General features: G+C 47.1%; 6 protein-coding genes and 2 pseudogenes across 10 annotated transcripts; 5 read left to right on the plus strand and 3 right to left on the minus strand.

The window, feature by feature from the left end:
- Positions 1 to 5702: 5702 nt before the first annotated feature.
- DPP8 (dipeptidyl peptidase 8) lies at positions 5703 to 73443 on the plus strand. Its single transcript, XM_081094300.1, has 21 exons — positions 5703 to 5778; positions 7412 to 7547; positions 10273 to 10542; positions 14338 to 14450; positions 22827 to 23000; positions 23780 to 23948; positions 28810 to 28920; positions 31403 to 31531; positions 32803 to 32864; positions 43150 to 43250; positions 43853 to 44030; positions 45157 to 45316; positions 48782 to 48861; positions 51106 to 51258; positions 51535 to 51670; positions 53120 to 53265; positions 62555 to 62701; positions 63895 to 64047; positions 65849 to 65991; positions 67004 to 67115; positions 71424 to 73443. The coding sequence occupies exons 2-21, from the start codon at positions 7511 to 7513 to the stop codon at positions 71544 to 71546; spliced, it is 2697 nt and encodes an 898-aa protein (XP_080950426.1). The 5' UTR covers positions 5703 to 5778; positions 7412 to 7510; the 3' UTR covers positions 71547 to 73443.
- Positions 38903 to 40609, plus strand: LOC308527275 (peptidyl-prolyl cis-trans isomerase D-like; annotated as a pseudogene). Its single transcript has 2 exons — positions 38903 to 39355; positions 40215 to 40609. The product of its transcript is annotated as a peptidyl-prolyl cis-trans isomerase D-like (transcript).
- An 18066-nt stretch (positions 73444 to 91509) lies between the features above and the next one.
- IGDCC4 (immunoglobulin superfamily DCC subclass member 4) lies at positions 91510 to 131605 on the plus strand (the record flags this gene model as incomplete). The annotated part of the gene is made up of 20 exons (XM_081094311.1): positions 91510 to 91576; positions 101320 to 101670; positions 102541 to 102682; positions 109813 to 109949; positions 111245 to 111385; positions 115440 to 115595; positions 116333 to 116746; positions 117230 to 117394; positions 117918 to 118055; positions 119554 to 119727; positions 120706 to 120942; positions 121083 to 121184; positions 122045 to 122228; positions 122912 to 123039; positions 125072 to 125320; positions 125487 to 125624; positions 126562 to 126667; positions 127157 to 127385; positions 128086 to 128247; positions 128777 to 131605. 20 exons carry the CDS (start codon positions 91510 to 91512, stop codon positions 129176 to 129178), a joined length of 3822 nt encoding a protein of 1273 aa, XP_080950437.1. The 3' UTR covers positions 129179 to 131605.
- A 3485-nt stretch (positions 131606 to 135090) lies between these two features.
- Positions 135091 to 177531, plus strand: IGDCC3 (immunoglobulin superfamily DCC subclass member 3; the record flags this gene model as incomplete). The annotated part of the gene is made up of 14 exons (XM_081088635.1): positions 135091 to 135196; positions 137693 to 137998; positions 169475 to 169619; positions 169955 to 170085; positions 170519 to 170656; positions 172249 to 172407; positions 173510 to 173675; positions 173933 to 174180; positions 174381 to 174545; positions 175057 to 175248; positions 175405 to 175509; positions 175991 to 176129; positions 176298 to 176529; positions 176763 to 177531. 14 exons carry the CDS (start codon positions 135091 to 135093, stop codon positions 176982 to 176984), a joined length of 2454 nt encoding a protein of 817 aa, XP_080944761.1. The 3' UTR covers positions 176985 to 177531.
- Positions 177532 to 186502: 8971 nt separating this feature from the next.
- Positions 186503 to 186999, minus strand: LOC308516129 (small ubiquitin-related modifier 2-like; the record flags this gene model as incomplete). The annotated part of the gene is made up of 2 exons (XM_081086928.1): positions 186503 to 186792; positions 186849 to 186999. 2 exons carry the CDS (start codon positions 186997 to 186999, stop codon positions 186557 to 186559), a joined length of 387 nt encoding a protein of 128 aa, XP_080943054.1. The 3' UTR covers positions 186503 to 186556.
- A 24092-nt stretch (positions 187000 to 211091) lies between these two features.
- Positions 211092 to 211644, minus strand: LOC308525364 (large ribosomal subunit protein eL20-like; the record flags this gene model as incomplete). Its single annotated transcript, XM_081100201.1, has 1 exon — positions 211092 to 211644. The coding sequence occupies one exon, from the start codon at positions 211642 to 211644 to the stop codon at positions 211117 to 211119; it is 528 nt and encodes a 175-aa protein (XP_080956327.1). The 3' UTR covers positions 211092 to 211116.
- Positions 211645 to 227685: 16041 nt separating this feature from the next.
- Positions 227686 to 229435, minus strand: LOC308527034 (G-patch domain and KOW motifs-containing protein-like; annotated as a pseudogene). Its single transcript has 2 exons — positions 228678 to 229435; positions 227686 to 228379 (listed from the first exon to the last, which is right to left on the minus strand). The product of its transcript is annotated as a G-patch domain and KOW motifs-containing protein-like (transcript).
- Positions 229436 to 234007: 4572 nt separating this feature from the next.
- PARP16 (poly(ADP-ribose) polymerase family member 16) lies at positions 234008 to 264007 on the plus strand. Of its 3 annotated transcripts, none has more exons than XM_081102010.1 (7): positions 234008 to 234052; positions 234627 to 234820; positions 250120 to 250257; positions 254589 to 254795; positions 258725 to 258896; positions 260543 to 260684; positions 262749 to 264007. In XM_081102010.1, the coding sequence occupies exons 2-7, from the start codon at positions 234647 to 234649 to the stop codon at positions 262885 to 262887; spliced, it is 972 nt and encodes a 323-aa protein (XP_080958136.1). In that variant the 5' UTR covers positions 234008 to 234052; positions 234627 to 234646; the 3' UTR covers positions 262888 to 264007. The 3 variants fall into 3 exon arrangements, with proteins under 3 accessions (XP_080958136.1, XP_080958137.1, XP_080958138.1); XM_081102011.1 differs by having other exon boundaries at positions 262752 to 264007; XM_081102012.1 differs by lacking the exon at positions 254589 to 254795 and having other exon boundaries at positions 262752 to 264007.
- The last annotated feature ends 22390 nt before the right edge of the window (positions 264008 to 286397 follow it).

The raw sequence follows: 286397 nt of genomic DNA on the forward strand, positions 1-286397 counted from the left end.
GAGAGAGAAACATCAGTGTGAGAGAGACACATCGATTGGTTGCCTCCCACACCTAGGTGCCTGCCCTTGACCGGAATCCAACCCAAGACCCCTTCAGGCCACCCGGTTGACATTCTAATCACTAATCAAAACCAGCTAGGGCTACAAAGTGTTTTTGATCAATTTACACTCCCACAAGCAATGTTTAAAAGTCTCATTTGCTCTATAGCCTTGGTATTTTCATTCTTTTTTAATTTTAGCCATTCTTGTGGATGTGTTATTTTAAAAAAAATGAAAGAATTTTAATCCAGCACTCTGAATCTTACACTTATCAACTGACCTCTATCCAAGGTGAAAACTGTTAAGCAAGGAAATTGAATCTTGACATTTTGCTCAGACGGTCCATAAGAAAGGTCCATTGGAAAAGGTCCTGTCTGGCCTGGTTCAGCCACCACTAACCTGCTGGATGACTTCTCCAGGCCTGAGTTTCCACAGCTATCAAATGAGAGTTATATTCAGTCCCCTTCAATGTTCTTACCTGCTGTTTCTGAATTTTTCTGTGAAGAGGCCAACTATTGTAGACCATTCTCTCCAGTGGAAATGCAATCAGAAAAAAGAAAAATTGAAAAGGGAAAAAGTAGCATCCAGATAAACTATAAAGTTAAAAAATAACAGAGGGGGTAAAAAAGCAGAACCAAGAGGAGCTGCCCACCTGAAGTAGGTAGGGTTTCATGAAAATACTAGTCAAATGAAAATGCAAATCAAGCACTATCTTTGTGTCTTATCTTATAGTCCTACCTGGTGTCCTGCCTTCCCAGCCCCTTTTGGCAGCCTGCCATTTCCTGACTACAATGCTTATGATCTGTTTCCTCAAATTATAAATCTCCCGAGAGCAAGATTCCCTGCTTTTGGTATCCTGTAGCATCTAGCACAATATGTTTCATAAAATAGATGCTTAAAATATATTTATCAATGATAATGCCTAGTGTTAAAAAAAAAAAAAGTTTAGTGGAATTGGCACTCATGCTGAATGTAGGTAAGGGCAAAATGAATTTGTGGAATCGTTTTGGAAAGCAATTTTGCAATACATAGCAAGAAAAATGGAGATGTTTATGCTGATTGGCTTAGTACCTTCACTTTTGGGGTTTTATTCTAAGAAAATAATTTCCAGGAAGATGTATATATGAAGATATTCATGGTGTTATATGGTGAAACAATGGAAATTACATGAGAATGACCAATTGAATTATAGTATAATTCTCAGTGGAAAAACTATATAGCTATGCAACATGGTGAATTAGAAACTAGCAATATTAAAAATGTTTACAATAAAAATATTTTAATTCTGATTACAACTTGTATTTTTGTTTTCCTCATTTATAACCTTTGATCCTTCCCAATTTAGGGAGCTAGCATGGGGCAACCATGGTCCCCTAGGAGTTGTAACGATAGGACCAGAGAACAGAGAACCAAATTTGTCTCTTTTAAGCCCAGCGGCACATGCAAGATAGAAAATATCTGGAATAACATATTGACTAAATAAAAGTTTTCCAAGTAGAGGAGAGGAGGGAGGGGAAAGTCAAAAGGGAAGTAAGGAAGTACCCTTAAGAAGGAACCTGAGTCTTGCCCTCACCTTCCCTTAAGGCAGTGGTTCTCAACCTTCCTAATGCCGAGACCCTTTAATACAGTTCCTCATGTTGTGGTGACCCCCAACCATAAAATTATTTTCGTTGCTACTTCATAACTGTCATTTTGCTGCTGTTATGAATCGTAATGTAAATATCTGATATGCAGGATGTATTGTCATTGTTATAAATTGAACATAATTAAAGCATAGTGATTAATCACAAAAACAATATGTAATTACATATGTGTTTTCCGATGGTCTTAGGCGACCCCTGTGAAAGGGTCGTTCGACCCCCAAAGGGGTAGTGACCCACAGGTTGAGAACCGCTGCCTTAAAGGCTTCTCCAAAGCAGAAGGGATAGTAGATCCCCACACTCAAGGCAAATTTAGGGATCTAGGGAAAGAAAAGACCAATGCTGATGCCCGAGCATTGGTGCAAGGTGCTAGAGAAGCAGTGCCTAAGGTAACAGCAGTGAGTGGAGGTGGAGGCTAAGAGCTGGCAAGAGAGGGCCTGAGGCTTCCTGGGTGTGGGTGCAGGTTCAGGAGAGCATCTGAGGAGGGCTAGCAGTTGAGACAAAAAGGAGCAGAGCGTGTGGACTGACAACTGGAAACTGACGGGTAACCGATATTTAATTGGGTGCATGATGGGGGGAAAGGCCACACGTGAGGATTAGCTGGCATATTCATTTTCTTTTTTTTTAAATATATTTTATTGGTTTTTTACAGAGAGGAAGGGAGAGAGATAGAGAGTCAGAAACATCAATGAGAGAGAAACATCGATCAGCTGCCTCCTGCACATCCCCCACCGGGGATGTGCCCGCAACCCAGGTACATGCCCTTGACCGGAATCGAACCTGGGACCTTTCAGTCCGCAGGCTGACACTCTATCCACTGAGCCAAACCAGTTTCGGCTGGCATATTCATTTTCTAGGGCTTCCATAACAAAGTAAAACGAGGTAGCTTAAATGATAGAATTTATTCTCTCACAGTACTAGAGGGTACAAGTCCAAAGTCAAGGTGTCGGCAGGGCCCTCCTCTGAAGGCCCTAAGGACGAATCCTCCCTGCCTCGTCCTCGTTTCTGGTGGCTGCTGTCAGTCCTTGGTATCCTTTGACTTGTACCAGCATCATTCCAATCTCTGCCTCTGCTGTCACATGGCCTTCTCTGTGAGTGTGTGTGTCCTAGGTCTTCACATGGCCTTCTTAAAAGAGCACCACTCAGTGGATTTGGGGCCCACTGTAATCTAATATGATCTCATCTTACAAAGACCCTGTTTCCAAATAGGTTCTCATTAAAGGTTCTGGGAGGATATGAATTTTGGGAGGACACTCTTCAAACCACTACAGCAGGGATAAAGGATATCTTAGCAGATCCTGGTATAGACCAGCGTCTAGTCATCTTCCCTTCCACCAGGAAAGATCCTGGGGCTGCCTAGAATTATACATTAAAAAAAAAATTTTTTTTTATTGATTTCAGAGAGGGAGAGACAGAAACATCAACGGTGAGAGAGAATTATTGATTGACTGCCTTGTGCACACCCCCAAATGGGGATTGAGCCTGCAACCCGGGCATGTGCCCAGACTGGACTCTAACCGTGACCTCCTGCTTCATAGGTCAAAGCTCAACCATTGAGCCATGCCGGTCGGGCAAGATTATACTTTTTGCTATTAGATGAAATGGGTTTATCAATTCAGGTTGGGTTGAAATGATAGAAAAACTAAGGGTATGAAATGTATGTGCACATCTGTATGTGACTTAAAAATGTTGCTCCTGCAACATGTCCCTCTGGAAGCCAGGGTTCCCAGCATTTTCTCTTCCTTTAACCTGGGTCATGCTCTAAATCCAGGAAGATATTAGTATGTGTTGCTGTTGGATTGAGGTCCTCATAAGCCTCCCATCCTCTCCTTACTGGAAAGATCACAAGACATTCTGCTAAGACTCAGATATGCTTCAGTTCAAGCCTTTGCCTGTAATGCCTAAATGGATACATTCAAGGTTGCCAGGGGGCATGTTGGAGATGCTCCCCTTCAGCTTTCTCAGCGTTTGAGGCCTTTTAAGCCTGCCATAAAGAAAGATACTAAGACTGAAAACCACGAAATCTGAATTCAAATTTAGTTTAATCCCAAATTAGCCATGTGACTTAAGCAAGTCCTTTACCTCCTCAGGGCTTTTTTTTTTTTTAAATCCATAAAATTATATATTTTTTGTTTGTTTTTCAGGATGTCTTTTTCCTCTTATTAGAATGTAAATTGCACAAAGACAGGGGTTTTGCCTACTTTTGTCACTATTGTAGTCCCAGTGCCTGTAACACTGGCAGGCACATATCAGGGATTCTATAAACACTTGTTGGATGAAGGAAATGAAGTGTAGGATATTTCATTGTATTTTGTTAGTATGTGTATGTGCATTCAAAGCCTTAAAATCAACTTTTGGATCATGTGCAGAAAATTCATAGAGGAGTTCCAATGAAAATGTCTGTACCTTTCTTTTAGGGGAGCTCAACTTAAAAAAAAGCTGAGGGAAGCCTATTTAACCTCAGAGTGAATAATTACATATGGAGGAGTGGAAATACACCCACATGGATCTTTTATTAGTGCCATTATAATAAACTAGAGGCCCAGTGCACGGATTCATGCACTGGTGGTGTCCCTCAGCCTGGCCTGCAGGGATCATGCTGAAACTGACTTTTCAACATCCCCCGAGGAGTCCCGGATTGCGAGAGGGTGCAGGCCAGGCCGAGGGACCCCACTGGTGCATGATGAGGTTGGGACAAGGGGAGAGCTCCAGGTCATGTCCAAGGGGAGAGCTCCAGGTCATGTCCGGCCCAGACCCCAGCAGCAAGCTAACCTACTGGTCAAAGCATCTGCTCCCTGGTGGTGGTGGTGGTGGTGGGGGCAGACGAATGGTCAGACACTTAGCACATTAGGCTTTTATTATATAGGATTCTAGTGACACACACTTCTGACACATGGTTCCTTGTAATAACAGAAATAGCAGAGGCCCAGCTTTCCCACAGTTTTGTTCTAAGACTTAGTCATCTGCCAGGCTCCCTTTTTCTCTTTCTATCAGCCAATGAATGATAAGGACTAGGAAAGAAACTGTGGAAAGAAACCTGCCTCTGGTTCTGATTATAGCAAGTGTCACTCACTTCTCTGCCCTGGGCCCCAGTTTCTCCAAATTTATGTGTTAATGTGACACACATGGTTTTCCTTAATTGCAACTAAGTGACATGTTGTTATATCTCTTTTACAGATTAAGAAATCGGTGTGGATCCACCACGCACAGAAAGGGTCCCAGGGGATTCCCGGGCAGGGCATGTACCTAGATTTCAAATTCCAGCCCTGGCCCTGGCCCTAGCCGGGGTGCGTGTGGGAGGCAACCAATTGAGGTCTCTCTCTCACATATATGTTTCTCTCTCTCCTCCCTCTCATTCTCTCTAAACATCAATGGAAAAAAATATCCTCAGGTGAGGATTAACCAAATCAATCAATCATGGCTCAGAAATTGCGAGATCTGCCCAAGACCACTAATTAGTAGTAGAACCAAGCTTTCTGACTCCAAGTTCAAGTTTCTTTCCACCGTAACAATGAGACACTTAAGGATCCCTGAAGCCCTGGTCCTTTCCTTTCTACCTAATCTCCACGAAGGGGCTGGGGTCTTTGCCTAGCTTGCTCCTTACTGTAATCTCAGCACCTACAACTCGGCCTGCTCTGGGCCATTTGAATGAAAAACTGGAGGAGTAGAGGTGCGCCGCTGTTCGTCCTTTGGTCCTTTGACTTCCTGCAAATCGCTCCCTGCAAATCTCTCGTGGGTTCCTAGATGTCACCTCTGTCCCCCACCGCACCTGTCTCCCTCCCAAGCCCGGTTCGCTCCTCCCGCCACGAGATGGCACTGTGACAAAGAACTCCACCCAGCAGGGAGCGGCGCCCTTCTCCGCCCCGCGCCGCCTCCGCTAGTCGCGGGGCGGGGCCAAGGAACCGGAAGTTCCGGAGCCGCGGGAGCCCCCGGAGTGGTCCCCCGCCGCCTCTAAGTGCCGCCTTCCGCCTGGGCTACCGCCGGCGCCGCCGCCGAGGGAGCTGCCGCAGCCGGGTCGAGGACGGGGCGGCGCGGCATGAAGCGGCGCAGGCCCGCACCCTGACGCGCGTCGGGACGGTCCGGGCGGGGCCGGGGGAAGGTGCAGTATCCGCCCCTCCTTCCTCTGCGCCTGCCAGGCCTGGGCCGCAGCCCACCCGGGCCTCGGCCTCACGGAGCCGCCCGCGCGCCCCCGGTCAGCCCGCCCCGCGGTGCACCGACGCCCGGCCTGCGCGGGCCGGCCTGCGGGGCCCCAGTTGCCGGAAGAGGAAGCGGAGTCTCTGAAATTCCGTCCACTAACGTCCACTGGGCCCCCTGAGCTGGGTGCTGGCCTCCGCACGTCCACGTCCGTTATCTTCCTGAGCCTCGCCGGGTGGGGAGCGGGCATGGCCCCGGCTTACGGACGGCGACACGGAAGCCCAGAGGGGCGCAGGGTTTTGCCCAAAGCCCGACTGGGCAGGTCGCATGTGGACCGAGATTTTTCTGGTTTCCCAGCTCGTGTTCTTTTCTCTCTACTGCCTCCCTCGAGGTCGATTTCCCTCCCTTCCCTGCTCACTAGCACCTCTCATTCTGCTTCACCCACCCGGGGCAGGATAAATACTTCCCTTTTTAAAATTTCCCTGATCACACATTTTTCTCCTAAGACTTGGCCTCTCCCTAGCCCCCCTTCTCGGCATTCCTCATTCATAGGTTTCAAAATCTGGGTCCACCCTCCGATGATGAACCTCTCAACTAGCGGTGGACCCTGAAGAGTGAGAGCTGGGTTGGTTCAGTGAGGCTTGGGGTGTGTAAGCGGGCGATGATCGGGCCCTTGGATTAAAAATTGAGATGGTGTTTCAGTGGGTCCAGATTCAAGAGTCCTGTCGGAAGCTATTCTCTAATCCAACATGCTCTTCCCTGCGGGGCTTGTAGTGCACCGGGAAGGTGTCTTGACACCTTCCTGCATGGTTGCCGTGCTGTCATGCCTTCACCGTTTTCCCTCCATTTGCCATTGAGCTTTTCTCATTACCTCTCTCTCCAGAATTAAAACTGATAAAATAACAGGTGTAACCAACCACAGATCCTCCTTTATTTTTCTTTTACTAAGCTATTTCAACAACCTGAATGCTTCCTTTTCCAGAAAGGTTACCTAATTTAGTTATTTTAAGAGTGTACATGGGGAAAAAGAAAGCATCAGTGGAATGCACTTAAAATGGGTAGTACTTTCTTTATCTTGTAAAAATCTTAAGTTACTAAATGCAAGTTAGTTCCCTTCCCACAAAAATGGCCTATTATGTCATTTTTGGTTATTTTACTGAGTCTGTCCTGTCTCCAACCAGCTCAGTATGTATTATGTAAAATAATACTAGTGTATTATGTAAAACAGGAACAGAAAAATAGAAATTAACTTAGTTAATCATCTGTCGTTTTTGAGGATTTGCAAGTAGTCAATGAGTAACCTCATATCTGTATGCCTTTTATATTTTTTGAAGCTTTTCCATAACTTTTAGTGTATGTCTCGGTGTCAGGATTTATACTATTGTTAGGATATTCTTTTGAGTACACTTCTGAAATAATTTTAATCTAAAATATAGATACAAAATAATTCAGTTAAATTATATTTTAACCAAAAAGAAAATTTCTGTATCAGTTTTAAGTACTATATGAGACTTTTAACATTTAATCTTTTTGCTCACATGATTCATATTGGTAATGATTAGCAGCCTTATATCTTATTTCATTATCTTGGTGAATAGGATTGGATGTGAGAAAAGGCAAAACTCCTGTGAGAAGAGAGCAGAATGAGCAGCGGGATCTATGCTTGAAGTTGAGTCACTTGGAAAAGATCTCTTTGAATGTGGAAGAGGTCTGAGCAGATGAAAATACAATCGGGTAAGCACCAGGGAAGGGCCTTAAATGAGAAGGTAGGTGGGGGTAGTGAAATATATGCACTGTGCTGAGAATGTATGCTGATCCTGTTTTCTAATTTTTGAAATTAGAAAACTCAGATCATATATTTCGAGAATGTATCTATATGTGTAGGTGTTATGAAAATCTGGAAATTAAATCACTAAGTTACACATTTGTGTAAAGTACTGAAATTATATATCAGGTCCTAGAAAATGCAGGATACCCATTTATCACAAACATGGAGCAGTATTGTCATTTGAACTGTAAAATTTGTGTGTAGAAAGATAGAGAAATAGTCCAGGGATCTTACAATTAAGGAATACTAATAATTTTGCTTAAGTACAAGCTAATGCAACTTTTATATAGGAGAAATGTCAATCAAATTAATGATAACTCAACGAGCTGGGCAGTAAGACTTCAAAGGTCTGTCTGCTTAGCTCCTTATTCTATTCCCTAGCCCAGTTCTTGGAGATGAAGTTCCAAATTTAACACAAGGGGAATTAAGAAAAATGAGCCCCATTTGTGTAGCTGCTTCTTTCGCTGCATTAAAAAAAAGCTCGATCCATTGACATAGTTGTTAGAAAGTAGGCCTACACTAGCTTTTAGGCAGATAAACAACCACCTTTGTCAAGTACTGCCATTTAATATCAGCTGCTGGATACCAGTTGAGCTAAATGACTTTTTCTCTGCTGAGCTATTTGGATGTTAATCATTGGTGGTAAATGCCCAGTTGTAATAATATTACAAGTTGTATACTGATACAAAGTTGCATTAATGTTACATGTTTTATACCTGATATAATTTTCAAATGGCTTTTCTGGCCATTTTTGCTACTATTAAATTGAAAATGGTAGTACAACTCACTGTAGCATGAAAGGAAGATACAATATCCTGGCCACACAGTTTAGTTTATTTTGCATGTCATACTGCATGCCTGATGGGCTAATTCACAACCCATCCCTGCTAATTACTTCTTCTATGTAGTTAGCTCCTGTTACCCTGTGAAATTGAGCTTTAAAAAAAGCATATTAAATATACACCATGTATTGATTGTTGTTCATTTGCTTACATAAAATACAATGTGAAATTGCTTACATAAATGCAGTCTCCCAAGTCCACAAGTTTTTGACATTTAATAGTTCAAAAAGAACTGGTTGCCACAGAATTTCTGTTTATTTTGCTTCTTTTTAGTAATGTCATGAATAATACATATCAGAATATCACACAATGGCTTATAATAACACTGCTTGTTATTTTTCTTTGATACTTAGCTCCTGTTACATTTTAATATTGAAATAGATAAAGCAAAAATACATCATCTTCTGGATTTATATCATGAAAAGAAACATCATTAATAGATGAAATATTAACACTGGAGGTTGAACTGGTAAATTGGGCTCAGACTTTTATTAAAATATTGGTAACAAACATCAGTTGCTTTCTTTAAATAAAATTTTCTTTTAAATATATTTTTATTGATTTCAGAGAGGAAGATAGGGAGAGATAGAAACATCAATGATAAGAGAGAATTTCTGATCAGCTGCCTCCTGCACATCCCCTACTGGGAGTCGAGCCTGCAACCCAGGCATGTGCCCTTACTGGGACTCGAACCCTGATCTCCTGGTTCATAGGTTGATGCTCACCCAGTGAGCCACACTGGTCAGGACATCAATTGCTTTCTGTATCAATTATTTCAACTATTAAAGCCACTTGAAGTAGTAACTTTTTTCCCCTCTTATTTAATCAGGAGAGTAAAACTTGTATGATCTGTAATAATAGGCACATAGATTCCTTATAGTATAAAGCAGTGATGGCGAAACTATGACACGCATGCCAGAGGTGACACGCGAACTCACTTTTTTGGTTGATTTTTCTTTGTTAAATGGCATTTAAATATATAAAATAAATATCAAAAATATAAATCTTTGTTTTACTATGGTTGCAAAGATCAAAAAATTTCTATATGTGTCACGGCACCAGAGTTAAGTTAGGGTTTTTCAAAATGCTGTCACGCTGAGCTCAAAAGGTTCGCCGTCACTGGTATAAAGTAACCACAGTAATCATAAGTTAGTGATGTCTAGGCAAGAGCAGAAGACAAAGAAAAACATACCAGCCAGTTAAGCCTTTTGTTGCTTAAAGTTTCAGTTAAAAGGAAACAGTATTTATATTATCTTGGGTAAGTGCCCTCAGAAGATTATTAAAAGTACATTGTTTGGACAGTTTTATCCTGTTCTAATTGGTCATGATTATTTCTGTTAGCTGAAGAAGTCCACATTTATTAAATGTGTCACTTTTTAAAATACAGAAGCACTTAACTCCCTTGGCACATTCAGCTTCACTGTTGACATCTCTTGGATGGAGCATAACAGCCAGCTGGCATATGGCCTGTTTCCTTCCAGTGTGGGAAAGAAAAAAGGAATTTTGGCAAGAGATACCTAAGGAGAGCCTTTTATAAAGGTTCCCAAAGGGATTTAGAGTCACTGTGAAATAGACATGACCTCAATTTTTTTTTAAATCTTATTTTTAAACTGAACACAGAGAAGGGGAGCTTTTCTTACTAGGTTTCATTGCAACTGTGCTGTAAAGCATTTTTTTTCTTGCATTTGGGGGGGGGGGTGCAGGGTGCAGGGTCCCTATCAAACTGTCATTCTGATTAATATAAGAGAAGGTAGGCCTGAGAACAACTTCATGTGCTTTGTTTTTCTAGGAAAATGCAACATGGCAGCAGCAATGGAAACAGAACAGTTGGGTGTTGAGATCTTTGAAACTGCAGAGTGTGAGGAGAATATTGAATCAGGGGATCAGCCTAAATTGGAGCCGTTTTATGTGGAGCGGTATTCCTGGAGTCAGCTTAAAAAGCTGCTTGCTGATACCAGAAAATATCATGGCTACATGATGGCTAAGGCACCACATGATTTTATGTTTGTAAAGAGGAGTGATCCAGATGGGCCTCATTCAGACAGGATCTATTACCTTGGTGAGTATGAAGTCAGTTTCTGAGAGGAAATGCTTTCTTAACTCAAACTTAGAGGCTAGAATATATATATAGATGCAATTGGTAAATAAATAAATGCATCAGTGATGGTTCCATTTAAGGGTGGGGTGGGGGTGGGGTGGGGGGAGCTTCTTTGGCTCTAGCGGGTTTGGCTCAGTGGTTGAATGTTGGCCCACAGAGTGAAGGGTCCCAGGTTGGATTCAAGTCAAGGGCACATACCTTGGTTCAGGTTTGATTCCTAGCCCCAGTGGGGCACGTGCAGGAGGCAACCAATCGATATCTCTCTCTCACATTGATGTTTCTCCTCCTCCCTTCCACTCTCTAAAAATCAGTGGAAAACATATCCTTGCTTGAGGATTAACAACAACAAAAAGCTTCTTTGAAGTCTTGGTTTGGCCCATTAACTTTATTTTACCTTCAGGTGACAAATCATGATTGATCATGATCTTATTTTCAAAGTCAAAGTTAAAGATGCCAGAAATTAATTCTTTCTAAAGCTAGATCAAAATGCCTTCCTTTAGTAATGGTCAGATTAGGAATACAAACAATAAAACCATTCGTTTGTTCCCATTCTCAGTAGCTGCTGCTATTATTTTTTTTTTTTTTTAAACCAAGGCTGGGTTTGGTCTCTTCCTATTCACTCCAGATTTGTTTGTCTAAATTAAGTATATTATACCACTGATTAATTTACTACTTATTAAATATGGATTTATTTATTGTTTAAGCATGTGTACATATGTGCTCTTTTTTATTTTAAATATATTGATTTTTTACAGAGAGGAGGGGAGAGGGATAGAGAGTTAGAAACATTGATGAGAGAGAAACATCGATCAGCTGCCTCTTGCATGCCCCCTACTGGGGATGTGCCCGCAACCAAGGCACATGCCCCTGACCGGAATCGAACCTGGGACCCTTGAGTCCGCAGGCTGATGCTCTATCCACTGAGCCAAACCGGTTAGGGCCATATGTGCTCTTTTAAAAAATCTTTAAATCTTTATTGTTGAAAGTATTACATATGTCCCCTTTTTACCCCCATTGATCCCTTCTAGCCCACCTCCCCGCCCCAGGCCTTCTTCACCCTATTGTCTGTGTCCATGGGTTATGCATATATATCAATAATAATAAAAGCGTAATATGCTAATTAGACCAGACATCCTTTTAGATGACCTTCCAGATGAAGCTGGGGCTGTGAGGGCCTGGGGCTGTGAGGGCCGAGACAGCTACTGGGGTGGGTGGGGGCTGGGGCAGAAGCAGCTGCTGAGGCGGTGGGGGCGCAAGCCCCTTGCACGAATTTCGTGCATCGGGCCTCTAGTACACACACACACACACACACACACACACACACACACAAGTTTTTTGGTTGATCACTTCCCATCCACCCACCCTCCCTTGCCTTCCTTCTGAGGTTCTGCAGTCTGTTCTATGATTCTATATCTCTAGATCTATTTTGTTCATCAGTTTATTTTGTTCATTAGACTTTCCTCCCCATTTGTGTGTGTGTGTGTGTGTGTTTGTATTTTGTTGTTGTTAATCCTCATCTGAGGATATTTTGTATTGATTTTAGAGAGAGAGAAAAAGGAAGGAGTGAGGAGGAGAGAGAGTGATAGAGACATCGATGTGAGAGAGACACATTAATTGGTTGCCTTCCGTACACACCCTGACTGGGCTGGGGATGGAATCTGCAAACCAGGTACATATCCTTGACAGGGAATCAAACCAAAGACCCTTCGGTCTATGTGCTGTTGCTCTAACCACCTAGCTACTTTGGCCTGTGTGTGTGTGTGTGTGTGTGTGTGTGTGTATTTTAAGAGATATTTTCTGCAAGAGTCTATATCGATAATTATAGATTCATTCTTTATTTCTTTAACAATTCCAGAGTTTCATTTTATAGGATGTTCCAAAAATTTTTTTCTAAATAAAAATCCATTGTTTAAAAATGTTTAATATACTTCAAACACCAATTACTACCAGTGTGTCATCAGGAAAGAAACACCGGGGAAAGCTCATTTTGTGCTTACACAGAACTGGTATATGTGTACATAGAATGCCTTGGAAATGTAAAAAATAAATTTCAATTACAGTTGCCATTCAATATATTAGTTTCAGGTGTTACAGCATAGCGGTCAGACATTTACATAACTTACGCAGTGATTCCCCCACACAAGTTCAGGCTCCCCGGGCACCATGCTTTGAAGATTTGTGCTGGTCATGGATGAAGCCGAGGAGAACAGTTTCCAGAGGGACAGCTGAAACGATGATGGGGAATGGCCCTCATTTGAGGATAGCTGAGAGCCAGTTTTTTCATATTTGAGGGCTGAAGGCTCTTGGAAGGAGAGGGCGTAAGAGGAAATGATCACGTTTAGTGAAATTATGAATGGTGTGGATAGGTGACTGCAGTCTTAAGAATTCTGTAACAGTAACTCGAATATACAAAATAGATTTAAGATAAAGGTAAGTGCTGAAGTAAATGTCAGCTAACATTTAACTTTCTACTCCAAAAGACAACACAAACGAAGAAAGGTTTAGGAAAATAAGGGATAAAGGATGATGTGGCTATTTCAGGGCTCATCTCCAACCTTTGCGAGGGCTGGTGCGGAAGTTACCGTGGCCGTCCACAGGCTATCTTCGCTGCCATTATCAGAAACACTAGGCTGAGACTCTGTTCCACTCAAGAGCAAGTTTCTTGTTCTAACTATGAGATTTATTTTCAACTTCCTTCACTCCTACCGTTTTTGCAAATGATACCTTACTAATACCTTTTAGGGTAGAAGGGCTTTGTTTTTCTTTGAGTTTTCTTTGGTTCACTTCCTCAAAACAAAAGTGTATTTCCATTCTCTTTTGTGTGTAGCTCATTCTATACTACTGTGGTCTTTCCATTCAGTTATTGCATGATTTCCCAGAATAGGTGTGGCTTCTACTTAATATAGACCTCTTTCCTTTACCTTTACCCAATAAAGGAAAAAGAGATTTTTAGCAAATCAGATAGCAGATTCTGTGTTGTTTTTTTGTGTTGTTTTAATATAAGTATATTTTCATTGAAACTTATTAGTGATTACAGTTATAGAACATTTATAATGAAGAAAAACCAGAATTCAGTTAGACCTATATATATTTCTAAATAAGCACTTTAGTGGTTCAGAAAAATAAGACATTTTAGTAATCTGAAGTTGTCACAAAGCACGCTCATTTGGAATCTCATGAGTCTGTTGCCAACTTGTAAGAGGCTAACAATTAAAAAAACCCCAACAACCTGCCTGGTCATTGCAGTTCAGTGGTTGAGTGTCCTCAATCCATGAACCAGGAAGTGTCCTGGTCAGGGCACGCGCCTTGGCTGCTGGGCTTGATTCCCAGTAGGGAGCATGCAGGAGGCTGCCGATCAGTGAGTCTCTCTCATCATTGATGTTTCTATCTCTCCCTCTTCCTTCCACTCTTTGAAATCAATTAAAAAACACACACACACTAAAAAAAAACCTAAAAATGAAACAAAAACTAAAAATGACACTTGTCCATGTATCATCTTACACTTTTGTTTGTTTTGAGAGAGAATAAGATCTGATATCAGAATGAAACTTGAGAATTTTTCTGTGAAGCCCAAGTTTTATTGAAACGAATTTCCATGGCATATGGAATATGTATCTCCTACTTGTTAACATTTATTATAGATTGCACAGAGTATAAAAATTTGCAGATATAGAAGGCATTATGTACTTATTACTGTGATTGCAGGTGATGGCTATTTTTAAAAGTGATTTTTAAAAAGATTGTTTTCTCTTATAGCTATGTCTGGTGAGAACAGAGAAAATACACTGTTTTATTCTGAAGTTCCCAAAAACATCAACAAAGCTGCAATCTTAATGCTGTCTTGGAAGCCTCTTTTGGATCTTTTTCAGGTAGGATTAGACATTGTTATTCCTGTGATTGGGAGTATGTTGTCAGCATTTATTTAGAGACAGAAATTCAGTTGGGGTTTTGTATTTGAAGCAGATGTGAATCAAGATCATACTTTGATTACGTGAATCTTTTCCAATTTATTGAGTCTTATTTTATGGCCCAGAATATGGTTCATCCTGGTAAATGTTCTGTGTTTACTTGAAAAGAATGTGTTCTGCTATTGTTGGGTCTATAAATGATTATTAGATCAAATTGGTTTATTGTATTGTTTAAGTCTTCTATTTTCTTACTGATTTTTTATTCTATCAATTATTGAAAGAGGGTGTAGAAATCTCCAACCGTAATTGTAGATTTGACGTTTTCTCCTTGTAGTTCTGTTTGTTTTTGCTTTATTTTTTTGAAGCTATGTTATTAGGTACATCAGTGGCTAGGATTGTTATGTCCTGATAAATCGACTGCTTTATTGTTATGGAATGACTTTCTTTGTTTCTAGCAATAATCTTTACCATGAAATTTCCTTTAATACAGCCACTCCAGCTTTCCTTTGATTAATGTTAGCATGGAATATGCTTTTCCATTCTTTTCCTTTTTTAACTGGCTTTATTGAGATATAATTCACATACCATCCAATTCACTCAAAGTATACAGTTCAGTAGTTTTTAGTGTACTCACAGAGTTGTGCAACTATCACCAAAATCTAAATTTAGAACTTTTTGTCACACCCAAAAGATTTTGTGTAGATTTGTTGTCAATTCCCTTTGTTATATACCTAGGAGTTAAATTGCTGGGTCGTGTGGTAACTCTGTATTTAAAATTTTAAGGAGCTACTAAATTGCTTTCAATAGCAGCTACACCATTTTACATTCCCACCAGTCATATATGAAGGTTCTAATTTCCTACATTCTCACCGATCCTTGTTATTCATCATTTTTACTATAGCCATCCTAGAAGGTGTGAAGTCTATCTCGTTGTTTGCTTTGCCTTTTTCTAATGACCAGTGATGTTGGGCATTTTTTCATGTGTTTATTGGCTATTTGTATATTTTCTTTGAGGAAATGTCTGTGTAAGTCCTTTGCCCATTTTTAATTGGGTCTTTTTAATGTTGAATTGTAAGAGTTTTTTTTCTTTATTCTGGATACTAGACCCTTACCAGATGTGATTTGCAAATATTTTCTCCCATTCTGTGAGTTTTCTTTTTACTTTTGTCTTTAATTGTAGTAATTATGAGTATAAAATCAGCTACAATTACCTTTGGCAAGTGTTTAGTACTATAATCGTTAATTTAGATCTATACATTTAAATATAGTTACTTTGAACTCTCTTTTATGGAGGATAAAACATTTTTAGACTTCCCCTTTATTGAAGGAAGAGGTAAACTGGAGTCCATAGTCCATCTGTTACCAGTGTGTCAGTAGCCAAGACTTTCTTTGGTCAGGGACCTCAAAGGGTGTACCTTTCTCCGTATGTTAGAAGACATACATAGACAGATTATGGATGATGTTGGTCAAGGTCCAGACAACAGGAATATTGAAGAAGAGGATGCTGAGTAGACCCACATACAGCAGTCCTACCAACATGATGTAGGCCAGCCAGATGCCTTGGTTATTCATCACTCGAAGGCTGGGGTTTACTTAGATGTATGCCACCCCCATATTCATCCTCCCAGCTTCAGAAGCCCAGCAGAATTTTACATTTTTATGAAATTCAGTCAGTTGTGGTTTTTTTTTTCTGTGATTGCTTGTGCTTTTGGTGTCATATATAAAAAACTGTTGCTTAATCCAAGGTTATACAGATTTTCATCTGTGTAAATGATGAAACATGAGTTTTATAGTTTTAGCTCTTACATTTTGGTCTTGGATCCATTTTGAGTTAATTTTTGTATATGGTGTGAGATAGGGGTTCAAATTTATTTGTTTAATACCATTTGTTGAAAAGTTATTTTCCCCCATGGAATAGACTTAGCACTCTTGTTGAAAGTCAGTTGACCATAAATGTCTGGGTATATTTCTGGACTCTCAATTCCATTCCAGTGACCTATATGCGAGTATCATGCTGTCTTCATTAATGTAGCTTTGTACTAACTTTTGAAATTGGAAAGTGTGACTAGGGTACATCTTAATTCTTCCTTAAACACTAGGTAGGATTAATCAGTAAAGCCATCTAGTCCTGGATTTTTCTTTGTGGGAAGTTTGTTTTTTTATTATTAACTCAGTATCTGTATTCATTATGTCTATTCAGATTTTCTATTTCTTGAATCAGTTTTGGTGCTTTGTTTCTAGGAATTTAACCATTTTATCTACATTATCTAATTTGTTGGCATACAACTGTTTATACTATTTACTTAAAATCCTTTTTATCCATATCAGATTGTTAATAACGATCTGCTTTCATTCTTGACTTTAGTAAATTGAGCCTTGTCTCTTTTTATTTTTTTGATCATTCTAGTAAATTTGTCAAACTTGTTGATCTTTTCAAAGAACCAACTTTTGGTTTTGTTGAGCTTTATTGTTTTTCTGTTTTCCATTTTGTTTTATTTCAAATCTAATTTATATTATTTCCTTATTTCTCCTTGCTTTGGATTTAGTTTGCTTTGCTTTTTTTATAGTCTTAGGTGGAAAGTTGGCTTATTAATTTGAGCTCTCTCTCTCTCTCTCTTTTTTTTTTTAATAATTCTTTATTGTTGAAAGTATTACATATGTCCCCTTTTTTCTCCCGAGATATCTTTTCTAATGTAGGTATTTATAGTTATAAATTTCCTCTGGAACTGCTTTTGCTGCATCACTTAAATTTTGTGTTTTTTTTGTTTTTAAATTTGGGTATATTGTATTTTCTTTTGTCTCAAAGTATTTTCTGATTTCCTTTGTGGTTTTTTTTTCTTTGACTCATTAGCTTCTTACTTCTTGTGCCAACATCTGTAAAACTATCAAGGCAGTTGAAGTGTACGGCTTACCTCATTTGTTTCCCATTTCTCAGGAGTCACTGTCCTTTGTTGTCTGATGTCCAGTGTTATTTCATATATTTTGTTCATTTTCTCAGTTGTTTCAGAAACAGGGAGAATATGTCTGGTCCATCTTGGGTAGAAGTGGAAAGTTTGTTTCATTTTAACATTTAAATCTCTAACCCATTTGGAATATGTGAAAAGTAGATCCAGTATTATCTTTCTTTTTAAAACTATATTGTTATTGATTTTAGAGAGAAAGGGAGAGGGAAGAGAGATAGAAACATCGATGAGAGAGGATCATTGATTGGCTGCCTCCTGCATGCCCTTTACTGGGGATCGAGCCCACAACCCAGGCATGTTCCCTTGATGGGAATCGAACCTGGGACCCTTCAATCCGCAGGCTGACGCTCTTATCCACTAAGTCAAACCAGCTAGGGCCCAGTGTTTATCTTTTTGTATATGATTATGCAGTAATTCCAACTGATTGAACACATTTCGTACCGCTAAGGAGGTTTCTTGTGTTTTGCACGCCATCTGTTAAGGACCGCTCACGAGTGTTCTCGTTTTTCACGCCCATGGAAAAAGGAGCGAATCTAGATACTTATGTAAATTTTGTTTGGTCCCTCTTTATAGAGGAAAATGTTTTACGCAGTACCATACGTTAAAAAAGTACTAGGAACTTTAATTGTTTAATTGTTTTTGTAAATAAAAATGTTATAATTATTGAAAAACAACACCTAAAGTGCATTATGATGATTTAAATAACGTGCAGTTGGCCCAAAAACGTGCGGTCCCTGGCGTATGTCTTAGAGATTTCTATGCGGTACGCAATGTGTTAAAATATCAGTTGTCTGTTTTGGATTTTTTTGTTCTCTAACATTGTTCATTCTGTTTATTCATGTTTTAATTTTTAATATCTGGTTAAGGCTAACCTTTTTTTCTCAATCTTTTTCAGCGTTCTTTTTATCATCTTGCTTGTTATTCTTTCAAATAACAAATTTTATAATCACAAAGTTATAAATACAGTTCTCTTGTGAAAGTTAATTTCTTAGCTCTGAAATTTCTTATGTTCTGATTACTAAGCATTAAGACATATTAAGCAGAGATCAAGTCTGGTGGCATTCAAGGAGAATAAGAGGGGAGAAATTAAAATATATAGTCAGAATTGCTCTTGGCTTTTATTTTATGGAAAGTCTTCAGAAATATTCAAAACAAAAGATCAGAATCAATAAAACTATGTTCATAGAATTTGTGAGTTTTTTTCTATTGAAGCCTAACACACACATACAAATGTATACAAATATAATTAAACATTAATAAAAAAGCAATACGATACAATGAATAAAATAACAAACTATCTGAGTTTTTACCAGGATTCCAAGGTTGTCTTTTTTTCAACCTCACCTAACATTATTTTGGGTTTGCAAGTACGTATCTGTACTTGCCATTTTTGAAAACAATGTTTACTTTCAGTGTGCTGGCTTAATTTTGGAGTGGTACATGCCTGCAACTTGTCTAGTTTTCTTTTGGTGTTGTTGTTAATCCTCATGGGATATATTTAGAGAGAATTAAAGGGAGGGAGGGAGGATTAGAAGGAGAGAGACAGAGAGAGAGATAGATACATTGATTGGTTGCCTCCTACCTGCACCCTGACCAGGGCCAGGGATCAAACCTGCAATCCAGGTATGTGCCCTGGAATTGAACCTGCAAGCCCTCAGTGCAGGGGCTGACTCTCTAACACTTAGACACATGGGCAAGGGCTAGACCTCTTTTTAAAGTATTATTCCTTGAGTAGAGGCCCAGTGCACGAATTCATGCACGGGTGGGGTCCAGCCAGCCCGCCCCTATGGGGGCTGATGGCGGGGGGAGAGGCTGCGGGTGGTTGGCCAACTGGCCCCATCCCTGATTGGGGTGGGGGGGGCGATCAGGGGCAGGGCTGTTGGCGGGGCCGGCCAGGAGGATGGGCCATGGGTGGTTGGCTGGCCAGCCCTGCCACTGATTGGGGTGGGGGTGGAGGTAGGGCAATTTGGGGCGGGGCTGGCCTGGGGGAGGGCCTGTGGAAGATTGAGGGGGTCCGATCGGGACCCAGATCAGGCTGGTTGGCTGCTGCAGTGCACGTTACAGCGACCGGTTCCACCATTCCAGTCGATGGGCTTTTATATTTATAGATACATATATAGATAGCAGAAACCATGTCTGTTTTCTTTTATCAAACTCAAAGTGTGAAGAGCTCTTAGTGAGTGAGCAAGTGTATGAGATGCAATTTTTTTTTTTAATATACTTTATTGATTTTTTACAGAGAGGAAGGGAGAAGGATAGAGTGTTAGAAACATCGATGAGAGAGAAACATTGATTAGCTGCTTTCTGCACACTCCCTACTGGGGATGTGCCTGCAACCAAGGTACCTGACCTTGACCGGAATTGAACCCGGGACCCTTCAGTCTGCAGGCAGATGCTCTATCCACTGAACCAAACCGGTCAGGGCGAGATGCAATTTTTTGAAGTTAGCACTTACTAGATTTGTTTTCCTTATATTTCTTTTTGTATTTTATATGTGTGTCAAATGATATTTCTAGCTTGGGAAAACTCTCATCATCATCAGTCATTAATTACAAATATTCTTTTGAAAGATTTTAACAGATACTATAGTTAGGAAAACAAAATGACAGATTCTGCTCTCAAGTTTTTTATGCTTTTTAAAACTTATTTCTACTCAGAAATACTGAAAAAAGTGAAAAACCAAACCATAGCCAAATGAGTAAAAGAGACAGTAACTCTTACATAAATTTCAAAGACGAGATCACCACTATACACTGTAATGCATCAGGAAGCTTTCCTGGCCAAGGTTGAATTAGAGCCAAGGTTTTGGGGTATCGTTAAAACTTGGGTGGGTAGAAAGAAAAATACCCTTTCAAGGGGGGGAAATGGCAGGGACAAAGGCCAGGAAGCAAAACATCACATGTTAGGTTTTACATCAGTGATGTGACTAACCTGACCTAGGGGCTTATTAGAGGACTAGAGGCTCGGTGCATGAAATTCGTGCACTTGGGGGGTGGGGTAGTCCCTCAGCCCAGCCTGCACCCTCTCTCAGTCTGGGAGCCTTGGGGGGTTTCTGACTGACAGTTCCCCTGCGGGGAGCAGGCCTAAGCTGTCAATTGGACATCCTTAGCACTGCCGCAGGCTCCCGCTACCACCGCTGCACTTGCCAGCTGTGAACCCAGCTCAGGGCTTCTGGCTGAGCGGCACTCCCCCTGTGGGAGCGCACTGACCACCAGGGGACAGCTGAGCGTCTGCCCCCTGGTGGTTAGTGCATGTCATAGTGACCGGTCGTTCTGCCCTTTGGTCTATTTGCAATTAGCCTTTTATTATATAGGACTAGAGGCCCGGTGCACAAAAATTTGTGCACTCGGGGGGGTGGAGAGGTGGGGGGGGTCCCTCAGCCCGGCCTGTGCCCTCTCGCAGTCTGGGACCCCTCGGGAGATAATGACCTGCTGGCTTAGGCCTGCTCCCGGGTGGCAAAGGGCAGGCCCAGTCCCTAGGTGCAGCCCCTGGTTGGGCTCAGAGCAGGGCCGATTGGGGAGTTGGGGCGCCGCACCCTGACATGCACAGAGCAGGGTGGATCGGGAGGTTGTGATGCCACCCTCAGTCACGCTCAGGGTAGGGCCGATTGGGGGGTTGGGGCATTGCCCCCTGTCACACTCAAGGAAGGGTCGATGGGGAGGTTGCGGCGCCACCCCCTGTCACGCACAGAGCAGGGCCGATCAGGGGATTGGGGCGCCGTCCCTGTCACACTCAGAGCAGGGCGGATCAGGGGGTTGGGTCGCCGCCCTCTATCACCCACAGAGCAGGGCCGATCAGGGGGTTGGGGCGCCGCCACTCTCATACTCAGGGCAGGGCCGATGAGGAGGTTATGGCTCTACCCCGTCACACACAGAGCAGGGCCCGTGGCAGGGGGTTGGGGTGCCGCACCCTGTCACACACAGAGCCGCAGGGCGATCAGGGGGTTGGGGAGCTCCCCCCTATCAGGCACAAAGCAGGGCTGATCAGGGGGTTGGGGCGCCTTCCCCTGTCACGAACAGAGCAGGGTGGATAGGGAAGTTGTGGCCCCGCCCCCTGTCACACACAGAGCCGCAGGGCGATCAGGGGGTTTGGGCACTGCCCCCTGTCACACTGATCCCGGTGCCAGGAGGCCTTGGGGCTCCGCTGATCCCGGTGCTGGGAGGCATATTACCCTTTTACTATATAGGATAGAGGCCTGGTGCATGGGTGGGGGCCGGCTGGTTTTCCCTGAAGGGTGTCCTGGATCAGGGTGGGGGTCCCCACTGGGGTGCCTGGCCAGCCTGGGTGAGGGGATGATGGCTGTTTGCAGCTGGTCACACACCCTTCAGGGTGGGGGTCCCCACTGGGGTGCCTGGCCAGCCTGGGTGAGGGGCTGAGGGCTGTTTTCAGGCTGGCGGGTGACTGAAGCTCCCAACTGCTCCTTTTTTTCTTTTATTCTGGGCCAGCTTTAGCTCTAGCTCCAGCTCTGAGGCCTCTGCTGCTGAAAGCAGGTATCTGGTTTGTTTGTGTTCTATAATCGAAACACTGTATCAACTCCAGCTCTGAGATCCCGGCTTGCTTAAAGCAGGTTTCTGGGGTTTTGTTTAGCTTCCATATTTGTAACAATTTGTTTCAAACTGCAAGCTCAGAGGCCGGCAAGGCAGGCGGGGAACGTTGGAGTCCTCCGTCACTGAAGCAAGCAAGCCTCATGTTAGTTTCAAGCTGCCTGGCTGCCGACTGCCATCTTAGCTGGCAGTTAATTTGCATATTTCCCTGATTAGCCAATGGGAAGAGTAGCAGATGTATGGCTAATTACCATGTTTCTCTTTTATTAGATAGGATAGGATTATTAGTAGTTGTTGTGGAAAGGTACTAATGACAGCTGATATTGAGAACTTATTCTGGGCCAGTCATTGTGCTAAACACTTTACATAATTTTATTTCAGTTAATTTTCACAAAGCGTAAGTAGATGATTTATTATTTTGAAAGTGAGGAAAATTACTTTTTGAAGAAATTAAGCTGCTTGCTCAAAGTCAGGCTTCTAATGAGGGTCAAAGCCTAGATTCAAACCATTTGACTTCAAAGTCTGTGCTCTTAACTGCATGTAAAATCACCAAGTTACATTTCGGTGATGTAGAAGATCTTGAATGCCAAGCCAAAGTGATGAGATGTAACTCTCATTCTTTAACATATATAACAATCATCTAAAGACCTTTTACCAAGAAATCTTTCAGCAGACTTCCTCAAATTACTCTGCTTAAAGTTGCTGCCAAATTTTGGGGTCACTCAAAATGTAGACTCAGTAATATTGGAGATGCTAGAATTTCAGTTCTAAAAGCAAAAAGCAAGCTTTCAGAAAACTGAATAGGTGATTTCTCTTTTCTTTTGCATTAGGCAACACTGGACTATGGAATGTATTCTCGAGAAGAAGAACTGTTAAGAGAAAGAAAACGCATTGGAACAGTTGGAATTGCTTCTTATGATTATCACCAAGGAAGTGGAACATTTCTCTTTCAAGCTGGTAGTGGAATATATCACGTAAAAGATGGAGGGCCACAAGGATTTACTGTAAGTTGCTGTTGCTACTTATTAAATGTGTTTTGGGGTCCTAAGAGTTATTTGCACCCAAATCAGAAAGGTAATTAAACCAAAATATTCTGTTTACCCATTAACTAAAAAATTTAGTGGTAAAGAAAACAAACGAGTATTAATTTTTAATTTTAGGAGTTAATAATTTTTCTAGTGACATTAATATAAATTTTTAAAATGCTAAAACCACTTGCTATATTATTAGGAGGATATAGTAAAGGACATCAGTGCCCACTTTCTGAGTAAGTGCTGAGGAGTGGGGTTGGGAGGATAATGTTATCACAAAGCAATCTATTTTGGTTCCCTTATAAGCTTAATTCATCTTAATAAATGGTTTTAAATGTTTGGTTTTATTCCATGCAATTTTTTATGTGCTAGTAGAGCTGTTCTTTTGATAGAATTGTGATGATTCTGGCTTTCATTACATTTTTCGATGAGCAAATTATATTATTAAAGTTAATTTGAAATGTTTAATAAGTAAAAAATACGTTATTTATAAATAATAACTATCCTATTAAACAGATTTGGATAATAAAATTTATGAAGTTCCTATTACCCTTGGATTTCTAATTCATAGTTTTTAAAAAAATGAGTCCTTCCTAATAAGTTAAGGCGTATGAAATATATTTTTCTGGGGAGCAATTGTCTTAGTTGACATTTTACTTGGAATTATTGTTCATTTTATAGGAAGGGTGCTGGCAAACAAGTATGTATGTATCAACCTGACACTTTCCTTAAAATGTTGTTTACTTTTCTAGCAACAACCCTTACGGCCCAATTTAGTGGAGACTAGTTGTCCCAACATTAGGATGGATCCAAAATTATGCCCAGCTGATCCAGACTGGATTGCATTTATACATAGCAATGATATTTGGATATCCAACATTGTAACCAGAGAAGAAAGGAGGCTAACCTATGTGCACAATGGTAATGATAGTTCTTCAAATCCACTTTTCTGAAAAGCTTTTTAAAATGTAATTTGCTTTTGTTTTGAAAATGAAGTAAATTAGGTGATCTTTGTATTTTAAATTCAAATCTTTAAAATTTAAAAAGAAAAACATGCAGAGGATAAGTGGTATGTATCACCTGTTTAATGCTGCCTTGTTTTGTGTGTCTGTGTGTGCTTTATGTTTTTATTGATTTCAGAGAGGAAGGGAAAAGGAGAGAGAGAGATAGAAACATCAATGATGAGAGAGAATCACTGATCGTCTGCCTCCTACAGCCCCCTACTGGGGAACCCGCAACCCAGGCATGTGCCCTAACTGGGACTCGAACTGTCACCTCCTGGTTCATGGGTCGTCACACAACTGCTGAACCACATAGCCTCGGCTATGCTGCCTTGTGTTTTAATGTTCATTTCCAGACAGCACAACAGTAGCACCCTTGATGTGATTGTTCTTTTAGCCAAATGAGACTGCGAGAATTCCCCAGACTGTTCTTCTTAAAATAAAATTTTAATTCAAAAATTAATCCTGTCTTTGGGAAACAAACAGGAAAAATTAATACTGTAAGAACTATCTGAATGTTTGTCTCCCCTTTTTGGAGTCTACTTAGTTATTTTGTCATAATAGGAAAAACAGAACTTTGTGTACCTGTGTGTTTGTGGAGATACTTAATTTTTATTGAAGTAACTATAATAATAGTATGCAGTACTCAAAGTACAGAAAAGATGTGGATGTTTTCCTCTAAAGCTTTCATACAAATGAAAGATGGGAAATACTGTATTGCTTTTTCTTTGAACTTGTGAAACAGCTTAAGAATAAACTTCATAATGAAGAATGGTCACTTTGAAAATTCATTAGTCCAACTTTTTCTTAATCTAATGTTCACAAAGTTGATTTATTAGGCATATTCCTTAATAAGTTATTTTAGAATATAGTAGTGTATTGACAGCAAACATTTTTTCTTCATTAGGATAATCAATATTATAGAAGAAGCCTTTTCCTGAACAATTTACATTGATAGAAAGACCACTGAATTAGGAGTCAAATCTGTTCTATTAGTCAATCAACAAAGATACATTAAGTTCTTGTGTACCAGACAATGTGGCAGGAACTAATGTTCTATAATTGTACAGTATAGTAGCCAGTACACTTCAAGTGAAGGGACTGTGTGAGAAAGGTCTTGATGCAGAAGGTACTGTGGTATGTGCAAGGAGTTAGAAGCAGTTATGATCCTAAAGCAAGGGGTGTGAGTGGGGATAGATAAAACTGGCAGATAAGAAAAGCCAGGCCCTAGCTCAGTGATGGCGAACCTTTTGAGCTCAGCGTGTCAGCATTTTGAAAAACCCTAACTTAACTCTGGTGCCGTGTCACATATAGAAATTTTTTGATATTTGCAACCATAGTAAAGCAAAGACTTATATTTTTGATATTTTTTTTATATATTTAAATGCCATTTAACAAAGAAAAATCAACCAAAAAAATGAGTTCGCGTGTCAGAGCCATCACTGCCCTAGCTGGTTTGGCTCAATGGATGGAGCATCGGCCTTCAGACTGAAGAGTGGGTTCGATTCCGGCCAAGGGCACAAGCCTGGGTTGCGGGCTCGATCCCCAGTAGGGGGGCGTGCAGGAGGCAGCCAGTTAATGATTCTTTCTCATCATTGATGTTTCTATCTCTCCCTTCCTCTCTAAAATCAATAAAATATACTTAAAAAAAAAAAAAAGCCACGACAAGGGTAGACTGTATGTCATATAAATGAACATGGTCTTTATTATGATGTGGCAGTCCATTGAAAAGTTCTAGCAATTGAGTGGTATGGTCAGAATTATATTGTAGGTAAATTGTTTCAGGTACTTTTGGAAGTTATATTTGAGAAGCACAAGACTAGAGACAGGGATACCAAAGCTTGACTGTTGCAATTATTCAGGTTTTATGGCCTAAACGTGGAGCACAGGATAGAGAAAAGAGTGTGGAATAGGGAAACTTTTAAGTAAAAAGTACATTTTTTTGGTGTTTAATGGGTCTCCATTTGTAATCATGGAATCAGAACAGCTACCAATGGCAGTTGAAAGGTTAGGTTAGTAATTAGTGTATCTAGGTTGGAAAGCCTGGCAATTATTTTATGCTTCAATAAACTGAGCACTCATTATGTACTAGTTATTGTATTCCCTCTCCCTCCCCCTCCCCCTTCCAGCTTAATACTGATATAAATAAGCTTAACAACCTCAGAAGGACTGTGCAAGTCAATGAGTTGCTTATGGATCCTCATCTGAAAACTATTCCAAGTCTAAGAACCTTCCCCACAGGGAGGTTTTCTAATGATTCTTAGAGTCTTGGTAGGCATCTGAACTGATCCTTGCACTTTGTGATTCTTTTCATTGGCAACCTTTGGTCAAGTCAGCACACACGTTCTCCAAATATTTTGTGTTGTGGCTGGTTAGAGTAATTTTAATTTGGTGGATTGCCACCTCTGGTTCCATGGGTGCATTTCTTGTATCTTTAATAGCCATGGCTGTGGGTCTGCTTCCTGACCCACTTGTTCCTCTGCAAGAGCGAACAACAGTGAATCAGAACCAGGAGTGGGTGAAACAGAAATCTGCTGCAGCTGCGACCATATCTTCCTCAAAGAGCTACAAAGATTCTTATACAAAAATGATCATAGTGCTTCTGACCATTGTGGCTCAGTGGTAGAGTGTGGACCTATGAACCAGGAGGTCATAGTTTGATTTCTGGTTGGGACAGTCAAGGCACTTGCCCAGGTTGTAGACTCAGTCCCCAGTAGGGCGTGTATAGAAGACAGTCAATCAATGATTCTCTCTCATCATTGATGTTTCTATCTCTTGATCTTCCTCTCTGGAATCAATTTTTAAAAATATTAAAAAGAAAAAAAGAATGGTCACAGCATCTTTCTTCATAATACTCAAAAATTGGAAGCAGCCCAGATGTCCATTAAGAGATAAATGTATAAAAGAACTGTGGTATACAATGGAATATTATTCAGCAATAAACAGGAAGGAATTATCGATACATTGATACAACGTAATGTTGATGCAACAACATTGATGAATTTCAAAAACAGACAGACACAAATAGGTACTATATGATTTATTTTTAAATACTAGAGGCCCAGTGCACAAAAATTGTGCACTTGGAGAGGCGATCCCTCAGCCTGGCCTGTGCCCTCTCGCAGTCTGGGAGCCCTTGGGGGATGTCTGACTGATGGCTTAGGGAGCGGGCCTAAGCTGGCAGTAGGACATCCTTAATGCTGCTGTGGAGGCGGGAGAGGCTCCCACCACTGCCATTGTGCTCGCCAGCCGTGAGCCCGGCTTCTGACTGAGTGACGCTCCCCCTGTGGGAGCGCACTGACCACCAGGGGGCAGCTCCTATGTTGAGCATCTGCCCCCTGGTGGTCAGTGCACGTCATAGTGACTGGTCGTTCTGCCTTTCGGTCAATTTTCATATAAGCCTTTTATTATTTAGGGTAAATTAGTTTTATTTTTTCCATCACCATTTACCCCTTCTGTGCCCTCTTCCATCTCCACCCATTCCCTTTAACCCCTGCCATCACCACACTGTTGTCCATGTCTATGAGTTCTTTTTTTCGTAAATCCCCCACCTCTACTCCCCTGTATGATTTCATTAATATGGTATTCTAGAATATGCAGAACTAACCTATGATGATAGAAATCAGATCAACAGTTCCTTCTGGGCAGGAATGGACATTGACTGGGAAGGGGCATGAGAAAACATTCTGGAGTATTGGAAGTATTCTGTGTCTTGATAGGATGTCGTTATACAAGTGTATGCATTTTTCAAAAGCAAAAGGTACACTTAAGGTTTTATAAATTATAAAGCATTTTTTTAAAAGCTTGTCCATAGTCTCACTATATGGAGAAAACCACATTTTGGTTTACATCCCAATACATTTTTAAAAAATATATTTTTATTCATTTCAGAGAGGAAGGGAGAGGGAGCGAGAGATAGAAACATCAATGATAAGAGAGAATCATCGAGTGGCTGCCACCTGAAGACCCCACACTGGGGACTGAGCCCACAACCCAGGCATGTGCCTTGAGTAGGAATTGAACCATGACCTCCTGGTTCATAGGTTGATGCTCAACCACTGAGCCACGCCAGCCCGGCCCAATACCTTTTTACATATATGTTTAACATTTTGATAAATGGAATCACAGTATACATGCTATTCAGTAATATGCTTTTTTTAAATTCAAGGGTATTGTAAGCATTTCCCCATGTCATGAAATCTTACATAATTAAGGCTTTGTGTTTTGATCATTTTTGTTTTTAAAGCACAAGTTCCTTTCTAACTATTTACAGGAAACTTTAAGTGTAAAATAGATAAAAGCTGAGCTGCTCTGGTTGAAGAGCAGCGAGGGAAGGGAGGGGGAATCATGAATTACCTGATCTGTAAGACCCATTCTCGGTCTAAAAATATACTTCTCTGTATAGGAGAGTTACAAGTTAACATGATCTTTTGTAGTGTTCTTTTTTCCCATGATTTTAGCTAAATTGGAAAATAACGTTTATGGAGCACAAATTATGGTCTAGGCTTTGTTCTAAGTGCTTTATGTGAATTAATTCATTTGATCTTCATAACAACCTTAAAAGGTAGATTCTTATTTCTGACAAATGGAATACTTCAGTGGAATGAGATTGGGTGATTTGCCCAAGGTCAGACAGTAAATGATTTGAATTCAGTCTCTTTGGCTCCAGAGTTCACCTCTATACTACTGCTGCCTTTCAAAAGAAACTGAATCATTCTGCTTTATACCCATGAAAACGTAGAGAATTTCCTGTGATAATTTTGCCTTTTATGTTTGTCTAGAGCTAGCCAACATGGAAGAGGATCCCAGATCAGCTGGAGTTGCTACCTTTGTTCTTCAAGAAGAATTTGATAGATATTCTGGCTATTGGTGGTGTCCAGAAGCTGAAACAAGTAAGGGGGTTCAAAATAATATAGGTCAATTAAAGTATTATGAAGTTCAACTACCAATTAAGTGTACAGATTCTAAATCTTGATTAGTAGATTCTGAAGTGATGAAGATTGGATTCTACTAGTGTTTGTTTGTTTGTTTATTATTCTTTTTTTTAAAAAATATATTTTATTGATTTTTTACAGAGAGGAAGGGAGAGGGATAGAGAGTTAGAAACATCAATGAGAGAGTAACATCGATTCAGCTGCCTCCTGCACACTCCCCACTGGGGATGTGCCGCAACCCAGGTACATGCCCTTGACCGGAATCGAACCTGGGACCCTTCAGTCCACAGGCTGCACTCTATCCACTGAGCCAAACCGGTTAGGGCTGTTTATTATTCTTAAATATGGTTTAATACTCTTCTCCATTTCTGTACATCACAATACCAAGATTTTGCCGTTTAGGATCTCTCTATAGAGATTATAGAGAATGCAAAGGCTACAGTGTTTACCCCCTCATATTGATGTGTTTGTATGTTCAGTGTAATACACATCAATATATGATGCAATATACACTGAGTGGCCAGATTATTATGACCACCTGACGTTTGTAGACAAATTAGCTATAATTTTGCACTGAAGTTGCTAGAGGGCCAGACCATTATAAATAGGGAAGCAGGTTGTTTACCATGACAGAAGTGATTTTTTTCTGAAGATATGGGTAAACAACGCGATTTAACAGCCTTTGAATGTGGGATATACAAAACACACACACACTGTGTGTGTGGCCAGATTATTATGACCACCTGACGTTTGTAGGCAAATTAGCCGTACACTGCATTGTATGATATATGGAAGCCAAGGCCTGTTCGAACACCTTTGCTGTCTGCAGTTACCAACATAAAAGTCTCCACAGGAACACAAGGATTGGACAGTCGAGCATTGGAAAAAAGTCATGTGGTCCGATGAATCACGTTTCCAGTTGCATCATGCAGATGGCAAAGTGAGAATTTGGCGGAAACAGCATGAAAGCATGCACCCCACATGCATGAGCAGAACCCTTCAAGCTGGTGGGGGCAGTGTTATGGTTTGGGGCATGTTTTCCTGGCATGATTTGGGCCCTTTAATTCGTGTGGAACAACATCTGAATAGCACTACATACCTAAGTATCATGGCTGATCAAGTTCATCCTATCATGTTGATGGCGTATCCCAATAGCGATGGCTTCTTCCAACAAGACAATGCGTCATGCCACAGTGCTTGTATTGTGCAGGAGTGGTTTCAAGAACATGAGGGAGACCTTACCTTGCTTAGGTGGCCCCCACAATCACAAGATCGCAATCCAATTGAGCATTTGTGTGACGAAGTTAAAAGAGCCATCAGGCAGCTGGTTCCACAACCATCAAATCTCACAGAACTTGACAGTGCTATTCATCAGGCATGGTGTCAGATTCCTTGCATCACCTTTCAACATCTTGTGTCAATGCCGAGAAGAATAGCTGCATATTGAAGGCAAAAGGTGTCCCAATGAAGTACTGACGGGGTGGTCATAATAATCTGGCCACTCAGTGTATAGGCTATATTCCACCATAATGAATTCTAATAAAAAACAATTATATTGTGGTTCATTGGTTTAGGTCATTCAATTCCCCTTGCCAGTTTTTCATCTAGGAGCTGGTCTTGGTATTGATTAGAGAATCTGTGAGAACAGACACCCCAATTAGTGTATTAATGGGTCAGACAAAAGGGCACAAATTTCTCTTTTTTTCTTAGTGAATTTACAACTTTTTTACTGCCTGAGAAACAGCTTTCTAAAGCAGTGACTGACCCTGACCCAGTGAGAAGGTTGCTTTTACATTCTGACCTAATACATTGTACAATGTTCTGTGGGTATAAGATTAGAAAATAAATTTCATGAAGCAGTATTTAAGTGTAACATGCTCATGTATATTATTTTTGTTGTATTTGTAAAATGCTGGTTATGAGCCATTAAGAGATTTCATGACTCACTAATGGGTTATGGCTAGCATCTGAACACTTCTCTAAGGGATCATGAAAAAAACTTATTTTTAAGCCATGTCTTAGATTTTTACATTTTAAGATGTAAAATGTTTTGCTATAATTCTATGTTAGAGCAAGATTTTGACATGAATTAGGGAAACCATTAAAAACAATGGGCTCTATTTAAATAGCATTTGTTTCATTATAGGAAGTATTACAATTGTAATTATATATAATTCATTTTTCAATAAGGAATGCATGTTAATAATTATCTTCAGTTTTTGCCCTCCAAAAGGAGTTAATGATTGTTAACCAGTAAAAATGGCTTAGTAGTAACTCACCTTGCTACTGCAAAAGATGGGTGATATTTTCATACACAATAAGTAGTATATTTTATATAAAAATTATTTTTCACTTGGAAAATATAATACTAGAGGGAATAGTAAGTTATGATTATTTTCTGGAATAATTCTAAATTTTCAATATTTAAATTCCTTTTAAGCTCCCAGTGGCAGCAAAATTCTTAGAATTTTGTATGAAGAAAATGATGAATCTGAGGTGGAGATTATTCATGTTACATCCCCTATGTTGGAAACAAGAAGGGCAGATTCATTTCGTTATCCTAAAACAGGTACTATATTCCTTTGACATTTATATTTACTCATTTCTACATTCCAAACAAAAATCTGCAATCATCCAAAGTTATGGTCAACATTGGTTATTTTACAGCCTTAGTAAGGATCGGTGGTTAAGTGTCACTGAAGTAGATTTTTAAATTACAGGATGATCCATTTTAATTATTTTCCAAGGTGGAGAAGGGCACAAAACTGGTTATTTCAAGGAATGAATAAAAAGATGTCTTTGTTAGAAAATAAAGATTTTCAAGGGGTTAAGTTCTTAATAAATTTGTAATTTTTCCCCATTTTGCTGATTACAGCATTTCAAAATGATACAAAATTTCCCTTTATTTCATACTAATTTGATATTTTTCAGCCTCTTTTTTATTTTTTATTTATTTACTTATTTTATTATTACCTAAATTGATTTTAGAGACAGAAGAAGGGAGAGAGGGAGAGAGAAACATTGATTTGTTGTTCCACTTATTTATGCATTCATTGGTTGATTCTTGTATATGCCCTGACTGGGGATCGAACCCCCAACCTTGTTTTATCAGGACAACACTCTAACGAACTGAGCTACCAGACCAGGCAGTTTCTTTCTTTCTTTCTTTCTTTCTTTCTTTCTTTCTTTCTTTCTTTCTTTCTTTCTTTCTTTCTCTCTTTCTCTCTTTCTCTCTTTCTCTCTTTCTCTCTCTCTCTCTCTCCCCCCTCTCTTTCTTTCTTTCTTTCTTTCTTTCTTTCTTTCTTTCTTTCTTTCTTTCTTTCTTTCTTTCTTTCTTCCTTTCTTTCCTTTCTTTCTTTCCTTTCTTTCTTTCCTTTCTTTCCTTCCTTTCTTTCTTTCTTTCTTTCTTTCTTTCTTTCTTTCTTTCTTTCTTTCTTTCTTTCTTCTCTTTCTTTCTTTCTTTTCTTTTCTTTTCTTTTTCTCTTTCTTTCCTCACCCAAGGATATTTTTCCATTGCTTTTTAGAGAGAGTGGAAGGGAGGAGAAGAGACAGAGAGAGAAACATCAGTGTGAGAGACACATCAATTGGCTGCCTCCCGCACTCACCTGGAGTTGAACCCACTGAGTCAAACCAGCTAGGGCAGGCAGGTTCTTTTTTTTTTTTTTTTTTTTAATACCCTTATTCAAAGCTATGAGTTTGCAATGGAGTTCTCAGATTCTTATCCAGTAAAGCTGTAACTCTGTAATATTCTGACTTAACTAAAGGGTAAAGAGGATTAAGCTGGCAAAATTTCAATAATTTTGGATATACATAACTATTCATTTATGTCTTTTTCTAAAGGCACAGCAAATCCAAAAGTCACTTTTAAGATGTCAGAAATAATGATTGATACTGAAGGAAGGGTGAGTATAAAATGTTGAGTTGATTTTTTGTGTCATTTGACGAGTAGTCTAGAAGAGATCTTAGGAACACTTCTTTATTTGGGGGGCTTGTTGAACTTGCAGAGACATCTGTGGATCATGATTTCAAGTTGACCTTATTTTCTACTTTGAAAACTTTCTGAAAGTTCCCAAAATAGGAATGTGGGGATGTGCACAACCTCTCCGTTCCAATAATTTATTCTCTTTGTCTTTGTTAATTCTCTACCAGTGATTCTCAACCTTCCTAGGGCCGCGACCCTTTAATACAGTTCCTCATGTTGTGGTGACCCCCAACCATAAAATTATTTTCATTGCTACTTCATAACTGTAATTTTGCTACTGTTATGAATCATAATATAATGTAAATATCTGATATGCAGGATGTATTTTCATTGTTCGCAACCCACAGGTTGAGAACCACTGCCTAGATCAATATTTAAATACTGGTTATTGACTAGTGAATTACCTTTTGTGTTGGATATATGTTTATGGTATATTAAATATCGCACATTTCTCTTGTAGTGCTGCTTTTCATTTGGATAGTCAAATACTTAAAAGCTGAATGCACCCAAGATTAATTATAGACTTAATTAAGATTTACTAAAACAGCTTTATTGAGATCTGATTCACATACGATACAGTTTACTCATTTAAAGTTTATAATGGCTTTTAGTATATTCAAAGAGTTGTGCAACCATCACCACAGTCAGTTTAGAACATTTTCATCATCCCAAAAAAAGAAATGCCACATCCCTTAATCGTCACCCCCAACCTGCCCATGTTTCCCAGCTCTGGGCAACCACCAATTTACTTTCTGTCTATAGATTTGCCAATTCTGGACATTTCTTATAAATGGAATTACATGATAGCTAGTCTGGTTTATTTTACTTAGAATCATGTTTTGAAACTCCATCCAACTTGTATCATATATCAGCACTTTATTACTTTTTATCACCTAATACTCCATTCTATGGATATAGTACATTTTATGTATCTACTCATCAATTTGGACATTTGGGTTGTTTCCACCTTTTGGCTATTATGAATAATGCTATCATGAATGTGTGTGTATAAATTTTTATGTGGGCATACGATTTTATTTTTCTTGGTTAGATATGTTGGGTCATAGGATAACTCTATGTTTAACCTTTTGAGGAACTACCAAATTGTTTTCCAATGTGGCTGCACTATGTAACAGCAGTGTATAATTTTTCCAAGTTCTCCATATCCTCTCCAGAACTTGTTGCTATTCATCTTATTTATTATAGCCATCCTAGTGGGTTTGAAATTGTATCTCATTGTGGGTTTTTTTGTTTTGTTTTTATATTTAAATTTTTATTTTTTTAGAGAGAGAGAGGAAGGGAAAGGGGGAGAGGGATAGAACATTGATGTGAAAGAGAAACATTGATTGGCTGCCTCCTACATGCCCTCCTGCCCTCCCCACCAGGGATTGAGCACTCAACCGGGTCAAGTGTCCTGACCAGGAATCTGACCAGTGACCTTTTGCTGCATAGTATCCGAATATATATATATGTATTTTAATATATATATACTAGAGGCCTGGTGCACAAAAATTTGTGCACTCGGGGGGGTCCCTCAGCCAGCCTATGCCCTCTTGCAGTCTGGGACCCTTGGAGGATGTCCACCTGCTGGCTTAGGCCTGCTCCCTGGGGGGATCGGGCCCAAGTTGGCAGTCAGACATCCCTCTGGCAGCCCGGCAGCCCTTGGGGGATGTCCACTTGCCAGCGGGGAACAGACCTAAGCTGCAGTCGGACATATTTAGCGCTGCTGAGGAGGCGGGAGAGGCTCCCACCACCACTACTGTACTGGCAGCCGTCAGCCTGGCTTGTGGCTGAACAGAGCTCCCCCTATGGGAGCGCACTGACCACCAGGGGGCAGCTCCTGCATTGAGCGTCTGCCCCCTGGTGGTCAGTGTGTGTCATAGTGACCAGTCATTCCCAGTTTTTCTGCTGTTAGGGTCAGTTTGCATTATTCCCTTTTATTATATAGGATAGAGGCCTGGTGCATGGGTGGGGGCCAGCTGGTTTCCCCTGAAGGGTGTCCCGGATCAGGATGGGGGTCCCGCTGGGGTGCCTGGCCAGCCTGGGTGAGGAGCTGATGGCTGTTTTCAGGTTGTCCACACCCCCTTTAGGGTGGGGGATCCACTGTGGTGCCTGGCCAGTCTGGGTGAGGGGCTGAGGGCCGTTTTCAGGCTGGCCAAGCCCCCCCCCCACCCCCACCCCCGGTGACAGAAGCTCCCAGCCTCTCCTTTTTTTCTTTTTTATTCTGGGATTTATTTACCTTCTATAATTGAAACTTTGTAGCCTTGAGAGGAGCTCAGAGGCAGCCAGGGCTGGTGGGAGGGAAGCTTGGCTTCCTCCATCATTGGGGCAACCAAGCCTCCTGCTTGCTCCAGCTCCGTGGCTGCCGGCCGCCATCTTGGTTGGGTTAATTTGCATATAGTCGCTCTGATTGGCTGGTGGGTGTGGCTTAAGGCATAGCAAAGGTACGGTCAGTTTGCATGTTTGTCTTTTATTAGTGTAGATACTAGAGGCCCAGTGTACGAATTCTTGCACCAGTGGGGTTCCTCGGCCTGGCCTGTGGGATCGGGCTGAAACTGGCTTTCCAACATCCCCTGAAGGGTCCTGGATTGCAAGAGTGTGCAGGCCAGGCCGAGGGACCCCACCGGTGCATGATCAGGGCCGGGGAGGGACGTGGGAGGGATCCAGGGCATGTCCGGCCCATCTCGCGCAGTCCCAATTGACTGGACCCCAGCAGCAAGCTAACCTACCAGTCGGAGCATCTGCCCCCCGGTGGTTGGTGCACATCATAGCGACCGGTCGACTGCCTGCCCCCTGGTGGTCAGTGCACATCATAGCGAGAGTTGAGTGGCCTTAGCATATCATTAGCATATTACACTTTGATTGGTTGAATGGACAACTGAGCACTTATCATATTAGGCTTTTATTATATAGGACATTTATATCAGCTGCCTCCTGCACACCCCACACTAGGGATCAAGCCTGCAACCCGGGATATGCCCTGACTCAGAATCAAACTGCAACCTCCTGGTTCATAGGTCAATGCTCAATCACTGAGCCACGCCAGCTGGGCTCATTATTGTTTTGATTTACATTTTCCTCATGACTAATGATATTGTGCATCTTTTTATCTGCTTATTAGCCATTAGTATATCTTCTTTAGAGAACTGTCTATTCAGATTCTTTGCCCATTTCAAAAACATTTTTTAATTGCATGGGCTAGACTTTTAAAGGAGAAAGTTTGCTTAGGACTATTTCACTAATATATCATAAAAGTAATATTTTAGGCTGAAATATAGGGAACAAGTATTGGGCTTCAGCTTCCAAAAACATCTGCAAGTTAAAATGTCACACCCATCACCCAGACTAAGCCTTCCAACACCAGTAACCCCCAAGTTTTCTTTGATGTGGACATACGAGGCAAGTTAGTTGGTCGAGTTGTCTTAGAATTGTTTGTAGATATTGTACCCAAAACTGCAGAAAATTGTCATGGCATTGTATACAGAAAAAAAAAGCACTGGACCCACGGTAGGGAACCTCTCCATTTCAAAGGATGCCCATTCTGTCAAATTATTAATAAATTTATGATTCAGGGTAGAGATTTCTAAAATCAGAATGGGACAGGTGGAGAAAGTATTTATGGTGAAAAGTTTGATGATGAAAATTTTTATTTTTTTTATTCAATCTTTATTGTTCAGATTATTACAGTAGTTCCTCTCCCCCCCCCCCCCCCATAGCTCTCCTCCACCCGGTTCCCACCCCACCCTCTGCCCTTACCCCTCCCACTGTCCTCATCCATAGATGTACGATTTTTGTCCAGTCTCTTCCTGCATCCCCACACCCCTTTCCCCCCATGAATTGTCAGTCTATTCCCTTTCCATACCACTGGTTCTATTATATTCACCAGTTTACTCTGTTCATCAGATTTTTTATTCACTTGATTTTTAGATTCACTTGTTGATAGATATGTATTTGCTGTTCATAATTTTTATCTTTACCTTTTTCTTCTTCCTCTTCTTAAAGAATACCTTTCAGCATTTCATATAATACTGGTTTGGTGCTGATGAACTCTTTTAGCTTTTTCTTACCTGTGAAGCTCTTTATCTGACCTTCAATTCTGAATGATAGCTTTGCTGGATAAAATAATCTTGGTTGTAGGTTTTTGCTATTCATCACTTTGAATATTTCTTGCCACTCCCTTCTGGCCTGCATAGTTTCTGTTGAGAAATCAGCTGACAGTCATATGGGTACTCCCTTGTAGGTAACTGACTGTTTTTCTCTTGCTGCTTTTAAGATTCTCTCTTTGTCTTTTGCCCTTGGCATTTTAATTATGATGTGTCTTGGTGTGGTCCTCTTTTGATTCCTTTTGTTTGGGGTTCTCTGTGCATCCTGGAGTTGTAAGTCTATTTCTTTCACCAGGTAGGGTAAGTTTTCTGTCATTATTTCTTCAAATAGGTTTTCAATATCTTGCTCTCTTTCTTCTTCTGGCACCCCTATAATTCGGATGTTGGTACGCTTGAAGTTGTCCCAGAGGCTCCTTACACTATCTTCATATTTTTGGATTATTTTTTCTTTTTGCTTTTCTGGTTGGGTATTTTTTACTTCTTCATATTTCAAATCTTTGATTTGATTCTTGGGATCCTCTTGTCTGCTGTTGGATCTCTGTATATTATTCTTTATTTCAGTCAGTGTATGCTTAATTTCTAGTTGGTCTTTTTTCATATCCTCCAGGGTCTCACTAAATTTATCAGCGGTTTCTAGAAAATTCTTGAAAAACCTTAAAAGTGTGGTTTTGAACTCTATATCCAGTAGTTTGCTTTCCTCCATTTCTGTCATTTGTGACCTGTTTCTTTGTCTCCACATTTTTTATGCTTCCCTGTGTTGGTAGAGTGGCTTTGTGTGCTAGGTGTCCTATAGGGCCCAGTGGCTCAGCCTCCCCAATTACCTGAGGTGGACACTCTTGGTGTACCCCTTTGTGGGCTTTGTGCACAGTCTTGTTGTAGTTAAGCTTTGATTGATGTAGGTATCTCTGGGAGGAATTGACCTCCAGGCCAATTGGCAGTGAGAATCAGCTGTGTCTGCAGTGGGAGAACTTTTGTGCTGAAGACACCCTTCTGGGGCAAGCTTGCTTCACTGGGGCTTTGGTGCTCACTGAGTCTGCCCTCTGAGTGTGTCCCTTATGGATCTGAGGAGTTGTAATCTGGATGGTCCCACTCTGACCACTGGGTACACTGGCTCTTGGATCTAAAGAGGTGCTAATTTAGCCTCTGGCTGAGGCTACCCAGCAGGAGCTAGGAAGAGATCTGCAGATTCCCCTTCCTTGTTTGGGGTTTGGAGGTGCCCAAATGAGGCCCAGCTGTGAAGCAATGCAAGCTGCTGTGGGGCCTTGGGCCTTTTCTTGGATGTTCTGGGTCTTTTTGGCCCAGCTGCAGTTTGTTAGGTAATTTTCATATTGCAAAGGGCCAGGGCATTCATATGCAAAAGCCTCTGCCGCAGCTTGGATGGGGCAGGGTCTCAGGGAATCAACAGGGCGGAGCAAACAGCTATGGCTGATCCTCAGCCCTGCCCTAAGAGGCCCCGCGTCTCAGTGTCCCGGTAATCGCTGCAAGCACCTCTGAGAGGAAGCTGCCCTTGAGTTATGAGTTCTGCCCGCTTCCAGACAGTCCAGTTTTACCTCATATGAGTCTGGGTCCCCAGAGACTTCCCAGAAGTGGAGTTCAGAGCAGTCGGGGGTTTGTGACTCCCTCCCGATTCAAAAAGACAGTTGTGTCCTCCCTTGCCAGCCCTTGCCGCGTGTGCCTCCGTACCTTTGCACTTTTCTTCTGCACCTCCTCTGAGTCTTAGTGTGCTTTTCTCTTTCCTTCTAGTTATAGAATTTCCACTCAGCCAGCCTTCCTGTGGTTCTGGATGATGTCCATTTTGTCTTTTAGTTGTATTTTTGAAGTTGTTGTGGGAGGCAGCAATTTCCAGTGTTTACCTATGCCGCCATCTTGGTTTCTCCGAAATTTTTATTATAAGCACAACCATGAGGGTTTATTGAGCATGGCAAATGCAGGCTGCAATACAAATGGTTCTCAGTTCTTTATCACAACAGTTCCAACTCCTCATTTGGATGGGAAACATGGTATTTGGCCAAGTAATTAAAGGAACGGGTGTGGCAAGAATTCTTGAAAATGTAGAAGTGAAAGGTGATAAACCTGCCAATTTGTATGCGACTGCAGAATGCAGAGAATTGAAGGCAGGGGGTGATTGGGAAATATGCTCAAAAGATGGTTCTGGTGGCAGTCATCCAGATTTCCTCAAGAATGTAGATATAGATTTAAAAGACATAGATAAAATATTATTAATAACAGAAGACTTAAAATATTGGAAATACTTTTTTTTTTCTTCAAATCCCAGAACTGGGAAATGGCCATTAAAAAATATACAAAGGTGTTAAGATGCCGGGAGCCAGTCCATCCTTGCTGTTTCAAAGGACCTGGCTTATATGGCATACTGTTCTTAAAATGTTTGCTAACCTTCTTGGCACTGTGTGTTTTAACCAAGGTCTCCTCTCTGAGAAAGGTTGTTTCCCCCGGTAGGGATTTTCCCCTGAAGTTAGGGAGGGAATAAAACCCCTCAACTAAGTGCCAGGCGGGTAATTAATCACTTTGACTACGAACAATCATGCTTAAGCTACATAATCTTTACTACCTGGAATGGAGATAAGAAACGCCCTAACCTTTGTAATAGAGATTGATAGGATTGAATCAACTGGTATAAATACAGATGTAACAAGACAGCAAGAGACAGAACTTAGAAGACAGAACCTACACAGAACCTAGACACAGAACCTACACAGAACCTAGACACAGAAGAACTTCGCTGGAGAGAACATGGCAAAAGATCCTGGACAGAAACTGGAGACAGAACCTAGAGACAGAACCTAGCGAGAGAACCTGGCTGAAGAACCTAGAGACAGAACCTGGCTACAGAACCTGGATAGAACATGGCAAGAGAACCTGACTAGCACCTGGCTACAGAACTTGGCTGGAGAACCTAGACAGAACCTGGCGACCGAACCTGGCTGGAGAACCTAGCAAGAGAACATGGACACAGAACCTGGCTGGAGATCCTAAGCAGAACCTCTCTGGAGATCCAGACCAGAACTTGGGTGGAGATCCTGGCTAGAGAACCTGGCTAGAGAACGTGGCTATGATGATCACCTGAATGCTGCCTCCGTGTCATTCCTTCTTCACTGACTCTGTCCACACCTTGGGGAACCCCTGGACCTGCTGGGGTTGGACCCCAGCATTAAGATATGTGGAAGGTTCAAAGACTATTACTGAGAAAGCAGGTAGATCGAGGCAGCAACCTGTAGCTTTAAGCTGCATGATGAATATTGGTGCTTGTAAACTGAAGATGTCAAATTGGCATGGAACAATGGACAGTTGTTTGGAGGTTCTTGAAATAGAACCATCAAATACCAAAGCACAGTACCATGGAGCTTAAGGATGGCAAGGATTGAGAGAATAGGACCAAGCATTGGCTGATCTTAAGAAACCTTAGGAGATAGCAGCCAAAGATAAAGCTATCCAGGCAGAATTGCTGAAAATCAAACAAAAGATAAAGGCACAGAAAAATAAAGAGAGGGAAGCATATGTAAAAGCATTTACCTTGCCGAAACCGGTTTGGCTCAGTGGATAGAGTGTTGGCCTGCGGACTGAAAGGTCCCAGGTTCGATTCCGGTGAAGGGCATGTACCTTGGTTGCGGACACATCCCCAGTAGGGAGTGTGCAGGAGGCAGCTGGTCGATGTTTCTCTCTCATTGATGTTTCTAACTCTCTATCTCTCTCCTTTCCTCTCTGTAAAAACTCAATAAAATATATTTTTAAAAAAAAAAGCATTTACCTAATAAGGAGTTTAGTTATGCTTAAATATTACACGTTGATGTATAAAGGCAAAAGGAAAATTTAAGGGATCTTTTTCTATTATATATGATCTCTAATGTGTTTCCTTTGATATTTCAGTTCCCCATTGTTTATAGTTTAGGAATACTGATATCAGTTCACTCTTAATAAAAGTGTTACAAAGTAAAAAGTAATCTACACTAATAAAAGAGAAAAATGGTAATTGGCGTACGGCGATACCTTTTTCTTTGGCTAATCAGGGCTATATGCAAATTCACTGCCAACTAAGATTGGCAGTTAACTGCCAACAAGATGGCGGCTAATTTGCATATGTAGGCACAATGCAGGGAGGCGAAAGGGAAAGCAGGAAGAAGCCCCCTGCCACTGACAGTGATCTGAAACCCAGGGGGGAGCTAAGAGCTGCCCCCCAGCCATGATCGGAGAATCAGGCGCCTTTGCCGCCCTGGCCAGTGATAGCAGGAAGTAGGGGTGGAGCCAGCGATGGGAGCTGGGCACGGTCGAAGCTGGCAGTCCCAGGAGCTAGGGGTCCCTTGCCTGGCAAAAAGCGAAGCCCACAATCGCGGCGCCCCCCGCTGCCACTGCAGGTCCCCGCTGCCTGGGCCGGACACCTAGGCCAGAGGCGTTAGGCCTGGGCAGGGGCGGAGCCTGCAACCGCGGGGAGCTGGGGGTCCCCTGCCCAGGCCTGACACCTCTGCCGGAGGCCTCAGGCCTGGTCAAGGGGCCGATCCGGTGATTGGTGATCGGAGGGTGATGAGGGTCAACTCCTCTGGCCGAGGCATCAGGCCTGGGTGGGGGACGGAGCCGGGGATTGGGGAGATATGATGGTCCACGTGCCCAGGCCTGAAGCCTGGGTCAGAGGCGTCAGGCTTGGGCGGGGGGTAGAGCATGCGATCAGAGGGAGATGGGGGTCCCCTGCCCAGGCATGATTCCTGGGCCAGAGGCCTCAGACCTGGGCGGGGGCCAGAGCCAGTGATCGGGGGAGATGGGGGTCCCCTGTCCAAGCCTGACACCTCTGGCGGAGGCGTCAGGCCTGGGCAAGGGGCCGATCAGGCGATTGGAGGGTGATGGGGGTCAACGCCTGAGGGCTCCCAGTATGTGAGAGGGGGCAGGCTGGGCTGAGGGACACTCCCCACACACACACACACACCCAGTGCACGAATTTTGTGCACTGGGCCCCTAGTCCTATATAATAAAAGGGTAATATGCAGATTGACCTAATGGTGGAACGATCAGTCGCTATGACACGCACTGACCACCAGGGGGCAAACACTCCACGCAGGAGCTGCCCCCTGGTGGTCTGTGCACTCCCACAGGGGGAGCATCGCTCAGCCACAAGTCAGGCTCACGGGTGGTGAGTGCTGCAGCGGTGGTGGAAGCCTCTCCTGCCTCCACTGCAGGCGGGCAGTAAGGAGCGAGTGGTCCTGGACTGCAAGAGGGATTGGGTCTAAACCGGCAGGCGGACATCTCCCAAGGGGTCCCAGACTGCAAGAGGGCACAGGCCATGCTGAAGGACTCCCCCCCCCCCCCCCCCCGCCCCTGGGCCTCTAGTAAGAAATAAAATCTCGTGCACTGGGCCTCTAGTAAGAAATAAAAATAAAATATAGGGAACTAGGAACTATTATTTTTTTCATAGGTACTAGAGTCTAAAGTTATTAAAACTTTTTAACCAGTTATTATAAAGGGTTCTGTTAGTATAAACTCATGGGGAAAGACTTTTAATTTTTTTTTAATTTTATTTTTCAATTACAATTTACATTCAATATTATTTTGTATTAGTTTCAGGTGTATGCCTGTGGTTAGGTAGTCATATATTTTACAAAGTAGTTCCTCCAAAATTTCAGGTACCCATCTGGCACTCCACATAGTTACTACAATATTACTGACTATATTTCCTAAGTTGTACTTTACATCTCTGTGACTACTTTGTGACTATCTACTAGGGATTGAGCCCGCAACCCAGGCATGTGCTCCATCCTGGTTCATAGATCGAAGCTCAACTACTGAGCCACGCCAGCCGGGCCAGTTTATACTTCTTAACTCCTTCACCATTTTCACCCAGTCCCCCAACTTCCCCCATCCCTTCTGGCAACCATTATAGACTGTGCTAATTCTGTGGTTAGACATTTTTTAGGCATAAAGAGCAAAGAGCATCAGCAGAGGTAACCCACAATTGCTTGTTTTGCTATATCCTGTGTGCCTTTTTAAATGCCTAGCTCTGAAAAAGTATCATGCTACTAAAGATAATGATGTAAATAGACTAGTAAGCTAATTATCTAAGTCTTTTTATAACTAGATTCCCTTTTTCCTTTTTAATAGATTATAGATGTCATAGATAAGGAACTAATTCAGCCTTTTGAGATTCTGTTTGAAGGAGTTGAATACATTGCCAGAGCTGGATGGACTCCAGAAGGAAAATAGTACGTATGTTAAGTTTTCACTTCTTTGCAAATAATTGAGGATCCAGAACTTCAGAAATGTCTATGCTATTATGTTTGCCTTTCAGTTGGAGCTGTAGTCATATGTAAATTTGCAGTGTTATTTATACACAAAGATTTTTTTTTACCTAAGTGGACTTTGGGATTTATAATCCTATAAGCATAGTTGCATAGCATTTTAATTGTCTCTTACTTAGCCAGTCGTAGTTTCAGTTATTTGTGATTAAAATAGTATGACTTTAAGGCTCGCAAGTAAGTGCATATTTTTTTATTGTATAATTCAAATAAGTATCTGTTGAGCCTTATGTGAAGATGATTACATGTGGATCTGTCTAATGCAGACAGCGGGAGTATTATGAGGCTGGCGTTTGTTGACACTAGAGAGAGAAAACAGTTTCAAAGCCCATCTGTGATTTTGGAAATTTAATTAGTCATTTGTAAGGGATAATTTAACATATACTAAAGTAATTTCTTCATTATGATTACAGAAATAACGGTTGGGTGCTAGGGGAGAGAATAGGAGAATATTCATTTTCTGAGAACTTGCTTTATTTTTGGTGCTTTTCTCTTATTTGTTTAAATAGTGCTTGGTCCATCCTGCTAGATCGCTCCCAGACTCGCCTACAGATAGTATTGATCTCACCTGAATTATTTATCCCAGTTGAAGATGATGCCATGGAAAGACAGAGACTCATTGAGTCAGTGCCTGATTCTGTGACACCACTGATTATCTATGAAGAAACAACAGACATCTGGATAAATGTATGTCTGCTCTCCTGTGCTTGGTTAGATATTTTCTCAGAATGCTAAAGCAAATGAAATTTTATAGCAGACTATCAAGATGAATTTTTTTTTTGAAGTCTTTCATTTTTTTTATTTTTTTTAACATATTTCATTGATTTTTTACAGAGAGGAAGGGAGAGAGAGAGAGAGAGAGAGAGAGAGAGAGAGAGAGTTAGAAACGTCAATGAGAGAGAAACATCAATCAGCCGCCTCCTGCACATCTCCCACTGGGGATGTGCCCGCAACCCAGGTACATGCCCTTGACCGGAATCGAACCCGGGACCCTCCAGTCCGCAAGCCGACGCTCTATCCACTGAGCCAAACCGGTCTTGGCTATCAGATGAATTTTTAAGTTCACAGTAACCACGAATATTATTTACTTAGTTTTAACATTTCAGAGTGGAGTGATGGTTCTAGAATAATGAAATGGTTGTAGATAGAAAATAGATGCCATTGAAATGACATCTTCTTGGCTTCAGGTTTACCCTTGTTCCTAGACACAGATATTGAAAGCACAGCCTCATCAGTGCCTCCGAGAGGACCATAAGAGTTCTGTGTAGAAAAGACTTTCTCTTTTTGTTGGCAAATTATACCAGAATATACCAATTTGGGTTGAATTGTGCATTTTCCAATTTAGTGGGGAAAACTTAAGGTACAAAATAAAGCCAGCTCATTCTCTTGCTGAATATAAACTTTATAAGATTCACCTAAAACAAACATCTGTTTTCCCTTCAACTGTTGGAATATTTTCCTATGAAAAAAATGTTAAAAAATTTTTCCTCATAATTTCTGTAATAAGATTTATATTCTTAAATAAGCCTCATGCTATGTTTCAAGGATTACAGAAATGGTGGGTAAGTAAAAGCTTTTGGCATTTTTTTCTCCATTTGGAAACATTTATTTCTCAATGCATGAAGTCTTTGACTTAAATAAGATAAATCTGAAATGCCTAGGCAAAATCGTAATTGTAAATATACCATAGCCCCTAGCACCATCAGTTACTTATACTTCAGAATATGCTTATCAAGTCTTTCTCTAGCTTAATTTAATTGTTTACATAGTATTTCATTAATCTGTATATTAAATTAAGCTATTCATTTTACAGATCCATGACATCTTTCATGTTTTTCCCCAAAGTCATGAAGATGAAATTGAATTTATTTTTGCCTCTGAATGCAAAACAGGTTTTCGTCATTTATATAAAATTACATCCATTTTAAAGGAGAGCAAATATAAACGATCCAGTGGTGGGCTACCTGCCCCAAGTAAGAAATCCTTTTTTACTTAAAAAAGAAAAAATGTTGGGGGCAGAAGGTGGGAGGGGCAGGGGTAATGTATTGTCTCTTTTATATACTTTATAAGCATCAATACTGCCTCATTAAACTCAATGCACATACTAAAATACAAATATGTGTATGTATAACAGCGTAAGACAAAGATGTTTTGCTTTGTTTTTATGAGTATGTTTATTTTATTTTTGTTGTTGTGAATCCTCACCTGAGGATATTTTTTCCATTGCTTTTCAGAGAGAGTGGAAGAGAGGGAGCAAGGGAGGAGGAGAAAGAAAGAGAAACATCGATGTGAGAGAGACACATGGACTGGTTGCCTCCTGCATGCTGAGTGTAGGGGGGAGGGGGAGCAAACCCACAATCCAAGTATATGCCCTTGACCGGGAATTGAACTGAAGACCTTTCATCATGCAGTCCAAATCTAACCATTGAGCAACATCTTCCAGGGCTAGTATGTTTATTTTAATGCTTGCAAACCCTAATTGAAAATTACATTCCAAGAGAGTTGAGTTGGCATCAGCCATCTTGCCTGTGCCTCATAGGACAAAGTTCTTGATAGAGATTTCTTAAACTATTGATAATGAATGATCTCTGGGTGGTGGGATTACTTATTTTTACTTTCTGCTTTTGCCTTAACTGTAATTTTTAATTGGCTTAAACTGAGCCCATGTCATTTTTAGATTTAAAAAACTATTTTTAAATGTAATATATAGTTATTAGATATTTTTACTAGATTTTTTAATGTCACCATCTACACTGAAGTTTATTTATAATCATAGCTCTTCAGATGGATTTAATTATGTTGGTCCAAAGTGAAATTAAGTATTGTCAGCTGAAGTTGGGTTGCTTCCTCTTTTTGGCTATTGTGAATAATACTGCTATGAACATGGGTGTACAAATGTCTGTTTGAGACCCTGCTTTCAATTCTTTTGGGTATGTACCCAGAAGTGTAATTGCTAGATGTTATGGTAATTCTATTTAAAATTTATTGAGGAACCATCTTACTCTTCGTTTTCTATTCCTATTAGCAGTACACAGTGTTCCAGTTTCTCCCCATCCTTCCAATACTTGATTATTTTCTGGGGTTTTTGGTGACTTTTTTTTTTAATAATAGTTATCCTAGTGGGTGTGAATGGTATGTCTTTATGATATATATATATATATATATATGTATATATATATATATATGATATATGATATATATTTATCATATATCATATATATATTTTTTAAATATATTTTATTGATTTTTTTTACATAGAGGAAGGGAGAGGGATAGAGAGTTAGAAACATCGATCAGCTACCTCCTGCACACTCCCTACCGGGGTTGTGCCCGCAACCAAGGTACATGCTCTTGACCAGAGTCAAACCTGGGACCCTTGAGTCCGCAGGCTGACGCTCTATCCACTGAGCCAAACCGGTTAGGGCGGTTTTGATTTATATTTCCCTAATGACTAGTGACATTATGCATCTTTTTATGTGCTTATTGGCCATTGAATATCTTCTTTGGAGAAGTGTCTGTTCGAATCCTTTGCAGAGTTTTTAATTGGGTTGCTTGGGTTTTTTTTTTTGTGTGTGTGTGTGTGTTTTAACATGGCCTTTTAAATATTCTTATTTGGGAAACAGCTACATCTTAGGACTAGCAAAGTAAATACTACATATGATTCTATTCCTTTCCTTAGCCTAATTTAAAAAAAAAAAAAAAATAGACAAGCCGAGGCCGGTTTGGCTCAGTGGATAGAGCGTCGGCCTGCGGACTGAAGGGTCCCGGGTTCGATTCCGGTCAGGGGCATGTGCCTGTGTTGCGGGCATATCTCCAGTGGGAGATGTGCAGGAGGCAGCTGATCGATGTTTCTCTCTCATCGATGTTTCTGACTCTCTATCTCTCTCCCTTCCTCTCTGTAAAAAATCAATAAAATATATTTAAAAAAAAATAGACAGGATCTTATATATTTAAGACAGAGTTTCTTCCCTGAGACCCTTAGTTTAATGTGGCCCTTAGTGTGAAATTGTGCTACCAATTCCTTTATTGTTGAGAAATTAAGTCACTTATGGAATTCCAGAAAATTTAGTGATAAAGACAGGTCAGAGAGCTGTGAATAGTAGTTAATTAAGTAAAATACTTTGGGTTCAATAATATGAAAATGATAACTTAAAAAGAAGAACTGTTGCTCTGGCCGGTGAGGTCAGTGGTTAGAGTGTCAGCCTGCACACCCAAATGTCTCAGGTTTTATTCCTGGTCAAGGGCACATACTTGGGTTGCAGGTTTGATTCCCTGGGAGGCAACCAATCAATGTGTCTCTCATATCAACATTTCTCTCTCTCTCTTTCTCCCCTTCCCCCATTCCATCCCTTTCACTCCTTCTAAAAATCAATGGGAAAAAATAAAAGAAGAGCTGTTACCTCAGTTAATACTCATCTCAGAACACCAAGCTCCTGTTCCCTCTCCGTGTCTATTTCTGGGTTTCTCAATTTGTCTACCTCATCTTTCCCTTTTCCTCCTTTTTTTCCTTAGTCGTTCTTGTTCCAAATCTTCTTCCTTTTCCATGATGTCCACTTTATTTTCCTCCTTTCTTTTTTCTTCCTTAAGTGGTTATAATGTGAAACAATTAGTACTTGTTATATATTTGTTAAATGTTTATTTTCTGGCCATCAAATTTAAAGTACTAGGTTGAATTTTTATATCTAAGAAAAAGAAAATAAGTCAAAAATTTTTTAACTTGAGTGGAATTAGCTAAGAGCCTGTACTATCTTATTATTTTATGTCCTCAGCTGTCACTTCCATAGCCATAGTTAGCAGCAGCTAGGCAAAGAGAAATCGTTTCCATTTTTCAATCTCCTTAAACCACCGGGAGAGCCTTATCTGCCAAGACAAAATCTCATAAAGACAAATGGGGCATGTTGGCATTTAATATGGTAATACCTGATATATTTTTAGCAAGTGAAGAACAATTATATTAAAATTTTCCTCCTTAAGTAGTTTATTGCATTTCTAGAAGAAATGCCTTGTTGACCCAATTAGACTTCATTTGTCTAACCAAAGGTCTGTGAATGCAGGTGCTTTTGAGTTCTTTTCTGGCTTTGCCATGAAAATCAATTTTGCTTTTTCACTTTATTTGCATGGATCATTCCATCATTATTCCAGAGTATTATGAAGATGTATAACTTGAATTTTTTAAACGGTTGACCTTTTCTTTTTAGGGTGAACTTCACCTAACATTAAATTAACCATTTTTAAATGAACATTGGCATTTAGTATATTCACAGTGTTGTGCAACCACCACCTCTAACTAGTTCTAAAACATTTTCATTATCCCAGACATAACTTGACATTTTAAATATACTTTTTTGGAAAAAAGAGTTTAGAATACTATTCTTTATTGTTTCATTTGCTTATATAGTCTGGTATAAAGTGCTGACTTATAACTATATTATCTTTAGGTGATTTCAAGTGTCCTGTCAAAGAAGAAATAGCAATTACCAGTGGTGAATGGGAAGTTCTTGGCCGGCATGGATCTAATGTATGTCCTTTTATTCTGCTGATATGTTTGGTCCACATCTGCTATGTGTATGTAGTGCAACTTCATATGACCCCAATGTTTTGAGTCTTAATTTAAATTATAAATCTCACCCATTTTATAGCCCTGGTATTAGATGTGTACTGGTTATTACAGGTCACCATTTTCAAATATTGTGTTGCTACTTAATAAGGGAAGGGCTAATCCATGCTTCTCAAACTTAGCAAAAATTGTAAATTAAACTACAGTTTGAAAATTACTTTAAAGGTCTTACAAACTACTCATGTCATTTCTATATTAGAAGTTACATTTACTGCTTCTGAGGTAGTGATTCTCTTTCATTCATCTGTTTATCTTATTTCACAAATTTAAAATTTCATCCACCATCTGCAATGAGTGATAGAAATTTATACAGAGAGTAGATTGATAGGGAAAAGGAGGGAAATTCACCCTCTGTTTCACTCTCAGCATGTAGCTTTCTGTGGTTATTGAGTGAATTCTAATTTTTCTTTTGACTTTCATAGTACCTTATGTTGGTTTCAACTTTCAGTTAAGTGGTCAGTTTTATGAAGTCTCTTAAGAACTCCATCCTGCCGAAACCAGTTTGGCTCAGTGGCTAGAGCGTCCGCCTGTGGACTGGGGGGGTCCCAGGTTTGATTCCGGTCAAGGGCGTGTACCTGGGTTGCGGGCACATCCCCAGTGGGAGATGTGCAGGAGGCGGCTGATCGATGTTTCTCTCTCGTCGATGTTTCTAGCTTTCTGTCTCCCTTCCTCTCTGTGAAAAAAATCAATAAAATATATTAAAAAAAAAAAAAAAGAACTCCATCCTTTATATGTGTGATACATACAGTGAAATTGATGTATACTACCAGGATTTAGTGAAGGCCTATTTTTTCCTCAAATTGATTTGGAGATTTATTGAAGGATTGTGTATACTAGCTACTAGAGAAGTCACTCATAGTCCCCGGGTGATTGAGAAAGAATGAGGATCCAGGTCCCAGGCTTGTTTTTGTTGGTAAAAATTGTATAATATTATAGGCAACCTTCAAAGTCTAATTATCACTGAGTTTCACATGGTCTTCTGGTTATATATTCAAATAAAAATTTTTTCTGTTTAGGGACTTTGGATGTTGTCAACTGAGAAAAAAATCTTATTGTGGAATTCTAAGTTTTTATAATAAAAAATTATACTAATGTAAACTTTTTTGAGTTCTGAATGAAGACTTAAGAGATCTTTTCCATACTTATTTATAAACTATACCAATATTGAAACTGTGGTTGAGTTTAATTATTCCCCAACCCAATAAATGAAACACTTTTGCAGATTTGTACAGAAGACCAAAAGTACTATCTAAGATAATACTGCAGTAACTGAGAAATATATAGGATGCCGAAATTAGACTGTGTTAAGTGTGCATGAATGGTTGGCCTAAGGTGCAATATAGCTATTATTTTTCCTATAGATGGTCGTCATTTTAACAGAATAATTCTTGTATTTTAAGAAAAGCATACATTCTGACCATATAGGAAACTACCAATAGTGTGCAACTCTGGTGTCCTTTTTTCTTCTGGACAGGATCTGTTCTTAGCTATAAGTCATAAACAAACCCGACAGGAACACTTGTGGAAATTTTTTTAAAAAGAGGCACAAGTCAAAGGATGATTCACATGATTCTGAATAAAACTGGGGGTTGTTGCCGAAACCGGTTTGGCTCAGTGGATGGAGCATCAGCCTGTGGACTGAAGGGTCCCAGGTTCGATTCCGGTCAAGGGCATGTACCTGGGTTGTGGGCATATCCCCAGTGGGAGATGTGCAGAAGGCAGCTGATCGATGTTTCTCTCTCATCAATGTTTCTAACTCTCTGTCTCTCTCCCTTCCTCTCTGTAAAAAATCAATAAAATACATTTAAAAAAAAACACACAAAAAAGCCAAACCGGTTTGGCTCAGTGGATAGAGCATCGGCCTGCGGACTGAAAGGTTCCAGGTTCGATTCCGGTCAAGGGCATGTACCTTGGTTGCGGGCACATCCCCAGTAGGAGGTGTGCGGGAGGCAGCTGGTCGATGTTTCTCTCTCATTGATGTTTCTAACTCTCTATCCCTCTCCCTTCCTCTCTGTAAAAAATCAATAAAATATATTTTAAAAAAAAACACACAAAGAAACAAACAAACTGGGGATTGTTGGTTGAATTACTGACCTTGCCAAGGTCATGCCAGCTCTGATTTTTATGTTGTTGTTATTTTGACAGATCCAGGTTGATGAAGTCAGAAAGCTGGTATATTTTGAAGGCACCAAAGATTCTCCTTTAGAACATCACCTGTACGTGGTCAGTTATGTAAATCCTGGAGAAGTGACAAGGCTGACCGACCGTGGCTATTCCCACTCTTGCTGCATCAGCCGGGTATGAAGTTCCTGTTTGAAAAGGGTTTCCTGTCATAGAAAAAAACCTCTATTCTTATGTTACTCCATTTGAGTAATGTGGAAATCGGTCAAATTGGCTTGCAGAAGTCTGATTCTCGGGAAAAACTTTGAAAAGTTTAACATTAACTTCAGCATTGTGTATGTACATAAATGCTCAGACTCTTATACTCCTCCTGTGGCATCAGAGCAGATATAGTAGCAGATAACATTTGTTACTGTTCCCTGGGGGAAAAATAACTGTTTCTTCTTTCTCTAGCATTGTGACTTCTTTATAAGTAAGTACAGTAACCAGAAGAATCCACACTCTGTGTCCCTTTACAAGCTGTCAAGTCCTGAAGATGACTCAACTTGTAAAACAAAGGAATTTTGGGCCACCATTTTGGATTCAGCAGGTACTCATTCCCCTGAACCTGATCTTAAGTAGGATTAGCACATTAATTATTATAGGCAACCTTATTATAGGCTCTAAAACCTGTGTGATATGTCCACATTCCCATCTCTCACTACACCTGTTTCCGAGCTGCTGGCTTTCTGATTGATCCCACCCCTCCTATTCTGACAACTACCAAGTAATGTGGGCTACCTCCCACTCGAGGCAGGAGCAGGTCTGGAAGGCCTTTCTTTAAAAAAATATATATTTTTATTGATTTCAGAGAGGAAGGGAGAGAGAGAGAAACATCAATGATGAGAGAGAATCATTGATCGGCTGCCTCCTGCACACCCCCCACTGGGGATCGAGCCCGCGACCCAACGTGTCCTTGACCAGAATCGAACCTGGGACCCTTCAGTCCACAGGCCCGACGCTCTATCCACTGAGCCAAACCAGCTAGAGCTGGAAGGCCTTTTTGAAAATAGGATTAAAGTAGTCAGCATATCAGCCAAGAAACCATTTGTTTACACATTTGGATGATTTTCCAGATAAACAAATGAGCTTGAAGATAATGGTACCCTGAACTAGTAATACTCTTTGAGCAGTGAAGCTATAGCTTTAGGGAATAACCAGCTAATAACTTTCTTAAACTTTTAAAGCACTTGGAATGGCCATAAAAGAACTCCTGTTCTCTATGGAAGTGAAGAGCATGGTTAATTATCTATTTTTAAAATGTTTGATTTCTTAAACAAAAAATGTACTAATTTTATCTTTTAATCCAGTTAAGTATTTTCATGCATTAATATTTGCTAAGGGATTAAGAATTAGTATAAAATCACAGTATGTAGGTATGTTCTAATGTGCACAATAGAATTTTTAATATAGTGATGATGATGCTTAAACTGTAACATCATCCAGTACACACACAGACTTAGGATAGGTCTGTAAACCAAAGGCTGATCATGACTTTTTTCTGGCTTCTGGTTAGGCTTATTCTCTAATTATCAGAAACAGATGTTTATTGAGCACTTGCCTTGAGCAAATTAAAATGACTAGGTTAAATTTGTGCTTTCAGTTTCTAATCAGATATATGTATTAAACATCAATAAGTTACACCGAACTGAGCACAAAGTATTTGTATAGTTCTGCACAATAATCCTATGTTCCAAGGATTATTCAGAATATGGTATGTTTATTTCTGAAATAGAAAGTTTGATATGTTCATTAGGTTTTCTTTTGTAAAGATAATTTTTTGCTTATCATCTGGAATGGGGATGGTCAGTTATTTGTGTGTGAGTGTGGGTTGTTGTTTTTTTTTTAATTTACTTATTTATTTATTTATTTTTATCTTTTTTTTTTTTGCTTATTTATTTATTTATTTTTGAGTGTGGGTTTATTTTTAACTTGCTATCATATTGTAGAGCTCCTATAACAACTTTTCTTACAGACTCGGTATGTTATTTCCTTGCAGGTCCTCTTCCTGACTATACCCCTCCGGAAATTTTCTCTTTTGAAAGTACTACTGGATTTACATTGTATGGAATGCTTTACAAACCTCATGATTTACAACCTGGAAAGAAATACCCCACTGTGCTGTTCATATATGGTGGTCCTCAGGTGAGTATATTTTATTACATATGTATAATCATTAAGTGTGTTTTACATACAAACATGATTCACATTTGTATTATAGCTATCTACACATAAATCATGAAAATGTTCAATTAGACTTCTGTTAAGAACTTGAAAGCAAATCTTTATAAACTTAAAAAAAAAGCTTAATACAAAGAAGCTCAAGAGAGAAATTACAGGACATTCTAAGAAGCTTTATATGTTTTGTTATATTATTTTGATGTTAAGGCTAAGTTTTTCCTTTCCAGTGAAGAAATGATATGTGAAAAACACAGTATAAAAACTCTCTGGTTATCTAGAGTTTAAGACTAACAGATAACCTCATATTAGTGTTTAAGTTTTAAAAGTCAGTTATTTAAGTTAAGATTTGAGCATTGTTGAGCCTCTGCTATTATTGACTCTGGCTTATGTTTTAATTATCCAGTTTAGGAGTTTAGGAAGCTGGCTAATTTGTAAATCAGTGTCAATTTCTTAATTTACAGTAAGAACTGTAACTGTTGTGGGGAATGAAATACTCATTTCAGTAGGAAAATATGTTGTTTTCTATCTAAAGAAATTTTGGGGAGAAATGCAAATAATTAAACTTCTTGGTAAATAAAAAGAGTTTTAACAGTTATTTTTAGAAAGCCATGGTAACATGATGAATTTCCACTCTTCATTCTAAGCTGTATCTCTTAAGCAACTAGAATACTTTTACTAGCTAGTTAAGGCAACTGCTGTACTACTATTCATCATTGTAAAAAGTTTAACCTTGATTTTCCTTTCTCTATATTAAATATTAGCATGCGAGTATTAAGTACATTCCATTGTCTATCAGAGTAAAGTATTTCGGGTCAGTGAATTGGTTAATTGGTAATTTTTTAAAATGTTTATTCTTGATTATATATCTTACATTGAGCCATTGAGGAAATTAGAATATAATTACACTGTTTTGTACTCAGTAAATATCCTTTACAATTATGCCGAGTTATTTAGTATCTGAAACTATATCTAGATTTCAACTCATCCAAAAAATAAAAGTAAAATAACTACATAAACCATAAACTCTCAGCAATGATCTCTATAAAGTTAAATCACTTTGCCATCGTTAAGTGTGTTTTACAAACAAACATGATTCACATTTGTATTATAATGATCTACACATAAATCATGAGAATGTTAAATTAGACTTCTGTTAAAAACTTGAAGTCAAATCTTTTTTTTTTTTTTTAAATATATTTTATTGATTCTTTACAGAGAGGAAGGGAGAGAGATAGAGAGTTAGAAACATCGATGAGAGAGAAACATCGATCAGCCGCCTCCCGCACATCTCCCACTGGGGATGTGCCCGCAACCCAGGTACATGCCCCTGACCGGAATCGAACCTGGGACCTTTCAGTCCGCAGACCGACGCTCTATCCACTCAGCCAAACCGGTTTCGGCAAGTCAAATCTTTACAAACTTTTTTTTAAGGCTTAATACAAAGAAACTCAAAAGAAATTACAGGACACTCAGAAGCTTTATATTTTGTTATATTATTTTGTTATTAAGGCTAAGTTTTTCCTTCCCAATGAAGAAATGATACATGAACTATGTGAAAAACACAGTATAAAAACTATCTGGTTATCTAGATTTTAAGACTAACAGATACCTCATATTAGTAAAGTTTTAAAAGTCTAAGCCAAATGAAAAGACACTCAATATCACTAGTCATTAGGGAAGTGCAAATCAAAACCACAGTGAGACACCACATCATACCCATTAAGAGAGCTGTGGTCCATTCACTATGGCAGTTCTTTAAAAAGTTAAACAGAATTACAGTCTGATGGACAATCCCATTTCTGGTGTATATGCAAGGCAGATATGTGAACAGACACTTGCACTCCAATGTCCATTGCAGTGTTACTCATAGTAGCGAAAAGGTAGAAGCAACCCCCAGTATCTATTGACAGATGAATGGGTAAACATAATGTGGTACATGATGGAATATTATATAGCCTTAAAAATATAGAACATGGATGAACCTTGAGGACATTGTGCTAACTGAAATAAGCCAGACACAAAAGGACAAATATTGTATTACTAGGGGCCCGGTGCACGAAATTCGTGCACTGGGTGTGGGCGGGGGGGGGGGGGGGAGTCTCCCTCAGCCCAGCCTGCCCCCTCTCACATACTGGGAGCCCTCAGGCGTTGACCCCCATCACCCTCCAATCGCCTGATCGGCCCCTTGCCCAGGCCTGACGCCTCCGCCAGAGGTGTCAGGCTTGGACAGGGGACCTCCATCTCCCCCCGATCACTGGCTCTGGCCCCCGCCCAGGCCTGAGGCCTCTGGCCCAGGAATCATGCCTGGGCAGGGGACCCCCATCTCCCTCTGATCGCTTGCTCCACCCCCCGCCCAAGCCTGACGCCTCTGACCCAGGCTTCAGGCCTGGGCACGTGGACCATCATATCCCCCCAATCCCCGGCTCCGCCCCCCACCCAGACCTGATGCCTCGGCCAGAGGAGTTGACCCTCATCACCCTCCGATCACCAATCACCGGATTGGCACCTTGACCAGGCCTGAGGCCTCCGGCAGAGGTGTCAGGCCTGGGCAGGGGACCCCCAGCTCCCCGCGGTTGCAGGCTCCGCCCCTGCCCAGGCCTAACGCCTCTGGCCTAGGCGTCCGGCCCGGGCAGCGGGGACCTGCAGTGGCAGCGGGGGGGCGCCGCGATTGTGGGCTTCGCTTTTTGCCAGGCAAGGGACCCCTAGCTCCTGGGACTGCCAGCTTCGACCGTGCCCAGCTCCCATCGCTGGCTCCACCCCTACTTCCTGCTATCACTGGCCAGGGCGGCAAAGGCGCCTGATTCTCCGATCATGGCTGGGGGGCAGCTCTTAGCTCCCCCCTGGGTTTCAGATCACTGTCAGTGGCAGGGGGCTTCTTCCTGCTTTCCCTTTCGCCTCCCTGCATTGTGCCTACATATGCAAATTAGCCGCCATCTTGTTGGCAGTTAACTGCCAATCTTAGTTGGCAGTTAACTGCCAATCTTAGTTGGCAGTGAATTTGCATATAGCCCTGATTAGCCAATGAAAAAGGTATCGCCGTACGCCAATTACCATTTTTCTCTTTTATTAGTGTAGATTCTACTTGTATGAGGCACCTAAATAAGCAAATTCATAGAAACAAATTAGAAGTTGTCAGGGATTGAGGGAGAAATAGGAAGTTCTATTTAATAGGTATGGAGGGAGTTTCTGGTTGGGATGATAAAAAAGTTGTGGAAATGGATAGTGGTAATGGTTGCACAACCGTGTGAATGTACTTAATGCCACCGAACTGTACACTTAAAATGGCTGAAATGATCATTTTTTTAAAATATATTTTTATTGATTTCAGAGAGGAAGGGAGAGGGAGGGAGAAATATCAGTGATGAGAGAGAATCATTGATTGGCTGCCTCCTGCATGTTCCCTATTGGGTATTGAGCCTGCAACCTGGGCATGTGCCCTTGACCAGAATTGAACCCGGGACCCTTCAGTCCGCGGGCCAACACTCTATCCACTGGGCCAAACTGGCTAGGACTGAAATAATAAATTTTATGTTATGTATATTTTACATAATAAAAAAAATCTTAGTGTAATTTAAAAAATTGTTTGGAATACTTTATGAACACAACTGGAGTCTTTGGGGTTTTCTATGTACAGTATCATGTCATGACAGTTTTACTTCTTCTTTTCTAATTTGGATGCCTTTTATTTCTTCTTGTCTGATCGCTATGGCTAGCACTTCCAGTACTATGTTGAACAGGAGTGGTGAAAGTGATCATCCCTGTCTTGTTCCTGTTCTTAGGGGAAATGGCTTTAGTTTTTGCCCATTGAATATGATGTTGGCTATAGGTTTGTCATATATGGCCTTTATCATGTTGAGATATACTTCCTCTGTTCCCACTTTGCTGAGGTTTTTATCAAAAAGGGGTGTTGAGTTTTGTTGAATGCTTTTTCTGCATCTATTGATATGATCATGTGATTTTTGTCTTTCAATTTGTTTATGTGATGTATCACATTTATTGATTTGCGAATATTGTACAAGCCTTGCATCTCTGGAATAAATCCCACTTGATCATGCATGGTACATGATCTTTTTAATATATTCCTGGATGCAATTTTGCTAATATTTTGTTGAGGATTTTAGCATCTATGTTCAGGGATATTGGCCTGTAATTCTCTTCCTTTGTAATGTCTTTATCTGGTTTTGGAATTAATTACTGCCTCTATTTCATCAGTTGTTATTGGACTATTCAGGTTTTTTGATTCTTCCTGATTTAGTTTTGGGAGGTTGTATTTTTCTAAGAATTTGTCTATTTCATCCACGTTGTCCAGTTTGTTGTTCATAGTATTTTCTGTGGTGTCAGTGGTTACTTCTCTACTTTCATTTCTGATTTTATTTATTCGAGTCCTCTCTCTTTGTTTCTTGATGAGTCTGGCTAATGGTTTATCAATTTTGTTTAGCCTTTCAAAGAACCAGCTCTTGGTTTCATTGATTTTTTGTATTGTTTTTTTAGACTCTATGTTATTTATTTCTGCTCTAATCTTTATTATTTCATTTCTTCTACTTACTGTAGGCTTTTCTTGTTTTTCTCTTTCTAGTTCTTTAAATTGTAGGGTTACATAGTTTATTGGTGATTTTTTTGTTTTTTGAGATTGCCTGTAGTGTGCTATGAACTTCCCTCTCAGGACTGCTTTTGCTATGTCCCAGAGATTTTGGGTTGTTGTGTGTTCATTTTCATTTGTTTCCAGGAAGTTTTTTTTATTTCTTTCTTGATCTCATTGGTAACCCAATCTTTGTTTAATAACATGCTATTTAGCCTCCATGTGTTTGAATGTTTTGGGGCGTTTTTACGTAGTTGATTTCTAATTTCATTCCACTGTAATCTCAGATGATGCTTGATATGATTTCAATCTTCTTGAACTTGTAGAGACTTGTTTTGTGTCCTAACATGTCGTCTATCTTTGTGAATGATCCATGTGCACTTGAGAAGAATGTATATTCTGCTACGTTGGGGTGAAATGTTCTATAACTGTCAATTAAATCCATCTGATCCAGTGTGTCTTTTAGAATCTCTGTTTCCTTGTTAAGTTTTTGTCTGGAAGATCTATCCAGTGAAGTCAGAGGAGTGTTAAAGTCCCTACTATGACTGTATTGTTGTTGATCTCTCCGTTAAAGTCCTCTAGAAGTTTTTTTATATATGTAGGTGCTCCTATATTAGGTGCATATATGTTTGTTGGATTGATCCCTTTAGTATTATGTAATGACCTTTGTTGTCTCTTGTAATAGCCTTTATTTTAAAGTCTATTTTGTCGGATATGAGCATTGCTACTCCAGCTTTTCTTCTTTTCTATTTGCGTGGAAAATGTTTTTCCATCCCTTCACTCTCATCCTGTGTGTCTTTTGTTTTGAGGTGGGTCTCTTGTAGACAGCATATACTGGTAGTTGGATCATGTTTTTGTATCCATTCAGCTACCCTACGCCTTTTGATTGGAGCATTTAATCCATTTACATTTAGGGTTATTACTGATAGGTACTTACTTATTGCCATTTTAACACATTAAGCGCCCAGCCTGTTTTGTCTTCCAGACAGAAAGTATAGTGTCACTCACCGGTGACTGGGCGCTTAACGTGTTAATTCTATATGGCTAGGTTTCTCTCTCTGTTTCTTCTTCTCATTACAGCAATCCCTTTAGCATTACTTGTAATGCTGGCTTGGTGGTGATATACTCCTTTAGCCTTTTTTTGTCTTGGAAGCTCTTTATTTGACGGTCTTATTTTGAATGATAGCCTTGCTGGATATAGTAATCTTGGTCTCAGATCCTTGCTTTCCATCACTTTGAGTACTTCATGCCATTCCCTTCTGGCCTTTGGAGTTTCTGATGAGAAATCAGGTGTCAGCCTTATGGGAACTCCTTTGTAGGTGACAGTTTTCTTTTCTCTTGCTGCCTTTAAGATTCTCTCTTTGTCTTTAATTTTTGGCATTTTAATTATGTGTCTGGGCATGGGCCTGTTCGGGTTCTTCTTGTTTGGGGTTCTCTGTGCCTCCTGCACTTGTGTGACTTTTCCCTTTACCAGGTTAGGGAAGTTTTCTGCCATTATTTCTTTAAACACCTTCTTTATGCCTTTCTCCCTTTTTGCCTCTTTTGGCATACCTGCTATCCTAATATTGTTATGTTTCACATTGTCCCACAGCTCCCTTAAGCTGTCCTCCTGTTTTTTAATTGTTTTTTCTTTTTAGTTTTCTGATTGAGTGATATTTTCAACTCTGTCTTCTAATTCATTGATTTGATCCTCGGCTTCCCCTAATCTGCTGTGTATTCCTTCTAATGTGTTCTTTTTTTTTTTTAATATATTTTATTGATTTTTTACAGAGAGGAAGTGAGAGGGATAGAGAGCTAGAAACATCGATGAGAGAGAAACATCGACCAGCCGCCTCCTGCATATCTCCTACTGGGGATGTGCCCGCAACCCAGGCACATGCCCTTGACCGGAATCGAACCTGGGACCCTTCAGTCCGCAGGCCGACGCTCTATCCACTGAGACAAACCGGTTTCGGCCTAATGTGTTCTTTATTTGTGTTCTGTCATTCTTTATCTCAGACTGTTCTTTTTTCATAGTTACTATATCTTTCTTCATGCTGTTGAGCATTTTTACCATCACTATTCTGAACTCTGATCCAGATAAATTTTTTTATCTCTGCTTTATTTATCTCTTCTTCTGGAGAATTCTCTAGTTCTTTCATTTGGGGGTTGTTTCTTTGTCTCTTCATTTTGGCTTTCCATTTGGGTTTGTGACTATGTATTAGGTAGATCTTCTACACCTCTCTATGAACTCAACTGTACTTTCTTGCACTTATAGAAACAATTCCTTTCTCAAAGTGTTCCTTAGAAACATTCAAATTTGGTGAGGCCATAGGAGAAGCTGACATTCAGTTTGCAGGGAGATTTCCCTAGGAGACTTTCCATGGTAGAATGCCTCTGGCACTTCAACCCACAGGGAAATCAATTCATCCTCTTGCTGGATGACTCCATTTGCGTTTATTATGAAAAGGCTCCTTTCTAATGGCACATTATAGCCTTGTGAAACTTGATTAAATCATGTCAGTGGCCCATGTTTGTTTTTGGTGTGTAGTCAGGTCAGAGTGTCACAATTCAAGGCCTGGCCAGCGTGGCTCAGTGTTTGAGCGTCAACCTATGAACCAGGAGGTCACGGTTTGATCTAGACAGTGAGGATATCGCAGTGCACAACTCAGACTAATGATCCACCCTTATAAAGCTTAATGAGGAAAATAACAAGTAGACACAAAATACATATTACTTCATAAATGGAAGGCTATGAATAATTGTTCGGAAAGAGGATGGCAAAATCACTAAAATGGAAGTTCCAATAGGAAGGTAAGGAAAAGTCTCTACAGAGGATGAGAAAGAATGAGCCACATTAAAGATCTAAGGGAAGAGCATTTCAGAAAGAGGGAACAGTAAATGTCAAGTTCAAGGTCCTGTGGTTATAATCATAGTTGATAATAAGGTTAGAGTACAGTGCATAGGGAAAGAAATGGTATGAGATGAGAGGTCAGAGAAATTGCCAAAGGTCAGACAATGTAGAGTCTCAAAGGCAATGGTAAGGAGTTTACCATTGGAGGGCGCTAAGCTACAAAATAGTAGCTGATTTACATTTTTAAAACATTGCTCTGCTACCTTATGAACAGACTATTGGAGGACAAGAATAATAGAAACAGGAAGACCAGTTTGACAGTTGTTACAGTGGTACTGATGTCCAAATGTTCAAAACGAGAAGATTTTCTACACCTCCCACCCCAGTCGAACCCAATAAATGCTCGGTAGCTATTTATTGAGGGAAGGTAGTGTTGATTCTTATTTTAATTGATTTTTTAGAAAGAGACTAACATCAGTTTGTTGTTCCACTTTTTTATGCATTCATTGGTTGATTCTTTTAGATGCTCTGACCAGGAATCAAACCTGCAAGCTTGGCATATGGGGACAACACTCAAACCAGTTGAGCTATCTAGCCAGGGCCAATGTTGATTCTTGTTTAACTCCTGACTGACTTGGCTTTCCCATTGGTATCAGCCAGAGAAAACTTCTTTCTCATTTGCCAGGACTTTTTTGTTGTTGTTTAATATCTATCTAGTGTCCGCCAAACCTTGACCTTCTGTAATTTTCTTCCCACTAATTAAAGTCCTCTTTTCACTAGATAGTTTATTCCTGGTGAAACACAAAGCTACATTTAATTTCCCAGTCATTTTTATGTATAGTTTTTGGGCAATAAAGGTATTTAAGAATTATTCTGCCTTTTGCACTGATTTTTGTAATAGGGAAAAAGTACCTAGACTAATCACAGTATTTTATTAAAATATTAAGTTTTCCTACTACTGGTCAAAGATAATCCCAGAAGAGATAGGTAGGGAAGAAAAATGATCTATTTATCCTCGTCTCTACCATTTGACATAGTTCTTCAGGGTAGAAGTAATCATTTTAGTAACTTTGTCTATGGGGTAGGTTAAATCTCTTGTCTTATATGTAATTAATATCTAGGTTATAGTTTTAAAATCATTTAGTTGCTGAGTAATTGCCCTGAATTAAGTGTGAAGTTAAGAAAGAAAAGAAGTACCCTCCTACCTAAAACCATGTCAGTGTTTCCTTGTCTTTGGATACGTAAGATTTGGAGGCAGAGAAATGTGGACTTGGAGAAATCTGAGGCCAGCTTGCTCCCTGCAGGCTCACGATCAACCATCCCACATAGAAGAAAAAGAACAGAAAGAAGAGCCTGACTGGCGTGGCTCAGTGGCTGATCATAGACCCACGAACCAGTTCAATTCCAGGTCAAAACACAAACCCAGTGTGTGGGCTTGGTCCCCAGTGTGGTGCGTGTAAGAGGCAGCCGATCAATGATTCCTTCTCATCATTGATGTTTCTCTCTCTCTCTTCTTTTCCCTTCCTCTCTGAAATCAATAAAAATACATTAAAAAAGGAAAAAGAAGCAACATAAACATGACAAGATTTAAGTTAATTTAAAAATAAGTGGAGGGGGGGAAAGAGTTGTAATCAGTGGGCATTAAGTCTCAGTTAAGCCAGATGAATAAGTTCTAGAGATCTTCTGTACAACATTGTCCTATAATTAATGATACTATATTATTTTAAAGGCAAAATAATGTTATAAATTTAAGCTTTCTACTTTTCAAAGTGTCCTGCTTCTATTATGCTTTTGTATGCTACCATATAATAAATTTCACTGAAGTTGTATTTCTTCCTCAGGTGCAGTTGGTGAATAATCGGTTTAAAGGAGTCAAGTATTTCCGTTTGAATACTCTAGCCTCCCTGGGTTATGTGGTTGTAGTGATAGACAACAGAGGATCCTGTCATCGAGGGCTTAAATTTGAAGGCGCCTTTAAATATAAAATGGTGTGTGAACATACAAACATTTTTCTTTCAAAGACACATTTTCTGGTGCATTGTTTGGTGTGAAATCCCAGAGAGAGAGAGTCGGGGGAAGGGGCTGTGAGTGAATGAGAGAGTGTGTGTGTTAGAGTTTGGGGATGGGAGGGAAGATGCATCTTGATATTCACTAGGCTAGCTCGTATCCACTTGTATATAATTTTGGGGAGCTGAGATAGAACCACCTTTACATAGAAATAGCCTCTCTTCCTTTTTTGTATATCCAGCTTAGCCAGAAGGCAGCAACATTTAGCTTTCAGCATCCTGTACACTATTGAGAGGAATAATTGAGATTTGTTCTGTCCTCTGTGAAGAGAGAAACCAACTGGTTAGTGCCTTCCTTGTGACAAGCCTCTTTCTCTCTACAGGAAGCTTTAAATGCTACCTTTTAGAGATGCCCCATGTCCTTTCTGCTGCTTTGGGAAATGATGAGAATCCGATGTTCCTTTTGCACAGTAAGGCAATTACTGTGTTTGCCAGTGTATTGGACATGCTGAGTAAGACATGGGGATTTTCTCCCACAGCCAGTTCTTTGACCTTATGTTGTATTCTCATGTAAGTTTTTTGTTTTTATTTTTGTTTTTTGCTCAGTGAAGTGAGATTGTGTGCACTGGCAGGCCTAGTAATACAGACAGGGTGGAGGTGGTAGGAATTAAGACTTCATAGGACTTTAAAGAAATGGTATGTTCAGTTCTTAGAGATATACTACGGGGAAACAGGAGGATAAGGCCTCAAGAGTGATTCCTTCGACTCTACTGCATTACATTTTAAAAAGGAGAAGTGAAATTAGTCAACCACTTAAGGGGGCTAATTTTTTGCCTTTAGGTATGGGAAGGCTTGTTACAAGGAAGATGCTAACTCTTAGCAGACAACAGAACAAATGGAACAAGTGGGAAATACCCATATGGTAAGGGACAGTTTGGGTTGCAGTAGGAAAGAAATTTATGACTAAGGGATAACTAAACTCTAGGGCAGACTAGCAACAGAAGCTATAGGCTCCTATCTCTAAATACAGTTTTTAAAAAAGTTTTTTGGGCAGTGAGTTCTAATCTAAAAAAAACGACAGGTATTTTTAATAACTTTTTTTTTTAGCTTCAGAAGCACTCTTATAATGAGACTTTTATTCATTAATCAGTGAAATGTTCTCTCTTTTTTGACAGGGACAAATAGAAATTGATGACCAGGTAGAAGGACTCCAATATCTAGCTTCTCGATATGATTTCATTGATTTAGATCGTGTGGGCATCCATGGCTGGTCCTATGGAGGATACCTCTCCCTGATGGCATTAATCCAGAGATCAGATATCTTCAGGGTATGTGACTTCCTAATGCACTTTTGGTAATAAGGATAGAATTTTCGGTAAATTGAGGATATAAGAAAATGATGATTTTTCTGAAGTTTTACAAAGTTGGCATTATTATGAATGTTAGGATTTCTGTGGGGTTTTTTTGTTTGTTTGTTTTGCTTGTTAATCCTCATCTAAGGATTTTTATTTTCCCCCTGTTGATTTCTGGAGAGAGAAAAAAAACATGGACATGAGAGAGACACATTGATTGGTTGCCTCCCCCACATGCTGCTACTGGGGCTAAGGAACCTGCAACCGAGGTATTCGTGAACTTGACCAGACATTGAACCCTCGACTCTTTAGTTCTCAGGCAATGCTGTAACCACTGAGAAAACTGGCCAGAGTGGTTTTTGTGTCTTAATAGCAATGTGAGATAATAGAAATATCTGTCAACTTGTGTATCCATATGAGCTGTATATTTACATGTTGGCTATTTTTTTAAAAACCACTTGTCGGCCTAGTTGGTTGGCTCAGTGGATAGAGCGTGGGCCTGTGGACTGAAGGGTCAATTCTGGTCAAGGGCACATGTCTGGGTTGCGCACTCAATCCCCAGTGTGGGGCGTGTAGGAGGCAGCTGATCGATGATTCCCATCATTGATGTTTCTATCTCCCTCTCCCTTCCCCTCTGAAATCAATAACAATATATTTTAAGAAAATAGATGCTAACAGTGGTTAAGGGAGTGGGAATTATGAGTAGTGGGGTTTTTTATATAGGGTAGGGCAAAAGTAAGTTTACAGTTGTTCATATGAAAAATAAAACAATCATTAATAAATAATAATATAAGAATAAACTGTTTTATGTATTCATAACTATAAACCTACTTTTGCTCCACCCTTTATTTCAATAACATCATTTTATTTTATAGTGAGAAATAATTTTTACTTTTAAGAATAAATATGGCCCTGGCTGGTGTTGCTAAATGATTAGAACATAAGCCCACTCATGGAAGGGTCACAGGTTTGATTCCCAGTCAAGGGCACATGCCTGGGTTGCAGGTTCGATCCCTGGCCCCAGTTAGGGCTCATGCTGTAGGCAACCAATGTTTCTTTCTCTCTCTCCTCCTCCCCTCCCTTCCGCTCTTCTACTCTGTCTAAAAAAGTCAATGAAAAAAAATATCCTCAGATGAGGATTAACAAAAAGATTTTTTTTTAAATGATAAGGTTTTATTTTGTTTTAATGTATATTCAGTTAATCTTTATTTATAATAACCACAAGGTGAACTCTGAAAACTATCGTAATTTCTCCAGGTTTATAGCTGTCAAGAATATAATTATAATATTTAAATATAAAAGTGCGTGTGGGAACCTTAAAATGAGGTAACTATCTAATGCTTAAATATATTTCATTTATTACTTTAAATTCTGTACTGCCAACAGAAGCTTAAAAAAAAAAAAAAGATTGTTTTTTCTATATAAAACTGACACTTCTAGCACATTTTTCTCCAGTGGCAGGAATGAGTTTATACTGAGGCATTCATATGTTCTAGTTCAGTATACCCTTTTAACAAACATGCTTATATTTCAACTAGCCCATATTAAGGGTTTGGTATACAGCATGCCTATGGAACAAAACGTTAACTGACTCACAAAGTATCAAGTTCTTGACCTTGGCACTCCACTTTGGTTTTTTGAGTGTCCTAAGACCATGTAGCTCCAGTAGTGGAGCTAAAGCCTAATGATATTATTAGCCTATTAACTTGCAGTTAAAACCTCTTTGCTAGCCATTCTTTTCTGGACCACACTTGACTATCACTATTGTCGTATGCAGGTTGCTATTGCTGGAGCCCCAGTCACTCTGTGGATCTTCTATGATACAGGCTACACAGAACGTTACATGGGTCACCCTGACCAGAATGAACAGGGCTATTACTTAGGATCTGTGGCCATGCAAGCAGAAAAGTTCCCCTCTGAGTAAGTTTAAGCTTTTAAATTAAGATGATAAATTTAAAATTTTATTTAATAGTAATGAAAACTACAGATACTGTAACCATGACCAATATTTTATAGAATACTAATATGGCATGGGTGATTCTCAAAGCTGAATTATAGGCCATTTCCTATCATTTGTGTGTGGGTTTTTTTTTTTACAAGTTATATTTGAAACAATTTGCTTGTGCTATAAAATAAGTTTAAGTGCACTACTATTTAAGGTGGAAAAAATTTTTATTTCTGTGTTATTTTACAAATAATGTTTATGATTTTTCATTTTCTGGGGACATGCCATTATTATTGACTAGAGGCCTGGTGCACGAATTTGTGCAGCAATGGGTCCCTTGGTCTGGCCTGTGGGATCGGGCCGAAACCGGCTCTCCAACATCCCCCAAGGGGTCCCAGATTGCAAGAGGGCACAGGCCAGGCCAAGGGACCCCACCGGTGCATGATCAGGGCCGGGGAGGGATGCGGAAGGTTGGCCAGCCGGGGAGGGACTGCAGGAGGGTTCCAGGGTGTGTCCTGCCCTTCTCGCTCAGTCCTGATGGGCCAGACCCCAGCAGCAAGCTTACCTACCAGTCAGAGCGTCTGCCCCCTGGTGGTCAGTGCACATCATAGTGACTGGTTGACCGATCGACTCTGCCCCCTGATGGTCAGTGCATGTCATAGCGAGCAGTTGAGCGGCCTTAGCATATTATGCTTTGATTGGTTGAATGGATGACCGGACACTTAGCATATTACATATTAGGCTTTTATTATATAGGATGTGTGCTAATATCTTAATAGCAAATTGTACAATGTTCTTTTTATTTTTTAAATCTTTCATACACGTAGCATCTGGTTAGTATTTTACAAATATATTAATATTAAAAATGTTGAGTCCTTGTTCTACAGTATAAGGAGGTTAGCATAGGTAATTGTGATTAGTTTAAGGAGTTAAGTGGTTTTCTCAAACTCTATTTTGCCTAATCCTCTGATGTTTCCATTTCTCCAGACCAAATCGTTTACTGCTCTTACATGGATTCTTGGATGAGAATGTCCATTTTGCACACACCAGTATATTATTGAGTTTTTTAGTGAGGGCTGGAAAACCATATGATTTACAGGTGAGTTTTTCTACATTTTTAAAATAAATAGTGATTAGTGTTTGATTACTTCAAAATACAATAAATTATGAAGCAAGGCCTAATTTCCAGCTGTGACCATTCTTTGTTTAAGAGAACTAAAGTAATAGGCCTAGTTAATAGTACCCCTAGTTGGATAAAAATTAAGATTCTGTTAAAGTCAGGCTGAAGACTGGCCTATTGGATTCCATGATGTGTGTATCTGTATCTGCTTTCAGTTTGTAATCATGGGAAAGATGGCAGGAGTCGATTTCTGTCCTCCTTTGATTTTCTTCTTCCCCTTGGAAGGGTGAGGAAATGTTACTTAATTACATTGTTGTGCAAAGGAGTTTTAGGACCTGATTGCATGGTCTTTTTATATATATGTTTTTTTATTGATTTCAAAAAGGAAGGGAGAGGGAGAGAGAGATAGAAACATCAGTGATGAGAGAGAATCATCAATTGGCTGCCTCCTGCACACCCCCTACTGAGGATCAAGCCCACAATCCAGACATGTGCCCTTGACCGGAATCGAACCCAGGACACTTCAGTCTGCAGGCCAGTGCTCTGTCCATTGAGCCAAACCAGCTAGGGCTACATGGTCTTTAATTTAATTTTATATTGATATTAGAGTAGAAACCAGAAAGTTACTACATACCTTCATTGCTCCATTACTCAAATAAAAAGGTTTTAAGAAAAACTCCTCCTCCTTTCTATTTCTTACGCAGATTATATGCTCATAAGAAATGAAAAATATTACTTTTTCCTTATTTGTTTCAGTAGGTAAACTATGAGGTAGAGCAGCAACTATCAATCATTTTGGTCCCCTTTACATATCAGCTTTTGTTTATGTGGTTTATGTCTATCAGTATTTCTTGTATAAGATATTAATACTATTAAAAATATTAGGCCTTGGCTGGTGTGGCTCAGTTGGTTAGAGCATCATCCTGTGCACCAAAAGGTTGCTGATTAAATTCCTGGTCAGAGCACATACCCAGGATGTGGGTTTGATTCCCAGTTGGGGTGCGTACAGGAAGCTATCCATCAGATGTATCTCCCTCACATCGATGTTTCTTTCTTTCTGTCTCTCTCTCTCTCTCTCTCTCTCTCTCTCTCTCTCTCTCTCTCCCCCTCCCTCCCTCTCCCCCTTCCCTCCCTCTCTTTACCCCCCTTCCTCTCTCTCTCTAAAATCAACTTTTAAAAATTGTTTTAATTTAAAATATTTATTTAAAGTTATTACATGTTAACGAAAATTACATTTTTATAGGAGAGGGGAGATAATGTCTGGCTTAATAAGGAAGACACCTGGATTTTTATAGCTACTTCCAGTGCAGTCTGTTGTGAAATGTTTTGGCTAAAGTATGTGAAGAAAATTCAGCCTTACAGAATATATATTTAAGAAATGGGAGGTTTAGAGTTTTCAGATAATTGTGGTTATTCTTCTTTGGTACCACAAAACTGGACAAATGATAGTTTCTTAACAGTGGAATCTGAGCCATATCTATAAACTTTTCATACTCTGTTACATTATCATCTGTTGGATCTTGTACTTCAAATGGATCTTTTACCGTGCATTGGTCATCTGGAAAATTCTGGTTCACTGTGTATTGCCAATCTTCTGAATGTTGACTCATTTAATTATATAGTATTTTAAAACTCACATGAAAATTCCACTGATCTCATCAGAAAAGTCTCTTAAGTGCATATTGGGAAGCTCATGAACTAGTAGTGGTAGATGTAAGTTTTCCAAAATTTTAATTTTCTCAACAAAATTTATCATTGGCGCCTGGCCTTTGTAGCTGAAGGTGGTTGAGTGTCATCCCATGGACTCAACCCATCACACTCTGTGGCCGAGCAGTTGAGAGTCAAACTATGAACCAGGAGGTCATGGTTCGATTCCCAGTCAGGGCACATGCCTGGGTTTTGTGTTCGATCTTCAGGGGGGGCGAGGGGCAGGCGTGCAGGAGGCAACTGATCGGTGTGTTTCTCTATCAGTATTTCTATTTCTTTCCCTTCCTGTCTCTGAAATCAGTAAAAATATTAAAAAGAAAAAAAGGCAAAAAAGGGATATGTACAACACCAACAACAAATTTATCATCAGCAACAAACACTGTCAGTGTTATCCTTGAAGTGACCAAGATCACTTCATTCATTTTTGAGAAAATGTTTGCCAGATACCCAAATCTGAATCATCATAATTGTCAGCCATTCTTTCATGTTAAAAAGTGGCAGTTAGGCCCTGGCCGGTTTGGCTCAGTGGATAGAGCGTTGGCTTGCGGACTCAAGGGTCCCAGGTTAGATTCCGGTCAAGGGCATGTGCCTTGGTTGCGGGCACATACCCAGTGGGGAGTGTGCAGGAGGCAGCTGATCGATGTTTCTCTCTCATCGATGTTTCTAACTCTCTATTCCTCTCTCTTCCTCTCTGTAAAAAAAATCAATAAAATGTATTTAAAAAAAAAAGTGGCAGTTAGAAAGTGGCAGTTCAGCTCGCAACTCAGTTGCACACATTGATTGTTTTTCTTGAGACATCTGATAGAAGTAATTTATGCGTTCTTTCCATTTCATCACACAGAATATTAAAAAGAAATCTACTCAAGGGTTGCAATTTAAGAAAATTTATTTCTAATTTTTTTGAGACTTAAGTAAAATTGGCATTTTTCCTTTTTTTTGGCATTTTTCCTTTTTACTGCAATTATGTGGTGGTGAAAAATACTATGACTTCTAATACAATTTAATGTCATTGCCTTGATTAATACTAAGGCACCAGCACTATTAACCATTGCTTTTGCATTACCAAAACAAATGGCAACCCAGGAAATAAAGGCAAATAATACTTCAGTATTATTCTGAAAGTAGTTTGTGTGTCTCTTGAAAGAGTGTTTGAGGATCTAAGAAGTCTGCAGACCACACTTGAAGAAGCATTGGTCTTACATAAATCCTGTAAGCTTAGTGGTATATAGGGAATTATAAAAAGAAGAGAGGGTCTTACATTTAAGTCTTTAATCCATTTTAAGTTTATTCTTATATATGCTGTAAGAAGGTGGTGTCATTTGTTTGTTTATTTATTGCATGTATCTGTCCAATTTCCCCAACACCATTTATTGTATAGACTGTCTTTACCCCACTTATGGGTATACTAGAGGCCCAATGCATGAAATTCGTGTGGGGCGGGGGACGGGGGGAACCTCTTGTTTTTAGTTTAGAAACCTCTTGCAATCCGGGACCCCTCGGGGGATGTCCGACTGCCTGTTCATTGGGCCTAAACTGGCAGTCAGACATCCCTCTCACAATCCGGCACTGCCTGATTGGCCCTAACCACTCTGCCTGCCTGCCTGATTGGCCCTAACCACTCTGCCTGCCTGCCTGATCGCCCCTAACCACTCTGCCTGCCTGCCTGATTGCCCCTAACCCCTCTGCCTGCCTGTCTGATCTCCCCTGACCGCCTCTGCCTCAGCCCCCACCGTGGTGGCTTCATCCGGAAGGACGACTGGAATGACGTCTGGAAGGTTGTTCGGCTGTCCAGTCTAATTAGCATATTATGCTTTTATTATTATAGATATTTGAAGAAACCCAAAACACTAACTCAAAAGAATATATGCACCCCTATGTTCATTGCAGTGTTATTTACAATAGCCAAGCTATGAAAGCAACCTAAGTGCTCATCAATAGACAAGTGGATAAAAAAGCTGTGGTACATATATACAATGGAATATTACTTGGCCATGAAAAAGAATGAAATCTTAACCATTTGCAACAGCGTGGATGGATCTAGAGGGTATTATGCTAAGTGAAATAAGTCAGACATATAAAGACAAAATACCAAATGATTTCCACTTATATGTGGACTCTAAAGAGCAAAATAAAATAGAAGCACACTCATAGCTACAGAGATCAGACTGATGGTTGCCAGAGGGGAGGTTGGGTTGGGTGGCTGGGTGAAAAAGGTGATGGGATTGAGAAGTAAAAATTGGCAGTCACAAAATAGTCATGGGGATATAAAGTACAGCATGGGGAAATATAATCAATAACATTGCAGTAACTATGTAACATGCCAGGTGGGTTCTTGAAATATTGGGGTTGTAAAGTATATGATCATCTAACCACTGTGCTGTTCATCTAAAACGAATTTAAAATAACACTGAATGTAAACTGCAATTGAAAAATTAATTTAAAAAGAGGAGAGGGGCCTCTAGATAGGATGTATGTGTGTAATATCTTGGAGAGGGTATGCTTTATATTATTAATCCTGTTGAAATCTTTGGAAGGAGATGTATTATTAAGTTCTTATTTTTTGCTTTTGTTGTTGTTAAGATCTATCCTCAGGAGAGACACAGCATAAGAGTTCCTGAATCTGGAGAACATTATGAACTGCATCTTTTGCACTACCTTCAAGAAAACCTTGGATCACGTATTGCTGCTCTGAAAGTGATATAATTTTGACCTGTGTAGAACTCTGGTATACACTGGCTATTTAACCAAATGCGGGGGTTTAATCAACAGAAAGTATAGAATTGATCATCACATTTTGATACCTGCCACATAACATTTACTTCTGAAAGTATATTTGGTGCCATGCAGGCATCTACAGTTCATGGATAGTAATCTGACACTTTTAACCATACACACAGAAAATTGAATGACACGTATTTCTAAGGGACCCAGCAATACCTTGAGAATTACTGAAAGAAATAAGACATTAGCACTATGTATCCATATTACCTTTTTTTTTTTTTTTTTCACTTTTAATAGCATTATAAACCTCATGGACTTAATTAGTGTATTTTTACAGTATACTTCTGAGTTTGTAAAATATGATGATATTAGTGATTGGTTGGTTCAATTCCAGAATCTCTGACTAGTTACAGATTTGATAGCACTTAAATGTAATTGAATAGCTTAAGCTTCATCACTTGGGGTGTATCCAGCATGTTATGAACTAATCACTATTAAATCTATGACTTAACCAGTCATTAATGATTTTTCAAGGAAAACTTAGTGGCCTCCTAAAGACACATTTTGTTTCATTCATGCTCTGACCGGTTTTTAGCCCATTTTAACTGTACCTAGTATAAATAGTTCTCTTTGATGAAATGGCAGAGTGAGTTTTTCCTTTTCCTATATGTAGCATGTATTTAATTAGTCTTATAATATTGATAATTATAGGCAAAAAATTTTTAATCAAATGATTAGAGCTTAAATATTTACTGGCAATTTATTTTCCTTTAGGAAAAGGAAAAAGTACACATTCACTTGTATTCAGAAAATGTAGTGGTGCCAGTTTCCATTGGGTATTTCCTTATTAAAATGTTCCAGGGTTTTAGAGAGAAGGAAAGGAACTTCAGGAGGGTGGGAGAGACTAGAGTGTGGAGAATGACAGGGAAAGGAGAAGGCGAGGAGGGTCTGCTCAAGGACTAAGAAGTATAATTTGACCAACAGTCCTCATGAAAAAGTCTGGAAAGTAAAATTTAAACTCCTAGAATGTTAAGGAAACCAGAATTTAAAAATTACTCTCTTTTTATATTTATAGACTATAATGTTATTCAGGAGAGGAAAAGTTCCTTAAGAGTTACTTTTATAATTCTGATTTTTTGTTATTTTCTTTTAGTTTAGAAACCTTACAAATTTAAACCATCTTGATCCTCTTTTAATTATTTGAGCATAATTTAGATATTGTGAGCTTAAAATAAAGAGGTTTCCAGAACAACCTCTTTACTATAAACTGATCCCCAACAAGCCATGTCTCTTTTTCAGTGTTCAAAGCCTAGAGCAGTTTCTTGAATGGCCATGGCATTTCCTGGGTTAGCTGGGCTGTCACAGAGCTCGCAGGCTTTCAGGTGCTGATTGGGATCTGTCCCCTAGAGTCTTGGGGTGCAGATGGGTTACATTGGAGCCAGTAATGGAGAAGGCACCCGAGTTTGACCCCGTTTATCACAGACCTCAGTGTTTGGAAAGTTGCTACAAGTATTTTGAAACAACGCTCTAAGGAAATTGGTGTGGTTTTTTTTCCACTTTCTCTCTCACCACTACACAGAGGAGATTTCTCCCATAGAGAGCACAGCCTCCATTAGTAAGAATGGTGACTGTGCATCAGAGGTGGGCTTGATCAGTGAGGGCCAGGTGGGAAGTGAGGGAGTTCAGAAGGCAGGTGACCTGTTGGTTCTGTCCACGGGAAGGGGAAGGTTTTGCTGTTTGTGTATTTATACTGTATAATAGGTGCCACAATTTCCCCTTTTGTCTGTATATGTATTGACTTTCTTGTTTATGATATTTTCCCATGCGAAGATTTGTTTATATTTTTTCAATGTTAAATTAAATTGATTTGGGTAACTTCCCCAAGAAAGTATTTTCCCACAAGACTTAAGTATATATCTGATGGTTGAAAGTGGTTTTGTTTGTGAACTAGTTGTCATCTAAGGATCTATCCTTATATAAATGTAGAAATGGTATGGACAGTGGCTTTTAGAACCTATCCATTTGAAGCCTCTGACCTATGAAGACTGTTTTTTCAAAATAGCATCTCTTATTTTACCAAAACAAACCTTTAAAAACCGCATGCACTCTTGAATTCACAGGTTTTCCTTTTGCATCTTGCCTTCTCTTTTCCTTCTATCACAAGAAATGCTTCTGTTATAATTCCCAGTCACTTAAATGCCAATCTCCTTCTATAGAGGGAAAATACCTGACTGAAGTCACTTGCAGAAAGAGAGCTTGACTAAATTTGTTTTAAACTGATGTGAAAAACATCATAGTCAATTCAAGCAATCAGTAGAAATATAACTAAAACTATTGGTCCCCTATTCAGAGGTAACAACTTAAAAGGCAGGAGTATATAAAAGTAACAGCAGTTTTGATGAGATCCAAAACGCACTAGGTTAAACATCAGATGGGGTTTTTGTAGGCTTGATAAAGGGGTGCACTTGATTAACCATTGACAGGTATAGTTGCCTATGCATTGTTAAGCTAGTGGGTCTCAAAATCTAAAATTAATCTGGGACACTTAACTAAAAGAAATGGACGCTTGAACCCTACTCTTAGAGATTTGGACTTGGTTTATTTGGGCGGAGACCAGGTATCTATATTTCTAAGGAGCTTTCCTAGTGGTTCTAGAGCAAGCCATTGGTGGGCTGCTTTAAGAAACTGTTCTGTAGATAAGGGAGTTGGATTAAGAAAATAATGGTTAATTTTTACACTGGACTGATTTACAAGAACCTAAAATAATAGTCAAAACAGCTGCTCACCTGTGCTAACTATCGGCCCCTTCTCTCTAAAAGAAGCAGAAGGTATCATCAACTGTATCCCCTCTGTCTGGAGAGTCCTTTTGGAATGAAGGTTTTCCCTCTGCTGTTCCTGGCTCGTTTCCAAAGCCTCATACAAGAGGATGAAGTCACGGTGCATGCGTTACTTTTTAAAAGAATGAGATATAGATAATGATGCTTACTTTTTTTACTACTTGTTTTATTCCTCATGGAAGGTGTAGCCTACCTCTCTAACATCTTTCTCTCTTTGGTCGAATGATTCCTATAAGATCTCTTCTTATTATAGAATCATACATTTTCAAGCTATTACATCTTTGATATAATCTAATATTCTTTGTTAGAGGAGAAACCGACATATATAAAGAGAAGAATATATACCCATGGCCAGTTAGTGCTCAGTTGGTACTAGACTCCATCCAGATGTCCTGACTCATGGTAGTTAAATATGTAGAAAAGGCAAATTTTTAAAGAAGTATTTATTAATATATTCCTATGAAACATTTTAAAGATAACATAAAATGGTTAATTTTTCCATTCTAAAGTAAATGCTAAGCATGCTTATTAATGAAGCTGTACTTCTCATTAGTATATGACATTCTGAAGTTAATTAAAATTGCTATACTAAATGTGTCTTCCTTGGTGTAGTGGGGGGATTTGGGGATTGGGATATAGAGTGCTTGCTTAAGCCTAGGAGCCCAACTTAGAGCTATTTGAAGTAAGAGACATGGCCCTATGTACACTAAGATGTGTGAGTGTCCATTCCTGGCAGACATAAAGGAATAAGGAAACTTAACTTCCACTTTCCAACCCTCCCGGCCTCACTGATCATCCTGCAGCCTAAAATACGGAGACATGTCAGTGCAAGGTGCTGGCTCCTGCTTACTTGTCAAGAGCCAGCTCTAGGTAATTTTTTCAGAAGTCCCTTACAGACAGAGAAAAAGTAGTGTTCATGTGTTTGTTTTTAAATAACCCAAATGCAAATTTTGTTTGTATTCAGCACAATTGGAGGTCAGGTCTTTAATTTTAGAACATAAAGTGCCTGCTGTTTTAAGCATTGACTTGTACAAAAAGAATTGCATGTCTCACACCAGTAAGTTTATGGGTTTTCTCATTTTCAGCTACATAGCTTTTAATCATGTAAAGCAAAACATTAGTTTTGTCGCATTTTATTACAGGTTCGTTGTTGCAATAAAGATGCTGCTAAAATTAATTGATGTAAACGTTCCTTTTTCCCCTGTTCCCCATTTGTACAATGTTGCCTTGATTAGTGACAACTATGGAGTGATGAATACACATGAACAAGATCATGTGCTTACAGTGGAGAAGGGAGACTGTTGGTGATTACATGGAGCTTCTAATCCTATAAACACAAACCAAAGGGAGGTGTGCAGAGATTGCTTTGTACCTGCAAGTAGTTCCCAGCACCAGCAGTTAGTACTGCCTGGGGAGGTGGAGCTTGGAGCCAGTGATTGGCATATCCTCCCAGAGCAGCTAGCTGTGAGTTTCTTGGAAATGCCACTCAGGATTGATAGTGGTTTCTGCACATTCCCCGGGAAATTTTAAGGGAGTTCAGTGTAATGCTTTTTTCATATTTTTCTTTGACAACTCTCTGGTCTTTTGAAGCTGTACTAGAGAAAGGGTGGGAGGAAATAAGCAGATAAACTCCTCTAAAATTAGTACGCTTTGGCTTGTCTGATAATCTTTCCAGAACAGACCCTATAACCCTCTGAAGTGTGCAAAATATTGCATGAATGAATGGAGGTATGTTCTCAGAAGAAGGGCTTTGACTTTATCAGATTCACAAAAGGATATTGTACTAAAAGAACCACTGCTATATTATATATTTGAATCTTACTTAAATAATTTGTAGACTAAAATTATTAGGAATAAAGATGACCTTGAAACAGTAATACTATAGAGCAATGCTTCCTTTTCTAACCTTTTTACCTTATGACAAAAAAAAAAAGATTTATATGACACTCTGTGATTAATTAAGATGCACTGGATTAGCCTGTTGAGACTGCTTGCAGCCAGAAGTGACCAGCCAGGCCCACCCAAGCTCTAAAGAGTAACCAGAATCCATTTATGGCATTCTGAGAAACTTAAAGACTATCTTGGGCCCCACCGGTGTGGCCCAGTCATTGAGCATCAACCCAGGAACCAAGAAGTAGCTGGTTCAATTCCCAATCAGGGCATAGGTCCAGGGTGCAAGCTCAAGCCCTAGTTGGGGGTGGGGGCATGCGGGAAGCAGCTGATGGATGATGGTGTTCCTCTCTCATGTTTCTTCCTATCACTTTCCCTTCCTCTCTCTAAAAGTCAATAAAAACATTTTTTAAAAAAATGATTAACTTTAAAAAAATTTAAGACCACTTTGGTCTCTTAATTTAGCCTGGATTTAATGCTAATCAAAAATCAGCTTTCAACCTAGCTATGCATTCTGCAAAGACTGTTCTGAGGTGCGGGCTCTAGGGCTCCAGTGCTCCAGTCAGAGCAGAGCAAGCGCCCTGGCCTTGAAGCCCTTGGACTTCCTGTTGGCCTAACCTCACCCACTCAGTGCAAGACACAATGTTTGATCCCGTAGTAGTTATTAGGTGAGCAGAGTTGAAACAGCTACTGTATGAGACGCATAACCATAGCTTTATTTTGGGCTTTGAGTGTTTGGGGAATCACCAGGATTTAAATGTTCATCAGCCTGGTTCTGTCCACACATCTGGTACCTGGCCCTGCCACCCTGGAAGAAGTTGAGCTCCCATTGAAAGGGATGGGAAGGGATTCCGCTTTGACACAGGCAATGAGATTGTTAAGTTTGCTATGAGCTTCTGACGGAAAGATGCTCTCTAAGTTGGCTTCCAGACTTGAGTTGTTGAAATAGAAGTTTGGGAAAAAATTAGCGAGGATATTTGTCCTTAACCAGTTCCAGGAATTTCCCCACCTCTTTCCACCTTCACTGGAAGAGCACCCTATGGAAGTGACATAACATTCTACTCACCGGTGACACTTCTTTATAGGAAGGTCCTCTGGCCACGTGGTTTCTGGGAATCACACTGCCCTTCTATAAAATGAACTCTGCATGTTGGCTAGGTTGCTGGCCATGTACATGGTCATAGTTGCCCGCTAAGCGTGCATGTGAATGCTACTGCCTCTTTCAGTCGTGTATTTAATCAAGTGTTGCCACACCAGTTAATTGCTTTGCATTGTCTCCACCGCCCAGCCATTCCTCTTGCTCCTGCCTCAGTCTAGGACTGCGTGTTGTGCTGACTGCAGCAGCTCTTTCACCAGCCTGAGTTGGAGATGAAGATTAAGAATTCCACAGATGAATACCTGTTTTAATGAGAAATAACTTGGTTTTAAACATGAAAATAAAAGAATTCCAAGTGACTAATCATCCGAGAGATGCAAATCAAAACAACAATGAGGTGCCATCTCACATCTGTCAAATGGCTATCATCAACAAATCGACAAATGACAAGTCTTGGAGAGGATGTGGAGAAAAAGGAACCCTTGTGCACTACTGGTGGGAACGGTGCAGCCACTGTGGGAAACAGTATGGAGTTTTCCTCAAAAAATTAAAAAATAGAACTTCCATTTGACCCAGTAAGCCCACTTCTAGGAATATATCCCAAGAAATCAGAAACACCAATCAGAAAGGACATGTGTACCCCTATGTTCATAGCAGCACAATTTACCAAAGCTAAGATTTGGAAACAGCCTAAGTGCCCATCAGCAGATGAGTGGATTAAGAAACGGTGGTACATCTATGCAATGGAATACTACGCTGCTGTAAAAAAGAAAGAACTCTTACCATTTGCAACAGCATGGATGGACCTGGAAAGCATGCTAAGTGAAATAAGCAGTCGGAGAAAGAAATACCACATGATCTCACTCATTTGTGGAATATAATGAACAACATAAACTGATGAACAGCCGAAACCGGTTTGGCTCAGTGGCTAGAGCGTCGGCCTGCGGACTGAAAGGTCCCAGGTTCGATTCTGGTCAAGGGCATGTACCTGGGTTGTGGGCACATCCCCAGTAGGAGATGTGCAGGAGGCAGCTGATTGATGTTTCTCTCTCATCGATGTTTCTAACTATCTCCCTTCCTCTCTGTAAAAACTCAATAAAATATATATTAAAAAAAACAAACCACAAAAAACTGATGAACAAAAACAGACAGAGAAGCATCGAACAGACCGTCAATCTTCAGAGGGAAGGCAGGGGAGGGGGTAAGAGATCAACCAAAGGACTTGTGTGCATGCATATAAGCATAACCAATGTACACAGACACTAGGAGGGTGAGGGCATGTGCTGGGGGGTGGGGGTGGCCGGGGAGAGGTCAATGCGGGAAAAAGACAAATGGAATACTATATGTAATACTTCAAACAATAGATTAAAAAATAAAAATATTGAAAAAATTCCAAGTGACTTCAAAGAAGCAGTTCTCAACTTTTCACTCAGCAAATATTTAGTAACAACCATGTGTCAGGCCTGTGTTAGGCTATGAGAAAACAAAGATGAAGAGGACCCAGCCCTTGTTCTCTGGACCAACTTCTCCTCCTACCTCACTAGCAGGTCACAGCCAGTTAAAGGCATGATAAATTCTCTTTGCTGCTCCAGTCCCTAAGTTGTGCCTGACATTCAAGGCCCTGTGTCACCTGACTCAACTCCCTCTTCCCCCACCCCACTCCCACCCCCCTATCTTCACTCACCTACAAGCATCCTAGGGTTTCCTCTTCCCATTAGTAGAACACATACTTCGAATTAGACCCAGGTTCCATTGGCATCCTATGGAGCTTGTATGGGAATCTCCTCTCCTGGGATGGGCAGCATGGCAAATGGTACCAGCATTGGCTTTGGAGCCTGGCTTCAACCCTTGCCTCTGATTCTTGTTAGCTTTATGGGCTTAGACATATTTACATAACATTCTGACCCTCAGTTTCCTTGGGTGTGAAATAGGAATAATAACAGAACTCTCCCTAACGGTTTGTCGTGAGGATTAAGTTCATTTACTATACAACGCCTGTGGTGCCTGGCATGCCATAAAAGTACTCAGTAAACGTATCTCAGGGTTAGCACTTCATTTTATAACATACTGTTTGCCCCTGGTTTTGCTTCTGCGGTTAGATTACAGACTCTGAGAGTAGGCATTATATTACACTTGGTTAATTCTCTACATTATACCTACTACAGAGGTAGATATGTAGGAATCACTTGCTAATGCTTGAATACCAAAAAATCTTGACCTCCCTCAGTTAGGGTTGTCTGATTGATAGATTATAGGTTCCTAAGCGCCATCTACCAATTGATTTGTGAGACTGCAAAAGAAACCAAATTCCCCTAATTTAAGCTTTTAGGACCCCTTCTTTGAACTGTCATTGGAATTTTTTTCTTTGAAGCTTTAGGTCTGGAGGAATGGTGCTTCTCAGCCCTCGTTGCTATCATAGTTGCCAGGGGAGCTTTTAAAAATGTTGACGTCTGAGTTGCTCCTGGGATCAATTAATCAACTAGGGGAAGGAGGCGGGGTGGGGTGGGGGTGAGGGGAGGGGGCAAGTAGGTCTGCCATCTTTTAATTTTTTTTTTATTAGCTCCCTAGGTGATCCTAATGTGCAACTAGAGTAGAGAGCCAGAGCAGATTCTTAGAAATCGTCTCATCTGCTGCTTTACAGATGAGAAGCTGAGGCCCATGGCTGGGAAGTGATTAGAGTCCCAGCCGTGGGCAAACTACGGCCCGCGGGCCGGCCGGATTCGGCCCATTTGAAATGAATAAAACTAAAAAAAAAAAAAAAAAAGACCGTACCCTTTTATGTAATGATGTTTACTTTGAATTTATATTAGTTCACACAAACACTCCATCCATGCTTTTGTTCTGGCCCTCCGGTCCAGTTTAAGAACCCATTGTGGCCCTCGAGTCAAAAAGTTTGCCCACCCCTGGATTAGACCATAGCCATCCCAGCTGTTTAACGGGAGTTCATGCGCCCTAGCCAGTTTGGCTCAGTGGATAGAGCATCAGCCTGCGGATCAAGGGGTCCCCGGGTTCGATTACAGTCAAGGACATGTACCTTGGTTGTAGGCTCCTCCCCGACCTAGGCCCTGGTCAGGGCTTCTGCAGGAGGCAACCCATCTATATGTTTCTCTCACATGGATGTTTCTCTCTGTTTTTCCCTCTCTTTGCCAATCTCCTTAAAAATCAATGGAAAAATATCCTCAGGTGAGGATTAACAACAAAATAAATGAAATAATCCTGTATAATAAAAGCCTAATATGCTAAGTGTCCAACTGTTTGTTTGACCATTCGACCAGTTGCTATGACACCCACTGACCACCAGGGGGCAGACGCTATAACCTGTAGGTTAGCTTTCTGCTGGGGTTCAGCCAATCAGGCCTGGGCAAGATGGGCAGGACATGCCCTGGAGCCCTCCCACGGTCCCTCCCTGGCTGGCCAACCTCTCTCGGTCCCTCCCCGCCCTCTAAAATATTTCTTCTAATTAATTTCCTTTCTATGTGCACGAATCCATGCACCAGGCCTCTAGTAATAAATAAAGAGAGTCAGTGCTTGAGCCCAGGTCTGCTAGCTCCGTTTTTACCTCCCAGAGCAAGGTTCTCCTAAAGCAGAGCTGGGCAGAGGAATTTGCCAAAGTGAGGGAGCCATGGCTGCTGCCAGGAAACCACAGGGATCTAGGCCCTTCAGCTTTTGCTTCACCCAGAGCAGCTCAGCTTTTTACTTCTGAATGACTGGGACACATGTTCTGCAGCTTCAAAGAAGAGGTGACCCCTCAAAAACACAATGACCCTTTCCATCAGATGGGGACACTGAGGCCCAGAGAAGACTGCAAAGCCACACAACTGTTGAGTGGCAGAGCTGGTACCAAAAGTCAGGCTAATAAACTCGCTGAGGTACAGGTGGGTGAAATGACTTCCCCAAAGGCACAAAACTAGTTGGGAGCTGAACAGACACACTTGGATGCAGTCTCTAGGACACATACTAAATTTCCTAAAATCTAAGATGTTACTGTTTGCAAGAACCTGATATATAAAAATGAGAATAAGAATGTATCTTAGAATCCAGGAAATATGGTATTTGTCTGAATCTGAGTTCCTTCAGGGACTGAGCTCATGCTGAGAAAGCATGTACTGGGTGGGTCTTGGATAGGATTCTCCCTGAACTTGCCCAGAGAAAGAAGGGGGAGCCTGGGAAAGACTAGAGAATTTGGAATCTGATAGACAGGTTCGAGTCCAGCAGTTGTGATCTTGAGCAAGCCCTTCTCTTCTCTACCCTTGGACTCTAAAGTGGCATTCTAATACCCCTTCAGAGTTGCTGTGAGGCCAAAGTGCCAAGCACAGGCCTAGCAGGGGATGGGGACTTGGAAGTGACTTATGAAGTTCAAGTTGGCACTCCTGTTGTTGCTCTGACCTTACCTCCTCTAAGAGTATAACATTGCCAGTGGGAGCAGTCTGCGCTCCAGGACTGAGCTGCCAGGCCCAAGCCCTGGGGAGAAGATAGATGCTGGGTGGGAAGAGGAACATGACTCAGCCCCGGAGATCTTGGGAGAACAGCAGGTTCTGGGACATGAGCAAGAAGGGTGGGTACAGAAGCCTCCCTCCCATGGGGGTAGTTGGACTCTGCCTTGGCCTCAAATACTTCCCAAGGGCTGATCTTCCAGAATTGCACATGATTAGGATGAATGTGTCAATAACTGTAAGGCCCTGGTTAGGGATAGCATGTTTACCTTTGAGCAGGTGATTCATTTCCCTCTGAATACCAACCTCTAACATTTGAATGACAAGTGTCCCACCACCTAAAGAATATTTCCTTACGACAGCATCATGTTCAATTTGATCTTCACAATAAGCTAGGAGACATCAGTTAGATGGCATTATTATTTCTCCTGTGTCTCCCATCCCAGAAAGAAATTAGAGCTCAGAGAGGTCACAGTGCAGAAGCGGAATGCTAATCCTGGCTTCACTCATCCATTAGCAAGCAACATGAATTGAGCAGCTGCCATGGGCTTGGCTTGTGCTGAGGAATCCAGGGATCTGAGGATGCTCAGAGGAGTCAGGCATGTTCTCTACTATCAAAGGATTCTCAGAAGTGGAGATGGAAACAAGAGGGCTGGTGCAAAGAGAGATGTGTTGACTGCTGTGTGAGCCCCCAGGAGGCAGAGCTGGACAGCAGTTAGGAAGGAGTGTGGGCTTTGACCCAGAGAGCCTGCCATACTGTCTTCCCCTGAACCACTTCCTACTGTATGACCTTGGGCAAGTTATTTAACCTCTCTGTGCTTCAGCTTTCTCTTCTGTAACCTAGAGCTAATGATGTGAGCTTTGATATGAGAAAATGCTTGCAAAGCTCCTAGGATCTGGCACACAATACTCAGCAAACATGAGCTATTATTTTCTCTGGGCAGTGAAAAGAGGATGGTCGGGAAAGGCTGCACAAAGGAGGTGGCATTTGAATTAGGTGTTAAGGAGTGAGGAAGTCATTCCAAGCAAAGGGAATTCTGTTGTTGTTGATTTGAGAGAGAGAGCGAAAGAGAAACATCAATTTGTTGTTCTACCTACTTATGTATTCATTGATTGATTCTTGTATGTACCCTGTCTGGGAATTGAACCCGCCATCTTGATGTTTTGGGACGATGCTGTAACCAACTGAGCTATATGGCCAGGGATATATATCTATATATATCTATATATATCTATATATATCTATATATCTATATATCTATATATCTATATCTATATCTATATCTATATCTATATCTATATATTTTTTTAAGAGAAAGAGATAGAAACATTGAGGAAAGAGAAACATCAACATTGATCGGCTACCTCCTGCATGCCCCCTACTGAGGATTGAGTCTATAACCTGGGCATGTGCCCTGACTGGGAATTGAACCGGTGACCTCCTGGTGCATGGTCCTACACTTAACTTCCAAGCCACACCCACCGGGCAAAGGGAATTTTCACACACAGACATGAAGGAATAAAGGGGAAGAATGGCTCTAACCGGTTTGGCTCAGTGGATAGAGCGTCGGCCTGTGGATTGAAGGGTCCCAGGTTCGATTCCGGTCAAGGGCATCTACTTTGGCTGTGGGCACATCCCCAGTAGGGGGTGTGCAGGAGGCAGCTGATCGATGTTTCTATCTCTCTATTCCTCTCCCTTCCTCTCTGTAAAAAATCAATAAAATATATTGTGTTTAAAGTGGGGGGAGAATGGCACACTAGGAGGCAGGAGGGGAGAATGCTGGGGATGGAGTGTGAAGGGCCTTGGATAATGGGAGCCATGAGTCATGCATCTGCCCTGGGCTGTTCTTGCTTCACCTCAATGGCTTAGTTTGCCTGAGGCACCAGCGGGGAGAGTGGGCCATGGAATAGACATACTTTGATGGGGAAACTGAGGAGGAAGAAAGGTGTTGGGTAGGACAGACTCTGACCTCCAGCAGGAGAGGGTGCAGCTTCCAGAGGGGTGGACAGTATAACCTGCATCACTTACCTTTCAGTTCTGCTGAAGGTGCTGGGCCCATCCTGGTCAGTGTGTCCAGCTGTAGGCGGAGCATCAGAGACCTCGGGAGGAAACAGATGACACAGCCCACTGTGCTGATGCAGGTTCAGGAGCCCTCACAAATGGGGACCAGAAAGGAGCCATCTGAATCCCCAGCGTGCTGGAGGCTAGCCTGGAGCAGAGGTGGGTTTTGAGGAGCCGTGGTTCCAGGCAGGAGTTAGCTGTTGGGAGCAGCAAGGCGGTGATGGGAATGGGCACATGGAACAGTGTCTGCCTGGAGGGGATGGTTCAGGGCCAGAAGGCATCTGTGTGAACAATACAGAGACCTGCATCACTTTTTTAAAATTTAGTTTTAATTTGTCATGGCTACAGGCTTGACTCCATAGCTTAAGGAGTCAAGTTCTAAAACAAATCTTCAAATAAAATGTTTGTAATGTTATCCTGTGATTTTTTCCCCAGTTTTTATGCATTATCTAGAGGCACCCTGCTATGAAAGATTCAAATTTGGCTGTTTTTCCTCCAATTTTCACCAAACATATACACATCCCATCTCCCTCATTTTTTCAATATAGTTTTATTGTAATTTCACTTAGACCATATTCAGTGTTTACATCACTATGACCATGTCAACGTATTCAGAGATGAGTCATGTAACAAACTGAATCATTTTTATTCATGCAGAACTTTCTGTTTTACCTAGTTAATAATTATCTTTTTCCCAGTTTATGTATTTGTTACTAATTCAATCCCAAACTTTTCAACCTTTCCATTGCTTTTTTTCCCGTTTTAATTGCTACTATTTCCAATGTTTTTCTGCAATATATTTTCATTGCCAATATATAACATTTCAGATATTTAGTGCGTGAGGTTGGTTTTGATTGGGTAGTCTGAGAGCATAGCCACCATTTATAGTTGTTGATTCTTTAGGGAAATGTGTTTTGCTTTCCAGGCAATTGATTTTTAAGTGTACTGCAGGCATGACCACCTGTTTGATGCCCTCAAGGAGTTTCCAGTGTGATCTGAGACACAAGACGGACATAAATTACGTAAATGAAGAAATTGCTGTATGAGGCAGAAACAATCCAGTGCCTTTGAGTGGTACAGACAGATGGGTGAGGACTGGTGATCACCTTGAAGGAGCTGGGATTTGATTTTTAAGGGATTATATGTATTCTTTTTATTGTGGTAAAATATGCATAACATAAATTTATCATTCTAGCCATTTTACGTGTATAGCTCAGTAGCACTAAGTCCACTCACACTATTGTGCAACCATCACCTCTATTTCCAGAACTTTTTCATCTTCCCAAACTGAAGATCGTAATTTCTTTTCTCTCAGTTACATTTACTGTTTCTGATGACAAAAATAGTATGTGTTCACTGTAGATAATTTGGAAAAAAAAACATAGAAAAGCACAAAAAAGAAAATAAAAGTATTCCATAATTCCACAAATTGTTTAGCAATTTGATAATAAGACATGGGTGGAAAGGCATCCCAGGGTGAGAGGAGACCCATCCCACTGGCCCAGAGGGTTTGAGCAGAGGTACAGTGTGAGCGATGGTTTTGAATATGAAGGGTGACAATATTATAAACAAATCTATTTTTTGTATTTTCCTTAAAGGAGAATGAGTAGGGGAGGCGGCAAGTGGTTCTGATAGTGAACCCAGTCCAGTAAAAATTCCAGCAGCTGTTGTGGGTTCTAGTACAAACCACCCCAAATGCGGTGGTGGAAAACAACAATCCCCATTTTTATTATTACTGTCTCACACAGTGCGGGGGGTTAACGGGGCTCAGGGCCTCCTTTGTGGTCACAGTCAGACAGTGGCCAGACTGGACTTCGGGAAGGCGGCACCTCCCAGTGGAACAGCCTCTCTACCTCCATGCCATCTCCTCACATGGTCTCCTCGGAGAAAGCCAGGTGGGAGCTGTGTCTTCTTCATGACAAACCTAAGAATCCACACAGTATCACCTTCACCACATTCTATCCTTTAGAAATGAGTCACAAGGGCCCAGCCTATGTCCAAAGGGAGGGAAAGTAGAGTCTATTTCAGTGGTTCTCAACCTTCGTAATGCCACGACCCTTTAATACAGGACCTCATGTTGTGGTGACCCCCAGTGTTCAATTTGTAACAATTTCAATGTTACAAATTGAACATAATTAAAGCATAGTGATTAATCACAAAAACAATATATAATTATATATGTGTTTTCCAGGGTCGCGACCCACAGGTTGAGAACCGCTGGTCTATTTGTTGGAGGGAGACGTGTCTAAGAACTTGTACACATAATTTTTTTTAATATTTTTTTTATTGATTTTTTACAGAGAGGAAGGGAGAGGGATAGAGAGTTAGAAACATCGATGGGAGAGAAACATCGATCAGCTGCCTCCTGCACATCTCCTACTGGGGATGTGTCCGCAACCAAGGTACATGCCCTTGACTGGAATCGAACCTGGGACCCTTCAGTCCGCAGGCCGACACTCTATCCACTGAGCCAAATTGGTTTCGGCTGTACACATAATTTTTAAACCACCACTGTGATGGAGTCTGTTACCTATTCTAGAATGATATGGGTGCCACAGACCCTAAATCTGCTGGCCCTGCAGAGCAAGTGGTCCACACATTCTTGATGTCGAGTCACAGAGCCTACCGAGGTCTTAGAGGTCTCAGGCCAGTGCTTTCCAACATTTTTTGTTGCCAAACCTTTCACAGTAACATGCTCTCCTGAGAATGCCCTTAGTGATTTAAAACTTTCATCATTTTCGCATGGCATATGATAAAGGAGCAACATTTTAAAAAGCATTCATCATGAGCAGGATCCACTAGCAGTAGAGCCAGACAGTTCAGTAAAGAATATGACAGTAAAGTGCACTCGGTGTTTGATAGGAGAAGCACCAGCTCACAAAATAATTTATCTGGTTCTGACCTCTCTGCTCAGATCAAAACGACATTCCCGTTCCTTTTAACATTTTCACTCGGATGTCACAAAGGCACCTCAGAGACAGCATGTTGAACAAGCAAATTATCTTCCCTCTCCTCTGTCTCACTCTCCCCATGTTCTCTTTGTTCAATAACATCCCATCCACCTGGCCAAACCAATGAAAACTGTAATCCTCTTGCCTTTCCCAGTCTCCCAACCCCTACATGGAGCTATCCCCGAGATGTTACTTCTGTCTTAGAATTGTCTCAAAGAAAATGATAATGTATAACAGTATATAGTTAGTTGAAGGACATTTAAATATATTTAATTAAATTGATGAGTTAGAAAACCCTCTTCCCCATTTAAGAAAGGATGCATGTTGATTTTAAATTAATTGCAAAAAAAGCATGATTTGTCAATAAACAAAACTATTTTATCAAATTTGGGGACCATATATTTGGGGGTCCTGAAATTTAACCACAGAATCAAAAATAGGCAAAAATTGCTTTCATGATCTGATTCCATTTTGTGCTATAATAATTTTCTTAGATTCTTTTTTAGTTTTATTTCTAAAATGTGAAATAAAATATTTCCATCTACTGGGAAGTATTTCTCCACAAATAACATTGTAAATACAATAGGTTTGCCTTTCTGGTACACAAAAAGTCAAATTAGATTAAAGTATCACTGGATTTTATTTTTTTTAAACATTAGCTTTTGACATATGAGTGACTAATGACTTTTGATTAGAAGACTATAATGTTCTTTTCTGTCAACTTGAGGCAAATTTGCAAAATTATCATTTTCTCCTCAGCATCAGTGCTTCTTATACTTCCTGTCATGTATTTTTTATGACCCAACAAGGCTATAAATGAAACAATGTATACATAACTAAGCTGTTTTTATTTTTTAAAATATATTTTTATTGATTTCAGAGAGGAAGGGAGAGGGAGATAGAAACATCAATGATGAGAGAGAATCATTGATTGGCTGCCTCCTGCATGCCCCCTACTGGGGATTGAGCCCACAATGTGGGCATGTGCCCTTGACCCGTATTGAACCCGGGACCCTTCAGTCCGCAGGCTGACGCTCTATCCATTGAGTCAAACCAGCTAGGGCTATAACTGAGCTATTTAATGGTTATAACCAGCATGGCTATAACTAAGCCATGACAGTAGCCAGTGTTCATTGGGCATGCTCACTGTCCTCCACGGCCCTCTACACGAGCACCCCATACACATTTGGAGGCATTCCATGATACTATTTGAAGGGGGGAAATAAGAATATTTTATGAATTGGTTTAAAAAGAAAGAAATTAAAACAAGTGCCATATCCACTTTTAATGGTGTGAAGTCTTTGGAACTCCTGGTGAGAAATGTGCATCATACCCCAGCCCTCTTGTTTTTCTCACTGACCAAGCTGAGGCCCAGGAAGAGGAAAGAAGTTGCCCAAAGTCACATAGCAAATCGGTAGCAGAGCCAGGACAGGACCCGGGGCTCTTATTCCTTACACTGGATTTGGCTGGCCTGACCCTGTCAACCCACTCCACACCTGTGTGCTGAGATATGAAGACAGAAATGAACTGGATTTTTGTGTGTGGCTTGTGGAATTAGTAACACTATATGGTGACACCTTGTCTGTTCTTTTATTCATTCAATTGAGAGTGAAATCATCACCTGCTTTCTAGGCCAGCAGTCGCCAACCTTTCAGACCTCACGGACCACCAGTGGTCCGCAGACCACACCGCCTGGTGACCGCTGTTCTAGGCAACATGTAAGGCCTTCCCCATCTGGTCCCAGCTTCCCTGCTTGGCTTCCTCTCCCACCCCTGTTCTCCTTCCCGCCCAGTGTACACTTCTTACATTTTGCTTACACTGGGTTCAGGTATTTGTCTTCACCAGAAGCTTTCTCTGCCTCCCCCCAAGTCTGGCCAGGGCGCCTCTCCTTCCTGTGGTCCATCACCGCCTGAATCATACAGTATTACAGCTGCCTTTCTCCTTGTCTGTTTCCTTCACTAGATCAAGTGTTGTGCAGGCAAGAATCAAGTTCACCACTGGGTTCCCAGTGCCCAGAGCAGGCCTGACCCATTACAGGGGGCCCATGACTGTCCGTGCGGTTAATTATTGGCCCTGCCATTTCTGGAATACTTACGGTGCTCTCACACCACAGGGCCACTGCAGAGGGCGTTTCTTCCCTTCACCCCTTTGGTTCTATCCTCCTTAAGTGGTCAAGACCCCGGTCAAACATCTACAACAATCAACAGTCCTGTGAAGACTTCTTCCTCAACACCCCACCACACTCTCCTCTTGCTCCCCTCCTCCCAGCTACCCCATGCCACTTTGGATACTATTGTCCCTGTGGGTAGTGACTTGTATCTTTTATCCTGGCCACTGGCACCTACACAGTCCCAGATACTGGTCTAGCTGCTTAGAATTCAGCAGTGAACCTAACAGACCAAAATCCCAGTCCTCATGAAGCCCACATTCTGGCTGGGGGGGGGGGGGGGGCAGACCATAAGTAAAGCGAGATAGGGAGAGTGGGGGAAGTTGTGAGGACGGGAGGGTGGGGGACAGAATTTCAGACTTGCACTAGCTGAGCAAAGGTCTGGAGGCAGGAGGGAGGGGTCTGGTCATGATCAAGTTACAGCCAGGAGGCTAGTGTGGCCTGAGAGGTGGTGAACAAAGGGGATGGTGTGGGAGGGGAGGTCAGAGAGGTAAAACAGGCCTCCAGATCAGACTTTGGCTTTTGCTCTGAGCTAGGAGGTCCTGGTAAGTGTTGAGCAGAGAAATGACACGATCTCATTCACATTTTAACAGAATCACTTTGTTGTTGTTGTTAATCCTCACCTGAGGGTATTTTTTTCCATTGCTTTTCAGAGAGTGTGGAAGGTAGGAAAATTGAGGTGGGAGAGGGGAGAGAGAGAGAGACATCGACTGGTTGCCTCTCTCATGCATCCCGACTGGGGGCAGGGAATGAACCTGTTATCCAGGTACATGACCTTGACCGGGAATTGAACCAGCAATCCTCTAACCACCAAGCAACACGGACTAAGGCCAGAATCACTTTTTATTCTGTTTTGAGAAAAGACAGAAGGGAGATAAGGACAGAAACAAGGAGACCTGTGAGGAGGCTACTGCCACAATCCAGGTAAGAGGTGCTTGGATCAAGGTGGTCGCGGGAAGACAGAGCGGGAAGGATATGAAAAGTAAGGGTCAAGGATAACTCCAATATTTTGGACCTGAGCAAGTGGACGAATGGAGCTGCTAGGAACTGGATGGGGGAAACTGTGGGAGGGTTTAATAGGGAAGATCGGAGCTCAACTTTGGACATGTTAAATTTGAGAGGCCTATTAGACAGCCAATGAAAATGTTGAGCGGGTAGCTGGATACGTTTGGGGTTCAGGGGTCATGGTCCAGCCTGGAGGCCTACATTCAGGCATCTTCAGTACAAAGGTGTCGCTTAAAGACTTGATGATCAGATAACATCACTAAGAGAAGCAAGTGGGAGTGATTGGCTAAGTGACATGCTGCTGATGGGCCTGGCAATGAACGAATAAATAAATGCCAGATCCCATTAGATCTGCAAAGTAGAGGTCATTATTGAGGGTTACCTAGCAACAGGTGGGTAAGGCACCTACTGGCACAGAGACAAAATGGCTCTAAGTCATGGGAACCCTGGAAACATAGGGAATAAAGAACCACAGCATCTTGGTTTGGAAGGGACCTTAAACAGGTCATTTAACCTGCACTCCTCTCCCCACCCTAGCCTGAAGATGGAATCCCTGGCTTTAGAACAAGAAATATCTGTGGGATCCTGAGGCAGCCAGTCTGGCTCGCACAGAGAAGGCACAGTTGCAGAATGAGTGGGGAATGACCTTCTGGGGTCAGAAAACCAGGGTTCTGGTCTGGCATCTGCTGCCCCCGGTCCTCATGTCCTTGGGCAAGTCTTCACCTCCTCCAGCCTCAGTTTCCCTATGTGTGAAATGAAAGCAATCAAACCTTCCTTCTTGTCCCTTTCAGGTTTGCAGAGACTGCTGACTGTGACAGGGCTGGGGCTGGGCAAATGCCCTGCCTGGGCTGGTCACTGCAGCAGCAGCAGAGCCTCAGCTTGGATGGCGATGGAAATGGCCCGAGGAGGGAACCGTCTTCTCCTCCGTGTACCTGTCGGTGCAGCGAGTGGAGAGGCCAACCAGGGTTCCGGGCAGGACCTGGGCTGGGATCGGCTGGGCTTCGAACCCAGTCCTTGCATCTGCCTCCATGTAGCCTGGAACCGAGATGGGGGAGACCCCGAGGCAGCGACAGGTTAAAGAAACGGAGACACCACGGCAGAGAGAGCCGCGGACCCAGAGACAGAGTAAGAGGCAGACCGAGAAACACGCGGCCCAACACGGGCCCGACGCGACCCAGAGAGGCCAGGCTACGGGCGCAGAGCGGAGGCCGGCGCGGCGCAGGGTCGCGGTGCCCGGCGCGGGTCTCCGGCGGGGCCTGGGCGGCCGCGCTCGCCAGACGCCACCCCCGCCCCCTCGGCCGCTCGCCCAAGATGGCGATGGAGGGGCGGGCGAGGCGGCCGCAGCCCCGGCCCCCGCGCCGGCCCCCGCTCGGGACCGGGCCCCCGAGGCCGCGCCCCCGCCCGCGGCGCCGCGCCTCCCCAGGCCACTGACGCCCGGCGCGCCCTCCCCCGGCGGCGGCGGCCGAGGCGCGGGGCGGCGGAGGCGGGCGGCCCGGCCGGCCCCATGGCGCGGGGGGACGCGGGCCGCGGCGGGCTGCTGGCGCTGACCTTCTGCCTGCTGGCCGTGCGCGGTAAGGGCGGGCGCCCCGCCGGGGCTGCGCGGGCGGTGGGGCTGGCGCGCGTCCTGGTCCCGAGCGAGTGGCGAGGTCCGCGAGGCACGGGCTGCGCGTCCAGGTCCCGGGGATGCCGCGCCTGGGGGTCTGCGAGCCGGCGTTTGCGGCGCTTACTAGTCCGCAGGGGTGTGTGTCCTTGGCTTTCGGAGTCCTGAGTGAGTGCGTGCGTGCGCGAGCGTGTCTCTGTGTGTGTGTGCCTGTGTGTGTCTGTGTGTGTCTGCGTGTGTGCCTGTGTGTGTCTGTGTCTGTGTATGTCTGTCTGTGTGTGCCTGTGTGTGCCTGTGTGTGTGCCTGTGTGTGTGTTTGCGTGTGTCTGTGTGTGTGTGCCTGTGTGTGCCTGTGTGTGTGTTTGCGTGTGTCTGTGTCTGTGTGTGCGTGTGTGTCTGTGTGTCTGTGTGTGTCTGTGTCTGTGTGTGTGTGTCTGTGTGTGTGTGCGTGTGTCTGTGTGTGTCTGTGTCTGTGTGTCTGTCTGTGTGTGTCTGTGTGTGCGTGTGTGTCTGTGTGTGTCTGTGTCTGTGTGTGTCTGTGTGTCTGTCTGTGTGTGTCTGTGTGTGCGTGTGTGTCTGTGTCTGTCTGTCTGTGTGTGTCTGTGTGTGTGTGTCTGTGTGTGTCTGTGTGTGTGTTTGCGTGTGTCTATGTGTGTGTCTGTGTCTGTGTGTGCGTGTGTGTCTGTGTGTGTGTCTGTGTCTGTCTGTGTGTGTCTGTGTGTCTGTGTGTGTGTTTGCGTGTGTCTATGTGTGTCTGTGTGTGCGTGTGTGTCTGTGTCTGTGTGTGTGCGTGCGCGCTGGCCGAGGGTGGGGAGGGGGTTCTGCGGGCGTGCGTGTCCGCAGTGCGTGGCCCGGCCTCGGAGTGGCATTGGGGGTTTGGTGCTGGTGCCTCGAGCGGGCGGGCTTCACCTTGCCCGCGTGTCTCCGGGTGGAGAGCGTGTGGGAGAGCCGTGGGTGTGGGTGTGGGTGTGGGTGTGGGCGTCTGCACCTCCATCGGTGTCGAGAACGTGTGTAATTGTGTTTATGAGGCTGAGCTAATATTTGGCCTTGGCTGTTGGGAGTGTCCTTGCCCGCGGTGGGGGGACAGAGCGGGAGATTTCTGATTGAGCAGGGTAAGTGGGTAAGTGGTGGTCAAACACTCAACTTTGCCCAGAGGGTGTGGTCCCTGGAGCCGGTGTATGTGTGGGGGTAGCGTTGCTCCCCCAAGCCCGGGGCCTGGAGTGGGCTGCGGGAGAGGGCAGGGAACCAGCTGCTTTGTGGACGCATCCAGTTCTCACTCTGGGGATGGGCCGCGTGTCACTCCGGCCCCAACCCCCTAGGGGCAGATCGGAGCAGCGTGGCCGAGGTCGGCAAGGCCTCCTCCAGCCTCCCACCTCCGTGCAGGGCGTGGGTAGAAGTCAGAGCTGTCCGCGCTGGGGAAAGGGCTGCGGACGGGGCGGAGACCCGAGTCGCTATGCCTAGGGTTCCTTCTTGCGCCCCTAGCCCTTTCGCTTTCCGTCCCATGTGAGTTTGGGGGGCGGCCCATGGGGAAGGTAGGGGGTAGGGCTGGGGAGGGGGAGGGGCTGCCCGCTTTGTTCGCCCCGTTCTTGCCTTCCCTTTGGAGAGGAGAGCTGAGGACGTGTCCGAGGCAAGTCGGGGAGGGACTTGGAGGCGGGATGGGGGTGGGGAGGGGGATTTCTCTCCAGCTGCTGCGGCTTCCAGAGAGACTCAGCCAGGCCACGTGGGAGGGAGCAGGGATGGCGGAGGGGGTAGGAGCCTTACCCTGGTCAACCCCACGCCCATCTCCTGGAAACCCAAACTGCGGGATCTGCTGGGACCCTTCTCTCCCTACAAAGACACGCCCCTTTCTAGGCTGACTGCCCACCTGGCTGGACCGCCAGGGGAATGGGGAGCGCGGGTTGTCAGGTGAAGGGGCAGAGCACATCTCCTGGAACCCAGGAGATAAGGAACAGCTGTGCCCCTGTCTCCGGCTTTTCCAAGAGCTCCAGACAGCAAGGGCTCAGTGTCACCCAACGAAGCGGGACCAGGCCTGGGAAGTGCAGGGAGCATTGTGAATCCTGGCGGGGTCTCTGGCCAGGGGCTCAGTTTGCCTGGAAGACCTGGCCTCTGTCTGCTCCGGAGCGCAGGGCACCAGGCAGTGGCAGGGACAGATCTGGGGCTCCCTGGACAGCAGTGTGTGTGGCTAAAGCAACTACTCTACCAGCCTTCAGGCCCCAAATCTTTGCTGTACAAAGCTCGGCCCCCTTGGGACACCTTATAGAGTTCTGTATAGCCACAGTGATCTGGACCAAGGTTGCTCATTCATTCATTCAACAAATACTTACTGAGCACCTTTTATTATTATTATTATTATTATTATTATTATTAATTATTATTTGGCTAGCATGTGCCCAGTGCCTAGAATATAGTAAATAAGGTGGCAGGCTTGGTCCCTGGTGCCAAGCTTCCAGTCTGGTGGGGAGAGACTGACAGGTACTCTGGAAAGGTCAGGAAAGGTTTCCTTCAGGAAGCAATGAGTAATGGAGCTCCATGCAGTGCCTGAGTTCGCCCTATAGAAGGAGAGTGGTGATGGAGAACGTTTTCCAGAGAGAACAGCATGTGCAAACGCTCAGAGGTGACTTAGTTTGAATGAAGGTAAATCCAGCTGGAGTTTAGAGCACGGGGGCGAGAGTGGAGCAGGTTGGGGAAGGATGGGATGGGCCATGGAGTATCAAGGGAGAAAGGGGTGGGGCCTGGCACCCGCTTATGAAGGGCCCCACCAAGGTTTCTGAGGCCCCAGGAGCCCATGGTGGGTTTTCAGATCAGCTTTGCATCAGTTCACTCCAGCCAGTGCGGAGAATCGATTGGGCAGGGCTGAGGCTGGAAGCTCTAGCTCCTTGGGAGGCTGTCCCAGTAATCCAAAGAGGACGGTGGCCACTAGAGTGGCAGTTGGGGTGGCCAGAGTAGCTGGATTCTAGAGATATTTAGGGAGAAGAATCAGTAGGACTTGAAAATAAATTGAGTTTGTAGGAGACGAGGGAGAGGAAAGTAAAAAAATAATAGAACAAAGGGCTGGGGTCAGGATAGTGCCTGCCCCTCTCCTCTAACACTCCCCTTGAATCAGGGACTGGGAACCAGGGAGACTTTTTTGTTGGAATGGGGTTGGTGCTGGAATACTCAGTGTGCTGTTTTCATCATATACAAGAAGTGGGGCTCTCCCTTTCACCTAGTTAGAGAGTCAGAAGTCAGTAATAGAAGACCTCTAAGAACATGGAAACTGCTTTCTTCTCACCCAGAAACTGCTTCTCTCCCATCCCTTTCTCAGTCTGGAGGCTCAGAGGCCAGCTTCAGTCAGTTGTAGTATTGGGGTGGCCTTCTCTGACCCCATCTTGGAGTTTAGGAGCTAGGTGAAACGTGCTTTCTCTTAATAGTGAATCTTGTTTTTTTATCCTCACCTGAGGATATGTTTTTGCTGATTTTTGAGAGAGAGAGAGAGAGAGAGAGAGAGAGAGAGAGAGAGAGATTGATTGATTGACTCCTATATGTGCCCTGACCAGGAATGAAACGCACAACCTTTTGGTATATGGAATGATGCTCCAACCAACTGAGCCACCTGGCCAGAGCTCAGTAGTGAATCATATCCAGACGTTATATAAACCCCCAGTGATCCTGTATGTACTTTCATGGCCCAATTAATCACACATAATGTATAAATTAGCATTTCCTTTTTTTCTCCTCAAGATACCTCTTTCAAGTTAAGTGACCTCACAATTAGAGCATCATTCAATGTCAGCACTGAAGGGAACTTAGAAATAATTTTAGCATGAACCCATTTTACAGATGAGAAAACTGAGTGACTTCCCAAAGTTACATGAATAGGGACTGAGCTGGGGCTGGAACCAGTCTCCTGGCACTTGGAACAGCCAAACTGCCCAGGACTTGGTACACACATACTCTCCGCACTCCCTCCCCCTCACATAAGAAGTTATCAACTTTGGGCTTGGCCCCCCTTAGTTGGTGTGTCTGGACTCTGGAATCTACCCTTCTCCTCCCATCCCCTCTCCCCAGTGCCTCCTGTTCAGCCTCCACTGTTTCTGAGGTATAGCAACCAGACTTGACACAGAATTCCAGATGCAGAACAGATGTCATTGCCAGGCTTGCCTGGGGGCTCCCAGCTCCCTGGGGTGGGAGAGAGAGGAGTAAGAGCAGTTCTGGTGGGGGAGGCCCCAGCCTGGTCAGAGGGGAGTGATTGGAGCTGCAGGGGAAGAAAAACCAGAGAGAGGATGTTCTAGGCCTGACATGCAGAGAAATGGAATCCTCATCTTCTGGGCTAGCTGGGCTGCCAGCTAATACTGTCTTGCTGCTAAGGTTGAAGCATCCTTTGAATTTGAGGGGCTTTGAGGTCATTGGGGTCAGGAAACAGAGGTTCAATAAGCTCGCTCTCAGATGCAAGCTGGTGCAGAGACACGACTTGTAGATGATTCGATAAGGGGCTCATTACTTTGTGCTCTGGCAAGTGAGTGGAGCATATAGGTAGAAAAGGTGGGCACAGGAGAAAGATAGTGTTAATCACACAAGGCATACAGCAGCACAGGTGAGGTAGTGAGCTCCCTAGTCCTGGTAATGCTTAAGTACAGAGTTTTGTCATTGTGAGTTTGCTGTTCTGACTCTGTGCTTTTAAGTATTTTGTTAGGTGTCTATTAGGTGCCACATAGTATGCAAGGCAGTTTCCACCTATATTACTCACTTAATCTCCAGTCCTGAGGGAAATTCCTATAATTTTTACAGATATGGACATGGAGGCTCAGAAGAGCATGAGGGGCTCTGCGTTGTATCTTCTTTTTTTTTTTTTTTAAAAAAAATATTTTTATTGATTTTTTACAGAGAGGAAGGGAGAGGGATAGAGAGTCAGAAACATCGATGAGAGAGAGACATCGATCAGCTGCCTCTTTCACACACCCCACTGGGAATGTGCCTGCAACCAAGGTACATGCCCTTGACCGGAATCGAACCTGGGACCCTTCAGTCCACAGGCCGACGCTCTATCCACTGAGCCAAACCTGTTAGGGCAGTGTTGTATCTTTTTGAGCATGTTCTGTGTGTGCACTCATTTGTTCAAAGAATATTTTTTGAGCACCTACAATATGCCAGGCACTGTTTTAGGAACTGGGGATCCAGAAAGCTGACAAAGACATCATCTTGAGCTTGTGTTCTAGTTGGGGAGAAAAGGAAATCAAAAAGTTAGAATGAGAACTACCATGATCAAGGTGCCCAGGGTCTTATAGGGAAGAAAAAGGAGAGGCATCTAAATCAGACCCCGACGGCCCAGCTATTGTAGGGAGAGGGAGCAGCATGAGTAACATACGGAACAGCAACGTTTCAGAGGCCTGGAAGGGGTCTGGTCTGGTGGGGACAGAGGTCTCAGGGAACAGGAGGGAGGCAGCTGAGTGTGGCTTTGCTGTCAAGTCAGCTGAAGGGGGTGCTCCTGCTTTGCTGGTGTCCCAGGCAACCGTCTGAAGCTCTCCTTCCAGCTGTTAGTGGGAGGGGCTTAGTGCGTGGTTAGGGAGGCGGCCAAGGTGGGGGGCAGGGAGGGAGGTTTCTGGAAAAAACTGACTTGTGTCTCCTGGGAAAGGAGAGAGGGGATGGTGTCATGGAGAATTGCCCTAGATCAAAAACAAGTTGTAAATCTGCTGGGCCCTGAAGTTCAGAAGTGACAAGGCATTGATGCTTGTGGCAAGTTCTTGGCTTAATTAAGGAGGCATCTGGCTTCGCTCCCCTCCCCCACCCGCCGCTTTCCTGCGAGTTCACTGAAAAATGGAACCCTGGCTCACGCCAGGCCCCTGCAAATCCCCCTAAACAGCATTTGAGCTGACCCTGGGGCTCAGCAGCATCTCTCCTTTCTGTCTGAGTTCTAATTGGCCTCATAAAATCTAATTTATCCTGTAAATGGGTAAAATAATTTGTCAGAAAAAGGAGATGGAGAGACGGCCGTGGGGCTCCCAAGCATAGCAGCTCTGCGCCTCTGGCAGGGTCTCACCAAGGAGGCAGAGGAGCCTGGGAGAGGGGGGCCCCCTCGAGGCAGAACGCTGGCGGGCAGCAAGTGTCCATTGTGAGTGCCCCAGCCCTGAGAGGGGCAGCTGAGAAATGCCTGTGGGAGGGCCTTTGGGGGTCAGCCATGGGGAGGTTGGGGGCAGGCAGGAAAGGGCTGGCCACAAAGCCACTGGACAAACAAGGCCCACTCCCCAGAGCATCACTTTTACGAAAAGATTTGATGGTGTAGAAACCACATTTATATTAAAACAAACATTGTTTGTAATGAGCAGAATGCAAAATGTGCCAAAGGTTTAAAAGAAAACCATTTCGGGCCGTCAGCAAGCCTCCTGAGGCTGCTCCTCTCTGCTGCTGGGCGAATTTTGGTGAAAATGAGAAATGTGGAGATTCTTCATTTTTAAAACTGTGGAAATGGAGGCTGAAAGGAGGAGAGCAATGGACCCAAGGTCATACAACAAGTGATGGACTCAGGACTCTGACTCTAGAACTAGGTCCAGGCCTGGTCTCCACTGTCCCACTGTCCATCTGGGCAAGAAGGATGGATTTCCAAGTGGCTGTGTGATGTGAGGCTCGGGAAAACCTTCACGAGGGAAGACGGGGGCAGCTTCATGGAGGGCCAGCGCCTGGGCTGAGTCCCTAAGGACGCATGCCCGGGCCACAGAGGTTGGGGCACTGAGGCAGAGAGAAACCTCTTAACCAGGAGCAACTGCCTCCAAGAGAGATGAGACCCTCCTTCTGGGCCTCAGTTTCCCGCTCTGTAAAGTGAGGAATCTCAGGCTTCCCCACGTGGGCTCGGCTCCTGGCACAGCCCTGGACCCTCCTAGGTTCTCCCTGCATGTTCATCACTGTTGGTTTCCCTGTTCTGCCTCGTTGGGTGCTGCTGGGCTCCTCTCAGGTGGGGAAGCCAGACATCTGCTGATCCACGAATATTCAGGAAGGGAATCGAGCCTCCTCTGGGCTCCCCAGCCAGCCGCCCGGCCAGGGCCCCTCTGGCCGCTGTCCTGCTTGCCAGAGCCCAGGCTGCTGACATATCCAGCAGCTGCTCAGGCCCCAACTGTTCACATTGTTTGTTAAGCGCAGCAGGGGATTTTCCAAGCCCTGGCCGGCCGTGCGTGCTTTGGGGGGGGCGGGGAGGCTGCCAGAGGGCTCAGGGTTTCATGTCAGTGGGGTTTTTCTCCCCTGAAACTCAAACCGACTGATTAGCGGCTGGAACCCGGCAATTGGAAGCCACTGGGCTGAGAGCCCAGACTTGCCTGCATTTGAATCTTAGAATCTCGGGCCTCAGAGATAGAAGGGACTGGGTGTCGAGAACAGCCATTACCATTTGTGCAGCCCGTTCAGTGCCTTTAAAGAATGAGCTCCCATTCCTTGACTGGTGCTTACTGGGCTGGAGCCCTGACTTACATCATGTCGTTGAATCCTCCCAAGCCTGGTGATATCCTCTTCGTCTTACAGATGTGGAAACTGAGGGCCCGGAAGGTTACGTGGCCTGTCACACAGCTGGTAGGTGGAAGAACAAGATTGGAACCTTGACCTTCTATGCCAAGGTCAAATACTCTTTCCACCACAACAAATGGCCTGCAATGATGTGAATGCCAATTTTGTTTCCCCAATTAGAATGGAAACTGGGTGAGGGCAAGGATGCCTTCTCCTCCCTGCACCCACTGGTAATGCTGAGCCTCGCTGTGTAGCTGGAGGTGCCAGCTGAGCCTTTCTGATAGATTAAGAGACCTGGTTCAGGCCACGCCTGCCTGTCCTTCACACTGCAGCACCAGAGCCCTGGCCTCCTTATCTCGGCCAGCTTGCACTTCTCCCCTCAGTCTTGTTCTTCTTGGAGGACAGTGGGAAGGGAGCCGGGGACAGACAGGGATCTAAGCGGAGGTATATATGTCCAGGTTTCAACGAGTGTGGCAGAGACTGGGGAGCATGTGTTCAGGTGTGACAGGCTGTACCTACAGTTTGGGTATCTGTTCAGATGATGCTCTATGTTTCTTCAGCAATAGGTATGTCTAGTTCATTAATAATCCTAAAATCACAGAATTTCAGACATCACCCCTACATCTGAGTAAACGAAGTCGAGAAGGAGAAGTGACTGGCCCGAGGCCACACAGCTAGACTATGACAGAGCTGGGTCTAGAGCTGAGGGTCCCTGATTTCCTCGCCATCGTGCTTTCTGCATGCCCCACGTGGCTCTGGCAGCCAGACCTGCCTTGTAATGAGTATGGGCCATTGTCCCTGGTTCACTCTGACACCTCATCCTGCCCTGAAGGAAGGAGTCAGGCCACAGGATAAGAAGTGATGTTGGCCATTGAGCTTTTATGGGACAGGGAGGCAGCAGGTCAACCCTCTGGGAGACACACTGGGAGAACCAATTTCTCTGAGATGATGGTTCCTGGCCCTGCTGAAATGTTGGTTAAAATAATAAATACGGATTGGCCATCGTGTGTTTTGTTTTGAGATGGCATTTCCTCCCTCCATTGTTCCCTTTGTGACAAGGACAGTGCTCTCCTGGCGCCTCTGGAAACTGGGTTCTGGCTCTGGCTTGCTGTCTGGCCCTGGGAAATGCGCTGCAGGAAGAAGTGCTTAGCGTCCCAGCCCCTGGGGCAGGAATGGGTAGGGCTATAGTGGTCAAGGCGATCTGTAAGGTTTCAGGGGAGGGAGTGACATCACTGAGCCCCCGTTCTGTGCCAGGTCAGGCACTGTGCTGTACTCCTTCCCACACGTCATCTCATTCCATACTCACAACAACCTTATCAGAAGCCATTACTGTGTCTTGTTTTTCAAAAAATATATTTTTATTGATTTCAGAGAGAAAGGGCGATGGAGAAAGAAATAGAAACATTAAGATGAGCGAATCATTGACCAGCCGCCTCCTGCACGCCCCACACTGGGGATCGAGCCCACAATCTGGCCATGTGCCCTGGCCAGGAATGGAACCGCAACTTCCTGGTTCATAGGTCGATGTTCAACTACTGAGACACACCGGCTGGGCTGTCTTGTTTTTCATTGAGATACAATTCACATACCATAAAACTCACCCCTTAAAGTGTACAAATCAATGGTGTTTAGTATATTCACAAGGTTGTGCAACCATCACCATTATCTAATTCTAGAAATTTTTATCACTTCAAAAAGAAACATTATATGTCCCTTAACCGTCACTCCTCATTCTTCCCTCTCCCCCATCCCTGGCAACCATTAATCTACTTTCTGTCTCTATGATTTGCCTGTTCTGGACATTTCATAATAATGAGATCATGCAGTATGCGGCATTTTGTGACTGGCTTCTTTTACTTAGCATAAAGTTTTCAAGGTTCATCCATGTCAAAGCACATATCAGTTCTTCATTCCTTTCGGTGGCTGAGTAATGTATTTATCCATTCATCAGGTGATGGGCATCTGGGTTATTTCCACTTATTGCCTATCATGAATAATGATGCTAAGAACTGTGTTTTAGTGGGTGAGGACATTGAGCAGCTGGGGAAGATGGGCACGGAGAAGTGCAGCAGTTTGCCCCAAATCTCAGTTAGTAAGGGACAGAGCCAGGATCCAGACCCCAGTCTTCCTATGAGACCTCTTTCTCCACAATTTGTTCCAGGCCCTGGGTGGGTGACTCAGGAGCTGGGGTCTGGGGAAGGTGGGAGGACACATGCTGATGGCCCTGGTGTCCCCTCCTCTACGCAGGGGAGCTGCCGTTGCCCCAGGAGACAACCGTGGAGCTGAGCTGTGGACTGGGGCCAGTACAAGTGGTCCTGGGCCCAGAGCAGGTGGCGGTGCTGGACTGTAGTCTGGGGACTGCCGCGGCCGGACCCCCCACCAGCGTCACGTGGAGCAAAGACGGAGGTGCCCTGCTGGAGCACAGCCACCTGCGCCTGCTACCCAATGGCTCCCTGTGGCTGTCCCAGCCGCTAGCACCCAATGGCAGTGATGAGGCAGCCCCTGGAGCCGCAGATGTCATCGAGGGCAGCTATTCCTGTCTGGCCCGTGGCCCGCTCGGAGTAGTGGCCAGCCAGGCTGCAGTGGTCAAGCTCGCCAGTAAGTTTCCGTATCGGGGGACTGAGCTAAGACCGGGGAGGCCTGGGGTGTGGGAAGTGGGATGCTGATTGTTACCTGCACAAAGGCCAATCTTTTCAGCTCAGGCCCCTTCCCCTGCCTTCCTGGTATTGTCTGCCTCATTAGTCTCATTTCTCCACTCCTGCTCTCGCTCCTTTTCTTTCCCATGGAGTTTGAGAGTCTAAAGTTGTGCTCTCCTCCAGGAAGCCTGCCAGAGGGGCTTACAAGAGTATGGGAGCCCTAACCGGTTTGGCTCAGTGGATAGAGCGTCGGCCTGCAGACTGAAGGGTCCCAGGTTCGATTCCGGTCAAGGGCATGTACCTTGGTTTCGGGCACATCCCCAGTAGGGGGTGTGCAGGAGGCAGCTGATCGATATTTCTCTCTCATCGATGTTTCTAACTCTCTATCCCTCTCCCTTCCTCTCTGTAAAAAATCAATAAAATATATATATTTTTAAAAAAGAGTATGGGAGGCACAAAGGTGGCTCTCCAGAGAGCTCCCCACCTCACAGGAGGTGGAGTATGTGGAGTCAAGCCCCACTGTCCAGCCCACCCTTTGGGGGCTCTCAGGAGGCCCAGGTCACCATGAAATAATTTTCAGGACAGAAAAAGTGTGTGCCTCTTACTGTGGGCTGACTGTGATTCTGGTGTTAAGCCTGGGGACTTTGGAATTCACAGCATCGAACCGGGAATGACCGCTCTCATCCTCTCCCACTGTGTCTCTGTTGGTCCGAATTGGCTCTGCTTGTGTTCTGTCACCTGTGTCGCGTGTGTGTTTCACTGTGTGTGCGCTGTGGCCTCTCTTCCCGGTCCCTGCCTGTCCCTGCCTGTGTGTCGTTGTCCTCATCCTCAGCCCTCTCAGGCTTCTCTCTGCACCCGGAGTCTCAGACGGTGGAGGAGAACGGGACCGCTCGGTTTGAGTGCCACATCGAAGGGCTGCCAGCTCCCAGCATTACTTGGGAGAAGGACCAGGTGACAGTGCCTGCGGAGCCTCGGTGAGTGCCCTGTAGGGCAGTGGAGAGTGGGGCCCAGTGGGCAGGCCAGGGAGGGCTCAGGGATTCTTAGAGTCAGGAAGCCTCCATTTGCTGAAACTGACTTAGGAGCCAAACACTGCCTGACTCTCAGCTCATTTCTGGTCCCAAGGAGAAGTCAGGCAAGAAGTTTTTGCTCTCTGAGAGGAAACGCCTGTCCCCACCGCCGCCCCCCCCCCCCCCCCTCCAAGCTATGGAGCTTGGGTAGGGAGTAGTGATAGAGTCCTTCAGAGCATCTCTAGTCCAAACACTTGCTTTATTGAGGACCCTCAGGACCAGAGAGGAGCTGTGGTTTATCCAAAGCCACACCATGAATCTCTGGCAGAATGTTTATTTGTTCAAGGCCCCACAGCTGCTGGAAAGATAGTCTCTTTGCAAGGTTCTTCTGGGGTTTCTACCTCTCTTCCTCTCTCAGGCCATCCAGTAGCATCTGATTGATGGGTTGTGGGGGGTCCTTCCTGTTTCAACCTCCTCTCTCCCCATGAAGTCAGTGGGCAGAGGGCACCATGCCAGGGAAGCGTTTCTAAGGTGGAAAAGAAGCAGAGACCGAACCCTCTTGTGGCCTCCTGGGCAGGCCCCGATGTACCTGCAGCCTGACCAGAAGGCATGAGGCTCATTCACATCTGAGCTGACCTCATGGCTCGCTTGTCATCCCATGGATTCTCACATCCATGGAAATGTGGCTCCACAGGCCTTTCCCAGCCTCTGGCTACCTCTCTCCAGCTGTAGTTACCTCCTCACCCTCTCCTGGTGGAGGTGGGGTTCCTTCGGCTCAGAAACACTGGTTTTCAGATCTCCCTGCCCTGGGACTAACCTGTCTTGAGTGTGTTGAGTTGTCCCAGTTCTTCCTACTTTTGCCCATGTCTAGGTAGGGGTGAAAGTGTAGGAGAAATTTCTAGGTAGAAAAGCCACAGGACACATCTCTGTAACAGTTGTGAAGGAGAAAGGAGGGAGAGAAGTCAAGATATAAGCCACCATGTTGACTTTGGTGATTGGTTAGTCCCATTAGTCCTCAGCAAGTCACTTCTCACTTAAGGCGGTGGGGGTGGGGGGGGGTGGGGGGGGTGGGGGGTGGGAATGAAAGAATGGGATTAGATCATGGTTTCCCAAAGTGTGTTCTTTGCAGAAAATTACTCCCAAAAGAGACCTTTTTTTTTTTTTTTTTTTTTTTTTTTTTTTTTAAATATATTTTATTGATTTTTTACAGAGAGGAAGGGAGAGAGATAGAGAGTTAGAAACATCGATGAGAGAGAAACATCGATCAGCTGCCTCCTGCACATCTCCTACTGGGGATGTGCCCGCAACCCAGGTACATGCCCCCGACCGGAATCGAACCTGGGACCCCTCAGTCCGCAGGCCGACGCTCTATCCACTGAGCCAAACCGGTTTCGGCAAAAAAGAGACCTTTTTTTGAGGGGGAGAGGGGGGAACTATTCTGTAGTCAAGGTCAGGAAACTGCCTATAAATCTCTCTCTTGGAATTGACAAGGCACTGAGAAGTCCTGTATAGAAAACCTGTTTAACTTGTTTAACCAGACACTTCCTAGACTCATCTGCCCAGAGCCCCTCTTGCAGCATGCCATGAATGAGCATTCCTAGGGAGTGGACCATGGGAATACTGACATTTTAAGTTCCATGCCTTTCAAATGTGAGACTGCTCACTGCTCTCTGGTGGTGCTTGCTGGGAGTTGGTGGGTTAGAACCATGTGAGAGCCTACTCCTGGCAGCCGCCTCCCTCCTGAGAGAATGGGAGAGAGGAAAAACCACTCAGTTAACCCTTCATCCTTCTAGGTAGGTATTTCTTATTTTTCATATTATGCTCTTTTAGTGTATATTCCTAGAAAATGCATTTTCAAATTCATATAAATAAAAAAGAACGAAGGCCGAAACCGGTTTGGCTCGGTGGATAGAGCGTCGGCCTGCGGACTGAAGGGTCCCAGGTTCGATTCCGGTCAAGGGCATGTACCTGGTTTGCGGGCACATCCCCGGTGGGGGATGTGCAGGAGGCAGCTGATCCATGTTTCTCTCTCATCGATGTTTCTGACTCTATCTCTCTCCCTTCCTCTCTATGAAAAATCAATAAAATATATTTAAAAAAAATTTTTTTTTTTTTTTAAAGAACGAAGATTACTCATCATCCTGTCACCCATAGAAAGCCACTGTTAGTTTTGATGTCTATCCTCTGGACTTTCCCCTGTATGTTTATACATATTCTCTTGAGAAATTGTACATACTGGTTTTTTTGTTCGGTCATTTTTTTTTTATTTTTTTTTTTATTTCAGAGAGGAAGGGAGAGGGAGAGAGAGAGAAACATCAATGATTAGAGAGAATCATTGATCAGCAGCCTCCTGCATGCCTCACGCTGGGGACTGAGCCCATAACCCAGGCATGTGCCCAGAGAGGGAGTCAAACCATGACGCCCTGGCCCATAGGTCGATGCTCAACCACTGAGACATGCTGGCCAGGCTCAGTCATCTTTGTGTGCGTGTGTGCGTGCATGTGTGTGCGTGTGTGTGTGTGTGTTTTTTACAAAAACAAATATGGGGTTATATTTCAACTTTTACTTTTTTTACTTAACACATAATAAACATCCTTCTAGGTCTGTACATGTGGCTATGGCAGATACTATTATCCAAATTGTTAAATGAGGGAACTGAAGTTCAGAGACAGAAATACCTTGGCCCAGGTCACACAGCTATTATCCAGTGTGTTGGGTGCCAGAGCGTGGCATGGATGATACCCAAGCCTCTCGTGACTTGAGGGTTGTGGTGGGGCAGCTGCAGTGTCTGAGGAAGTTCCCCTGCAGGTGGGCTTAGAGATCGGGTGGTCCAGCTGTGGCTCGGGGCAGAGAAGTTCTTTCCCCAAAGTTTTTGAGCAAGCAGTGGGATTCAGACCTCGCCTCCCAGCAGCTAGCTCAGGCACCATTCCATAAGGCCACAGGCCTCTCCCAGGAGCCTGGAGCTGCCAGTTCCTGAGCTCTGGGAGTGGTTGCCCCCAAGTCCTCTGAAAAGTGATCCTCGTCTATAAATAAGCCAGGCTCACATGTCCTAGCACATTGTGTGGGGGAATAAAGAAATGTCTAAAACAGCAGCTCGATTATGCCCAAGGTATGTATTTTTACACATGCCCAGATATAGTACATGTACAAATATGCTATTCATGAACTCAGCCCAGTGGTTTGAAGGAGACCATATGCCTTGGTGTAGGGTGTGCACATGTGCAGTTAATAAACGAACTCTGTCAGGGTATATGTGCATATTTTTGAAACTGATGGTGAAGACTAGACCCTAAGGCAATTCCCTGGTACTTAAACTGATTTCTAATGATAGGGGATAATTTTTCTTCCATGGGAACCAGTCATCAATGAGAGTAATGTTTTCCAAAATCCAGGCATTCACAAACCTCTTTTATAATGTTGGCCGTCCCTGAACAATTTATACAATCACTTACTTAATCCATTTCTTAGAATCAACTCTCTCTTTTGTAACTTAACACATACTAAAAAGAAGCATTATCTCACTGCAGTAAAATGGAAAACCAGCAATACTTACCATAAATAGAAGGTGGCCATAAAAATAAATACATAAGCACTGGAATAAAAAAAAATGTGTGTCTGGATCCATTTGAAGTCCTTTTGTTATTGCCATTCACTCACACTTTAAAAACATGGCGCTGATGGACTCAAATTCCATGGGCTCCTTCACCCAGTCTCCCGCCCTGGCCATCTCCAGTGCCCATTGAGCCTGTCAACATGGTGTGACCCTCAGCTAGTGTTCTTTTACCCCAGGGGCATCTCTGTAGGGCGTAGGGCAGTGATGGCGAACCTATGACACACGTGTCAGAGGTGACACGCGAACTCATTTTTTTGGTTGATTTTTCTTTGTTAAATGGCATTTAAATATATAAAATAAATATCAAAAATATAAATCTTTGTTTTACTATGGTTGCAAATATCAAAAAATTTCTATATGTGACACGGCACCAGAGTTAAGTTAGGGTTTTTCAAAATGCTGACACGCCGAGCTCAAAAGGTTCGCCATCACTGGCTTAGGGTGAGGCTCTTTGGCCTCAGGAAACTCAGAGCAGCTGTGTCATCCCTTCTGTGTTCCTGAATCCCTGGGTTCAAGTGGCCTTTCGGGGGGTAGGGCAGCAGGCTAAGTCTCAGGCTTGGAAAGAGAATTCCTCCCTATTGGATAGAGGTTGCTTTTCATTCTATAAGTAGCTATTTTGTTTTATTTGACATTTGAATTAATTTTTAAATGATAAACTACGCTAACTTTAAGGGGGGGGGGATCATCTACCACCTGAACACAGACAGCTATTACCATTTTTGAGTATTTCTTCCAGTCTTTTTAAATATGTGTACCATTTACACCATTGTAAAGATGTGTTTAGAGTTTGTGATTGGTAGATGTTTATGTCCACTATCTGATGTGAGCTCATAAGACGTTATAAAGGTTAGGGTTGTGAAGTAGGCAAGACAGAAATTAGTTAACCCATTTTTCAGATGAGAAGCTGAGGCACAGATATGTGATGTCACTTGCTAAAATGTTGGAACTACTTCTCTCCAATCTACCACTGAGCCTGGAGTTACAGAACAAGGTGTACAAGACACATACTTTTTTCCATTTAAAATGTTTAAAGTTTTATATTTCCAAACTAATAAACATTCACCATAATTAAAAAAAAAAATAAGCACAACAAATAAGTCCCCAGTAATCCCACTTTCAGAGAAAACCTCCCTGACTGATGGGAGCTTTACCACCCTTGACTTTTTTGTGTATATCCTAACATGTCATTTATTTATGTTCCCAAAATAGAGTTGCTTCATAAACACTATTTTGTGATTCTTTCCCCCACTAACCAATAGATCTTGGACCTCTCTCCAGGGACAGAGCTTCTAAAACCACATTTTAACCAAACAGAAAAGATTGTAGAGCAGGCGTGGAGGGCCTTTTTTCTGTCGAGGGCCATTTGGATATTTATAACATCATTCGAGGGCCATACACAATTATCAACTTAAATATTAGCCTGCTGTATTTGGCCAAACATTTCATTAACTCACCCCCAATGCCTTGGCAAGGCCGGACCAAATGATATCTCAGGCCTTCTACGGCCCGCGGGCCGGACGTTCCCACCCCTGCTGTAGGTGAACACTAACAGTGGTTCTGTTTCGCTCTGTTGGCCATCACAACAGCACATCTGAGGAAAGGTATTCGTTCATTCACTCAACACATCATTAAGGACATGTTACTTGTCAAATGAGGTATTAGCTCTTGGGAACCTGGAGCATAATTTCCCTGGAAAGGCCAGGGAACCTTGGGGTTAAGAAGTGTGGGAAGCACGAAGGGTCTGGGAGGCCGAGTGTTTTAGGTGGAAGAAGCCTGGATGGGGATGGGAGTTTTGTTTCCCAGATAAGACCTGCTTATCCTTCCCCACTTGGCCTTTCCCAAGAAATTTCCTGTGGCTGCAGGCAGGGTCCAGCCCAACATTTTACTGCCAACCACACTTTGCCTCCTTGTCCCTTCTCCCCGACTGGCCCCACACAGATGTGGGCAGCTGTTGGAGCTGAGGGAAGATGCCAGGGCATAGGTGGGTTGGCCTTTGGGGTGAAGGAGGGAGGATGCAGATTTCTGTTTTTTCTCTTAGTCTTTGGGCCACAGTACATTTCCAGGCCCATGGCCAGAATTCTCTCCCAACACGCTTGCGTTAGTTCTCATCTCCTGTGTTTAGGTTTTCTTATACCCCGTTTCCCCACAAGCTAAGGGATCTTCACCGAGTGCACAGCTGCCCATTTCCTCTTTGACCTTGGCCCAGCCTATATCCAGGGGCCAGCACTGTTTGCTCTCTTGAGAAATTTGAATTCTCAGCCTCGAGCTGACCCTGCAGGGATCACAGTTGGAGGATTCAGGAGGACCCACTCATTCCCTGTTTGGGCCAGAGCCCAACACCCTGGCCTCCATGGACACATTTCCCTGCTTTGTCTGTCAAGCAAGGTCCTGGGCCTTCCTAGCCTGAGCCATGTTCCAACCCCCCCCCCCCTCCCCCTGTTACCAGAGGGCAGAGAACACTACCCTCAGCCAGCCTGCTCCTCCTCAGTAATACTAGGATACATGTTGACTGGGGCTTGCTGGGGTCCCCGTCCCCCCCATTGGCATTCGCAGCCACCTACGGGCCGCTGAGATGGGCAGGTGGGAAGAACATGGGATTTGGTACCAGAAGACCTGGATTCAAGTTTTAATTCTGCTCCAGGTTGAGGCTCTGCTCTCAAAGCCTTAGTTTTGTCACCAATAAAATGAAGGTTGTGACCCCCTCTATTTCTTGGGCTTGTTTTGAGGGTCAGATGAGATCGTGTGAATAAAAGAGACTTTACCAGGGAAGGAAGGAGTTAGAGAAGGCTGTATAATAAAAGGAAGTCCTCGCCCACTTTCAGCTCCCAGGATCCCAGGGCCCCTCCTCAGAGACAGCCACCATCACTGGGGACACTCAGTGCGGGCACAGAGTGCACATGGCCCCCCACGCATTGTGGAAACCCCCCTGTGCCGCACACACGGAGCTGCCTCCTGTGTAGCAGCTGCCTAGCATTCCGTTGTGTGGATGTGCCCAAACCGATTTAGTCAGTCCCCACCCTACAGAGGGGCACTGGATTGTTTCCAGTCTTGTTTTTAAAGACAACGCTGGAGTGAATATTGTTAAGCAGGCATTTTTGTGTCCATGTTTGAGAGTATCTGTGGGAGAGAGTCCTCGAAGTGGTGCTGCTGGGTCAAAAGGCAGGTGCAGGTTTGAGGTTTAAGATATCCCAGCTTGCCCTGGAAAGAGGGTGTATGGATTGGCCCGGCCACTGACAAGACAGGAGTGTCTTCCCCCTCTTCCTTCATCCAAGTAGGGTGTTATTGAACCTTTTGACCTTTGCATATCTGACAGGTGAAGATGGTATCTTCTAGTTCTAATTTGCATTTTAAAAATGACGAGTGAGGCTGGAAAATGAGACACCGTGGGTCTTTCAGGTTGGAGTGGGGAGGCCTGCCTTGGGCACACCGCCCTCCCTGTAGAGCTCCTGCCCACCTCACCGGGTGCCCTCTTCCCCTTCCCAAGGCTCATCACTCTTCCCAACGGGGTTCTCCAGATCCTGGACGTTCAGGAGAGTGATGCAGGCTCCTACCGCTGCGTGGCCACCAACGCAGCCCACCAGCGCTTCAGCCAGGAGGCCCTGCTCCGTGTGGCCCGCCCAGGTAAGGGGCTCACCGCCGGGGGAACCAGGGTGTTCCTGGAGTCAGCTTGGAGGGGCCTCAGAGGTCCAAGCCCTGCCTTGAAAGAGGTGATGGGGTATCACTCCCATCAGACAGGAGAGGTGATGAAGCCCAGAGAAGCAGCGCCGCCCAGCAAGTCAGGGAGAGACCTGGGCTGGATTCCCGATGCAGGGTTCCCTCCCTGTGGAGACCCTGTGCTCCCTCGGGCTGGTTGGAGCATCTAGGGCTGGGGGCGGGTGGAGAGGTAAGGCACCTGAGGAAGGGTGTCAGTGCCCTGCAGCCCCGGTCCCTGTCCCTCTGGGGGCTCAGGGAACTGGGGGGTTACCCCTCGCGACTTGCTGTGCCCTGCAAATCTAGCTCCCCACAGTCTGGTGTTTCTGTGTTTTCCATTTCTTGGAAAAGCTCGTGTCCCAGGGTGATGCAATGGGAAGGTCACAGGCTTTGGGGTCAGAAAGACCTGATTTGCGTCCTGGCTGCTTTACTCACCATCTGTGTGACCATGGGCTGGTTATCAAATGTCCAGCCCTGGGAGGTTGGGAGAAGAGCTGAGCCGAGTGGAAAGTGCCTGGCACCTAGCAGGTGCCCCTCTGATCCTACTGCAGGCCTCCCCCAAGGGTCTCTCATTTGCCTCCCTTTGCCATGGTCACCTCCCCCCGACTCCTGCCCTTCTGCACATCTCCTCCCATCCCCCAGTCCCTCCAAGCCCACCCTCCTCCCTGGGGGCTCAGCTAGTGAGCTGCTCTGAGTCTGGTTTGGTCTCCCACTAGTGCCTGGGGTCTCTGCCTCCATCTGCTGGACAAAGCAGGTATTCACCATGCTGACCCAGGGGACAGTCACACTGAGAACTTGGCAGGAATCAGTGCTCAGGGAGCTGCCAAGCCAGCAGAAACTCGAGCCCACCCCATACCTTTTGCACATGGGGACTGGAGACCCTTTGGAGAAGGGGCTTGTCTAAGGTGACCCAGCGGGAAGATGATGATAAGAAGTGTTGGAACTAGGAACTCTGACTGACGGTCCTAGAGGGTGGGCTCAGTGTGGCAGGGGAGAATGGGGAGGTGTGTTGGAGACCAGGTTATTCCTCTCCTGGCTCCAAGAGAAAGAGGTCCCAGTCCCACCCAGTTCTGGGGAGCTACATGGCTGCTTTCCCCATCTGTCAGATGGAACCCTGGCTGCTCCCTGCCCCACCTGCCTCGCCAGGGGCACCAGGGGAAGTACGCATGTGAAGGCACCTAATGGGCCTACTGGTAAGTCTGCCCACTGGTCTGCCCTCTCTCCAGGGTCCCTGGCGTCCACCGGGGGGCAGGACGTGGTCATTGTGGCAGCTCCGGAGAACACCACCGTGGTGTCTGGACAGAGTGTGGTGATGGAATGCGTGGCCTCTGCTGACCCCACCCCTTTCGTGTCCTGGGTCCGACAGGGTAAGTGGAGGGAGGGAACTGAAAGGGCAGGGGGGAGGAGGGGCGTGGCATCTCATGTGTCCACAAGTCAGCTCTACGGGTGGCCACTTGATAGTCACAGCCTTTGGTGTGGCAGGAACTCGTCTCCCAGGGCCGGCTGTGGGTAGGGGACCTGGACAAACTTAATAATCCATCAGTGTAGCATGTTTCCTTTACAAGGCACTTTGAATGTGCCACTCACAAAGTCTTATTGAGACCTTCCTTAATGTGGGCACCGGGCTAGCTTCTCCCCCTTACTTATTTCATTCCTCACAACCGGGTTGCAAGAGAGAGTGAGAGCTGGAGTGTGAGAGCTGGAGAGGTGCCCCACGGCCGGCGAGCCGGGTTGGAACCAGGCCCCCACTGCTGCTCTGGTTAGTCACAAAGCTGCCTCTTGGTCCACCCAGTGTTCTCCGCCTTTGTGTGCCTGGCTTCCTGCTGGGCACAGTGAATAAAATGCCCAGATGAGAGCCACAGGGGCCCTCTGCACTCATAGACTGGGTGAGGGAGATAAGACGCAGCCATAAAAGAAGCTGTACAGTGCGACGGTATCAGGCCCCAAGTGATAAGTGCCAGGTGGGACTGCGTTACCGGAGATGCTATCAGGGTAATGAGAGCGCTTGGCCAACCGTCACCTTGCGGTCTACTGAACACTCACACCTGCTCTCCCTCCAGAGCCCCCAAGAGCCCTTGGAGGAGAGTGTAAGGAGTAAGGCGAGCCCCCAGGTTCAGGGGTCCTGGTAGAACAGAAACCAGACTCGGGAGCCAGGCAGCCAGGCAAACACCTTTCCTCCTGCAGGAGGGTGCGCTGCACAGGGTCTGGGAGCACAGGCACACCGAGTCAGGTCTGCTCGGCTTTTTAATTCTGACGCGGGTGACCTGTCCCTCACTCTTGATTGGAGCTCAGGCTCACAGTCTTTTGCGATTGGCTGATTCAAAGGAAGGGGTTGGCCTTTGCCATTTCAAGAGGGCGGCCCCCAGGGGAGCGGCAAGTCATGCGGCCAACATGGAGGCCGCCAAGTCACACAGTCCAAAATGACGGCTGTCTAAACTGCTCTTTGACAGAAAAGATGACTTGTTTATTCTCACAAGAGGGAGGGCCAGGATGGTTGTTCCCAGTAGGCAGATGCGGAAGCTGAGGCTGAGAGGCAGGTGGGAAGCCAGGACCCAAACTGCGGAGCTAGTCCTTCTGCTATACCACTCCCTCCAGTCATGAATGGAAGAAAAGCCAGTATTATTGTTTTTTCCTAAATATATTTCTATTGGTTTCAGAGAGAAGGGGAGAGGGAGAGAGAGATAGAAACACCAATGATGAGAGAGAATCATTGATCAGCTGCCTCCTGCACGCCCCACACTGGGGATCAAGCCCACAACCTGGGCATGTGCCCTGACCGGGAATCGAACCGGGACCTCCTGGTTCATAGGTTGACACTCAACCACTGAGCTATACCAGCCAGGCACCAGTATTATTTTTGTTTCCATTTGTCCAGAAGAAGTGACTTGTCCCAAGCTGATGGCAGAAGTCGTCCTAAACCTAGTCCTCTTTATCCTTCTTCCCTGGCTCAGTGTGTTACCCTACACCCATGGTCGGCAAACTGTGGCTCGCAAGCCACATGCGGCCCTTTGGCCCCTTGAGTGTGGCTCTTCCACAAAATATCACGTGCGGGTGTTCATGTACAGTGCGATTGAAACTTCGTGGCCCATGCGCAGAAGTCGGTATTTTGTGGAAGAGCCAGTATTTTGTGGAAGAGCCACACTCAAGGGGCCAAAGAGCCGCATGTGGCTCGCGAGCCGCGGTTTGCCGAGCTGCGGTTTGCAGACTACTGCCCTACACTACCTCCTTTTTGTAAGTTTGTATCTCAGTCAGGAGTACATAATGAATACACAAAGTTTAAAGAAAAATAATGAGCCCAACAACTACGTACCTTTCCCATTGATCTGATGAGATAGAACAGTGCCAGAATCTTTGCACCTCCCTTACCTGCATGGCCTCATTGGACTTGTGACACTTGCCGAGTTAGGGGGATCCCAGGGACGGCAGGGACCTCATGCTATTATTGGGGGAAGCCTGTGATGTTGCCCAGAAGTTCAAATATCAATGTTTCTCAAATACTGACCATGCGCCAGAATGACCCCAGAAACTTGTTAAAACTGCAGACTCCTTCCCTTCATACCTAGAGAGTTGTAACCCAGGAATCAAGTGCCCTAGGTCTTTGCTACTGAAAGTGTGGTCTTTGGATCTACTACTTGGGCCTAGTTAGGAATGCAGAATCTGGTCCTGCCCTAGGCCTCTGCATATTAGGGTCCCCTGCAATTCCGTCGTTCACGTGTAACACCAAGGGTTTGAGAATTGCTGCTCCAGAGGATCCTGACACCTGTAGTTTTGGGAACTGACTTGGAGAAACTCAGCTAATAACACTGCTGGACAGAAGCTGGGAAGAGAAAGACCCCAAAAGGACTTCATTCCTGACCCTGGGCACAGTTACTTTTCCACTGAGTCAGGGAAGGGACTTTTGTTTTATTTTCTTCTTATTGCAAACATTATATGTGTTCACTGTAGAAAACTGTCGAAAAGCAGAAACAGAAAACATCTCACCATTCAGAGATAAAAACTGTTAACATATGGGTGTATTTTCTTCCAGATTTTTTTTTTTCTATGCACATGTACATTTCCCCCTGAAATTGAGAGCATGTTGAATTTACAGTTCCAAGCCCTATTTTCATTCAACAGTATCTCATTAGCATTTCCCCATCTTTAAAACTTTTCCAAAAAATAAATATGACTATACTAGAGGCCCGGTGCATGGATTCATGCACTGGTGGGGTCCCTCAGCCTGGCCAGCAATCAGGGCTGATCAGGGCCAGCTGGCTGGGGATGGGGGGGGAGGGACCATGGGAGGTTGGCTGGCCGTGGGAGGTTGGATGTGGGAGCGCACTGACCACCAGGGAGCAGCTCCTGCATTGAGCACCTGCCCCCTGGTTGTCAGTTCAGGTCACAGCAACCAGTTGACTGGTCATTCAGTCACTTAGGCTTTTATATAGAGAGAGTCCCTGTGCACGGGATTCGTGCACTTGTGCAGGGCGTGGCCTGTGGGGATCGGCCAGCTGTGGGAGTGCCACTTATCCCACTCAGCCAAGTGGCTATGAACCTGCCCTTTGAGCAGCTGCTCCCCACTCATCCCAGTCAGCCCAGTGGCGCTCCCACTGTGGGAGTGTACTGACCACCAGGGGGCAGCTCCTGCATTGAGCGTCTGCCCCCTGGTGGTCAGTGTGCATCATAGCAACTGGTCGACCGGTCGTTCCGGTCTTTTCCCCGTTCAGTCACTGGGCTTTTATTATATAGGATAATGTTCCATTATTTGAATATAGCTGTAATGCAATTTTCCAGTTCCTACTGTTAAAATTTTAAGTCCTTTTCAGTTGTCCACTATTACAGTTAACACTACAGTGATCAGCCCTTCACATTTCCCCAGGACAGGTGCCCATAAGTGAAATCCCTGGCTTCTAGGTTAAGGTGGAGCCCCTGGATAGCCCTATCAGCATTTACTCTTTCTCCAGCATTGCAACTTATTGTCTTTAAACACATTTCCAATATGAAAATGAACAACTGTATTTTGATGTGCATTTCTTTGATTATGTGAAGTTGAAAGCTCTTTTTTATGTGTTTCTTGGCCATTTGTGTTTTTTCCATTCAGGAGTGTGTCCTTGTAAGAAATCACGTTTAACAACAGTGGTAATAGTCATTGACAAGTGTACTGAGCACCTGTTATGTGCCTGCACTGTGTCAGGGTTCTCACAAACCTTGTTCATCCCACCCGCTAGCAGTCCTTCCCGCGAGGGACTACCTCCTTATTTTACAGACGGAGACACTAAGATGCAAAGGCCGTCACTCGGCTAGCAAGTAGGAGAACTGAGATTCCAACCAGGCACTGTTATGGTCTCATAATCCGGGTGTAGAGGGGCCCCCCCCGAGGTCCGGGGAGTGGATGGAGGGGCAGTTCTCACCTACCCCTTCAGCGCTCTCCCTCTCCCCCAGACGGGAAGCCCATCTCCACCGACGTCATCGTCCTGGGCCGCACCAACCTGCTGATCGCCAGCGCGCACCCCCGGCACGCGGGCGTCTATGTCTGCCGCGCCAACAAGCCCCACACGCGCGACTTCGCCGCCGCCGCCGCAGAGCTCCGCGTGCTGGGTGAGGCGGGGCGAAGCTGGGGGAGCGGGTGTGCGGGGAGACCGATGGGGCAGGTAGCTGGGACCGAGGGAAGAATAGGAAGGGGGAAGGGAGCAACTGGGTGTTTTGGAGAATTGGGAGACATGCTGCCAGAGAGGTAGGGCTGGGGGAGGGGCTGGTGGGGAAGAGCTTCGTAAAGAGGGGGGTGGGAGGGGGAGGCTTGGAGGGGACCGACTAGATCATTGGAGGAGGGGAGGTGGTAGGAGGAGACTGGAGGATGGAGTGGGAGAGCTGAGTCCGGGAAAGAAGGAGAGGGGTGATTAGGCTTGGGTGATTGGAGGGTGGGGAGGGTGGTCTGGGTGAGACTTAGGCCGTGGGGGAGGGGAGACAGGCTGCTGGGAGAGCTAGTGGAACTCTGCGTGGCGCTGAGAAAAAGGGAATGAGGTTGCTCAGGACGGGGATAACCGTGGAGAGGGGAGACCTGGCAGGTGTGGGAGGCCCTGGTAGGGGGGGAGGAGTTGATGAAAGAGGAGGTGGGGCTAGACCCAGGAGGAGAGGAGGCGAGGCGGGACTGGGGTAAATGGGGAGAAGAGGTAGAGCTGCGCTGCACTAGAGTGTTTGGGGGAAGGGGGGAAGCAGGGAGAGGTTAGACTCTAACCGTTAGAGAGATTGGAGGGGACCAGCTGGAGTATTTGGGGGAGGGCGCAGAGCCCCTAGTGGCCGGAGCGCGCGGTCAGCGTCCTCTTCCTCGCCCCCAGCGGCCCCGGTCATCTCGCAGGCGCCCGAGGCGCTGTCTCGGACGCGGGCCAGCACCGCGCGCTTCGTGTGTCGCGCGTCCGGGGAGCCGCGGCCCGCGCTGCGCTGGCTGCACGACGGGGTGCCGCTGCGACCCAACGGGCGCGTCAAGGTACAGGGCGGCGGCAGCAGCCTGGTCATCACGCAGATCGGCCTGCAGGACGCCGGCTACTACCAGTGCGTGGCCGAGAACGGCGCGGGCACAGCGTGCGCCGCCGCGCCGCTGGCGGTAGTTGTGCGCGAGGGGCTGCCCAGCGCTCCCACGCGGGTCACGGCCACTCCGCTGAGTAGCTCCGCGGTGCTGGTGGCCTGGGAGCGGCCCGAGCTGCACAGCGAGCAGATCATTGGCTTCTCCCTCCACTACCAGAAAGCTCGCGGTACGTCTGCGGGGCTGGGGGGTGGAAGGGGGGACACACCCCAGTAGATGCCCAAGCTAGAGCGTGAGGAGCAGGGACAAGTTGGATGACTGCAGGGTTGCCTGTTCACCTTCTTTGGGGCCGGGATAGGCTGGGGCGGGAGGGGTCCCTGTGTGTGGCATGTTACTCCTGAGTCACAGTATATGGGAGAGAAGAGACAGGATCTTCTCCTCCCAGGGAAATGACTTGGCGTTCCTGGAGCCAGCTGGTAAATGCAGCAGGGGTCACATCAATTGGATGCCAGAAAGAACTTCCTAACCAGTGGAGGATTAATGCAGTGGCACTAGAAGCCAGGGGAGTTTATAATCTCCAGTGCAGATTATCTGGGATGATTTAACTACAAATAGGCTATTCCAGAGACTGGGACAATCTGAAGGATCCTTCGATAGCCTCCCACAGGTGGGCCCTGTGACAGTCCCTTTGTCCCCTGTGTCACCACCCCAGGCATGGACAATGTGGAATACCAGTTTGCAGTGAACAATGACACAACAGAGCTACAGGTTCGGGACCTGGAACCCAACACGGATTATGAGTTCTACGTAGTGGCCTACTCTCAGCTGGGCGCCAGCCGCACCTCCACCCCAGCGCTGGTCCACACACTGGATGATGGTAGGGCCTCTGTGCCTGCAGTGGGCACCTTGGGGTCCAGAGAACTCCCTGGGGATGGTAGCTTGGCCTCTCTTTACTAGTGAGTGCCAAGACCCTTACCTGTCTTGTGTCATCTCCTGTACCCTGCAAGGGTGGGCAAGGGTACTATTTCCCAGTTTACAGTTGGGGAATCTGAGGCCCAGAAAATGAGAGTGACTTGCCCAGGGTCAGCAGGACAACTGGGACTTGAGATCTCAGCTTGTGATTCCCTATATCATGTGGCCATTGACCCCCACATACCACCCAGCCAGTGACTTTGACCCACTGAATGTGGAAGATGGTGCCCCAAACCTTTTTCAGGGTGGGAGGGATGTCCCCTCCTCTCCAGCTTGGGGCTCCCCTGAGAGGCTCCCTTTCCTCCCTCAGATCCCGGTCCTGGGCCTACCTCTGACTGGCTGTGTGACCTGGGCAAGGCTCTGCCCGCTCCTGGGCCTCACCTTCCCGCCGGTGGAACAGAGCTCACGCTGCTGTTCTTCTGTCTCAGTCCCCAGTGCCGCGCCCCAGCTCTCCCTGTCCAGCCCCAACCCCTCGGACATCAGGGTGGCCTGGCTGCCCCTGCCTCCCAGCCTGAGCCATGGGCAGGTGGTGAAGTACAAGATAGAGTACAGTTTGGGAAAGGAAGGTGAGTAGAGGGAGGGTACGGGGTCACCTGGCTGGGAAGTGTGTGTCTGTGAAAAGTTGGCCAGAGCCTCGGAGGACCTGACAGAGTGGCCTGGAGTCTGAGGAAATTAGGCAGCACAGGGGAGTAGGGAAAGGTGAACCCAGAAAAGAGGAGTGTGGGCTGGGGGGGGGTGGCAGGAATGGAAAGAGGGCCAGTTTAAGGCAGAGGGAGGCCTGGGTTCTGGCCCCACCTCCTCTACAGCTGCAGTGTGTCATCCTGCTGAATCCCTGGCTCAGTTTCCTTATCTTTGAAATGGGGCAGGTGGCCTAGGCCAGTGGTCGGCAAACTGCGGCTCGAGAGCCGCATGTGGCTCTTTGGCCCCTTGCGTGTGGCTCTTCCACAAAATACCACATGCGGGCGCGCACTTACAGTGCAGTTGAAACTTTGTGGCCCATGCGCAGAAGTCAGTTTTCGGCCTGGGCGAGTCTATTTTGAAGAAGTGGCATTAGAAGAAGTGGGGGTATGTTTGCTGAGGTCAACCCCTCATACTGAGGACGTTTTTAGCAAAGGCCAGCTTAGGAGTACCCTAATTAAGCTAATAACAATGTACCTACCTATATAGTTTAAGTTTAAAAATTTGGCTCTCGCCGAAACCAGTTTGGCTCAGTGGATAGAGCGTCGGCCTGCGGACTGAAAGGTCCCGGGTTCGATTCCGGTCAAGGGCATGTACTTGGGTTGCGGGCACATCCCCAGTAGGAGATGTGCAAGAGGCAGCTGATCGATGTTTCTAACTCTCTGTCTCTCTCCCTTCCTCTCTGTAAAAAATCAATAAAAATATATTAAAAAAAAAAGTTGGCTCTCAAAAGAAATTTCAGTCGTTGTGCTGTTGATATCTGGCTCTGTTGACTAATGAGTTTGCCAATCACTGGCCTAGGCGATCCCTGGGGACCCTTCCAGCTCACCGAAGAACAGATGAGGGATAAGGAGGTGGGGGTTGCAGGGGTGGGGGAATGAGCATTGGGGAGGGTGTGTTAGGGCAGATGTTGGTAATCTAGGGCAGGAGTTTGAAAAGAGTAAAAAGTTAGGAGAAGGCAAGTAGCTGGAGAGCCAGGGTGAGGGTGAAGAGGGAGGGGAGGGTGAGGCAGGGGCTTGGGGGTTGTCAGGCTTCTGAAAGGCAGGTGGTGCCTGGCGGCTCTCACAGCCCACCCCTGTGCTTGTGCCTGGTGTGTGTGTTGGGGCTGTGGGGGTGTCATTGACTGCTATGGGGAAGTGGGGACCACATGCCATGATTCTCCTGACTCAGAGCTGGAGGTGATGGCAGTGTCAGCTAGGGTGGGAGGCCCAGGAGTCAGCCCTGGAGCCATGGGGTCCATCCAGGCCCTGAGGGGCCAGTGCTGAGAGTGCCTCCGGGCTCTGATGGCCACTGAGGAACCGGACGCAGGTGGAAGCGTCTGGGTGGGGGAGCTTAGGGGTCATTGTCTTCAGGTGGCCTCCCAGCAGCCAGTCTCTCCTGTCCCAGCAGATCAGATTTCCTCCAGCGAGGTGCCAGGGAATGAGACGCAGCTTACGCTGAACTCACTTCTGCCCAACAAGGTGTACCGAGTACGGATTTCGGCTGGTACAGGGGCTGGCTATGGGGCGCCCTCCCAGTGGATGCAGCACAGGACGCCCAGTATGCACAACCAGAGCCACGGTATGGGCGCAGAGGGGACGGGACCAGGAGGTGTGCGTGACTGTGTGGGTGTGGGTGTGGGTATGGGTGTGGCCTTGGAACCCAAACCCAACCACCCTCTCCATCAGAGACCTGCCATGGCTCTCCCTGCCCGAGGGGTTGGGGGGATGGGTGTAGAGGTGAAGGGCTGGCTTTTGCAGGCACATCTGGCCTCAAGTGCCCCTTCTTCTGCTGTGTGACCTCCTACAAACCATTCACGGCTCTAAGGCTTCATTTACTTGCAAGCTGAGGAGGGAGGATTGATAATTAATGTATTGCCAACAAAATATTTAGTACACAATAGCTGTTATATAGCAGCTGCTTCCATAATTACAATTGCTGGTTTTGTTGAAAGGCCCAATGGTAGAGTGATTAAATGCAGACAAAACCGGGTGCATATACTATCTAGTGTGTGACCTTGGGCAAGTTACTTCTCTGAGCGTCCATTTCTAGTAAAATGGGATAATGGTATTTCCATTATTTTATAGGGTTGTGAGCATGACGTTAAAATATATGTGCAAAGTGCTTAGAACAGTGTCCAACACATAGTAAGTCCCCCACATTCAGGCTTCAGGTAGGGTCCCCACGCCAGGGCTCCCCCCCTCCCTGCTGGCCTCAGCAACCCTGTGACCCTCCGGCCTGGCCAGTATCCATGCGTTCCTTCCTTCCGGAAACGTAGCGATCCCGGCGGCCTGCCACAGAGTGCTCCTTGCTGGCCTCTGTGCACACGCACAGGAGCACTCCTCCCTTCCCGGCACTCTGGGCTTGTGGGACAGTGATTCGCCCCTAGACAAGCCCTGCCTGGCACTTAGAGTGGTGGCTGAGCGGTGATCATTGTGAGGAGGCTGGCAAGGCTCTCGCTCAATGCCATTTCCTCCTGTCTCTTCCCTCTCTCCCATCCCTGACCTCCTTCTCCTCATTCCCCAACCCCTTTCTCCTCCTTCTCCTACTGCTCCCCAGTCCCTTTTGCCCCTGCAGAGTTGAAGGTACGGGCAAGGATGGAGTCCCTGGTTGTGTCCTGGCAGCCGCCTCCTCACCCCGCCCAGATCTCTGGCTACAAACTGTACTGGCGGGAGGTTGGCGCCGAGGAGGAGGCTGATGGTGAGAGCCCCCCAGGGGGCCGTGGAGACCAGGCTTGGGATGTGGGGCCTGTCCGGCTCAAGAAGAAAGTGAAGCAGTATGAACTGACCCAGCTAGGTGAGGAGGACTGGGGGGAGGGAGCCAGACAGTGGGGCCCTGGATAAGCTGAGTGCAGGAGTTGGAGATGGCATCCTTTCTGGGGAGGAGAGACCCCACAGGTTCCTCTTGCTAGTGAGTGTCCCCATGACCTTCCTCAGTCCCCGGCCGGCTGTACGAGGTGAAGCTGGTGGCGTTCAACAAACACGAGGACGGGTATGCGGCGGTGTGGAAGGGCAAGACGGAGAAGGCTCCCACCCCAGGTGAGGGGCTCAGGCCAGGGGTCTGTGGACAACTTCCTTTCCCTTTCCTCTGGGCCAGCCTGGGTGGTCGGGCTGTCTGGTAACCTCACACACCCCCAAACCCTAGGCTCAGGGGTCCTCACTGAGGTCCAGACAGCCTCTGTCATAGAAAGAAGCTCCAGAGTAGGCAAATCCATAGAGATATAAAGTGGGTTTGTGGTTCCAGGGGCTGGAGGAAAGGTGAAATGGGGGTTCATGGGTAAACACAAGATTTCTTTTCAGAGCGATAACAACTTTATGGAATTAGATGGTGTGGGTGGCTGCACAACCCTATGCATGTACTAAAAGCCACTGTATTGTACATTTTTTAAACTGAATTTTATGGTCTGTGAATTATATCTCAAAACTAAAACAGAAAAAACACTTTTCTTTATACTTTACAAATATTAGCTAGCAATCCTCATAACAATACTATGAGGTAGGTACTGTTCTAAGCCCCACTGGCAGAGGCGGGAATGGAGACATAGAGAGGTTACATAAGTAACTTCTCCAAGGTCACACAGCTAGTAAGGGGCAAGCTGGAATTTGAACCAGGGCAACCTGGCTCTGGAATATGTGCTCTTAATTGCCATGATTTGCTGCCTCTCTCTTTCACAGTTTGCTATGTATATGACCTTGCCCGCCCCCCCCCCCCAAAATCACTTAAATTCTCAGGAGCCTCAGTTTCCTCCTCTGTGAAGTGGGAATGATGCTACCCAATTCACAGGATCAAGGAGAAAGGGTAGAAGAAAATGACTTTAAACTGGGGACTGTGAAGCACCATACATTTTTAGGATTACTGTTCCTCCTCCTTTCCCCACACTCTGATTTTCACCTTCCAGACCTGCCTATCCAGAGGGGGCCACCCTTACCCCCGGCTCATGTCCATGCGGAATCCAACAGCTCCACATCCATTTGGCTGCGGTGGAAAAAGCCAGACTTCACCACAGTCAAGATTGTCAACTACACTGTACGCTTCAGCCCCTGGGGGCTCAGGAATGCCTCCCTGGTCACCTATTACACCAGGTGGGAGAGAGGAGCTAAGCCTATGAGGGGGGAGGAAGGCAGCAGGTGATGATGAGGAGGAGGACCCAGGGGATTCAGAAACCTTTCAGGCCTCACCTGTTACCCTGGGGGACACGGGGGGTCTGACAACCTGGTGGCGGAAAAGGAGAGTCCATGCGATCCCATCCCTTTACACAGAGCCTTGTACTGAACTCTTGGGAACATGATGCAGACTGACCTATTTCTTCAGTCTCAGCGGGCTCCCAATATGATGACGAAGAGACAGCCCAGCTGCTGTCCTGAGAGGGCCCCCAGTCAGAGGGGGAGACAGAGCCCTGCTCTCGGGAGCTGCTGGTTTGGCAAAGGAAACGTTGCCTAAAAAGCAATAGATGCGAACATTTGTAGCTTAAGTAAAATCATATCAATGAAAAGATGCATCACAGATGATTCCTTGGGTGAAGTATGACTCGGGTTAATCCAGGAAGGTTTCCTGGAGGAGGGGCCTGGCTTGGACATTGGACATGGAACATGATACCCTGGGAGCAGCGTCCATGCAGACCTCTCTGTAGGTTCTCTGGCTGGTGTTAGTGGCCCACTCCCAGGGTAGGGCCTGGGCTGGGTCTGGGGTAGGGGAGTAGATTTGGAGGAGCTGCCCTGCTAGGAGGGCGTGCCCGAGATCACCAGTCACATTCTTGCCGTGGCAGCTCTGGAGAAGACATCCTCATTGGCGGGCTGAAGCCATTCACCAAATACGAGTTTGCGGTGCAGTCCCATGGCGTGGACGTGGATGGGCCGTTCGGCTCCGTGGTAGAACGCTCCACCCTGCCAGATCGTGAGTGACCCCTCAGCCCTGTTACCACCAATCCACCTTTATCCAACTCCTTGCCCAGAAGCCCCCTTTTCCGAACTATTCCTCAGAACCCCACAAGGATGTGTTATTTGCTGGCATTTACACAGGCCAGTCCTGTGCTGGCCTTACCTGTTTATCCATAAAAGTAATAACATAGGCTTTAGAGGAGTGGCTGCTTTTAAGAGTCTGTGCCAAGACCCACTGAGCTGGCGAGGAGGGGCCGGGAAAGAGGGGAGGCCGGTGTCCTGGATTCTGCATATGGGTCCCGTCCTGCCTCTGACACACGGGGAGGCTGGGGCAGGGTCCTTCCCCACCAGGGCCTCTGGGTCCTCATCTGTAAAGAGAGAGGATGGGCCTGGCTGGCGGGGCTCAGTGCTGGAGCATCAACCTATGAACCGGGAGGTTGCTGTTCGATTCCCGGTCAGGGCACAGGCCCGGTTGCAGGCTTGGTCCCCAGTGTGGGGCAGGTGGGAGGCAGCTGATCAATGATTCTCTGTCATCATTGATGTTTTAAAGCTCTCTCCCTCTCCCTTCCTCTCTGAAATCAATAAAAATATATTTTAAAAAGAGAAAGAGAGAGAGAAGGTGGGACCATTCACTCTGCAAGTCTGTGACTCTTGAACTCTCTGGAAATGGCATTTGAAGACAAAAGGACTTTTGTTCTCGCAGCAGAGGCTCTTCTGTTCTACTGGCCCTAAGACTGTTCACCTTCCCATCTACAGAAGACCTTTGTCCCGGACCTGAAATAGGAAGATGTGTGTGGGGTGGGGTGTGAAGGTCCTCTGGTCTCATGAATTTGTTTTTTTAAAAAAATGCTTGCAAATTGTTTCTCACCCCCCTATGACCTCAGTTATTATGGTCTTAAATTGCATACAGAATTTGGGGAGACGCAATGTTTTCTTTTTTTAAAAATATGTTTTTATTTATTTTAGAGAGAGAGGAAGGTAAGGGAGAGAGAGAAACATTTATGAGAGAGAAACATCAACGTGACTGATTGGGCTGTGTCCTGCATGCCCCCTGCTGCCTCCTGCACGCCCCCTGCTGGGGATCGAGCCTGAAACCCGGGCATGTGCCCTGACCATAGTGGCCTGGTGCATGGGTCGATGCTCACACACTGAGCCGCACCGGCCCGGCCCCGTGTTTCCTTGAAGCTGACTTTATGACATTGGATCCCCCGGCACAAGTGACCAGGCTATAGAGGGGGATGGTTTCTCCTTCTTCCGATGGGGACACTGGAGCCTGAGAAGTGAAGAGTCATCTAGGGTCAAGGAGGTGGCCCTGTTACACCTTAGCACCCTGGGTCCCCAACCCACCCTCTGTCAGGCCTTGAAGACCCGAACTCCCAAATCTCTGTCCTTCCCTACTCGCCAATCACCCTGTGTCCTCCTTCTCACCCTTCCTCATTCCCCTCCACCTCTCAGGATCAGCTTCTTCTCTGAAAACAAAACACAAAGTCTGTCACGGCTGTACTTCTCACATTGGGGTGCCCATCACTCTGTAGGACCTGGGGGCATGGACACAGGCTACACAGAGCATCAGCCAATTTTACCTAAAGATTTGAGGTGGCAAGGGGAGTTAGGAACTTTAAATGATCATTTTAAACACTATTTTTATATTAAATTTTACCATGGAATAGATGGCAAATTTCGTGTGACAGTTTAAAATAAAACGTAAGCCTTCCAAAAATTTTTGAGCTCTGCCCCCCAGGTCCCTAGAGCACCAGACAGTCTCCTCGATCTTGGAAATACCTGGGTGCGGAAGTTCAGGGAGCTCTGCTCCAAGGAGTGGAGAAGAGTTTCAGGGAGGGGAGGCATGATGGTGAAGCCCCCTCCCCAAATGTTTTCCAGAAATTCCCCCGTTAGAGACCAGACCTCATTTTGCTTTGTGGTTTGTGGTTTGTTCCAGTGAAGGAGGAAGAAGAAAGGCCATGACCTCACGCCCTGTCTCACGACTGCCCCCGGGGCTGAGGCTCCCAGTGATCCCGCCTCTACCCTTCTCCTCCTCTGCACCCCAGGACCCTCGACGCCCCCATCGGACCTGCGCCTGAGCTCCCTGACGCCGTCCACTGTTCTGCTGCACTGGTGCCCCCCCACGGAGCCCAATGGGGAGATCGTGGAGTATCTGATCCTGTACAGCAACAACCACACCCAGCCCGAGCACCAGTGGACCCTGCTCACCACCGAGGGTGAGGGCTCCCGCCCAGGGGTATTGGAGCAAGAGCTTCCCCACCCTCCTCCCCCTTCCCAGCCTCTCCAGTGGCTGGATTAGTAATGAGGGTGCCCCTGGGCCCTGGGGGTTCTAACAGGAACGGGCAGAAGCCACTGCCTGAGTGGGAGGAGCAGACTTTCTCAGTCCAGCTTCCAGCCTATCCCTGCGTCCACCCCCACTCAACCCAGAGCCCTGCTCTCCCTGCTTCCCCCGCCTCCCAGGAAACATCTTCAGTGCTGAGGTACGTGGTCTTGAGAGCGACACTAGGTACTTCTTCAAGATGGGGGCCCGCACAGAGGTGGGGCCTGGGCCCTTCTCCGGCCTGCAGGATGTGATCACTCTCCAGGAGAAACTCGCAGGTAAGAGGGCAGGAAGGGAGGGTGGGTCCATCCGGAGGCAGCCCAGGTCTCCAGGGACCCCTGGAGCTGACTTCTAACCCTAAAGTCATCTCTTCCAACGCCCTGCCTCCAGACAGCTACCCTCCTAGTTTGGTGCAGAGAGGACAGATGTGAAGGGGAAATTGGTGTGGTTTAGTTCAGTGGTGATCCGGTTAGAGGTCAGATTTTGGGGAGATTGCTTGGATTAGAGGATTGGCTTGGAGAGGTGATGAGCTCTATGGGGGTGTTGGGGGACAGCAGGACTGGCTATGTAATTTGCAGGTCCGATGTGAAATAAAAATGAGGGTGTGTTTTTTTATTTTAAAAGTAGGAAGAGCCCTAACCAGTTTGGCTCAGTGGATAGAGCGTCGGCCTGCAGACTGAAAGGTCCCAGGTTTGATTCTGGTCAAGGGCATGTACCTTGGTTGCAGGTACATCCCCAGTAGGGGGTGTGCCAGAGGCAGCTGATCAATGTTTCTGTCTCATCAATATTTCTAACTCTCTATCCCTTTCCCTTCCTCTCTGTGAAAAATCAATAAAATATATATTTTTTTAAAAAGTAGGAAGAATTTCAAGATGGTGACAGCGCAGCATTAAACCAAGCACAGAGCCCTTCTGAGCACGGGCCATGCCACTGCACTTACTGCCTCCCCCACACCCCCTGAAACCAGCCCTAGGCGGCAGGCAGGCAGGTTGATGGGGAGGGACCACAACTTTCAGATGTCCAGTGGGGAGGACAGTGCAAGAGAGAGGTGGCTGTGGTCTCTGTGAGGCTGTGGGGCCCTCCTGTCCTTGCGTCAGAAGATTTTGTCCGAAGAGTGAGACTCAAGCCAGTGGTCCCCTGAGGAAACCACTGACCTAGGAACCCTGGCCTTCGCCTGGCCTTGACCTGTCCTGTCCCCTCTCTTTCCCCAACCAGACTCCCTGGATGTGCACTCAGTCACGGGCATCATCGTGGGTGTCTGCCTGGGCCTCCTCTGCCTGCTGGCCTGCATGTGTGCTGTCTTGCGCCGTGGCCCCCACAGGTGCGCGAAGGGGCCAGTCTGACCATGGGGAGCAGAGATTTCCAGAAGGGCCGCAGAGATGAAAGGGCAGGGAAAGTGGCCATGACTTGCCCTGGGCACCCCCAGAATCCCCATTAAAGTTGGGTCTCTGGAGTGAAGGGATTAGAGGTAATGTTCTCATGAGAGTGGGGGATGGCTTTAGGGGGGCCCCCAACGTACCCCCTCAGCAAGGGCATACACAGGCCGAGCTGTCTGTCTCCCATTTCCTCGGTAGCTGCCAGCATCCTGGAAGGAGGGAATCCAAATCTCCAGGTGCCTGGAGCCCAGGGAGGAAGGGGCCCATTTGCAGCGTCACAGCTGTTTTGAACAAACAGCTCCTTACTCATGGCACAGACCGGAAACCAAGTCCTAGAGATGGACAGGAACCCGCCCAGGGACATAAGCTGGACTAGATCCCAGTCCCGCCCCCACCCCTCACTCTCTGACCACTGTGCCCATCTTCCCTTCCAGGGAAGCCCTCCCAGGCCTGTCCTCCACGGCCACTGCTGGGAACCCCGCGCTGTACTCCCGAGCCCGCCTTGGATCTCCCAACCCCCCAGCTACCCATGAACTGGAGTCCCTTGTGCACCCCCGTCCCCAGGACTGGGCCCCACCCCCCTCAGACATCGAGGACAGGGCTGAAGTGCACAGCCTTATGGGTGGTGGAGCTTCCGAAGGCCGGGGTCACTCCAAGAGAAAGGTGAGCCTGGAGCCTGGGCAGGTTAGTCCCATACTGTGGCGCACTCCCAAATAGGTCACCAGGGGGCGCAAGAGCACCACGGGTACCCCTGTGGGAGACCCTGCACCCCACCCCGTCTGGGCCAGCTGCAGAAGAAAGGCACTGTCTCTCCCTCCATGAAAAGGTTGGCAGGGCTGGGAAGCAGATGGGCCCCCAGCAGAACAGGTCAGCCTGCTCTCATGGAAGGAGGGGAGGACCCCCGATGGGCTGTTTGCAGGCGACTCAGGGTTTCCAGAACCCCCAGATCCCTCATCCTAGGAGCTGGGGAAACCTCTAAGATCCAGCTTCTCCAATACGGGGAAAAGAGGATGATGAGGACCTGGATAAGGTGGGCCGCGTGGGGCAGGCTCCCTCTGTGCTGGCAGTCGGGGCTCATCCCACCTCTGACCAGCCTGCTCAAAGCCCTTCGTCCTTCCTCACCTCTTCCCTGTTTCTCTGCTGAAGGAGACCCTGCCTGGCTGGGAAACCTCTGGGCTTTGCCAAAACAATGGCAGCAGGCTTTTCTGCAGGAGGACTTCTTCCTTAGTTCCCTCCAGACTCTCAGCTATTCTGCGCTCCTCCCCACAGCCCTGGCGAGGGAGAAGACGGGTGTCAGAGACCATGGCGGGGCTCCATCCACTTCCCTCTCCCAGCTAGTGCTCTGGCTTCTCTCCCCATGCAGATCTCCTGGGCTCAGCCTGGCGGGCCGAGCTGGGCAGGTTCCTGGGCAGGCTGTGAGTTGCCCCAGGCAGGCCCTGTGCCTTATCTGACCCGGGCCCTGCTGCCCCCTGCTGGCACCGGGCAGACGCTGTTGCTGCAGGCTCTGGTGTACGATGCCATAAAGGTCAGTTTCCAGGGAGGAAGCGGGAGGAAGGGAGAGAAGGGTCCCCATGCTTGTGAAGAGCAAGTAGTGAGTTCTCGGGAGACCCCTGATGGTAATGTCCCTGGGATAGAAGTCCGGCCAGGAGACCACTGGAGCCTCTATAGGTGAGTGGGTAGAGGCCGCTACTTTGCAGGAGTCTGTGTTACATCTGAGTTGGGGGCAATTCCTCCTCTGCATAGACCTAAGCAGAGTTACCATGGGCTTGAACACCTTCAGCCCCTTCTTCTAGTCACTGACGCCTGACTGATCCCGTACTTCTGGAACTCCTGGGCAAGGGCAAATGGCAGTATTCCGTTTTCCCCTGCCTTCCCATGGGTCACCATCTCTTGTAGGGGAATCAGCATGATTCCTTTACCAACTCCCATGGGATATATACTCTGGGTCGCTGGGGGAGTGGGGTGTCAGTCTCTCTCCACCCCAAATATGTTGGTCATTCTCATGACCACTCTCAGTGATGGTCACCTGTCTTGGTGTTCTCTGCTCTGACCAGGGCAACGGAAGGAAGAAGCCACCCCCGGCCTGCAGGAACCAGGTGGAGGCCGACGTCATTGTTCACTCTGACTTCAGTGCCTCCAAAGGGAACCTTGACCTCCACCTCCAGGACCTGGAACCTGAGCATTTCCTGCCTTCGGAGGCTCCTGACCTCACGTCGGGTGTTGTGGATTTAGGGCAAGGGGGAGACTGGCTGGACAGGGAGCTGGGAGGCTGTGAACAGGCGACCACGGGGCCAGACAGACTCACCTGCCTGCCAGAGGCACCTTCTTGCCCCTACCTGGACCTCCAGCCCAGCGAGGCCCTGGAGGAGGCCCCTGGGGACAGCTGCCCGTCAAAGGCCCCCTGCCCTCTAGGAGCCAGCCCAGGCTTGTCCAGGGCCTCCGTCTCCTCTGCTTAGCTCCCCTAAGGGAGCAGTTTGGGACAGGCTGTCATGGGTCATGGGATATGACACCTGTGTACCTGCGGATACTGAACATCATCAAGCCATTGGGAGCCTCCTAGGGGGCTTTGGCTGGAGGGAGAGGAAGAAATGGCTTATTCACTCCCCCATACTCTGTGACACGTGTGGTACGAGAGAGACACGGGAGGCATGGCTATATGTGAGGCACCTGTGTGTGCCGGTTGGCGAGCTGGGAAACCTGGGTCCAGGCAGTGGTTACTACAGCCTACCTGGCCCTCCCGGTGAGGACTGTGCCCCAGAATGGCCAGTGCCCTGTGGGTCCCCCACCTCCATCGCCCAGCCTTTTATTACACACTCTGAGAGTGTTTCCAGTGCCCTGTCTGACAAGACAGCCCCGGCCCATTTTCCTGTCTGGCTGGGCTGAGTGCAAGCAGGCCCTGAATGCCTAATATTTTAGTTCCATTGCTGCCTCCCATTGCCCAACTGAGAGGGTGACTCTGGTCCCTCAGAGCATCTCTGCATTTGATTTTGTAATTTGGGAAGTGCCTGGTTTTGAACATCTGCTTTCTCTTGCTCTCCCCTCCTTCCTTTCCTTTCCCTACTCCGGTGGCCTCTCCCCCGCCAACTTGCTCTCCCAACTCTAGTGCCCTTCGCTTCCTCCCTGACAGTCTCTCTTTTCCTCTCTGCTGTTTCTGGCTCTCCTCTTGCTGCCTGCCTCTCCTGTGTCTCACGCCTCTCATAGACTGTGTCATGTGGTCTCCCGCCTTCCTTCCCTTAACAACATGACTACCTCATGTCTGCTTCGAGGCCATAGCGTGACTCCTGCCCCTTCACTTTACCGGGTACCCTCCTGCCCCCTCTTCTCTCTGTGCCGCCGAATGCCTCTGCCCCAGGCAGGCTGCCCACCCCCAGTGCAGGTTTGAAGACCTTCCAGCTTCCCTTGTATCTTTTTCCCCTGGGATTGAGATGGGCGGGTCCTCCTTGGAGGTGATGAATCCAAGCCACACAAGGGGACTTTTGAGATGGGGAAACAGAAACTCCCCCCTCCGTCTATGCAGGGAGGCAGGCCTGCTGGGTGCAGGGGGGTTTGGGACATGCCTTCCCAGCTGGAGCTAAAGTGGGAAGCAGCCCCGCAGCTTCCCACTCTGAGCACCTTGAACGTGAGCCGATGGGGTAAGAGTGAGAGAAACCTCATTCCTCCCGGTGCTGGAAGGGAGGTCTTTGTGCAGGACAAGGGCAATTGGCTCATTTTGTTTTGTTTTGAATTCAATCCTGAAGTCATTTTCTCTTGACCTGCCACACAAGGACAAGCTTGACTTCCATTTCCTGTGTAGAGAAAACAATGCAATTTATTTGATTTTTGCCCCTCAGCCTCTCATAGGAGTATGAAATGTAGGGTCTTTTCGCCCTAAATGCATCTTTTAACGGATTGGCATATCAAGGGTTAACTGTGGCTTCTAGGCTAAATTAGAAATAACCAGCCTATCTCCACCCCCACCCCCCTTTTTTTTAATGGTAAAATGTCTCTCAGCCGAGTTGCAGCTTCCTCAGACCCTTTCGGCATCTGTGTTTATTACACTCGGGTGTCACTCACGTTTGACATCCCACCTACATCCTTCCCTTCCCCCTCCTTCAACCAGCCTATGATAACACTAAAGATTAGTAATGTTGGTTTTGTATCTTGTTAAGGACAGGATTGTCACTTGTACTATTTCTGTAGCATTCAACGTTGCTGTGGCTAACACCACTCTATATGTTTCATCATTGCTCTGAAGGTCAAAAGCCTCATTTTATTTTGCTGGTTTGATTTTTTTTCTAAAGAAAAAAAAGAAAACTGCCCTGAATTAAATGGCTGTTTTAACAGTAGGCTCTTAGCATTACACTACATAGTCATTTTTCATGTTCTTGTTTAACAGGCACTGAGGTTCTGGTTTAAATTAAATAGCTGCAAATGAGACAATTTATAACCCATTAGGTTGGGTGGAAAATTGTTTCTCAAAAGCAAATAAGTAATAAATCTGGTATCTGCCTATAACTCACAGTTGATAAGAAAGTGGCCATTACTCACTAGTATTATGTATGATTTTGGACTCTGGGTAATTTGGAAGTGCTGGGTTTGTGTCTTTGTAGTAGTATTTTTATTAGAAAAGAGTCTATTGGCCTTTCACAGGGTATTAATCCCTTTGTCACCTACCATTGATGCCTTACGTTTTTGAGTCTCATTTTAAAACCTCCCCTTTTTTTGATGCATGACAAGTGTAATCATACCTGCTCATTTATTTGTTTGTATTTAGTTTATGCTATGTTATTTAATTATTTTTCCAGCATTTTTTTTTTCTCTTTACAAATAGGACATTTTTTTAGTGTTAAGCCAAGGCATTGATCATGTATCTGTCCTTATAATGAATTAATAAACTATTTTCCAAAAATGTGGGGTTCTCTTTTGGAGCCAATGTCTAGCTAGAACAGGGGTGGGCAAACTTTTTGACTCGAGGGCCACAATGGGTTCTTAAACTGGACCGGAGGGCCGGAACAAAAGCATGGATGGAGTGTTTGTGTGAACTAATATAAATTCAAAGTAAACATCATTACATAAAAGGGTACGGTCTTTTTTTTTTTTTAGTTTTATTCATTTCAAATGGGCCGGATCCGGCCCGCGGGCCGTAGTTTGCCCACGGCTGAGCTAGAACCAATGTCTAGAATTTCCTCAGCCTTTCTGCATAGAGAATGCATTTCTTACCAGATGGGAAATGTTGGTTTTTGAGGGCAGAGAGCAGGTGGACATGAGAAAGAACTGAACCATTTTCCTCCCTCAGCAGGCACTTAGGAAAAAGACTTAAACTTAGGAAAGATATGTTCATGGATGGCATTCTTTTAGGCTCTCTGGGGATCTTGTCCCTTCTGGACACCTTTTTTTCTTTCTTTTCTTTTTTACTTTCTTGGATGCAAGAGAAGAGTGAACAAACAACTCCAGAGATTGGGGGCTCCACAGTTGTTCTGCATAACACAGGTCTCCAGAATTGCTCATGGCTGCACATTCACACATGTAGGCAAGCTCAGAGCCTCACATGTGCATACTGATCTACACAAATACCTTTGTGTCCATTAACTCCAACATGGGCACACAGTCACACACAGAACTTCTCACTCACACCCCAGACTCGTCTCAGGATCGTGGTTGGCAGCTTCTCTGCTACGATCTTTACAGAACCTGGAGCACGCGTGCCTTTCTTTTAATTTTTATTTATTGATTTGAGGGAGGGAGGGAGGGAGAGAGGGAGGGAGGGAGAGAGAGAGAGAGAGATGGAAACATCAATTTGTTGTTCCACTTACTTATGCATTCATTGGTTGATTTTTGCATGTGCCCTGGCTGGGGATCAAACCTGATATTGGTATTTTGGGACGACACTCCAACCTACCACTGAGCTACCTGCCCAGGGCCACGTGCATGCTTTTGTAATGGAGGGAACCAAAAGCCAGAGGCTACCCTGCCCAGGACCACCCCCAAAGTGGCTGTTGGACCAGACCCAAGTTAATTGACAGATCATATGGAGAGATACTGCACATTTTATATGTGGCAGAATAGCCATTATTTGCATATCACTCTTAGACCAGGGTTGTGATAAAGAAGAATTAAACACTTGTCAAAATGAATTTAAAATGACAGCAGCTCAGGACACCAATTTGACCTCTCTGAGTTCAGGACAAGCCAAGAAGGGTTTGTTGGGAATTCAAAGCCCTGTCGGAGGGAGTTCCAGGACTTTGGGCCCAAGGTGGGCCCCCCAACCCCTTTTCCATCCCTTTCCTATGGCAAATAGAAGTCCATCATTCCTGCTCTTCCTTACTAAAATCAGTTGGGGGCTTTGGTGTGCTGCTGACCCTGAATTTCCCCATTGCCTCCCACTGTTCACATGCCTCAAGTGCTTGCCTCTTAGACTCATCTTCAAATTGCTACTACAGAGTTCGGAGTCCCTGGGCCGCACAAACCCCATCATTAATAAGCTTGTCAGGTTTCTGGAGGCCTGCACTTCTTTACTCATCTGCACCACAGTTAGTTTTATAGGTGGGTAACATTCCTGGTCCCAAGATTCCAGAGTTGGTATCACAAGAGAGACTGGGTTATTCCTCTGCCATCCCAGTCCAATGCCAGGAGCAAATGGCTGAGTGAGGCAGAGACCACTCCCTTTATTTATTTATTTTTTTAAAATATATTTTATTGGTTTTTCACAGAGAGGAAGGGAGAGAGATAGAAAGTTAGAGACATTGATGAGAGAGAAACATCAATCAGCTGCCTCCTGCACATCTCCCACTGGGGATGTGCCCGCAATCCAGGTACATGTCCTTGACTGGAATCGAACCTGGGACCTTTCAGTCCGCAGGCAGACGCTCTATCCACTGAGCCAAGCCGGTTTCGGCTACTCCCTTTAAACCTCCTGCTCCCGAAACTAAGTAGGTGCTCAAGGTTTTCATGTGTTTTTTTTTAATTGATTTTAGAGAGGGTGGGGGATAAATCGAAACATCAAGGAGAGGCTGCCTTCTGCATGCCTCTTACTGAGGATTGAGCCTGAAGTCGGGGGCATGCACCCCAACCTCCTGGTTCGTAGATCGTGGGTCATACTCAACCACCCAGTCACACCAGCCCGGCGGTGCTCAGTAATTTCCTTGGATCATGCTGGACTCAACAGATCACATAGTAGTGAGTGGTGAAGATGCAAGATCTCATGGCCATGTGACTCCTAGGAGGCCTGCCTACCTTCTACTTAGTGTATCATTTTCACACAGGACCTATGCTGTCTCCTCATTTGTTCTCGGATGTGAAACACCGAGTCTTCTTTGGGCTTTGTAAATGTCACTGGGAATTGCAACTTGTGGTTTGCTTTTCCAGTTCCCAGGTCACCTGTCAGGACCTGTGTGGTTTAAAAGGTCTCTAGGGGTGAGTAGGAGAGATACGACTCTCTTTACTTTTCAGGTGAGCTCAGAGAGCGACCGCCGGGCTTGGCTGGGCCGCGCAGCTTGCGGAACTGCGATGGGAAGCAAGCGGGTTACTTGAGCGTTTGCATTGTCCTGTGGGGTCGACTCTCCCCACCCTGGAAGAGGCTTCCCACCACCCCCCGCCCCCCGCCTCTCTCCCGTCCACCCAAGCGGGGGACGCCTCAGTCCAGAGAGGCCAATCTTGCAGCTCAACGTCCTCGCCTTTGGGTGGAAGTACCAGAAACCCATGGAAAACTGAATCTTTGACAACTTCATGCCGTTTTGAGGGAATTATCTCGAAAATATAGACTTGGACACGGTGGAGGAGGGCGCCGATGAAAGAGACGGCCAGAGCAAATCCCGCATCTTTGCGTGTTTCTCCGCAGCCCGGACCCACTCCACAGTCCGCGGGGTCTCCCAGGTTCCAGTCCCCCAAGTCCGGGTTGGCCCAAGGGAGGGCGGGGAGGGGGCTGCTGCCTGGGACGGCGCCGGCCGCTCCAGCCGCAGTTCAAAGCTCAGGGGGCGCGTCCGCCGAGCAGCCCGGAATGTCCGGCCGCTAAAAGCGCTCGCCGGCTCTTTTGTTCCCTAGACCGGGCCTCCGGGGAGAGGGGACTGGGGGAGGGGACCGGAGGGTGGGGAAGGGGGGCGGCAGTCGGCGGGCGGAGGGAAGAGGGCGGGGCGGGCTCGGCGTGGCGAGTGCGGAGCGCGCACCTCGGGCGAGGCTGACAGATCGCCGGGGTAGGTGCAAGATGGCGCAAGCGGCGCTCCCCCGGTGCCCCCGGCGCTCCTAAGCAGGCATGTGGCCCCAGCCTCCCGCCGCCCGGGCTCGGCCCCGGCCGGTGCCCCGGCCCCGGCTCCGGCGCCGGCCCCGCGGGACGCTGTGAGCCGCGAGAGGCCCCGGAGCCGCGCGTCGCCCAGTCGAACGGACCGAGAGCCCCATGGCTGCTCCGCGCGCCGCGCCCCCGCGCCGCCCGCCCGCGCCGCGCCGGCCCCGGCTCCTGCTGCCGCTGCTGCTGCCGCTGCTGCTGCCCGCGCCGAGCGGCGGTGAGTGGCCGAGCGGGAAGGGGTGGAAGGGAGTCAGCGGGCACGGGGGCGGACCGGGGAGAGCGCGCGGACCTGCGGGAGGACTCGGGGCGGCAGCGACTCGCCCGGGAAGGGGAGCCGAGCTGGACCGGGCGGAGCCGGGGGAGAGGGCACCGAGGCCGGGCTGCTGGGGCGGCTGGGGATGCTGAGGACCGAGCCCCGGGGCAGAACCCGAACCCGGACCGAGGGGCCAGGCGTGAGGCAGAAGGCGCGCTAGGCGGGCGGACTGGAGTTGGGGAGCAGGGGGCACCGCAGGACTGAGTCCCTCCGAGAGAGCGAGCGGGGGTGCGCGGAGTATCCCGAGGCGGCCGGTGCTGGAGACAGCAGACCTGGGGGCTAGGGGTGGGCGGAGGCTGGGACCCAGCGGGCTGCCCGGGGCAGAAGGGACGCGTCTTGGATGGAGTGCGCGGGAGAGACCGAGGAAGAGGGAGGAAGGTTCCCGGCGGCCGCGCGTGGGGATGGGGCGGCCGGAGAGACACCCGGCGAGCTGAGAAGGGAAGAGAAGCCGACCCGGAGCGAGCGCGGGGATGCCCACGTGCCCGCCCTTCCCCGGAGTGTGCGCACGCCCAGCCGCCGCGTCCCCGGGCTCCGGGGTCAGGCTCGCCACCCTGTTCTCGCAGTGGCTGGAATGGGTGCAAATCCATTCCCTTCCTCTCCCACCCCAAGTTCTCAGCAGACCTTCATCTGGGCATCTGGGCGTGTGCTCTCTCCTCTCAGCTCCGAGAAGCCGGCTATCGCGTCCGCATCCAGGAGAAACTTTATCCCCCGTTGCTATATCGAGGTTGGGTTGGGGACTGCAGGTCATGGGAAAGATGGGTAGTGGTTTGAAGAGGTATGATCCCCAGATGTCTTAAAACATTTCATATCCCTGAGGGTGGGGGGACCGTCCGTAACCCCAGCCCCCCGCCCCCTCCTTTTTCTCCACCAACGTCCCCATCTCCCCCTGCCGGGCGGACGCTGGTCTGTTGGGGAGGGGCAGCTCTGGGATCGCTAGTTTTCTGGCAATGTGAGGAGGGGTCTGGGCTGCCCTTTCAGCGTAGGTGGGTCCATCGCTCCTGGACTGAGGTTGTCACTGGTCTGGTGAGGGGCTTGGAGAAGTCGGCGCCTTGGCATCACGCCTGGGATCGGAGCTTGTCCTTCCTGGAGGGCTTTTCCTGGGTTCCCCATCATGCTCTTCCCCTGCAGTCCTTCCCCCTCTTCTTCCAGCTCTCCTCTCTTCTCTGCAGGAGTGGCTCTGTTGCTGGGAGTAAAGGTGCTAGGAACCTTCTCTTCCAGAATTTTGGGAAATCTGAGTTGACGTTTGGTGCTCCTCTTCTCTCCTTATGACAAAAGCACAACAACCAAAAACAAAACAAACCAACAACAAAAACAATACCCAGTGCATTCTAGGTACTGGGCCCACACATTCTGCTCCCTGCCAGGCATCCATCAGACCTCAGATGGTTTTGCCAGAAAAAAAGAAGCAATGGTTTATTTCTATCTCACTTTATATGTGTCTAGAAATTTGTTTGTTTTTTTTTTAGTATATATTTTATTGATTTTTTACAGAGAGAAAGGGAGAGGGACAGAGAATCAGAAACATTGATGAGAGAGAAACATTAATTCAGCTGCCTTCTGCACACTCCCCACTGGGGATGTGCCCGCAACCAAGGTACATGCCCTTGACCAGGGTCGAACCTGGGACTCTTCAGTCCACAGGCTGATGCTCTATCCACTGGGCCAAACCAGTCAGGGCTAGAAATTTGTTTTTTAAAAAATATATTTATTTCAGAGAGGAAGGGAGAGGAAGAGAGAGAAAGAAACATCAGTGATGAGAGGGAATCATTGATTGGCTGTCTCCTGCACGTTGGACGAAGCCCGCAACCGGGGCATGTGCCCTTGGCCGGAATCGAACCTGGGACCCTTGGGTCTGCAGGCCAATGCTCTATCCACTGAGCCAAACTGGCTAGAACTTTTAACTTTTCATAGTACCTTTAAGTCTTCTAATCATATTCAGTAACCTTATAACTCAAGTTGTATTATTGTTGTTCCTGACTTAAACAGACGAAGAATGGGAAACCAGGACAGGTTGACTACCTTCCCCAAGGCCACACTCTGAAAGTCTGTGAAGCTTCGTGCTTACACATGCTGACCACAGAAGTGGCAGCAGCTGTGTTGGGATCAATCTTGCTTTGGGATCCCATATCTGCAACTATTAACTGCGACACCCTGGGCAAGTTGCTTAATATCTCTTTAGCTTCCTTGTAAAAGAGGATTGATCTTTCTGAGATTGTGTGTTGATTAAATTACTGCATGAAACGACACTTCATAATGCATAAAGTCCTACATATTAATAGCGATTCCTATTAAACATTACAGAAAGATGGGGATGAAATGTACAGCTCCAGAGAACTTCTTTCTGTCTGCTCATTCCATGCTGACCTCTCCTTTTCCTCTCATCTCCCCTGCCCCCTGCAGGTCTTGACCACTCTGCGGAACTGGCGTTTGCTGTGGAGCCAAGCGATGATGTAGCAGTCCCCGGGCAGCCTATAGTGCTGGGCTGCAGGGTAGAAGGGACCCCTCCAGTGCGAATCACCTGGAGGAAGAATGGGGTGGAGGTGTCGGAGAGTCCTCACTCCACCATGCTGGCCAATGGGTCCTTGATGATCCGTCATTTCCGGCTGGATCAAGGAGACAGCCCTTCAGACGAGGGCGGCTATGAGTGTGTGGCTCAGAACCGCTTTGGGCTGGTCGTTAGCCGGAAGGCGCGCATCCAGGCAGCAAGTAAGTGGACACCCTTTCCTTTTTCCCCCAAATTGGGGGTCAAGGGCATGGGGAGCCGGAGGAGCAGTTCCATCTTAGCCTTCCAGAGGACTAATTTCTCAGCATGGGTCCATAGAGAGGTGCATAGCAGTAATTTATGGTGGTGGAATTATATCATATACTCATTTAATTGATTAGAATGTGATTTGACAAGAATATAGCCAAACAGTGTGATGGGGAGAGGGAGAGAGAGTGAGCACTTTATCCAACTTTGTGTGTCTTAGTTTCTATATGCCTATATATTGTGATCTTCCTGATCCATTGAGTATGAGTCTTGTGTTTCAAGATAAACAGTTGTCATATTTTTGGGTGGTTTAAGAGATTTTTGAAGGGACAATTTTGGCTATATTGAATTTTTGTTAATCCTTACCCAAGAATATTTTTCCCCATTGATTGTTAGAGTGGAAGGGAGGGGGAGAGACAGAGAGAGAGAAACATGGATGTGAGAGACACATTGATTGGTATGTGCCCTTGACTGGAATTGAACCCGAGACCCTTCAGTTCAAGGGCCGATGCAGTCTAACCACAGAGCAAAACAGGCGAGGGTGGAATTTTTAATTATGTGCTGACTTTCAGCCTTTTGGGTAGGATAAATCTCACTATACCAGTAATGACATTCTGAAGCTTGTCAACAATTTGCTTTATAAAAAATATGGTAAAATGATTTTGGAGTTATTGCAATAATGGCATTAACATTTCTCCCACTCACCTTCATGCTGATGTGCTTTTTTAAAATTTCGGTTTTATTGAGGTATACTTGACAATAAAATCATAAGCTACTTAAAGTGTACGTTGTAGTGAATTGATACCTGCTGTGCTTTTTTGAACAGGAGAGAAAATGCCAAGCAAGGTGCTTTAGCTGTAGAATTGTGCTTTGCTTGAGCTGATGGTGTGATGGAAGGATGACTGTGTTTTACTGCCCTGTTCTGCACAATTCTGTTGTTGTTGAGTGTAGTCTGTGAACACTTGTGGGAGTGTGTTGCACAAACCAAAATTATCTGTCTTGGGGAAATGGCAGGCTATTGGGTGGGGGAGCCATGGTTGGAACTACTGCTCTTGAGAAACGACAGAAGTTTTGGCAGGTGTATATGTTCTCCATCTCATAGCTCTGTACTTCTCAGGGAGAGGGTTCCCTTAAAGAGGGTGCTTTAACTGGTTGACGGTAATTCCAGCTGATCCTTATTAAGCCCTTGCTGCATGAGGGGCACCCTGAGTGCTTTACGTGAATTATCTCACTTCGCCATCACAAAGACCCAGGAAGACTGGCCGTTATCATCCCCCTTTCACAGGTGAGAAAACGCACACTTAGGGGCATTCGGGGCCATGCTAGTAAGCAGAGAAGCCAGGACTGCAGTCTAGGCCGTCTGAATGCTACACCCTCCCGCTTAACTCCTATGGCATGCTGCCTCTTTCCTGTCGGATCACTGACAACTTTCTTCCTGGCTCTGAGGGCATTTGCACAGTTGCTCTGAACGGCTGGTGAGTGATGAATCGTGCTGAGGCAGGAGCCCTCTGGTTGAGTTTAAGATGCCCCTTTGTTCTAAGGAAGGCTGATCCAGGCCCCCATATGGAGCTCTCTGGGAGGCAGCTCTGGACCTTGAGGCTGAATCACTTCTGGCTCGGCGGCCCTCATGCCCTGGCCCTCCTGGCAGTGTAGGGGAAGGCTGGTGTACCCTCTGAGCAGATGGCTGGGTGTGAGGCAGCAAAGCATGGGCAGAGGGTAGGGACTTGAGGAAGCTTGCGGATGGGAGAAATGAGACTTTTCAGGCCACACTCCCTGACCTGCGTCAATGCCCAGGGATTGATGACCTCTGCATCTGGGAGATAAATCCCCAGGTGTTTCTATATAGTTAATTGTAAATGTGTTTTTCTATAAATGGTAATACTTTCAAGATGTTTGGTTTCCTTAAATGCCTAACAGTATAAAAAACTGCACTGTGGGCTCTGGCTGGGGAAGCAGTGGTGGGTGAGGTCACCTTCGTTAAGCCTTTGGGGTCCAGGGAAAGCTGGGGGGTGTTGCCCCCAAACACTGGCAGTCTGATATGGCCTCTCTCCCCCCACAAGGCCGGTGGCCCCATGGGGGAATGCTTGGATATCAAGCAAGCAGTGGCTGGATCCCCTTTTCTCACTTCACAGGCGGATGTCCCTAGAAACCTCCAGAGCTGCTTAGCTGCCTAGGTTTCCTCCTTTGGGAATAACTCCCTCCCCATGTACCTGCAGGCACTACAGATGTGGTGTGGCCTGGGAGGGTGCTGTGCTGAGAAGGTGTGAGGAGACCTCTGAAGCCCCACTTCTGCCTACTTCACAGGGACTGACGGGGAGGAGCATGCTAAGCACCCCGTACACAGTCCACCCAGAGGACTAACCCAGTGAAGCAGATGGGGCCCGGGTCCATGTGGGCAGGTGTGCTGAGACATCCGGCTGACCCCTGGGAATACCCCCCCTCCATCCCAGTGGGCTCAGACGCTGCGTTGAAAGTTGGCCTGACCAGAGTGGGCTGAACTACAGGCTGATTCCTTGGGGGCTTCAGCTCCAGGTATCTCCCTTTTAGGATGAAGTGGGTCAGGGTCCTAGCATGTCCGTTCTCTCCGCCTTGCTGTTCCATGTGCTTATTGTTTGGGGGTTGAACATTGAGACACTTGTTAAGAGGGAAACCCTGGACAGGTCAGCCTCTCCATGGCCCAGTTTCCGCACCTGTAAAATGTGCACCCTACTCTGTGAGATGGTTGTGGGGACTGGCACACCCCACACTTTGCCTGGCACGTAGAAGGGTGCTCAGTAGTGGGAGCCAGTCTTTCATCTTCATTTAAAGGCAGCTGCACTGACATGGCTAACACAAGCAAACTGCTGAAGTCTGCTCCCAGCCTCCAGCGTCCTCCCTCACTGGGATTCGGGCAGGGAGCACTCCAGGGAAATCTATCAGGGAGTGGAATTATTGGAGCCCGAGTGTGACTTGTTCTTTTTTAACCCCTTCCTGAGGGGGCCTGGGGATTCTCCCCAGCCTTTGGGTATCGGCTGAAGCTGGGCTGTGAGACCCTGTGAGGCCCCCTGTGAGGCCATCCCTCTGGAGGGTTCAGGGGTCACCTGACCCAGGGGAACATGTGCATTGACTCATACCTGTTGAGTTCTGTGTGCCTGGATGACTCAAAGAGGGATGGCTACCTACTGGAGGGGTGATAAATGGGGGATCCTCTCCCAGCTCCCCTGCTCCCCTCAGGCAGGAGCCCTCAGTTTCTGCCCTTCACTTCTGGGCCTCAGTTCTTGGTGTCAGGCCCCTTGGGGAACTGGAGTGAAGAGCTATGGGACCTAGAACAGGACTTCCCCAAACTTTATTGTGCCTGTGAATTACCTGGGGATCTTGATACAATTCAGATTTTGAATCAGTAGGTCTAGGCCAAGGGGGGTTCTGCATGTCTAACAGAATCCCAGGGGATGCTGACGCTGCTGGTCCCCAGGTGCTGGAGGGGAACCCGCTCCTGTGTCATAATCACTGGTTGGCAGTCTATAGTGAAGTCAGAAGCACATGGGCCTCAGGGCAGAGCAAGCTGGGCTTGAACTCCATCTCGGACACTCCTTGATCATGTGTCCTTAGCACGAGTCACTTAACCCTCTTGGCCTCTGTGCCCTCATTTTTAAAAAATGGGCATAATCCCATCAGCCTCTCGGGACTGTTGGAGGATTAAACGAGGTGATGGTTGTAAAGCACCTGGCACAGGCCTGGCATCTAGGAAATGCTCATTAAGTATTATGGTTAGTGCTGGGTATTGACCACTAGTTTAGGATGAGGTCCAGCTCGTTTCAATGCTGGATGCTGGCTGGGTTCTCGAAAAGCCAGGATGGCCTCCCTCCCAGCCTGAAGCCATCCCGACTGGGCAGGCCCAGCGGTGGCTAAGAGGGTGGGCTAAGGAGGCCACGAGTCTCAGTTCACTCATCTTTAGAATGGGGAAATAATACTTACCAAGGAGAAATCTTGTGAGGATGACCTAGGTCCTAGGACAGGGATGGCGAATCTATGACACACATGTCAGAGGTGACACGCGAACTCAGTTTTTTGGTTGATTTTTCTTTGTTAAATGGCATTTAGATATGTAAAATAAATATCGAAAATATAAGTCTTTGTTTTGCTATGGTTGCAAATATCAAAAAAATGTCTATACGCGACACGGCACCAGAGTTAAGTTAGGGTTTTTCAAAATGCTGACACGCCGAGCTCAAAAGGTTCGCCATCACTGTCCTAGGATAATATGTGTAAAGAACTTAGCAGGTACAGGGCACATAGAAAGTGTTCCTTAAAGATTAACTATTATTATTCTGGGGAGGAATTGGAGGTGAGAAAGGTGATGTTCTAAGCTGTTAGTTGTGGTGGTTCCAGCAAGGCCCCTGGTGAGTCCAGGTCCCTAGAAAGAGGCAGTGGGGTATGGTGAGAGGGGAGAACGTCCCGCTCTAGTCCCCTCTGTGTCCACTTCAGTAAATCACTGTTTCTCAGGCCCTCGGTTACCCACTTTAAAGTCCCCATCATTCTCAACCTGTCTGAGGGAGGGAGTTTAAGCAACTAGTCTGAAATCCTCTTCCAGCAGCAAGGGCCGTGGTTGTGTGGATCTGCGGGCAGAGTCTGGGCATAGGTGTGTGTAACCAGGTCTGGGTGGGGGTGGTCAGGAAAACTCTGGGCTGGAGCTGTTGGGGAGTAGAGCTTGTGTAGAGGGGCTCATTGGACTTAGGGGGGGGGGGGGCTTCTGTCCAGTGCAGTGGGAGAAGTGGCTATAACCCTGGAGGCCTTTGTCACCTGGAGATTGTATGCTCAGACCTGGTATGTGGAAGCCAGGCTCTTCTCTCTTCCAGGAAGAGCAGCTCAGCGGTGGTAGCCCTGAGGAAGTCTCCCCCACTGGCCCTCAAACACATGTCTGCCTACCCACGAGGACAGTAATCAGGTCCTGAAGTGTCACTGGTGTGATGGTGCCTAGATCTGCTCTCATGCCAGGCAGCTTACCCGTATGTATGCCATGGCACAGAGGTAGGTGCAAATGGGTAAGGGTCAGGCCCTTTTACCTGCTAGTCAGCCTTCCGCACACCAACCCCTTCTGACACTCCTGAGAAGCTGTAAGGTACAGTGGGAAGATCCTTACCTAGACACACAGGTGTCCTGTGTGGCTCTGGGCAAGTCAGTCACCCTCTCTGGGCTTCGCTTTTCTCATTGTAAAGTTGGGTGGTTGGACTGAGGTTCATCTCTGCCCTAAGGTAGTCAGGCTTCCTTGTCATCCAGCCAATGCTTGGGACACATCTGCCTTCTTTGGGCCTTTTCCCAGTCTGATTTTGCCCCTGCTCCTCCTCACCCAGTCATTCCCTAAAGACCATTTAGCTTACAGTAATTCCTTCTGCCCCCTGCTAAGGCAGGCAGTATTTATGGCCTGTGGCCTTCAGGCTCAACCTTTCAGCGACGGCTGCTTGCATTGTTAAGTAACTGTTTGGTCGCTGGATAGTCCATCTGTCTCCTCAACTAGATTTTAAGCTCCTAAAGGGCTTCTCTTTCTTTCGTATTTCTCACATCCCCTGCCTGTGGAGCCTGGTAAAAAGTAAAGAGCATGTGGCCTTCCGGGTGCAAAGCTGTCTCTCTCGTGTCTCTCTCTGCTTCTCTCTCTGCTTCTCTCTCTGCTTCTCTCTTGCTTTCTCTCTCTCCCTGTCCCGTAATCGATAGCATAGCTCAAAGGAACAGAAGCTTGAGAACAGGAAGGGTCGGCAGGGGAATATAACACACTCGGGGCTCGCACGATCATGGGGCGGCCGGCGGCGGCGGCTGTGCGTTTGTCTCTAGAGGAACTGAGACTCTCTCTTCCTCGCCAGATGGGGTGTGAATCAGAGACCAAATTGCTTGGAATCCCTCGTGGCAGGGTCTGGGGGTCTCCTGCCTTGGACTTCATTCCCTGGCTGGATGAGGCCTGTATCCCCAGGCCCATTGGGGGAGGGCTCCCCTCACTTCCACCCGCAGGACTTGAGTGCTTCTGGTTCCCACACCTTGGCTCCACTGTCGCAGGCAGCCAGCTGGCCCCTTGAACACAATGTGCAAATCTTCTCTGTTCCTGTTCCCGGCATTGTCCCTGGCCAGGCGCCTTGGCTGGGAATGTGGGCCGGTGAATAGGAGAGGCATTTGCAGCCTGCAAATGAAACAGGCCCCCAGCCCCCTTAACCCCTTGTCGCCTCCCCACCCCCAGGGAGAAAGGACTTTTTCACTCCTGGCCTTCTTGTATTGCCTTTCTCTCTCTTCTGCAGAGTCCCTGCAGGCGTGTGTGTGTGTGTGTGTGTGTGTGTGTGTGTGTGTGTGTGTAAGAGGGAGACTTTTCACAGCAGCTTGAAGGCTGTTGTACACAGCCTTCAATAAAAGTAGGATGGAACAGAAGGGCACCAGGATGGAAAACCAAACAGCTCACTGCTGTCTTTGTTTAAACTGGACTGAGTGATTCCAAAAATGTCTGCCGTGTGTAATTAACCTATGCCCCCCTAAGATTCTCTGGCCATAGCCTTGATGCAACAAGAAATGTAGAGACCGTGTGTGTGTGTGTGTGTGTGTGTGTGTGTGTGTGTGCGCGCGCGCGTATGCCTGTGTATTGCCACGTGTACCTGAGTGGGTACCTGAGCATATAGGCGCATGCCTAAAGGATGTGCATGAGGCCCAAGATTGGGGTCCAGCTCTCCTTGAAGAGTCTTCTTGTGGGAATCCCTTTTCCCTTGAGCTTTGTGGCCAGGGTGGGCAGAACTGGTGGGAAGGCCCGGGGTGGAACAAAGGTCTGAAGAGGGGCAAGCAGGCGGGGCTCCTGGCCAGATCACAGGGAAATGAAGGGGTGGGGTGGGGAGCGTGGACTTCATACAGGCCAGCCAGCCACCTGATTCAGGCAGAGGGAGCAAAATTGGATGCAAAGGGCTCACATCTGCTTCTCCCTCCCACTCACCCTTCTCCATCTCGTCTCTGGATCTTGGTCTCTCTGCTGTTTGATACTCCTACATATACTGCTCCTCATCTCTGCCTTCCAGCGAGGCCATGATTAAGGTCTTTGTCTTTATCATCCCTCATCCCTAGTTTCTCCTTCCTTTCTCTAGCTCCTTTCTTTCTATTGCCCTGTCCTTCCTCCTGCCTCTTCCTCCATTTGGGGTGGTTTCTGTGTTCACCATCCTCTGCTGTGCTTGGAGGGAGATCTTCCTATTTCAGGAGCAAAGTAGATGAGCTCAGACCTCAGCACAAAACAAAGAGATAGGAAGAAGACAGACTGTGAGGGTCAGGTTCAAAGAGGACCCCAAAGGAAAGGGTCTCTGGCTTCCCCAGCAAGTCAGAGCCTCCCCAGGGGCAGACCTTCACTGGGAGGAATCTGAGAACCCTGGCCCCTGCTTGGGGCCTGTCTCTGAGCCTGGACACTGACCACAGTGGGTGGTGGGGGCAGCTCTCTGGAATGCTGGTGTTGGGTTGCAGTGCAGATGTGAACAGTGATAATGGGCAGGAACTGGACTTTCTGGTCTGGCTGCTGCCCCCAAGGCCAGTGGAATGTGAGGGCGGACAAGCAAGAGGCCCTAGGGACTTGGGGTGGGCAGATGGAGACCAGACCACCTAAATGGAGAGGAGCGGGCAGACCACCAGGAAAGAGAACCAAATTCTAGTCCTGTCACTGAGTTGCAGGCTGCAGCAAAAGCATCCTAAAATTTCTAGCCCGTGTCGGATCTTTGAGGTCTTCCCAGCCTTCAGGTCAGCTCCCAGGCATCCAGAATTGCGGGAGAAACTTTGTAGCTCTTCTGGTCCAATCTTCTCATTTTACAGACTTAAAAAATGAGGCCTGAGGAGGTAACCTGCCCAAGCAAGGCTGGCGCTCCAGCCTGGGCAGGTGAGTGAGCCTCTGCCTTCCCCAGTGTCTACTTCGCTCTGGTTGAAAAAAAGGGGACCTGCGTATGTCTCCCCAGGGCAGACTGGCAGGCATATTTCTCTTTTTATTAAGTCCTGATGTGCCCCAGGCTTTGTTGGTGGTTGTGGTTCTGGATGTGAATGTTAACCAGCAAACCTTGGGTGGGGTCTCCTGACATTCATGGTATATTAGTATTACAGAGGGCCTCTGAGTTTCCCACGCACACTGGATGCGGAGCTGAGTGGTTCTGGTGGTGAAGTACCTAGTAGTTGTAGAAGCAGTCCTAGTATTATGGAGCTGCACTGTCTTAAGCCCTTCGTGATTAATTTACTTAATTCCCATAACAATTCCACTAATGGGTATTACTAGTCCTCTTTTACAGATGAGTAAACAGAAGCCCAGAATGGTTAACTAACTTGCCCAAAGGTACACAGTATGTAGGTAAGCTGGGATTTAAATCCAGGTCTGCCTGACCCAAGATTCAATGGCCTGAATACTTAGAGGGGGCTAGAGTCCCTTGAGAACATAATCGGTATTAATGCCTCAGAAATAGAGGCAGGTACCTGGGCATGAGCAGGGTGGGGGTGCGGGAGTAGAGGACAGCTTAGAAGCCTTGCCAGAGTGGGAGCCACTTCTGGGTGGGCCAGGGAGGGCTATAGCCCTCCTCCTGCCCCCACCATCCCCAGGCACTGCTGGAGGCCCTTGGGGAGTCTGAAGGGCCAGCTAGGCTGGGGTGTTCTGCTCTGCATAGAGGGTCTTACCCTAGCTGTGAGGTTGCACAGGGCTGGCTGGGGCAGAGCTGGCTGCCAGGAGAGGAAATTAGGAGGGTGCTGGGGCTGCTGGAGGTGGAGGTGGGAGTTGCTTCTTCCCACAGAGGGAAGACAAGTTACCCTCCCCCTGGGGCCTCCTCAGCTCCCTTTCCCTTTCTTGTTTCCCTGAATAATGATGCTGATTGCACCACATCTGTCATAATTACTCTTTGTTTGAAAATTCAGAACAAATCACAGGAGAGGAACTGGTATGGTTTGAGAAGGATCCTTCTCCCCAGGGGTCCTGTTGAAGGGGGGTGGGGGGAGCGGGTAGGGAAAAGCCATAATCAGGCTGGAAGAGCAAGGCCGCTGATTGTCCTTGTGCTATTCCTTCACCTGGGCAAGGTGGCGTAGGCCTCTGGGAGTCACGTGCCCCTACTCCCCAACCCCACTCCAGGCCACAGTCCCTACCTGCTGTGGTGGCTGAGAGATTCTGCCCCCATCCCAACCTGAGGGTCCCCTGCCCTCTTGGCCCCACTGAACAGTGGGTTGGACAAAGGCTGCACAGTAACCTGAGCAGCACAGCAGGGAGGGGCAGCCCCAGGCGTGGTGCTGGGGTCCTTATTGGCAAGAGGAGTGGGGTCCTTTGTGGGTCTCTGGAACAGGCCAGGCATTGGGCCTCTGAGGTGAGAACCAGGAAAGGGGCTCTCACTTCTCAGGAGCACCAAACCAGGCCCCCAGGAGCCTGCAGCAGCCCTGGTACCGTGCTCTCACACTCTCTTCTCCACAGCCTGACCTGTGGTGAGGGTCCTGGTTCCAACTTCCACCCCCAACCTGAAGGCCCTTGGTTTAGGGGGCTAATAATTCCTGGAGCATGAGCCCCAGCCTGTGGCCCTGCCTGCCATGGGCACCCCTCCATGCCCCCCTCCCAAAGTAGCCCCTTCCCACCTGGGCTTGTGTCCTGCAAATACGCTGTGCACTTTTGTGGGGAGAAATCAAGGACAACCTAGAATTTATCCTCAAACGCTACCAGTAATGAAACCCCAGTGCTCTTGCTGGGACCGTGGGGGACTACAGACACCCTCAAGGAGCTGGAGGCTGGCTGAGATGCACATAGATTTGCACTGAGGGCTGGTTCTGGATTCAAGCTTCCTTCTTCCCTTGAAGTGCTCGGCCTCAGTTTGTCTTTGTGGGAAATGGGGGGAGAGTACTATCCCGCCTGTCTTTCAAAGGGAAGAGGGTGAGTAGGGTCCTGCTACCCACCCACCAATGGAGGCACCCTTAGTTTCTGTTTCAGCAGAGCTGAGAGGCGGGCAGAGGGCCCAGTCCTGGAGGTGCCAGCCTTGGAGGGGACCCCTCCTCTAGTCTCACGATTATTGATTGAGGGTCATGAGAGGAGCATGCTTACCTCTCCGCCCTCCCAGGCTCCCCCTTCAGCAAGAAGATGCTTTTAACACGTAAATAGGCAACTCATCCCTTCGTGACTAGTTTCCTCAGAGGTGGCAGGTGGTGTGGAGAGGGCCAGATTAAAAGACTCCGAAAGCCCCTTCCCACTTCTAAAATTCGGAGACACCGGCTGGGTTTCCTTTTGAGCACGGTTCCTCCTCCCAATCTCTCCCCTCTCCGCCTCTCTCCAGGCTCGCTCCAGCTCTCTCCTCCATCTCCCTCCATCCCTCTCATCTCGAGCTCTCCCTGGGGTGCTGAGCTGGGCCTCCTCCTTTTTTAAATGTCAAGATCAAAGTTTTGCAGGAAAAGCTCTCGTCAGTCTCACCGTCGTTCGCTGCCCCCACTCGGTGGCTGCCCTCCTGGCTCCCGCCTGCGCTCGCGTCCGAAGCGACCGGCGGGCCCTCGGGGCTCACGGGCCGTGTCCCCGCGCAGTTGTGCGTTCTGCTCTCGGGTCCTGCGTGCGCCCCCGGAGCCGGGTCGCCTGCGAAGCCCGTCCCCGCGCAGGGACTCGCTCTCCGCCTGGGGGCCGAGCGCGGCAGAGAGAGGGAGAGAGAGACAGAGGGGCCCGGGAGGAGCCGGCCCTGAAAACGACCCGGGCCCCCAGCACAAAGCGGCCGCTTCCCGCCCAGAGCGCCGCCGAAGCAATGTGCATCCCATTAACCCTGCGCCGCGCGGTCGCGGGGCTGTCATGTAACCGCGCTCCGCCGCCCGTGGGCAAGTCCGTGCGCGCGAGCGGACACGTGTGTGTGTGTGTGTGTGTGTGTGTGTGTGTGTGTGTGTGTGTGTGTGTGTGTGTAGATCTTATCTGTGAATGCGGTGCGCCCTTGCTTCCTGGCCCCCTCGGCCTGGTACCTCGAGGTCACTACTTCCTGGGCCTGCGCTGGCCAGGGTGGAAGAGACTTTTTCACTTGGGAGCCCGGGAGCTCGCCCCCACCAACCGGGAGCCTGGAGCTGCTGGTCCCAGCGGGTGAAATGAAGCCGGGAGTCGAGGTCTCGGGTTCCCAGCCCCCTTTCTCATTATTGGCTTGGGGTGTAGGCCATGGATTTCTGACAAGGGGCTACAGCCAGACAGAAGTTTGTGGGCAGACCTTCCAACAGAGCCGGCCCAGAAGCAGAGCGGGTCCAGAGCCATTCTAGAAGAGCAGACTCGATCAACCCAGGGATGGGTGCTTGTCTCTCCATCAGTGCTTGGGAGTGCTCCCACCCCGGGGCAGACAGGGCTGAGGAGGGGCTAACGCTTTTTAGGTTTTGGTGGCCCTACGCTCTCCTCTCCCCCAGCCTCCTGCCCATGTTTCTCATCTCCCTGCTGTGGAGGCTGAGGCCCAGACAGAGGGCCCTGCCCGTGTTTCTCATCTCCCTGCTGTGGAGGCTGAGGCCCAGACAGAGGGCCCTGCCCGTGTTTCTCATCTCCCTGCTGTGGAGGCTGAGGCCCAGACAGAGGGCCCTGCCCGTGTTTCTCATCTCCCTGCTGTGGAGGCTGAGGCCCAGAGGGAGGGCCCTGCCCGTGTTTCTCTTCTCCCTGCTGTGGAGGCTGAGGCCCAGAGAGAGGGCCCTGCCCAAGCCCCGGGTGAACAGTCGGCATGTTGGGAAGCGCTGGGACAGAAAGGTCCAGGTGCTCTTCCCAGCCTGCTGATTGGCCACGTGAGATGTGGGCTCTCACGTCAGAGCCAGGACCGCGGAGAATTGAAACCCAGTATTTGGCTTGTGGTAAACAATGCTTGGGTCCTTTTCTGCTATCTTCATCCCCTTGGGGGTTATTTTTGTTTTGCTTCTTATGTCCTGGCTTGTATGGAATGTCACCCGCTACCCCCCCTCTGTAACAGTGCCCTTCGTTCACCCCAGCTTTTGGAGGTATCTTTAAATCGTATCCCCAACCTTTAGGACTGTAGAGAAGCCCTGTTTAATTTAGCTCATTTGCAGATTGGATTAGAATATTCTTCCTTCTATTATGTCAGATTACCAATAATATGACATAGAAAGTCTCAAGATTGAGCCTCTTTGATATTTCTGTCCTCCTGTGTTTCTGATTTTGCTCCTCAAATCAGTCATTTTCTCATCAAACTGTGACAAAATCAAAGTAATTACAAGCAAGCTGCTAATGGTGATATGGATAGGATCAACGCTTTCCTGAAATAAAGTGATGTAGCTTTTATTATGTCAATTCAAGAAAGATGCGTTGTGTGGTGTGCCCAGCTTTGCTTTTTTGGGGGAAAGGGGATCAGAAGACTCGGTCTATTCTGAGACAGAGAGTATATAGCTTGTCCCTCTCACTGGTTTGCAAACTCCTTGAAAGGAGGAGCTGGTTTCTCCGCATCCTCAGTGCCCAAAAATCCATCTTCAGTGCCCAAAAGTCTGTACCTGGAGAGGGTGAGAGAACGAGGAGCCGTGGTGTGTTAAATGGAAGGGTAGGAACACTTCCTGCCTGCTTTGGGTCCATCACCCTTTGGAGCTAAACAGCCTAGGGTAGGGGTGAGGGAGGGCTGATAAAGCTGAGTCAGGTATTACTCCCCAAGGGACTACTGGGATGGTTTCACCTAAGCCATTCTCTAAGGCTTCTGAGTCTCTATGTCAGGAGCTGAGAGTGGCATGTCTGCATCTAACTGTGCCCTGAGTCTCCTACCCCACCGTCTTCTGGTCTTAAAAGGCACCCCTATCTCCCTATTCTGTTCCCTTGAAATGGCCTTCTTCCAAGGCCCCACCACTGGCCACCTGGGGGAGGGGAGGGATTAGACTGAGCTGAAGGTGCCCCAGCTTAGGGCTGAGTGGGAAGGACTTGGCCTGGTGAGTTCAGAATTCAGTCTTGCTACCCCAGGAGAGGTGGCCACTAGTACTCAGTCACCTCAGAGTGGCACACCCTCCCAGGCAAGCTGGAGAAAGTCCCAGGATGCCAGACCACTGGCCTCATCCCCAAAAGATCTAACAGGCCAGGTTCCATGCTGTGAAGCATCCCTCTGCCCTCCAGCTTCTCATGCACCCTCTTTGGAAAGACTAGGCCTGCATGTACATGCCTACCTTCCTATTACCTTGAAAAGTCATGACTGTGATAACGAAGCATTCTGTGAATGCAGATTGCTGTGGAAATGGATAAGGGGAGAGAAAAAAAACAACCCAGATTCTCATTATTATACTCATTATCTTCCTATCAGAATACTCACCCACAGAGCATTATTTTAAAAGTTACTTATGGTCTTGGGTATGAAGAAAGAAGAGATGTGCAGGGAAATAGGCTTCCTTTTAAAGCACTTTTTCAGTTGAAAGTATTGAATCTCTAACTTGGGCCTGGAGGCAACTCTTGTTTTTTGAATCGTGGATCATCTTCCAAAGTATAATTTATCTGGGGATTAGATATTCAGGCACTCTTGCTGAATTCCGGGCAAACCATAAAGACACACATATAGTAATATATCGTAACAATTATATTTGTAGTTCCTGTTTGAATCATCATGTTAGTCTTGTGAACTGAAGCTAATGGTCATTATAGCGTTAACATGACCTTTGATCTGCTATCTAGTTGTAGGATCTTTGGATAAATCTTTTTTTTTTTTTTTCCCTCTAGAACAGGGGACTTTAGGCATCATTCTTTATAGTCCTTGGGCCTTTGGAGGGGGCTTAGGGTGTGGAGACGGGGGTGATGGAAGGAAGGTTAGATTGTTGGAGCTCCAGGCCTCCCATATCTAGCCCATCCACAGCAGCTCTGCTTTATCTTATTGTTTTGCTTTGGAGCTCTGTAAACCAACTAACCAAGCAGAACTAGGCTGATTGGCCTAAGCAGAGGAGTGCTGCAGCAGCAGCAGGTGCTATGATGCCAAGTGAGCTTAAGGTTCTAGAGCCCTAGGCAGAAAAAAATATTACTCTAAGAAGCAGATTTAGGAGAATTATAAAGAAAAACATTATGGCTCACATCTGAAGTTATGGCCAGAGTTGATTAAGGAATGGGTCAGAAAAACAATGAGCTGTACTTAAATTTTTCTCTTCTTTAAAATCATGCTTCTCGCCCAGCTGGCATGGCTCAGTGGTTGAACTCCAACCTATGAACCAGGAGGTCATCATTGGATTCCCAGTCAGGGCACATGCCTGGGTTTCGGGCTCAATCCCCAGTGAGGGGCGTGAGCAGGCAGTTAATCAATGATTCTCATCATTGATGTTTCTGTCTCTCTCCCTCTCCCTTCCTCTCTGAAACCAATAAAAAATATTTTAAAAATAAAAATAAAATCATGCTTCTCATGTATTACTCTTACAACTAGTGCTTGGTAATGTTAAATATGGTTGGTTGGTCAGAGCAAGGAACAATTTTGGCTGCTGGTTACTCAGTCTCAATATTGTCCATTCTTTAATTTTATTCTCAAATAAATGGATGAATGGATGGATAGATGGATGGTCCTGTTTATGAGTTTGGCTATGAGTGGCCCACAAAGGGTTTATAATCTAGCTGTGATGACATGGGCATTAGACAAGATTGTAGTGCCCTGGCTAGTTTGGCTCAGCGGATAGAGCATTAGCCTGCAGACTGAAGAAAGGCTTGATCCCAGGTTCGATTCCCATTCAGGGCACATGCCTGGGTTGCAGGCTCAATCCCCAGTGTGGGGTGTACAGGAGGCAGCCGACCCATGATTCTTTCTCATCATTGATGTTTCTATCTCTCTCTCCCTCTCCCTTCCTCTCTGAAATCAATAAAAACATATTTTTGTTTAAAAAAAAGATTGTAGCCTTAGAAAGAGCTCTGTGATTTGCATCAAATGTGTGGTGTAACTAAGGGTTACTGTTTCAGCCCTCCTGTTGATTGGAGCAACATACCAGACCTTTGTATCATTTGATGAGCCCAATAGAACATGGAACCATAGATATTATATTCTTCCTTTAGGCAGAAATAGTCTAAGGGCCATCAGACGTGATTAGAAAGTATGTCCTTCCAGGAAAAGGATATGTGGAATTAAGGGATATTAAAGCAGGTCCGTTCTCAAATCCACAACCTTCCAAGGGCATCTATCTTGTACCTACCTTCCTCTGAACTAAGTACTCTGAGGAATAGCAAAATAAGACCCTTCCTATCTTGAAGGATGTCCTCTCCTTCTCTTCCCCCTCCCCAAAGGAAAGCCAGCCTTGTGTGGTGGTGGTGGTGAAGAGGAGGCAGCCTGACAGCACGGAGAATCAGCTTGTCCATCTGCACTGTGGTTTTCTTTAGGTCTGGTTTCTAGGCTGTTACTCCCTACGTAACCTTATATATATAAAAAAAGTGAGAAGCCTCAGACCAGTCCCCTTTCTGATGAGTCAGTTTCCTGGGGCATGTGGCTGGAACTCCAGTCTTCCCTATCGGCCCACCGCTCTATGGGCCCTTCCTTACAAACAGCGGCCTCAGGGCTCTGGGCATTCCATCCACCTTCCGCCCTGGCTGTGCAGTCGCTCTCTAACTTGGCTCCCCCTTCCAGCCACTGCTCTCTTCCTTCCCGAGAACTCCCATCCCTTCCTCAGTCCAGCTCCCCACAATTCCCCACCTTCCGTCCCCTGCTTTCCCGAGTCTCTCCTGCCTTCTCTACTCAGATCTCTCCCGGCCATTCTCCGAACTCCCCCAGCCCTGTCAGTTGGTGGCACACAGTTGGGCGCTGAGGTTTATGAATCCCCAACTCCACCGACTGTTTCATGTGTTCGGAACGAAATCTAATTAGTCTGTTGAATGCAGGGCCATGCCTGCGTCTGTTTTTCGGAGTCAAGGACAGGCCTGGGCGGCCACAGTAGGTGCCCCCAAGCTCTGCTGGCGGAGACAGTTTGGTGAGGAGCCCCGCGGCGGAGGTGCGAGAGGAGCCCCCGGCGGCGGTGCGTGCGCCGGCCCGTCTCCCACGGGAGAGAGACGGGAGCTGCTGCCTCAGTTTCCCCCGCGGGGTCCGGCCCAGCGGGGGAATTCGCACCGCTGCGGGGCGGGGGTGGCGGGAAATGGTGCCTCGCTCGCCCCAGCGACATCAAACCCTCGTTTGGCGGGCGAGGACAATGGCTGTCTTATTTTCTCCATTCGCCGCGCACAATGCCGGATTCTCTCATTCACCCGCGGCGGTGCGAGCGAGGTAATTAGCCCGCGCCATTCAGCGCGGACACCATTGCTATGCGGGGGGGCCGGACGCCCGCCCCGGCGGGGATTAGCCGCGGGCCGCGCGGGGTGTGCAGCTGCGGCCGCTTCAAAGGGGCCCGGCGGCCCGGCGGGTGTGGGAACCGGCGCCGCCTCCCCCGGGAGCCGCCCCGCCGGTCGATCCTGGGTCGCTAGGAGGGGACCCGCCGGTGCTCCCCGGCCCGGCCCGGCCGCGTCCTCCGCTCTCCCCGGCTGCTCGGCCCCAGCTCCCCCGGCCGCCGTCGCCCCTATCACACCCCCACTTTCATCAGGGACCTCAAGTGCTTTTTTCTTTTGAGTCCCGGGAGTCAAAGGGCAAGGAGGGGGAGGAGCCGGGGGGATGGGAGCTTGACACAAAGCGCTGACCCCGGAGGAGTGCAGCAGATGGTCCCACTTACTCCTGCCGCCGAGCGAGCCGCTCTCAGGGCCTCCGGCTCGGGGCCCTGACCCCGCCCGCCACCCGAATGCCTCAACTGGGGCCCCGCGGGGGCTGGGCTCCCACAGGCTCCTCCACCCGCCCCGCTGCCCGCTCTCCGCCTCCTGGCACTGGAGTCAGACAGCCTGGACCAGGGTCCTCCTGCAAGGCTCCAGGGGCTGGGCCAAGACGCCCTTGTCTGATGCCGGAGCCCTTAGGGAAGACAGGAATCTTAAGAACCTGCCAGACCAGGGGCTCCCAATCCTGGCTGCACGTATGAAACACCGCCCTGAGCTTGAATAGAAATATGGATTCCTGAGCGCCACACCAGATCCAGGGGTCTGACCCTCTGGCAGTGGAGACCAGAAATCCGCACTGTCACCCTTCCCCCCCCCTCCCCACCCCCACCCCCCTAGGTTATCAGATGCACAGCCAGGTTTTCTGATGGGGGAGCCTAGTCCAACTCATTACTGAAGAAGGTGAGACCCAGGTAGAGAAGAAACTTACCCAAGGGCAGACCCTGAATTGTGGCAGGGTAGAGCGGAAGCGAAGATGATGGGGAATGCACCCCACCCCCACCCCCACCCCCAGACCATGTGACCCATTAAGGTCAGCACTCAGGAAACAGTTTATGAGGACTTACTATTTACCTTATTGTTTATTTGTTCTAGGTACTGGAGGGTAGAAAGATACATTTGACTCCTCTGCCCCGAAGGGACTCATAGACTAGCAGGAGGGTTGATGTAGGAACAACTGACTCTAATACAGTCGGAAAAGGGCTAGGGAAGAAGCACAAGACAACATATTTGAGGCAGGAATTAACTCTGCTGCCTCCTCTGGAGGATGTGGAGGATGAAGGTGCTTATAGAGGAAGAAGCAAAAGAGCTCCAGGCAGAGGGGGCAGCAGAAGAAATATAAGCATGAACATTTAGGATATGTCCAAGAAGGCAAACTTGTCTCACATGGTCAGAGTACAAATGACATGAAGACAATTAGCTGGCCCTGGCCCTTATGGCTTAGTTGGTTGAGTGTCCTCTCATGCACCAAATGGTCGCTGGTTCCTTTCCTGGTCAGGGCACATGCCCAAGTTTTGAGTTCATCCCTGGTTGGGGTGCATGCTGGCGATGTTTCTCTCTCCATCTCCCTTCCTCTCTCTCTAAAAATCAATCAAAACATATATATATTTTAAAAGACAGAATTTGCTGGCATTTGAGGCTGGAAAGATGAAACAGAATTTAATAACAAAGACCTTAAATGCCATTCAAAGGAATGTACCTTGATTCAAGGAATGAAGAACCACCAGAGATGTTTAATGATCATATTGGGTATTCAGGAAGACAGTTATGCATTCAGGATGGAGGAAGAAGGTTGGAGGGAGGACTAGAAGTGGGAAGGCTGGGAGGCGGCAGCTATTACAGAAACAGAGTGATATGAGCCTAAGCCAAGGCAATGGGATGGGAAAGGGAGGGTAGACTGGGATTTGGTGACCAAGTTAGCTGCTGTGGGAGAGAAGGAGAGGATGAGGCAGTGAATCCTTGAGACTCCGTGATCCTCGAGTGGAATGTAGGCCTCCGTCTCCCCCAAAACAAATAGGGCTTATTCTGGAGTATTGTTGGGGTAGAAGACCTTCAGGCCTTAATCTATTGTGGTTTGGTGTTGAGCCACCAGAGATTCGGTAGAACCATGAGATATAAGTACAGCATCAGATTAGGTTCGAGAATAAGAAAGGGTCTTTTCATGGATGGAGAGGGACCATTTTACTCAGTGTTATCTTAGAATCTCTTTTTTTAAAAAAATTATTGATTGATTTTAGAGAGAGGGAAGCATTAACCACTTGTTTATGCATTCATTGGTTGATTCTTATACATGCCCTGACCATCGATCGAACGTGCATGCTCTAACCCAGGGGTCCTCAAACTACGGGCCCGCGGGCCACATGCAAATACAAATATTGTATTTGTTCCCGTTTTGTTTTTTTACTTCAAAATAAGATATGTGCAGTGTGCATAGGAATTTGTTCATAGTTTTTTTTTAAACTATAGTCCGGCCCTCCAACCGTCTGAGGGACAGTGAACTGGCCTCCTGTTTAAAAAGTTTGAGGACCCCTGCTCTAACCTATCGGGAGGATGCTCTAACCAATTGAGCCATCCAGCCAGGGCCAGAATCTTAATATTGGTATGAAACTCAAAGATTATTTTGTCTATTCTGCCCCACTCCCATTTTACAGATGAGAAAACCAAGATTAGAATTGAAAGGTCACATAGGAGTCTGTGACAGCCAGGCATGATCCCAGGTTGTGTCTCCACTAACTAACTCCTACTATATTAGTCCCTACAAATCCTAATATATGGCTCTGGAAATTTGGGGGAAGTATCTGTTTTTGTTGAATAGACCTCATGGTCATGTGAAAGCAATTTACTTAATAGCTCCAGCCTGGGCCCCCTAACCAGACGCCCTTCCGGGCGGTGAGGGAGATCCGGTGTCCCGACCAGAGGACGGAAGTTAAGGATGTTGTGGGCCTGGGCAGGTTTACATAAGGAAGATTGGTGACCCTGACATGGGCGGAGACATGCAGGCTGTGGAGAGGGGCTTTGCTAGATCTGGACATTTTCAAGTTTAAGGCAGAGAGTGATTTCTAAGTCAACTCCCAGCCCCAACCCTGTACTCTTGGCGGGCGCTTGGAAGCAGATGTGTCTCAAAGGATGCAACTGGATGAGACTTTATAACTTGTCCAACTAAACACCCCCATTTTACAGAGGAGGAAAGAGAGGCCCAGAGAGGGGCTTTGGCTTTATCAAAACCATACATCCAGATTTGCAACAACATGAATGACCTTGAGAGTATTATGCTAGTGAAATAAGACAGACAAATTCTGTTCACTTATATGTGGAATCTAAAAACAAAAAAAGCTCCTAGAGACCTGGGGATGTAATGTACAGTAAGACAACTATAGTTAATAATACTGTAATGTACCCTACCCGGTTTGGCTCAGTGGATAAAGCATCAGCCTGCGACTGAAGGGTCCCCGGTTCGATTCCGGTCAGGGGCACATGCCTGGGTTGTGGGCTCAATCTCCAGTGTAGGGCATGCAGAGGGCAGCTGATCAGTGGTTCTCTCTCATCATTGATGTTTCTATCTCTCTCTCTCTCCCTCTCCTTTCCTCTCTGAAATCAATAAAAATATGCAAAAAATTTTTGGAAAAAATACTGTAATGCATTTTTCAAAAATCCTCACCTGAGGCTATGTTTTTATTAATTAATTTATTTAAAAAAATTTTGAGACAGAGAGAGGGAGAGAGAAAGGGAGAAAGAGAAAGGAAACATTGATGTGAGAGAGAAACATCAATCGGTTGCCTCTGTACATACCCTGATTGGGGATCAAACCCGAAACCTAGGTATGTGTCCTGATGACAATGCAATCAACTCAGCCACTCAGCAAGAGCTGTAATGCACTTTTTTTTTAAAAAAGGTATTTTTATTGATTTCAGAAAGAAAGAGAGAGAGAAACATCAATGATGAGAGAGAATCATTGTTCAGCTCCCTCCTGCACGACCCCTACTGGGGATTAAGCCTGCAACCTGTAATGCACTTTTGAATGTTGCTAAGAGAATAGATCTTTAAAATTCTCATTATAAGAAAAAAAAAATTCAGTAACTGTATATGGTGATGGATGTTTAGACATTAGGTGATTATTTCACAATATATACAAATATTGAATCATTATATTGTACACCTGGAACTAACACAATGTATGCCAGTTATACCTCAATTTAAAAGTAAAAATAAATTTGAAAATAAATCACATCCACTTATTAAAAGGACTAAATTAATCTCACTGGGTACCCCTCCCTTTACCATTTCCACTGCCTCCTCCCCCATCTCACCCCACAGAAGCCGCTGGCATTTCACAATTCTTTACTCTCCCTGCCAAAACCAGGAAAATAAGTTGCTCCTCTATTTTATTTTTTAAATATTTTTTTAATTGATTTTTTACAGAGAGCAGGGGAGAGGGATAGAGACTTAGAAACATCGATGAGAGAGAAGCATTGATCAGCTGCCTCCTGTACACCCCCTACTGGTGATGTGCCTGCAACCAAGGTACATGCCCTTGACCAGAATCGAACCTGGGACCCTTGAGTCCGCAGGCCGACACTCCACTAAACCAAAGCACTCAGGGCCCTCCTCTATTTTATAAGGCCCCAGTAGGTGACAGGAGTGGCCCTGCAGCTCGGACTTCCTGGATTGCCAAGTTGGAAGCGCTCAGGGAAGAGCTACCCTGGGATAATCGTCTTGGATGTTTATTCACCTGTGTTACTAGAACTTAGGAAACGTGTGGCTCAGTTAGTGAGTTGATAACACCACCTTATCATGGTGCTTATCTGCATTAGTTACAATCTATGAAACCTACCCCAAACTCTGGGGGAGTTCAGTTAAAGTGAAACCTGCTGTGTTATGGGTGCCCGATGTGAGCAGGCATGGTGCTTATAAGGGTGTGGGATGTTGTGTGCCTCCGTGTTTTTCAGTTGGAATTGAATGTCCTTAGGTTTCATCTGTGATGTTTGAGCAGTATTTGAATGTGTCTCTCCCATTCCTCAGGGCAGCTGTGGTGCAGGGGGGAAACGCTGGATTTGGTGTTAGAGCACTCTAACGCCTTAACACCATTAGCTAGCTGTTTGTCCGTGGGCAAGTTACTTAATCTCTCTGAGCCTCCTAGTAATCCCTATTTCTCAGAATTATACTGAGTAATATCTCATCTTTAACCATCACTGGTCCCTGCAGGTCTCTGGTTTTTAGGGCCATATTACTGTGATGGGCTCTAAGATGCTGACCTTGGCGCTGTCACCCTTCTGACATTTCTTAGGAGCCTGGGTGGGCACATCTAAGGACGAGGCTTGTAAGATGGCGGGAACTTGCTCCTGGGGTGCCGGAACGTCCTTTCCAACACATCAGCGGTCAGTAAGCATCTGTTGAATGAATGCTTAGAGTCAGCCCAGTGACTCTATTTCCCAAACCAAAACCAGGACACATCCTCTGACTCAGTGTCTAGTACCTGGGATAAAAACAGTTATTTGAAATTGGGGCTGCTTTTGCCAACCTATCCGTGGGGGAGGCAGGGCAGTCACAGGGGCCGGTGTGCTTCTCTCCTTCCCCCTCCCAGAGTGTGTCAGAAGCCGCCATGGGAAGCAGTGGACACACCCACCCACTGACACGTCCAATGTGTCGCTTAAGATAGGTTCCCAAGCCTATGTCCCACAGCACGCACTCCCCCAGGCACACTCCACACACTCCACTGCAGGCTGGAGGGTGCAGAGGGAGGAGCTCATGGCTTGATCTGGAGGAAGAACAGGAGCCTCCGAATTGTGGGTTAAGTAATTAAAAGTAGGGCTTTGAGAGGTTTTATTTTCCTTGGGTTGTAAAAGCCAAACCCAGGGACAGCGGAGAGCCCCAAATTGCCGCCCCTGCAGCCGTGCATTGGGCCTTACAGTCCATTGGAATCAAAGATCAGGCCATAAAGGTCCGGTGCTCACCAGTTCTGCAGCTGCATACAGGGACTTTCCCAAGCTGAGGCCAGCTCCCCACTGCCTCCCACCTCTCCCCCATCCAGGCCCCCATTTGTCAGAGGTGGCTGCTGGGAGGGAGGGGAGAGACGTGGATTTATGGCTGCTGACTTGAAAGACAAAGTTGCCTTTTGTGTTAGAATTGGGGCGGGGGTGGGGGGGACTGGGGAGCTGGTGGTAGAGTGGGAGGTTGGCAGGGAGGGGCTGGAGTTCAGGGGCCCAAGGCAGCGGGTGAGGGGCTTGAGGAGGCTGAGGATACAGACAAAGGGATCCAGAGGCTTCTCAGAGCAGGGTCACCAGGCACAGGCCCAGATGAATCATTCACCCCCTGCTGAAGCTGAGCAGGGCCACTGAGCCATCAAAGTCCTCTGGGGCTGTTTGTAAGTGCCAGGCACCATTCACCCACATACATACAACACCCCTTCCCTACACACACCCCTTCCTCCTCAAAACATACTCTGGATTCAGAACCTTCATTCAACTCTCTGACTCCCCTTTGGAAGCCCAGGGAAGAAATACAGGTCTTCTAAGTTCATACTTTCCCTCTCCCACATGACTATAGCCAATCAGGGTGGGCATTCTTCCCTTACAGAACAAAAGTCAGGGCAAGGTGAGGACCCAGGTGATGGGGAGACAGGGACAGAGTGTTGGGGAGAGTGATCCTGGGCTAGAGAACCCTAAGAACAAAAACCATACCCCACTAGGGACTGTGGGCAAGTCGCCAGCCTCCCCAGGACTCAGGTTTCTCTGCCCTTGTCTCCCTCCTTCCCATACACATTTAGAAATAGGGCATTTATTTATAAGTGCTTTGAGGAGTTTAAAGAGCGTGTGAGGTGGCCCTTGGCCGGCCTCCCTGCCCTTTAAGGGCCACTCTGCCCAGCTTCACCCTGCCAGTGGCTCTGCCTGGTGGGTCTGGGTGGAGGCCAGGACAGTCATCGGGTGCCTGACTTCAGCAGGTGCTTTAACTACACCTCAGAGAGCCACATCCATCCCCCGGAATGAGCCTGGCCAATAAAGGCATGAGTTTATGGGCTTCATAAACATTTTACTAGAGAAATCAAGGCCTCAATTACCCAATGGCCTCTTCCAACTGACAGCTCGGTCTATTGGGGCCTCTATGAAGCCCCCAGGCAGAAGTGAGGTAGGAGAAGCCAAGCTCTGCTTTATACCCAGCTGCCCCCCTCTGCCTCCCACTGACCCCTTCACCATTCAAATCTTGCAGATTCTGACTTTACTCACAACTCCAGAGGGCTAGAGGATCCTCACTAACTCTGTGAGCCTTAGTCTTTCCGAGGGAAGATGGCTGCTCTGCCTTTACCCCCAACCCCTAGTCGGACCCTCTCATAACCCCTCGGTTCCCATTTAACTCAAGATCCTACTATTTTCCCTCAGTAATAGCTAGCAAGTATTTACTATTTTCCAAGGACTGTGCTAAGCACTTCACAAATACATCTCATTCTAAATCTCCCCAGTGCTGCAGCTCTGGCAACATGAGCTGTTATCATCCCTACTTATAGGTGAGAAAATAGAGGTTCTGAGAGGTTAACTTGCCCAAGATCACACAGCTGATAATGGCACTGTTGAGTTTTGAACCCAGTACTGTATAATTCCAGAGCCTGTACCATTAACCTCTGCACTGTAACACTACCTCCAAAAGCTCTTAGCGAGTATTTCCCATTAGGAGCCAAAACCTTGCCCCATGAATGCCTGTGCCACACGGTGTGACGGCCCTGGGGTGCTGATCAGATGTGGGCCTCGTCAGGGTCTCTGAGTCCGTGTGGAGGGAGCTGTAGGGCAGGGCCAGGCTAGGATTGTGATGGAGAGGAAAGGGGGCTCTCTGGTAGGACAGCAAGAGAGAAGGCAGCCGGGGGTCTGAGACCTGGGCTGGGGTCTGGACCGGCACTGTCCAATCAACTTTTCCGTGATGATGGAAATATGCTGTTGGCGCTGTTCCATCATGTAGCTATGAGCCACTTACAGCTATTGCTTGAAATGTGGCTAGTGAGTCAGAGAAACCAAATTTTAAATTTTCTTGTAAGTTTTAAGTGGTCACATGTGGCTAGTGGCTACCGTATTTGTTCAGCACAGGGATGTTCTCCACTGCTGATGGCTGAAATCTCCTCAAAGTCCTTTGGTGACATAAGGTCGTGTGGGCACATCCCCCAAGGGCTCTGGCCACCTCCAGATGCCACATTCATTGAAAGGGGGCCTTGTCCGTGCAAAGCTTGGCTATTGGCTAGTGCAGGGGTGGGCAAACTTTTTGACTGGAGGGCCACAATGGGTTCTTAAACTGGACCGGAGGGCCGGAACAAAAGCATGGATGGAGTGTTTGTGTGAACTAATATAAATTCAAAGTAAACATCATTACATAAAAGGGTACGGTCTTTTTTTTTTTTTTAGTTTTATTCATTTCAAACGGGCCGGATTTGGCCCGCGGGCCGTAATTTGCCCACGGCTGGGCTAGTGCTTCCCTTGGCTGAAGGCACCTGAACGTCATTTCACAACACAAGTGGCTGAAGGATTTAAGGGTGTTTTACCTCAGAAGCTCTTTCTCAGAGAACAAAATTGTTTGTGTCTTCTAGAACAGTCCTGTTTAGTGGAATTATAATATGAGCCACCATAGATAGGTAAGTTAAAATTTTCTAGTAGTCACAGTTACAAAGGTTTTAAAAAACATGCAATAGCCTTGGCGGTTTGGCTCAGTGGATAGTGCATTAGCCTGCAGATTGAAGGGTCCCTGGTTCGATTCCAGTCAAGGGCACATGCCCGGATTGCGAGCTTGATCCCCAGAAAGGGGCGTACAGGAGGTAGCCAATCAGTGATTCTCTCTCATCATTGATGTTTCTATCTCTCTCTCCCTCTCCCTTCCTCTCTGAAATCAATAAAAATATATTAAAAACAAAACATGATGAAGTTAATTTTTTGTTGTTGTTGTTTATCCTCACCCAAGGATATTTTTTCCATTGATTTTTAGAGAGAGTGGAAAGGAAGGGGGTGGAGGAGAGAAAGAGAGACATGGGAGAGAGACACATCGATTGGTTGCCTCCCACACATGCCCCAAGGTATGTGCTCTTGACCAGAATGGAACCCACGACCCTTCAGTCCGATGCTCTAACCCCTGAGCAAACCGGCTAGGGCAAGTTAATTTTAATAGTAAATTTTGTTTTACTTAATATATCCAAAATATCATCATTCCATATGTAATCATTATTTTTAACTATTAATAATATTTTTATGCTTTGGACTGTCTTTTTCTCTCTCTTTTATTGTGTGTGTGCCTTGACCAGGAATCGAACCTGGACCTCTTGGTGCATGGGAAGATGTTCAACCAACCAAGCCACACTGGCCATGGCCACTTTTGGACTGTCTTTAAAACTTTAAATATTATCTCAACTTTTGCCTGGCCACTGTGGCTCAGTGGTTGAGCATCAACCCATGAACCAAGAAGTCACTAGTTCGATTCCCAGTCAGAGCACGTGCCCGAGTTACAAGCTTGACCCCCAGTAGGGGGCGTGCAGGAGACAGCCAATCTTTGATGTTTCTCTCATCGATGTTTCTATCTCTCTATCCCTTCTCTCGCTAAAAGAAATCAATAAAAACATATTTTTAAAAATAAAATTTTATTTCAACTTCTATTCAATATTTTAGGTTGTTGATTATTATCAATGAAAATTTTTATTTTTCCCATTTTTTTTTTATTCTGATAAAATACACAAAATGTAAAAGTTACTATCTTAACCAGCTTTAAGTATACAGTTCAGTGGCATTAAATACATTCATATTATTGTGTAAACCATCACCACCATCCACTCTAGAACAATTAAACAATAATTCCCTTTTCCCTCTCCCCAGCCCCTGGCAACCATCATTCTACTTTCTGTCTCTATGAATTTGACTACTCTAGGTACCTCATATAAGTGGAATCATTCAGTATTTGTCTTTTGGGGACTGGCTTATTTCACTTAGCAAAATGTCCTCAAAGTTCATTCATGTTGTAAGCATATGTCAGAATTTCCTTCCTTCTTAACGCTGAACAATATTCCATTGTATGCATGTACCACCTTTTGTTTATCCATCCATCCATTCATTGATGAACACTTGGGATGCTTCCATGCATTAGCTATCATGAATAATTCTGCTGTGAACATGGGTGTAAAAATATCTCTGAGACCCAGAGATATTTTTACACCCATGTTCATAGCAGAAGTGGAATTGCAGGGTTATATGGTAATTCTATGGAAATTGTTTTTTTTAGGAACCACCATACGTTCTCCATAGTGGCTATACCATTTTGCATTTCCACCAACAGTACACAAGGGTTCCAATTTTTCCACATGCGTGCCAACACTTATCTTCTGTTGTTGTTTGTGGTGGGCTTTGTTTTGTTTGGGTTTTGGTTTTTGATAGTAGCCATCCTAATGAGAGTGAGGTGGCATCTCATTATGGTTTTGGTTTGCTTTTCCCTAATGCTTAGTGTCATTTTATTTTATTTTATTTTATACTAAGTCTTATTTTTATACTAAGAAATCCAGTGTGTATTACACTTACAGCCATCTCAGTTTGGACTGGCCCCATTTCTTAAGGCCACAGTGCTTAATAGCTGGCTACTATATTAGAAAAGTGATTCTAGAGGGGAAAGTTGGGGGCAGTGGGAAGAAACATCTGGGATTCGGGCATGTTCCTAGTATAAGGAGAAATGTTATGGTCACCCAAGCTGCCTGAGCAGGGGCTGGGCATCCAGGAGCTCCGCATCCCTGGTTCTTGGCAGGGATAAATACAAGGAGAGGATTGGCCTCGATGGCCTTTGGAAGAGTCTGTAGTCCAGGTTGCTCCTCTTGAATGATCGTATGAGTGGAAGCCGTCTGTGCCTCAGACCCCCAGTGGCATCGGCTTTTGTAAAAGCTGTTTTGAACTCTCCATCCCAGCATGCCCATTGATCTTTTTGTCATCACACACCGGATAAGAGCCCGGCTGTAGCCAAAGGGTGGGAAGTTGGACTTGGGGGAGCTGCCAGCTTCCTTCCCAGCACTCTGCCTCGACCCTTCGCTGCCCCCCAGCGTCCCCCTGGAGCCTGTCTAATCAGATCCAGGCCTGACCTCTCCAGAGGTCCTGGACCAGGAGGAAAGCCTCCCCTCCCCTCCCTGAGCTGCTTTCGATCTGGCTCTCAGGAGACCCCGCCCCTTGGGGTGATTTATGGAGGTGTCCAGGAGTCGTTTCCTGCCTGTTTCTGCTCTTGTCCAGCTCGGTGGATTGCTGGGCTCACTCTCTGTCCTTGCTTTCCCAGTGGCCTGGCTGTACCCAAGGTCAAGGTAGAGAGGGGCTAGGAGATTCCTTCCCAGACTGCATGGGGACAAAGTGTTTCTTCTTCCTTTCTCCACACCTGCTCCCGGGCAGGCCTTTGCTTACCCCTTCGCTCTCTCTGGCCCTCACACTGAAAGGGCCTCCCAGCCACTGGGCACTACTTCCTCTCATCACCCAGCTTGAGTGAGGGACCGAAGATTGTGCCTCCCTGGCTGAGATGTCAGCAGGAGGAGAACACGTCAACAGCCACAAGCCACAGTACCACCTTCATGTCCACCAGCCACAAACACAATACCACCAACGCCCCCACAGATAGTGTCTGTAACCTGTGTGTCCCGCACAGGGGCCTCCAGGGTGACTTGTCCAGGGCTCAGGGTGCTCAGAGGCCTGACCCTTAGCCTCACATACCCATGCTTGCCCAAGGACCCTCTCCCCTGAGAGACACAGGCACAGCTTCCCCTGGTTCTGTCCTGCTGCGACAAGTCGGGGGTGGGGTTGGGGGGGGATTTGTAGACCAAACATATCCCACTCCGAGAGCCTGGAGAAGGCCTAAATGGCCCCAAGAAACTCTCTTCCCTTCCTAAAGATAAGACTGCTGTTACCTCTGAATTAGGAGTGAGTAGAAGATTCCAGGAGTATAGACCAAGGACTGCTTGTTTGTTTGTTTGTTTGTTTATGTTAAGATATTTTTTATATTGATTTTTAGAGAGACAGAAAGGGAGAGGGAGAGAGAAAGAGAAATATCAATCAGCTGCCTCCTACATGCCCCCTACCAGGGATCTAGTCTGAAACCCTGACATGTGCCCTGACTGGGAATTGAACCAGCAACCTTTCAGTGCACAGGATGAGGCCCAACCAATTGAGGCACGCCGACCAGGGCTACCGAGGCCTGTTTATGAAGGCGGCAGGAGTCAAAGCTGGAAGGGCCCTGCAGAGTGCCTGTTCACCTCTTCCTTTGCAGAGGAGAGGACTGGCACTCTGACATGGCCTGCCCATGTGCTTACTGCAATCCCCTGGACACCCAAGGGATATGCAGGGCTGATCAAGGGATTGGGGAGGGGATGAGGAAGGGGATATAGAGGCCCACACCTGCCATTGCACCCACATCTGTGTAGCCAGCTGGGCTCCAAGGGATGGGACCGAGGGACCATCTCTGGGGCTCTTAATCCTCCCTGCACCTTGCAACACGGTGCCAACTCCCAACCAGTGAGAGGAGCCAACCTGCAGTCCACTCTAGAGTTACCTGCTCTTGGAGAGTGAAAAACTAGCTGGAGGACTAAAGGCCCAAGGCCCGGCACTCCTGATTCTGGTCTGGTAGAGGCACCAACTGGGTCTGGGCCTCAGTTTCCCCTTCGTAAAATGAAGGGGTTGACTTTACTGTTGTTAATCCTCACCTGAAGATACTTTTCCATGGGTTTTTCAGAGAGGGTGGAAGGGAGAGGAGAACAGAGAGAAACATCGATGTGAGAGAGAGACAACAATTGGTTGCTTCCCACACAAGCCCCGACCAGGGCCAGGTTGACCCTGCAACCGGGGTACGTGCCCTCTGACCGGAATTGAACCCGGGACCCTCCAGTCCACAGGCCGATGCTCTATCCACTGAGCCGAAGCATTTTTCGAGGAAAGCTACCCTTCAAATGAAATGTTTGGCAGAACTGCAATTGAGTAAAGTGGATAGAGAGGCACAGCAAGGTGCTGCTGTCTGATGGAAGGGAAAGATGGGGCTCTGAGTGGGGAGGGGGTGCAGCTGCGCCCAAGGGGACCCTTGGGAGTCCTGCTGTACCTGCGTGAAGAGGAGCACAGGCTCCGTGCCTACCAACTGCCCTGTGTCCTCTCCAGCATCACCTTCAGCCCATGCTACTGTCATTGTTTAGTTTTGGGGGAGAAGGAGGGGCTAGAAGGTAGAGGCTAGACTTTCTCCATCCCCAGCGCCCTGATAAAGAAGCAGCCCTACCCTTTGTATCTCTCCTCAGGCCAGTTCCTAGCTCTAGGCACCTCCAGGGAGCCCAGAATCAGGGCTAGAAACACAAAAGGATTCAGTTCCTTAATGAGGAGGCATCTGTAGTCAGCAGAGCCATTAGTCTCCGCCCCGGACCCTGGGGGTCTGTGAGCTCCTCTCCAGCTGGAGTGAGGAGGCGGCAGGCAGCTCCCCAGCTCCCGAATGAGCAGGGCTCAGAGGGCAGAGGCCCCAGACCCAGGCACCTGGGGGCCCTCTCCAATCCCCAGGCCTGTTTCTAGCCATGCCCTCCTAGATGGAGGTTGAGAGGCAGAGAAGCCTGGAGGCAGCAGAGGGGCCCCAGCAGTGCCTTGCCCCCTTCTCTCCCCTCCCCCCTCTCCTCCCCCCCCCGCCCCCCAGCCCCTGGGGCTGACCTGCAGGCCCTTGGCCAAGCACAGCCTTTGGCCTGAGACAGAGCAGGCTGACCTCTGGGTGCTCCCTAGGGAATTCTCTCGAAAGCCTAATGGGGACACCAGCTGGGGCACTTGCCCCCACCTCCTGCTCTGAGGGCCCCAAGGTGCTGTTTGTATGGGCTTTACCTTCAAGGGGACACATGTGATTGATTACCAGAATCACACACTGGCCACGGGAGCCAAGGGCTACAAACCGCCATTCACATCCAGCTGTGGACACTCGGTCCACATACACGGCGGGGGTAGCCACACCCTCCTGGCAAACATAGATCTGCACACATGTGTGGGGAGGAGGCACTCACACCCATCAGCCGTGTTCTCTGGAGGCCCTGGAAAAGGAGGAGGCAGGGCAGGGGATTTTTATGCATGTTTATATTTAATGAACCACATGCAAATGAGATGGAGAACACGCCACAAAAGAATCAGCCCCCAGAGGCTCTGGGAAGCAGGGCACAAAGGCTACGCCTCCTGGGCTGCCTTGGAGTCCAGAACAGGCCTGTGGTGGAGGGGGCCTGAGACAGGGTGTGCCCACCCACCCCCGGGAGCCAGGACCAGCTCCAGCACCCCTGCTGCTGTGGGGGGAGGGGTCCTTCTGGGAGGGGACGACTGTCCCAGTTGATAGAGTGCCGGAGGGGAGGTGCTGCCTGCCTGGACAGATGGTGAGCTGCCTTCCCGCACTTGAAGCAAAGTGGATTTTAATGAAATCACAGCCCCGGTGCTGGAGCTGGGAACCCGAGAGGGAGGGGCCCCTTTTCTGGGCTTTATAGGGTGAAGTTGGGGCTGGATGGGAATGAGGGTGGGTGGGAACACTTAACCAACCGAAAGTGGGGTGGGGGTATGCCACAGCCCCCACTGTACCAGCGGCTGCAGACCAAGGTTCAAGCAGTTAGTTCACATTCTCAAAAGGTGGGGAAGGAGTCCCTGAATATGTATGACGCATTGAAATGTAGATTGGTAGGTCTGACAGTCTTCTGAGAGGCTTGTCACCTTGGATGGATATACCACCCCCTTGGGGTACATCTAGAAGCTACAGAAGAACAGGGATGGGGTGATAAGGAAGGGCAAAGAATGCCGCTGGTGTCTGTAACCAGGGTTTAATGACAGGTGGCCCTGCTGGGCAACACTGAACTGCCTGCTTTCCCTCTCTGGGCCTCAGTTTCCTGTTCTGTAAAACACGCAGCACAACATTTAGACCTTGCTAAGGGAAGGGCGGGGGGGTTAGAAAACCAAATCAGAAAGCAAGGGAAACGTAGGCAGCAGGACGGGAGCAGGGCTCTGAGGGTCAGCAGCCCAAGACTTCCTGGTCAGAGGTTTGTCATCCACGAATTTGTCCAGACCTTTCTCTAAGTGTGCCAGCCCGGCTGTACGACCCCTTAGGGAAGGTGTTTCCCACGGTGGGAGGCAGGGTAAGTGCGGCTGTGTCCCCAAGCTGCTGATGCCCTGTGTCTGCCAGTTCCAGGAGCACCCCTGCCCCTGGGTGGGGTGAGCTCAGGGTTCCAGGACACTGGCCTGTGACCGCTCCCCTCCTTCCCTCTGCTCCCCAGCAGCGTGCCTCTCCCACACACGGCCCTTTCTCTCACCAGCCATGTCGGACTTCCACGTGCACCCCCAGGCCGTCGCAGGCGAGGAGGGCGGCGTGGCCCGCTTCCAGTGCCAAATCCACGGGCTTCCCAAACCCCTGATCATGTGGGAGAAGAACAGAGCCCCCATCGATACAGACAACGAGAGGTGAGCCTCACGTGGGGGATGCTGGAGGGAGGACAGACAGGTGGGCCCGGCCTGCCCACCTGCTCCAGGGCTGGGTTTCAGCAACTGCGTTGAGACTGAGTATCCCCGTGGCTTGCGGGCCCAGACTGGGTGCTCACCGATGTATCCATGAGACGGACTGTGTGCGATGGTTGTTAGGACTGGAATTGCAGGTGCATCGGCCTGTGTGAGTCTGTGATGATGACGGTGACAGTGACCTTGGGGCAGCTCCTGGGCACTGGGCTGCGTCTGTGATGCTCAGGGTCCCTGTGGCCGGCGGTACCAGTGGCGGTCAGCTGTGTCGCCCTCCCCAACAGGTACACATTGCTGCCCAAGGGCGTCCTGCAGATTACAGGACTTCGGGCTGAGGACAGCGGTGTCTTCCATTGTGTGGCCTCGAACATTGCCAGCGTCCGGGTCAGCCACGGGGCCAGGCTCACTGTGTCGGGTGAGGGTCCTTTGCCCTGTCTGGTTCTTCTCTCAACCAGCCGCCTCACTTCTCCTCACTCTCCAATCAGTCCCCCTTCAGCTGCCCCGGAGACTTGTCAGACAAGCGCCTACAGGCTACCTTCCACGCCCCATGTTCTGTGCGCCTCGGGTGAGAGCTCAGAAGGAATCGAAGGCCCGCTCCCTGGCGCAGCTCTACCTGGGGACGCCCAGCTCTGCCTGTCGGGGGCACCCTCCCCTTGCTAGAGGCCTGCAGGGCCAGGAGCAGAGAGATGGGTGTGAGCAACATCCTGGGACCCCTGGTGTCGCCTCTCTGCCCGCAGGACTGACTTCCAGGCTGGAATGTTTCTATCCCCATGTCTTGGGCGGCGGGTGGGGTGAGGAGGCAGGAAGGGTCCCGGCTAAAGTGAAGAGACATGACCTCTTCCTCGCAGGCGCGGGCTCCGGGGTCTACAAGGAGCCGACGATCCTCGTGGGGCCTGAGAACCTCACCCTGACGGTGCACCAGACTGCGGTGCTGGAGTGTGTCGCCACGGGCAACCCGCGCCCCATTGTGTCCTGGAGCCGCCTGGGTGAGCCTCCTCCAAAGCTCCTGCCTCTCCCACCCTGGTCCCACCCCCTGGGAGGGCCAGTCTCCTCACCCAGCTCCTGGGGGACTTTGAATCCTGTTTGTTCTCCGTGGGGGTCCGGTCTCTGCGAGGCCCGGGAGGGGGTTAGTTCCCTCTTCTTGGCAGTTCCAGGGAGGTCCGCCTGCCCGCCGCATTCTCCCTCCCCCTCCGCACGGATGGCTTAGCTCCCTGGGTTACCTCGTCCCATCCCACGCCAGTCCCTCCTGCTCCCATCACCCTCAGCACCGGGCCCTCCAGAGCCTCCACAGCTCTCAGCACCCTGGTCTCTTTCCCCTCCTGCTCACCTCTGCCCTCTGCACCCTGGCCGTACACCCCAGCTAGGCACTCCCACACCCCTCACCACCTCAGCCAGTTGTCACACCCTCACTCTGGGCCCCCCCAGGCTCCAGCCTGGCTCCCTAAGTCCCTAGCCTAAATCCCTAGGCAGCTGAAGGAGAGAAATGAAAGGGTGCAGATGGGCCCACATTGTCTGAGCAGAAAGGTCACGGGGGAAGGAGAGTCTGGAGGGCCAGGGTGGGGTGGGCATTCACCAGGAGACTGCCCACATTGTAGCAGCTGAGTGATGGGGGAAGGAGGGGCAGCAGGCGGGATAATGGAGTAGATTTCACCACTTCAGGGTCTGAATAGAGAGCTGTCTCCTTGCATTCTGACTGTGCTAATCTGATCCTGGGGTGGGGGGAGGGCTTGGTCCCTGGGAGAGACTAGAAAGAGTGGCCTCACCATTGGGAGGAGCCCGTAGGCACCGCAGTGACCATCTGGTCCAACATTTCCCAAGGCATGATCTGCAGAGGGAAGAATAGCTTGGTGGCCTAACAAGTTTAGGAGACAGTTAACCAGGTCCTTCTGCTGCAGGACTTCTCAGAGCCTTTATATGAGTGGGCATTGGGACAGTCCAGAAATAGAATGGATATTTGACCTGGGAACTTTTTTCAAGAGAGACAAACCAGGCCCGGCCAGCGTGGTTCAGTGGTTGAGCTTCGACCCATGAGCCAGGAGGTCATGGTTCAATTGCTGGACAGGGCGCATGCCCAGATTGCGGGCTCCATCCCCAGTGTGGGGCGTGCAGGAGGCAGCTGATTGATGATTCTCTCTCATCATTGATGTTTTTATCTCTCCCTCTCCCTTCCTCTCTGAAATCAGTAAAAATAGATAATAGATAGATGGAGAGAAAGAGAGAGAGAGAGAGAGAGAGAGAGAGAGAGAGAGAGAGAGAGAGAGAGAGAAAGAAACCAGGCAGGGAAAGGTCCAGTTCATTCAAACCCTTGATTTCCTCCTTGAAAAGCTGAGAGGAAGGGACTTGAAGGTCACCACTGAGTGAGTGAGGATGCGCAATAGGACCCGGGTCTCTGCTGCTGGACGAGTTTTCTGTGCTGCTCCCTCCGCCTCCGCGGTGCCGCCTGTGATGCTCAGGAGGGAAGGTGCCGAGTCAGAGACTGGGCCCCTGGAGGGTTGGTGAATCTGCACAGTCTGGAATGTCCCCTCTTCCACACCCATCTCCCCGACCCTCCCTCACGTCCAGTCCCCTTCCTCCCCAGATGGCCGACCCATTGGGGTGGAGGGCATCCAGGTTCTGGGCACAGGGAACCTCATCATCTCAGATGTGACCGTGCAGCACTCAGGCGTCTACGTCTGTGCGGCCAACAGGCCTGGCACCCGGGTGAGAAGAACAGCACAGGGCCGGCTGGTGGTGCAAGGTACCTCCCTCCCTCCCCACCCCTGCCCTCCTCCTGCCCTTTCCTTGCCTCATCAACGTCCCTGGCCCAAGCCCAGGACCCTAGACACCCAGGGTCTGCCACTCCCCTATACTTGCTCTCACCCTCTCCCTGCCCCTCCCCAGACCCCCAGGCCAGGCCAGCAGGGCAGCTCTCCTCTCTCCCCCAGGATGCGTGTGTTGGGAATGGGAGGACATTCTTAGTCATGGGCCCCTGTGTGCCCTTTCGAGGTGCCAGCAAGCTCCCCCAGTCATTTCTATTTTATAATCTCAGCTGGTCCCCGCCCCCCCCCCCCCCCGTGTCGCTCACACGTGTCCCTCACACCACATGCTGTTTTCATTCACACGTGCGATACTTCCACACTCACACCTGCCTGAGCACTCAGCGTGTTTGTCATTTTCACACTCACACCCCAGCTCCCACCTCGCTTCCATGCCACAGTGTTCAGGCCTCTGCAGCCGACCATCGTTTTGTCCATCCTCCTCCCCTGTGGTCAACTGTCCCCGTGGTCTGGGCTTGGATTTCCTTCGCCGGGGTTGTCTGTTGTGCCCGCCTCGAGAGCTGGGGAAGGGGTGGCAGAGCGGGGTCTTAGGGACTTAAATCCCCGTTTGTTTAGCGTTGCATGTGCCGTTAATCTGTCCAAATGAAAGTGATGGAGCATTTCATTTCTCGGGTGTTAATGGAGGCGTGAGGCCTGGGATTGGAGGAGAGTGGAATTGAATGTAGGGGCGAGGGGGGCTGGCACTGAGGGCTCATCCATCTCCCCGTCATTGCCGCCTTCGAGGTGCAGCCAAACCTATTAGCACATTTATTTATTTAACAATTTCCTGAACAGGGAGCTCAGCTTGATTGCTTTCGGATACAAATGTCAGTCTTTTAAATAGTCATTAAAATGGAGCCCTCTCTGGGGTCTGCCTCTGGTGGATGGAGGTGGGACCTGCCACCACCTCCTGAAGCCCAGGCCCCACCTGGAGGCTTGCCAGCCCTGTCCCTCTCCCCTGTCCCCGTCCCTTCCCTCACAGCTGTCTCGTCCCTCGCCACCTGCCCCTCACTGCTCTTATGCCTCTCTGTGCGTCCCTTCCAGCCCCAGCAGAGTTTGTCCAGCACCCCCAGTCCATCTCCAGACCAGCCGGGACCACAGCCATGTTCACCTGCCAAGCCCAGGGTGAGCCGCCCCCTCACGTCACGTGGTTGAAGAATGGACAGGTGCTGGGGCCAGGAGGCCACGTCAGGCTCAAGAATAACAACAGGCACGTGTGTGGTGTGTGCTGGGGCGAGGCCTATGGTCAGTGGCCTGGGCAGGCTGTGCGCCTCCCCCTGGGGAAGGACTAGGTTGGGAGTTGGAGACGGGTTTGAGTCTCTGGTCTCACCTGCTGGGAGACCTCAGACGAGCCCAGCCGCTTGTTTTCTGGAGGAGCTGTCTCTTCATCTCCCAAATGGGGAGACTGGCTGCCTGCAGGGGGACTCTGGGAGGAGGACGGGCCCTGAGGCTCTCCCTCCCCCACAGCACCCTGACCATTTCTGGAGTCGGCCCTGAAGATGAGGCCATCTACCAGTGTGTGGCCGAGAACAGTGCTGGCTCCTCACAGGCCAGTGCCAGGCTGACCGTGCTCTGGGCTGAGGGGCTGCCCGGGCCCCCCATCAACGTGCGGGCGGTCTCCGTATCACCCACCGAGGTCCGAGTGTCCTGGAACGAGCCCCTGGTCAACACCAAGGAGATCATCGGCTACGTCCTGCACATCCGGAAGGCTGCTGGTGTGTGGGGCCGAGGGGGCCGGGCTGGCTCTGCAGCCCTGACCTCGGACTCACTGTTTCTCTTCCTTTCCATCTGCGTGTCCCTACCCAACACCTTCCGTTCTTTCTCCCCCCTGCACCCCGGCTGCCCGCCCTTCACCAGTGCGGGGAGGGCACCCTCATGCCCTTACACTCTCCTGCCCTGCCCTTCGCCTCCCCAGACCCACCAGAGCTGGAGTATCAGGAAGCAGTCAGCAAAGGCACCTTTCAGCACCTGGTGAGCGACCTCGAGCCCTCCACCGCCTACAGCTTCTACATCAAGGCCTACACCCCCCGGGGGGCCAGCTCAGCCTCTCCCCCCACCCTGGCCAGCACCCTGGGCGAAGGTGAGGCCTGGTCATGGTGTACAAAACCGCAGACACCGCCCTAACCGGTTTGGCTCAGTGGATAGAGCGTCAGCCTGCGGACTCAAGGGTCCCAGGTTCGATTCCGGTCAAGGGCATGTACCTTGGTTGCAGGCACATCCCCAGTTGGGGGTGTGCAGGAGGCGGCTGATTGATGTTTCTCTTTCATCGATGTTTCTAACTCTCTCTCTCCCTTCCTCTCTGTAAAAAAATCAATAAGATATATTTTTTAAAAAAACCGCAGACACCCAGCCGTTAGAGCAGAACCCCCACGCACACTTGTTCAGGCTGTGCACGGCACAGGGTGCTCGGCTCTGAGGCCGAGTGGGGGCTGGTTCTGTCTGGAGGAAGGGGTGTCTTTTTCTAATTCATGTAACGGTACTCTGAACAAGCTAGAGTCAGAAGCCAGAGAGCTGTCAGGCTCCTGGGGGTCTGGGCCACAGGTGGAACACGGAAAAAGTCCTCACACCTTGGCCTCCTCCTCCGCCTGCAGCACCCGCCCCACCGCCCTTGTCAGCGCGAGTGCTGGGCAGCTCCACCCTGCAGCTGCTGTGGGAGCCCTGGCCCCGGCTAGCCCTGCATCGGGGCGGCTTCAAGCTGTTCTACCGCCCGGCGAGCAAGGCCCCCTTCACCGGCCCCATCGTGCTGCCTGGGACTGCCTCCTCCTACAACCTCAGCCAGCTCGGTGAGGCGGACGCAGCCTGGCCTTGGGGAGTCTGGCCGGGGTGCGGTGCCTGGGGCCAGGCGGGGGGGCGCGGGAGTCACCTCTGTTCCCTGCTGGGATCGGGTCCCCCACTGGTGGCTGGCTGGCCTCTCACAGCCTTCCCTGCCTTTCCCCCAGACCCCACCGCGGTGTACGAGGTGAAGCTGCTCGCCTACAACCAGCATGGGGATGGCAACGCCACAGTCCGCTTTGTGTCTTTGAGGGGAGCGTCTGAGAGGACAGGTGAGGGTGGTGTTTGGAATGTGAGGCTGAAGACTGGCACGCAGGAATGGAAGCCGGGGGCTGTGGGCAGAGGGGAGCAGGGACCCGGGGAAAGTAAGAGGGTAGAAGAGTCGCATGCAGCCCTTGAGAACAGAGGCTTAGGTTTGAGCTCAAAGTTTGGCTGTGTGACCTTGGGCAAGTGACTTAACCTCTCTGAACCCCAGTTTCCTCCATAAAAGAGGGATAATAATACCTGTTCGGACTACAGGGACACTTTATGGAGTTGTGTCGAGGTTTACAGTGTTATTCTCAGTCTCTGGCACATAGCACTCAGTAACTGGTAAAAAGCTGAAAAGTCTGGGCTGGAGTCCCATAGGCAAAGACAAAGGCTCTATGGACTTGGGGTGGGCGTGGCTCATGGATAAGGAGCCCCCAGAGATTGGGTGTCTGGGACTGCTTCAGACCAGAGGAGCCACAGCCCCCAACCCGCCCCTCCCAACAGCCCTGAGCCCACCGTGTGACTGCCGGAAGGAGGAGGCCACCAAGCAGATGTCCACCACAGGCATCGTCATCGGCATCCACATCGGGGTCACCTGCATCATCTTCTGTGTCCTCTTCCTCCTGTTCGGCCAAAGGGGCAGGTGGTACTGGGGCAGGAAGCGGGGGCTGGACTGACATGAGGTGGGAGGAGGAGGAGGAGCCGCGGGGGGAGAGGAGCGTTTGGGCTGGCTGTCTCTATCCTTGTGTTCTCCCCCCTCCCCGCCCCCCCCCCCCAGGTCCTTCTCCCTAACTCCTGGCTCATCCCATAGGGTCCTCCTGTGTAAGGATGTAGAAAACCAGCTGTCCCCTCCTCAGGGCCCCCGGAGCCAGAGGGACCCTGGTATCCTGGCACTGAACGGGGCCAGACTGGTAGATCGGGACCAACTGGGCCGAGACGAGAAACGTGCAGACATGAAGGAACTGGAGCAGCTGTTCCCCCCGGCCGGGGCAGCGGGCCAGCCAGACCGCAGCCCCAGCCCCGGCCCCAGCCCCAGCCCCACGGTGAGTGTCCCTCCCACCTCCGATCCTGCCCTCCCCGTACGCTGGCCATCGGCCTTCACCAAGCCCCAGGTCTCCTCTCGACACAAAATATGGCCCGTGCGTCTCTCTGTGCCCCAGTCAGCAGGGAGGCCTGGAGCCCCTGAGCCCCGAGTGGGCGTGGATCCTCTGGCTGGAGGGCATGTGGGCCTCTGGCCTCGTGCTGACGCCGGTGTGACTGGCCCACTCCCCAGCAGGATCCTGCGGCCCCCGCCCTGTGTGGGGAGACCCCGCTCTCCGTGCTGCCACTTCAGGGGTTCGGCCTTCGGGAGGAGAGGACGTCAGAGGCCAAGGCTCCCTGCGCAGGCCTCACAGCTGCCCCCCCACCTCAGGACGCAGGCTCCGGCCTCCTCAGTGAAGGACAAGCTGCCCGGCCTTCCTCAGCACCGGCTGCCCCGCCAGCTCTCTCGGGACAGTAGCCAGCGTCTGGACAGCTCTGGAGGGGGGCAACCCCCCATTCTCAGGTCAAAGGCAAGGTTTCTCCAGTCGTGTGGGGGCTTCCCAGCATTTCTGACTGCCCCCAGGTTGTCCAGGCCGACAGAAGCCTCGGCAGGGAGCCCCCCAGGACCTGGAGGGGCCTCTGCGGGAGCCCCTCCCTTGGGCTCGTGCCCCCTCACCTCTGCCTGGTACCCATATGACTTGGAATGAACTGTTTTCCTAAAAAAAAACAAAACACAAAAACTTAAAATGAAAAAAAGAGAGAGAGAAGAGAGAGGATGATGAATCAGACTCCAAAAATATGCCTGCTGCGGCCGGGCCCCTGGCACTGCCACCCTCCGCCCACCTTGTTTTCTCAGGATGGACTTTTGCTGTTTTGGTTCTCAGCACCTACCTCAGCCGGAATGAATGTCCGTGGGGGAGTGGCCGTGGCCTCAGCCCCTCTTCCCCCAGAGCCCCGAATGCACTCCTACCTCAAGCCCCTTTATGGGCACCCCCGCCCCTTCCGCACATGGTAGTTTAGAGTTTAAAAAAAAAAAAAAGGAAAAAAAAAGGCACTTCCCTATTACCAGGTGTGAAAGAAACCGTCTACCTCAAGGCCCACTGGCTCTCGGGCCTGTGTTGTTGTCACTGGACCCTCTCCCTGGCTCCTCCTCCTGCCCGCAGCCCTGGCTCTCCCCAGAGGAGGCCAGAGGCTAAGCCACCGAGGGTAGGCCTCGCGGGGCCTACAGAAATGAAGATGGAATTGGTCAAAGATGGGAAAAAAGCCAAAAATGAGAGGAAAATTTGTTCCTTGAAACGTAAATTGTTGCTCCAAACGAAGCCAGTGCTGGTTGTCGCGTCTGCTCTAGCCACTCCCATTTGACCCTCTCAGCCAACTCATCCTGGACTGGGATCCCCTCGGCCGTCTCTCTTCCTGGGCCTCGGGAGGGCGGGACGTCACCCTGAAGCCCCCCCCCCCCCCCCCCGCCCCCGTCCCGCCCAGACACAGAGCCCGGAGCAGGCCGGCCCCTGGAATGTACTGTGTGCGTGATGGGTGTGTGTGTGCGTGGGGAGGGTCCCCAGCGGAGGCCCTCCAGACCTCTGTCCATGGGACACAGGCAGCTTGACCCACCCCCTGGACAGTGGAAAGACCGCTGTCAGCAAGTGTGGCCGGAAGCTATTTTTATACGAGGTGTGTTTAAGGGTGTTGATGTTGTGACTGCTTGTTTCTCTTTTCTGTTGTGTTGTTCTTTGAAATACTTAGTTAAAGAAGGAAAAAGAAAACCAAGGAAACAAATACCTATTTTTTATGACACTCAGAAACATTTTTTTAAATAGCAGAAAGAAACTTTTTTTTAAAAGGGAGAAAAGATAAGTGTATTCCTTAAGTGTGAGATTAGACTACAAAGTCCCTGACTCCCAACCCCCTAGGGCCCCTCACCCTGAACTTGAATTAGCTGAAGCAGGTAGACTTTGTGATGTTTCCCTAGAAGACTGGAGTCATATCCGCGTGGACTCAGAAGGGCGGTCCGCCCATCTCCCAAATGCTGGGCCCGTGCTGAGGGCTTCTCCAAGCTCCCAGACAGGCCTTGGTCCCCGCAGTGGCTTCTCCGCACCCCCTTCATCCAGTAACCCCCTCTCCTGTGGGAAGGGTGGGTCTAGGGGAGGAAGGGGAGGGGGGCCACCTGGCCTGAATGGGCCTGACTTTTGTCACACTCTGCTCATTTTGACTGAATAAAAGTCCTGTTGCCAAAGTAAACCTCGAGTGTTTTGATGGCTGTGTCAGGTCTTGGAGGGGTGGGTGAGAGTGTGGGCCAGGCCCGATGCTCACAGGGTCAGAGCCCAGGATGATAACAGCAGACTGCCCTGTACCACGTACAGGCACCATGCCTGGTGCGAGGCTTCCTGGGTCCTCGGCACCTCACTGGGAGGTAGATATTCTAGTTACCATCTCAGTTTTACAGAAAGGATAAGCCGTTTGCCGCAGGGTCTGCACTCCACCCGCTGCTCCATGCCTCCCTCGGCTCCATAGGGACAGCCCATCAGCACCGCGGCAGGTGCCGCGCAGGGCTATCTGTGTGCTCTTCATACATCATCTACAAGGAAGGACTATTTTCCTTCCCCAAAGTTAAGGAAGCCGGGGCTCTGACCGAAGGACTCTTTCCAGGGCACAGTCAGAGCCCCTGGCCCGGCCTCTCCATTCCTCCCTGTCCTCTCCTCAGTGCAGGCTCCTGAGGCAGGTGTCTGAGGCTGCTGAGGCTTAGGCCAGGCCAGGAGACCCGGAGGGCTCAGCAGGCCCCGAGCTTCCTGAGAGGCAGTGTTGTAATGCAACAGCTTAGCCTGTTCATGACCCCTCTGCTGCCGAAATGGAAAGCCAGGGCTTGCTGCTGGGAGGCTCTGCAGGGAGAGTCCCATACCCCCAGGACCCCGAGGAGCTTTTGAGAGGAACACACCAGGACAATGGTTTGCAAGCTGGGCGGCCTGGCTGTGGCCAGGGGTGTGGGGGAACTTCTCCGGGGGCCTCTACTCTTCCTGCTCACCCTCATCCAGAGCAGGTCCACTTCCATCGGCCTTACACGTTGGGCTCTACGTGAGATTTCATTTACAAACAGGGCCCTGCTCCTGAAAGAAAGCTTGAAAGCTGCTGGTCTGGCATTTCCAGAAGCAGCCTGCTGGGGTGGTTGGGGCGGAGGTCAGGCCAGAGACAATGACAGTGCTGTGGATGCCTAAGGCCACCCTAGTACCTGTCCTGCAAAGGGGGGAGGGGGAGGGTGGGGGCTGGGGGGGGGGGGGAGTGGTTGACTTGATCTGACTTTCCCAGAGCAAAGAACTAAACCCAAACTAAATGTAGACAGACTACCTCACCTTTTTCTATACAAAACATGGCAAGCACAGGACCTCTTCAACACTCCAGCCATCCAAGAGCTGCCTGGGAAGGAGGTGGGCTTGTCATTCGATCAAGCAGACCCTGCAAGGGTGGGAAAACAGACCAGGTAAGCTCCAGTGCCCCTGTCCCCTCCAACAGTCCAAGATGCTAATACCTCCCCCACAGAGGCATCAGGTAAACATTTAGAGACCACCTAACATGACTCATGTAGAGGTATGCAAATTGCATGCCACTTACATCAAATACAGGTAAGGCCTGTTCTAAAAAGGCCCTGAACTGGGCTGTGGTAGCGGGAGAAGCAGGGTTCCAATGAGGAGTTCAGCAGAAATAGATGTCAAAGCTGAGCGGCTCATCTGGAGTCTGGGCGCTAAGATCTCAAATAGTCAGGCCTCCGGCTGAAGACACTGTCCCTAATGCACGCACATAGGTGCACACGCATACACGCACATGGGCAGAAAGCAGCAGCAGCAACCTGCCGCAATTCGTTACTGCTCTGTAACAAACCGCCCCACAAGTTCCTGGTTCATCCTAACATTTATTTGCTCGCAACTCTGCTCAGGAGGGGAAGTCTGGTTGGAAACAGGCCATGGAGGAGTGGGAGCAAACAAGGATGAGAGAGTCTGACCTAAACTCTGGATTCAGGCCAGCGTCGGGGGGGGGGGGGGGGGGGGGGGGAACGGGACACCTGAACCCATGCCCCTCACACAAGGACTGATTATGGGGAGTTCTGCTGCTCCCCTGGGTCCTCAGGGAGCCCCCTAGGGCAGGGAGGCAGGGAGGGGGAGAGCAGAGGCTGAGAAGAGGACTGAGTGAGGAGCCAGGCTCCTGAGCACACAAACAGCCTGCTGGCCACCCTGTGCCATGTGCCCACTGGCCTGGTCCTCACTCCAAAATGCCTACAGCCTGGCCTGACTTGGATTAGGCAATAGTTCTTTGATAAAAAGCCAAAAGCACGATCAAAAAAGGAAAAAAAATAGATACTTTGAACACCACCAACATTTTAAATTTTTGTGCTTAAATGATCAAGAAAATGCAATGAGCCCTAGCCAGTTTGGCTCGGTGGATAGAGCGTTGGCCTGCGGACTGAAGAGTCCCAGGTTTGATTCCGGTCAAGGGCATATGCCCGGGTTGTGGGCTCGATCCCCAATGGGGGGCATGCGGGAGGCAGCCAATTAATGATTCTCTTTCATCATTGATGTTTCTATCTCTCTCTCCCTCTCCTTTCTCTGAAAACGATACAAAAAAATATTTTAAAAGAAAAAGAAAATGCAATGACAACCATAGAATGGGAGAAAATAATTGCCAATCATGTCTCTGATAAGGAACTTTTTTTTTTTTAAGTTTATTTCCTTTTTTTTTAAAATATATTTTATTGATTTTTTACAGAGAGGAAGGGAGAGAGATAGAGAGTTAGAAACATTGATGAGAGAGAAACATCAATCAGCCGCCTCCTGCACACCTCCTACTGGGGATGTGCCCGCAACCCAGGTACATGCCCTTGACCGGAATCGAACCTGGGACCTTTCAGTCTGCAGGCCGACGCTCTATCCACTGAGCCAAACCGGTTTTGGCTCTGATAAGGAACTTTTATCTAGAAAATATAAAGAACACTTACAATTTGATAATAACAACTCAATAATAAAAATACAAGTAACCCAATTTAAAAATGGGCAAAGAATCTGAATAGACATTTCACTAAAGAATATACACAAATGGCCAATAAGCACATGAAGAAAGGAAAAGTAAAACCACTGTGAGATATCAGCTCACTCCCTCTAGGATGGCTAGAATAAAAAAGTCAGATCATACAAGTGTTGACGAGGCTGTGGAGAAACCAGATCCTCATACACTGCTGGTGGGAACGAAAAACGGTGCAGCTGCTGTGATCAACAGTCTGTCTGTTCTTCAAAAGGCTGAACATGTAGTCACTACCTAACCCAGCAGTTCCATTCCTGGGTGTATATTCAAGAAAAATTAAAATATGTTTCCTTGTTTCTTGGTAATAAACAGTCAATTTTTATTGGGTTCAGTCCAGGAGTCCATGAGTCTTGAGGATCCCTGTGTCTCTCAGTTTTCTGTAGGCCTGTTTCTGTAGCCTCATGAGCTGCCTTTTCTTCCGGTCATGGGTCTTGGCCTTCTCCTTCCTCTTCTCTTCCTGAGTGTCCGTGACTCACTGGTACTTCTAGCCAGACGCCTAGAGAGGCAAAGCTCTGTAAGGTTCTGTGCTCCTCCCACCATCAGCTAAGCCATTGGCATTATCTGCGCTGCCCACAGTGGCATCCACAGACCATCATGAGAAAAAGCCATCATCTGCCAGCCTTGGGGACAGCAAGTTCACCCCCATCGTGGGCCCAGATACCCATTAGCCCACTCAGCATAACCTGGAACTCACTAAAAACATGTTTACACAAAAACTCACACGTCAATATTCTTCATTGCATTATCCCTACTGGATAAAATGTGTAAACAACTTAAATGTCCATCAGCTGATGAAAAAAATGAAATGTGGTATATCCATAAAACAGGTATTTTTAAATAGTAAAATGGGTGAACCTTGAAAACATTATGCTATGTGAAAGAAGCCAGTCCCAAAGGACTGTATGATGTGTGATTCCATTTATATGAAACTACTAGAAGCCCGGTGCACAAAAATTTGTGCACTCGGGGTGAGGGGGGTCCCTCAGCCCAGCCTGTGCCCTCTCTCAGTCTGGGACCTCTTGGGGGATGACCACCTGCTGGCTGAGGCCTGCTCCCCAGGGGATTGGGCCTAAGATGGCAATCAGAAATCCCTCTGGCATGCCAGCAGCCCTCGGGGGATGTCCACTTGCCAGTGGGGAGCAGACCTAAGCTGCAGTCAGACATCCTTAGCGCTGATGAGGAGGCAGGAGAGGCTCCCACCACCACCGCTGTACTGGCAGCCATCAGCCTGGCTTGTGGCTGAGCAGAGCTCCCCCATGTGAGAGCGCACTGACCACCAGAGGGCAGCTCCTGCATTAAGCATCTGCCCCCTGGTGGTCAGTGTGTGTCATAGTGACCAGTCATTCCCAGTCTTTCTGCTGTTAGGATCAGTTTGCATATTACCCTTTTACTATATAGGATAGAGGCCTGGTGCATGGGTGGATGCCGGCTGGTTTGCCTTGAAGGGAGTCCAGGATCAGGGTGGGGGTCCCACTGGGGTGCCTGGCCAGCCTGGGTGAGGGGCTGATGGCTGTTTGCATCTGGTCACACCCCCTTCAGGGTAGGGGTCCCCACTGAGGTGCCTGGCCAGCCTGGGTGAGGGGCTGATGGCTGTTTTCAGTCTGGCCACACCCCCTTTATGGTGGGGGTCCCCACTGGGGTGCCTGGCCAGTCTGGGTGAGGGGCTGAGGACCATTTTCAGGATGGCGGGCGACTGAAGCTCCCAGCCTCTCCTTTTTTTCTTTTTTTTTTATTCTGGGATTTATTTATCTTCTATAATTGAAACATTGTTGCCGTCACTGGCGCTCCAAGCTCTGAGGCCACAGCTGGCTGAAAGCAGGTATCTGGGGTTTGTTTAGCTTCTATAATTGAAACATTGTTGCTTCCAGAGCTCAGAGCCGGGCCACGGCAGGCGGGGAACCTTGGCTTCCTCTCTCACTGGAGCAAGCAAGCCTCATGTTCGCTTCAGCTGCGTGGCTGCCAGCCACCATCTTTGTTGGCAGTTAATTTGCATATCTGCTGATTAGCCAATGGGAAGCGTAGCGGAGGTATGATTAATTACCCTTTTTGTCTTTTATTAGATAGGATGTCTAGAACATCAAAGGAGATTAGTGGTTGCCTAGATCTGGGGGGCTGAGGATTGGGGGAAATGAGGAGCGACCGCTAATGGGTACAGAGTTTCTTTTGAGAGTGATTAAAATGTTCTAAAATTGTGGTGATGGACCCTAGCCGGTTTGGCTCAGTGGATAGAGCATTGGCCCACGGACTGAAGGGTCCCAGGTTCAATTCTGGTCAAGGACACATACAGGTTGCAGCAGTAGGCAACCAATCGATGTGTCTCTCTCACATCAATGTTTCTGTCTCTCCCCCTCCTTTCCACTCTCTCTAAAACAAACAAACAAAACAATGGAAAAAATCCTTGGGTGAGAATTAACAAAAAAATATATAAAAAAGTAAAATTTTGGTGATGTTTGCACAACTATGTGAATAGACTAAAAACCATTGAATTGCACAATTAAATGCATGAATTGTATGGTATGTAAATTACATCTTGATAGCAGCTATAAATTCATAGTAAGTGAAGTACGCAGTTTAAGTGCAAACAATCCATTGTTACAGGTAGAGAAACTGGGGGGGCAGGGCAAAGTCACCCAAGTGGAGGGTGGGGATGAGGTAAAGTAGAAAGTAAGCTTGAAGGGGCCTCTCTAGAGCTTTGGGAGCCTGGAAGCTCTGTGGTCCTGGGAGGGCTGTGTCTGGAGGGGTTTGCTGCCATCCTGTGGAATTATTTAAGATTACATCTATGGGGACCAAGGCCTGATCGCTACCGTATCTGATTGAAGCTAACGGTTAGTAGGTGCTGTGCCCCATACAAGAGACAGGCCCAGCCAGCTGATAGGATAGGCTTGAAAAAAATAACTGCAATCTATCTATATACTTATTTGCATTGGTACCAGCAACAAGCTGTAGAAACAGAAGAAAACGTGAATCACTGAGGTCTGGAATTAAGGAAGGCTCCAAAGAGGAGCGGAGAAGGGAGAAAGGGCATCCAAGGCAGAAGACACAGCACGAGCAAAGGCTTGGAGGTGTGAAGTGCATGGTGGTGACATCCCTGAGCAGCCAGGAGGCTGTCACTTGCTGCGTGGGGCCTGGCACTCAGTAGATGCTGAGTAAATATACAAATGCATCATTGCTAGGTTTGCAGAGCATAGCTTTTCGCACAATTGATGTATCTGAGGAAAGCTTTAGGTGGCTTGCTTACCAGGCAGAAAGGGAAACTAGCAAGAGGGTCAAATAGCCTGGACTCCTATAGAGGGAGGAGCCTCTATGGAGTCCTTATGCCCCAATGATACTGACGACACCTCTGTTATTACTTCTTGTGGTGTTTGACAGATGCCTGCACACTACCTCATCTGAGTCTTCTCCCAGCCCATTGAATAGATTAGGAAACTGAGGCACAGAGAGGCAGTAGAGCTGGGGTTTAAACCTGGGCCTCCTTGTTCTAAGCCCATGCTCTCTGATGACTTATCCGTGTACTGATGAGAAGGAGCAGGGGAACTTGGGGCAGGGGCAGGGGAAAAGGTATGGTCTAAATTGGCTGAGATAGAGATTTTCTTTTTGAATATTGAGGAGAGACTCAGGAATGCCAGACCCTGGAGTAGGAGGTTTGGGCATGTTCTAAAATGCAGGTTGGGTTAGGAATCTGCCATAGCTCCCCATTGCTCCCAGAGCAGCCTGGTATCTAAGGTCCCTTCACGAGTAGCAGTAGCTCACTCAGTGATTAAGATCACTGGCCTGGCCCCGTGCCGAGCAGCTCAACTGGTTGAAATGTGGTCCCAAAAAGCCAAGGGTTCAGTACCCAGTCAGGGGACATACAAGAATCAATCAATTAATGAATAAATAAGTGGAACAACAACTCTCTCTCTCTCTCTCTCTCTCTCTCTCAGATCAATAAATTTAAATTTTAAAAAAGCACCAACTTGGGTATGTAATCTCTATGCCACCACTGTCCAGCTATGTGACGCAGTGGACAACCCTTAACCTCTGGTGTCATTTCCTTCTCTATAACTTTGGGTGGCCCGGCCAGCATTGCTCAGTGGTTGAGCATCGACCTGTGAACCAGGAGGTCAGGGTTCAGTTCCTGGTTAGGGCACATGCCTAGGTTGCAGGCTCTATCCCCAGTGTGGGGCATTCAGGAGGCAGCCAATCAATGATTCTCTCTCATCACTGATGTTTCTGTCTCTCTCTCCCTCTCCCTTCCTCTCTGAAATCAATAAAAAAATATATATTTTTAAAAAGAAGCCATCTTGTTTATTTATTTTTTTTGAACAAGATGTTTATTTAAACAACAAGACACTTGACTTGAAGGGAAAACTATCTAGGATTCATTTTTTAAGAGTAATTTATCCCTACTTAAAGACAGATTGCCCTACATGTAACAGCTACACACAGAAAAATTATAAAATTGTCCTTGGTTTTACAATGATAAATGAAAAATATTAAAATTCTCCAATCAGCCGAAACCGGTTTGGCTCAGTGGATAGAGCGTCGGCCTGCGGACTGAAAGGTCCCAGGTTCGATTCCGGTCAAGGGCATGTACCTGGGTTGCGGGCACATCCCCGGTGGGGGATGTGCAGGAGGCGGCTGGTCGATGTTTCTCTCTCATCGATGTTTCTGACTCTCTGTCTCTCTCCCTTCCTCTCTGTAAAAAATCAATAAAATATATTTAAAAAATAAAAAAATTAAAAAAATTAAATTCTCCAATCAAACAAGGTATGCAAGAATTTTTATGTTGTTCTTTTTTTTGTTAAACAGTGAGCAAAATAACTTACTGGAATATAAAGATAAGAGCTGGATGAGCATACCACTAATGGAAAAAGAGGGTGTTTTCATAGAACCAGTATTTTTTCCCCATCCCACCCCCTTTGATGTAGATCAAAACATACCATTGGCCATTTAGTAAAAAAAAAAAAAAAAAATGCAAATACCTGTGCACATACATCAGTTACTTTATATACAATAAAGGAATGGGTAAGGGGAAAATAAAAGAATAGAGAAAACTATACTGTAGCAGTCAGATGTGTTGAAACCCAATTGCAGTTTTCCAACTGAGAATGTCTTCTTGGTCTGGAGGAACAGAGTTCTGGAGTAAAGTAGCAGGTTCCCTTTTTGGTAGACACCTCCTGTCTGCTGCTGGAACACATCAATTGTATCTTCCTCCTCCATTTCCATCTGTGCAGGTGTGTCTGTTTCACTGATTGGCTGCCGTCAAGTCAGAATCTGATCTGCCGCATTGACAAACCCTGTCGTTCACAATAGGCGTTCATTAGTTTACTAAGTGGTGTGTGCCTCTTCATCTTGAACTGCACCCCAGAACCATCCTGCCCCTCCACCTTCAAATTATGACCGTTGTTCTCAGTCTTGACTCCTTCCTTGGGCTTTTCGTCGGCCATGGCGAGCGTCAGAGTCTCCGCAGCTGCCGCTTCACAATAGAGGTACCGGGTCTGCACCAAACGAGCACATGAGCAGCACCAGCAGTGGCAGAAGAAGGAGGCGGCAGCAGTGGAGGAGGGAGAGGGCGGCCCACCCATCTTCTTTAAAAAGTCTACACTAATAAAAGAGAAACATGCAAATTGGTGTCACTCCGCTACACCCACCAGCCAATCAGAGCAACTATGCAAATTAACCCAACAAAGATAGCAGTTAATTTGCATATGCAGGCACGGAGTGAAGACTGAAGACTCTGGCCCAACTGAAAACTGAAGGCTGAAGACTGAAGACTGAAGACCGAAGAGGCTTGGCTTCTCCACTGCGGCTGGACCAAAGGCCTGGTCCCGGGTGCCAGAAGAAAACCGGTGCCGGCAGTGAGGGGAAGGAAGGCCTATTGCATGAATCTCTTTGTGCAACGGGCCTCTAGTAATAATAATAACACCCAGCCGGTGTGGCTCAGTGGTTGAGTGTCCATCCATGGACCAAGAGGTTGCTGGTTCAGTTCCTGCTGACAGGGCCACATGCTCAGGTTACAGACTCCATCCCCAGTAGGGGGTGTGCAGGAGGCAGCCAACTGATGATTCTCTCATCAATGATGTTTCTATGTCTCCCTTCCTCTCTCTGAAATAAATATATTTTTAAAAACGATAGCACCCACTTCACAGGTTATTGTAAGCAATAAACAAGTCCTAATGTGTGGCCCCATCCCCGAACAAAGAAACAGAATTTCCGGAGGATGAGGCCCAGAAATCAAGATTTTAGAAAGATTCCCCTCCCCCCCCCCAAAATAAAAAGGTTCCCAGATGATTCTAATGTGCAGCCAAGGTTGAGAACCACTGCTCCAAGCAGAAGCAACTACCCCACCCTGTTGATAAAACTCTTGCCACACCTGAGGACAATTGCCTGAGAGGCAACTCAAGTTGGAATCCTATTACAGTATTCAAAATAGAATTCCCAGACAAAAGAAGGCTAAAGGAGTTCAGCACCACCAAGCCAGCATTACAAGAAATGCTAAAGGGATTGCTGTAAGGAATTGCTGAGAAGAAACGGAGAGAGAAACCTAGCCATACAGAATTTAAATGGCTATAAATAAACACCTCTTAATAATAAACCTAAATGTAAATGGATTAAATGTTCCAATCAAAAGGTGTATGGTAGCTGAATGGATACAAAAACATGACCCAACTATATGCTGTCTACAAGAGACCCACCTCAAAGCAAAAGACACACACAGGATGAGAGTGAAGGGATGGAAAAAAATTTTCCATGCAAATGGAAAAGAAAAAAAAAGCTGGAGTAGAAATACTCATATCCAACAAAATAGACTTTAAAAGCATCATTCTAATCAAAATAAGCCAGTCAGAGAAAAATAAATATCATATGATCTCACTCATTTGTGGAATATAATCTATATATATAAAAGCCCAGCAACCGTTATGGCAGAACAACCAGAATGACCAGAACGACCAGAATGACTGGTGGCTGTGATGTGCACTGCGGCAGCCAACCAGCCTGATGCAGGCGATGATCGGCGCTCCCTCCCAGCTGGCCCAGCCCCCAATCAGCCCCCAACACCCCTAAATCATTGCCTCACTCCCTGGTGCATGTACATTTAGTGCAAGCACAAGAAAATAATTATCAGTCCCTTCTGACCCCAACCAGAGTCTCCAGGGGGTTCTGCTGATACTGCAGCCAAGGTGTGGAATTCTCCCTCCACGGCCCACAGCCCAGCAGACCTTCCAAGTTAGCCAAAAAGGCGACCTAAGCATTAAGGGGATGGTGGCCCTTTGCTGAGGAATGTAGAGAGGCTGGGTGGGTATTTTGTGAAATTGCAGTGCCTTGCAGATTAGGTGAGCTTTCAATCTCTCTTTAAATGGGGCAGCAAAGAGGACCTGCAGGCTGCCAGGAGCAACATCAAAGGGTAGGAACATTCAACAACAGAAAAACTTTTAAATAAACAAACATGAAGATCATATTGGGAAACTGAGGGCAGAGCACCGGAAAGAACGCAAAAATCATTAAAGGGCCATCAACCATCTTGATATACGTTTGCAAACAACACCTAAACAACTTCATCTCACGTCACGTGAAATGCAAAACAGTTCTGTTGTGGGTTTTCTTTTGGCCATCATTAAAGTATAATTAGATCCAGCTGGAGGAAAGCTATAGCTTCCAATGTTAGACCCCATGGCTGGCCCCGCCCCCGATTGGCCCCCATGGGGGCAGGCCGGATGGGCCCCGCCCATGCACAAATTCGTGCACTGGGCCTCTAGTGAACAACATAAACTGATGGATAAAAAAGAGCCAGAAGGAAAAAATATTCTAGAATATAATAGAAGTAATCCTGATATTTGCCGATTGTTAATATTTCCTACAACTTTTGTGATATCATACTCTGTTAGTACAGTTTTGGTAATAAACTTAAAATCCTTTTATTCTTGAACTATTAATGTTTATTGCATGTAATATTATTATATGTAAGATCATTTTTCTTTTTTTAGATCATTTTTCTTGAATAATTGGTGTTTATTGCATGTAATATTATATTTAAGATCGTTTTTCTTGAGATATTAATGTTTGTTGCATGTAACATTATTATATTTAAAATTGTTTTTCTTGAAATAAAAAAACTGGTGGAAAAAGATAATCATAATGACTTAATTTGAACTAAATTTTTAAAAAAATATATTTTATTGATTTTTTACAGACAGGAAGGGAGAGGGATAGAGAGTTAGAAACATCGATGAGAGAGAAACATCGATCAGCCGCCTCCTGCACATTCCCTACTAGGTATGGGCCCGCAACCAAGGTACATACATGCCCTTGAACGGAATCGAACCTGGCACCCTTGAGTCCGCAGGCCGACGCTCTATCCACTGAGCCAAACCAGTTAGGGTTTGAACTAAATTTTTATCTTCTAGAATTTCACTAAATAAATCACAGTAATTAGTGGGGGGAAGAAAGAACTCGGGACTATGCTTGCTATTATTATTATTATTATTATTATTATTAACAAATCCTAATTTTTGGCTCCCATCATTGACTCTGATCCTCCAAGTTGAGATGGTGGCTTCTCTGGAACAAGCTATGCATAGTGTTGCCTCCAGGCCTTTCTGCAAGATGTTCCTTCAGCCTGGAATGATACCGCTCCACCATCCCGGCTTTCCGGATCCTTCACCTCTTCCCAGTCCTTCCTGATCCTCTCCAGCTAGAACCACCTCTCCTCTGCACCTGGCATAACCCTCATCTCCTCCTGCAGCATAATACACACAAGATGTATGTCCGTCATCCCTGCTCTGAGAACTTCGGCTGTGAATTTCCTAAGGACGGACACCATGTCTTATCTCTTTATGACCCACCAACGCTGTCACAGAGCAGCACTCGACACAAAAAAATGCTTGTGGAAAGAAAGCAAGAAAAAAGGAAAGCAAAGAGGGAGGGGAGGAGGCGTGAGTAAGAAAGATGAAGAGAACCAAGATGGCGGGCGGCATAGGTTAAAGCCAGAGTTTGCTGCTTTGAACAACTACTTCAAAAGTGAAACTAAAAGACGGAACGGACATCACCCAGAACCACAGGAACGCTGGCTGAGTGGAAGTCCTACAACTAGGAGGAAAGAGAAACGCATATGGACACTCAGAGGAGGCGCCGGGCTGAAGTCAAATTCTGAGGTGCGGAGTGCACGGAGCGGGCTGGCGGCGGAGGGCGCGGTTGGCGTTTTCAATCGGGAGGGCGTCGCAGACTCTGAGCTCCAGATACAGGCGAGTCTTTAGGGACCCAGACTCAAACGGGAGAAGCGGGACTGCCTGGCTTCGGTCAGAGCGAGTGCAGCTTTCTCTCCGAGCTTTGCAGTGGGTGCTGGGACTCAGAGAGGCAGAGCCCCTGGGGACAGGACTGAGAGCCGCCACAACTGCTCTCTCCAGCCCACCCTGTTGATCCTGTGTCACCCGCCCCACCCAAGCCCTGCACAGAGGCATTTGCCGGATAGCCTCAGGCAAAGGCCAGATTAGCACCTCCCTAGAGGACAGAAGTTCTCTCACTGCAGACACAGCTGATTCTCATAGCCACTTGGCCTGGAGGTCAAACCCTCCCTGGAATTAGCTACAACAATCAAGATTTAACTATAAGACCACGAACAAAGACCACTAGGGGGTGCACCAAGGAAGCATAACAAAATGCGGAGACAAAGAAACAGGACAAAATTGTCAATGGAAGATCTAGAGTTCAGAACCACACTTTTAAGGTCTCTCAAGAACTGTTTAGAAGCCGCCGATAAACTTAATGAGATCTACAAGAAAACTAATGAGACCCTCGATGTTATATTGGGGAACCAACTAGAAATTAAGCATACACGGACTGAAATAAAGAATATTATACAGACTCCCGACAGCAGAACAGAGGAGCGCAAGAATCAAGTCAATGATTTGAAATGCGAGGAAGCAAAAAACACCCAACCGGAAAAGCAAAATGAAAAAAGAATCCAAAAATGCGAGGATAGTGTAAGGAGCCTCTGGGACAGCTTCAAGCGTACCAACATCAGAATTATAGGGGTGCCAGAAGATGAGAGAGAGCAAGATATTGAAAACCTATTTGAAGAAATAATGACAGAAAACTTCCCTCACCTGGTGAAAGAAATGGACTTACAGGTCCAAGAAGCACGGAGAACCCCAAACAAAAGGAATCCAAAGAGGACCACACCAAGACACATCATAATTAAAATGCCAAGAGCAAAAGATAAAGAGAGAATCTTAAAAACAGCAAGAGAAAGAAACTCAGTTACCTACAAGGGAATACCCATACGACTGTCAGCTGATTTCTCAACAGAAACTTTGCAGGCCAGAAGGGAGTGGCAAGAAATATTCAAAGTGATGAATACCAAGAACCTACAACCAAGATTACTTTATCCAGCAAAGCTATTATTCAGAATTGAAGGTCAGATAAAGAGCTTCACAGATAAGGAAAAGCTAAAGGAGTTCATCACCACCAAACCAGGATTATATGAAATGCTGAAAGGTATCCTTTAAGAAGAGGAAGAGGAAGAAAAAGGTAAAGATACAAATTATGAACAACAAATATGCATCTATCAACAAGTGAATCTAAGAATCAAGTGAATAAATAATCTGATGAACAGAATGAACTGGTGATTATAATAGAATCAGGGACATAGAAAGGGAATGGACTGACTATTCTTGGGGGGGAAAGGGGTGTGGGAGATGCGGGAAGAGACTGGACAAAAATCGTGCACCTATGGATGAGGACAGGGGTGGGGAGTGAGGGCGGAGGGTGGGGCGGGAACTGGGAGGAGGGGAGTTATGGGGGGGAAGAAGAGGAACAAATGTAATAATCTGAACAATAAAGATTTAATTAAAAAAAAAACAGGAAAGATGAAGAGAAAGGAGAGAGAGACGAAAGTGAATTAGAGATGATGGCAAGAGAGACTTTAAGGGAAACCAGCTCCCACTCTGTTGCCCTTCTAACAACTTCGGGGAGAAGAACATGGAGACTGGAGGTGAGTAATTGCAAGTCTTCAGGGGTCTTATTCTCACTCCTTGACCTGCGGCTTTGCATTGAGCGCGGCTTTGCATTGAGCGCGGCTTTGAAAACCGCACAGTGGCTCTGGACTTGCCCTGGAGCCTCTCTGAAGCCCCGTTTCCTCATCTGTAATAGAGATAATGATAGTACTTATCTAATTGGGTTGTTGTTATGAGGCTCAAAAGAGAAAATAACTGGAAAACCCTTGGTACCTGCTCCATAGGAAGAACTCAGTAAGTGCTGTGTCATGATGGTGACAGTTTGATGATTCCAAGAATTCCAGACGTGTTCGAACCAAGGGCTGGACACTGCCGGGAGGAGAGGTGCCTCCTAGGCTTGGAGAGATGCCTATTGTCCTAGTGCCCGGCCCAGTGGCCACCGAGAGGTCACCCCTTGTTTTCTCCGGGGCCTTCCCATCCCCCCAACCCCACAAGATACACAATAAAGACTTCTGATTGCTTGATTACAGGAAGCGGATACACAATTAATTTCACTTTGAGACTCACCCCCTACCCACCTTTCAAAAAGAATTGAACACCCTATTCCAATTTACACACTGAACCAACATGGAATTTTCCAGCGGGTTCTGAAGCCTTTGAAGTGACCAGACCAGACTATTGATTTATTTCCAACTACCTCTCTCTTTGAACCCAGAAGGGTCAAGGTTAATTATATAATAAAACACACTGTGCCCAGCTGCCCCCTCTGAGGGCACAGGGAGCCCCCAGACCTTCCCGAACAGACTAGCAGTAGATCGTATTTCTGATCCCTTCCCGGAATTCATTTCCTTCATCAGTGCCCATTAAGAAGAAGAAGCAAAAAAAAAACCCCAAAAAACACCCGACCCCTCATTTCCTCCCTGAGAGATAAATTTTAATTTGCTGGAAAGCAACAAAGGGGATCTAAGCCAGGCTTCCAGGCTGCGCCCTGCCGCTGAGAAACCTTGCTGGGAGCACCTACTATGGGGCTGGCTGGGAAATGGAAGGGGGGGGGGGGTGTTGAGGGAAGAAAGGAATGCGATGCCCCCCAGGTCTGCTTCCCCCTGTGGGGCGCAGGCCCCCAGAGGGACTGAGAGCCTTTTGTTAAGCCTTCCTTGCTGGCTGAAGTGAGCTATCCCACTGGCCACAGTGTCTCCTGTGGGTGCTTAGCCAGTCCCCCACAGCACGAGAGGGCAGCCTATTGTCATCCCACTTTCCCGGATGACGAGGCAGGCTCTGAGGGGTCACAGAATGGTTCCAGTTACCCCAGGTAGGAGGTTGGGGGGGCGGGGGGGGGGGGGACGGGTGAGGCCAGGACTGGAACCTAAGCTTCTGTTCTCCTGTTACACAAGGGATCCTCTTCCCTGCCTCCTCTCACCCCAGGGAAACAACATCATAAAGGTTTTTTATTTCCATCATCAAAAGAAAAAAATAAAAGATTCAAAACTATTATCAATATATAGTCCATAATCCAATGTCCCCAACCATCCCAACAACGTTCTCCTCGGCTTTGTTTTCCCAGCCCAGGACCCCCCCACGACTCACCCGCTCAGTTGTCATGGCTCTTCACTCCCCCCTGTTCCTGAACAGCTCCGGCCTCCCCTGTTTCTCCTGCCATTGGCATTTCTAAGTGACAAGGCCAGTTGTCCTGCAGAGTGACCTGCAGTGTGGATTTGTCTCATGTTTCTTCCTGACCAGAGAACAGATAACATTTTTGTTATAAACAGTTTACATTTGCGTTTGTTGTTGTTAATCTCAACTGAAGATATTTTTTCCATTGATTTTTAGAGAGAATGGAAGAGAGGGGTGAAAGTGGTGCGGGGAGAGAGAAAGAAACATTGATGTGTGAGAGACACATCTATTGGTTGGCTCCTGCATGTACCCTGACCGGGGCTGTACCCTGACTGGGGCTGGGGATTGAACCGCCCTTGATCGGGAATCAAACCTGTGACCTTCCAGGTGCATAGGCTTATGCTCTAACTACTGAGCAACGCTGACCAGGGCAACAGTTTACATTTTAGGGCATCTGGAAGCCAGCTGTTTTTGATGAGGGACCCAGGATTTTCAGGTCAAAAGCCAATGCTTGTTCTCTGGCCCCCTGCAGGCTCTCAGTGCGGAGGGAAGGAATGTGAATGGTTCTGCATGGGGGTGCCATTGGCATGAGCCCCTGGGGGAGCAGGCTCTCTGGGGCTCTTCCAACTTCACAGGTTACAACATAGAACCTGGGAGGAAATCCACACAACACAGCACGAGATACACTTTTGGTTTCTTCTCACTATGTTTGTGTCCAGGCAATACCCACCTCTGCCTCCATGACTGTGTGACTCTCAGGCAGAATCAATGCCCTTTAGTTCCCCATCTCTGCTCCCATAACCCTTAGTTGCTGCCTTGCTGCATGGTTTGTCTCAATCGGGAGGTTGCTGTGGAGCTCTTACTGCCCCTGTACGTTCAGGGCCCAGCCCAGTCCCACTATAGAAGCTTCTCCATAAATATTTGCCAAAAGGAGTTGTAACCCAAAGAAAACCAGTCTGCCTTGTGATCGACCTTAGTTTTAACTTCGAAAGAAAATGCAACATCCAAAGTCAAACTGAAAAGCTGTTTAGGTCTTTGCTGACCCTCCTGGAAGGAGAAAGGATTACATTAGAGACCATTCACCAAAGAGGCCTGAGTATTCCCTTTGCCCATCGTTCTCCCTGTAGACTCACGGCTCTTCCTTCACCTCCAAACCTCTTTGCCCAGTTCCAGTCTATTGTGGATTTTTTCTCATTCTTGCTCAAATCCCTCTTCCCACTGGATGAATTTGGTTCTTCTTCAAGTAGCTCTGTGTCCTAAAATTTTCTTTTATTAATTTAAGTTAAACAGGCAATACACAAACACACTCCTCTTGCTAAAAAAAAAAAGAAGTAATAAAGTGTTATGTTATTTCCCCTCTCAACCACTCCAAGCCCAGTCCCTTCTCAGGGTAACTGTTATCAGCATAAGGTGTTCTTCCAGGCCTTTTTCTTTTCTTTCTTTTTAAATATAGTTTTACTTATTTCAGAGAGAGAGGAAGGGAGAGAGAAATGCCCCCTATTGGGGATTGAGCCCGAAACCTGGGCATGTGCCCTGACTGGGAATCCAACGGTGACCTCCTGGTTCATAGGTCGATGCTCAATCACTGAGCAATGCCAGCCAGGCAGGCCTTTTTTTTATGTAATTATAGACTTCCATTTGCACCTAAGTCAAACACATTGTATACTAAATAATGCCATTTATATCTCCAAAATGTTTCTAATTTGCAGTGCTGTGATGGACATCTTGCACTGGCTCCCTGTGCTCATCAGCATGAGTTTCTGTAGCGTAGATAAGAGGATTTGCATGGAGCCCAGGCTAGGGATCTCACGGGTGAGGCCGCTGGCTGCCGGGATAAAGGCCGTTTCCTGGTACAGGAGCTGGGAGTGGTGTAGTCAGGTCTGGATGCCGTCAACCTTAACAGCCGTGGACATGCTTAGGGCGACAGTGTGTAGTCCCTTCCAAGTTGGGGTGAGTCTTTGGGTCCTGAACTTCTTTACCCACACCGAGTCCCCAGGCTGAGAAGATGTACAGGGTCCGAGGTGGCACTGGCAGGGCATCTCGAACAAGCTTATGTGTGGCTCTCTGGGCATACTGCAGAGCCTGCAAGGGCTTGAACAAGGAACGGTTATGACTTTTAGCTTTTAATTCCTCCCCGAACTTTGGGTAGGATAGGGGGAGGTCTACCAAACATGATTTCAAAAGGAGAGAACCCCTCCCAGTTGGGGGTATACCTGGCCTGTAAGTAGGCAAAGGCAGGAGGTTGGTCCAGTTTTCACCGGTTTCTGGGATAAATTTAGTTAAAGTCCTTTTAGAGTCCTGTTCATACCTGCCCTGAATTTGTGGCCAGTGTGCACAATGGAGTTTCCAATTTATGCCTAAGACTTGAGCTATACTTTGAGATACCTTGGCTACAAAGGTGGGGCCGTTATCTGATCCTATGACTGCTGGTAGCTCAAATCTAGGATAATCTGGAGTAATTTCTTGGCCATTATAGAGGCAGTTTCTGTCCTGGTGGGATAGGCTCCAACCCATTCTGAGAAAGAGTCTATAAAAACTAGCAGATACTTATACCCTGGTGTCGGTGGCTTGATCTCTGTGAAATCTACCTCCTAATGCTCTCCTGGGGAGTTTCCCTGGGCCCGAATTCCCAGGGGGACCCCCCATACCTTGCATTTACCTGTGACCTGCCTCACAAAAGTTCAGAAGTCTTGGTGACACCTATGTGGGTAGCCTGGTGTAACTGGGCAACTAACGTCCAACCTAGAGCCTCTGGGACCAACATCTGCCATCTGGTAGAGTCCACCAACCATTTGGACCTCTGGTAGCTCGCTTCTGTTCTGCCAATTCCTCCTCTTGTGAAGGCCCCACTGGTTTTTGGGCGGCTTCCTTGGCAGCTTTGGTCTGCAGCTCGGTTTCCTTGGGCAGTCTAGGGTAACTACCACCGCCCACCGTATACCAGATTTCATCCTGAACATAACTGCTCCCATCTTGTACATAACAGTACCTTGTCTGGTGATGATAGCGGGACATCTGTCGAGTCTGGGCAAGCCATTTGTACTGCGTCTGTTAACTCTATGCAGTCGTGAATGGCTCCTCTGGATCATCATCTGGGAGCAGGCTGGCAGGGTTGATGGCCAGTGTCTTGTGGAATTGGATGTGGGCTGGTCCAGGAGAAGAGCTTGGTATTGGGTGACCCTGGTGTTTTACATCCATCTCTCCAGAGCATCTCGAAGAAGGGCTTCCACAGCATGGTGTGTTGTCAGGGCTAGTTCCTGGCCCAAAGTCAGCGTATCTGCCTCCTTTACCAGCAATGCTGTGGCGGCCACTGCCCGGAGGCACGGTGGCCATCCTGCAGCCACGGGGTCTAGTCTCTTAGACAGACAGGCCACAGGTCTCTTCCAGGGACCTAGGGTCTGGGTGAGAACCCCTTTGGCAATGCCCCTTACCTCACTCACATAGAGGTGGAAGGGCTTCCTGACGTCTGGCAAGGCTAGGGCAGGTGCTGAGATGAGAGCCATTTTTAGCTCCTCAAAGGCCCATTGTTCCACTTCAGTCCAGTTTAGCAATCTCCGCGAACCCCAGTATCCACAGGCGGCAGTATCCAACTGCCTCTAAGAATACCCGAACCTGCTTCTTGGCTGTAGGCATGGGGATCCGTAAGATTGCCTCTATTCGACTGAGAGAGAGGGTCCGTCTGCCTTTGCTAATGTTGTACCGCAGGTATGTGACATCAGAGGAGCACAACTGTGCCTTCTTGGCTGACACCTGGTAGCCTAATGCTTGTAAGGTGCCTAACAGGCCCTCAGTGGCTTATAGTTTCTGTAAGAGATCACGTCCAAGTAAGGGGTATGGGCATTCTGGCATGACTAGAAACGAATGAGTTACCGTGTTCTTTCCGAGGTCCACAGTCCTCTTTGATGTCCAAGGAAAAAGGCAGTTTGTCCGGTGGCTCCCTGGACTGATGTCTTCTTAGATGTACCGGTCCCATTGGCTCTGTCAAGACTGAATAGGCTGCCCCAGAATACACCAGGAAACTAACGGGGGGTCCTATTTATAAAAATTATTATTCTGGGCTCCAAGGGGTTCAAGGAAAAGGAGTCCTGGCCCTATTAGTCCCCTTTCCTGAGTGTAAATCCTTCAGAGCCTGGGTTTTCCCTCAGCCTTCTGCTTTCCTTTGTTAACCTACCAGGATATTCTCTCTTCCAGGGCCCTTACTTCCTACAATAGGCATACTAATACCTTCTTAGTTTGCTGCCAGCCTTTTCTTTCCTTTAGTCCTATTTCTCTTCCATGGTGTCCCTATTGTTAAAGACTTTCTGGGCCCCCTCTACCAGCTGGGACCAATTCATTCCTTCAAATCCTTCTAATTTTTGGAGTTTCTTTTTCTAGCTGCTGCCTTTTAAAGCCCCCCAGCCCCCCCCACCCCCCCACCCCCCCCCCACCCCAACAGAACACAGTGAAAAGTGTCCAAGGAGGCCTTGCCCTGGGGGTTCTTGGGTCATATTGGGGCACAGGGAGGCACAAGGAAATTTCCCTCCTTGCCGCTACAGCAGCAGCAGCCGCCTATTTACAGTAACGCCTCGGAGGATGAGTGCTGGGGTCCAACCCCAGCAGGTCCAGGGGTTCCCAAAGGTGTAGACGAAGTCAGCGAAGAAGGAATGACACAGAGACAGCGTTCAGTTGATCAGCAGCCTAGCCAGGATCTCTAGCCAAGTTCTGGTCAGGATCTCCAGCGAAGTTCTGGTTAGGATCTCCAGCCAGGTTCTGTGTCCATGTTCTCTTGCTAGGTTCTCCAGCCAGGTTCTGTAGCCATGTTCCCTCGTTAGGTTCTCCAGCCAGGTTCTGTCCAGGTTCTCCAGCCAGGTTCAGTCACCAGGTTCTAGTCAGGTTCTCTTGCCATGTTCTATCCAGGTTCTGTAGCCAGGTTCTGTCTCTAGGTTCTTCAGCCAGGTTCTCTCACTAGGTTCTGTGTCTAGGTTCTGTGGCCAGTTTCTGTCCAGGATCTTTTGCCATGTTCTCTCGCTAGGTTCTGTCTCTAGGTTCTGTCTCCAGTTTCTGTCCAGGATCTTTTGCCATGTTCTCTCCAGTGAAGTTCTTCTGTCCCTAGGTTCTGTGTAGGTTCTGTGTCCTGTTGTCTTGTTACATCTGTATTTATACCAGTTGATTCCAATCCTATCAATCTCTATTCCAAAGGTTAGAGCGTTTCTTATCTCCATTCCAGGGAGTAAAGATTATGTAGCTTAAGCATGATTGTTCGTAGTTAAAGTGATTAATTACCCGCCTGGCACTTAGTTAAGGGGTTTTATTCCCTCCCTAACTTCAGGGGAAAATCCCTACCTGGGGAAACAACCTTTCTCAGAGAGGTGACCTTGGTTAAAACACATAGTGCCAAGAAGGTGAGCAAACATATTAAGAACAGTATGCCATATATGCCAGGTCCCTTGAAACAGCAAGGATGGACCGGCTCCCGGCAAATTCCCCCTTTTTTATTTTTTAAAAGCAGGCATAAAAAAGAAAAACCCCAAATGCTCTCTTGCATCCATTTTAAGAGTAGGATTGGCGCTTTCCGCTATTACCTGAGTCCTGATCTATCATCCCAGGGAGAGCTTGCCAATCCTGCACTTTCCCGGGGTGGAAAGGCTGCAGTGGGGTTAAGGATAAGGCTCCTTGGGCCTATCTCCTCCCATGCCTTTACATTTACCTTTCCTTCCTCAGAAAAGCATGGACATACTTCTTATATAAAACATTCTGCCTGACTGGGAGTAACCTTAATTCCTCTGCTAGCAAGCATATGTGTTAAAAGATCAATACAGAGTCTTCTTTCTTTGGACTCAGTATGGCACATCTTCTCAATCTAAGTTCTGTACTATCCACCTTCTTACCCTACTTATCCTCTATAGGGGGGTCTGCAGTACCCTGGTGGAGTCCTATCCATCCCGAGTGTGGAGTTCTCAATGGGGGGGAGGGGGGGGGCCTTACCTAGGGGAATCCTGTTCCAGGGATTCCCAAAGGTGTGGACGGAGTCGGCGAAGACTATACACCCTCTTCCTATGGTGGAGTCCTATCCATCCCGAGAGTGGGGCTTACCTAGGGGTCCCTGTTCGGGCGCCAGATGCTGGGGTCCAACACCAACAGGTCCAGGGGTTCCCAAAGGTGTAGACGGAGTCGGCAAAGAAGGAATGACACAGAGACAGCGTTCAGTTGATCAGCAGCTTAGCCAGGATCTCTAGCCAGGATCTCCAGCCAAGTTCTGTTCAGGATATCCAGCGAAGTTCTGTTCAAGATATCCAGCGAAGTTCTGGTTAGGATCTCCAGCCAGGTTCTGTGTCCATGTTCTCTTGCTAGGTTCTCCAGCCAGGTTCTGTAGCCATGTTCCCTCGTTAGGTTCTCCAGCCAGGTTCAGTCACCAGGTTCTAGTCAGGTTCTCTTGCCATGTTCTATCCAGGTTCTGTAGCTGCAGATGAGAGGCAATTACAACCCAGGTGAGCAGAGGGCATGGGGGATGGGAGCTGGATAGGCAGAGGCAGGGAGCTCAGTGCAGGGTCCCCAGGCAACTAGTGGAGGTGCTCCCGTCACCGGGGGTGGGGCGGAGGGGTGGGGCGCATTTTCGTCTGGCAGTCCTTTTCTCTCTGTTTCCTCTGGGAAAAGTGCTTGCCTCCAGCCAGCAACCGGTGGCATGGTGGGGGCTAGCGGCCCTTACGCTGGCCAAGGGGAAACATGCCCTGCATATTACAAAGCACTCCTGTGGCAGTGGGTTGGGTACCAGGCCCCTGCCATCATACCAGTCCCCCGTGGCAGAGCAGCGATCAGGTCTCTCCCAAGGGAGTGCACTGGAAGGGGATATCAGCCCCTCCTCTGCTAGCAGCAACAGGTACCAAACCCTTTCAGTACATTTAACCAGCTTCATTCCGGGCCACCTTTACGGATTCCAGGGCCCATTGTCTTCCTTTAACCAGCAAGCCAAATGACACTGGCCTGTATCATTTCCCATTGTGAGTTAGAGGAAGACAATTCCTGTGGAGGAAAATGACTCTTAGTCAGCCTGGAAAAGAAGGCAGAGGATGACAAGGGTGCAGGGAAATTTTACTAAAAGCCTGGAGGGTGTCCTGAAAGAAAAGATCCTTAATTCAGCACAAGCAGGGGGCGGAGCCCATAAAATCTCTTTGCCCTGAGGAGCTGTGAGCCCGCCCTTGAATGTCCCAGTCAGACAAGAAAAACCACAAATACCTTTAAATCTACCCCAGAACTCCAAAATTTCAACCTAACACAGCAAAATCACAGAGCAAATCAAAGTCCCTAGTAAACAAACATAGACAGAAATTTTTACTAGTTAGGCGGGCCGATTCCACCTCTGACAGAGAGCAAGCACCCTTTGGGAAGAAAACCCAGCGTCCACTCGGGGCGTTTTGCTATCGGTCAGAGCATTCAGCCTTAAAGAAATCAAGTGTGTTTTTTTTTTCTCACAGACTTCCACACTTACATGAACAAATAATTATACCCTGGCAGAAAAACAAGCATCAAACAAACATCTGCACCTACACCCTTTCAGTGAACAAGTACTTTTACAGTCTTGGGATCTTGAGCAGATAACAGGAACACCGCCCAAGTCCCCTGATGGGGCCTGACAAGAACAAATGTGGGGGCCATTGGGGGGTAAAAGTCTCCATTCTTCCTCCATTTTTCGTAGATGCAAAAAGACATAGGCTCAGTTAAGGTAAAGATTGACCTTGTCAGGGAAGATACCAGCCTAGGACGTGACTATCCACCGTAACTGCTTTTAGTTAAAGTTTTAATTTCAGACCCTCATTTGTGGTTACTTTAGGTCTTTGAGTTTGCAAGACTGCCATGCAGGCCGCCCCTGAGCTTGTCATGTTAGCATGTGGCCCCTTTTGTCCACACTGGGCATGTGCTTTGTGAATCTAACCAGTCACCAAATGATCCCTTACTGGACTGTGCAGCCTTATTCTCTCTGGCAGTCTACGAGAGGACCAGGACTGTCTTGCTCGAGCAGCTTCTGTTTTTCCCAAGGCTGCTCTGAGAGCCAAAGAGAGAATCCAGGAGCTTTGCCCATCGGCAAGTAGCTAGTTCAATCCCAACAATCTTAGCTGATTTAGAAATGATTTAATAGTTTCCCTTAGACAGCACAGACTAGGGGCCAAGCATCCTTAGTACTAAACCTATGAGGTAGATATCTGCTTCACAAATTGAGTAACTGAGGCATAGAGAAGTTGGGTAACTTGCTCGAGGTCACACAGCTAGGAAGTGGAAAAACTGGGATCAAAAGCCAGGCCATGTGGCTCCACGGCACTGTACCACACTGCCTTTCAAGCTTTAATATGGGCGTATCACTCTCATCATCAGGCACATATATTTGTTTTCCAAAGCACTATTCTTATTCTGTTATTTCACCTGAATCTTTCAATGACTCTTTGAGGAACAGGAAGGCCCAACTTAGAGATGAGAAAACTACGGCTCAGAGAGAGATCACCCAGGGTTACAGCATAACAGGCACAGGTTTCATCTCAAGAGGAAAGAGGAAGGAAAAGAAATGCCCCACAATTTAATGCCCAGACTCTACATTGTCAATATGTTGTGGGCGGTGGAAATGGCACCAGTTGTCTGACCAGCAAAGTCAGACCAAATCTGGGTTCAGCACCTCGGAACTTGGGTTCTGGCTAGGAAAGAAGTCAGGGCAAGACCCAAAATGTAAGAGAACATTTATTGGATAAATTACAGGGGTAGAAAAAGTAATTCCTGGAAGAAATGGGCTTAGGGAAGGAGTTATGGAGGTAAATAAAGGGCCCTTGGAGCTTGGGAGTGAGGAAGCTAATGGTAACCTGCCTGGGGCAGGGAGAGGAGGGTGGGGGGAAGGGAAAAGGGAAAGGCATGGGCTAGCTCCCTAGTGGGAGAGCACACTGGGGGCTTGGTCCTAAGGGTTCTAAGAGTGGAGACTTTAGGGGAGGTCCCAGGGGAAGATCTCAATAGAATATTCAGTAGCTGTGGACGAAAGGGACCACAAGCTAACCTGAACAAGCTCAGGGGAGGCCTGCATGGCGGTCTTGCAAACTAAGAGACTTAAAGTAACCATAAAGGATGGCCTGAAATTAAATTTTAACTAAAAGCAGTTATAGTGGGTAGTTATATCCTACGCTGGTATCTTCACTGAAAGGTCAACCTTTACCTTACCTGAGCCTCTCTGTCTTTTTGTATGTTATCCATAATAACATAGCCTTGAAATGTCTAGGTAACTTGTCACTTCATTTTTTCTAGACCCCTTGGGGCATAATCTAATGTGCGTGGGTGCCAGGACAGATACCACAAATTCCTTCACTATCATGTTAATTGTTCCTGCACCCACCTAAGTATGTGTCTATCGTTTTTACTTTTTATCCAATCCAAGGGGTTTCCCCACTTTCTCCTGCTTCTCTAGTCTATCACCAATGGATTTCAGGATTTCATGTAACCCACCATAGTCCCTCCTTTGATTGCAATATATAAGTATTGATGTAATCCGAAATTTTCCAGAGCATTATCTCAATTCATTGAGGTTCTGCTTCCTAGCAAATGTCAACAGATTGGTTCAAATAAACTCACAAAAATTCTTTACAGGTTTTAATGTTGTTGTTTTTTATGTTAACACAGCTTTCCTGGAGTGTCCATTCAGGGTTGTGGTCTCCACTGATTGATTGGCTGGCACCAGGGCAAGGAGTGTGTGTGTGTGTGTGTGTGTGTGTGTGTGTGTGTGTGTGTGTGATTATTCCATGCAGCCAGTGCTGGTTTTGTCGCTTATCTGGGCCTGGAGCTGAAATACAACTTGAAGCCTAGACGTTATCTCTAGGGAGAAAAGGCCCGGGGGTCCAATCCTCTTACCAGCAGAAATGCTAGGTGAGGGAAAGTCACCTTGGGGGCTAGGTCCCACCCTACAATTGATTGGCCATTGCTAGTCACCTGGGGCTTTCCATTCTGGTGACCTTCTGTATCTGACCCATTGTCCTTGCTCTGCTCATGTCTGTCTAACTGCCTACAAGTCCAACCCCTTTTTAATTAAATGGCAATGGAAAAGCTCCCCCAGGCCTGTCCGCACTCACCTCTGTTTATTCATTTCCTCTTCCCCCCTGCCTACCTCCTCCCTTGTGTCTTATTTCTTTATCTCCCTCATCTGGTCAGCCAGCCACTCATGCCTTCAAGAAACGTTTCTTGAACCCCGGAGGTGCCAGTTTTTGTGGTCAATGACAGGGATATTGCTGTCAATGTTGGAATTCTCTCCTGAGAGGGCCAATACTGAGTCAGCAGCTACCATCTGCCTGCTGTCTACTCATACACTCTTCTCAATCCCACTCTTCCCCCGACCCCAGTTATCCACAAGAGCCCCTTTTCGTCCTGCCTCCATCACGCTGTTGCAGAAGACCAAAGAAATACCACGCACGCTTCCTAGAGAAAGGGAAGGACCCCGTTTATTAACACTAGTGGACTCTGGGAATAATTTCCAAATCAGAGTGAGTAACATGCAGAGGGCTTCACTTTTTATAACCTTCTGGGGTCTTTGTCTTACAGATATGGTTCTGCCCCCTTTCCTGGGCTTACAGGAAGGCCCCCAGGTGTTGGGGGTCCCCAGGCCATATCCAATGATCTGTCCTGGGGCCAGCCAGCGATAACGAACTCCCCCCTCCCCCCAGGGCAGTGCATTGTTCACAGTTTTTATGGCCTGACACGCCTTAAACTGCAAGACCAGTTTCCTCCTCATCCCCCCCCCCCCCCCCCCTTGTCCCACAAGCTTCTTTTAGCCTTGTGGAGCAACGACCACGGGATATTATGGTGAACAGGGGTGATGACCGCTCTTAGCTACTTCCTGCTGGAAAGGGACGATGACCAAGGGGTTAGCATCCCGCTTCTTCCTCTCAGAGGGGTTTGTAGGAAGTTCTTCTGGTTTCAGGCAGGCAGAGGTAAGCAGTGGTGCCACACGCATAGAATGTTCCCGCAGGGGGCACCAGGGGTAGGTGGTGTTTTCAGCCTTGGGGGTAGAGTTGCATAGTTCATCTGGGAGGTGACCTGTTGGATGTTGGCTCTGCGTGCTGCTGAAAGAAATAGGAGAAACATTAGTTAGCTGCACATTGGCCGTGACAGGTCCTATTTTTTTTTCCGTCCAATATAATCCCCCCCCCCCCCCCCACATACACACACACTTGCATTTGGTAGTACAGTTGTAACATGCTGCAGGCTGATAAGTATAGCTAACAAAAATCTGGCTTGATTGAGTTTTCTCGTGGACTACCCGGTCTAGCATATTTGGGTAGTGAATTTCTAAGCAAGGAGCAAAAGATGGCATGACAAGGTGTAAGCCAACAAGTTATGATAAGGTCTTTGTTTCTTTGCTGTATGGGGAGCAGTAATTTTATGGTGCTTCTGTGTCCCAGCAAGAGCAGAGGAGTTCTCTTCCTGGTACTAGTCTCGGATTCCACTGGTACTCATAAAAAACAAAACAAAATAAGCCCTAACTGGTTTGGCTCAGTGGATAGAGCGTCAGCCTGCGGACAGAAGGGTCCCAGGTTCAATTCTGGTCAAGGGCATATACCTGGTTTCGGGCACATCCCCAGTAGGGAGTGTGCAGGAGGCAGCTGAATTGATGTTTCTCTCTCATCAATGTTTCTAACTCTCTATCCCTCCCCCTTCCTCTCTGTAAAAAATCAATAAAATATATTTTTTAAAAAAGACAAAATAAGAATTATTCGGTAAAACCAGTGATTATCCAGAAATACTAGAGCATGTTACGTTAGGAGGAGATCAGAAAGAAAGATTAGTGTCAGGGAGAATTCAGCAGGGTGTTATCTGAATTCCTTGGAGCAGGTTGCTTGGCCAGGTCTGCTGTCTTCTTGAAGGTGATCTGTAGAGGGTGTTTCTGGTCAGAGGTCACCTTCCACTTAGGCTGGGCGTCACTCAGCTGATGGGCTGCCTTCACCTGGGAGTGGTGGATCCAGGTGTTTAGTCCTGCAACCTTAAGAGCTGTGGGGGTGGTTAATATGACTGGATAGGGTCCCTTCCAAGTAGGCTCGAGGGGCTCCTTTTTCCAAACCTTTACCCAAACCTGATCTCCAGGTTTATAAGGATGTGCAGCTGTTCCTAGAGAGATGGGTAGTCGGCCAGTAACCCACCTGTGGGCCTCAAAGAGAGTTTTTCCAAGTCCTTGTAGTTGTTTCTGGATTTCTAAGTTCCCTATTTCCCCCAAATATCCCTTTGGCCGAATTAAGGGATGGAGTCTACCGTATAGAATTTCAAAGGGAGAGAAACCTACCCTGGCCCTTGGGGCACAGTGTACCCACAGGAGTACAAGTGGCAAGATATCTGTCCAGGGTGAGGTTGTCTCTTGGCATAGCTTAGCCATAGCCTGCTTTAGAGTTCGGTTCATGTGCTCCACTTTCCCTGAACTGAGGCCTGTTAGCTGTATGTAGATTCCATTTAATTCCTAAAGTCTTGGCTACCTGTTGTACTATTTCTGCTACAAAGGCTGGGCCATTATCAGACCCTATGGTCAGAGACATTACATACCATGGAATTAAATTCTTCAGCAATGCCTTAGTGACTTCTCTCACCTTTTCAGTGCGAGTGGGATATGCCTCGACCCAACCTGAAAAGGTGCAAACAAAGACTAGCAGGTATTTAATCCCCCTGTTAGGCCCCATTTCTGTAAAATCTACTTCTAAGTCCTCAAAAGGAGCTTGCCCACAGCATTGGGCTCCTATCGGTCTCACAGGCCCCTGGTTGGCATTGTTCTGAGCACAGAGGAGGCAGCGCTGAGAGACGGAGGCACACAAGGAGGGTAGACGGGCAATTAGGTAGCACCTGCCTAACAAGCTTCTAGGGCAGCCTTTCCTAAATGAGTGAGCTCATGCTGCTGGAGGACGACCTTATGGGCTAACTGTTCTGGGGCATAGACCCTAGGATCTGGGGGTACCCACCAGCCTTCCATTGTTCTCTTGCCCGCTTCTTGCTGGGCCCATTCCTCCTCCTGAGGAGTGTATTTTGGAGGTTCAGGTAATTGGGGGGCCAACATGATCCGTGCCGGTGCTGCTTGTTCTTTAGCAGCCAGCTTGGTTTCCTTCTGATACTGAGTCTTTCCCTTTCTGGTAACCTTTGCAATGGATGACGGCTATTTCCTTAGGCTCCCAGACTGCTTCTAGTAACTTTAAAATCTCATTCTGATTTTTTAAAAATAAATTTTATTGATTTTTTACAGAGAGGAAAGGAGAGGAACAGAGAGTTAGAAACATCGATGAGAGAGAAACATCGATCAGCTGCCTCTTGCACACCTCCCACTGGGGATGTGCCCGCAACCAATGTACATGCCCTTGACCGGAATCGAACCTGGGACCCTTCAGTCCGCAGGCCGACACTCTATCCACCAAGCCAAACCAGTCAGGGCTCATTCTGATTTTTGATTCCTTTTCTTCCTGCTGTCAAGAGCCCCCTTTCCTTATATATGGCCCCATGGACATGCAGGGTAGCAAAGGCATAGCGCTAGTCAGTGTAGATGTTGGCACGCTTATTCTTACTGAGTTCTAGGGCTCTTACTAGGGCCCAAAGTTCTGCCTTCTGTGCTGACCATCCTTCAGGCAGGGCCTGTGCTTCAATTGTCTCAAAGTTTGATACCACTGTATATCTGGCTCGTCTTTTTCCTTCATCTAAGAAGCTGCTGCCGTCTGTGAACAATACCAAGTCATATCTATATCTATATCTATATCTATATCTATATCTATATCTATATCTATATCTATATCTATATCTATAGTATTCCCCCAAACCAGAAGAAGGAACATATAATCAATAAAAAAACTACTATTTAAAGTAGAGTGTAGAGGCTGTGTAAAAAATTCTTACAATCACTAAAAAAAGATTTACAATCTAAGAAAAAAATAGGCGAAAGACACATACAGGTATTTCACAAAAGAGAAACCAGGAAGGCCGAAAAGCTTTAAAAAGGTGAACCTCATTAGTAATGAGGAAAATGTCCATTAAAACCACTATAAGGTATTTTATGACTACCAGGTGGGCACAAATGAAAGCCAGCATAGAGACGATGGGAATGCAGAGGCCATGGTGGGAGTGTAAATGGGCGCACTCACTTTGGGGAACAATGATGGCAACTACCTGCCCTCGACGCAGTGATTCCATTCCACACCTGAGGGAAAGAACATCCTGCATTTGTTCACCATGAGTAACATCATTCTTTTTGCTGTTGTTAATCCTCACCCAAGGACATTCTTCCATTGATTTTTAAGGAGAGTAGAAGGGAAGGGGAGAGAGAAAGAAACATTGATGTGCCCTTGACCAGGATTCAACCCAAGAACCTGATGCTCTGTCCACTGAGACGAACAAGCCAGGCTTTCTTCTTCTTCTTTTAGATTTTAAATAGATTTTTATAATGAGAGGAAAGGAGAGGGAGAGAGAGAAACATCTATAGAGCAAAAACATCATTGGCTGCCTTCTGCACACCCTTTTTCAGGGATCAAGCCCGAAATCCGGGCACCTGCCCTGACTGGAATCAAACAGGCAACCTTTCAGTGCACAGGACAATGCCCAACAAACCGAGCCACATCGGCCAGGGCAGATCATTCTAATAACCATAATGTGGGAGGTGGTCGGGTGGGGGCGAATCCTCCATAAAGAGAGAATGGATCTATAAACTGTAGTCTGTTTATACATTGTAATACTACAGTGTGTGCTGTCCAATACTGTTATTAGTCACAAGTGCCTGCTGAGCACAAGTGCAAAACATACCCTGGATTTGGAAGATTTAGGACGAAAACAGAACGTAGAACACTTTCAAATCTTTTATATTGATTACATGTTTAAGTAATACTTTGGATCTGTTAGACTCAATAAAATGTAATAAAATCAACTTCATGTGTTTTTTTCTTTTACTCACTTAATTTGCTTTCTAAAAATTTAATTAAGACTGTTTCTACCTGACTCCCGTGAGACAATGAAAGATACAAATTGTAATTACAGCCAATAAGAGGCGAATATCCTAAATAGTTCTAAGTGCAAAAAACAAAGCCTAGAAAGAAAAACTGAATTTTCACACAAGCTGTGCCATACGATCTATATGAGTGCAACCCCCAATAAAGTGACAACCCCTTAGTTGTTTGCATTAGAATTGAGTATAGTAAGTATAGGAGTCCCTCTCCCAGCGTGCCTTTCCTTTAAACTCTACAGCCCAGCCTCGCCGAAGCAAGGCCTCCAAAAATTAGGTTGCCTCCCAAAAAAAAATGGGAGAGAGAGAGTATGGCTCAATTTGTGTTAACGCACACCTCGGGTAAAAGTAACTTCTATTACGCTAATAGTGGCTATATAATTCCAAGAGTTAGTGCTTTATGAAGATTTTAAGTTACTGTGTAAATAAGGGTCTAATTTTTGGAAATGCAGATTGAAGGAAATTTTAAGATTTTCCGTTTTAAACTTACACTCTGTGCAATGCATTGTGGGTATGTAAATAAGGTGAGTCGATTCCGGAAATATCTTAGTGCTTACTGGGTGTGCCTTGCGTCACCATTAGGGGGCGAAGCGGAGGATTGGCTGACTGCGATCTAAATGCCATCTCGATCAGACCTGAGCTTTATGTCTTCTGTGTTTATACATCTGAGTTTGATTCCTGTTAAATAAAGACTTTGCTGTTAAAACGAACATGAAAATATTAGCAAATAAGTGACTTTCTTATTCAGGATGGTGGTTCCTTTCTTCGATGGGGAGTTAGAGGCGTGTGACTGGCCACGGGAACACAAGGGGTTTTAAAATTTGTCAATTTCCTTTTTCTTAAGCTGCACGGTGGGCGCACGGGGAATACATTCTTTTCTCACCCCTCCCCCCTTTAAAAAAATCTTTATTGTTGGAAGTATTACATAGGTCCTTTCAGGGAATACATTCTTGAATATTTTGCATTTTTGTTGTTTGACAAAAATTCCGGACAGTGTCCTGTTTAAAATTGGAGCTTGCATGCTCTGTTTCAGGTTCCTTACCCACCTGACGCCACTGCTGCGGATGAAGTCTTGTATTCGAGTCTGAGACCTCTCGCCCATCTTCTTATCCCATCTGCTTTTCAAGTGAGTTGTTCCCTGCTCTGGGGCGCTCAGCTGCCAGATCCGACCAGCCTACACGCACTCCTCCCTAACGGTCCATTGATTCAGATCCATCGTGGTAACAGAACAACCTTGGGAAAGGAAACTGCAGCTCCTTTTTCTTTCTACCTACTCGTGCAAACATTCTGCTTCCCAACATTTAAAAAAAAAAAAAAAGTCTTTAGCCTTGGCTGATTGCGCAGGGTCCCAGGTTCGATTCCTGTCAAGGGCAGATGCCCGGGTTGCAGGCTCGATCGCCAGTAGGGGGCGTGCAGGAGGCAGCCAATCAGTGATTCTCATCATTGATGTTTTGATGTCTCTCCCTCTCTTCCTCTCTGAAATCCATAAAAACATATTTTAAAAATTGTTATACTGATTGTTTAGGGAATAATGACAAGGAAAAAAGTCTCTACAGTACATACTCAGTATAGATGCAACTGATGTAGGCCTAACTACATTGTACACATCAGCAACAATGTGACGTTTTTTCCAAATATTTTCCATCTGCAGTTAGTTGGCCAATTTAAATTAAAGCAGACCTTTTGTAACTGGTCTCTTTTGCTTAGCATAATGTTTGTGAGGTTCACCCACATATGCTTGCTCCATCTCACAACATAATGGAAAGTTAGAGACCCGTGGTGGAGCAAAGTTCCTGCCCTATGATAATAGCTACACCTCATAGGACTTGCCAAGGGCAAAGGCACTGATATCATACATTTAAGTAGATATGAAGGGTTAATATTTTGTGCATCGTAAATATTGATATTTTAAGCTGATTAGATCACTTTTAATGGTAAACAATGGTAGGTAAATATCCAAGAAAGCTGATACTTACCACCATAACTTTTTAATTTTTTAATTTTCCCAAAGAGTTTATTTGGGCAGACCAAGGGACGGAGAGACCCTGCATTTAAAAGAAGGTGTTGGGCCTCTTGGTGGTGAAGCGTGGCTTGTGCTGGCGACGAAGGACCCGGTGCGGCAACGGGAACTTGATCTTGGAGTCGTGGAACTGCTTGACTGCTGGTCGGCGGCACTTGCTGGCTGCAATCTCCTTCACCTTCATGATCTGGATTGAGTGGGTGCGGACACGGTGCCGGGCCCCCATATCTCGGTAGCACTGGGTGACGGCGCCTGCGGTGGTCAGGTCCCGGTATTCCCGGTACATGTTGTGGGTGCCACTGCGGGAATCATAGCGCAGCCAGATGCCAAAGTTCTTTACCCGAAGGGGGGATTTTTCAAACACCTGCCCACAGTAGACGATTTCCCCTGAAGACTTCTTCATCTTCTTTAGTTGAGACACAAAGTACCAGAAGCGGGACGTGGCAACAACATGGTTAGGTGCAAAGATGCGCATGCGTAGAGGGATGGCGTGGCACTTGGGGGTGGGCAGGCAGCGCCCCACCACCTTGTACTCTGGAAGCGTGCCCGAGGCCTTCATGGCGTTCTCCCCGCGCTCGCCACCACCCACAAAAGGACCACCACCATAACTTAATTTTAATTTTTCACATAACTGTTTTTTGTTCTTGAACTTGTTTGCCACTTCTATTTATCCAAGAATTGAATACAAATATATTTTTATACCTGCAAGTGCCTTATTGATTATTCAATCATACTTTTAATATATATATGTATATATTTATTTTTAGATAGGGAGAGAAAGAGAGAGAGAGAAACATCAATGTGAGAGTGAAACATCAATCAGCTGCCTTCTGCATCCCCCCTCCCCCCCCTTTCCAGGGATGAGTAAAAATCTGGGCATGTGCCCTGACCTGGAATCAAACTGGCATGGTATGACACCCAACCAACTGAGCCATACTGACCAGGGCACTCAATCATATTTTTGATGACAAAATAAGTACAATAGTTGAATTTTAAAACTTGTCCCACATTCTTTGAACTTAAATTTCATGCGTTAATGTTTTTCTTCTGGACTAACTTATCATTACAATTATTTGTAGTACATGCTCTATTAATATAAATACATTTCACATTTTGATAATTATTAAACACTAGAGGCCCAGTGCACAAAAATTTGTGCACTGGGAGCGGGGGGGTCCCTCAGCCCGGTCTATGCCCTCTTGCAGTCTGGGACCCCTTGGAGGATGTCCACCTGCTGGCTTAGGCCCGCTCCCTGGGAGAACGGGCCTAAGCTGGCAGTCAGACATCCCTCTGGCAGCCTTCGGAGGATGTCGACTTGCCAGCAGGGAGCAGGCCTAAGCTGCAGTTGGACATCCTTAGCACTGCTGAGGAGGCAAGAGAGGCTCCCACCACCACCGCTGTACTGGCAGCCATCAGCCTGGCTTGTGGCTGAGCAGAGCTCCCCCTGTGGGAGCGCACTGACCACCAGGGGGCAGCTCCTGCACTGAGCGCCTGCCCTCTGGTGGTCAGTGGTGTCATAGTGACCAGTCACTCCCAGTCCTTCTGCTATTAGGGTCAGTTTGCATATTACTCTTTTATTATATAGGATAGAGGCCTGGTGCACGGGTGGGGGCCGGCTGGTTTGCCCTGAAGGGTGTCCCGGATCAGGGTGGAGGTCCCACTGGGGTGCCTGGCCAGCCTGGGTGAGGGGCTGATGGCTGTTTGCAGACTGGTCAAGGCCCCCCCCCCCCAGTGGGGACCCTCACCCCATGGAGGTTTGGCCAGCCTGGATGAGGGATTGATGGCCGTTTTCAGGCCGGCCACACCCCCTTTAGGGTGGGGGTCCACTGGGTGCCTGGCTAGTCTGGGTGAGGGGCTGAGGGCCGTTTTCAGGCTGGCCAAGCCCTCCGGCAATGGAAGCTCCCAGCCTCTCATTTTTTTCTTTTTTATTCTGGGATTTATTTACCTTCTATAATTGAAACTTTGTAGCCTTGAGAGGAGCTCAGAGCCAGCCAGGGCAGGCGGGAGGGAAGCCTCCTGCTTGCTCCAGCTCTGTGGCCATGGCCGGCTGAAAGCAGGTATCTGGGGTTTATTTACCTTCTATAATTGAAACTTTGTTGCTTTGAGTGGAGCTCAGAGCCACCGCGGCAGGCGGGAAGCTTGGCTTCCTCCATCATTGGGGCAACCAAGCATCCTGCTTGCTCCAGCTCCGTGGCTGCTGGCCGCCATCTTGGTGGGGTTAATTTGCATATAGTTGCTCTGATTGGCTGGTGGGTGTGGCTTAAGGCATAGTGAAAGTACGGTCAATTTGCATGTTTGTCTTTTATTAGTGTAGATAAATGTGTCATTTTATTGGAACTGCATTTTTTAATTGGATAGATACATATTACTTATTGCTGGAGGAGTCTGGGTTTAGTCCCAATGCTATTGCCCCCTCCCCATTTTTAAAAAAGGTATTTTTATTGATTTCAGAGAGGAAGGGAGAGGGAAAGAGAGATAGAAACATCAATGAGAGAGAATTATTGATCGGCTGCCTCCTTCATGCCCCCTACTGGGGATTGAGCCCACAACCCGGGCATGTGCCCTTGACTGGAATCAAACCCGGGGCGCTTCAGTCCACAGGCTGATGCTCTCTCCACTGAGCCAAACCAACTAGGGCTCCCCCCATTTTTATGGCTAACCTGAAAAACCTTGTTTCTATAAATCAATAAATAAAGTTTCAACAATGACAACTGGATTAAGTCCTCCTTAAATTCTGTTGAAAGAAAAGATTAGGCCATCTTTTAAATTACAAAAGAATTTGTTGTCCAGACTCATTCCCTTTCTCAAATGACTGCAAAGATTTTAAATTGACATTTATTGGGAACCCTGAGCATTTTTAGATCCTCTAGCATTGTACATGTGAAAGGTTTAGGATGGATGACAAAAGACCCTTTATTCTGTGAAAGGGAGGCAGGAATGGAATCCTTCATAGATCTCCCAAAGTTCGGCTCTCTCTCAAGGGGAAGAGGAGATGGGACTCTAGTCTTTTCTGAAGTTAGGTCAAAGTATTTCCTCACCCCTAATCCCCAATCCGCATCCCATTACAGAGGACCCAAAGGAAAATCCTGAGGCATCTGAGAGCAAAATCTTAAAGCAACGTGAAGAATTCCTGGGGCGGGAAGGCAGAAATGGGGGCAATCCAGATCCAAGCTCGCCTGTGACCTGCACCACTCTGAGCATCCATTTCCCAGGGTTTTAATGAATCCTTTTGGTCCGGCTGTCAGTCTTGGAGGGAAACACCCAAGAAGGAGACCCTGGGAAGGATTTATTGCCTAAGGAGAAACAAGCAAACTGGGTCTGCAGGTCTGGACAAAAGCAGTCCAGGGCGCTCTGGGTCTGTGAATGGTAAAGAGAGCACAGCGTGGCTTCCCACATGGGGTGGTTATGAGGATGGAACTCAGAGATGAAGGGGTCTGTGGTGGTTAATTATATGTGTCAACCTGGCAGACTAAGTGGTGCTCAGACAGCTGGTAAAACATTGTTTCTGGGTATGTCTGTGGGAGTGTTTCTGGCAGAGATTCTCATAGAGTGAGTGAAGCTCACCCTCACCAATGCAGTGGGCATCATCCAATCCTCAGAAGGTCCAGACAGAACAGAAAGGCGGAGAAAGGGTAAATTTACTTTCTCTGAGTAAGCTGGGACATTTATCTTCTGTCCTAAGACTTCGGCATTCCTGGTTCTTGAGCCTTGGCCTTGGAACCAGACTTAAACCACTGGCTCCCCTTGATCTCAGGTTTTTAGTGTGGACTGGAACTACACCACCTGCTTCCCCGGGCCTCCAGCTTGAAGATAGCAGATCATGGGACCTCTCAGCCTCCATAATTGTATGAGCCAATCCCTCAGTATAAACCTTTCTACCCCTAGCCCGGTAGCTCAGGTGGTTAGAGCATAGTCCCGGGAGGCTAAGGTTGCTGGTTTGATCCTGCTGTCAGGGCACATTCAAGAATCAACTAATGGCCCTAGCTGTTTTGGCTTTGTGGAAATAGTGTAGGCCTACGGACTGAGGGGTCCCTGGTTCGATTCTGGTCAAGGACACATGTCCAGGTTGCAGGCTTGATTCCCAGTAAGGGGGCATGCAGGAGGCAGCCGATGGATTATTCTCTCTCATTATTGATGTTTCTATCTCTCTCTCCCTCTTCTTTCCTTTCTGAAATCAATATATTAAAAAAAAAAAAAAGAATCAACTAATGAGCCTGGGCAGGTGTGGCTTTGTGGTAGAGCATTAGTCCATGAACCTGGGAAGTCACAGTTCCATTCCCAGTCAGGACACATGCCCGAGTTGCAGGCTCGATCCCCAGTAGGGGACGTGCAGGAGGCAGCTGATCAATGGTCCTCCCTGAAATCAATAAAAATATATATATATAAAAAAAACACAAATCATTAAAAAAGAAAGAAAATAAACTAGAACAGAGCAACAACTCCAACAAATAATAGCTCATAGAACAGAAAAAACTGATAAGAAAGTACATTAAGTATTTTATGTAAATAAGATTAGCTCTGCCAAAACAAAGTCTAAAGTATGGAGAAAAATTATGTAAAACATCTCAATAATTATTTATATTAGTTACATACTGAAATCACAACATTTTGGACCTATCGAATTAAATAAACTATATTATTAAAATCAATTTCACCTGTGTTTATTCAATGGGACTTGTATAAAGTTAAAAACCGGTTTGGCTCAGTGGATAGAGTATTGGCCTGCAGAATGAAGGGTCCCAGGTTGGATTCTGGTCAAGGGCACATGCCTGTTTTGTGGGCTTGATTTCCAGTGTGGAGTGGGCAGGAGGAAGCCGATCAACAATTCTCTCTCATCATTGATGTTTCTCTCTCTCCTTCTCCCTTCCTTTCTGAAATCAGTAAAAATATATTTGAAAAAATAAAGTTAAAAACTCTATCTGTATCTCAAATTATATTTTTATTGTACAGTGAGTGCTATGAAAAAAAGAAAAGAAAGAAAAGAACCCGCGCAAAAGAAGGGTGAGCTGGAGAGGGTAAGCCGGGCTGGGAACAAGGAGAGTGGTAAAAAGGAACTAGAGTGGAAACTTCTATTAAAAGAATGGCTTCAGAAAGCAATTGAAGAAAACAACAACTTCAGTAAAATGGCAGAGGAGAAACTGACCCACAACATGGAAGCCAACAAAGAGAACCAAGAGGCACAGATGGCTGCCAAACTGGAGTGTTTGCGAGAGGACAAGCACACTGAAGTGCGGAAGAACAAAGATTCCAAAGATCCTGCTGATGCGACTGAAGCTCACTCATTTGTTTTAAGAACTGACTTTCCCCCCTCCCCTTCCTAGATATGCAAAGGCTGACTGGCCAGTGTCATTGTATTTTTGCCCTCCTGACAAATAGTCTAGAAGCTGATGTAGGACGATAGGTAAATCCAGACTGTATGATGTTGTTTAGGGGATAAAGGGGAGAAACTGAAAGTGTTTTACTCTTTTTCTGAAGTATTGAGGTCTTTCTAATGTAGCTATTTTTCTTTTTTAAAAAAATATATTTTATTGATTTTTTTACAGAGAGGAAGGGAGAGGGAGAGGGATAAGAGTTAGAAACATCGATGAGAGAGAAACATCGATTCAGCTGCCTCCTGCACACTCCCTACTAGGGATGTGCCCACAACCAAGGTACATGCCCTTGGCCGGAATCGAACCCGGGACCCTTGAGTCCGCAGGCCGACACTCTATCCACCGAGCCAAGCCGGTTAGGGGTGTAGCTATTTTGCTTTTGCTTTTTAAAAAAATATATATTTTATTGATTTTTTTTTTTTTTTAATATATTTTGTGCCCGCAACCCAGGCACATGCCCCCGACCGGAACCGAACCCGGGACCCTCCAGTCCGCAGGCCGACGCTCCATCCACTGAGCCAAACTGGTTCCGGCTTTTATTGATTTTTTTACAGAGAGGAAGGGAGAGGGAGAGGGATAGAGAGTTAGAAACATCGATGAGAGAGAAACATCCATTCAGCTGCCTCCTACACACTCCCTACTAGGGATGTGCCCACAACCAAGGTACATGCCCTTGGCCGGAATCGAACCCGGGACCCTTGAGTCCGCAGGCCGACACTCTATCCACCAAGCCAAACCAGTTAGGACTGTAGCTATTTTTCTTGTATCTCTTCTACTTCAGTACACTTGGTGGGCTGGGTCAATGGTTAGCACTGTATTGGCTCTGTGAAAACATGTTTGTGAAAAGAGTATGTAGTGGCTTCTTTTAAATTGTTAGATGCTGCATATCTGTTCACTTTTAAATCCCAATTCTGTCCCGATCTTACCAGATGCTACTGTACTTGAATGGTGAATAAAACTGCACAGTGCTAATAATAATAATAATATGAAAGAATGGCAAAAAGAAACTCTGGAGTAGTGGTTCTCAACCTTGGCTGCACATTAGAATCACCTTGGAATCTTTAAATTCCAAGGTGATTCTAATGTGCAGCCAAGGTTGAGAACCACTGCTCTGGAGGATACTTCTATTAAGAAAATGGTAAAAAGGGCCTTGACCAGGTAGCTCAGATGAAGAGTGGATCCACCTGGAGGATTCGGTTAGGGTACATATAAGAATCAACCAAGGAGCATTTGAGATCTTGCTTCCCAGCATATGCTGTCAGTGTGGCTTAAATAAACTCTTAGAGAGAAAAAAAGAATCAAACAAAGAACGCATAAATAAGTGGAAGAACAACTGGTGCCTATCTTATCTCCTTTAACTTCTCTCTGTAAAAACCAATAAGTAGAAGGTAACTGGAATGGGTATGTCTATCAGAAATCAAAACAAAATTATGTCCTTTATTGCTTTAAGGTAGCCCGTGTATACTCACAAACTAAATTAAACACAAGCTGTAAAAAGTACTAACTTAAAATACTTTTTTTTTTTTTTTTCAGTCAACATAACCTTGTTAAAACTGTGCTGAGCCAGCTCAGCCAGGTTCGGTGAGCCTGAGAGGGGGCAGTGAAGGATTGAGAAAAGGCAGACAAAAAAAGAAAGCTGGGTCTGGGTGGAACGCTGCCCTCTCTGATGGAGAGAGACAGTACCACGGCCTGCAAGCCGAGTCTTTATTTTACAGCCAGATTCCACGAGGCAAAGTAAGGGTGTAGTTACAACGTTCTCGTGGGTTTCGAATCTATTCAATTACATGCACCTGAACTCTATCAAGCCCACATCACTCAGACATGTGGGACCACAGGTTTGGACCAGAAGGTCAAGCTTACAACTATAGCTGTTGGCTATAATTGTGCTGGGAGGGCTTTGCCCTCCAAGCTGGGACTTGCACGTGGCTTTGCCATGAGAGGACCATGCCGTCTCATTAGTCCGAAGCTTAAACCCGTCCAAACACTGTAGCCGCTCTCCATAAAAACAACACTTAGGCCCAGCTGGTGTGGCTCAGTAGTTGAGCACTGGCCCATGTTCAATTCCAGGTCAGGGCACATGGCCATGTTGTGGGATAAATTCCTAGTGGGAGGTGTGCAGGAGGGAGCCAAAAGATGAAATTTACCTCATGGCTGGGGAAAAAAGGGAGCCATATACAATACTTTCAACAATGCAGAACTTATCTATCTATCTATCTATCTATCTATCTATCTATCTATCTAAGGCTAAGTAACCAACAGTCCAACTGACCGATTGGCTGGTACATATGACGCGTACTGGCAATTTAAAAATAAAAGTTGTGGATACTGCATTTGGTGGGAAAGTTCTCCTTCTCGGAGGGGATTTCCGACAATGTCTCAGTGTTGTGCTGCATGCTATGCGATCGGCCATAATACAAACGAGTTTAAAGTACTGTAGGATTGGGGATGTTTCATACAGTTGTCTCTTAAAACAAATATGAGATCAGAGGATTCTGCTTATAGCGAATGGTTAGTAAAACTTGGAGATGGCAAACTTGATAGCAGTTTTCATTTAGGAATGGATATTATTGAAATCCCCCATGAAATGATTTGTAACTGATCTATTATTGAAGCTACCATTGGAAATTGTATATCTATAGATAATATTAAAAACATATCTAAACGTGTGATTCTTTGTCCTAAAAATGAGCACGTTCAAAAATTAAATGAAGAAATTTTGGATATACTTGATGGAGATTTTCACACCTATTTGAGTAATGATTCCATCGATTCAATAGATGATGCGGAAAAGGAAAATTTTCCCATCAAATTTCTTTCCTTTTTTAAAAAAATTTTGAACATTTTTAATTTTCCTGTGCCACATAACAATGAGCTACCGTGTGTCACCGATCTATAGTATAATTAACTTCTTGTCTTTTGTTCCTTATGAATTTACATATCCAATTATCTTTCCATTTACTTTCTCATGGTTTTGCTACGTTGACTAACACTTTTTAACGAGAAAGTCTTAATGGGTTTTGCGGTTCATTTGTAAGCAGCCGGTTGTTGAAGGCATTTCCGGGTGACGCTGTGAGGTGTTCCTGGCAGGACTGGGGGCACCACGTTCCCTGCCCATCAGGACATCTGCAGAAGCAGACCACATGGATGAAACAGCACAGTGTCGGGAGCTGCAGCGAAGACGCAGCAAAGCAGACGGCATGGAAACAGTGCCGATTTTCACCATCCTCGCTCCCCTGCTCTGGGGCAGTGAATCAAAGGTGGCGCCAATTCCATTAAAGCGGCTGAAAGCAGTTTTGCCCTGCCGAAATTTCTGCTTTGATTCTTTTGAGAACTCCACTTTTCCCGTCAAAGTCAACACGGCGAAGAGTGTCAGGAATGGAGAGTCATTCCGATCGCATGAGGACAGCAACCTGCGGAGTTCCTGCAGCATCCGGTGTGAACCGAATGAACTCAGAACGTGCGCCGGGCGACCTGAGGGCTCTGGTCCTGGCCTGTTGGGTGAGACTTTTGTAGATGGCTAATGTAGGTGCAAAGGTGACTGTTCTAGTCACCAAGAAGGCAAACTCCGCGCTGACTTGTGCCGACTGCATCACCAGCACAGGCCTCGGCTTCTGACAGCTCCGTGTGGAAATGAGCGCCTGCACAGCTCCGGCAGGAGGAGAGCTGTCTGCTTTGTTAGGAGGGAGAGGAGATGACCTTCCTGTTGCCAAGCGTCGGAGCCATGACTACAATTTAGCTGATGAGATGCAGTTTGTTTGAGGAATTACCCAAGATTACACTGGGATACCAGTTGGGATTGAGGTCCACAAGGTAGACACTCAGCATACGCTTCGAGAAAACAATGTGATTTAAAAACAGAGAATTTGAGCCCTGGCCGGTTTGGCTCAGTGGATAGAGCGTCGGCCTGGGGACTGAAGGGGCCCAGGTTCGATTCTGGTCAAGGGCATGTACGTTAGTTGCAGGCACATCCCCAGTAGGGGGTATGCAGGAGGCAGCTGATCGATGTTTCTCTCTCATCAATGTTTCTAACTCTCTATCCCTCTCCTTTCCTCTCTGTAAAAAAGCAATAATATATATATATATATTTCAAAAAGATTGCAACCTAACATAATCGAAGCTGAAGTATTAACAGGATCTGCGGAAGGTGAGGTTGTTCTGATTCCAAGAATTGATTTGCCCCATCTGACACTGGCCTCCCATTTAAATTAATTCAAAGACAGTTTCCTATGATGCCAGCATTTGTGATGACTATTAATAAATCACAAGGACAAACTCCAGACAGAGTAGGAATATTCCTACCTGAACCCGTTTTTGGACATGGTCAGTTATATATTGCTTTCTCTCAAGTTCGTGTGACGTTAAAGTTGTAAATAGTTCATCACAAGGGAAATTAGGCACATCTGTTCTCCAGGCCACTAATAATAATAATAATAATAATAATAATAAACTGGCTGGAGATTCAGAATGGTTTACCTATAGAAATCTTAAGAAAGAGAAGAACTGTGCATCTCAGAACAAAGTGCGACTAAATGACTAGTCTGTTATTCATTTTTCAGGAAACTGCAACACTGATGGTGGCTAGTAATCTCAAGAGTTGCTGCCAGAAGTTTATTATTAAGCCCTTCGGACTGCAAAAGGCACTCTTCAGCGGACAGTTGCCCATTTCTTTGAGGACTTAGTTTTTCTGCATCTCTCTGACTTTCCAAATATATGCTTTCTTAGAGTTTGGTTTTGGTTCTGAATCCAGAACCAAAGTATGGAGGTTGCTGAACCCAGGTTTGGTCTGCAGTTCCTGCACCATACAACAGACCCATCAGTCCATTATATGAGTCCCCGATGTCCGTGAACCTCATAGGATTTGTGAGCCCTGAGTGCTGCAAGCCAGGAGTCAATATATATATATATATATATTTTTTTTTTTTTTCAGAGAGGAAGGGAGAGAGAGAGAGAGAGAGAGAGAGAGAGAGAGAGAGAGAGAGAGAGAATTATCAATCAGCTGCCTCCGGCACACCTCCCACTGAGGATCTAGCCTTCAACTTGGGCACATGACCGGAATGGAACCCGGGACCCTTCCGTCCACAGGCTGGCCACTGAGTCAAACCAGCTAGGGCTGTTGAGGCGTTTAATAGCCAGAGTTTTGTTCTTGATGTTTTGTTATGCTGCATAATTTGCCTAGAGCTTTTGTTGATGTAGATGAAAGTGTTTAAAAACAGAGAAAAGAAGGGAAGATGTGGGCTACAGTGTTTGCACTGGTCCCACGTGGCTAAGTGATAGAAGCTGTGGGAGGTGCAGCAAGTAAACAAAGCTCATCAGGTGCATGCAATTGAGTAGATTCAAAACCCAGGAGAAGGTTGTAACCATCTTGACCACGCCCTTACTTTGCCTCGTGGAATCTGGCTATAAAATAAAGACTCGGCTTGCAGGCCGTGGCACTGTCTCTCTCCATCAGAGGGGGCAGCGTCCCACCCAGACCCAGCTTTCTTCTCTTGTCTTTTCTTAATCCTTCATTGCTCCCTCTCAGGCTCACCGAACCTGGTTGTGCTGGCGCGGCACACATTGGGCCATGGGGAGCTGCACGGTGACTGTTAGTGAGTACTGCCTATGGCCTGTCTCCCAGCAGGAATATGACAAGCACTTCTTGGAGCCCAGCCAGGTGAGCAAAACTCCCTCATCAGGGCAACAAAACAGAACAGCCTTGTTGCAGAAGGCCTTCCAGGGACCAGACCCTCCCACCCACCGGGGAGCTGAAGAGAGGAAGCTGAGACACCTTCCAGACCCACAAGAGGAGCCTCCACCCAAGAGTAAGAAAGCAGCCTCCAGGGGTCAGCACCGGCTGCACAGGGACCTGCGTGTGCGGTTTGTGAACAAAGGGTACCAGTGCGGTCAGTGTTACAGCACCAAGATGATAACCGAACACGTCCTCAGCCCAGATACTTGTGTGTGTTGGACAGATGAAGGCCAGGTCCTGGAAGGCGTCAGGGGGCACACGCTGGAGACCCTCATCCCCAAGATCTATTGGGTTCATGAAGTCATGAATCGGAAGCATCCCATCTAGCAACTACCCAGGATACTCTCAAGGGGTTGTACAAAATAGATTTTTATTGATTTCAGAGAGAAAGGGAGAGGGAGAGAGAGAGAGACAGAAAAATTAATGATGAATCATTGATCGGCTACTTCCTGCGCGCATCCCCCCCCCCCCCCCCCCCGCCATCCCCCCAATTGAGCCTGCAATCCGGGCACATGCCCTGAGTGGGAATCCAACTGTGACTTCCTGGTTTCTAGGTCAATGCTCAACCACTGAGCTATACCAGCCAGGCCAAAATAGATTTTTATAGGAAGAAAGAGGGCAGAACTGAGAAGTTAAGAGTGGATTATCTTAAGCAAGAATATCTTCCTTAGGGGAAGGCAGGGGGTTTTAACAGGGAGATTACCTCACTAATGTGGATCAGGAAATTCCAAACTGATCAGTTTAAAATTCCACTTTTGGGAGAGGCTGAAACTGCATTTAGGTTAGATGTTAAATCTAGGTTTGGTATGATAGGCTTTTAGCAGAAATGACGCCATATTGGGCCTGTGATTTCCTCTTTAACAATGTGGAAAATTACAGTCATAGATTTTCTGTGATAAATCATCCCTGTATTTTTAGCCTAAACTCATTTTGGCAATAATGTATTTAAAACATATTTTATTTTTTAGAAAAGTTTTAAATGTATAAAAAAAATTGTGAAGCTGGTACAGAGTTCCTCTATACCCCACAACCAGTTGCCCCTATCGTTAACATGTTATTATTAGTATGCTTCAGAGAAGAAGCAACTTTCATGTATTTATCCAGCGAACAATCCTTGAGGCTAAGAATGAGGCTCTAAGGGCCCACAGTGGTGACCGGGCAGGGACTGGGCTGGAGCGGGTCTGTCTGGGGCCAGCCTGCAGGCGAGACTTCACAACCGGAGTCCAGGTGGTTTTGAGAGTACGTTTATTAAAGCTTGTAAGAAGTAAGGCGAGCTCCCCAAATCAGGGGCCCTGGTAGGACACAAAGCATATTCAGGAGCCAGACTGCAAGGCAAAAAGCAAACACCTTTACTCCTGCCGGAGGTGCACACGCACAGGGTCTGGTCCGCTGGGGCTTTGATGTCTGCACCAGGCAGGTGATCCGTTCCTCACTCTTGATTGGAAGAGCTTAGGCTCCCAGTCTTGCGTGATTGGCTAACTTAAAGGAACGGGTTGACCTTTGCCATGGCGGCCCCCAGGGGAGCTGCAAGTCACAATGGCACTGCCTAAACACCCTTCTTTGACGGAAAAGATTGTTTATTCTCACAAGCTGGAGACAGTGACACATGGCAGGGCCTAGCACCGAAGAAGCAACAGGAGAGAGACTGGTGGGCTGCTCTGGCTCTCCAGCCGCTTCTGGGAAAGGAGTGAGCCAGGCGGGGCTGCGGTCAGCAGGGCTGCGGTCAGCGCACCGGAGAGTCAGAGCAAAGGGGGCCAGGGCACAGGTTCAGGGGTTTGGTCCAGGATGAGCTGCCACTGCCCACTGCTCCCCTGGTTGTAAGTCTGGTGGGAGCCCTTAGGGTTGAGGAGATTCAGGCCAGTGGGGAAGGAAGAGGGGAAGAGAAAGGCATGGGCATGCTCCTGGGAAGGAGAGAGGGTTTTATTTATTAAAAAAAAAATTTTAACCCTCACCCAAGGCTATTTTTGTATTGATTTTTACAGAGAGTGGAAGAGAGAGGGAAAGACAGAAAGATGGCTGTGCATCAATTGGTTGCCCCCTGCTCCGGCCCCAACCAGGGCCCAGGCGAGGTACCTTCCCTTTGTTAGGTCGGAGAGAGCCCAGGATCAGATACATGCAGACATGTGATGAGATAATGGACTCTCCCTGGCATTTCTAACAGATCAGCGTGCCAGACACAGATACAGGCTTCTCCCTGAATCCACAATGACCCCCACACAGATACTCATTCCTGAATACCTGGCTGACCCCCTGCAGCTGAAACTTCCTCAACTGAATACCTCAGCTCATGTCCCCGCCTCTCACCCAACCACAGTATAAAAAAAAAAAGCGCCCCCCTCCCTGTTGGCGTGAATCCACATGCCCTGTCCTTGGGGGTACGTGGGTCTCCTGGGGACGCAGAATAAACTTTCCTTCCTTCCTTTCTTTTCTGATTCACTTGACTCTTTATTTCTTACTAGAGGCCCGGTGCACAAAAATTTGCGCACTCGGGGGGGAGGGGGGCCTCTCAGCCAGGCCTGTGCCCTCTCGCAGTCTGGGACCCCTCGGGAGATAACGCCCTGCTGGCTTAGGCCTGCTCCCGGGTGGCAGAGGGCAGGCCCAGTCCCTAGGTGCAGCCCCTGGTCGGGCTCAGAGCAGGGCCGATTGGGGAGTTGGGGCACCGCCCCCTGTCATACACAGAGCAGGGTGATCCGGAGGTTGTGATTCCACCCTCAGTCACGCTCAGGGTAGGGCCGAATCGGGGGTTGGGGCACCATCCCCTGTCACACTCAAGGCAGGGTCGATGGGGAGGTTGTGGCGCCACCCCCTGTCATGCACAGAGCAGGGCCAATCAGGGGGTTGGGGCATTTCCCCCTGTCCCGCACAGAGCAGGGCCAATCGGGGTTGGGGCGCCACCCTCTATCACCCACAGAGCAGGGCCAATCAGGGGGTTGGGGTGCCGCCACTCTCACACTCAGGGCAGGGCCGATGGGAAGGTTATGACTCTACCCCGTCACACACAGAGCAGGGCCTGTGTGTGTGTGTGGGGGGGTTGGGGCGCCGCACCCTGTCACACACAGAGCCACAGGGCGATCAGGGGGTTTGGGCGCTGCCCCCTGTCACACTGATCCCGGTGCTGGGAGGCATATTACCCTTTTACTATATAGGGTAGAGGCCTGGTGCATGGGTGGGTGCCGGCTGGTTTGCCCTGAAGGGTGTCCTGGATCAGGGTGGGGGTCCCCACTGGGGTGCCTGGCCAGCCTGGGTGAGGGGATGATGGCTGTTTGCAGCTGGTCACACACCCTTCAGGGTGGGGGTCCCCACTGGGGTGCCTGGCCAGCCTGGGTGAGGGGATGATGGCTGTTTGCAGCCTGTCACACACCCTTCAGGGTGGGGGTCCCCACTGGGGTGCCTGGCCAGTCTGGGTGAGGAGCTGAGGGCTATTTTCAGGCTGGGGGTGACTGAAGCTCCCAACCGCTCCTTTCTTTCTTTTTTTTTCTTTTTTATTCTGGGCCAGCTTTAGCTTTGAGGCTTGGCTCCAGCTCTTAGGCCTCCGCTGCTGAAAGTAGGTTTCTGGCCTTTGCTTACAATGTTGCGATCCTGCTGGCTGAAGCCCGGCATGTTTCTGGGGTTTTGTTTAGCTTCTATGTTTGTTACATAGTTGCTTGCAGCTCAGAGGCCTGCAGCGGTAGGCAGGGAACGTTGGAGTCCTCTGTCACTGAAGCAAGCAAGCCTCATGTTAGTTTCAAGCTGCCTGGCTGCCCGCCGCCATCTTGGCTGACAGTTAATTTACATATTGCCCTGATTAGCCAATGGGAAGGGTAGCGGTCGTACACTAATTACCATGTTTCTCTTTTATTAGATAGGATGCCGCCTCCTGAGCCACCTAACCTAACACCCTTGACCAGAATCGCACCCAGGACCCTTTGGTTTAGTCCCTAGGCTGACGCTCTATCCACTGAGCCAAACCAACCAGGGTTATTTACATGTTTATTTATTGATTTTAGAGAGAAACACTGATTTTTTTAAAAAAAATATTTTGATTTTTTACAGAGAGGAAGGGAGAGGGATAAAGAGTTAGAAACATTGATGAGAGAGAAACATCGATCAGCTGCCTCCTGCACACCCCCCACTGAGGATGTGCCCGCAACCAAGGTACATGCCCTTGACCGGGATCAAACCTGGGACCCTTCAGTCCGTAGGCCAACGCTCTATCCACTGAACCAAACCGGCTAGGGCAAAACACTGATTCTTCATGCATTCATTGGTTGCTTCTTGCAGGTGACCTGCCAAGGGATGGAACCCGCAACCTTGGCAAATCTGGACGACACTTACAGGCCAGGGCTGCCTGAGTCAGGACTTTAAAGGCCGGGAGTATAGGAGCGTCTTAGGGAAGGACCTCGGGAGAAGAATCATCAGCTTCTGCAGGTGCATCCCTCGGAATCGTGGTCTTATTGCCAGTGGGAGTGGTGTTCTTGCCATGTTGTGAGGAAAGACAAATTTCCAGAGACCCACCAGAGGGGGATGAGGCTTGGTGACAAAATTTATGCGCGAAGTAAAATAAGTTCCCCAATGTCCCATCTCTGTCCGTCTCACCGTGGAAAAGCAGGGCCCGAAGTGTGCAGAGGTCCCGTGCATTTGGTGAGCGTTTGGTGAGCGTTTGGTGAGCGTTTGGTGAGCTTAGCTTGTGCTCCTGCTGCGGTCTGTGGCTTTGCTGCTGTCCCGCCTGGAGTGTGGAGTCTGCACCGCCATCAGCCACGCAGCTACTAAGGCAACGGAGAGAGAACATGCAGGTCGTGCAGGTCGACCGCAAGGGAATTTGTTCACTAGATTTATAGGATTGGGAGGCACCAGAAGTTTATTCTAAATCACTCCTAGTCAGTTTCCCAAATTTCCCGGGCTTGCATTGGCTCCATACCTCCCCCGCCCCCATCTTCCCCGCCCCTCGTTAGACTGACAGGCCTCTCCTCCCCGGAACCGCCCCCTGCGCCATTTTTACTTTATTGCGCATGTCCTCCCCGTTCCCCTGCCTCCCCTCCCCCCCGATCCAGTAGCGCTGGGGAAGGGTGGAGAGCTAATCCCCTTGGAGGGACAAAGCTGGGGTTCCCTGGGGTGTGAAGCTGTAGCTTCCAGGTGAAAGTCTCCCCTTGGCGCCCTCCTGGAAGCGCGCCCCTGCTTTCCCTTCCCCCTCCCCCTGCCTTCCCCGCCCAGGCAGTGACCATTAGCGTCCTCACTCCAAGCTCCAACTGGCTTCCTTTACCTCTATAACTTGTTTCCTAAGCCCATTTCTTTTGTACTTATTTATCCCTTTTATTTGACATGGTTTTTATTTTCCACTAACTGCTGGCAAACGCTAGCTGTGTGTCCAGCCTCCCTTCTGGTCTACCCATTGCATGCCCTGCCCCTGTCCCAGGGCTGCACGGCAAGGGCAGGACGGAACAGTGACCTCCCCCTTCACAGAGGCAGGCTCCTCACTCTGTACAGACTGGTAGCTGCCCGGGGAAGGGAATGGGCCGCTGGGTCAGTCTTCGTGTGAGTCAGGGGGCCCATGGATTCGAAAACAGCATCACAGCGAACCTCCACCAGCCGATTCTCTCTCCGCAGCTGAACCACAGCCTGGCTCTGCTCTGTCCCAGCCCAGCAGGTGGCCCACCCTTCCAGCTTGTGGCTCCAGCACCACCATCACCCGTTTGCCCTGGACCTTGGGGATGAGGGTCTCCAGCGTGTGCCCCCTGACGCCTTCCAGGACCTGGCCTTCATCTGTCCAACACACACAAGTATCTGGGCTGAGGACGTGTTCGGTTATCATCTTGGTGCTGTAACACTGACCGCACTGGTACCCTTTGTTCACAAACCGCACACGCAGGTCCCTGTGCAGCCGGTGCTGACCCCTGGAGGCTGCTTTCTTACTCTTGGGTGGAGGCTCCTCTTGTGGGTCTGGAAGGTGTTTCGCTTCCTCTCTTCAGCTCCCCGGTGGGTGGGAGGGTCTGGTCCCTGGAAGGCCTTCTGCAACAAGGCTGTTCTGTTTTGTTGCCCTGATGAGGGAGTTTTGCTCACCTGGCTGGGCTCCAAGAAGTGCTTGTCATATTCCTGCTGGGAGAAAGGCCACAGGCAGTACTCACTAACAGTCACCACATGGCTCCCCTTGGCCAAATGAATCATGGCCTAGACATTGTCAGGGTCCAGGCCTTCCACCTTCCCATAGAGCAGTGGTTCTCAACCTTGGCTGCACATTAGAATCACCTGGGAATCTTTTTAAAATCTTGATTTCTGGGCCTCATCCTCTGGAAATCCTGTTTCTTTGTTATGGGATGGGGCCACAACATTAGTAATGAATCTTTTTAAAATCCTGGTTTCTGGGCCTCATCCTCCGGAAATTCTGTTTCTTTGTTACTAATGTTGTGGCCTCACCCCATAACAAAGAAACAGAATTTCCGGAGGATGAGGCCCAGAAATCAGGATTCTAAAAAGATTCCCAGGTGATTCTAATGTGCAGCCAAGGTTGAGAACCACTGCCATAGAGTCTTCTGTAAGGGCCAGAAAGAACCACCACAGCTCCTCCAGGTACCAGTCCTTGAGGCTGATCTTCCTTATCCTTCTCTTGCTTCTCACCTGGGCTCGGTGGGTGGTGGGGGCTTGTGGGGGCCAGGGCCTGGACCTCAGCTAAGTTGGTGCCCAGCCGAAACCCTTTAGGCCTCAGTGAGTTTACATGGGGCTTCACTACTTGATTGAAGGTGTGGCCGATGCCCCAGCCAAGTTTGCAGCCCACACCCCGCAACATGGCCAGCCCGTAGGTCTTCACAGGGACTGCCTCATAATCGGTGCCTTGGGCTCTGTCTTGGCCCAGGGTTCGCTGCCGGCCCCTTTCTGGTGGGTGCATCTTTTCTGGATCATGGGGTCAACACCCGCATTTTCTCTTTCTTCCAGAGACTTCTTAGAAGCCTCAATGAGCTCCTTCATAGCCTGGGACAGCATCCCATCTCCAGTGGCCACTATATCTGTGGATGGGTCAGGGGCCTGGGTTGGTGGCTGCCTTCAATGGTCATTCTGGATCAAAGGGATGGCAAGTTCCTGGAGGCTTCTGAGGTATTCACACTCCTTAACTTCCTCCCTTCCATGGTCTTCAAGCAATCCTTCTCTTCCGGAGCTGCACCAGCGTTGTCTCCCTGGTTGGCCAGCTGTCTTTGGGAGGCCTTACTACTGAAGCTAAACAAAATTGGGTCAGGAGAGAGTCCCGCCGGCTGCAAAACACTCTCTTCAGTGTCCACCATCTTTGCCCGTCTTCCCAGGCCGGTCTCCCATTTCTTTTAGGAATTACTTTTTCAACCTCTAGAAGTTACCAAGTATGTAAATGTTCTCTTGCCGGGGTCCAACCCCAGCGGGTCCAGGGGTCCCCAAAGATGTGGACGGAGTCGGCGAAGAAGGAATGACACGGAGGCAGCGTTCAGTTGATCATCATAGCCGGGTTCTCTTGTCAGGGTCTCCTGCCAAGTTCTGGTCTGGATCTCCAGCGAAGTTCTGGCTAGGATCTCCAACCAGGTTCTGTGTCCATGTTCTCTTGCTAGGTTCTCCAGCCAGGTTCTCCAGATTCTCCAGCCAGGTTCTGTAGCCATGTTCCCTCGCTAGGTTCTCCAGCCAGGTTCTGTCCAGGTTCTCCAACCAAGTTCAGTCACCAGGTTCTAGTCAGGTTCTCTTGCCAATTTCTGTAGTCAGGTTCAGTCCAGGATCTTTTGCCATGTTCTCTCCAGCGAAGTTCTTCTGTCTGTAGGTTCTGTGTAGGTGCTGTCTTCTTTCTGTCTCCTAAGTTCTGTGTCTTGCTGTCTTATTACATCTGTATTTATACCAGTTGATTTTAATCCCGTCAATCTCTATTACAAAGGTTAGGGCGTTTCTTATCTCCATTCCAGGGAGTAAAGATTATGTAGCTTAAGCATGATTGTTCATAGTTAAAGTGATTAATTACCCGCCTGGCACTTAGTTGAGGGGTTTTATTCCCTCCCTAACTTCAGGGAAAAATTCCTACCTGGGGAAACAACCTTTCTCGGAGAGGTGACCTTGGTTAAAACACACAGCGCTAAGGGGAGCAAACATATTAAGAACAGTATGCTATATATGCCAGGTCCCTTGAAACAGCAAGGATGGACCGGCTCCCGGCAAATTCCCCCTTTTTTATTTTTTAAAAGCAGGCATTAAAAAGAAAAACCCCAAATGCTCTCTTGTATCCATTTTAAGAGTAGGATTGATGCTTTCCGCTATTACCTGAGTCATGATCTATCACCCCAGGGAGAGCTTGCCAATCCTGCACTTTCCCGGGGTGGAAAGGCTGCAGTGGGGTTAAGGATAAGGCTCCTTGGGCCTACCTTCTCCCATGCCATTACATTTACCTTTCCTTCCTCAGAAAAGCATGGACATATTTCTTGTATAAAACGTTCTGTCTGACTGGGAGTAACCTTAATTCCTCTGCTAGCAAGCATATGTGTTAAAAGATCAATACAGAGTCTTATTTCTTTAGACTCAGTATGGCACATCTTCTTAATCTAAAGATCAATACAGAGTCTTCTTTCTTTGGAATCAGTATGGCACATCTTCTCAATCTGAGTTCTGTACTATCCACCTTCTTACCCTACTTATCCTCTGTAGGGGGGTCTGCAGTACCCTGGTGGAGTCCTATCCGTCCCGAGTGTGGGGTTTTCAATGGGGGTGGAGGGCTTACCTAGGGGAATCCTGTTCCAGGAGTTCCCAAAGGTGTGGACGGAGTCGGCGAAGACTATCCATCCTCTTCCTACGGTGGAGTCCTATCCGTCCCGAGTGTGGGGTGCTTACCTAGGGGTCCCTGTTCGGGCGCCAGATGCCGGGGTCCAACCCCAGCGGGTCCAGGGGTCCCCAAAGATGTGGACGGAGTCGGCGAAGAAGGAATGACACGGAGGCAGCGTTCAGTTGATCATCATAGCCGGGTTCTCTTGTCAGGGTCTCCTGCCAAGTTCTGGTCTGGATCTCCAGCGAAGTTCTGGCTAGGATCTCCAACCAGGTTCTGTGTCCATGTTCTCTTGCTAGGTTCTCCAGCCAGGTTCTCCAGATTCTCCAGCCAGGTTCTGTAGCCATGTTCCCTCGCTAGGTTCTCCAGCCAGGTTCTGTCCAGGTTCTCCAACCAAGTTCAGTCACCAGGTTCTAGTCAGGTTCTCTTGCCAATTTCTGTAGTCAGGTTCAGTCCAGGATCTTTTGCCATGTTCTCTCCAGCGAAGTTCTTCTGTCTGTAGGTTCTGTGTAGGTGCTGTCTTCTTTCTGTCTCCTAAGTTCTGTGTCTTGCTGTCTTATTACATCTGTATTTATACCAGTTGATTTTAATCCCGTCAATCTCTATTACAAAGGTTAGGGCGTTTCTTATCTCCATTCCAGGGAGTAAAGATTATGTAGCTTAAGCATGATTGTTCATAGTTAAAGTGATTAATTACCCGCCTGGCACTTAGTTGAGGGGTTTTATTCCCTCCCTAACTTCAGGGAAAAATTCCTACCTGGGGAAACAACCTTTCTCGGAGAGGTGACCTTGGTTAAAACACACAGCGCTAAGGGGAGCAAACATATTAAGAACAGTATGCTATATATGCCAGGTCCCTTGAAACAGCAAGGATGGACCGGCTCCCGGCATTCTCTTACAGTTTGGATCTTGGCTCTGAATTCTTTCCTAGCCAGAACCCAAGTACCGAGGTTGCTGAACCCAGGTTTGGTCTGACCGCACCTACAACAGGTCCACCAGTCCCTTGTGTGGCCAGGAGCCAGGAGTCAGGCCGGAGCAATGGTAGAGGTTGCCTTTGTTCAAGAGTTTAAATATGAAATCTTCTGGCACTTGCAGTGGCCACACCTACACATTTCCTTTGGCCAATGCCCTGTTCCCAGGTGTGACTGAAAAATAATCACCTTCCCACATCACCCAGACCTTACTGGGCATACCTCTATTGTCCAGTCCCTTCCTCCAGCGATCTATTGGGAACAGACTTGGAAAATGTTAATGTTAGGGTCCCCGAAGGAGGTACACAGAAGGCTGAAAGGGGTAAAGAATTATGAATTTATCAGTCATCTGGAAACCAGATGGGCTGAGCCCCAAAATGGCATCAGCATCCAGCTATGAGAGTCAGAGATTTTAAAGGACTCCAGGCTGGCTTTTTTCCGCAGAGAATTCTCTGGGTGAGTCCAGATCCTGGGCAAGTCTGGAGGGGAAAGTTACTGGTCTTACTTAGCAAATGGAATGTGGTCTAAGCAAAAGGGAATGTTGGTTGTGAAATGATCTAAAGATCACTTTCCCAGGGGAGGGGACATTGATTGGATTATTTGATCAGAACTAACAGTTAACTGTAGCTTTCCGGCAAAGCTGTATAAATGGCATGCCTACATGATCTAGACTCCCTTTTATTCCTTTCCTGTTAGTTAATAATCATGTTATTGTAACAGTATCAGTTCCCAGGCCTCCTGCCCCATTGCTGTAGGCTCTGCCTTTCTGGGCGTGACCTTCAGCTCTTTGGGTACATTAGGACACTTTTTAGAGCTCTGGACCAGTCCAGGCTTCAGAGCAACCAGAGGTCTGACTAGCACTGCTGGAGCAGCCAGCACTCAGTGCCTGGCCTGGGAGGCCTTGTGGTGTCTGGGGATCCAGTCTTGCTCTTCCTCCCAAAGTCATACAATGCAACGGCCTAAACCAGTGGTCAGCAAACTCATTAGTCAACAGAGCCAAATATCAACAGTACAACGATTGAAATTTCTTTTGAGAGCCAGATTTTTTAAACTTAAACTATATAGGTAGGTACATTGTTATTAACTTAATTAGGGTACTCCTAAGCTGACCTTTGCTAAAAACGTCCTCAGTATGAGGGGTTGACCTCAGCGAACGTACCCCCACTTCTTCTAACGCCACTTCTTCAAAATAGACTCGCCCAGGCCGAAAACTGACTTCTGCGCATGGGCCACGAAGTTTCAATCGCACTGTACGTGCGCGCCCGCACATGGTATTTTGTGGAAGAGCCACACTCAAGGGGCCAAAGAGCCGCATGTGGCTCGGGAGCTGCAGTTTGCCGACCACTGGCCTAGACCACCTTTCCTCAGAGACCAGGGCCCAGCTCAGCCTGGATGCAGAAGGAGGGGAAGCTCCTCCCTCAGAAGATGCTGGGGTGTGGGGATGTGGGCAGGTTATTGAGGGACTTCTTGACCCAGGAATTAGCAATGGCCTGTGATTAGATTTCCATGCGACCACGAGGCCAAACTTTGGGGTTTTCTCTCTAACAGGGTTCTAAGCTGGGAGAGGTGATGGGGCTCAAGTCCCTTCCCCCCTGCAGTTAGGTCCATCTCCCCGGGCTCCCTTTCAGAGAGGGCTCCAAAGGAGGAACTTGGCCCATCTGAAAGGCCAGAAACTTAAGCAACGCCGAAATTCTGGAGGCGGAAAGGCAGAGGGAGGGTCGTTTGGTTTTCAGATCTGGGTGTGAATCCCAGACACACCGGTCCGGCTGTGGGACCTTGGGCAAGCGCTGCAGCACGCGGGGACTCCTTTTCCCTGGGCGATAAATGGCTCCTTTTGTGTAACCAGGTTTGGAGGGAAATCATTCAACAGGGAGGCAGTAGGTAGGAGCAATTCCCCAGGAGAGACTAGTCACAGCCCACGGAGCCGGGACAAAGGCAAGGCCAAGGGCGGGTCCAAAGGGCGCCTGGGTCGGTCGCTGGTCCCGGCTTCTGTGAGAATGGCACGCAGCAGCTTGGGGGTGTCCGCGGGGCCGACACCTAGCAGCCGGGCCGCTGGGCTGGCGGTGGGCGGGCACAGCCGGCACCTGGGCGGGGCGGGGCGGGGAAGGGGCGGGCCCGGAGGAGCGCGGAGCCGCACCGGGAGCGCGGCGCCGGGAGGGGAGGTAGGCCGAGTGCGCGGGGCGCCGAGCCCCTCGGGCGGGCAGGGCTCGGGGAGCGGACTGTACCGCCGGCGGAACGCAGGCGGCGCCCAGGGCAGCCGGGCGAGCTCGGGACTTCGGCGGGGCCCGGCCGGAGGCGGGACAGGAAGGCACCGGCGGCGCCGCGCGGGGAGGGGTCTCTGCCCGCGGTCCCCCTGGGTGCGCCCCGGCCCCACGCCCTGCGGAGGACGCGGATCAGCACGTTCCCGCCGTTGTGGGCTCATCCCATGTCACAGACCCTCCCCAGGGCCGGGACCCCCCCCCCCCAGGCCCCATTATCTCCAGCCCTTCCCATCCCCCGCCGCGCTGACCCGCGGCCCCTGACCGGTCCCTCCTCCACCGGCCCGTCTCCCGGCAGCGAGCGCCCGGCCGGGACCCCCGTGGGAGACACTCGTTAGCACGTTCTCACCCCGGCCATCCCGCCTAGCGCCACCCCAGGCCTGGCGACCCCAGCCCCCTCTGGCCCTTTGTCCCCGGCCCAGCCCCGCGCTGACCGCAGGCTCCGCCTTCGCTCCTGAGCCGCCGCGTCTCCCCGCAGGCCACGCGCCGCCACCCAGGATGCAGCCCGCAGGCAGGGCGGCCGTCAGGGAGGCGGCGGCCCGCGACACGCTGGCGGCGGACCTGCGCTGCAGCCTGTTCACCTCGGCCCTGCAGAGCTACCGGCGGGACTCGGCGCTGCGGCCTTTCCCCGCGTCCTACGCCCGCCACGACTGCAAGGACTTCGAGGCCCTGGTGAGTGTGCTTCCCCCCACCCCGGCGCTGCCCGCTGTTTCCCAGGCCACGTGTCCTGTGGACCCGGTGAGTAAACACGACAGCCCCTAGACTTCATTGCCAGCCCGGCCTCCGGAGGGTTTCAGTGAGCTCAGAACACTCCCAAGGCCTCCTGTGGACACTCCCCAGGCACTTTGGGGCCGCTTCCTCTTGTGAATGACAAGTGACTTCCAGGAGTGAAGAGGGATTCAACAGTGAGGCCTCCGCACGATTTCCCGGTGTGGCCAGCAAATGGGTATTGATCTGAATCACCGGGCTCAGCCAGATAGGAAGTTACTCGTCCCTTTGCAAATACACACACACACACACACACACACACACACACACACACCCCAAAAGTAACCAGAGCCACCCCCATACCTTGATCTTCAGATGAGGTAACATATGGGCAGCGCTCTTATAAAGTGGAACATAGAGCACACATGTGAGCTGCTGTTTCTTTGATGATTCACAAGGCACTTAATTTCTTGCAGAGTTCACTTTAGGGTCAGCGTTCCGGATACCAGTTGTTTTTGTCATTCAAATGTTTGGAATTGCCTAGGAAAATATAATTTTCCAAAATTGATTCTATAAGACATAGAAAATTGAAATGGTCTATAAGTCATTAAAGACACTGAATTAGTAAATTCACTCAAAGAAAATTCCAGGCCTAGCAGGTTTCCTTGGTGAGTTCTACCAATCACTAAGGTAATAAGTAATTCCAGTTGTGTGCAAATTCTCCCAGAATATTGAAAAAGAGGCTAGTATAACCTTGATCCTACATCTGATAAGAATGATACAAGAAAAGAACATTATAAGCCAGTATACTCATGAGTATAAATGTAGAAATCCTCTATAAAATATTAGGATCCTGAATCCAGCAATGTATACAAAACAATTCCTCATTAACAGGTTGGGTTTATTCCAGGGATGCAAAATGAGTTCAACATTTGAACATCAATTAATGTTAATAACCACATTAACAGATTTAAGGAGGTGTTTAGAATTATGTCTGATGAGGTGGGGTTGGGTTCCCTCTTTGCTTTCACTTTTGGGATGTAATAGGGCAAAGGCCCAGTTTCCTGCCTCCCACATGGTCCATTGAAATCTAGGCTAGGAATGTGTTGAGGGCACCGCAGGCCTAGGCCATTGTACACGATGTTTCATGTTCAGGGAGGTCAGAGAAAGATAAGCCAACTGACTTTCCCCACAGTTTGTTCTGCAAATTGAGATGTTCAGTTTTGTAAGTTTGTGATATCAGAGCCTTGAGGGTGACATACCTTTATTTTGTCGATAGATTTTAATGGAGCCCTTGCTGTGGGCCAGGTGTCTAGGATGCAGGTTAACAGTGTGCTCAGCTGGACTGTGGGGTAAGCCCTATGCAGGCAGACCTCGGAGATTTTGCAGGTTCAGTTCCAGAGCACTGTAATAAAGTGAGGAAGCCCAGAGCAGGAACCCTAATCCTTGGCACTGAGCTGGGGTCAGGGGACACCAACAAAGAGCAGTAGCTGAGACCATGCTGGATCCCTAGGGGACGTGGAAGATTTCAGGGAGCAGAGAGGAGGAAAGTGCTATTCTAGGAGGAGTAGCAGGACGGGCAGAATCCAGGAGCTCACCGGGAAGAACAAGTCTGCATTTTAGTGTGGCCGTTGTGGGGAGCAGGAAAAGGTGAGGCCAGCCAGAGCATGCAGGGCTTGGCATGTCCTGCCGAGATGTATAGATTTTATCTTTTTTATTGATTTTTAGAGAGAGGACGGGACAAAGATAGATAGAAACATTGATGAGAGAGAGGAACATCATCAATTGGCTGCTTCCTGGACACCCCTACTCAGGATTGAGCCCGCAAAATGGACATGTGCCCTGACCAGGAATCGAACCCAAGACCTCTTGGTTCCTGGGTTGACACTCAACCACTGAGCCACACCAGCTGGTCCAGGATGCATTTGTGGTGGTAGGGTGAGAGAGGGATCTGTTCAGGAGAAGAGATAGGAGTCTGAGGGACCACACCCACCGAGATGGTGCCCCACAGTGCATTTCATTAACTTTTACCAGGAAACATCCAAGTTGATTAGCATGCTCAGCGCCTTCTCTTCCTGCTGGAAGGGCTTACTGGCAAACAGAATCAGATTTGTTTGATGAATATGGGATAAATGCAAAGGGAGCTTTGGAAGTGTTTTGATTTGTTTATGCTTTAAATTTTTTAAATTATGCCAGTAATATATTCTTGTTATAAAAAATTCAAATGCTATCAATCAAGTAAAAGTGCCCTTGATAGAGCTCACACTATCTCACGTCCCTCCTGATAGGTTATCAGTGCTCTCAGTTTGGGGCACACCCTTGCTTCCATACCCATAATTCCTTAGGAGAGCTTCAGAGAGCCCCAAATAGTCACCTCTGGAGGGACAGACTATCCCTCTCATGGGGCTCATTGTGCCACTGGAGAAACACAGGCAGATTCTTACCAGACCATTCTGTTGCCATATTCCTTATTGCGCACCATTGTTAAGGAAACTGGTCCAGGCCAGACAGAGTCTTGGCGGTCTGTAGGCATGGCTTTAAGGAGCAGTTACCCAAGAGAAGGCCGCTCCCCAGGCAGGACCTGGTATGACCTCTGAGAGCATGCACATGTTCTTAGATAAACACACTTCAGGTTTCCTTTTGCCACAGTTTACATGAGTTACAGAAGAAAATGTGGAGAATTTGGCATCTGGACCTGTATCTGAGTCAGTGATTCACTTTGAAAGAAAAGGGAATGAGGTCTGGATTCGTTCTTCTGGGTCATTTTGTGGTTACCTGAAGAAGGAAGGCGTGGGCTGTTAAAAAGTCTTGTATTTTGCTGTAGCGGGTTTGGCTCAGTAGATGGAGCATCAGCCTGTGGACTGAAGGTCCAGGGTTTGATTCTGGCCAAGGGCACATATCTCTGGTTAAGGCTCCATCCCAGGCCCGCTGATCGGGGCACATGCGGGAGGCAATTAATCGATGTGAGTGACATCAATGTTTCTTTCTCTCTGCTCTCCCCCTCCCTTCCACGCTCTCTCTAAAAAAAAAAAAAAAAAATCAATGGAAAAATATCCATTGGAAGATTAAGAACAACAACAACAACAAAATAAAGCATCTCCGTATTTTTAAAAAGTCTATAACTTTTATTTGTTTAACTAAAAGCACTTGGAAGTAATGTGAAACAGTTTATCATATTTAACCATTGTAAATTAATTTTCTCCATACTACAAGGTGTCATGCACACTATAGCACATGTTGCAGTTTCAAAAAATTAGAGCTCTGGCTTGAATTACTTTATTGATTATTGCTTTCCTGAGAATGCTCGCTGCTAAACCAAACTTGCATGACTCTGGCCCTATCTCTCACACTCCCTAAAGCCCCAAATCATCTCTCAGGTGGCTTGTTTTGAGGATATTTTTATTCTGAGGCAGCACTTCAGTTTTGCACCAGGAGGTCTTTCTATTCCCAGTGCCTGGCCTGGGAGGTGCTTATCAGATGTTTGAGGAATCAAATTGGGTATGCGTGATTGCCCAGGTGGAGGGTTTCTGCTCTTGTTCCTTGAACAAGGTTGGCTGAGCCCTTATTGGTCAGAGAATCGGTAGCATTCTTGGGATGCCCTGTAGCCCTGACCATTGACCCTCAAACTTCATGTTTGTTTTTTTCCCCTAGGAACTCCATGCCCTGGTTCTCCATTAACCTGCAGATCCCTTCTGGGGGTGGGAGGTGGGTGGTAATGGCTCCTTTATATATATAAAGGATGTGAGAGAAATACATCGATTGGTTGCCTTCTGCACGTGCCCTGACCAGGGCCTGAGCCGGGGAGGAGCCTGCAACCAAGGTACATATCCTTGGCCAGAATCAAACCCGGGACCTTTTGGTCCACAAGCTGATGCCTTATCCACTGAGCCAAACTGGCTAGGGCAGCTCCTTTATATTAATTCCAGGTCCTTTCCACTTGAAAGTGGGATTGAGGACCAGTAGCAGCATCACCTGGGAGCTTGTTAGAAATGCAGAATGCCAGGTCCTCCTCTCAATTAGGATCTGATTTTTTTAAAAAATTCAATCTTTATTATTCAGATTATTACAGTTGTTCCTCTTTCCCCCCCCCATAGCTCCACTCCACCCGGTTCCCAGCCCACTCTCCACCCTCACCCCCCCCCCCACTGTCCTCATCCATAGGTGCACAATTTTTGTCCAGTCTCTTCCCGCATCCCCCACACCCCTTTCCTCCCTGAGAATAGTCAGTCCACTTCCTTTCTATGCCCCTGATTCTATTATATTCACCAGTTTATTCTGTTCATCAGATTATTTATTCACTTGATTTTTAGATTCACTTGTTGATTGATGTGTATTTGTTGTTCATAATTTGTATCTTTATCCTTTTCTTCTACTTTCTCTTCTTAAAGGATATCTTTCAGCATTTCATATAATACTGGTTTGGTGGTGATGAACTCCTTTAGCTTTTTCTTATCTGTGAAGCTCTTTATCTGACCTTCAGTTCTGAATGATAGCTTTGCTGGGTAAAGTAATCTTGGTTGTAGGTTCTTGGCATTCATCACTTTGAATATTTCTTGCCACTCCCTTCTGGCCTGCAAAGTTTCTGTTGAGAAATCAGCTGACAGTTGTATGGGTACTCCCTTGTAGTTAACTGACTGTTTTTCTCTTGCTGCTTTTAAGATTCTCTCTCTGTCTTTTGCTCTTGGCATTTTAATTATGATGTGTCTTGGTGTGGTCCTCTTTGGATTCCTTTTGTTTGGGGTTCTCTGCACTTCCTGGGTTTGTAAGTCTGTTTCTTTCACCAGGTAGGGGAAGTTTTCTGTCATTATTTCTTCAAATAGGTTTTCAATATCTTTCTCTCTCTCTTCTTCTGGCACCCCCATAATTCAGATGTTGGTACGCTTGAAGCAGTCCCAGAGGCTCCTTACACTATCTTCGTATTTTTGGATTCTTTTTTGTTTTTCTTTTTCCAGTTGGGTGTTTTTTGCTTCTTCGTATTCCAAATCTTTGACTTGATTCTTGTGATCCTCTAGTCTGCTGTTGGAAATCTGTATAATATTCTTTATTTCAGTCAGTGTTTGCTTAATTTCTAGTTGGTCCTTTTTCATAACTTCGAGGGTCTCACTAGATTTCTTGAGGGTCTCACTAAATTTATAGGCGGTTTCTAGAACGTTCTTGAAAAACCTTATAAGTGTGGTTTTGAACTCTATATCTAGTAGTTTGCTTTCCTCCATTTCTGTCATTTGTGACCTGTTTCTTTGTCTCCGCATTTTTTATGCTTCCCTGTGTTGATAGAGTGGCTTTCTGTGTTAGATGTCCTATAGGGCCCAGTGGCTCAGCCTCCCCAATTACCTGAGGTGGACACTCTTGGTTGCACCCCTCTGTGGGCTTTATGCACAGTCTTGTTGTAGTGAAGCCTTGATTGTTGTAGGTATCACTGGGAGGAATTGACCTCCAGGCCAATTGGCTGTGAGAATCAGCTGTGTCTATGGTGGGAGAACTTCTGTGCTGGAGATACCCTTCTGGGGCAAGACTTGCTTCAGTGGGGCTTTGGTGCTCACTGAGTCTGCACCCTGAGTGTGTTCCTTATGGATCTGAGGAGTTGTAATCTGGATGGCCCCCTCTGACCACTGGGTACACTGGCTCTTGGATCTCTAAGGAGGTGCTAATTTAGCCTCTGCCTGAGGCTACCCAGTAGGAGCTATGGAGAGATCTGCTGATTCTTCTTCTTTGTTTGGGGTTTGGAGGTGCCCAGATGAGGCCCAGCTGTGAAGCAGTGTAAGCTGCTGTGGGACCTTGGGCCTTCTTTTGGAAGTTCTGAGTCTCTCTGACCCAGCTGCAGTTTGTTAGGTAATTTTCAGGTTGCAAAGGGCCAGGCCTTTCATATGCAAAAGCCTCTGTGCACAGCTTGGGTGGGGCAGGGGTCTCAGGGGATCAACTGGGCAGAGCAAGCAGCTATGGCTGCTCCTCAGTCCTACCCTAAAAGGCCCTCCATCTCAGTGTCCCGGTAATTGCCGCAAGCACCTCTGAGAGAAAGCTGCCCTCGAGTTCCACCCGATGCCAGACAGTCCAGTTTCTCCCCGTGTGAGTCTGGGTCCCCAGAGATTCGCCTGGAACTGGAGTTCAGAGCAGTCGGGAGCTTGTGTCTCCCTCCCGATTGAAAAAGACAACAGTGTCCTCAGTTGCCAGCCTTTTCCACGTGCGCCTCCATACCTCTGCACTTTACTTCCACACCTCCTCTGAGTCTCAGTGTGCTTTTCTCTTTCCTTCTAATTGTAGAATTTCCACTCAGCCAGCCTTCCTGTGGTTCTGGATGATGTCCGTTTTGTCTTTTAGTTGTATTTTTGAAGTGGTTGTGCAAGGCAGCAATTTCCAGTGTTTACCTATGCCGCTATCTTGGTTTCTTCTCAGGGTCTGATTTTTTTAATTGGCATTTTAAAAAATCAATTTCTCTAATTGATTTTAGAAAGAGAGAGAGGAAGAGAAAGCAGGCAAGAGAGGACCATCACTTTGTTGTTCCATTTATTTATTCATTCACTGGTTGCTTTTTATATATGCCCTGATAGGGGATTGAACCCACAACCTTGGCATAAGGGGGTGACACTCTAACCAACTGGGCTACCTGGCCATTGCAGGATCTGCAGTTTTAACAAGTCTGAGAAGCATTTGCATCTAGCCTTCCCTATTCCCATCCACCATTTGGGGGTCGGGGTGGAAGGCTGTACTGGCTCTCCTGGTTTTGGTCTCTGGCTTGCTCTCTCTGGAGAAGCTGACTCTCCAATGTCTGGGTTAAAGACATGAATCAACTCCACTCTGTCCTAACCTCAGGGCAGGCCTGCCCCTTCTCTCCTCGGTGCCACCCCCTACATTGTCCAAGTCAAACTCTCCCTTGTTCTTTAAGACACAGCTGGAACCTCATCTTACTCTGTGCCTTTACCCCCAGCAGTTAGGAGTTCTTTCTCTGGTTCCTTCACAATATTATACATTTGCTTTAATAAATAATACTATGATAAACATCTTTCCACATAATCATTGTTTATATCTCTAGTTATTTCCTTTTTCTTCTTCTTTATACATCTAGTTATTTTCTCGAGGTAAATTCTGGAAGGTGAAATCACTGCCTCAAAGGCTAACAGAACTTTCTAAGGAAGGCTTTTGATGCTTATTTCCAGGTTAGAAATGGAATTGACATTGACTGAGGGAGATTATTCTTTTTTTTTTTGTCACGCACAGGTGCACTTTATTGAGCTCAGCTGCAGACAGGTGTGTGTACAGGTGAAGGGTAAAGGGGTGGGCACCCGGGCAGGGCCAGCAGGGGTGGGGAGGACTCGGTCTTCTGCTATGGCGGCGACTAGAAGCCTCTGTTTTGCATCACGGCATGAATGACTCTCGGGAGCACAAGGACCAGGAGAACAGTGAGTCTGATGGTGATAACGATGCCCAGGACCACGGCCCAGATGTTCAGGCACTTGGCAGTGGACACATAGCTCTGGGCCCCAATCATGTCTCCCACCATCTTCTGGTCCCTAAACTTCACGGAGTAGGCGAACGCCACGAAGCCCAGGCAGCATGTGTTGAAGAAGACGGTGTTGAACAGGGACCAGACGATGTGGTCAGGCACCACTGTGTCAGTCTGGACCTTGACCACGGTGGACATTACGGGCCCTGGGTTCTGGGGAGCCCCCAGCACAGACATCTCGTGTTCCTCCTTGAACATCTCCGGTTTAGGGAGCAGGTGGGGTCCCAGGTGAAGACCGTGGATGCTTCTCAAGGCAGAGACTTGAGCAGTCGGGAGATTATTCTTTACAAGGCTCTCAACCTTGGCTCACATTGGAATCACCTGGAAAGCTTTAACAAACACTGCTTGCTGGGGTCCCACCCCAGCAGGTCCAGGGATCCCCAAAGGTGTGGACGGAGTCGGCGAAGAAGGAATGACACAGAGACAGCGTTCAGCTGATCAGCAGCCTAGCCAGGATCTCTAGCCGAGTTCTGGTCAGGATCTCCAGCGAAGTTCTGGTTAGAATCTCCAGCCAGGTTCTGTGTCCATGTTCTCTTGCTAGGTTCTCCAGCCAGGTTCTGTCCAGGTTCTCCAGCCAGGTTCAGTCACCAGGTTCTAGTCAGGTTCTCTTGCCAATTTCTGTAGTCAGGTTCAGTCCAGGATCTTTTGCCATGTTCTCTCGCTAGGTTCTGTCTCTAGGTTCTGTCTCCAGTTTCTGTCCAGGATCTTTTGCCATGTTCTCTCCAGCGAAGTTCTTCTGTCTCTAGGTTCTGTGTAGGTTCTGTGTCTAGATTCTGTGTCCTGTTGTCTTGTTACATCTGTATTTATACCAGTTGATTCCAATCCTATCAATCTCTATTCCAAAGGTTAGGGCGTTTCTTATCTCCAGGGAGTAAAGATTATGTAGCTTAAGCATGATTGTTCGTAGTTAAAGTGATTAATTACCCGCCTGGCACTTAGTTAAGGGGTTTTATTCCCTCCCTAACTTCAGGGGAAAATCCCTACCTGGGGAAACAACCTTTCTCAGAGAGGTGACCTTGGTTAAAACACATAGTGCCAAGAAGGTGAGCAAACATATTAAGAACAGTATGCCATATATGCCAGGTCCCTTGAAACAGCAAGGATGGACCGGCTCCCGGCAACTGCTGTCTGGGCCACACCCTTAGAGGTTCTGTTTTAATTGATCTGAGGTGGAGCCTGGGCAGTGGGACTTGTTTATATTTGCAGAAAATGTGTAGTTTAAAATTTTTTCTATTGATTGATTTGATCATTTTCATGAGCACCCACCTACTGGTAGTGAGGAAATGATAACAGTTAGATTTAGTTCAATAAGTATCAATTTAGGTTCATGCTTGGCATTTCAAATTAAAGTTCTCAGTCTCTCAGGTTACCTTCTTACTTCCCTGTTCTCAAAGACGATATCTGAAGAGGGAAGTGGAATACACAGATATGACAAGATATGGATACAGACATAGATGTGATGTGATGTGACTGGCGGGAGTGTGTGGCTAGAAGGATTCCTCAGCCTATGGGATGGTGATGTGGAGGATCCAGGGGTGGGATTTATCTTTCCAGTAGAAACCACCTCCTCCCTTCCCAACCATCCCAGAAGTGTATGCCGTTCATCTACAGTTTGGTGAGCAGTAGAAAGGCACATTTGATGAATAATAATAGTATAGACCCTAACACTTATTCAATGCTGATAGCCCCTATCACTCGCTGGGCACTGTTCTGAGCGGTTTCTATGTGGAACTCATTTCATCTTCCTATCAGGTAATCAGTACATGTGCTGGGAGCAGACCACCCTCCAGCTCCCAGGTGTTGCTACCGTGTAGCAGGGTGGGGACTCCTCTAAAGGATCCCCATGATTACCTCTTTTGTGAAGAGTTCTCCTGTAAAGTAGACTCTCACCCCAGGCTGTTTTAGTGACTCGATTGCCATACCTTAGCTTTGGGCAAAGCCAGGTGCACCTGTATGCAACTGCATTGTCTGCCTTTCCAGCCTCATCTTGGCATTCTGTCGGCTCCATCCGTCCCTCCCACCCACTGTTACCGGTGTCACTTTGGTCCTGAGGCCGGTGACCTTGGCTGTCCCTTTGGTTTATTTCCTACCAGCACCTCCACCCACATCTAGTAATTATGACCTCCGGCATCTTCCCAGGCAGGATTTTTTTTTTTTAATCCTCACCCGAGGACATGAGAGGGAGAGCGAGATATCGGTTGCCTTCTGTATGTGCTCAGACCGGGGACTGAACCCACAACCCAGGTATGTGTTCTGACTGGGAGTCAAGCCAGCAGCCTTTCGGGGCACAGGACAATGTTCAACCAACTGAACCACAAGGAGTTTTTGCAGACGTTCTCTCTTTCCTGCTGCCAGCCCTTCCAGGACAGCAGTGCTTATCAGCCAAGCCTGGTGATAAGAAGCACCGGTGGCAACTGCTGTACGCAGATTCCTGGGCCTCTTCCCCAGGAGAATGTGATCTGGGTGGTTGCAAAGTGTCCGCTGGGATGGACTGTCACCTCCTGACTCAAAGCCAGGAGGTTGAATTGTCTCCTTCCAGGGTCTCAGTCCTCTCTCTTCTCTGCTTCCCCTGCTGGTTCCTGCCCTTGGTCTCTGTCACGCAAACCACCCCTTTCCTGAGAGACTTCCTTTCTTAAGCCTTGGACTGCCCAGCACTCAGGCTCGCTGAGCCACTTCTTCACCGGAATCCTTCCTTGTTCCCCGGAGTAGAGGCTGCAGACAGACATATGTTCTGTGGGATGACAGGTTGTTCTCTAGCCTTTCAGAAATTGCGAAGTTAAAAAAATGCAGCTTGCTCATTTCTTTTAAAAATAAAAAAAGACCTGAGCGTCCACTGCCTGGGTAGAGGTCACTCTTGGGCAGACACCAGCTGGAACTGGAGTTTGGTGGCTGGGCCCTGTGCTAGGCCAGGGGTCACTGTTCAACACAGCCCTCACCGCTTTCTTAGACTCTCCCCTTACTCATTTTCATCACCCCTCTGGCTCTGGGGGCATTTGAGCCTGGGACCATATTTTGGGACTAGGGCACTGTTCACGTCACTGCCTCTCTGCTAAGCTCTTTCCACTGGGAGTGCTCTCTCTCTCCGCTTCTCAAAATCCTCCCCTTTACACCAGGTCCCATTCCTATCCTACCTGACCTGTATACCCTTCCCTCTGCCTTCTTCCCCACCCCCCAGAAATGCCTGCCTTCCTCCTGGACACTTATTCTCCTCAATCCGGTTATTTGTAAATGCCTTCCACTGCCATGAACAGTGGTTTGTAATGCTTGTCTCACTTCACCTGACATACATCTTCCTCCTTACCGACAGGGCCTAGGCACAGCTGGTAGCTGTTTTGCTTTATTATGTGGGGGTGGGAGACTCCAGGAACATAGGTGATTGGCTTCCCAAGCAGCTTCTTAAAGCTCTGTGGGAATTGCTCCCTTGGGTTAAGATATTTAGTCCATTATAAGTGGAATCACAGAAACAGACCTTAGAATCAGGCTGCCTGGCTTCATGGCCCTGCCCCTGAAGAGCTGCAGGACCCTAGGCAAGGTGCTTGACCTCTCCACGCCCCAGGTTCCTCCCCTTTCTAATAGGTTGTTGTGAGGATAAAATGAGATGACGTGTGCACAGCATTTAGCCCAGTGCCTGGCATGTGATAAGGCCTCAATAAATATTAGCTTTTACCATCTTGCTCTGATCTCCGTGCCAGGTCTAGATGACTGCTGGGGCTCCACAATACATACGATGGAGTTGGCCCTCAGGAAGCATTTGGGATAACAAGTGTGGAGAGAGTCAAGTACCAACTTGAGGGCTGTGTTGAACAGTGACCTCTGACCTAGCATAGAGCACAGGGGAGCCTAGAGGTTGGGCGTGGTCAGGGTCAGGGTCAGTGACTTTAGGCTGGCCTTGAAGACTGAGTAGACTCTCATGCTGGGCAGCTGCAGAAGCAAGAGAAGGAAAGACAGGGCACTTGAGGAGTGGTGTGGAGGGAGCAGGTGAGAAGCATGTTTCAGGAGGTACTGTTAGGCAGAGAAGCCAGAACAGATTCCCAAGGGCCTTGTGAAGGACAGAGTTGCTAGACTAGCAAAAAGAAATATAGGCCACCTATTTAAATTTGAATTTCAGAGGAGCAGCACATAATTTTTAAAGTGTGAAGTATGCTGTAATTATTGCACGGGTTATACTTATAGTAAACGCTTTATTTTGTTATTTATCTGAAATTCAAATTCAACTGGGCAGGCAGTATTTTACGGGACAGCCCTATTTGTGTTCCTGGTCCCAAAAGGCACTGCTAACATGCAGACAGGTTTTGGTCACAAGAAGAAAAAGAATCCTGTTAACTTGTTGGAGCAGATGTATTTTTCAGAGTAGCCTGAAAAGTGAAATAGGACTTGAGGAAGGCCAGTTGAGGGTTAAATAGTGGCAAAGAGAGGAGCCCAGCAGGACACACAGGGAGGGCAACAGGGCAGAGGGCTGTCCCCGAGGGCACTCAGGTGAGGAGGGCGCTCAGGTGAGGCTGCGTTGATCTCAGAGCTGGGAGCGGTCTCTTCCTCTTCCCCAGGCTGACCTGGCTTAGCTGACCGTCGTTTTGTAGGGCTCTCTGTACCCAGGTCTGGACTGTTGGCAAGGGCTGTGGCTCACAGGTGGAATTTGAGAACAGGAGTGATGGGGACGGTGATTGTGGGAGAGAAGACTCAGCTCTGACTTTGGGATAACAAGTGTGGACCAAGAGTAGAAAAGCAGGACAGGTGAGGTCACAGGATGCTGGGAGGTGTCCTTTGGACTGGGCAGGCAGCAGCACCATTTGGAACACAGCGTCGGGTACCCTTAGTGGCTCTGTATTGCCTATAGAACAAAGCCCAGAGACCTCCGGGGGGGTGTCCAAGGCCTTCGAAGGCTGACCTCACCTTCTGACTCCTGTTCCTCTCTCCTCTTCTTTCCCCACACTCTAGGCTCCCGCCACACCAACCACCTGCAGTTAATTATGACAACCACCATGGCAGTCCCACTAACATTAGAGTACCTAATGCCTCCCTTTGCTCTAAGCCAGCAGTTCTCAACCTGTGGGTCACGACCCCTTTGGCGGTCGAAGGACCCTTTCATAGGGGTCGCCTAAGACCATCCTGCATATCAGATATTTACATGACGATTCATAACAGTAGCAACATTACAGTTATGAAGTAGCAACGAAAATAATTTTATGGTTGGGTCACAACATGAGGAACTGTATTTAAGGGGCCAGAAGGTTGAGAACCACTGCTCTAAGCACTATACTTGTTTAACTTGATTAACTGGCACAGAGATCCCAGGAAGTGGCTACTAATGTTATCCCAATTATGTATTTGAGGAAACCAAGACACAGGAAATCAAGCCACTCACCCAGGTCACACAGCTCGTAGTGGGTATGAGAACCCAGATTTGGACCCAGGCTACTCTGCCTGGGAGGAGAGCCTTCACAAGTAACCATGTCCCCATCCACTGCCCTGACCTCACGCTGCACTACCCAGGTCACACAGCACCTCCTCTGCCATCGCCTTGCCTGACCACCCCCTTGTCCCTCAGCCTCTACCCAACATGAGTCCCACTTGGTCTCCTTAGTAGCTTGTATGCATCTTTGTTATGACAATGGAGGTTTAAGTCACAATTACTTATCTTTCTTCCTCCCCACTGAATAGCACCAACACTCGTGAAGCATTTACACACCCATGTGCTTTTTTTAAAAAAATATATTTTTATTGATTTCAGAGAAGAAGAGAGAGAGAGAGAGATAGAAACATCAATGATAAGAATCATTGGTCGGCAACCTCCTGCACACCCCATACTGGGGATCGGGCCACAACCCAGGCCTGTGGCCTTGAACCTGGAATTGAACCCGAGACCCTTCAGTCTGCAGGCTGACACTCTATCCACTGAGCCAAACCAGCTAGGGCCCGTGTGCTTGTTAAAAACTAATGCTCACGAGACATGTACAGGTAGTTTTATTAGAAGTCTGAAGCTATTGATTGAATCTTTGGAAGAGAGAGGAATAAAGCAGCCCTGAAATGTTTCTCATTTTCAAGTACAGAGTTAAAAAATAATCATCAGTGGTTGTAAATGGAAAAACCACACTGATATTCATGAAGCACCAGCTACATCCCCAGTAAAAGTGTGTTTGGGAGTGCTGTCAGAGAGAAATATAAGAAAAAAGAAAAGAAAAGAAATGAACATATATAAACCAGGCTCTGATATTCTGCTACTTTCTTTAATCTTATCAACCTGATATGGAGATAGTGGGCTTCCCATGTTAGAGAGGAGATTGAGGTCAGACAGGTCCAGTGCTTTGTTTAAAGACACCCTGGGGAAGGGGGTTGGGGGGTGAGGAAGTGGCGTGAAAGAGGCAGCCGATGGATGTTACACTCTCACATTGATGTATCTCTCTTCTCCCTTCCTCTCTAAAAATCAGTAAGCTATTCTAAAAAAAAAAAAAAAAAAAAAAGGCAGGGGAGCAGAGATTCAAACCCAGATCTGTCTGCTTTTTCCCCTATGTCCAGGAAAGTGGAAGATTAGAAAAATACATGACTGTCCCTGGCCTCTAGGAATCCTGGCCATACTGGGGAGAAAGGAGAGGGGTGAGTGCTGTAGGGGTTTAGAGAAAGGGGTGCCTGGGTTGGTAGAAGTAGGGGAAGGGGCATTCCAGGGGACCGAGTGAGCAAACTTTGGAGGTGGTGCAACCCAAGGCATGTTCACAGATGGCACCTGTGTACGGTGATGTTTTAAAAAACCATGCTAGGGAGATTTGGCTTCTAGTCACCATTTCTGAGCAAAAGCTACAGTTACCTTGTAGCTATCTGTCCGTCCAGATCCCTAGTCCCTTAACAGAAAACCTGGCACCAAATGAGTTTCAGAATTCAGATGCTACCCAATTTTACAAAGGCAATAATGTGGTGTAACAATACAACTAAACTGGCATCTGTAGCGGGCCACACGGGCACCAGCCTAAATCGGAAGGCCCTGGGACGGGTTGCAACTTACAGCAGGGGTTCTGTTTAAGTCCTTGGAGCAGTCCACACAGAGTTCCAGGATCCAGGCTTTGTCCTGAGGGTGACAGCTCGTGTAAAAAGAGGTTCATGTCGGGTGGGTGTAGGAACTGCTTTGGCCAAATGAAGCCCCATGTTTTACAGAGACTGGTCTCTCTTGTAAGCACGCCATAGACATAGCTGCCAGGGCCTCACAAAAAGTCACCACTTTCAGGGAAACCTCAAAGCATGGGTTCCCCACTTGCAGTTTCTCCCAGTGTAGGTACCGCTTACTATTCTGGGTCATTTTTACCATAAGCAGCCTTGCCTGGTTATGTATGTAGTTGCCATACTTCCTTTATCCAGCCTCCAGGGAAACAGGCTGACAGGAAATTAACTGCAGGTCATTTTCTCATGCTTTGCTAACCCTTTACCCACCCGCGTATATATCATGCATTTGATAAAACACCTCCAGCTGAGGTGGCATCTCATGATCAGAATTAATATTCCTACAGCAAAATGTAACATGAAGTGGGATAAATAAAGATTGAACGAGCCTCACATCAGTTGAGGTCAGGTTTTGTACCAAATGAGTTACAAAACCTTGCAGTGTTTGGAGCACTTGGAGTTGGATGTTCTTTGGAAAGGGGATCATAGACCTGTACACGTCTCTCCTCTTAGGAAATTCATGACCTGGAAGAAGTGCAGGTTGCTGTCTCACCGCTAGAGGGCTCCTGCTTCTCGTTTTGTCTAGGATCCTTGCTAATGGAGGTTTTCCTCTCTTCAGCTTGCAGATGCCAGCAAGTTACCCAACCTGAAAGAGCTTCTCCAGTCCTCTGAAGATAAAGACAGACGGGCCTGGGACCTGCTGAGCTGGATTTTATCCTCAAAGGTCCTGACAGTCCACAGTGCAGGGAAGTCAGAGGTGAGACTTTGATCTGTAGGATCACAGGTTCCTAGGACCTCCTTGTGCACCAAATAACCCAGGCAGCTTATTGCAAATGCAGATTCCTGCACCTTGCCCCAGAGATTCTGATTCTGTGTCTGAAGTGGGGCCCAGGAACTTGCACACTGGCAGTGCAAAGCTGTGTTCTCCCTCCTCCTAGCTGTGTGACCTTGAGCAGGTTTCTTGGTACATTTCAGCACCCCAGTTTCCTCATCTATAAAATGGGGATGCGAATAGTATACTTCCATCAGGGAAATGGCTGTGAGAATTGAATGAATTTTCACACTAAGACCAATGTGTAAGGGCACATGCTAAGGGGTCTATACATGTTGGGTATCACAAGCAGCCCAGGTAATTCTGATAAGAGTAGGCCCTTGACCACACCTTAAGAAACATGGGCCTAATCCAGGTGTTAGGAAACAGAGAGGCAGAGCCTGAAGTATTGGAAAACCTCATGCTCTGGGTTTAAATTCCACTTCCACCATGCCTGGCCAGTGTGGCTTACTGGTTGAGTGTTGACCCATGCACCAAAGAGGTTGCTGATTCGATTCCCAGTCAGGGCACATTCCTGGGTTGTGGGCTCAATCCCTAGAAGGGGGTGTGCATGAGTCAGCCAATGGATGATTCTCAGCATTGATGTTTCTTTCTCTCTCTCCCTCTCCCTTCTTCTTTCTCTAAAAATTAATTTTATAAAACTGAACTCCACTTCTACCCATAATTGGGTCTTCCTTCCCCCATTTGTAAGTTGAGAATATTAATAGGCATCTCAGAGGGGAGCTATAACGGAATGTGTGTCACTCCCAGGATAGTTTTTGGCATTGACCAGACATTCCATAATTTGGTGTCCCTTGCCTGGCCAGATCTCCTAGGACACGCTGGGATAACAAGGACCAGGGTGTGGGATGGCACATCTGCAGTCTGGTGCTCTTTCCTCTGAGAGGCAGCAGGGGGTATCTGTACTGTTCTTCACTTAATTAATCCATTTTAACTTAAGAGCATTCAGTTTTACAAGCTCCTGCTAAAGACGGAAATCCTTAAGTGGCATAGAATTTGATGTCTTGGATTCTGGTGTCTGGGGACATCCATCTGTGTTGGGAGGGAAAATAACATAAAGAGCCCCGGAGAGGGAGTCAGTGGGAGATATTCGGGGCCAGGCTGGACTGTTAACTCTTAGGTGATCTCTGGGTTTTACTTTTGTCATCTGTTAAATTGAGATTTATTCATTCCTCATATGGGCATCAGGCACCTACTAGATATTGCTGCAGGTTAAGTAGATAAGATAATAGCTCCTTGACTTTGGATTATGGACCAGTTAACTTCCATTAAAATATGGAGTGTTGGCATCCAGGATTATCAGCTTTTTATTGACCCAAGCTAGGACATTAGCCTACCATGTATCATCCTATCTAATAAAAGACAAATAGGGTAATTAACCGTACTTCCAATACGCTTCCCATTGGCTAATCAGGGCGATATGCAAATTAACTGCCAACCAAGATGGCGGCCAGCAGCCATGCAGCTGAAGCTAACAGGAGGTTTGCTTGCTCCAGTGATGGAGGAAGCCAAGGTTCCCCGCCTGCCACGGCCGGCTCTGAGCCTGAAAGCAACAGCTCCGAAAGCAACTATGTTTCAATTATAGAAGCTAAACAAACCCCAGATACCTGCTTTCAGCCAGCTGAGGTCTTAGAGCTGGAGCTGCAACAGTGTTTCAATTATAGAGGCCAAACAAACCCCAGATACCTGCTTTCAGCAGCCAAGGCCTCAAACTGGAGCCAGCTCTCAGCTCCAGTGACAGCCATAGAAGGTAAATAAATCCCAGAATAATAAAAAAAAAGAAAAAAAGGAGAGGTTGGGAGCTTCAGTCGCCCACCAGCCTGAAAACGGCCCTTAGCCCCTCACCCAGGCTGGCCAGGCACCCCAGTGGGGACCCCTACCCTGAAGGGGGTGTGACCAGATGCAAACAGCCATCAGCACCTCATCCAGGCTGGCCAGGCACCCAAGCGGGACCCCCACCCTGATCTGGGACACCCTTCAGGGCAAACCAGCCGGCCCCCACCCGTGCACCAGGCCTCTATCCTATATAGTAAAAGGGTAATATGCAAACTGACCGTAACAGCAGAAAGACTGGAAATGACTGGTCACTGTGACATACACTGACCACCAGGGGGCAGACGCTCAATGCAGGAGCTGCCCCCTGGTGGTCACATGGGGAGCTCTGCTCAGCCACAAGCCAGGCTGATGGCTGCCAGTACAGCGGTGGTGGTGGGAGCCTCTCCTGCCTCTTCAGCAGCACTAAGGATGTCTGACTGCAGTTTAGGCCTGCTCCCCGCTGGCAAGTGGACATCCCCCGAGGGCTGCCGGGCTGCCAGAGGGATGTCTGATTGCCATCTTAGGCCCAATCCCCCAGGGAGCAGGCCTAAGCCAGCAAGTGGTCATCCCCTGAGGGCACAGGCTGCAAGAGGGCACAGGCCAGGCTGAGGGACCTCCGCCCCCCAGTGCACAAATTTTTGTGCACCGGGCCTCTAGTCATTTTATAAAAGGGTGTTTTAACACAAAAGAGGATGGTCCTGACCTTAGAATAGAGAACAGTTCTTCCAAAGAAAGGGTCATGGCAACCTTACAGCAGTGTGTGTGTGTATAAAATATATATTAAATATATATAAATATATATATCTATTACATTGACCTAAATTTTCTCTTTAAAAAATTTTATTGACTGATTTTGGAAAGAGAGGAAGGGAGAGAGAGAGAGAAAAAGAGAGAGAGAGAGAAAGAGAGAGAGAGACATAGATTTGTTGTTCCACTTACTTATGCATTCATTGGTTTATTCTTTTTTTTTTTTTTAATATATTTTATTGATTTTTCACAGAGAGGAAGGGAGAGAGATAGAGAGTTAGAAACATCGATGAGAGAGAAACATCGATCAGCTGCCTTCTGCACATCTCCCACTGGGGATGTGCCCGCAACCCAGGTACATGCCCTTGACCGGAATCGAACCTGGGACCTTTCAGTCCGCAGGCCGACGCTCTGTCCACTGAGCCAAACCAGTTTCAGCGGTTTATTCTTTTTTAAAAAATATTTTTATTGATTTCAGAGAGGAAGGGAGAGAGAAATAGAAACATCAATGATGAGAGAGAATCATTGATCGGCTGCCTTCTGCACACCCCCCTCTGGGGATCAAGCCCACAACCTGGGCATGTGTCCTGACCAGGAATTGAACCATGACTTTCTGGTTCATGGGTTGACACTCAACCACTGAGCCATGCCGGGTGGATGGTTTATTCTTACATGTGCCCTGTCTGGGGATTGAATCTGCAACCTTGGTGTCTCAGGATGATGCTCTATCCAGCTGATCTACCAGCCACGGCCGCCCTAATTTTCTTATTTAATCACAACCCAGAGAAAACTTCGCCTTCTCCATAGACTGTGACTTACCTGGTTGGAAATCACTGAAATGATGTGGTTTCTGCCCTAAAGAGGATTATTGCCCCTTAGGAAATAGCTCACCCTTTTATATCAAGTAGTTTTTTTTGCCTCATAACAAACCATCCCCCAAAACCTAGTGGCTTAAAACAACACTGATTATTTCTGATTATTCTGTAGGTTGGTTGGGTGGTCCTTCTGGGTGGGGCTGGCTTACCTGGGGCTGGGTGATCTGGGGTAGCCTCACTTATATGCCTGGGGCTTCAGCTGGGATGGCTGCTGTGGTTGGGCCTTCCTCTGTGAGGCACTCATCCCCCTACAGGCTAGCAGGGCTTGTTCACATGGCAGTGAAGGGCAAAGGTTCCCAGCAGCAGACAAGGAGGGGCAAGACCTTTTCAAGCCTCTGTCTGCCATAGGTCCCATTGGCAAGTCGCATGGCCAAGTCCAAATTAAAGGGGCAGTGAAATAGTTTCCATCTCTTGATGGAATCTTGGTGGAATTCCACCTGCAAAGTCACATTGCAAAGGGGTGGGAGGAAAAAATATGTGGCCATTTTTGCCATTTATCACACCTTTCTACCTCCTGAGATGATTGTAAAGATGGAATATAGGAAATAGATGTGAAACTTATGAAAATTAAGAGTAATCTTTAGTTAGAAGGAACAATGCATGCTTCTCAGCCTATTGTAAGGAAAAACATCAGAGGAAGGCAGTCTTGAGCTGTGAGCTCTGAGCTTGTTTATAAGTTGATGTCTTTATTCTCATGAAACCAGTTGTCCTCATGAACAGAGTCCATTAGACTTTAAGCCCAAGGCTTTAGGAGGCCATGTTGGCAGCACATTTTACCAGCTTCCCAAATAAAATTTCGACTCCCTTCATGTTTTCAAGTTTGAAAAGATCCAAAAGCTGACTGGTGCCCCTCACACTCCTGTCCCTGTGCCGGACTTCCTATTTGAAATCGAGTACTCGGACCCAGCGAATGCCAAATTTTATGAGACCAAAGGAGAACGAGACCTAATCTACGCCTTCCATGGGAGCCGCCTAGAAAACTTCCATTCCATCATCCACAATGGCCTGCACTGCCACCTGAACAAGGTGGGGCCTAAGCCTGCTGACATTTGGGGGGGTTGGTGGGTCAGAGCGGGTAAAGGGTGGGAAGGGGTAGGTTCCCTAAGTCCTTGCCACTCAAAGTGTGGGCCACAGACCAGCAGCAGCTGGGCACCTGTGAAAATGCAGAATCCTGGGCCCACCTGGACCTTCCGAATCAGAACCTGCGTATTAACGAGATCTCCAGGTGATCCCTATACTGATGGCAGTTTGAGAAGCCTCTCTGGGAGTCAGGTCCAGACAGCAGCAGGCTTTTAAAGCTCACCAGGTGATCCCAGTGTGTGGTCAACCCTCACCACTCAGCATGGTTCCTGGACCAGTGGCCCCACATCACCTGGGAGCTTGTTGGACAAGTAGGATCTCAGGGCCCACCCCAGGCCAGCTCCCCAGGTGATCTCTTTGTATTTTGAAGTTTGAGAAACACTGCTCTAGGGGTCACTCCAACAGAGTCTGCCTTTGGAGAAATTGGGGATGTACCAGGGAGAGGTCCTTTCCCTCCCTCCTTGAGTTTGCGTCCTCTCCTTAGTGTCCTCCCTTTTTCAAGAGTCAAAACAGTGTCAACAACCCCTTCTCCACTGGCACATTTTTAAAATATATAAATTTTTATTGATTTCAGAGAGGAAGGGAAAGGGAGAGAGAGAGAAAAACATCTAATCTAATAATAGATAAACGGTAATTGACCGTACCTTCGCTATGCCTCCCATTGGCTAATCAGTGAGATATGCAAATTAACCGCCAACAAAGATGGCGGTTAATTTGCATATGTAGGCGCAAAGCGGAGCAGCGAAGGTGCTGAAGGCGGCTCTGGCCGGAGCAAAGGCCTGGGTGCTGGGTGCCGGAGGAAAACCGATGCTGGCAGCCAGGGGAAGGGAAGGCCTATTGCATGAATCTTTTTGTTCAACAGGCCTCTAGTCAATGATAAAAGAGAACTATTGATTGCCTGCCTCCTGTATGACGCAAACTGGGGATTGAGCCCACAACCCAGGCACGTGCCCCGACCAGGAATCGAACTGTGACCTCCTGGTTCATAGGTCGACACTCAACCACTGAGGGCACATTTTTTTAAAAAGCTTTTTTTAAATTGATTTTTACAGAGTGAGAGCACAGCATCGATTGGCTGCCTCCTATTGGGGATTGAGCCCGCAACTTGGGCATGCGCATGTGCCCTCCTGGGAATGAAACTGGCAACCTTTCAGTGCATGGGATGATGGTCAACGAACTGAGCCATACCAGCTAGGGCTCCGCTGGCACTTTTTTGCCTCTCTGTGAAGTGTAGGGGGAGAGTACAGACGGGAGCCAAAAAAACCACCTTAGCAGCTCTGCAGCCTGTGCAGATTGATTTAAACTCTCTGAGCCTCAGTGTCCTCATCTGTACAATAGGGCACCATCACCCACCCTCTGGTGAGCCGAGAGGATTGAGACAGCTCAGGCATGCAAAGGGTCTTCCTGTACTGAGCACCAAGGACACTGCTTTTCTAGGAATTTGGGTAGTAGCAGTGCTGCAGCCTTTCCTCCGGTCATGCAGCACCTGCCCTGTCGGAGGGGCTGGCTCCCTGAGCCACAGGCTGACCTGTGGCTGATGCATCCTGGAGCAGGAGAGACTTCCCAGCAGCGCTGCAGCAGATTAGCAATTAGTGCAGTTAGGTTTTGCTGAGGATGACGAGCTTGTTTACACTGGCTTTCAGCTGATTATTTCGGCCAGGCTACTGGAATCCCGGGCCTCCCTCCACAGCAGAGCCAGCCTGAAGTTGCCTGCAGATTACAGTCTTGTACACCAGACCTTCACTTCAGTCCCCCAGGGATTTTGCTACTTAGCAGCATCTCATCAGAATCCTTTGCTAAAGTGTCTCCTCTTGCCTCTTCTGTCTGGATTTTCAGCAGGATGTCTGCCAGCTGAAGCTGTGGGATTGTTCTCATGGTAGAGATACCCCAAGCTTCCCACTCTTCTGCTCACTGCAGCCATGCTTGAGGTTCTCGAGTCTAGAAGGTGTATATATACAGGCAGAGGGGAGAATGGACATGGGGTCAGGTCAGAGGACATCCAGTATCCTTGGAGAGGTCTGTGCAGGCTTTTAAGACATGGGAACTCTGCCTAACCCAGCACGGGGCTTTCCAAAGGCCAAGCAAAGACTTGTTTCACATCCCTTAAGCGTCACTGAATTGGCTTAGAATTTGGAAGTCTGGTGCCACCAGACAAGACATTTCTCAATTCCCAGGCATAGGGTGTTCAGTGTGCTTTAGAGTCCACTCATTGTCTTGTGATACTGATGCTGTGGCCTCAGAACAACAGCTGCTCTGGGTAGCAGCTACCTGGATGTCGCATTGAGAAGGATTCTGAGCCAGTGTGAATGAGTACCATCACTGATATTTTTATGTTGGCCATCATGGTTGATCATTGATGTCTACCATGGGCAAGGATTTGTTTGCTATGCCTTCTGTAGGCTCAACTGGAGGTATTTAACCTGAGATCCTTGTCTCTCACCTGGCGTGCTTCCTCATGGAGGGCACCAAGTTAGCACCTACCACCAGGGCGCTGCCTTCTAGATTTTTGGACATTTTCTAGGTCAACACCAATACAAAGAGTAAAACTTACCCTGACCCTCCTATAGGCTTCTTCATTCAGTTATAGTTTCTGGTCTGAGAGATTCATTTCCTTTCTAAGCAATGACTCAGATTGCTTCCCCCTTAAGGTGCGATCCCCCTCCTAGTACATACGAGTATTATTTTGCTTCTGCCAGCCCATCAGTGTAACCATGCTCATGCATTTCATGTAGCAGGAACTACTGCATATACTACAACACAAGATTCTGTGCTGGAGTGCCCACCCCTCTCATGTGCCAGGAGTCCTGATCAATGTTTTATGTACATTATCTCATTGAATCCTCATGCACGACCTTATGAAGGAGACACTATTATCACCATTTTGTAAATGCAGAAACTGAGACCCAGAGAGTTTGTTTGTTTGTTTGTTTTAAATTCTTTATTGTTTAAAGTATTACATATGTATCCTTTTCCCTCCATTGACCTCTCTCCAGTCACTCCCACCCCCCAGCCAGAGTGTTTTTATAACTTGCCAGCTTGTTGGAGGTATAGGCAGAATTTAAACTTGGGACTGTTTGGACTCTTTTTTAGTTTTTTAAATTAACACCCTGTTAATTAAAAAATATATTTTTTATTGATTTCAGAGTGGAAGGAAGAGAGAGAGAGGGAAAGAGAGAGAGAGAGAGAAAGAAACATCAATGATGAGAAAGAATCATCAATTGGCTGCCTCCTGCATGCCCCACACTGGGAATTGAGCCCGCAACCTGGGTATGTGTCCTGACTGGAATTGAACTGTGACCTCCTGGTTCATAGGTTGACACTCAACCACTGAGCCACACCCACCAGGCTCGACTTTTATTTATTTATTTTTTTAATATATTTTATTGATTTTTTACGGAGAGGAAGGGAGAGGGATAGAGAGTTAGAAACATCAATGAGAGAGAAACATCGATCAGCTGCCTCCTGCACACTCCCCACTGGGGATGTGCCCGCAACCAAGGTACATGCCCTTGACCAGAATCGAACCTGGGACCCTTGAGTCCACAGTCTGATGCTCTATCCACTGAGCCAGACCGGTTAGGGCTGGACTTTTAATACTTATGTTTTTCTCACTCAGCCTTGACCACAGGAACTACTAGTTTGCCAGGCTAATCAGGTGTATCCACAGTCACCCGGTCGTCAGATAGGAATGTGTTTAGCGATAGCCCCATAATGATGTCATAGGATTATTTGAGTTTATCCTTTTCACTGGGAAAAAAAAAAGGCTTGAAAGTTTTGTGTTTATAATTCTGTTGGAGAAAGACGTGTGTTGCCTTGCTGTTCCATTTTATACTTACCCAGCCTTGTTTCTTTCCTGGTGGGCGCTGCCATTCTAGACATCCTTGTTCGGGGAAGGCACCTACCTCACCAGTGACTTGAGCCTGGCCCTCATTTACAGCCCCCATGGCTATGGGTGGCAGCGTAGCCTCCTTGGCCCCATCCTCAGCTGCGTGGCTGTGTGCGAGGTCATAGACCATCCAGATGTCAAGTGCCAAACCAAGAAGAAAGGTGAGTGCGCACTTGGCCCAGAACTAGGCTGCAGCCTCAGGGTGCGTAGGCTCTTGCTGTTGACCCAACTGTTGGGTGGAGTACCCATTGCGGGCTAAGGGATGGGCCGAGTCCAGAGCAGTGTAGGACAGGGGCCTGCCTTCAAGCAGTGAGCAGTCTCCTTATGGTATTGAACACACAGAAAAGATGTCACTATAAGGTGGTAGGTAGAGTCCCAGGTGAGGGGGTCCACCGGGCAGATCAGACGACGGAGCCGTTGGTGGGTTCAGATGCTCAGAGAAAGCTCTGGGGAGGAAGTGAGATGTGATAGCTGAACGTGAGTGTGTGAGGCCGGAATGTGGGCTCCTGGGGGCAGGAAGTGGGACTCAGTCAGGCTTGGACACCTGGTATCAGTAGGGAGCCTGGTTCATACTTGACATTCAGAAAATATTTGCCAAATTGAAGCTAAATACGTGTGTTTAGACCTGTCCCTCCAGGATGCTCTTGTGTGTGCTGGAGCCCTTGGAGGATGTGAGAGGCAACTGAGGCCACGGACAGTAAACCCCAGGCTTCCAGGAAGCAGACGACTCGCTGGCCGCCTCGGTCTACTTCCCTAATACGTCCCTTAGATTGTTTGCCCGGCTGCCCCTGCTGTTTTGCCTGCAGAGGCAGAAGAGTCAAGAACTGTCACTCTGGTCTCCAGACCTGGCCTGTTGGTTCCAAAGAGAAAAGGGAAATTGGGAAAACTGTTCCTGGGCTCTAATGTGAAACAACTGGAACCGAGACACGGGCCCAGGTCTGACGCCAACCGCTTAAACCAGACAGCATGAATATTTGCATTTATAATTCTTAGGAAGTTTGCAAACCGTGACATTAAACATCAAAACAAAACCTTGCAACGTCTGCTGTCACACAGCGTTGGCTTTTTTTAAATTGCTAAGGCTTTTCGTGGCATTAAAAGTTTTGTTTCTGTTTGTTTGTTTAAACAAGCCTTGGTACAAAGAGTAGAAGATGTGTTCTAAGAAGCTCGAATCCAGAATGGCTAATTTAAAATGCCTGCGAAGAGACGGGTCTCAGATCAAGTCCTGTTCCTCGTCCCAGATTATTTTTTTGTTTTGAACATCAATCTGCTGCTTTTCTCTGCTTTCCTTGTTCAGCCAAGTTTCCCCCACCTCGTATCTCTCTTATTTTCCTATTCCTTTTTTCTTTATCCTATTTGTCTTTCTGTTGATTCTCCTGTGTGTTTTTAAAAATATATTTGTATTGATTTCAGAGAGGAAGGGAGAGGGGGAAAGAGATAGAAACATCAATGACGAGAGAGAATCATTGATCGGCTGCCTCCTGAATGCCCCACACTGGGTATCGAGCCTGCAACCCAGGCATGTGCTCTGACCAGGAATTGAACCATGGCCTTCTGGTTCATAGGTTGACACTCAACCACACTGGCTCAGCTTATTCTCCTGTTTTTTTTTACTGTGCTTCACACACACACACACACACACACACACACACACACACACACACACACCCCTATTCCTCAGCCTGCTGGGGCTTCTCCACCCCCAAAGACCAGGCGGCTTGACCCATTTATATTCATAATTTGCTGCTTTTGTTATTGTATCCCTTACCCCACCCCAGTAAAGTTGTGCTTTACTTTCCTTATTCAGATTCCAAGGAGATAGATCGCAGGAGAGCGAGAATCAAGCACAGTGAAGGGGGAGACATCCCTCCAAAGTACTTTGTGGTCACCAACAACCAGCTCCTGCGAGTGAAGTACCTGCTGGTGTACTCACAGAAGCAGGCCAAGAGGTAAGAAGGACGGTCCTCGCCCGTGCCCCAGGAGGACAACTGAAGGCTGCATTAAAAGTGTTGCGTTCTTGGTTACCAGCACCCTCTTTCCTCCAGCTTTAGGCCGCAGCTATGTATAAAGTACATAAAGCACTTCGCTAGACAGGGTGAGGAGTGAGGACAAGGTTATATAAGATGTGGTCCTGGCTTGTCTGGCATGGCTCAGTGGTTGAGCATCAACCTATGAACCAGGAGGTCACAGTTTGATTCTTGGTCAGGGCACATGCCCGGGTTGTGATTCTGTCTTATCATTGATGTTTCTCTCTCTCTCCCGCTTTCTCTCTGAAATCAATAAAAAAAATATTTTTAAAGAGATGTGGTCCTGGCCCTTTGAGGACTATATATCCTAGTGAAGAAGACAAAGAGATTCGTAAACACAAGTGACATGAGGGACTGAATGAAGCCAAATTGGCTGCCCTAGACTGTGGGGCCCCTCAGCCCTAGGCTCCTGGTTTCACTCTGAAACCCATTGATTAGATTAAGCTGAGAGGCAGGGTGGTGGTTGGACACTGGTTGGGATCGGGTGCTGCCCAGCTCGGTCACTTTCCATGGTGGCTGTTGAACCACCATCTTCTCTCTGGACCCGAGATGCTTCATCTTCATCTTTATTTTTTATTTATTTATTTATTTATTTATTTTTTAAACTCTCTTTCAATAGTACTCTTTTTTTTAAATACATTTTATTGATTTTTTACAGAGAGGAAGGGAGAGGGATAGAGAGCCAGAAACATCGATGAGAGAGAAACATCGATCAGCTGCCTCCTGCACGCCCCCCACTGGGGATGTGCCTGCAACCAAGGTACACGCCCTTGACCGGAATCAAACCTGGGACCTTTCAGTCCGCAGGCCGACGCTCTATCCACTGAGCCAAACCGGTTCTGGCCATCTTTATTTTTAAAAAAAATACATTTTTATTGATTTCAGAGAGGAAGGGGAAGGGAGAGAGAGATAGAAATATCCATGATGAGAGAGAATCATTGATCGGCTGCCTCCTGCACACCCCCTATTGGGGATCGAGCCTACAACCCAGGCATGTGCCCTGACCGGGAATCTAACCGTGACCTCCTGGTTCATAGGTCTATGCTCAACCACTGAGCCATATGGGCCGGGCCATCTTCATCTTTAAAGTGGACGTGTTGAACCCAATGGCAGATGAGGCCTTCTGACTCCTAAAAGCCATGGTAGATGCCTCATCCCACCTCAGCAATGTGGTGGTGGTAGTGGGGGGTGTGTACAGGGTTCTCCAGGGCTGAGGTCACTTTGAGATCTTGCTGCATTGTTGGGCTCTAGCTTTTCGTGGGGATGCGCAGCAGGTGAGCAAGTAAGACAGGAAAGGGGATCACTTAATACTTCTCACTCCTATTGTACATACCCGTGGTTTCCATGCTTCAGGATTTCATACACCAGGGAAAAAAAACAACCTTCCCCTCAAATTTGGGAAATTTGTATAGCATTCCTGAGTCTGGTGGACATTATCCTTTGGTTTAAAACCGTCTGGCTCTTTGTATTTGAAAATTCCATTCCTTCCCACTGCTCCCTGGAATGTTTCTTTAGTGCACACTTGGACAGTTTAGATCATCTCCCAGTGGGCCAAAGAGGATTTCCCCAGCACAGACCGATATCTGTAGGTGTCTAAAAGTGAAATGACTTTTGCTAAATAACCTGCCACCTGCTGCCATCTGGGCAGACACCTTGAATGAGGTCATTCTTTTAGATACCAAAGTCCTGCTTAAGGAAAGACAGGACATAGAAGGTTCAAGAGGAGCAGCTATAAAAGGGAAGCTCAGGATGAGCTCACTGCATAGCTGTCTTTGTACATTTAGAACATGTTCTGGTGAAAGGCGTGTCAGTGCCAGGGCAAACAGCCTCAGATTTCTCGAGCAAAGGAGAACGCACGAAGCTTCATTTCATGGCTCACTCAGAGGATGAAATTCATCATTTCATCTTTGAGCCAGGAGTTGTTGCATACACTTAAAAAAAATGTTTTTCTCATTTTGCCAACATCACTCTTTTTTCCCTTTTAAGCAGGGCTTCAAGCCAGCTGTCCTGGTTTTCCAGCCATTGGTTTACGGTCATGATATTCCTGTACCTGCTGCTGCTGCTCATAGTGAGTGTCATCAACTCCTCCACTTTCCAACACTTTTGGAATCGTGCGAAGAGATAATCTTTCTGGGCCTGGAGTGGGGACCACCTCCACCATGTGCCTTGTTTTGTACCTCCCGTGCCCCGCATCCAGCCAGGTTGAGCCTGCGGGCCAGTTGGGGACCACAGGACAATTTTCATATGCCATAAATGTATCGGTTGCCTTTGATGATGCTCCAGCCACACTCCGGCCAAGGGGGACCACTGGGCCCTCACTCATAGGTTTTGGGGAGCCCTCCTGTCTGCTCCTGCCTAAACAGCCCTAGGGAGTTGGCTTTTCCATCAGGGCCAAAGGAAAAAGTCCTGCTGCATTTAAAAACAAAGTGTCCAAGCTGTCAGTGGTATGTTTACAGTCGCTCCTGGCGGACGTTGGCCCTTTCTCTAATGCCTTCTGGAAGGCGGAAAATGCGTAGTGGGGACGATAAATCACTAGGCGGTTGCCTTGTTTTGACTTGAGACGCTCAAGAGGAATAGTCATGTTTCTCATAAAAATCGGTGGGGATCGGTTTTTGAATTCCATCCACCTTTGTAAGTACAAAACATTTTCAGTTTTCTCAAATCAACAAACAGCATTCTGCTGCAGCTGTAACCCCGTGCCCGACCATGGATGAGAAAGGAAGGAGTCAGAGTTCTGATTAAAAAATACAAACCTAACACTGAGCAACTCAAGTGTCTTTTTCTGAAAATTAACTAACTGCTAATTATAGCTGCAGGCCTGCCCCCTATCTCGCTCTCATGAAGCTGCCTTGATTGTGGCCTGCCAGGCACAAGTGCCCCGCCGGAGGCCCTCTGCCACCGTCAGCCTTCAGGACAGAGGCTGCCTCAGTGTGTCACAGATACGCGTGGACTGAGCCTGCCTCAGAGGGGTCACAGGTCTTTGGGACTCAAACTGGGCAGGAAAAGCCCCTGGCTGCCCAGAGAGCCTTGGTTCTGCTTGCCGTACTCTCTGCCCCTCCTCCCTGCCCTGCTTCAGCCGTAATGGAGCCCTGTCTTATTGGTGGGGATTGTGGGGAGAGGTTTCTGTAAGGAATGGGGAAAGTAATTTTCTATAATTTGTGAAGTGAAAAAGCCACTATCATGGTTTTTACATTGACTATTGGAACATTTCAAAAATAATAAAGGTATTTTCCTAATTACCAGTTCGCCTTTGTGACAGCTTTCAGCCTCAGCCTGCCTGCCTTGTATGCCCTTTTACTCAAAATCGTACCCTCTTTTTCCTTCCTTGTGTGAAGTGGCTGTTTGCTGGAAAGCATATATCATCAGGATATATCAGCTGGTAGGTGTTGATACACTAAATATGAGCACCTACTGTGTGCCAGGCACTAGAAATAGGACAGGACCAAGGCCAAAAGTCCCTGTCCTCATCGAGCTGACAGTCTGGCAAGATGGGCAGGTGGACACTCTCAGCAGTGAGGTTGACATCATATGGCGTTATTATAAAGGAGTTTTGGGAAATACTGACAAAATGTCTTAACCTGGCCTGGAAGTGTGGAAGTGACACTAGTAGCACTGCAATGTGCCTTATGTATGATTTCTTTAATTCTCACGACTGATAAAAAATTGAAGTCCCAGAGAGTTTAAATAGCTTGCCCAAGTTTACTTGGCTAGGAAGTGGCAGAGCTGGGAGTTGAACTAGGTAGACTGGTTTCAGACTGTGGGTCTCATAACCACCATGCTACATATAACCCCCATCTCTGGCTCCCAGAAAAGGTGATGTTCAACTGAAACCTGAAAGAGCTATCAGTATCTGGCTAAGCGGTGGAAGAAGAGTATTTTAGGCAGTGGGAACAGCACACGCAAAGACCTAGAGTCCTTAATGGAGAAGCTAGAAGCAGGAGGGTCATAGGAAGAGGATGTGGTGAGAAATGGGGCTGGGGAGGAGGGCAGGAGCCAGATCATGAAAGACTTTACAAGCTGTGGGCTGGGGACGCCATTAGAAGGTTTTTAGCAGAGCTTTTAAGTGGGAGAGCAGATTTGGTTTTGAGAAAAGTCACTCTGGCGGGTGGTTGGAGAATGGATTTTGGATTATTTTGAGGATTAAAAAAACTGATAATTTATAGTAGTGCCCAGCACAGAGTAAAACCTGGTATGTTTCAGCCGCTATTATCATCGTCATCATCATCACCACTATTATTTATTTTCAATGGCTCAATAGAGGGGATGAGCATGCAAAGGAGACAGCAGGAATATCCAGGAAAATAGGAGGAAACAGTTTCATAGAAGCCAAAAAGGAGGGCTTGATGAGTAGTGTCAAATGCTGCTGTGTAGTCAAGATTATACCTGAGAAGTATCTGTTGGATTTACTGAATTGGAGCTCACTGATGAATTTGGCGGGAGTTCAGTGTAAGGCAAGCATGTCAAACTCAAAAGGCTAACATGGGCCAAATAAACAAGGTTTAAGTTTATGTGGGCCGCAAAAAACCAAAAGCTTCAATTTTCATAGAAACATAGGTTTATTTTGATAGAGACATGCGAATACAAAGGGCTGAAATAAATGAGTAATCATTTACATAAAATAGTAGAACATTTTAATAAAAATTAATATTTTTTCTTGAACATTAACTTACCAGACACTGAATAACTGCGCAAATTAAAAAGCATAATGCAAATACACCTATTTTTCTTGTTCTCCAAAAGCAAAATATTTCCTGTTGCACACACCAAATAAGTCAGTACAAGACTAATGATGTGACAATCGGCTGCTAAAATATTCGCTGCTTGTATTAGTGGAGAGAAATGGTGCGCCTGCGTGTAAGCCGCATAAGGGAAATGAATGCAACACGATTATAGTAATCAGTCATTAGTGAACGCTGTAGTTTGTTATTAATAATTATGTGTAACAAGATATTTTTAAAATTAAGTTACAAAATTTTTATTAAAACGTTTCTTACATACCGTCATATTGGCTGGGCCACAAAAATATTCATTGTGGGCTACATGTGGCCTGCGGGCCGAGGGTTTGACATGCTTGGAAGGGATTTGGACAAAGTCCGACAGCACAGACGTGAAATGTTGTGCATGGTTTCCAGGGGCTCTCAGACAGTGTTTATTTAAAACCTAGCCCTTTTCCCCCCACCCTCGCCCCACCCCCCAAAGAAGAGGCAGTGCGTTTTATCTGACGTGAAACAGACACAGGATGAGTGAAGAATAGTCCTGCTCTCTATGTGCTCTCAGACTAGTAGGGGGCCATTGGAAAGATAGCTTTTGATATGGGGAGAGAAATCCCTGGAATCTAGAGGATTGGAGTGGGCTGGAGGAAGACTAGAGCAGGGCCACGTGATGATTTTCACAGGCTCTAGGAACTTTTGCCTTCATGGGCCCTCTCCTCAATAACAAATATTTAAAATTATATTTTATGATTGCATTGGTATAAAGAGGAATATATTACTATTATATAGTAAAATGTTCTCTTCCACTTAAAAGCTCACTCCCCTCCCCCCTTCTGATTGTAAAAGAAATTAAGACATTTTTGTAATGTGGGTCTTAGGCATTGTACTTACAGTACCTAATGGATGAGCCAGCCCTGGACTTAAGGTAATGAGGGATAGTATGAGATCTCTGGGTACTTAGGAATGGAGAGGTAGGAAGGAGACAAACCCTAAGAACTCAGTTCTGTTTAGCGCTGACCCTATATCTAAGGCAGATCCCACAGGCCAGCCAGCTCCAGGAAAAGGCACATTTGTGTGTTGGGAGTTGGGAGTCGAGGAGGCTCACGCTGCAGATCCTTTTTCATGGAGGAGGAAGAAACAGTGTCCTTGCTGACACTCCCCCCCACACACACACCCCACCCCCCTTTCCTGGGTCAAGAGCTTCCCCAGGCAGCTGATGGCAGAGCAGACCAGATGGTGGTTCAGTTGAAACCACCTCACATTGGGGCTCCAGCTGCCTTGGTCTTGGGAAAACAACCCCATCGACCCTCTGTCACTAAGTCACTGTCAGGGAGGACAGCTTTGGGAGGGGTGGCAGGTGAAGCTTCCACAAGTGAGGTACCTGCTTCTGGGAAGTGCTAAGAATCCTATGAGCTGTCAGTTTCCACCACAAAGGGCAGCGGTTTTGTTCTGTGGGCTTTTGGATAAGTGTCCGTGTAAGTGAGAGAGACCAGAAGTAGGGTTGTGGTTCACTGTTGTTTCTTATTAATTCATTTTATTAAACCCCAATTGCCTATAAAACCAGGAGTGGATGAGGAATTTATGATTTAAAGAGCCCAATTCAGATATTCTTCTTTAGAACATGGCCCCAGGCATCTGAACCCATTCCTGCTGCTAAACCCAGGAGGTTTGTGTTGGCTTAGAATCGGCAGCACTTACCCTCCCAGTTGCCATGGTGATTCTTGGGTGGGGGGACGGGGTGTAGGACTGGATTCAGTTCTTCACATACACAAAATCCCAGGACCTACCCCTCCCTAAGTCCCCTCCATAGCCCCCACCCATCTCCCCAGTCTGCTCATCTCCACCCTGCCCCACCTCCTGAGTTTTCCATCTCTTGGCCTTTGTTTGTTTTTGCTTTTGTCAGTCTCTTTCCTCTGGATGGGTTTCTGTTTGTTTCCGAACTGTCTGGGGCTCTGCACCATGGAGACAGTGTCCTGGGCTGCCCCTATCCCTGATCTGGTTAGAATAAGCCCCTCTCATTTGCATGCCTCTCCAATCTGATGTGAGGAACATCCCAAACAAGTCACCACATTCCGAATAAAGATAGAAACCACTCACTCCTGCTGGCACTCTCGTCCGTCTACCTGGTGAGGGTTTTTAGAAAATGTTTGGTGTTCTATTGCGGTGTCCATATCGTGCAGCCCTGAGAAGGGGAAGCAGCATTTATTGAACACCTACTGTGTTCCAGCTGGTGGGCGAGGCTTGGCTTGGAGATGCTTCACTACAAGCTGCTGAAGGGCAATGCCCAGGCTGTCTGCATACCCAAGTATCTAGGATATGGTGGGTACTCAAGAAAAGTTTGTTGGGTGAATAAATGGATGAAAGGATGCAAAAAACTTCCCTGCCATAATAGAAGGCAGTGATTGAACATCAGTAATGGGATTGAAGTTAGACTTGAGAGCAAATGCCTTGGCCGGGCGGTGCGGGTGGCTGAAGGTTTTAGAGAGGGCTGTGAACGTCTGCTGTTGGATTGCAGGGAGTCCCATGTGCTTTCTGTCACCGGAAGTACCGTTGGGAATCGTGGAGGGTGGGCAGGACAGCCTTGGTTTCGCTGACAAGGCTCAGTCTTAAAATGCAAACGGTCCTGAGAGAGGTTAAACTGTGGATCTCATGGTTCTTCAAGACTGATGACAGCCTTTCCTAAGAACAGGTTGTAGTAATGAGTGTGAGAGAGAGTAAGAAACGCTGGAGATTCAAAGGTAAGAGGATTTTTGACCTTGCAAGGGGGTGAGAGGAGAAAAGGAAGGCTGGGGTCACTGGAGTCAAACTCTCAATACCAGGAGCTGCAAAATGGGCTCCCTTCCCAGGCTAAGCGTGTTAGCTCTGCTGTGTCCCATAGGCAGAGGGCACCTGGGATGCTGGCAGTGAGACCATGGGAAGTCTTGCCTGATGCCCACACTGTTAGCAGGAGCTCTGGGTTCAGCTCCAATTACCTTTATTTAAAAAGAAAAAAAAAATTTTAAATATATCTTTTATTGATTTCAGAAGAACGAGAGGGAGAGAGAGATGGAAACATCAATGATGGGAGAGAATCATCGATCAGCTGCCTCCTACACGCCCAACACTGGGGATCGAGCCTGCAAACCGGGCATGTGCCCTTGACTGGAATCAAACCCAGAACCCTTCAATCTGCAGGCTGACACTCTATCCACTGAGCCAAACCAGCTAGGGCTCCAGTTACCTTAATAGCCCCATCACTGTAGACCCAGCAGAGGCACACAGGGCACTGAATGTGGGGCAGGGAGGGCGGCCCCTCCCTGGCACCCGCCCCTTCGCTGCCTGCCCAGAGCTCAGACCATCAGCCTGCTCTGATTAAATTAACTTCTTTGAGCCTCACATCTAGGAGCAGCCAAATCCCCCTGATTGTCTGAGATGTTCCCGACATCAGAGAATAAACAGTCTCCCCTGTCCAGCCAGCTGTGACGAGCAGCATTCCTATCGCCCCACCCAACTGGGTGGGGCTGCAGGCCTGTGTCCACCTCCAGCAGAGGCCTGGGGGACATGGGGAATGGGAGGAAGGGAGAGGAGAGGTCCTTGTCTGCCTCCAGACTGCATAGGACATTCCTTTCCCTGAGTCCCCCTTTCTCCCCAGCACCAGGCATCTCCGCCTCAAGCCACTCCCAACACAAGCTCTGTAATAATGACTGTGACTTAAGAGGGGCCCACACCAGGCCACTGTCCCTGGGGTCAAGCCCCTTCCCTCTTGCCCAGGAGCTGCCTAGGGAATTTGAGACTCCGACATCATTCCAGCTAGATCTGAAGGGATCACACCCAAATGGCTCATTTAATAGAGGTGGACACCCTGAGTCAGCAGCAGAAGCAGGACTAGACCCAGGCCTCCCATTGCTGTCCACTGCCTTGGGGTGCTGTGGATGGCGTGCTGCCATGACATTTGGGGCTCTCAGTGAGGGGGCGGCCCATGTTTTTGCAGAGGAGCCGAGGTGTTTTCATCCTGCGCCTGTTTTGGAGATCAGGCTTGAGGCCGGGCCATTTCCTGAGGAAGCAAGGCTTCTGGAAAAGCGCTGTTCATCAGCTCCTCCTAAATCATCCTGTCAGGGCTAGAGCTGGGGCAGCAGGACCTGAGTTCTACACTGTCCAGAGACCAGTGCCCAGTCTGGGCTTGGCCAAGCCATGGGGCGGATGGGACAGAGAGCAGAGAGCTTGGGGATGAGCATGCAAAGGGCATCAGAGGTGTCCGGGGCAGCTCCTAACATTTGCAAGACTCAGGAGCCCCCTTCACCAACCCCCCTAACCCCCCCCCCCCCCACCCCACACCATCTGCTTCTCTGCCCTAGCACTCTGGCCTGGGACTGCGGGGGAGGAGAGAGCAGCCTTTCTCAGCCAGTCTGCGAAGGGAATTCCTCTAGGAGTCCCTCTGGCAGCAGACAGCTAGGGTGGGTGGTGGGGAAGGCAGACAGTGAGTGTGCCCCGGGGGCTCTGTGGACAGGTGTCTCTCTCTCGTCTGTCTCCGGGCTCCAGCTCTGTCTCTGTCTAGCTGCATGTATCACTGCGGATTGTATGTGTAGGCGGCTGCATTTCTCATTGCAGCTGGGTTCCTTGGTGGGAAAGTGTGTACTTATGTGTTTGCCTGCATGTTTGTATCCACATCTGTGTAGCTCATGTGTAAGGGACAGTGTGTGTCTCTATGTCTTTGCATAGATGAGTGGGCCTACTCCTGCTTATATGTGCCATGGGAGTGTGCATGTGAGCATTTAGGTTACTTTTTAAAAAAATATGTTTTTATTAATTTCTGGGAGAGGAAGGGAGAGGAAGAGAGAGATAGAAACATCAATGATGAAAGAGAATCATCAATTGGCTTGCCTCCTGCATGCCCCCCACTGGGGGGCCAAGCCTGTAACTCGGGCAAGTGCTCTGACCAGGAATTGAACCGTGACCTCCTGGTTCATGGGTCAATGCTCAACTATTGAACCACACCGGCTGGGCCATTTAGTTTATTTTGGTGTAAACATGTACTTGTCTTTCTGGCTGTAAGTTTAGGCATGTGTGTCTCTGGAAGCATGAGCATATATTTATTAATATGTTGGTGAGTCCCAGAAAGCATGTATGCCTGTCTATTTACATTTGTGCAGAAGCATTCATTCACTCATTCATCAATTCATTCATAAAGTGATTTGGTCATTTGCTAACAGCCATCTTTAGAGTGCTCTGTGACTGGGCCCACACTGGGCCTACAGTAGGAATTTAAAGAGGTGTCCAGGGCAGCTCCTAACATTTGCAAGACACAGGGAAAGAGTACAAATGAAGGCTTGTATTCTCATGTCTAAATATTTAAATGTTATTAAGCCAAAGCAACAAACTGCTAAGGAACATAATCCTAATAACCCAGAAGGCTGGGTTTGATTTTGAATTCTCAGCTCCTCCGAGTTCTGTGCTGGAACTCAGCAACACAGAGAGAGTGGCCCCGGCCTCTCTCTCCCCTTCCTGGCTCTGTCCCATATCTTGAGGGGCCTTGCATACATGTGTTACTCCTCACATGCGTCCAAACTACATGCATGCACTCCACAAACAACTGCCCCTTGGTCATCTTTTAGGCCTATGGGTGCCCACATCATTGGCAAAATCTGCCCAAATGGCTCCAAGGAGGAAGCAATGGTGTCCCGTGTACATGGTTTGTAATCCAAGAGGAGGGCAGGGTGGAGTGTGGCCGCCTAAAGGGTGGGCTGAAGGTTAGGGCCCTTTTTCCTGTTTCCTTATGGAACTTGCAATCTGGGAAGGAACCACACATCAAATAGAGAGATGAGAACAACACCATCTATGGTTATAAGCGCCTGTGTGTGGAACTTTGCCCGAGTATCCACTTGTCTGCATGTCTGACTGCGTGGATAGCGATATGTGTCTATGTGTGTGTTTCTCTGTTTGTTCATTGTCTGTCTTACCTTCTAGAAGGTAGAGTCCACAGCTTTTCTCCCACCCTTCCTTCTCCTGGATGGAGTTAGGACTAGGAGACCGGCTGGGGTGGTGGGAGGGGCACTGATCTGAGTCTGAGCAACTGTTCTATGCTTAGCTCTGTGATCTGGCCTCAGTTTCCTCATCTGTAGACGAAGGGGCTGGATTACCATGTCTTTAACTTGCAGGCCTTGCTTGGTTTACAGGAGTATGATCCCATGAGTTAATTACTTCCTAAAAGTGAAATTGGGGGATGCCTAATTATAGAATCCCAGCTCTGCCATGCATGAGCTTGTCTCCTGTAGAGTTGCTTAATCTCCCTCAGACATGTGAGGATTAAATAAGATAATGTGTGTAATGTGTTGAGCACCATGCCAGGCTCACAGATGTTCAGTAAGTATTAGTTTCTGTCTTTAGCTAGGGTCTTTCCAACTTTCATACCTTACAAATTCTGGATTCAATAGACATATTGACGAATTAAAATCCTTGGAACCGATGTTTAGGGAGTTCTGGCCTTACGTTTGTTGTGGGGGCAGGGATAGTTAGGTGAAAAAATCAAGCCCTTTTTCCAGTGTCATGTGTGAGCCTCTCTCTTCACCCCATTACTTCAGTGGGGACCCTTGACATTTTTTCAGTCTCGTGTAAAGCACGTGAAACACAGGTTCAATGCCCTCCTCTGACCTGATTCTGCCCCTGAGCCCCTCCCTGGTGCCGCAGGATGCTGAGCTAAGTAGGATCAGGCCACAGACCAGAGCTGGGTCAGCTGAGGCCTCGGGCTTCCCAACATGTCTGAGCCTGCCTGACCGGCCCTAACAGAGGGCAGATCCAGCTGTACAGGGGGCACCTGTCTCCCATAGTTGGTCTTCCTGGGAGGGCTTCACTCTGCTGCCGGCATAGATGGCCTTAGAACCCTGGAGCACCAGGGAGACTGAGGAGACCTCTATGCCCCCTCTACCCTCAAGGCCTATGGAATGGCCTGGTTCCAGCAGGAACAACATGAAGAGAGTGAGTAAGGGCAGATGACAGGACCTCTCAGTCAGGGCTGGCGGGGGTGACCATCTTGGGTATCCCCCTAGAAGCTGTGCAAACTGGCGGCTCTTGGGCCGTCCTGAAATATCTGTGACCCGGAGGGAATGAGGGAGAGGTCTAGGAGCCTCGCCAGGGCTGCTGAGCTGAGAAATGCTGTGAGTATGAGCTCAGGTGGCTGATGCCCTGAGCGAGGCAGGAGAGGGTCTGCCTTGGGGTCATGCTGCCCGCCCTGACCCTCCCCACAGGGTGACTGAGAATTGGCCTGATCATCTCCCAGCTCCAGGGATTACTGGGGAGGTAGGAGCAACTTAAACTGCAAAAGGCCCTTTTGGGGGTCATTGTGATCTCTCCCCTCCCCCCACCATCTCTAGGCTGTTCTATTTGGGGCCAGAACTGGGAATTTTCCTCTTGAAAAAAAATTCAAAGCAAGGGAGCAAGTAGTGGATTAAGGCCAAAATAATGTGTTTAAGGAAATTTCTGCTTCATGCTGGCTAGGACAGGGAATGTCTGGTCAAAGGGCTGCTGACGGCCAGGGTCTCTGTAAGTAAACAGGCCGCCTCTGATGGCCTCCCTGAGCTCATTTCCCTCAGCACTGAGTGAGGAAGATGATGTCACCAAGCAGGGCCTCCTGGTCATGGAGTTTGCCAGTGAGCAGGACGGAGGCTCAGTGATTGCCGGCAGCCTGGGTGCTGTTGCCTCGTTATTGCAAACAGCTGTTTCCCACACAAGTGGCTCTGACACCCTCCACATATACTCCTCTACGATGGGACTCCTGCCACACCATGACCCCATAGCCAAGGGTGTTCCTGGGGAAGCGTGGGGTTAACTGTGAAGTTGCCGGCTCCCATGCAAGACCTCTTCCCCAAGCAGAGAGCTAGGCCTCTTGCAAAGAATGACCCCTGGAGGTACAGGCCCAGGTCCTGCCCCAGGTGCAGAGCGGGCAGTGGCAACGTGCACCTCAGCCAGTCTCCTGGGGCCAGGCAGCCAGGACCATTTGGGGAGTTTCCATGAGCAGAGGAACCAGGTCAGGGGAAGTTGGGAGGTGGGGTGGGGAAGAAGCCACAAAGCCTTCTGTGTGCCTCCTGCACAGGCTCTTCCTGAGAACTGCGGTCACCAGGTGAGACTTTTATGGGGTTTGAAAGCCCTGAGGCAGATTGCGGAGGAGCAGCTGCCAGCGTTGGGCCAGACTCTGCAGCCTCCCCCTATTTACCTTGTACCACCCCCTCTTCACGTCCTGGCTGGACAATGGGGAGCCTCCAATTAGACAGGTGGGCCCAGAAGCTTCTTGGTGATGGGCCTTAGCCTTTCACTTCTTTGTGTCTCCCAAAATCCGTGGCTGACTTTACAGGCGGCTTATCAGTCATACAGACCCACCCCACACGGCAACCGGACCATTCAATGTCTGCCCGACCTACTCCAGGCTGAGCAAAAACCTCAGCCTGACCGGCAGGCTCACAAAAGACTCACTGACTTCTTCATATGCCGCTGACTGATCAGTAGGCCAACCCACTAATTTAGTCTACTTGTTAAAAAAAAATAGCAATGGAATGCCTTGTTTGTGCCAGGTCGTATGCTGGGTGCAGGAGATATAGCAATGAACAAGACAGACAAGATCCCTACTCTTACGGAGCTGACAATAAGCAAACCAAAAGACCACAGAGTGTGATTATACATTATGAAGGAAGTAAACAGGATTATATATTATGAAGGAAATAAATGAGTGTGGTTATATATTATGAAGGATAGAATGGTCAGGGAATGGTCAGGAAAGACCTCCCTGACATATAATTTGAAAACTGGAGGATGAGAATGAGGGGGAAAAAACAACATATAAAAAGCCTGTGGAAAGCTTTCCAGATAGAAGCAAAAGCAATGCCAAGGCCTTGAGTTGGGAAAGAGCTTGGCATAATCTTGGAATAATCAGAAGACCAATGTGACTGGGACAGAGTGAACGAGGGGAAGGTGGCACGCAGATGAGGTTGGAGGGATGGGCAGGAGCAGACCGGACAGTAAGATGGCCTTGTAAGCCACAGTAAGTGTGAGAGGAAGCCCCTGAGTGCTCTAAGGAAAAGTATGACACACATTTAAGAAGAAATAGGTAGCCTGAGTAGCCCTACAACGATTAAAGAAATTGAATTTATAGTGAAAAATCTTCTTATAAAGAAAATTCCATGCCTAAAATGCCTGCTGGATTCTACCTAACATTAAGGAAGAAAGGATTTATCTGCATATAAGTGTTATTCAAGGTCAACTAGTTTAGCCTGATCCAGGGTTGGGAATCCCTTAATGCAGAGGGCCATCTTAAGTTGGAGATTTTCCACTGCTTGGGTGGGGCAGAGGTCATCCTCCTCAACACCTGAGTTATTCAAGGGTCAACCGTATATGAACAATGGATACTTGGAAATTGGCATTACAAAAACAACGCCATTAACAATATCGTCAATAATATGAAACACTTGGGGGTAGATTTGACAAAAGCTCTGTAAGAGTTGTACATTGAAAACTATAAAAGAGTACTAAGAGCAATGAAGGAAGACTTAAATAAATGAAGAAAGGTGATGTTTTCAAAATGGGAATTCTCCCCAAATTGATATATAGATTCAAAATAATTCCAATCAAAATCTCAACAGGTTTTTTTTTTTTTTTTTTTTTAAAAAGAATCAGCTGATTCTAAAATGTATATGGAAATACAAAGGACCTTGAATAGCAAAACAATTTTTTAAAGAATTATACAGTTGAAGGCCTTTCCCTACTTGATTTCAGGACTTATTATAAAGCTACAGGAATCAAGACAGCATGGTATTGATGTAAACATAAGCACACAGATTAATGAAACAGAAAAGACAGTCCAAAAATAAAGCTGCACACATACTGCCAATTTATTTTTTTCTTTCTTTAAATATATTTTTATTGATTTCAGAGTGGAAGGGAGGGGAGAGAGAGAGAGAAACATCAATGATGAGAGAGAATCATTGATCAGCTGCCTCCTGCATGCCCCCTACTGGGGATTGAGCCCACAACCTGGACACGTGCCCTGACCAGGAATCGAACCCTGACCTCCTGGTTCATAGGTCAATGCTCAACCACTGAGCAACACCAGCTGGGCTTGCCAATTGAGTTTTGAGGAAGGTGCCAAGGCATCCTTGGGGAAAAGATAAGCTTTTCAACATATGGCACTGGAGCTACTAGATATCTGTTTGGAGAAAAAAATGAACATTTGCCCTTATGTCACACTGTACACAAAAATTAATTCAAAATGAATCACAAACAGAAATGTAAGAGCAACAACTATAAAACTTCTAGAAGAAAACATAGGAAAACATCTTTTTTTTTTGGATTGGGCAAAGAGTTCTTAGATATGACACAAAAAGTGCTAACAATAAAAGAAAACATCAATAAACTAGACTTCATTAAATTTAAAACTTTTGTTCTCTAAAATATCATTAGGAAAATGAAAAGACATTACCAGTGGGAGAGAATATTTGCAAAACATATATCCAACAAAGGAGTTGTATCTAAAATATATATTTTTAAAACCTATTTATGTACATAGAATATATAAAGAACAAATAATTTGTATTGAGGATATATTTTTAAAGTATATGCAGCTCAATAAGAAGACTAAAAAAAAAACACATTAAAAAATGAGCAAAAAGTTTGAACAGCTACTTCTCCAAAGGAGATATGCAAATAAGCACATGAAAAAAATGCTTCTTGGTTATTAGAGAAATGGAAAGTAAAACACAATGAGATATCACTACACACCCACTAGAAAAGTTAAAATTAAAAGACTGACCATACTAAGTGTAGGCAAGCATGTGAACAAATATAACCCTTCTACACTACTGTTGGGAATGTTAAGTAATATAAACACTTTGGAAAACGGTTTGGCAATTTCTTAAAAAGTTAAACATACACCTCCCATATGACCTACTTGTTCCTCTGCTAGGTATTTATCCAAGAGAAATGACAGCATAAGTCCACACAAACACCTATACAGGAAGACTGACAGTATATAAGTCTTTACATATAATAGCTATAAACTGGAAACAACTGTCCATCATCAGGTGAATGGTTAAACAAATTGTGGTACATCCATACAATGGAATACTACTCAGCAATACAATTAAATTAATTATTGATAGAGTGAATAACATGAATGAATCTCAAAATTATTAAGCCACATAAAAAAGAGCACAAACTATATTCTCCATTTATATAAAGTTCTGGAAATGCAAACTAGTCTATAGTGACAGAAAGCCGATCAGTGGTTGCCTGGGGATGAGAGGTTGGGAGGGAGGGTTGGATTTCACAGGAGCATGAGGCAATGGTTTGGGGTGATAGATATGTTCCTTATTTTTATTGAACTGATGATTTCACAGGTGTAGACATATGTCAAAACTTGTTTAATTATACACTTTAGTGTGTCAACTATACCTCAATAAAGTTGTTCAAAAAACTGAAACCTGATCTAATTTTTTTTCTTATTAAAATATATTTTATTGATTTTTTGCAGAGAGGAAGGGGGAGGTATAGAGAGTTAGAAACATCGATGAGAGAGAAGCATCAATCAGCCGCCTCCTGCACACTCCCCACTGGGGATGTGCCTGCAACCGAGGTACATGCCCTTGACTGGAATCAAACCCGGGATCCTCCAGTCCCCAGGCTGACGCTGTATCCAGTGAGCCAAACCGGCCAGGGCTGATCTAATTTTTTAAACTCTGGCTGCCATGAGAAGGGACTGTGGTGGGTAAGAGCAGAAGTTGGGGGTCATTAGGGGAATGTCTCAGTCATCTGGATGAGAGAGACTGTGGCTGTGGTGGCAGTGGAAATGAAGTGGAGAGATTTAAGAAATATTTTGAGACGTACACAACAAAACTCACTAGCAGTTGTATATAAGGCATGAGGGAAATGAAGAAATCTAGGATGGCTATCACATTTCCAACTTGAGCTCAGAGTGGCTGGGGGTGCCTGGCCAGGAAGATTTGTGGGTGGTGTGGGTGTGGAACAAAGGCTTCTTTCCATCTACCTGTGATGATGGCTAGGCTCTATGAGAAGAGTCTGGAGGGAGACAAAATTTGGAAGGTATCCTATATAATAAAGGGGTAATATGTAAATTGACCATCACACCCCCTCACACAAGATGGCCGCCACAAGATGACCAGCAGGGAGGGCAGTTGGGGGCAACCAGGCCGGCAGGGGAGGGCAGTTAAGGGCAACCAGGCTGGCAGGGAAGGGCAGTTGGGGGTGATCAGGCTGGCAGGGGAGTGGTTAGGGAGTGATCAGGCTGGCAGGCAGGTGAGCAGTTGGGAGCCAGCAGTCCTGGATTGTGAGAGGGATGTCCAACTGCCGGTTTAGGCCCCCGAGGGGTCCCAGATTGGAGAGGGTGCAGGCTGAGCTGAGGCACACCTCCCCCCAATGCACAAATTTTGTGCACCGAGCCTCTAGTTAGCAAATAAGTGGCATTTAAAATTTTTTTTTATTGATTTCAGAAAAGAATGGAGAAGGAGAGAGAGAGAGAAACATCAGTGATGAGAGAGAATCATTGATTGGCTGCCTCTTACATGCTCCCTACTGGGGATCAAGCGCACAACCTGGGCATGTGCCCTGACTGGAATCAAACCCAAGACCCTTCAGTTTGCAGGCCAATGCTCTATCCATTGAGCAAACCCGGCTAGGGCAATAAATGACATTTTAAGGTCAAATGAATGGGTGAGATCACATAGGGAGAGAGAATAGACAAAGAAGAGGTCTGAGAACTGAGCTTGGGGTATTCCATCACTTAGAGGTCCCCTGAAGGAGCCAGTAAAGCTCATCAGAAAGGGACAACTGAATAAGTGCCCAACTGTATTCATTTCCTATGGCTGCTGTAACAAATTACCACAAATTGGGGGGCTTAAAACAGACAGAAATGTGCTCTCTCACAGCCTGGAGACCAGAAGTTCAAAATCAGATCACTGGGCGGAAATCAAGGTGTCAGTAGAGCTGCACTCTAGGGGACAGTCTGTTCCTTGACTTCCAGCTCCTGTCAACTGTTGACATTCCTTGGCTTGTAGCCACATCACTTTTATCTCCATCTCCATGGTCACATTACTTTTCCCTTTTCTGTCCATGTCAAATGTCCCTCTGCCTCACCCTTATTTTTTAAAAATATATTTTTATTGATTTCAGAGAGGAAGAGAGAGGGAGAAGGAGATAGAAACATCAGTTATAAGAGAGAATCATTAATTGGCTGCCTCCTGCACACCCCTACTGGGGATTGAGGCTGCAACCTGGGCATATGCCCTTGACTGGAATCGAACCCCTTCAGTCTGCAGGCCAATGCTCTATCTACTGAGCCAAACCACCTAGGGCAGCCTCACCCTTATAAGGACATTTGTCATAACCCAGATAATCCAGAATGATCTCCTCATCTTGAGATCCTTAACTTAATTACATTCATAAAGACCTATCCCCCCCCCCCCCCCATAAGGTCACATTCACAAGTTTTGGGGATTAGGATGTAGACATACATTTTGGGAAGGGGGCACAATTCAACCCACTACACTAACTGACTGATAGATTAAAGGATGACTAATTGAGTAATGCAAGATGGCAGGACTTCTTGTGCCTGGTAAGAGGGATTGAGAAAGTCAGATATAAATTGCAGGAGCCTATTTGATTCCAGTTAAGGGCACATGCCTGTGTTGCAGGCTGGATCCCCGGTAGGGGGTGTGCAGGAGGCAGCTGATCAATGATTCTCATCATTGATGTTTCTATCTCTCCCTCTCTCTTCCTCTCTGAAATCAATAAAAATATGTTTAAAAAATAAATAAATGTCAGGAGCCTAGTGTGGAGGTAAAGGACATAGGCTGCTGCTGGCTTGATCATGTGTGTGGGAGAGTCTCATGGAGAGGGAAGTACTGCAGACAGGACTCTCCCAGCCTTCCCAGTCCTGACTCAGCACCTGGCAGGGGCCGTCTACACAGCAGCCAGAGTGATCTTTGGAATGCAGATCTGTTCATATCTTTTCAGTGAGTGGCCCTTAAACAGCTTCCAACAGCTTTTAAGCCAAAGACAGATATCCTCACCTGGCCTACAGAGTCTGGGGACTGGCCTTGGCCCATCTCTGCAGCCTTGTCTCACATCTGCTATGTGCCTCTAGATACACTTGCTGCCTCTCAGGCTACCTTCCTCCTTCCCTGGGGCCATGGTCTGTTGTTCCCTCTACCTGGAAGGCTCTTATTCAACCTGCTTTGAAGAGTTAGCATCCACTAATGCTTTAGCTCTCAACCCAGATGTCTTTTTTTGAGAGAATTTTTCCTTGGGTCCCTGGTCAGGTCATAAAAATATAATTTCTCATGGCTCCCTTTCCTTATCTTTCACAGGACTATCAAAGTTTACAATTGGGTACATATTTGTAATTGTGTTTTAATGATGTTTATCTCCACCACTAGCCCATAAGCACCATAAGGGTAGGGTTTGTATGACTCACCACTCTGTCCCAAGTGCCTTGTTCAGTGCTTGGCACTCAGAAGGAGTATGTGGTGGCTTTACAGCTTGTCTGCAAAAACATGTCCTTCCATCCTGAGCGTTTAATTGATCTCCCTTTAAATATGGGCTGGTCTAATGACTTGCATGCATTTAACAGGATGTGGCAGAAATGATGCTAAGTCAGAACAGGTAATTTGGCTTCCTCCGGGCCTGTTCTCTTTTGGGATGCTCCCTTTCAGAACCCAGATGCCACACTGTGAGGATGCCCTGGCAACATAGGGAGGCCACATGTAGGCGTTCCAGCCAAAAGCCCCACTGAAAACCTAGCCTACAGCCAGCATCAACTGCCAGACATGCACTGAGGAAGGCTTTGAGATGCTTCCAGCCTCGGCTGCCTTCTGACTGCAACCATATGAGAGACCCTGAGCGAGAATTACCTAGCTGAGCCCAGTTACTCCTACAACTGTGAGAGGCAAAAATAAATTTGTCATTATTATATAAGCCACTAAGTTGTGGTATGATATGTTATGTAACAGTAGATAACTAGAACAGAGCCCAATAAATACTTATTGAATGAATAAATGTGGAGAGCTCTGGTTGAAGGAATATTGCCTGTGCTTCAGCTCTGTGCAAGTTTTAGTTGACAACTCTGTTTCTCCTTCCCCAAGGGGTCCTGAAGATCCTGAAAACTTCAGTTCAGAAACTCAAAGGTCTGTACTCCTCATACCCACTCAAGGGGAGAGAGGCTTGTGGAACATGGTGAGGCCATCAAAAGTTAGATCTGGCAGGAACCTCAGAAAACATCCATGTTACTGAGGGTTCTTAAACTCCCACATGGTTTCAAGGTAGCAAAAACATACATTTTTCTCTATGTGTTTGTGTGTTTTCTTGGAGAGAGGATCTCCAGGATTTAATTTTTTTTAAATTGTATTTGTTGCCCTAGCCGGTTTGGCTCAGTGGATAGAGCGCGGCCTGCAGACCAAAGGGTCCCGGGTTGGATTCCCATCAAGGTCACATACCTCGGTTGCAGGCTCCTCCCTGGCCCAGTCCTGGTCAGGGCTCGTGCAGGAGACAACCAATCGATGCGTTTCTCTCCCATCGATATTTCTCTCTGTCTTTCCCTCTCTCTTCCACTCTTTCTAAAAAATCAATGGGAAAATATCCTCGGGTGAGTATTAAAAATAATAATAAAGTATCATTAAAAAATAAAATAATAAAACATTTTATTTGTTGATTTTAGAGAGAGGGAGGAAAAGAAACATTGATTTGTTGTTTCAGCCATGCATTCATTGGGTGGCTTCTGCATGTGCCATAACCCCAGTGCATTGGGATGAGGCTCCAGCCACCTGAGCCACCTGGCCTAGGCTTCCAGAATCTAATTTTTATCAGATTCTTAAAAGATTTGTGTCCCCTTAAAGTGATAAGAACTACTTATTTAGTCCAACTCTCTCAATTTCTATGTTAAGAAACTGAGAACATTTTGTTTTCTGGTAATAAGGTGACTAGTTACCCTAAATAAGCTTCCTTCTGAAAACAGTTCTGGATAAAAGAAATCTTTCAAAATATACACTGATGAGCTGGCAAGAAAATGAGGAATATTCAGGCCAAACCACTGACGAATCCAGAGAAGTAAGCTGAGCAATGAAACTGACTTTTGCCTTGAGCACATTTTTATTTTATTTATTTATTTACTAAAAAACAGATAACATGAGATGTACCCTCAACAAATTGTTCGCTGTGCAGTACAGCACTGTTAACTACAAGCACAGTGTTGTATAGAAGATATCGAGAACTTCTTTATCTTGTACATCTGAAACTTTATTATTATTTTTTAACCCAATAAACTTGAACTTGAAAATTTATAGCCCTGTGAGGGTGGGATTATTTGAGAGAAACCAGTGGTGTGATAATAAATGGCTCTCCAACAAAGCAAAGCACCCTGTTTTTAGTGTTTGCCGATTTCCATGATGTAAATACTCCACCATGGCCAATTTTAAGGTATTAATTGTATTAGGAATTGGCATGCAAAATTCCTGGATATTTGGTTCTTCTGAGCTGGTAAGAGCCCGTTCTAGCACTCTACTGAGAGAAACGCAGGGCCCCTCTAAGGCGGAAAGGCTAATAAATCCTTCCCCACATAAGATTGGGACTTTAGTGAATGAGTGAACTAGAGATAAGCATTACTACCTCCCAACAGACTGAAAAGAAAAACGTCTGCCTTAATTTCCCTATTCTCAGAAGAAAATAAAATATCCCTAGCAAATACGTCATAAGAAGCTTTGCATGTGAATCTGAAGCCCAAATTCATATTACATAGGTGGTCTAAAATATTTACGTCAAGCATTAATTTAAAGAGTGCCCAGTCTGGTAATGCTGGAAGTATCTGGCAACTCAAATAAACCCTCCTGGAAAAACTCACCTTTACCCTAAACCTCAAGAATCCCCAGAGTAGTTATGAAGAAATGAGTAGGTCCTAGTTGAAAATCACAAAACATTCAGGGAAACAACACACTGTGGAAACAAATCAGCATGGACTCTAGATGTTGAAATTATCAGATGAATAGTATAAAATAACTATTTAAAATACAGCCCAGCCTGCATAGTTCAGTGGTTGAGCATTGACCTGTGAATCAGGAGGTCACGGTTTGATTCTTGCTCAGGGCACTTGCAAGAGTTGTGGGCTTGATCCCCAATGTGGGGCGGGCGGGAGGCAGCCAATCAATGATTCTCTCTCATCATTGATGTCTCTATCTCCCTCTCCCTTCCTCTCTCTTAAATCAATAAAAATATGTTTATAAATAAATAAATAAAATGCTTACAAAAGAGAAGCTTGAAAATTTGAGCAGGGAACAAGAGACTCTGAAGAAGAATCAAGTGTATTTGAATAAGAAAGGAGAGCATGTCCCTCTTGAAATTCAAAGTATCATAACTAAATATTCAAATTCAATGGTTGTATTTGATAGAAGATTAGACACAATGACTATATCAGACACAATAAGATTAGAACTGGAAGATAGAGCTGAAGAAATTCTCTAAAATATAAATAAAGAAATTCTCTAAAATATAAATTCTCTAAAATAAAAATATGGAAAATACGAGAGTAATTAAAAGACATGGAGGGCAAAGTGAGAAGGTCCAAGATATATATATCAAGAGAGTCCAGAAGGAAAGAGATCATGGGACCGAAGTAATAATTGAGTTGGTGGCTGAGACTCATCCAGAAATCCTTCAATCCATGCATTCAAGAATTTTAATAAATTCCCCCCAAATAAGTTTAAAAATCTACAAGTGGTTACATCATAGTGAAAATGCAGGTTACCAAAGACAGAGAAAGTATTAAGAACAGGCCCTGGTTGGTGGTTAGAGCATCAGCCCGAACACCAAAGGGTTGCAGGTTCAATTCCCAGTCAAGGGCATGTACCTGGGTTGTAGGCTCCATCCCTGGCCCCAGTTGGGGCACATGTGGGAGGCAATCAATCAATGTGTCTCTCTCACATTAATGTTTCTCTCTCTCACTCCCCCTCCTTCTCTCCCCTTCCCTTCCTCCCTTCCAATCTCTAAAAGTCAATGGAAAAAATATCCTCGGGTGAGGATTAACTAAAACAATTAAAAGTATTAAGGACAGATTATTTTCAAAGTAGTGACAATTACACTGAAATAGCTGCTTTCTTACTTAATAGCTGAATGTCAGTTGGAATTATATCTTCAATGTACCCAGAGAAAATGACTATCAACCAAGAATTCTAAAACCAGTGAAAAGCTATTTTAAGAATAAGAAAAAATAATGATATGATGAGATGAACAAAAACTGTATTTGCCACCAGTAGGCAGAAAGAAAGTGATCCCAGATGGAAGAAATGAAAGACAAGAAGGAATGTAAAGCAAACAAAGTGGTACATATATGAGTAAATTGAAACAAATATTGTATAATCAATAATAACAATGTCCTGTAGGCTTTAAAAACACAAGGTAAAATTCAAATACATAAAGGAAACAATATATAAGCTAGGAGAGGGGAGATTAGAATTAGCTCTAAGGTCTTTGTTTTATTTAAGAAAAAAATTAAAGATACAGACATAGACAAATAAAATATGTATATTAAAATTTCTAGTGTAACCACTAAAAATAGCAAAAAATGCATAATTTGCAAACTAGTGAAGGAGAAAAAATCTAATAAGAAAAAATAGTTGAGAAAGCAAGAAAGAATAGAAAAACAAATCTAGAAAAGTTTTGGGAAAATACAAAATAATAGGGTAGAAATACATACATATATACTAGTACATACATACATACATAAATACATACATGTTGTGTGTGTGTGTGTGTGTATCAGTATTTTAATCCATGTAAATGGACTACATGCTTCAGTTAAAAGGATTGGTGGCCATACTAGCCAATGCATTGACCTCCATTTTTTCAGGGATATGTTAATGGCTCCACTCCCCACTCTGTGGGGTGAGTTTTAAAGCTCCCTGGATGATCCAAAAGTGCAGCATTTGAACCTCACAAGGACCTTGAAAGACAGACACTGTCGTTATCCCCACGGTACAGGCAGGGACATTGGGGCACAAGAGGTAAAGCCACTTGGCCAAGGTCAGAGGATCAGTGGAAGGGGCGGGACTGGAGTCCGAGACGGTACGAGCAGGCGGCCCCCTGCTTGCCGTGGGCCCAGGCTTCACATGGCCAGCTGGGGAGCTAGTCTCCTCCAGCTGTGAAGACATTTCTGTCACCCCCCTTTCCCCTGAAGCACCGGGCTGGGCTCTTCCAAACCCAGAACGTGGTGGGTCACCCCCACTCACCCAGCTCCTGGTTCCTCTCAGTGGAAACGCGTGGCCTTTGGTGAGGGGGAGGATGCATATTTGAGGTGAAATGTTGTATAACAGCCAGGAATGGAAAATATTAAAAGCCCATGGGCGCCAGCAAGGTTCTCGCCAGGGCCAGAAAGTTCAGAAAAGAAGAGGAAGGCTCGCTGTGGTGGCCTTCCCACCCCGCAGGCTTCAGGATGAGCCAGGGGCCCACACCCTGTATCCTAGGCTGCCTCCATCTTCAGGGTCAGAGCAAACCCCCCCTGGGTCGGAGGAAAGTCTTGGTGTGGTGACTCCAAGGAGAAAGCCCCCTGGGCGTATAAGGTTTAGTTTATCCTAACCTGGGTATCGGGGTGGTGGGCACAGCGGGGTGGGGCCATTGGAGAAGGAATATCTTACTGGGAGAACACAAGGCTCGGCCAGCCCCGTCCACACGCAGGTTCTGAATGGTCCGGGTGCTGGGATGCTGAGAGAGTGACACATGGTCCCTGTCCTCTAGGGGTTTCACTGTAGTGGCAGGTCAGGTGGGAAAACAGACAATGTCAGTAGAATAAATGCTTTTTCGAAGGAGTGCACAGGCCACAAGGCTTGTAGGAGACAGAAGAGGGTCAGTTAGTTCAGCCCAGGGCTACAAGGAAGGGTTCCTGGAGGAGGTGGTACCTGGCTGAGGCTTGCTGCAAGTAGGTATTGTGAGAATGTGCACAAAGCCGGTGTGTGGATACATGCCCTTAGGAATATAACTCTGTGTGTTTGGAAAAAGAGACAGAGAGACACAGGCAAATGGACTCCTCCTCCTCAGGGGGGCCCCGCCATCACTCCCTTTCCTACTGCTCCTCACAAACACACTAAGGTGCAGACACACTTGTAGTCACAAACAAATACACATGAGCACATGCACATGTATAGGGTGTCCCAAAATTCACGCAAGATTTGAATTTTGCGTGAGCATTAACAACAACAACAACAAAAAAGCCTAATTTTACTTGGTTTATTGAATCAGGTTCTAATATCTGTTGCCCTTTGATTTCAATCCCTTCAATTTGATAAGCATTACCAAGTACCAATTATGGCCCAGGAGCAGGGACAATGAAGACCAATGAAGACCACAGCTTTGCGTATGTGCCAGCAAAGCTGTGGAGGCCATTTACCCGATGTGCTATCCCATACATAACCCTATACTGTATACTTTATGAATCAATAAAAAATTTACAATTTTTAATTATAAACCTGTGTTTTCTATCAAAATTACTTCTTGCATGAATTTTGGGACACCCTATACAAGGTAAGAGAGAGGTTTCAGTAAGAACTGGGGGTAGAAGATAAGGCCCCTAGTGGCTGGGAATCTGCAGGGAGGGTTGCAGAAGCTGGGATAACTGCTCTGCTGGAAACGGACAAGAGCCTGGAGGGAGGTGTAAGGAGCGGTGGAAGAGGAAGGAGTTTCAGAGCCCACCTCATCCTCTCATTTCACTGTGGAAGAAATGGAGGTCCGGAGCGGGCAAGGGAAATGCCCAAAGTTACACTGCACTTGGGGATCAGGGCTGAGTGTGGGCATAATACACCACAACACACCCAGCCAGGCTGGCACACGCCACGCAGCTGCTCGCTCTGCGCACAGAAGGAGGCCCACAGACACGCCACAGTTGCAGGCGCTGTCCCCCTGGGCTGCCGTC

The sequence above is a fragment of the Myotis nattereri genome, assembly GCF_964212035.1.
Source record: "Myotis nattereri genome assembly, chromosome: 1".
NCBI classification, from domain to species: domain Eukaryota; kingdom Metazoa; phylum Chordata; class Mammalia; order Chiroptera; family Vespertilionidae; genus Myotis; species Myotis nattereri.

Bases quoted from the DNA above. Each gene is read 5' to 3' on its own strand.
- DPP8 (XM_081094300.1), top strand. From the start codon at position 7,511: ATGTGGAAGAGGTCTGAGCAGATGAAAATACAATCGG. The intron at 45,317-48,781 runs GTAAGAAATCCT...TATTATCTTTAG, and splicing joins TGGTGGGCTACCTGCCCCAA to GTGATTTCAAGTGTCCTGTC. The intron at 65,992-67,003 runs GTAAGTTTAAGC...CCATTTCTCCAG, and splicing joins GCAGAAAAGTTCCCCTCTGA to ACCAAATCGTTTACTGCTCT.
- PARP16 (XM_081102010.1), top strand. From the start codon at position 234,647: ATGCAGCCCGCAGGCAGGGCGGCCGTCAGGGAGGCGGCGGCCCGCGAC. The intron at 234,821-250,119 runs GTGAGTGTGCTT...TCCTCTCTTCAG, and splicing joins GCAAGGACTTCGAGGCCCTG to CTTGCAGATGCCAGCAAGTT. The intron at 260,685-262,748 runs GTAAGAAGGACG...TTCCCTTTTAAG, and splicing joins TCACAGAAGCAGGCCAAGAG to CAGGGCTTCAAGCCAGCTGT.